The sequence below is a fragment of the Acomys russatus genome, chromosome 31 (assembly GCF_903995435.1).
Source record: "Acomys russatus chromosome 31, mAcoRus1.1, whole genome shotgun sequence".
NCBI lineage: Eukaryota > Metazoa > Chordata > Mammalia > Rodentia > Muridae > Acomys > Acomys russatus.
This window is the reverse complement of record NC_067167.1, coordinates 32,834,722-33,123,079: the sequence shown is the minus strand read 5'-3', so window position 1 is coordinate 33,123,079 and position 288,358 is coordinate 32,834,722. Positions and strand designations below refer to the sequence as shown.

The window sequence follows — 288,358 nt, the reverse complement described above, 5'->3', positions numbered from 1 at the left end:
CATAAACCAGGCCTGCTAGCAGTTTCCAGAAACTCCACCAGAGCGATTAGCTGAGATAAAACAACTTCCCTGGAGACTCAGCCTCCACCCTACCTGCCTAAGGAACTGTGAAGTTTCCACAGCCTCACCTATCCCTCCCCTCCAGGAACCGTGACCAAAATTTGCCCAGCCTAAGAATACAAAAACCCTAAGATTCCTCTGTTTGGGGTCGCCTTACTCCTGTGTGCAGGTGGACCCCAGTGCGCTGGAACAATAAACCTCTTGCTTTTGCATTGACCTGGTCTCGGTCTCTCTCATTTGATGCTTCCCAGCATAGACTCTCCTGAGTAGAGTCTCACAAGACCAGCACCACTTGTTGAAGATGCTATTATTTTTTCCATTGTATGTTTTTTGGCTTCTCTGTCAGAAATCAGGTGTTTTAAGTGTGTGGATCTATTTATTTCTGGGTCTTCAATTCAATTCCAATGACCCCACTCGTCTGTTTCTATGCCAGTACCATGAAGTTTTTATTACTTTGTAATACAGTTTGAAGTCAGTATGGAGATACTTCCAGAGTTTCTTTTATTATACAGGATTGTTTTAGGTATTCAGGGTTTTTTTTCCATATGAAGTTGAGATTAGTCCTTGAAGTCCTAGCTAGAGCAATAACACAACTAAAGGAGATCAAGGGGATATAAATTGGAAAGGAAGATGTGAAAGTATAGCTATTTGCATATGATAGGATAGTATACATAAGTACACTGCAGCTGATAAACACCTTCAACAAAGTGACTGGATACAAAATTAACTTAAAAAAAAACCAGTAGCCCTCCTGTATACAAGCAACACATGGGCTGAGAAAGAAATTCGGGAAACATCACCCTTCACAACAGCCACAAATAATATAAAGCATTTGTTGTTACTCTAACCAAACAAGTGAAAGACCTGTATGACAAGAGCCTCAAGTCCCTTAAGAAATAAACTGAAAAAGATATCAGAAGACAGAAAGATCTCCCATGTTCAAGGGTGAGTAAGAATAACATAGTAAAAAAATGGCCATTTTAATCACCAAAAGCAATCTACAGATTCAATGCCATTCCCATTAAAATACCAACACAATTGTTTATAGACCTTGAAAGAACAATTCTAAATTTCATATGGAAAATTTTGAATCTAGATTTGCTCTTTTACGTGTAGATAATCAGCATCCTCGCTGCAGTCATCACATTCCAAAGAGATCACACACCATAATGGAGTAGGCTTCATTCCTGGCACAGCAGCATAGTGCAATGTGTAGTCCCAATGACGTGGAACATCGCAATAGTAGAAGGACCAGAATCATATAGTTCCTATGGGCATTTAATGAAATGTAAAAAGCATTTGCTGAAACTCAACACATATTTATGGTTAAAATTTCTCAATATCCTTAAGTACAGGAAGGAGTCATCTTAGCATGATCCAGGCAGTATGTGAAAGGTAAACGAGCAGCAAACTGTCAAAATCAAAGTGCTTCCTCCTTAACATCTTCAAGTAAAACAAAATTTTCCTCTCCCATCACTTCTGTCCAGTTTAGGGAACCAAAATTAACACACCTCAGCAAAGAAATAGTAAAATCATCTGTACTTGGAAATGGCATATCTTATGTGTAGAAAACTCCACACACTACAGAAAATATTAAGAGTGATAAACTGAACATAGCAAAGTTGTAAGATAAGAAATTAACATTCCCAAGTCAGTGGCAGCTCAATCATGAGTCATCTGCAAAGAACTCTAAGAAGTCAATCACACTTAAAATATCAGAAATAGAAATTTACTAGGGAAATCATTTAGTCTGGGAAGCAAGGCACATATACTAAAGGTCCCAAAACACAACGAGTAAAATTTAGAAGACGAATAAATAAAAACATGTCTAATATTGATAAATAGAACTCCTCAAAATATCTATAATATTCAAATTCAATACCTATCAAAATTCATAGAGGTTTTCTTACAGACATAGGAAGCCCTACCCCCAACCGGAAGGAACCACAAACATCTTGTGGCTAATGAAAAGCTTGACATCTTGTGTTTGCAAGCTGGCTTGTTTTTATTGCAATGCCTCCTTTCAGCATCATCCCTGAGTGTCCTCTACGTTGCCCTGTGACACAGTGTCTGACGCCACTTGACTCATCTCCTGAGGAAAGTCCCAACTTTTCTGTTTAGCCTTTAAAAGAATTAATTTTCATACAAATGAAGCACATGAGTGTATGATAAACAACCAATGTCAAAGCTGATGCTGGAATGAATACAATCTGACTACACCAGATAACATCTTAGCCAGAACTTTCTGAAAGAGTCAGGGGTAGGTTAGACAGCCAACTTTTCCCTGGTCTCCCATTTGAAGCAAGGTCCTTTGTAGGCAGCCATATCTAGGTGTTCCCCCAGCCTCTGAATTTCCTTACAGATGCATGATACAAGTGTCACAAGATGAAAATAACAAACAGAGAATTAAGTGGCTAAAAATACTACTGCATTGCTGCAGCAAAGCCACCTCACCCTTCTCTGGCAGCTGGAGATTATACGTCCATGAACCTAGAATAGAAAACAAATGTCACCACTTTGAACCTTTGGGAAGTACCTATATCTTCACAGAGCAAGTATTTCTAAAGAAGTCCTTGGGCATAAATGAGCCCTTTGTAAAAAGAAAATTGATCCAAATTCTTTTAATAAACCTTCACCACTGGGAGTGGATGATGCCTGCTATCAGCTTGCTTACCTACAAAGCAGAGAGCGCGGGAGTTTGCTAACAAGACGGCTCCAACAGCACACATTTCTCCCTTGCATTCTTATGATGAGACTGATTTTAAATGATGGAAATGTTCCAAGTGTAAACAAAGAAAAATTCAGCTGAAAACTGCCAATGCTAACTTTAGGGCTTGAAAAAAATATCAGCTAGTGAGCAGCTGCCAGATAAGACGCGAGTGCTTGTAGAGAGGACTTTTCTTACAGAATTTGAAGGAAATTGTAATGATGAATCATAAGCCCTGCCATAAATAAGTTATGACTGCCAATTGCCAGATACAAAAATATTCTCATTAAAGCCCATTGTCTTTGAAGACAAAATTGCCTCATTTATTATTTCAGTAGACTCAAGGCAATTTAGAACAATTAAAGTCTGCATTGTCAAGCATGCTTGCTATGCACTGAAAACACATTAAAAGAGAAACAGGTGCCGTTTCCATCCAATAGGCTCCATCACTATCGACAAGATGAAGCGTGCCACTTTGTCATGGAAGCAATTTGGTGTGTCTCACTGAACGAATGCCAATTCCTAATCAGCCAAGGACAACGTGGATTCAGTCTGTGCCAACTCATGTTTTTTAATCAGTTCTTCTGTATTTCTGCTATATCTACTACACGCAGGTAATTGGTCACACTTAGTGGGAATCTGAGAGTTGAGAAAATGATTCTCTTTTCAATTCATGTGTATGCTCCAAAAGGGTAGAAGTTGGCATACGTTCAAAGAGTAGTAACTGAAGGTTGAAACTGAATGGTGCATGTAGTGTTTCGAACCTGAAAGGAAGGGAACATAAATTTTGATTGGAGAGGCCAAGAAAATCGATAAGAACTTGGCATTTTTGTGTGAACTGGGAACTGAGAACTATAAATCGCTGCATGTAGCTATTAAAGAATAGTGCACAAGGATGGAGTGAGAGAAACAGGACAAGGGGATCAGACCTGTAGGACAGACGGAGCTCTGAAGATCACCATGCTGGAAAAGACTTCAAAATCAGTGTGAATCTAGACGTGTAAAGCGAATAGGTTTAAATGTTAGATAAGTATCAGAGCAAATAAACAGTGTATGTGTGGATTAAAAATGTGACCAGGATGGGTAGGAGGTTATAAAAAGACGTGTGAATGTTATAGTTGCTTGAGTATCCTTTAAAAGAATAGGCATGTTTTGTAACTCCAAAATCAGTGTATATAGAGCCATGAAAAACAAATGTGTGCAGTCAAGCTTAAAAATGAGACAAAAAGGACAGGATTTTGAAAATAAAATATTTTTACTGACTGCTAAATAAAATAATGCATAATAAATTTAAAATAGACATTAAATACCTAAAATGTATATTAAAGGATGAAAATGTGTAAAAATTAACTTAGATCTCAATTCAGAATGTAGAAATGGAGCTAAGGAAACCTGGAAAATGTATCTGAGTCCTCATAGTCCCACATCCTCAAGAATAAAAAGGTGTCTTTTCCATAGACATTTAAATATTCTTTGAAGTGGGATAAAAAAATGTTATTCCTGTCATGGGAAGATGACATCAAGGATTTCTGGAATTATCAACCTAATATTTAAAATATATGAAGGTGATGATTAAATACAATTTCATCAGTCTTATATAATTTATTTCTTCTCAAAACAGGCTTTCTTTTTTCTGTGGCTTGGATATGTTGTGACATTTACATAATTTACATAAACATTATTAATATAAATAACACTTCCACACCATCATTTACATGACCAGACCACTTACTTAAGTATAACAAATATTTAATGCATTCTTCACCCTGTAAACTAGAACATTTTAAACAGTCTTTACACACCCCTGTGCACATTCAGTGTCCTGGCAATATCCATGCATGTTCTTGGAGAAACGCCCGGTGTTCTGATGAATTTATCTGCCATTTCTCATCTCATTGGGAAATTAGCCTCAATATATTTCACTGACTTTGCTCTCTGAAGTGTTCTATCCTGTTTACCTCGTCTAGCTTCTGTGGAGAACAAAATATTTCACGTTTTCTGGTTTTACTCTTTTCCTTCCCCATTTTTGTCACAAGGTTGCATATGACCTATATATAACAGTATACTTTACTACACGTGGGAAGAAAAGAAACAAAATAGGTTTCTTCTGCTAGCAAAAGTCACAAACTTACAACAGATTCCTTTATTCTGTTACAAAACAAAATTATGAAGGTCATCTTATTCCTTGTAGTCTATTGATTCAATACTGCACAGTAACTTCACAAGTCCCGCCCATTATTCACCATTCTACAGAAAAAGAAATGCGGTCTTGGATATCACTAAGTCCAGATTAGGTTCTTCTCCCCTTACAACCCTAGAATGGATCTAAATCCCTTATGCAAATGGAAGGTGCACCAAATGACAGCATTTTAAGATGCTAAAACTCCTCAGAAGCATTTGTATGTCTTGTAAATTTGGTTGACCACTGGTACCTCTTAAGCAGTACAAATGATCTCCATTGGTTGACAAAGATTGAAGACCAGGGTGTAATGCATTTGCAGTTTTTCTCAAAATAAATCCAGTTACTTAAGCAAGCCTTCTTCCAACCTCACAAGGCATTCTTTTTTATTGAGATCACAGCGTTTGTACAGCTGTGTTTTGCCATGTTCTCTTTGCATGATGGCTTTCCTCACCATTGCCTCCATAGTTACAGGATCCATTAACCATTCATGAAGTCTGCAACACCGTGGCCCAATGAAAATCTTTCCTTCTTTTGAGTTTTTCAGGTATATTGTTATAGTGATGAAAAGCTCATTGCACACTGCCTGTCTGATTTCGTCTTTTGTTCCAACACTGATTTGTTTATCTACAAATTTCACTGACATGCATTTGGCCATACCTTAAGTATGTTCTAATGTGTGTATATATATATGTGTGTGTGTGGTCAGATTTATTTATCATAAAATGCATTCAATGAGTAGAGATTATTATAGAAGTTATTATATCCATTTTATAGGTAAGAAAGCAAGGCTTACAAGAGTGGAACTCAGACTTGAACCTGGAAGTACAATATTGCTCCAGAGCCTGTGTCATACTCCACTTGGATTTGATGAATGTCAACTTGTCTTTCTTTAGTATATGAGGGGTTTTTATTGTCTTGTTTTATTTTATTCTTTTGAGGCAGGATCTTACTCTTTAGCCCACACTGGACTGGAAATCACTATAGTGCCAAGCTACCATAGTATTTAACAGGGGAAGCTCTGGTGTGAGCCACAGCCTCCAGCTCTGAGATAGTAGTTTGATAAGAATGTTATGTGTAGTGGACACTTTAGGCCCATGATTTCTCTTAGTCCATACCACAGACATAGACATGGAAGGGAGAACCAAGTCACAATAATTTACATACACACTTTACTCAAGGTGATTCCATCAGTAATTGGGTGAGCTGGGACACCATGAAGAGTCCTTTATCTGTAGTTACCCAGGACCTAGTTTTTTTAAATTTCCTGATCCTTTCTGTATTTGCACAGCCTGAGTGAATTCTTGGGACCCAACCACCATGGCACCAGATGTCTCTAGCTTCTACTCAAGAGGCACCTATCACAGTTGGCTTCCATTCGGAAGCATGCAATTCCCATGTGCAGTCTGCTCCGTGAAGCCACATTCTCACTGGTTCAAGGGGAACCTTAATAAAATTGGCTGAAGTGATAAAAAAAAAATCACTTTGCTAGTGCAAATGTGGCAATGCCATTTTTTTTTCAGTGAACCCAACAACCTCTGTATATACATATTTAGAAGAATCCTTACAATGCAAAGTTTTATAGACTGTCCTAAAATCCTTTACCTGCACTAATTTCTGCCCTTTGGACATGTTGCATTTAATTCTCTCATGCTTAAAATAAAATTGCAAGGAAAAGAAAAAAACGTGGTTATAGTTAATAAGCTTCCCCTTAGATATTTGAGCATAAATAGACTGCAAGACCTAAGAGGATGAAGAAAAATAAGTCAGATCTTCAGATCTTAAGGTGCTTTAACTTGTTCTACAATGTTTTCTTACTAATAGGAAATTCTTTCAATGTCAGACTTTCTTTGAAAATTAAATCCTGTTGAATTTTTCTCAGCTATATCTCATTCGGTGACCTTATACCCTTTACAGCAGCCGTTGTTTCTCACAACGTGATAGCAGATGGTTTGCCTGTGTAAAAACCCTTAGAGACCCAGGTGAGCGGTACACAAGCATTCTCAGCTGTGTTCCCTGAGCTCCTGAGCTGCCTGAGACTTTGCCGAATAAGTAGACTTGTCAAAATACATTTGAGTTGAAAAAAACGCAAGCTTCTCATATTACAGAGCTATTGCACATGCGTGTAATGTGTGTTGATTGTGAAAAACGTGTTTTCTGTGTGGGCAAACTCACATATATCTCACATGCACAGCTTTCCCACGACTTGCACTTTTTTCGTCACAATGTTCAGGTTTTATTCTCTACGATTATACCTCCTTAGCTCTATTTGATAGACATTCCATTTAAACTATTTTATGAACTAATCATAATATTCATAAATATTAGCATAATTTAATAGGTTTTTTTTGAACAGTGCAATTATCTTTTGTAATTCAACTCTCAAATTTGACAAAGTCTTGGCATGCTCATTTCAAATTTTTCTAAGCAAATTTTGTGAAATTTTACCACTGAGTAGAATATATAAGCAAAACAAAATAGACTTTTTCCCCTCTGGTAGTTTATTTAATCACTTTACAGGCTGATCTCAGACCTCTTCTTCCTCTTCTCCCAGTCCTACCCTCAGGCCTCCCCTCCCCCACTCTCTGCTCCTCTTCTCAGAGAAGGGGAGAAGCACACCCCCCCCCCCCCGCCCTGCATGGGTACCAACTCACCCTGGCACAGCAAGTCTCAGAAAGACCAAGCACCTCCTCTTCCACTGAGGCCAGAAATAGCAGCCTACTAGGAAAAGGGATCCAAAGTCAGGCAATGGAGTCCAGACAGTGCCCTCTCCCATTGTTAGGGGGCCCACATGATGACCAAGCTACATATCTGCTACATACGTATGTGTAGGATGCCTAGGTCCAGCCCATGCAAGCTTTCTGGTTGGGGATTCAGTCTCTGTGAGGCTCCACAGGCCCAGAACAATTTACTCTGTAGGTCTCCTTGTGGTGATTTTGACCCCTCTGGCTCCCTCTAGCCTTCCTCCCACTCTTTCACAAGACTCCCCTAGTTTGGCCTGTTGTTTGGCTCTGGGTCTCTGCAACTGTTTCCAGGAGCTGCTGGATGGAGCCTCTCAGACGACAGCTACGCTAGGCTCCTCTCTGCAAGCATAGCGGAGTAACATTAATAGTGTTAGGGGTTAGCTCACAGGCTCATAAAATTTTCATTGTGACTACCTTATTTGCAGCATTTTCTTCATCCTCCCTTTCGTTCCTCCAACTCCTCCTATGCATTAATTCACACACTTCCCCTCACATTCATGGCCTCTTAGACAGTCTTTAATCAAAACTAAACATTCTCAGGGCATATCTGGTACTAAGAATCTACTGAGAAGCCAAACCTAGATATAAAATAAAAAATAAAGCTTCAAAATATAAGCTAAATTTATTTTAAAAATAAGAAATCTATTAATATGTATACTCTTATTCTTTAGTCTTGGAAATCCTTTTTATTAAAATAATTTTTTTAAATAACAGAGTTTGTGCAAATTTGGCTTAGGCTTTGCTCTATAAAACAGAGAAGATTGTCCTCCACGGCTATTTAAGCATGACTGAAACAGAAAACCCTGATTCCATTGCCAAAGCCTTCTGTCAGAGGGCAGTCCAGCCAGAAGCACCAAGTTAAGGAAGAGAACACTGATACTTATGAGTTACCACACTGACTTCTATACATATCCCATCTCGCATTTTATTCCTGCTATGAGTAAGAGATGTTATGAAATAAAAGCTTTGTGATGTGTTATAGAGGAAACAGAGATGATATGGCGCTTTCCCCTGAGCATCAGGCCATAAAGATGAACCCTGTGTGAAAAAAAAAATGTACACAAGCAACAGACCAGAATGCCAAGGAGGTGCCAGTTGATCCAGGGATGAGAATGGACCAGTCTAATGGGCAGTATCACGACATTCCCTGAGCCTGGTGATGAATAGTCCTGGAAGACACTAGTGGCGATGGCAGGGGCTCAGTCAGAAAGAAGAAAGTGACACAAATAAAAGTACAAAAGTATGAAATAGCCATGGACCACGTTCATAAAAATAATAAGCCTCCTAGAAAAGATGGCAAATGAGATGATTGCTTGCACTCAAATATGTATGCCTTTTGCAGATCAGGATAAAAACAAAATCTGAGGAGGTAGCACGTAAATATATTTATATTTAAATGCATTCCTGAGTTCGTGCAAAGAAGGTGGAAGAAAGCTTGACCACGGACCATCTCAGGTTATTACAGTTAGGAAGTGCCTTGGTTCACAAGCCCGTTTGGAAAAGAGAAAAAAATGAGAAGCCACGAAAAGAGAGAAAGTTTAAAAATATCTTGGTATTGAAGCACGGAATGAGGTAATGTGGCCCAGGAGAGATGGGGCAAGCATGAATAACTTAGAGCAGCATTTCTCTACTGTGGTAGCTCAACCACTTAGGGGGTCAAATGACCCTTTCACAGGGTCACCTAAGACCATTGGAAAGCACAGATATTTTTACTACGGTTCATAACAGTAGCAAAATGACAGTTATGAAGTAACAATTAAAATAATTATGTGTCAGGGGGGCCACCACAACATGATGAAATGTATTAAAGGGTCACAGCAGTAAGAAGGCTGAGAACCGCGGTCTTAGAGCAACCTTACCAATTTTGCATTCACTCATCCTGTCAGAACTGCCAGAATTTGCTGAGAGCAGAGAACTCATTTGCAAATGGCAATATTGAACGCATGACCTATGTGCCGACTGTATAGCCTGACAATCTTTTATTCTACATTTCCAGTGCTGTGTTTTAGTATTTCACACATATATAATACCATGAAATGTAATTAAAGTTAATTTTTAGGGCTCAGAGATAGATCATTGGTTAAGAGTACTGGCTGGTCTTTCAGAGCAGTATTTCCAGTACCACCAGCAACATGTATACATCTAGTGCACAGATTGGCATGCAGGCAAAACAGCCATACATATAAATATTTTTCTTAAAGGAAGAGTAATTTCCCATGAGAAATTTATTCAGACGACCAGTCCTTATTTTCTTCACATTGCATTTTTAATACTCCAACCACTTCATGGGTTTTGTTGGGCTCGAGATTAATGCCAAATCTCCAATCACTAGTAGAACATGTGTGTTCTTGACTATGGCTTTTGATTCTTTCATTTCTTATTCCTTGAGTTTTGGCCTAGGATTACCTGCTATGGGCTTCAGAGAGAAGACAAGTAGTCCTGGGAAATAAATGTTTTTGCTTCTTACAGCAGAAGCAGAAGGCTTGTGAGTGTTCACACAGCTTCCTTGTGTTCCTCAAAGTCCCAGAAAGACAACATCAGGCCCATGATAGATGCTTGTACACACAGTGGATTGCTCATAGGAAGAGGCATTTAAGATTATGTCTGATGATCTTAAACTTGCCACAAAGTAAATGGAGCTACAACCAATCTAAATAAAGAGTTAAGGTAAAGTTCTACTATACAGAAAAAAAGGAGAATGTGAAATTTTTATCACGTATAGTTTTATAATACAGTTATCAGCAACAATGTAAAAATAATACATAATTAATTCAACTGGATATAATGTCCCTTGGTTTCTATGAGATAGGGCAATGGGTATTTTGTAGACAAACCACATTTTAAAACTTATAAACCACTGAACACACCATGCCTGAATCTCAGCTTATCAAACATTATTTTCAAAGGTTTTGTGTGTTGTGGAGTCTGCCTAGAACTTCTACAACTCCAGGAAGATCACCTAGACTGGCATCGCTCAATGTGAAACTGTTCCTAGTTTTAATTAGGGTTAAAAAAATCTCTTAAGAACCTCATGACTCTGAAAACACGTAACCAGTCAACAGAAAATGAAAATTTTGCAAAGGTAAATATGTATCCAATTTTGACCTGTTATTAAACTCCTTTGAGTATTTATTGCAAAATATTTTGAGAGTCAGAAAGGGGAAAACCTCTGTGCCTGGACTTGTTAAGCCAAAGAGATATTTAGTTTCCAGTATGTGCTAACAATAGAACCTACTTATGAAGCAAGAAAATATTAACACAGTAAACTTTTGTTAATTAAAGTAAGCAAAGGAGATGAGAAGGACACTTGGAGAATATTAATAACTCACATTGTATAATTTCAGGAGAGGAAAGTGGCCGTGCTACTACACTGTAGAGGAAAGTTGTACAACTGCAAACTAGTCATGACATGTGATGCCCATGCACTGCTAAAACAAGCTATCATCTAATATCTATTTAAGTCATAAGTAACTGAGCTTTTTAGATATTAAATAGAAGCACATTTCCTGAAAATTGATACTTGCATTTGAATAGAATTATTTTTGTGATTAAACACTAAGTGTCCAGGGAATAATTGAACTTTTAATAACTTAATATAATATGTGCTTCTGTCCTAATGCTAATCCAAGGAGAGAAAGAATTCACAATATGCTACTGTCCAACCAAGGACCCATCCATCCACCACTGAGAAAATATTCTGAATATTTACTTAGTAGTAGACAAACAATGATGAGGTCGTTGGTTTCTTAACTCAAATATTAAAGAAAATATGGAGATAAATCTACTTTTGTGCAAATGATTCATATTTACCATGAGAGAGACATTTAGGGCTCAAAATGAGTATCCTATACCTTGTTTTAAATCCTGCCTGGCATTATTCTAACTATATAACCTTGCAATGGTGGTGTGCCAAGCTGCAGTGGAATCTGTGAGAAAGTAAAGATAAATGCATTTTTGTAATCATGCTCTCCATTTTGTAAACAAAGTGAAAAGGTTGACATGAGCTAGTACATATATATGCTTATGAATGTTTTGTATATATATGTATATATACATAGTTATATTATGCAGACATGTATGTACACATATACATATGGTGATATGTATGTAATATGTGGTTAGGAACTAGAGATATGGCTCTGTGGTTAACAGTGAATACTTTTCTTTCTGAGGACTAGGATTCAGTTCCCTGCGTCCAGCTCACTGTAATTCCAGTTTTAGGGGACCTGACTTGCATTTCTGTCCTCTGCAGATTCCTCTACCAATGTAGAGCATTGCATACCAATGAGCATGTATTCAGGCTCATACACATTAAATAAATATGTGAATGTATATAGTTACATATATATTTATTACATATGTGATAGGTAATCTTGATTGGATTAAGAAATTCCTAGAATATTAGTAAAGTCATATCTGGGGAGCATCTATGATTAGCATCATTCCATAATCTGACAGCTGCTGCAATAAAAGGTGAGAAGAGAGGGTCCACTGACATTTTCTCTTCCTCCCTGATTCCTAGCAACCAGTAGGTAAGCTGCCACATTGGGCCATGCCCTCCTGCCATGGTTGACTGAAATCTCTGAAAACAAATCCCCCTTCCCTTGTTTCTGTCTAGCACATTGTAGCAATGATGGGAAAATCTAATTAATTAAAAAAAAGTTTTCAAAAGTACAGGGTCTTTGCAGTGACTTTACATGATGGTATTTGTCTTTACTTACGGTTTCATTGCTGTGAAGGGTCACCATGACCTCAGCAACTCTTCATTTCAGAGGTTTAGTCCATTAGCGTCATGTCTGGAAGCATGGTAGCATGCAGGCAGACATGGGGCTGAAGGAGCTGAGAGGTCTACATCTTGATCCACAGGCAGCAAGAAGGAGACTGAGTGCCACACTGGGTGTAGATTGAGCATAAGTAAGCTCAAAACCCTCCCCTACAGGGACACACTTCCTCCAACAAAGCCACCCCTAATAATGCCACTCCCTATGGGCCACGCATTCAAACACAGGAGTCTATGGGGGCCATTTCTAGTCAAACCAGCACAGTAGGATTCATGCACATTTGGAATTGCGGTGGAAATGTGCTTGTGTTTCAAGATCTCAGCTTCCTAAGCCCTAGAAAATGCTGTAAGCAGAATGTAGTGGTCTGATCTCGAGGGTGCTCAGAAGAGCAGCAGGCTGAGAATATACTGACAACAAAGCTCTGCTTCTGGAGCTCCAGATGGAAAAGTGGATTCCATTGGAGGGTGGAGAAGAAGCTGTGTATGTTACATTCTGTCAAGAAATCATCTGTGTTTGATCTGCTTCCTGAAACTTCTAGGGGGAGGAGCTTAGTTTAAGGATGAAAGACAAACTAATGTCCACTTAGTCTTTGGGAAAGGACATGAGTTTTGTTCATTCCTTTCAGCCAGGTTTACAGAAAGAAGTAGAATAGAAAGCCGAGCAGAAAAACTCATGTAAACACTGGGTGAGGAGAAGCACGGTTTCTCTGGAATAGCTGCAAATGGAGGTGTGGGGAAGGCATGAAGGAATACTAGAGAGGCACAAACTAGTTGAAGAGGCAAATGGAAAAGGGGATATTTTAATTAAAGATATAGAGGGAGATAAGTACAGAAGAAGAAGAAGGGAAGAAGGTTAAAAAAAAAACAATAAAGTTGTCTAAAAAAATCCATAAGAAATCATATTATTTATTTGTCTAAAATTACTTATAATACAGATAAGTCCATGCATTCATATAATGTTCAAATGAAAAATTTCCCACTTAGGCTGACAGTGCTCACTCTAAGAGCCAGACACTATCACTATCTAATAAAAACCCCAGCACCAGGTCTTCTTTTGAGTTGGTGGTACAACTTTTCATCTTCCAAGAGACTCCGAAAACAGTATAGGATATTGCTGCTGCCTTTGGTTTCTTCCCAAATGTGAGTCCTTATTCATGTACTTCAAATACAAGACTCATAGAAGCCAGGATGGATCTGACTTGAAAGCCTGTTTCTTGGGGGTCTAGATTTCCTGTTACCAACATGTGCCACACAAGCTTCTGTGGAGGTAAGCAAGCAGTAGTCACATCCAGCTATGACACCTATGACCTGCAATGATAACCAGTGTGGTATGGTATCTCTAACGGTGCAATAATCCTACTCATATCTTGGCAGTAACCAATAGTTCTCTAATAAGACTCAAAGTCTGGAGGATCCAAGATGGCGGCGAGCAGTGTGGACCGCGTTTGGAGGCTCCAGTGAACAATTCAGGGAATTGCAGATTTCTGAGCCAGGAACACCGAGGTCCGAACATCATGGCAGCAGGAGTGCTCCACGGTTCGGAGGGACCAGGGTGCGGAGGACCTGCGTGCCCCTGCACACGGGAGGAGTGTGGTTTTTCTCTGATCGGAGCGGCAGCGGCAGAGGCGGCAGCAACCAGCGGCACCAGCAGCGGCGGCTGAGGTTTGCAGCTCATAGCCTTCCGGTGGAGGCGATTGTGTGGTGGCTGTGGGAATTGCTGCGGGAGAGGGGACTCGGGGCAGGATTTGGGTCGCGTGGAGCCTTGGACCCAGACTGGACTCGGCGGACAGTTCGGCCCCAGAGTCCCGGTATTGGCCCGGCCCAGCAAGCAATTCTGGCCTGAGGCACTAACTCAGCTCCGGCCACAGCTCCCCTGCTGTGGCGCAGGCTTAGTTTGAGCACGCTGCTCCACGCTAGGCACTACCTCAGCTCAGCGGCAGCTCCCCTGCGGTGACACAGTCTGGGCGAGCACTTGGTTTCACCACAGGCGCTAACTCAGAGCAGCCGCAGTTCTCCTGCTGTGGCGCAGGCTTGGTGACGTGCTCGGTTCCATCCTAGGCACCACCTCAGCTCAGCGGCAGCTCCCCTGCGGGGACACAGTCCGGGCGGAGCACTTGTTCCACCACTGGCGCTAACTCAGAGCAGCCGCAGTTCTCCTGCTGTGGCGCAGGCTTGGTGACGTGCTCGTTTCCATCCTAGGCACCACCTCAGCTCAGCGGCAGCTCCCCTGCGGGGACACAGTCCGGGCAGAGCACTTGTCCCACCCTGGCGCTACTCAGAGCAGCCGCAGTTCTCCTGCTGTGGCGCAGGCTTGGTGACGTGCTCGGTTCCATCCTAGGCACCACCTCAGCTCCGCGGCAGCTCCCCTGCGGGGACACAGTCAGGGCGGAGCACTTGTTCCACCACTGGTGCTAACTCAGAGCAGCCGCAGGTTCTCCTGCTGTGCCAGGCTGGACAGAGCTCTCGGTTCCAACAGCTCTAAGACTCTGGTTGGACCAGTGTACAGTTTGAATCCAGAATTCCTGGCTGAGAATTGGGTGGGTCAGTTTCGGCCCTGAGTCATAACTGACCACAAGCACGCACTTTGGGCAAAAGGCCCTAGTGGAGCTTGGTGCGTAGTCCCCCCAAAAAATTCTGGCTGGGCCCTGTGTGCATTTTGGGCCCAAAATCCCTAGCTGAGCTTGGCAGACGGTTCTGGCCCTGAGAATCTAGCTGAGTTCTGCCCGTGGTTCGGTCCCAGTGCTCCTGGCTGGACTTGGCAGGGAACACAGAAGGCTGTGGATACCTTGGCCTGACCCAACGCTCATTCAGAGACCCAGAACAATTGCAGGATCCACAGCAGAGGGGGACTGAGGATCACTGGCTGTGAGAGACCAGAATAACAGGGCTAACCTCCTAACATCCACACCAGTGAAGCTTTGAGCTCGCAGCCTAGGGAAATCGTAAGAAAACAAGTGAATCTATCGTCAGACACCCTCCATTCAACTCTGGAAGCTACCCAACAAAAACAAAGACGGCAAGATGTCTAAAGGACAACGAAAAAGCATACGCAAAAAACCCCAAAACAACATGGCGTCTCCAGTTTCCAGCTATCCCAAAGAAAACCACCCAGAGAACTCAAATACAACGGAAATACAAGAAAATGACCTCAAATCCTTAGTAATGAGGATGATAATGGAGGAAACAAATAAAATTCGTAATCAAATGCAGAAAGACGCAGACAAACAGGTGAGAGACATAAAAGAAGCACATAGAGTGGAACTGGAAAAATTGCAGGAAAATGCAAACAACCAGATGAAAGAGATAACTAAAAACGGTTCAAGCTCTGAAGACCTATAAAGAGGCAATGGAAGAAACTCAGGAATATACAAAAAATCAGATGAAAGAAATCAAAAAATCAGTTCAAGATCTGAAAATGAAAATGGATTCAATGATAAACACACAGACAGAAGAAAACGAGAACGTGAGACCTCAGAGAAGAAGGCAAGCAACACAGAGGTGAGCTTTTCTAACAGAATCCAAGAGATGGAAGAACGAATCTCAGGGCTAGAAGATACAATCACAGATATTGAATCAACCATTAAAGAAAATGCCAAATCTGGAAAACTCCTGACACAAAACATCCAAGAAATTAAGGACACCATGAAAAGAAGAAATTTGCGGATAATAGGCATTGAAGAAAGAGAAGACATCAGACTCCAGGGCCCAGAAACTATTCTCAACAAAATCATAGAAGAAAATTTCCCCAATCTAAAGAAAGAGATGCCTATAAACATACAAGAGGCCTACAGAACACCAAATAGAATTGACCAGAAAAGAAAAACTGCCCGCCACATAATAATCAAAACACAAAACATGCAGAACAAAGAAAAATATTAAAAGCTGCAAGGGAAAAGGGCCAAATAACATTTAATGGTAAACCTATCAGAATTACACCTGACTTCTCAGCAGAGACCATAAAGCCAGAAGGGCCTGGACAGAGATCCTGCAAACCCTAAGAGAACACAGATGCCAGGCCAGACTACTTTACCCAGCAAAATTATCAATAACCATTGATGGAGAAAACAAAATATTCCATGACAAAAACAAATTCAAACAGTACCTATCCACAAACCCAGCTTTACAGAAGGTACGAGAAGGAAAACTCCATCCCAAAGGGTCAAGCTACAACCAAAACTACCCAGGAAATAGATAACTATCCCATGGCAAAAACACAACTACACAAACGCTCGACTGGAAACAACATCAAAATTAAGACTCTTAACAGTCACTGGTCATTAATATCTCTCAACATCAATGGTCTCAATTCTCCAATAAAAAGACACAGACTAACCGAATGGGTACATAAACAAGACCCAACATTCTTCTGCATCCAAGAAACACATCTCACCCATAATGAAAGGCATTACCTCAGGGTAAAAGGTTGGAAAAAAATATTCCAAGCAAATGGTCACAAGAAGCAAGCAGGTGTAGCCATTTTAGTATCGAACAAAATAGACTTTCAACCAAAATTAATCAAAAGGGATGAAGAAGGACACTTCATACTCATCAAAGGTAAAGTCAACCAAGATGACATCACAATTCTGAACATCTATGCTCCCAATACAAGGGCACCCACATATGTAAAAGATCTCCTAAAAAAGCTTAAACCACACATCGATCCCCACACAATAATAGTGGGAGACTTCAACACCCCACTCTCACTGAAGGATAAGTCATTGAAACAGAAACTAAGCCGAGAAATAACATCATTAACCAATGCCATGGGTCAAATGGATCTAACAGATATCTATAGAACCTTTCACCCAAACAAGAAAGAATATACCTTCTTCTCTGCACCCTATGGAACCTTCTCCAAAATTGATCACATCGTAGGTCACAAAGCAAGCCTCAACAGATACAAGAGGATTGAAATAATACCTTGTATCCTATCAGATCACCATGCTCTTAGGCTGCAATTCAACAACAACAGAAATAACAAAAAGCCTACACGTTTGTGGAAACTAAACAACTCTCTGCTAAATGACACCTGGGTCAGGGAAGAAATAAAGAAAGAAATCAAGGAGTTTCTGAAATTCAATGAAAATGATGAAACAACATACCCAAATTTGTGGGATACATTGAAAGCAGTGCTAAGAGGAAAATTAATAGCACTAAGTGCCTTTAAAAAAAAATTGGAAACATCGCACATAAGCATCTTAACAACACAACTGGAAGCCCTAGAAAAAAAAGAAGCAGAAACACCCAAGAGGAGTAGACGCCTGGAAATTATCAAACTCAGGGCTGAAATTAACAAATTAGAAACTAAGAAAACAGTCCAAAGAATCAACAAAACCAAAAGCTGGTTCTTTGAGAAAATCAACAAGATAGACAGACCATTAGCCAAACTAACTAAAAGGCAGAGAGACAGTATTGAAATGAACAAAATCAGAAATGAAAAGGGAGACATAACAACAGACACTGAAGAAATTCAAAGAATCATAAGATCCTACTTTGAAGGCATATACGCCACAAAATTTGAAAATCTAAGGGAAATGGACGATTTTCTTGATCAAGTTCACTTGCCAAAGTTGAGTGAAGAACAGATAAACAAGTTAAATAGTCCCATTTCCCCTACAGAAATAGAAGCAATCATCGATGGTCTTCCAACCAAAAAAAGCCCAGGGCCAGATGGTTTCAGTGCAGAATTCTACCAGACCTTTAAGGGCGAGCTAATACCGATACTCTTCAAGCTACTCCAAAAGATAGAAATGGATGGAAAATTACCAACTTCATTCTATGAGGCCATAGTCTCATTGATACCTAAACCTCACAAAGACTCAACAAAGAAAGAGAATTTCAGACCAATTTCTCTTATGAACATAGATGCAAAAATACTAAATAAAATACTTGCAAAACGAATACAGGAGCACATCAAAGATATCATTCATCATGACCAAGTAGGCTTCATTCCAGGCATGCAGGGATGGTTTAATATACGGAAATCCATCAATGTAATCCATCATATAAACAAACTGAAAATAAAAAACCACATGATCATCTCCTTGGATGCAGAGAAAGCATTTGATAAAATTCAACACCCATTCATGTTTAAAGTTTTAGAGAGATCGGGGATACAAGGCACTTTCCTCAACATAATAAAGGCTATATACAGCAAGCCAATAGCCAAAATCAAAGTAAATGGTGAGATACTCAAGGAAATTCCTCTCAAATCGGGAACAAGGCAAGGCTGCCCACTCTCTCCATATCTCTTCAATATAGTACTCGAAGTTCTAGCCAGAGCAATAAGACAACAAAAGGAGATCAAGGGTATCCAAATGGGAAAGGAGGAAGTCAAATTATCCCTCTTTGCAGATGATATGATAGTGTACATAAGTGACCCTCAAAACTCCACCAGAGAACTCCTAAAGCTGATAAACACCTTCAGCAAATTGGCTGGATACAAAATTAACTCAAAAAAGTCTGTAGCCTTCCTATACACAAATGACAAGCTTACAGAGGAAGAAATTAGGAAAACCACACCCTTCACATTAGCCACAAGCAATATAAAATATCTAGGAGTTACCCTAACTAAGCAAGTGAAGGATTTGTATGAAAAAAATTTCAAAACTCTGAAGAAAGAGATTGAAGATGACCTGAGAAGATGGCGTGATCTTCCTTGCTCATGGATCGGGAGAATTAACATAGTAAAAATGGCCATCCTACCAAAAGCAATCTACAGATTCAATGCAATCCCTATCAAAATAACTACACAATTTTTTAAAGACATTGAAAGTTCAATTCTGAACTTCATATGGAAAAACAAAAAACCCAGAATAGCTAAAACAATCTTGTACAATAAAAGATGCTCCGGAGGAATCTCCATACCTGATCTCAAACTGTACTATAAAGCAATAGTACTTAAAACAGCATGGTACTGGCACAGCAACAGGCTGGTTGATCAGTGGAATCGAATCGAAGACCCAGATATGAATCCACACACATATGGTCACTTGATTTTTGACAAAGGAGCCAAATCCATTCAATGGAAAAAGGATAGCATCTTCAACAAATGGTGCTGGTCTAACTGGAGGTCTATGTGTAAAAAAATGAAACTGGACCCATATTTGTCACCTTGCACAAAACTCAAATCCAAGTGGATTAAAGACCTCAACATAAAACCAGAGACACTAACTCACTTAGAAGAAAAAGTGGGAAAGAGCCTGGAACATATTGGCACAGGAGACAACTTCCTGAACAGAACACCAACGGCCCAGGCCTTAATGTCAACCATTAATAAATGGGACCTCATGAGGCTGAGAAGCTTCTGTAAGGCAGGAGACACTGTCAAGAGAACAAAGCGACAGCCTACAGACTGGGAAAAAATCTTCACCAACCCTACATCTGACAAAGGTCTAATATCCAAAATATATAAAGAACTCAAGAAATTAAACACCACCAAACCGAATAACCCAATTGAGAAATGGGGCTTGGAACTAAACAGAGAATTCTCAACAGAGGAGTATCAAATGGCTGAGAAACACTTAAAGAAATGCTCAACCTCCTTAGTCATCAGGGAAATGCAAATCAAAACAACTCTGAGATTCCATCTTACACCCATCAGAATGGCTAAGATCAAAAATTCAAGTGACACCACATGGTGGCGAGGATGTGGGGAGAGAGGAACACTCCTTCATTGCTGGTGGGAATGCAAACTAGTACAGCCACTTTGGAAATCTATCTGGTGCTATCTCAGAAAAATGGGAATAGGGCTTCCTCAAGACCCAGCTATTCCACTCCTTGGAATATACCCAGAAGATGCTCCAGCACACAACAAGAAAATTTGCTCAACCATGTTCATAGCAGCCTTATTCATAATAGCCAGAACATGGAAACAGCCTAAGTGTCCCTCAGTAGAAGAGTGGATAAAGAAACTGTGGTACATATACACTATGGAATACTACTCAGCTATTAAAAACAAGGAATTCCCGAAATTTGTGGATAAATGGATTGAGCTAGAAATGATCATAATGAGTGAGTTAACCCAGAAGCAGAAAGAATCAAATGGTATATACTCACTTATATCTGCATACTAGCCCAAGGGGCATGTCCCACGAAAGCCTTCACTTACCAGGAAACTGGGACAGAGGGGAAGGCATCCTATTGGGACTCTAAATGAGAGACGCATGGGAGAACAGCAAAATAAAAGGATCCAGAGGGTCCTAGAAATCTACAAGTAGAACAATATGATAGGCAGATTTGGGCCCAGGGGTCCCGCTCAAACTAAGGCACCAGCCAAGGACAATACAGGAGGTAAACTTTAAACCCCTTCCCAGATCTAGCCAATGGTCAGAATATTCTCCACAGTTGAGTGGAGAGTGTGATACGACTTTCTCACATACTCTGGTGCCTCACATTTGACCATGTCCCCTGGAGGGGGAGACCTGGTGGCACTCAGAGGAAGGACAGCAAGTAGCCAAGAAGAGACTTGATACCCTATGAGAATATATAGGGGGACGTAATCCCCCTCAGGAACAGTCATAGGGGAGGGGAATAATGGGAAAATGTGGGGGGGGGAGGAATGGGAGGATACAAGGGATGGGATAAACATTGAGATGTAACAAGAATAAATTAATAAAAAAAAAAAAGAATAAAAAAAAAATTTAAAAAAAAAAAAAAAAAAAAGACTCAAAGTCTGATCAGCAAGAGGAAAACTATAGGTGGCGCTGGAAACCTAGCCATTTGCCTGAGGAAGTGAAGTCATGGGTCTTGGAGGAGAATTGTCATACAAGAAACCAGCCTAATTCCTGTCCAAATTCTAAATGTTTGTCCTCTTATCCATATGTAGGTCTAAGTTGGTCTTGCTTCACCAAGAAAAGTCTCTTTGCAACAGACAAGACTATTACAGAAACCCACAATTAATCGAATGCAGAGAACTGACTAGATAGTGTCCAGGCCCAACTATACAATCCCAACACAATTCCCCCACCTAAGGCCCAGGGGTCATAGTGGTAGAAGGGCAGGAAAAGGTATTGTAGGAGCTAGAGGAACAAAATGTTTGCTGGCATCCTGCATCCTGCATCCTGCATCCTTCATGTTCCAGCACCAAGGGCTTCAGTTGCTGTTCCTTGTCAGAACAGGACAGCTTCGAAGAAAGCTTCCAATCCCAATTGGTCCAGCATTTCAGACTGTCTCACACAGGACTTTAATTAAGCCTGGAATTCATTTCGGAAGCTTCTAACCTGCACTCCCTGTTTAGTCAGGTAATTAATTTTATTCCTTCTCAAGTCTCTGATAGGATGGAAAATCATATAGTTTAGTTTTACAATTAAGCTTAGTTGTTTAAAGATTAAGATATTTTTAGGTCTAGTTAGAGGTTTTACGTTCATAGAAATGAGATATGACAGCTATTGGTTTACATTCAGAATTTTAGATACACCAAGATAGGAAATATGGTGCCAAATACAAATAGACAAACACTATGAATGTAACATTTATATAATTCCTGGTTGTTGTGTGATTATTCTTGTTATAGGTAGTTTATTGTAGATATGTATGATAATATAAATATATATGTAAAGTTTTTCGCTGTGAGATTACATATTGTAGAAATGTCAATGAAACTGCTATACCTATGAAGTCTCATCAACATGGCTGCCTAAACATAGCCCAAACAAAGATGACAGCAATAGACATGTTAATATGGAAGGGTAAGTCCCATGGAGTCTCAACCCTAGACAAAGAGATATAGGCACCTAAAGAATATTGAGAGTGGGAAAAATAGTCTTCTCCAGGAAAGCAGCCTCCAAGCTGGTTGTCCAAGACCAAATGGTCAGCCCTGAAATCATATATACACACGTAACATTATATAAACTGATCAGATTGTATTTACATATTTAGAAGTGCATGCATGTGTGTGCATGTGCGTGCATGTATGTGTGTGTATATGTGTGTGTGTGTGTATGAGAGAGAGAGAGAGAGAGAGAGAGAGAGAGAGAGAGAGAGAGAGAGAGAGAGAGAGAGAGAGAGAGAGAGAGAGATCAATAAGAAACTCGCCATAGGATGTCCTCCCCTCTGTCCCAGTTTCCTGGTAGGTGAAGCCTTTTGTGGGACATGCATCTTGGGCTAGTATGCAGATATAAGTGAGTATATACCATTTGATTCTTTCTGCTTCTGGATTAACTCACTCATTATGATCATTTCTAGCTCAATCCATTTATCCACAAATTTCAGGAGTTCCTTGTTTTTAATAGCTGAGTAGTATTCCATAGTGTATATGTACCACAGTTTCTTTATCCATTCTTCTACTGAGGGACACTTAGGCTGTTTCCATGTTCTGGCTATTATGAATAAGGCTGCTATGAACATGGTTGAGCAAATTTTCTTGTTGGGTACTGGAGCATCTTCTGGGTATATTCCAAGGAGTGGAATAGCTGGGTCTTGAGGAAGCCTATTCCCAGTTTTCTGAGATAGCACCAGATAGATTTCCAAAGTGGCTGTACTAGTTTGCATTCCCACCAGCAATGAAGGAGTGTTCCTCTCTCCCCACATCCTCGCCACCATGTGGTGTCACTTGAATTTTTGATCTTAGCCATTCTGATGGGTGTAAGATGGAATCTCAGAGTTGTTTTGATTTGCATTTCCCCGATGACTAAAGAGGTTGAGAATTTCTTTAAGTGTTTCTCAGCCATTTGATATTCCTCTGTTGAGAATTCTCTGTTTAGTTCCAAGCCCCATTTCTCAATTGGGTTATTTGGTTTGGTGGTGTTTAATTTCTTGAGTTCTTTATATATTTTGGATATTAGACCACGAAAAACAAGGAATTCTTGAAATTTGTGGACAAATGGATTGAGCTAGAAATGATCATAATGAGTGAGTTAACCCAGAAGCAGAAAGACTCAAATGGTATATACTCACTATATCTGCATACTAGCCCAAGGGGCATGTCCCACGAAAGCCTTCACTTACCAGGAAAGTGGGACAAAGGGGAGGACATTCTATTGGGACTCTAGAGAAGAGAAGCATGGGAGAATAGCAAAGTAGAAGGATCCAGAGGGTCCTAGAAACCTCCAAGTAGAACATTATGATAGGCAGATTTGAGCCCAGGGGTCCCGCTCAAACTAAGGCACCAGCCAAGGACAATATAGGTGGTAAACTTTAAACTCCTACCCAGATCTAGCCAATGGTCAGAACATTCTCCACAATTGAGTGGAGAGTGGGATATGACTTTCTCACGTATTCTGGTGCCTCACATTTGACCATGTCCCCTGGAGGGGGAGATTTGGTGGCACTCAGAGGAAGGACGGCAGGCTACCAAGAAGAGACTTGATACCCTATGAGCATATACAGGGGGAGGTAATCCCCCTCAGGAACAGTCATAGGGGAGGGGAATAATGGGAAAATGGGAGGGAGGGAAGAATGGGAGGATACAAGGGATGGGATAACCATTGAGATGTAACAAGAATAAATTAATAAAAAAAAAAAAGAAGAAGTCAATTGCAAAAAAAAAAAAAAAGAAAGAAAGAAAGAAAGAAACTCACCATAAAGGCATCTCATGAATTGCTTTAACCCACCTACCTCAGCTTAAAGGGTGTAAAAGCGTAAAGAAACGTATAGAATGTTCCCTTGAGTAGAGAAAGCTACTGGATGCTCCACTGGCACAAGGCTGCCTGAGGAAGAAAGACTGTCTGGGTTTGCTATAACCATGGTCCAAGGGTGGCCTGCTTCAGATTTTGATGGTTTCAGTTCTTTGCACTGTGGTTCACTTGCTTCTGTTTTGCAGGCATACAGAATGCAAACCTTACAAGGTCATGGAAGAGTCCACCTAGTTTTCAATAGAATGTCTTGGGCACCAGACAAAGGGGGACACTGCTATGCCCCTGAAGAGAGCATCTGAAAACATGGTGCCTGGAGCTGTGAGAGTGAATCTGTGAGACTAAAAGAGGTTTTTTGTTGTTTGAAATGCCAGAAACGTGGGTTGTCTGCTACAGGACACAGATAAAGAATGGAGTTACCCAAAAACTACTGAAATTGCATATGGCAAGGTCACTAGAATGGTACTATCCAAGAACTCTGAGATCCATATCTACAACCATTTTTCCCAGATGCTGGGAATGTAGCTAAAAGGTTTGTTTTCCAAGTTTTCTTGAGCTTTGCTTTGATCCTATCTGTCTTTAATACTTTCCTGATTTCTTAATAATGAGACCATTTCCTCTGTATCATTGCATCTTAGAAGTTACGTGGTTTAATATTTTATTCTGCATGTGCTAATATGTCATATCCAGCATAGCTCCAGGGACAGGCCTGACTATGGCAGTGAGGGAATAAAGAAAATACAAACAGATTTTTTTTTAAAGTTGTTGGATTAGGTGGGTAGGCTCCCTGATGGAGAAACTTCAGTACTCCAGAAGCTCAGAGGGAGTTTTTTTTAATAGAATTGAACAAAGAGATGTGTTTATTATATACAACTGAAAAAATAAAGGATGTGGCCTATTTCATTTAGATAAAGAAGGAGGCAGGGCCTATGGCATACACCTGAATCAAGAGGACACATCTAACAAATCAATATACAAGCAGTCTCGGCATGCAAGTGGTCTTCAAGCTGTAAATACCCAGGAGGAGAAAACTGTAGTGGACATTTTCGGCACACTGTCAGCATTTGTATTCAGAACCCAAAAGAAGGCTTGGTCATCCCTTTGAGGCTGAGGCTAGAGGGTCTCTGACATGACTAGGCCCATGTTAACAGCACACATTCACTCAGGATTTCATCCCATCAAGGATTTATCTACTCCCTGTATTATGGATAATAGTTAATCTTGAGACCCAAAATAGACTCTGACTTTAGGGTTTTGAACAATGTTGGGACTGTCAAGAAGACTAAGAGATGCACTGAGTGCATGTTGTGTTATGAGATGGGCAGAAGCTTTGAGTTTCCAGTATGGAACACTACTGCTTAAAGAGCTAACAGTTGGGTGTCAAGGTGACAGGAATGAACTAGCTAATCTTGACAACTTGGTTAAATGCATGTAAGATTTAAAAACTATATTTCTGGGTAGGGGTTGGTGAGCGTTTTCAATGAGAATTAACTAACGGGGAAGAACAAAGCTCAGGGTTGGAGACATCACCTCATGTGCTAAAGGGCTTGTGAAATAAAATGAGAAAGAGGAAAAAGTCCTTTAGCCAAGGTACTTGGTCCCTCTGCTTCCTGGCTGCCATGATATGTCCTGTCCCTGTGCCACGCTCTCCTGCTGTGGGAGACTGACCTAAGTCTAAGTATTTCTGTCTTTCTTTAAGTTGTTTTTGTCAGATAGTTCCTGAATGATGTAAAAAAATCAACTAAAACTGAATATATATGATTAAAACGTAGGGGGAGAGTTGGAGGATTGGTTACGTGAGTTTACCCGCTGTGGAATGATTAAGTGAAGCTAGCAAGCTTAGCCGTGCATTTGGAACTAAAGCCTGCTCATAGCAGTTTTGAAGTATATAATGTGCTTCCAATGGCAGTAGTTACCAAAGCTCTCTAGACCCTCATCATCCCCATCCCCTTTCAGTGAATGACAAACATTGACAGTGTCCCTACCTGCTTCAGATGCGGAGAGTCACTAGCACACTACTTATGTGAAACCACAAGGATTGTTTTGGCCTTTTTTGTTTGTTTGTTTTTTGTTTGTTTTGTGTGTGTGTGTGTGTGTGTGTGTGTGTGTGTGTGTGTTGTTTTTTGATTTTGTTTTTTTGTTTGGTTTTGTGTTTTTGTTTGTTTTTTTGTCATTTATAGAAGAGACTAGACTTTCTCTATTCTCTACTTGATCTTATGCCTAATCGCAGTTGAGTATCTCTGAATTCCATTGCCACATACAGTTACTGCACGACAATGGCACGCTGTTTGATTTATCCTTTCGGCTGCAGAGTGCTTTGTCTATGCAGGATCTTTCCCAGCCTCCTGTTATTTTTATGATTATGCATTCAATTTATAAAAAAAACAAACACCTTTTAAGATGAGTTTCACTCAATTTGGAGACTGCTTTGGGTGTTATAGATAGTATTTAATTAGATTTAAGTGTACCACCAGACTGGCTATCATGCCAACTAAGAAGAGACGATCTCTTTGTCTTTCTAAAGATCAGTTTTTTTTCTTATTAAGTAGTTAGAACATCATTTTTTAAATTTTTATTAATTTATTCTTGATACATCTCAGTGGTTATCCTATCCCTTGTATCCTCCCATTCTTCCCTCCCTCCCATTTTCCCCTTATTTCCCTCCCCTATGACTATTCCTGAGGGGGACTTCCTCCCCCTGTATATGCTCATAGGGTATCAAGTCTCTTCTTGGTAGCCTGCTGTCCTTCCTCTAGTTAGAACATCATTGACTGGCATATAATTGAAGTTATTCTTGCAGCACATTATCATAAAATGTTTATTTCTTATCAATTGTCATTTTTTTTGAAAACTTGATTTTTCTAAGAACATCTTCTTGGATCTCTGAATGGCCCCCAAAATACAGTCCAAGACAAAGGATATCCCTTCTTAATTATCCTAATAATGCCTAAGAAACGTATTACCAAACACTGCAATTTCCTCAGGAAAGTCTCTAATAATATGTTGTAGCTATTTAGTAGGAGAAGCCTGGCAGAGCGAAGAAAGAACAGATGTGTTATCAGCCCTTCTGAATGTAGGGGCAAAATTAACGCCATAGCCTATATGTAATGTATATTCTTCAATTAATGCCGTGGTCTGTGAGAAGTTGTCCTCCAGGTGTTTTCACTAATTCCTGCATTCCGGGAAAGACCATGCACTGCCATAAACTAGACCTGCCACTGGAACAATTAGATACAATTAACACCCGATGATCTCTGAGATAAAACAACTTCCCTGGAGATTCAGCCTCCTGGATCCAAACTACCTGAAGGTCCGCATTCCTGAGACTCAGGGCCCCTGCTTACAGTTTTTCCCTTATTTCCCTGTGACCCCCACCCTCAATTACAGGTTTTCCTTATAAACTCATTACCCTTGAAGCTCCAGTATCATTCTCCTATCCTCCTCTGTCAAGAAGGATTGTGAACCGAAGCTCTGCGCCCGTAATACAGGACCCTGTGTATATTGCATCGGTATTAAGTCCTGTGGTCTTTTTGGGTGGTCTCGTGGTCTGGGTAATCTTGGCAGAACATGAAAAGCTCCCTCGAGTAAGGTGTGTCTGTGTGTGTGTGTGCGCACGCGCACGCATGTGTCTGTATTTGTCAATATTTTTAAAGGATATATTGATTCGACATAAAGACACAGGAAGGCATGTGAAAACAAATTATTGGCAAACTGAAAAAAGTGGCTAAAGCCTGGAGTCTTATGTTCTGGCTATTTCTTCTTGAGTTTACAAGCCAGCTCAAGGAAGTCAGAGCTGGGTTTTGCCTCTGTGGAGGAATTAGATTGCAAGGCCAACCCTTGATGAAAACAGGCTGTGTGTATTTACATCCATTAAAACCATGACAAGCACACTTAGCATAATGTCAGTAAGATTGTTGTCTTCAACAACTCCAACCGGGAAGTATATTATTCTTAAAAGTTAGGCACAAATAAAAAATGTTATTTATGCATTCTTGCAAGTCTTATTCATTTTCTGGGCTTTGAAAATCCAAAGTATGGCAACAAAGTTACCTTTTCACAGATATCCTAATAACATTGAAATTTTTAGCCTGAGCAGAGAAGTCTCTGCATTGATAACACCTGAGCACAGCAGGGCAGAAATGCCTGGCTTTGATAGCAGGAGACACTTGTCAACTGTCACTGAAGGCCAGTGTGTGTCTTGGGTATTCATATCAAGAACCCCAGGCAGTTTTAAAAGGGGCAAGAACTGCCAAGTTGTGCCTCGACATTTGCTATCTCACAGTTCTGAGTTTCATGTTCTTTCAGTAATTAGCTCATTTAAATATATAAAATGTAAATTAGCACTGTAGTACTCCTAACAGATGAACCAACCTTGTAAATGACTAAGTAAATGAATGACCCATTGACAGAAAGAGAACAAAATGTCTGACATGTTTTCTTTTTCCTGACAACTCTAGTTAATCTTCCATGGCAATAAGACCTGCTCAGTCAGAAAGACAATTTTTCACTGGCAAAAATAACATTGGCCTAAAATATCACCGGAACATTTTTGAACTGGGGAAAAGATGCCAAGTTGAAGAAACTTATTCAGTCAAATATTTGGTTAGGAGAAATGACAGAACTAGTTGATAATAAAATATCCACATTTTTTAAAAAACAGAATATATGTTTTGAATGTATAAAAGTATACAGGAGAGACTTGGAAATATCAATTACCTTTAATTATTATAAAACTAACCATTTCTATTAGAGCCAATCAGTCCAGTTAATAAAGGACATGTGCCCTATTGATAAGGCTTAGTGTTTCTTATACTTTGTAGTTAGTATTGAGCTGGGGTTTGAAAACATGAGAAATGTAGAGCAGACTAGTGTATCTCCGGGGAGGGGTCAACTCATGAGCCTGGGCACCAAACAATGTTCTCTTGTTGATGGTTTAAACACTTGCACATGCTGGTCTTCACATGATAAGCATATATAGGGAATTTAGTGTTGACTTTAACATAATCTCTGTCCTCCTACAATCTATATTACAAAGATGAAGATACCTAAGTGATACCACAATTAGGAAACCCAAGTGACTTTACCTTAGCCCTGAGAAAGTAAGGAAAATGTAATGGTCTAAAATACCATTGAAAACAAAACGTTATTAATAAACCTGCCTAACAAATCAATACCAATAACCTTTTAATTTCAAAATCTGTTCAATACGGTAAGTATTGTATATTGTTATAACCACAGGTCCGTTTAAGGAAAACAGTCAGCAACCCCATCCCCAAGTTGCAGTTTTGAGTGAAGAAAATTCACTTTCTCAGCTCTGGAAGCTCTCTGATCCTGCCACACACTTTAACATATATATCCTGAAATACAAAATGCAGCCTCCTCGGTCTGTAGAATGTTACTTACGTGTGTATTTTCAGGACTGACCACTTGGAGTTAGATAACCAGCACAACAGCCTAAACGTAAGCTGAACGAAAAGAACAGCAGTAGACACGCCAATGTGTTGAGGTGAGCACAGCCCACCAACCTCCACCCTGCACAAAGCACTCCAGGCAACTCTGGAGTGTGGAGGGCAGAAAAAATAGTTTTCCTCACAGAACAGCATATCGTAATTTCCAAATGGAGTTACGCCACTTGAGGTGATAATATCTCCCCCAAGAGCCATAGACTATCTAACAAAAATCACAGTACAAGTTTGGAGAAATCTCCTTTCAAGTTGTTGGTCAGAGGAGCCCCAGAGACTTCCAAAATGACTATTTCCCTTGGTTGCCTCCCAGATATTGAAAAATAAGTCCCTACTGTTGAAGATATCTTTAACTTTGGACATACAACTTGGAAGGTTTGAGCTGGAACTGATCTGAGAGCCTTCTCTCTTAGAGCTAGCTTTCCTTGTACTAGAAGGTGACATACAAGCTGCTAAGGGATTAAAGCAATCAATGGTCCCACACAGCTTTGGTGCCTATGAGCCACAACAATGACATGAATATCAAAATATCCGTGAAGGTGCAATAGTGGCACTTGTAAGTCAGTGCTAACCAACAGTTGTCTAATTGGATTCATTGCCCATTTCACAGAAGGAAAACATGCCTGGCGCTATAAACCATGTCAAATACATGTCATGTTATTAGAAGATACCTACTACTATCACTTTCATACACAGTATTATCCATACCTGCATTTTAAATATTTTTCCTTATCAGTAAACATAAGCGTGGCTCTCATCCTTCATCCAAGAAGCTTCTTTTTGCAGCAGAAGCAGACATTTACGGAAGCTGTGAGTCAGAATGCAAAGAGGAGCTGTCCATGGGGTGTCCAGTCCCAAAAGATACAACACAACTCCTAGACCTGAGGCTTAGAGAACATCACAGAAGGGGAGCAGAGAGATTGTAACACCCAGAGGACCTGAGAGTCTTCTGTGAGTTTGCGTCCTCAAGCAGGACACAGAGGCTCTGCCCATGAAATCATAACAACTGCCAAGACAATAGCTGCCAAAGCAAGACCTGAACTGTCCAATAACAGTTGACATCTCAACGCAGACGAGGACATTTCACAGGATCCCACCCCCAGATGAATAGCCATACGCAATTAGACTTTCCTGGGGATGAGCCCCCTGATTGGTTATCCAAAAACCAAGCAAGTGGCCAGAAACATATGCTTCCAGGCTTCACTGTAGAAACCCAAAGAGGTTATATTTATATGTTGACTTGTTTTTATGTATATGTAGCAATAATAGTTAAAGCAGAGGAGGCCTTGAATTTGGGAGGGTTGGCCTAGTAACATACACCTTTAATCTCAGTACTCCAGATGCAGAGGCAGGTGGATCTGTGAGTTCTAGAACAGCTAGATTTACTTGGTGAGACCAAGTAAATATAAATCATATAAATATTTATATATTTATGAAAATGTAAATAAGTAAGAATAAAATATGTGGATATTCAGCTGAATTTGAAAGGTTGACTAGAAAAATCCAAGAAAAACTGTAAGAAGGATACAGAAAATGTGAGTGACACCAAGCCTTAAAGGAGACAATAACAGCAGTAACAGCAGCAGAGTGTCTGGTGACTTCCAACTGAAAGTGGTGTCATCAACAATCATAGAAAGCAAGTATAGAGAAAGAGGAATGGCTTGGTGAAAATAAACTGAACCTTGAAATCAAAAAGGAAGACAAAAATCTGTGGCTCCATGGTCACTAGTTTAGGTCTAACGTTAGGTTTTATGTGACTCTCAGTCTAGCTTGCATTTTCTGAGTCTCTCCTCTCCTTTACTGCCAACCACAGCTGCTTTCTATTAAGGTAATCTGAGCAGATACCTATCCCTTACAGTCACTAGATCTAACTGCATCAGATGTTATCAGTCTCCGGTGTGATTATTTAGTGGCATCAGCTCAAACCCAGTGCCTGCTGCCAAGGAGCTGTGCTCCACCGAGACCTTTACAAGTCAGGCTAATGTTTCCAGATGCCAACATCTCTCAAACTGCCTTAGCAAGAACATTTCACAAAGGAAAGTAAAATAATTAAAGAAGTCTTAAATCAATAGAAATTGCAGGGAAGAGGAGGCTGGAGAAATGGCTCAAGGGTTAAGAGCACTGTCTGCACTTCCAGAGGTCCAGAGTTTAATTCCCAGCAACCACATGGTGGCTTACCACCATCCATGCTGGGATCTGATGCCCTCTTCTGGCCTGCAGATGTACATGAAAACAGAGCACTCTCACACATAAAATAAATCAATCCTTTAAAAACTTAAAAAAAAAAAAAAAAAGAGGAGCTGGGCTTGGTGGCACATGCCTTAAACATATTTTGCAGCAAAGAAGCACACAGCATATCCTAAGTGAAACTGAACATATCTGATTTTGCTTACAGAAGAGAAAGAGAAGCAGATCTTGTGTTAGTATCCCACTGCATACAGTGAAAGTTAAATGGGTTTAGAAAAGCCATCTGTCTACAACAGGCTCCAGATCACCAATCAAAACTACTGTGCATCTGTGCATCGCTTCAGAAAACAGTTCTACAGGGGTCTGGCCACCCTACAAGGCATTGTGGTTATCCAGGGTGAGTGAACAATGGAGCAGATCTTTCCCCTAAATAATTTAGAGTCTTCACCGGGATTCTCAGTTAAGTAGATAGGCAAGAGAAAAGCGAAACAACTACTACTGCTGAGCTCTCTGTAAGGCATCTTAATATTGATGAAAGAGCTATTTGAGAAGAGACTAGACAATTATTCTGTATTGTAAAGTGATTTACGGCCAAGCATGGTGGCGCACAGCTTTAATCCTAACACTCATGAAGCAGAGGGCTCCAGGCCAACCTGGTCTACACAGTGAGTTGCATGATACCCAAGGCTATGTAGAGAGACTGTGTTTCAAAACAAACAAACAAAAAAAACCAAAATGGTTTGAGGAGTGCTTTGTTTTTATTTGTAAATTCTCATTTAAGAGATTCATGATCACATTTTCAGCCAATCAAATCTGAAAAATAGACAGTCACAGGTTTAAAAAATGCATATATTACTTCTAAACATCCAGTCCTTTCCTCATTTCACCCATCAGAGATAGAGAATAGGGTAGTTTTTCTCTTCTATGTTTCTAAGTGTTAGTTACATGGACAATACTCGTATGTTAATTTCTCATTATCTACAACGTATGGGTAGAAAGGTACAACAAACCTTGAACTACATTGTCCCTTAAAAATCTGTTGTCCAGTTAGGTATTGCACCCTAACAAAATACCCACAAGTCAGTGGCAGAACCACACCCATTCCACTAGACTTACAGTTCTGGTGATTGACTGTTGGGAAGAGGTGCCATAAGGACTAAGCTTCCGAAGAGGTGGTACACGTGACAGGGTACGGCCCTAACCCTTCGCCTTTAAACTTTGCTTCTTTTTAGCTTCTGGGGTTAGAAATTCCAGGATGACATTGCAGTTGTGGAACACCTAACAAATAGACAGTGTTGCTTTCTGTTTTTACACTTAGACATGGCTACTTTGGTTTCCTCACAACATAAGATATCAGAGTCAGCTAGGTGGTGGTGGCACTGCCTAGCAATCAGGAGGCAGAGGTAGGAGGTCACTGAGTTCCAGGACAGCCAGGGCTAAACAGATAAAAGACAGACAGACAGACAGACAGACAGACAGAGACAGAGACAGACAGACAGAGAAAGGAAAAAGGGATGGAGGGAAGCATGGAGAAAGAAAGAAAGAAAGAAAGAAAGAAAGAAAGAAAGAAAGAAAGAAAGAGAGAAAGAGAGAAAGAAAGAAAGAAAGAGGGGAAAGGAGGGAGAGAGCAACCAAGTAAATGATATCAAGACCAGCATGTTCAGTGTGGTATCTACCTTCTCCTATGCACAACATTTCAAAGGACAAAAATTAAAGTTTAACCCATTTTTAAGGAATGACAATAGAATATAGCAAGGTAGGCCTTCTGCCCTAACGTGACACCCAGGTAACCCAGACCGTGCTGCTCAGTGAGAAGTGTGCAACATCTAGCAGCACCCCACCATTCCTCCTCTCCTGCAGCTTCTCACTCTATTCTGCATGCTTCATTGTCACTGTGAGTCCCTGACCTCACTTCCCTAATCTGGCAGCTCATCTCTGCTCTAGCTCATCTTTACTTTCTATACTAAATATACCTCATGGGTGTATTTTGACAGTTGAATGAAGTGAGACAAGAAAATTGCCTGACACAGTACCTAGAACACAGTGAATAGTAAATAGCAATGCTCCCTTCTCTAAGTTAAAGATAATTACAGTTAATAAATGTGTGTACCTGTGTGTGTGTGTGTGTGTGTGTGTGTGTGTGTGTGTGTGTGTGTGTGTGTGTTAGGGGAGGAGACAAAGGAAAACTAAAATTGCTCTCTGTCAATGCCAGTAGCATAACAGAAATAGTATCTTTTATGCTCCATTTCTGAGAAGCATAGAGTAGTGATGGATAGGTTTATTTCAGGACATTGTGAACGAGACAGTCTATAATCATTTCATAGGGGCATGGGAGAAGCTACTTGTGAAAACTCTTGTGTTAGTTAGGTTTTCTATTGCTGTCAAGAGACACCATGACCACAGCAACTCTTCTAAAGGAAAATACTTAATTGGTGCTGGCTTCTATGTTCAGAGGTCTCATGCATTATCGTCATGGAAGGAAACATGGCAGTTCACAGGCAGAGACAGTGCTGGAGATGGAGCTGAGAGCTCTACACCTGCCTTCTCAGACATCAGGAAGAAAGAGTCAGCCACTGAGCCTGGCTTGAGCTTCTGAAACTTGAGTGCCCACCCCACAGTGACACACTTCCTCCAAAAGGCCACACCTGTTAATCCTTTCAAATAATGCAACTCATTATTTGCCCATGGAGGCAACTAAACCACCACAACTCCCAAACACCAACAGTGTGGTGGGCCTGATGCTCTGCTTCGTCTTCTGCCCAGCTCTCTTCCCTGCTATGGCAATCTCCCTTAATTGTAATGGTTAGTCTGTGGACAAGCGTAAACAATTTTATCCTACATTATAACCAACTGAAGTCTAGGGCATGTTTTAAATTTACATTTTATGCTATAGTCAACTCCCTGTTCATAGTGAATGCTTTATAAATAATAGCATAACAAGAAAACAGCAAATAATGACAATCACGAAGTAATCCGGGTTGTTTGTGGGTGTAGAACTTGTTAGGTGGGATGTTTACTCCTCTTGTTAATTGGCACTACAGTTTAAACATTTTAACAAATCTTAAAAGCTAGGTATATAATAAATTTCTTCCTTAGAGAAAAAAAAAGAAATAAATCTAGGTATAGTTCAATATAGGTCATTGGAAAACATATTGGGAATATTATGGTAATCTCTTTCACTATTGGACAAATAACCCTGTGATTCCCAGGGAAATCGCACAGTGTGCTCTTGCTGGGAACCAAGAGAAACTTAGATAGGGTCACTGCCCAACAGTTATCTGAAATGAATTACGCTTGCCTTTATTTAAGTAAAACATGCTTGGTTTACCCAGGAACAAGTTGGCAAAGCAAAAAAGAAAATTGCTAAGAGGCTTGAAATAGCAACGTTCCAATTACAGAAATGAGATTATGGATCTAAAATACAATTAGAATTTCTCAGAACCAAAGGATGCTATGGCAATGTTTTCTGTTTGAATCCAAGTGTTCAGAAATGAGGTCAGTGGCATCCACTGGCTTCTCCTTGGAGTCCAAGAGGACCTAGTTTAGCTGAATCTGTCACCACTAGTTTTTGTTGTTGAACGTTATGCTAGCATTTAGCTCTTCCCCATCTCATTGCTCGCTCACCTCTACATGGAGTATTTAAATGCTGCCAAACAGAAGAATGTTCATATCCCAAAGAAGCGATTTATCTACTCCTTTGGAATACAAGAAATCTTAAACAAAAGAAAGGCCTCTGAAGTGTTTTCTGTACTGAGAGAATTCACACATCCAATACTGTGGTTATTACATTTAACAGTACAACTAACGCCACTCGTAGTCACATCAGCTGCGTTTCTATGGGTACATTAAACAAATGCCATCCACTACCCTCCTTCCAGATATCAAGAAGAAAAATTATGTGAGTCTGGAAATGATTCCTGAAAAGCATGAGGGAGACCAAAGATTAATTAATAATAATAATAATAATAATAATGATGATGATGATGATGATGATGATGATGTGATTAGTTCTATAAGAGAATAACTGAACTGTAGGCCACTTTCTACTCAGTTGTTGAAATCCTATGAAGTATTTCTTCTTACAATTTAATCATGCCATCAACACACTTGATAACTGAAGGACAATAACAGAATAAGGTAAATAAGGCCTAACAAAGAAAAATGCCTGTGAGCTGCCCACAGAAAGGAGGCCAGTATATGTAAAGCAATTAGAAAATGAAGAATATTTGTTCTGAGCTCTGAATTCCTTGTCAAATCACGGGTCTTTTGGAGTTCAAAAAAAGGGAAAGATTAGTGTAGCATTACATGAAGTCTGTCTTTAACAATGACAACAGTTTGCAAAGAAAAAGAGGTTAAAGAGATGATATAAACTGCCTATATTGAAATTCTATATTGTAGAACATAAAAACAAATAATTTTATTGTTAATGATTTGGTTTTGCTCTCAATAAAATAGAAATAATAATTTTATAAAAATATTATGTGCATTTAAGGTAATATAATTAATGATAATCCTGATGCCTAAGTCTAAAAGTTTTATCAAGATACAATTGATAACAAATACTGGCTTTGGAAGTGGGAAATTGGAATTTTTATGCATCATTGGTGGGAGTTTAACCTAGTGCAAGTGCACTGGAAATCAATCTAGAGTTTTCTCAAGCAATTATAAACAGAGCTGCCATATATCCAAGTGTAACACCCCTGAGCATATACACAAAGGACTCCATATTTTAGTACGGAGATACTTTAGTTTAGCTTTACTCACACTAATAGAAAATAGATTCAACCTAGATGTTCATCAATAAATTAATGTATGAGAAAATGTGGTATATATACACTGGAATATTATTCAGCTATAAAGGAAAATAAAATCAAATTTGAAAACAAATAGGTATAGCTGAAAAAAAAAATACTGAGATCAATGAGACCCGGTGAAACAAACATGGCACCTTCTTTCTCATATGGTACCCCTAGCCTAAAATACTGTTTCTTTAGCCAAGAAACTAGGAAGAGGACCTGTGTGTGTGTGTGTGTGTGTGTGTGTGTGTGTGTGTGTGTGTGTGTGTGTGTGTTACATTGAGATGGGAAGGATGGAATATTTAAGGATAGTAGATTGTAAGTAGAACAAAAGTAGATATAGTTAGAATCCTGAAGTAGAAAGGTAAGGAGAAGGGGGCGGGAGGAGAGGCTCAAGGGGGCGGGAGGAGGGGCGCAGAATCAGGGTGTGGAGGGAAGGGCTACCCTAAAGAAATGATATAGGAAAAGCTGTAAACGTCTACAGTCCTGCGATCCAAATTTTGAAATATAATTGGTTGAGATAGTAGAACATTTCAAAGAATGTCACTTCAAAGCAAAGAAAGGACACTGGAAGTTAAACGATTAAGCAGGGATGGGGTGTGTGTGTGGCGGGAATGGGGGTATGGGATTGGGGGGCTTGTGGGAGCGGGAGATTGGGGGTGTGGGATGCAGGAGAGCGGGCAGGAATAGGTGAGTTAACCAACAAGGATCTCTCAGAGACATGATGAAAACCCACTAGTGAGTATGATAATTTCAAAATATAATTTTAAAGCTAGTTTTAGTAGTGGTACCCTTGCATGAGTGGACAGCACCACTCTCAAGAAGAAACAAGCTACTAAACAAAACTTACATTACAAAGCATGGGAAACCCACATTGGTCAGGAGTCCCCAGAGCACATTGCTCCTGTCTTTGATCTCTCACCATAACCACACGATAAGATATGAGCCTTTTGCTGAAGTCAGCACACGTTTTGGCCTCGGGTTGGGCTGTGCCGCTGCTGAGGGACATGAGTGTGTTGATGTCTACCTGTGGCCCGTACTATCATCCAAGCCGTTGGGAGGAAGGAGTGGGGGGCGCTGTGTTCGGGTCCCTGTTGTAGCCAGAAAGCAAGTGGAGGCCCGTGATCCGTGCTTCCACAGACTGTGAAGACTAATGAGGCTTTTACTGCTGTGACATTGAAGACAGTAGATGCACAGTTGAGAGGGGGTGACATGGAAGGCTCTGTGGCAACCCCTATCCCCCCAAACGCCCCTGCAAAAGTAACAGCCTAGATAGGAAGTAATCTAAGAGAGCTCTTCTGAAGTGTGACTGGGATGCTACAGTGCAACGGACGGCTTCTGGTGATAGAGCAAGAGGAGGACTAGGGTCTACTCATGCGGCAGGCCACTGAGGTTGACTGACCGTGCTCCCGTGAGTATAGAGATAACATAAATTGGACCTGTTTGCCTTACGTTTTATTTTTTTTTCTATTTACTTATTATTATTTATTTTTATTCTCATTTTTATTTTTACTTTTTTGGAGGGAGGTCACAAGAGAAGGGAGTGGGATGGAAAGATTGAGAAGTGACAGTGATCGTCGGCGTGCCTGATGTGAAATACACAGAGAACCAATGCAACGTTTTGTTGAAAAAAAAAAAAAATCTCTTAACTTTTTTTTATACGATAGATTGAACTATGTCTGGGCTCTGTTTTTCTTCTTACAGAATCTAATAACACATAGTTGTGGCTATGTAGGTCAGGTGGTCTTTGCTGCAGCTATCAAAGCCAGCCATAGCTGTCTACAGCAACCATATCGATAATGCAACAAACTCAAATAATACACAGGATGGATTTGACCCACAAACACGCAGGGCTGTGATAGGTTGGCAACTGAAAATATTTCATAAAAAACAACGGATCCTCAACATCGCTGAGTGGTTTTTCTCTTCAGGTATTTATAGACCAAGGCCTCCTGACTGGCTTCCTCTCCAACCTTGCTTACTAGACTTGGTTGTTTGGCTACTCTGCAGAAACTTCCTTAGAAACTTTAGTCTCACAAGGAGACACCACAGAGGTAGGAAAACACAGCTGCCTGGGGTCCTGTGGCCTGCAGTCGGTAGGAAGGGTTAGTTAGTCTGTTAGGACAATAGGTTGCATTCAGTTCTGCTCCTCTGTCTTCACCCAGGGGACGCTGTTACCGAGAATTGCTACATTGTGTTTTTGAGGATGATTTGGTTGATACAAATCAAATGCTTTATAACACACACACACACACACACACACACACACACACACACACACACACACACACAAAGATAAAAGTTTCTTTTCTTGGGGTTTATTTTCTTTTGAAAATCTCTGGCATTTCTGAGAAAACCATTGACATCCCAGAGGACAGAGAAGGCTTTCCCAGTGTGAGGAGGTAGAATTTTTACTTGAACTAAAATAATGTATCATTGAATTGGAAAGCCTTAACTGGGTAAAAGAAAAAAAATTCCCTGTGGAGAAGAGAAAACATCTTGAGGTTAGAAATGGTTTTTTGTTTGTTTGTTTGTTTAAAATTACACCTGCTGCATATTAGACTGGCTTGCTGTTGACACAGGTTGTCTCTGGTTATTTACTGTATTACTTGAGGGTAGGGCAGCTGTTTGTCAACCAGTACTTAAGTGATGAGAACTATTGCCAAAAACGAGAACTAATATTTAGTAGTGTTTCAAAAACAAACAATTGGCAAATACAGAATATTAATGTTTTAATTTTACCATTTTGATATGCAGTTATACTTATTAAATGTTACTTTAGCCTGTTGGGGTGGCTAATACTGGTTACCACCTGGAGCAGACTGAGAAATACCGAGGACATCAGTGAAGAACGCCTCTGGATGTGTCTGTGAAAGAAACTTTAGAGACCATTATCTAAGACAGACAGGCCTTCCCTGAATGGGAGTGACACCATATGTGGAGGACCAAATGAAATTGAAAGAAAAAAGAAAAAAAAATATCACTCCAGAAGACATTCTCCCTCTACTTTCTGTCCACCGCGAGGTGGACAGCCTCTGCCCACACCGCTGCTGCAATGAAAGCCTGCCTTTCTGTGGGTCCAGAAACATGGAGACAGTGGCCATGGGACTGAATCAACTGAACATAGAGCCTAAATAAACCTTTTCTTCTGTTAAGTTATTTTCCCAAGAAGGAAACAAACAAACAAACAAACAAACAAAGGTATTTTCCCAAGTATTTGACACAGTAGCAAAGTCTGAATGGCATACCTATTTTGCATAAAAATTTTATTCAGTATACTATTGCCATTTACATTTCTTTAATTGAATATTTACTTTTGCAACCAATATTTGCCATCATTTACTTTTACTAGAGACATCAGAAGTCCTTAACAGATACACAAGCATTGCTCTCTAACCCTATTGCTACAGGGTGTATATAGATGGAAAGCAGTCGATACATCATTAAAACAATGCAACAAATGAAAAAGGCAAAAAAAAAAAATTCCCAAGGATAAAGAATAAAGACACTAATCATGAACAACTAGTGTAAAATATCTTTCAAATATTAATTCTATTAAGAGTGAAGTTCTTAGAAATGGGCTGGTGAAATGGTTCATACAACAAAGGCAACATTATGATATGAGGTTGGCCCTTGGCACCAACATGGTGGAAGCAAAGAACAGAACTTTGCAAGTTGTTCCTTTGACCTCTACATGTTCACTACCAAACAGGCATGACTACATGCTTACACACCTATACAATAAATAAACAAATAATAAATAGATTTAAAGTTATTTTATATGAATGTATGTATATTAAATTTATTTATTTAATTACTTTACAATTTGTTCCCATCCCCCTCCCACCTCTCCTCCCAGCCCCGTCCTCATCTTCCATCCCTCCTCTTCTTCTTCTCAGAGAAGGGGAGGAACTAAGGGGTACCAACGCACCTTGACACCTCAAGTTGCAGAAGGACTAAACACATCCTCTTCCACTGAGACTTGACAGGGCATCCCAGGCAGGGGAAAGGGATCCAGATGCAGGGAACAGGGTCAGACACAGCCTACACTCCCACTGTTAGAGGATCCATTTGTTGACCAAGCTGCACATCTGCTATATATGTGTAGAGGAGTCTAGGTCAAGCCAATGCATGCTTTTTGTTTAGTGGTTCAGTCTCTGTGAGCCCCCATAGGCTCAGGTTAGTTTACTCTGTGGTCTTCTTGTGGTGTCCATGAGCCCTTCAGCTCCCTCTATCCTTCCTCCCACTCTTCCACAAAACTCCCTGAGCTCAGCCTATTTTTTGGCATTGGGGCTCTGCATCTGTTTCCATCAGCTGCTGAATAAAGCCTCTCAGAAGACAGTTGTCATTAATAGTGACAGGGAATAGATAAAGGTATCAAATATAGATGATAGTTACGTTGACAGGAATGGATTTGATCTAATGGGCCATGTGCAATAATAAATTGCTTAATGCACGAATTAAAAGCCAACTATTTAATTTGAATATGAATGTTCATGCTGATAGAACTTGGGGATTAATGCATTATAGTATTGTACATTAGCAAGTTAAATCACTTGCTTACGCTCTTGTGTAACTGATATAATATGGGATCGTGCCTGCACATTTATATTGTCTTAATCAATATTGATATCCCAGTTATCCCAGGACTCTCATCCTGGTGAGAAATTCATCATTGTTGGTATGACAGAGTCACGATTGTCTTGTTTATCTATTAAAACAATTGAATCATCTACCTAACACAGATGGGGACTAAGAATTAAAGCAAATAAATATTCCCTTTTCTCATGAAGCTTACTTCCCTGAAGAAGCAGAAGATATGTGCTTAAGGATGTATACAGATGGACTATAACTTATTACTCTCAATTTATGACGTTTTAATCATCCATGTTGGCTCTAAGATCAATTAAATGGTGCAGAATTTTATGCTGAATTCCAGGTGGCAAAGTAGTATATAAAAGACAATATAAGGTCATAAGTCAAGAGCCCTTGTATAACAAAAACTCTAAAATAAATCTTAGACATACCTGAATCAAAGTACAGAACTTTATTCCCGTTCATACCCCTTATACTGCCAATGTCACGTACTATTATTTAAGCAAGGTTTGGTCCCTATTTAGAGCAAGCTCAGTATGGGTGTTTGTTTAAAATATATGCTAGACATGTCAGAAGTCATCAGGTTTTGTCATGTGCTGGTTTTGTGACAGATCCAGGCCACAGACCCAGAGCTTGGCAAGTACCATATAAATTATAGCTGCTCTGAAGCCATCAGCAGTGGCACTCTATGCAGGCCCATCTTCCAAGCCCTTCTACAAAAATAAAAATGACACAGTTACCTAACACAAGGAAGCAAAATCCGATGCTTCCAAAAATTATGAGCCAAATATTCAACAAAACTCCGAGATTCTTTACAGTATCTCTTCTATTCTTTTCTTTCCTAACAAGCCTAAAACTGTCAGTCACATTGTGCAATGCTTTTCTTCTTTCTTTTCACACACACACACACACACACACACACACACACACACACACACACACACGTGCAACAGTATATGTAAGGGTAAAAGGACAAGCTGCAGCAGTAGGTTTTTTTTTTTTCCCTTCAGGCTTGGCAGCAAGTGTCTTTCCCAGCTAAATTCTCTGGGCAGCCCTGCATAGATTTTCTTGACAGTTCAAAAGCCCCTATTCTAGAGCCATGGAGCCACAACTCAGTTGCTAACAATCTCTCAGACAAAAAAAAAAAAAGACATGGCCATAATTTTGCTTGTTATTTTATATTGAGCATTGACTTGGTAAGTTTTCGATGTAGATGCAAATCTGTATTGTTTTTATTCCGTTTTTTAAGAAGGAAGGGCAGAAGGAAGGTCATTATTTGAGCAACCAATCTACTTCTATAAACTCACTAATGCATAATAAATGACTGTTCTGTGCTCAATGTTCAGACCCCAGCATGATCCCCACCCCATGTTTGATAACATAGATAGTAAAGAAGCCTGTGCTGGTTTGAACAGGAATTGCCACCACAGACTCATGGTTTGAATGCTTGGCCCATCGTAAGTGGCATTATTAGGAGGTATGGCCTTGTTGGAAGAAGTGTGTCACTGTGGAGGCAGGCTTTGAGGTCTCATATGCTCAACATACACTCAACATACATACATACATACATATATACCTGAGCTCAACATATGCTCAGCATGGCACATAGTCTTCTGCTCCCTTCTGATCAAGATAGAGAACTCTCAGCTCCTTCTCCAGAACTATCTCTGCCTGAATGCTGCCATGTTTCCCACCATGATGATAATGGACTGAGTCTCTCAAACTGTAAGCCATCCCCAGTTAAATGTTTTCCTTTATAAAAATCACCATGGTCATGGTGTCTCTTCAAAGCAATGAAACCCTAAGACAATGCCAGTTTGGATATAAATTTAAAACTAAGAAAAGCTTTTAAATGAAGTTTAGCATTCATATTAAGGAATAAGAAATACAACCTGGCTCTTGCGGTCATCTTCCTGCGGCAGCCTCTGGACTACATTCCATCCTTTTAGTCTGAGACCAGTCCAGAAAAGAAAAGCAAGCAAACAAACAAACAACAACAAAAAAAAAAAACCAAGAACAGACTAAGGCAAGAGGGCTTGGCAACAATCTCATTTATCTGCTAAGCCATTTTGTTAACCTCCAGAGAAATCTACTTCTTGAAGTATTTATTCATAGTATTTATGTAGGGAGCCTATAAAATAATATGTATAATTCTGATATTCCAGCCTTATTCTCCCATTTTTCTCTGTTATTTTCAGGATATTGTTATCTCCCCTTACAGAAACAACTTCATCTCCCAGATGAACTAACTTCCGTGGCTATAAGGTTCTCTCACAAAGAGTGAAGAGATCAAATTATAAGCAGGTTCTGAAACATTTTATTGCAAAACAACGATAGTCTGATTTTATTGACTTTACTGAACACAATAATCTTCAAAGAAGAAATACATCAACATAGCTTTCTTTCTCATATAAACATATAAACACAGTACTATGGAGAAAATAAATCATAATAAAGAAAATAATGGTCCTGTACTTTAGACCACGATAAGAAATCTGTGGGTTTTTTTCTAGTGACAACCAGTAAACTGACAAAATGTGTGAAACAGCTCTTTAAAAATATGACAAAAACACAACTCAGGGCACCAGTCCCTGAGAAAAAAGGGGGGCAGGTGGGGCAGGGAGTTAGGTGACATTCAGTAGGCGAAAGGAATAAAGGCAGAGCAGAGTTGCATTAGTTATTTTTGAAGGAAGAGGAAAAGCGGTGTGTGTCTTTTTCTCATGCACTGTAGGACAGTGGAGAAGAAAGGCATGTATGGAAGAGGTTCTGAAATTTGAGTAGGAAATATCACAAGTCTTTTGTTGAAAACTCATGTGTGCATGCCCAAGGAAAGCTCCTTCAAAGGCCAACAGATAAACATCCTGGGATTATGAACTGAACAATCTCCCAGATTCTCAGAGAACTGTGAGATGTCTGACATCCAGGTACCCAGGGTGGGACACCTCACTGAGCACACAGCCATTCAGCAGAACCCCAGGGAAAGCATGACTTAGGAAAATCCCTAAGAGCTGCAGCTTCTCCATCCTCAACAAAGCTTAAAGTCCTCACAATGCTCCAGAGGAAAATATTTAGATTAAAATGACTTAATCTTTACAACGTCATTAACGCCTTTCCAAACATGCCTGAAAGCAAGAAAATGTGAGTATTTATCAGGAGAATAATCAACCAATATAATCAACATTAAGTGACAAATACAATTAAATTACCAGAAAGGGACTTCTAACAGCTGCACTTGAAAATCTAAAGAGAAATATAAATACAAAGGGAAGAAAACTGAAAGGTATTTCAAAAACAAATAGAACTTCTAGAGGTGAAAAAAACACAGTTAACTTTTAAAGATGCAGGATCAGGTGGCCAAAATCTTGAGACTAGGTAGGCCAGGAACCCATTCTGCTAAAGGAACAGAACAGCAAAATGATTCCTAATAACACACTGCTATCAGTGCCTTGCTCATCATCATCAGAGGAGCTATCTCCTGCAGCTTACAGGAACAAATACAGAGACATACAGCCAGACAACATACAGAGAATGAGAGACCCTGGAACACTCATTTCTAAATGGAATGTCTTCATCAATTTCCTCCCTTCACCACTCAGGGAATCCCATGGAAGAGATGAAGGAAAGACTGTAAGAGCCAGAGGGGATGAAGGTAACCAAGGAAACAAAGCTCAAAACACAGCAGGACTGATGCACATATGACTCACAAATGACTGTTGCAGTATGCATAGGGCCTGCGCAGGTCTGGGCCAGATGGACTCCTGGTGCTGGGAAGGGATATGAACACAAGCCCATATCCTTAATCCAGAAGCTGTCTCCAGCTGGTAACCACTGGCAAACAGAAAATTAGTTTTCTGCAATGGAGTCTCATTGAGTATAGGAACCACTCTTAAGGCAGGACCCATGTCAAGTAGTAGATGACCAACAAAAATGAGCTCAAGGATATTCTGGGATGGCGTCATTGTTGGGTTTGGGAGGATGGTCTTATAATACTTTATCTAGGCTTGTTTTTTCTTACCCTACAGGTCTCTTGTTTATATGTTATGGTTTTCAACTTTGTGTTTTATGGGATTTCTGTGCATACCAATGTGTGTGTGTCTGTGCTGCTTCATTGGCTCTTTGTTTTTCTATTCATTTGCTTTGTCCTATTTTATGTTTTTTATTTTATCTTATTTTATTGTTGTTGTGACTATTCTCATTTTAAATGTTTGTTTTCTAATGAGAGATCAAGAAAAAAATGTGGACTTGGGTGAGGAGGACATGGGAGGATTTGGAAAAGAGGCAACTTAAACAGAATAGATTGTATGAATATCTATTTTAATAAAAAATAAAAATAATTAAATAAAATATGTAGATAGATTTAATATAAGATTGGACCCTGTAAAAATACAGCAAGAACATCCAAATATAAATAGATTTTATAGAAAAATGATCAGAAGCTCTGTGTCATGCAGATCTGGATGGCCTGAACTCCCTGTATTAAAGCTAGGAAGAGAAATACTTATAAAATAATGACCAAAAAGTTAACATTTGCTGAACAGTGATTTAATTCTATTGACTTCAGAAACAAGGGGTTTTTTTTAATACTGGGAGGATACAAGAATTAGAATTCTATATGTAGCAATAATATTCTTAAGAAAAAGAAAGTGAAATGAGGAAATTTTCAGAAAAGCAAAAAGCTGGGTGAGTCAATCCCTGGTTGAGCTGCATGGTCAAATACATAAAAGGAAGTCATCTGTCTGAAGTAATTCTACAGAGAAAATTGTCTCTATGTAAAGGAATTAAGTGTTAAAATGAAACTTCCTGGAACCTATGAGGGTGACCCCAGGAAAGACTCCTGGCAATAGAAAATACGCACCCTGAGCAGGCCATCTTCTGAAACCAGTCAAGGCTTCCAGTGGTTGGACTGGGACACCAACCCAGCCACAAAACTTACGACCTACAGGCTGTTCTGCCTGCAAAATTTGCTGGGTCAACAGTGGGTCAGAACCTGTGAAAGTGGCCAAACACTGAATGGTCTAACTTGAGTCCCAGGCCTTGAGAGGGAGCCCATTTTGACACTACCTAGATGGCCAGGAATTGGAACACAACCGACAAAAAAAAAGTCAATGAAATTATTCCTAATAATATTCTGTTATACTCATTAGATCAGTGCCTAGGCCAATCATCATCAGAGAGGCGTCCTCTAACAACTGATGGGAGTATATGCAGAGACCCACATCAAAACGTTAGGCACGGCTTGGGGAACCTCAAGGAAGAGGGGAGGAAGGATTTCAGGAGCCACAGGGGTCAAGGACACATGGAGAACACCACCCATGGAATCAACTAAGTAGGGCTCTTAGGGCCTCACAGAGAAGGAAGAGACAATCAAGGAGCTTGTGTGGGCCTCCACTAGGTCCTCTGTATGCATGCTATGATTGTTTTCCTGCAGGGGGTTTTGTAGGACTCCTAACAATAGAAGTGGTGATGTCTCTGACTCTTCTGCCTTCTCATGGAACCCTTTCCTCCTACTGGGTTGCCTAGTCCAGTCTTGACCGTGTATAGTCTTATTGCATCTTGTTAGTCCATGTTTGTGTGACATCACTGGGAAGCCTGCTCCTTTCTGAATGGAAATAGAGAAGTAGTGGATCCAGGAGAGAGGAGAGGTGTGTGTGTTGGGGGAGGGATTGCCAGAAGGAGAAAAGAGAGGAGAAATTGCATTTGAGATGTATTGTATGAGAGAGGAATACAATTTTTTTTTAAATTATGTGTTATTTTTTTAAAGACATTTCTTGCTTAAAATTTAGTTAAAGGTCAAAACATTTACCATTCTTGTGTTTGCTACAAAATTTTATCTTCAGTGGAAACTGAAGATAGATTTTTTTTTTGCAGACACATTAGATTTTCATTTTCTAAAGAAAAAAAAATTGAACCCCTGGATTCTATTAGACATATTTTTGAATGACCAGACAAGGAATTAAGACATAAAAATTTACAAAAAGCCTCAAGATAAGTAATTTAAGCCTGTGTACTTGCCAATGCACTTGCTTTGCATTCTATGGCTCATATTATACAAATATGGCACCTTGTATGTTCTGCTACCCACAGCACAGTCTTTATCAGTGATTACTTATTGCATGATAAAAGGAGAGGTGTTACTGAGTTGCACAAAACCTACCAGAATAATAAAGAATTCTATACATAAAAGGCACACACATTCATACATGGGTGAGTATGTATGTGAGGAAAATAAGAGAGATGGGGGGCCTTACTCTGCATCCCCAGCTGACCTGGAAGTCATGGTAATCTTCCCATTTCTCAAGTGCTGAGATTATGTGCACCAGCAGTCTAACCCAGGTCAAGTTGTATGCACAGTTCTTCAAATGTAATGGACAATTAACTTCTTCAAAATAATAAATAAATCTAGTATAATTTATATTAGTAAAAGGCTGTTATTTAAAAAAAGAAAAAAGAAAGAAATCAGGGATGAAGTGAATAGTATTTGAAGTATAATTTTTAAGTATTTTAGAGGCCATTTTATATAGAAAAAATATGTTGTCAATTCCAAAATCAATTTTATAAATTTCTAAGCAAGAAAATATATTAATTTTAAATAGGGCAACTTTCATTAATATATGTCATATATGTATGAGATTAAATTATAGCCTAGGAATTAAAATGATGAGACAATTCTTATTGGTATATTAATGACTAATGAAATGTCCCAATTGCTTGTAACGGTGTCCATATGTGAAACCTCAACAGATTTTAGACAGTATCAGTCAATTGCAGTGATTTTTATGATAAATAAGAGCATAGTTTTATTCCAATGGCAAAATATATAGATTCTGATCATACACATTCATTCTCTCTCTCCTCCTCCCTCTCTTTCTCTTTGTCCTCTCTCTAAGCCCAATTACAAATAATCCTTAAATCTTGTGACAAAAACAGCATAAAGATTTTGGATGTTTAAAGTATGCATTATTCTGAGTCTCCATTGAAATATGATGTGGCAAACATCATCTATCACAAAGGGTACACTGGTAATACGTTCCTAACTTCATTTTGGTCACCTTAGCTCACAGATGTGCAACATGCCCACATCTTGAAATTAATTGATATTATATGTTTTAAAACATAATCAGTATCTAAAAGATGCATGTAGCTTATAAAATACATACTTAAGTGAATATCTACAAAATATAATAGTCTTACCTATCTATAATGGTAGGATATTTGGATGTTTTAAAATAAGTATATTTACTAAAGCTTTCTCCTCAACATACTTCCCAAAATGCCTCATCATAACAATAATTAAAATTTAAAATAATGATGATCTTCAGTAATAGGCTGCAATTATTGTGGTAATAATCTGTGGAAGATAACGTCAAGCAACTAATAGCAAATGCAAAATTGTAGGAACTGAATAATGGGAGTAATCAAATGAACTATTTCCCTACTAAACATGCGTATTTGATAGCAACCTGGTTAATTAATAGTATCAGCTGCAAATCAACTAGGAAATAAACAAAGCAGATTACCTTTCAAAATAATTGAGAACACTGGGTCTAGGGACATGGTTCTATTGGCTATGTACCAGCCAAACATGGGGACCTGAACTGGTATCCCCAGTACCCATGTGAAAGAGCAGGCACAACAGTGTTCATCTATAATCCTAGTTCGAAGGATGCAGAGACAGACAGAACATTGCTGCTTGTTGAACAAACAGACTAGCTGAATTAGTGAGTCTTCAGTTCCGTGAGAGATCTAGTCTCAAAAAATAAGGTGGTAGAAATTGAGAAAAATCACCTAACGCCTACACACATACACACACACACAAATACACAAAAACTCACAAACATACACACACACTCACAAACATAAACACACTCACACATACACAAATGCACATACACATGTGCATAATATAGCACACATAGGTGTACATACCAACATGAACACACACATGCATACAATTGAGAAAATTATGCTTATACACACCATGACACTGATATTAGTTATGGAAATATGCAAATAAATTGTTATAAAATTAAAGGTTCAATTATTAGCCATGGCGCTAACTGATGTCATCTGGACCCTTTAGCAAATATTACACAGCATGTCAATGCATGAGCTCCCAGACTTCATCTTGTCTACCTCTGCATCCCCAGACATAGCATGTGGTACAACTACAGGTGTTAAGTATTTGCTGAAGATGTGATTTGGTCTTTGAAACATTTCTAGGAATATCTTTCTCAGTGTGTGGATCTGTAGATGCTCTTTCAATACGAGGCCAGTTTCAAGGGTAAAGGGACTCAACGTTTACTAAATTGTCAGCTAGCTGCACAGGGGATTACTCTTCTTAGACCTCATCGCACTGAACATGTTGCCTAAGGGAGCTGGAAATTTAAGACACAGGTTAGTTTGTCCTGTTGCTGTTTCATTGTGGTAAAGCACAGTTAAATTTTACAGGCTCCAGAGAAAACAAATGAAAGTAGTAATTCAGACTCAAATCTGAATAACTCTATAATGACTAAATTTTGCTCTGCTTTGTGGCAAAGCCAGGGGAGTGTTCACGTCCCAAAATTAAAATGCCACAACCAACAGAGCAATACAAATAGCAAAGACCTTCATCACACGACAGGCACTTCCAGGGCAGAGGTCAGCAAGGGGCAGAAACTTTCTCCAGTCCATCCTTAGAGTCTCAGGGTTCATCCACTCTGATGTCCCTAACACAATTAGAACCAACTGTGACTTGTATATTAAAATGGGTCTTATCAGGTCCTAGATTCAGCCCTCCTACAATTACACTTTTATGAGAAATGTCTTTTCAGTGCTGTCATAGCCTTAACTGTAATTCATAGGTAGATGAGCAGTGTTAATGTTATAGATTTAAAGACAGTATCAAAATTTAAAAAAAAAATTTTTTTTGATCCTTGTTGAAATTGTTCTTACAAAACAGAGTTTGTTTCTTTTAGCTTATTCCTTAACCTAGCAATCACACAAATAATTGAGACTCTTATAATGCATGGCTTCACAATACAATTTGAGCAGTTTGTCTGTTCTTAACTCACTATGCTATTTTGTATTACTCCCAGCAAACATCCCAGCAGTACTTGCACTTTTGTAGCTTTCCTTGGTTCCAGCTCCTTCCTCCTCGTCCTTGGACCTCTCCTGGTGGCCCACTCTTCTGGCTTCTCCCTCTGACTCCTCCGCCCTTAGCTGGCAGGAAGTCCAGCCCTATTTTTTCTCCTGCTCATTGATTGGCTATAATCTGCTTTATTGACATATCAGGGGGACAATTGGGTAGCAGAGTTTACACAACATTTAGACAGGAAACCAGAATTTAAACCACACAATAATCTTTTTTTTTAAATTTTTTTATTAATTTATTCTTGTTACATCTCAATGTTTATCCCATCCCTTGTATCCTTCCATTCTTCCCTCCCCGCCCCCCATTTTCCCATTATTCCCCTCCCCTATGACTGTTCCTGAGGGGGATTACCTCCCCCTGTGTAGGTTCATAGGGTATCAAGTCTCTTGATACCACACAATAATCTTATGCCTACAGATCCTATGCAAAAAGGAAATGACAGATTCCAGTGACCGTAGGAAGGAACAGAATAAGTTAACAGGTGAGCTAAGACACGTTCACAGCGCTGTGGGACAAAGTACAACACAAATCCGGTTTCTCATTTCTCATCTTTTCTCTTACTCTAGGTCATACGTAGTAAAAAGCCCTTTGGAAAGGCCAACATAAAAGTAGTGACTTTTATGAGCTCAGTTCAGGAACTTTGCCCAGCATTTGGAGAAGTTAATTACTTGTGGAGAATTACAAGTGCTATGTGGGCATCTAACTGGGATTGAATAAATAAATAAATGTTAAGATGTCAGTAAAATAAAGTTCTTTAGATCTTGTGCTATTTTATTCTTGCCTGGAGTACTTTCACCTGAAATATTTTTGTTTGTATATTAGGATTTCCTCTTTATATCAATATTTTATGGCATGCGAAGTGAAATCAGCTTGAATTGACACCCTGATTTTCCTTTCATCGCTGAAAATGACGTGCTTGAACTCTGTGTTGGATCCTCTTTGGCTCACTATGAAAAAAAAAAAAAGAATAATATAAGGAAAAGAGCCTTCTGAGAACTAATGGATAAATAAAATCATCAAAGGAAACACTTCCAGAAAGGAGAATTGTGGGTTCCTCTCATCCCGGTAGAACAGTAAACAGCCACGTATCACTCTGAGGTCACAGGAAGCAGCCTATGTCATCACATGATGGATTTAATAAACCCCACCTCGCCCATGGGCAGAACAGAAACACGTGCCAGTGTCTGGGTCAGTGCTGAATTAATCATGTGTGTTCCACTGGGTATTGTAAATTTTGTAAGGTTAGATTCAGAAGTCAGCGCTCCTTACTCTTTCACAGCAGTAGAATTAAAATCCCCACATTCACCTCAGGCACAAATACAAGAAAAATGTGTGTTGAGTTGTTGTTGTTGTTGTTTTTTTTTTTTTTTTTTTTTTTTTTTTTTTTTTTAGAATTTCTAAATACTATTTTGATTTTCAGCTACTTAAAATGAAGGAGTAACAGGTGAAAATATAGAAAACATCATAGACTTTGTCTGTTATTTTAAAATAAATAATAGTTAATCATAACAGATTGAAATTTGACCTATCTATAGAATTTCTGGGTAAGACTGATTAAAATTTATTCCCCATAAATAATCAGAATGATCTTGTTTCTCATTCTTAGAGCATTAAGAATTGACCATAAAAGTTGAAAACAAAACATCCCATAGGTACAGAAAATCTTTGTTGCTCTATTTTTCTTATTACACTGTGCAAAATATATACATCTTTGGTGTGTGTGTTGGGGGGGGAATTTCAGTTGTCTCACACTCTTTTGAATACTTTTTTAAAGTATACAATGTTTTAAAATATTTTTATGTTTTGGCTCTTGACCAGAAAAGTCAGATGAATAATAATTGTATCAGTCTTAATAAATGTACATGATTGTCTTGGTGAAGAAAATAAAACCTTGACTTTTATGTCATATTTGGTACCACTCACCTATAATTACAACATGGGAAGAGGGAGCTTAGCAGGAAGGTACTGAGTTCAGAGCCATGTAGACAACATAGGGAGTTCAAAGCCAACCTAGGCTATGTAGTGAGACTGTGTTTTAAAAAGAAAAGTAAAAGTATCTTGGCTTTTTACAATGGTTTGAAGATTGGGTAAAGCCTATTGATTTTTCATGAAATTGCTAATGGAAGATAGGGGAGGGGCTTTCAGGAGAAGAAAGATAGAACAAATCTGCAGAGAGTTAAATAGAGAAAATGGAAAAAGAAGGGTTAAGAAGGGCAGAGGCGAGAGTGGGGTAGAGGAAGAGTATGAGAAGGATTAAATAACACTTAAGACATTTTGAAAAAGAAATGGAAAACTATTAGTAGAAGATCTTCATACACACAGAGAAAGAAGAGAGGGGAAAATGGAGAGAGCAAGACAGAGATGGAGAAGTGGAGTTACCTTATAACCCTACCCCAGGGCATCAGTGCCCCTAGGACACAACAGAGGCTAACTATTTTTTTAAAATGCAGTGCCAGGAATGAGTTGCTGATTTTGGAGTTACTGATCATTGAGTTTCCATAGATGTCCCCTCTCAAAATTAAAATGTATTGCCATTGCTGTTGGTTATCTTGCAGACAATGTTGCTGAAGGACCTACATACATTTATCAAAGACCATGGAAGGTTCGAGCTGGTAGGAAGCTGGAAGCTTCATCCGTACTGGATCTATTTCATAGTGCTGGAAGTTGCTGCACAAACTGCTGGAGGAAGAAAACAATCATCTTATACCCAGATATGAATTCCAGTATCTAAAATAATGACTGGCTTGGCAAGAAATGAACGCTGGTGCAATAATGGTGCCAACACTATGAGAATAACCAATCACGTTCAGAGATACATCTTTAATGGTAACAATTAATATTTTTCTGCCCCAACTCCAAGCTAACTCAATGAACAAATTTCTCTAAGAATTATACAGTGATTTGACAATTTTCTGCCATAGTGTGACTTTCCTCTTCCAGACATCAAGTTACTTGAGAATATAGAGTATAGATTAATAGTTAAATGATTTAAAAAATGATTAGATAGATAGATAGATAGGCGATAGCTAATAAAGATAAATACATGTTAGATTTTTATTTATATGATACTGCCTAGTAGGTATCCAAAAGCTAAATTTTAATAAATATTAGTATCAAGTAAAATAAAGTTCTTTAGATCTTGTGCCATTTTATACTTGCTTAGTATATAGCCTTGAGCACTTTCACCTTAACAGAAATGTCCCACGTGAAAATGACATATCAGAGACTAAGTTTCCTGAAGGGAAGGAAAGCAGAGAAGAAAAGTGGCTTACAAAGATCATAACACTGTCATGATCTGGCTGGGTCACAACTCTCATCCAAGGCTCCTAACAACAAATGTAACAATACACTACAAAGCATTGACATGGCTAGGGGTTAACCTCCCAAACGTGATGCTAAGACTATATTGCTGAACAACCTTGTCCTCCAATCCTTCATTTTCTATTCCAACCATACTTTTTCCCAGTACCAAGAGTTTCAACACAAAACCACTACTAGTTGAAGACAAAATGATTCAGTAAAAATCCCTAGGCAGCTAGTTTTATTGCACAGTCCCTTAAATCTACGATTATAATATAAGTCCATCTTGCCTCTTTTTTTTCAGTTCCTCAGAAATAGCCCTTCCTGCTCCCCATCATTGAGATTTATAGGTAACATTTCATTTACCAACTGCCCTTTTCATCTTATATTAGTGCAGATGTTCAGTCTGGCATCATCCCCAGATGAAATCAATGTGCATAGCATTACAGCTTTTTGATTCCATTCAAAACATTGTTTCTGTCTACAACTAGGAAGACAGTTGATGATTTGGATGCACAGTTCAGGTGAAGCTGATTGTGTCATCTGCAGCTCATGGTTGCTCCACCCTGATTTTTAAAAATATAGGCTTCCTGAAGTTTTAAACTAAAAGGTGATCATTAACAAAAAGACACTAAAACCATAGTTGCTACCAAATGTTGACTAAGAGAAATTTGAAAGCCACTGGTAGATGACAAAAAAGTCCACCATGATTCCTGTTGACTTCCTATTTCCACTTCTCTTAATAGGAAACAGAGATTTTCTTAGCAACACTTAAAAAATTATCTCCATTACTCTTTAAACATTATTTTTAAAATATTGAAGATGAGTATTTTCAAAATAGCTGTCACATTATTTTTACATAATAAATTAATACAATTGTTCCAAGTAAACTTGGTATAATGAATATTATTTGTCTAATAATTTTTTAAATGTCTCAGCAGTGTTTTATATGTGTTAATTTAGGGCTGGAGAGATATTTTGGTAATAAGAGTACTTGCTACACAAGTTTAAGGACCTGAATTTCTACTGATAGCACCTATGTAAAAGACCAGGAATGGATGCATATGCCTGTGAGCCCAGCATTGCAAGGGGCAAGAATGACAGATCTCAAGAGTGGGCTGAACAGGCAGGCCTTGCTAAAACAGTCATCTTGTTTTCCTTTAGTGAGAAACCCTCCTCAAGGCAATGAAGCAGAGAGCAATCAAGGAAGACACCTGGCATCTTCCTTTGGCCTCCACAGGTACACTGTCATATGCATGCACCAAACACGCATTTCATACACACATACACACGTGCTAACACACACACACCACCCCTAGATCACACACATACACAGAGTTTTAATTTATAATAAAATATACATCATTTTCTTTTTATAATTAGTAATTAATTCACTTACATCCCACTGTAGCCCCCTCCCTCCTCTCCTCCTGGTCCCTGTTCCTCCATCCCCATCCCTTATTCTCAGGAAAGAAGGAGCCCCCCACCAACCCACCCCAGACCATCAAGTAGCACATCCTTGCCCCCTGTGGCCTGGCAAGATAGCCCTGCCAGGGGGAAGTAATTAAACAGTAGGCAACAGAATCCATGTCTGAGACATCCCCAGCTCACCTTACTAGGAACCCACATGAAGCCTGAGCTGCCCATGGCTACATCTGTGTAGGGAGCCTAGGTTCAGTCTATGTATGGTCCTTGGTTTGCGATTCAGTCTCCAGAAGCCCCTCTGGGCCCTGGTAAATTGGCTCTGTTGGTCTTCTTGTGGAGCTCCTGTCATCACCAGGTCCTTCTATCCTTTCCCCAACTTTTCCCACAAGACTCCCTCGGCTTTGCCCAATGTTTGGCTGTGAGTCTCTGCATCTATTTCTAACCACTGCCGGGTGGAGTCTCTCAGAGGAAACCTATGCTAGGCTTCTGTCTGTGAGCATAGAACATAGCACATGCCAGCTAGAAATGTGGAGAAAGTGGAACACTCCTCCACTGATGGTGGGAGTGCAAACTTCTACAACAACTTTGAAAATCAATCTGGAGCTTTCTCAGAAAATTGGGAATAGCTCTACCTCAAGACCCAGCTACACCACTCTTGGGCATATACCAAAAAGATGATCCACCATACAACAAGGACATTTGCTCAACTATGTTCATAGTAGCTTTATTCATAATAGCCAGAATCTGGAAAAAAAAAAAAAACTAGATGTCTGTCAACTGAAAATGGATAAACTGTTGTACATTTACACAATGGAACACTACTCAGCTATTTAAAACTATATACATTTTGAGTACGTTTTATCTCATATTGTTTCTATATGAATATCTTTTATTTTGACTTTACCATTTATTTGGAATCTATTTAGTCTGTTTCATATGTCTTTGCCATGAAGTCTCTGGGTCCTAAATTTCTATAGCAAAATCACATTTTTAAAAAAAACTTTAAATGTAGTTGATTAGAAAATCCTGGAAGTGATTGACTTTTTAAAACACCTAAAAAATGCATATCAGGCATGTCAACTTACACTTGCCATGCCAAGACTTGAGGAGCAGATGCAGGAGGATGGCTGTGAGTGAGTTTCAGGTCTGGGCATGTGGATTAGCAGGTAAAACTTTTGTGGGATAAATAAGAAAACTGGAGTTAAGGTCTTCAGAACCTACCTAAACTTGATGAGTCTAACAACCAGTCTACAACCCCAGCTTGCTAGCTAGACTAGCAGAATCCCTGCGCTTTGTCTGAGTCCAGCAGGAAACTTTTCCTCAATGTAAAAGTAAAGTGTGATCAAGGAAGGCAACCAGTGTCAACATCAGGCCTCAACACGGGCGCACAAATGCACATGTGCAACCACACACAAGAACACATATACACAAGAATATGTGGGGGGGGGGGGAAGACAGAGAAAAAGGACAGGTAAGTACGCACTCACAGAAAAATTCCCTTTACATTCTAATCTTGTGTTCACTTTGTTCCTTCTGACTGTTTGCATGAAGATTAAACTAGTAGAGGAGCTAGTAAACGGACTCTTGCAGATTTCACTAATGTATTTTAAAATGCCTCAATTTATTTAAAGCACTGTTTGCACCAAATAGTATGTAACATAAGAAGGGAATGAGGCAACTGCTTCGGAAGTGACAGGTGCAAGTGACTAAGACAGAAAAAAGATGACTCATGTGTTCACCATATTGATTTGAATTCCTGGAGGACATAGATCCTAAGTCTGAAGGAGAAATGCAAATTGTTTCTGCAGACAGGCGGCTCCTAATTTTCTAAAGCGACTCAAGAAGTAGATGGAGCACAAAGAAGCTTGCTTTGTCTAAAAAACAACCTCATCTTCCATTCTGGTAGATTTCCAAGTTCCTGAGGCATCTTGCCTCTCCTCTTAGATCAGAGTGTATTTAAGGGGCAAGGCAGTATTCAGGTGGAATCAGATGATTCACATTTGAGAATGAGCCTTGTTAGTTTTTTGCTGGCTTCTTGACTCTGAAAAAGTCATTGAAATTCCCCAAGCTTGAATTATCTATCTAAGGCAGGATTTATTTTAAAATGTACAGAGACATCAGTGCCAGATAAGGCCCAACAATGCTGTGCAGGTTCAGGCCCAAAGCAGTTATTTCCTCGGATCCTTATTCCATGACTTACTGCGAGCCATCTAGTCATTCCTGAAGGTTCTGCAGATATGTATATTATGTTTCTGTATAACAAACCACTAAACATATATGTAAGAATATACTAAAAACCATAGTTTGTGTATTGCCAGAAGAAACTGGCAAGCACTCACGTACATACATAAATTTCGTCTTGGCGAAAAATAGTGTTTTGTCTTAGCCAAATCACCTTGGCCATCTCACTCAACTTCTCTAAATTTCAGTTTTATTTTATTTCTGTGAGGTATGGAGAACAATCTCTATTCCAATTATTCCCAGTTATAAAGAAATGAAAACAACATCATGCTATCTAGTAATAAGCTGTGCATAGGCAGCAGTTAGATATGTTTTATACGTAACAAATTGTTTTCCAGTCATGCTCAAAAAGGGGAAAATTTTTAGATGGAATTCATTAATTCCTTTACATACCCACACAAATTTGCTTCAGATGTGCATTCTACTGTAGGAAACCGAAATACATACTTTCCTACACCATCTGTTAATTTTAATAAATGTATGCTCCAGCAAAAGTTGTCAACTTGACTCCTTGTGGTCCACATTCAGATTTTGTACACCAGTATAGTTTGAATTTTAAGACCTTTAATACACTGTTGTTAGTTACATGGTTAAATTCTTTTTTTTTTAAGTTCTGTTAGCATATGAAATGACAGATTTTATCAGAACATCTTTATAATTATTGTGGTGGTTTGAATGACAATGGCTCCAACAGGCTCCTATGTTTGAATACTTAATACTTTGTCCCCAGTAGGTGAAATTGTTTAGGAAGGCTTGGGAGGTGTGGCCTTGCTGGAGGAGGCAAGTCACTGGGGTGGGATTGGAGGCTTCAAAAGCTCAGACCATTTCCATAGCTCCCTTCGCCTCATGTTTGAGGAGCATATGTGAACCATCAACTACTGCTCCAGCCCCATACCTATGGGCTTGCTGCTATGCTCGCTACCATGATGGTCACGGACTCTACCCCTCTGACACTCTAGTCTCCCACACAAACCATTGCTTTTGTAAGTTACCTTGCCTGTGGTTATCTCCCCACCACAATAGACAAGTGACTATACACATGTGCACCATTATTTTTTGTCTTTGCCCATCCCCTCTCCCTCACTGCCCCCATCCATGCTCTCCTCACCCTGAATTGTTTCTTTCCTACTCCTAGGTATTCCCTGTTCTGCTTGCTTACATATGAATTGACTTGTTTACTCATACATAGTATGTAAACCTGTTGCAAAAGACCATAAGCACAGGTAAACCTTCCCTTTGCCGAGTGAATGCTCTATTATCTACGCAGCTTGACTCCAAGGACGCACTCAAGGACCCTTAAGCTATGGGAACAACATTCACAACTTGAAATTATTTGTATGTATTTTCTTCAAATCCCACTTCAGTTGTTTATCTTTCTTCCAAACCAACCAAGGCTGCTCAGCCTTTGACACTGTAATGTCAAATAGTAAACATACAAATGTACTGTGCTGCAGCCAAAGCTATTCTGGGACACCCACATGGTTATTTGTGTTGGTTGAATTTGCTTTGTTAGGCTACAGTGTCTTCAAGCACATCTCAGCCACTCAGGGTGCTATGCTTTTCTCAGGCTTTTCTCAGATCACTCCAGAGCACGGACCTTCCTCAGCCTTAACAATGGGATTGGTCTCCAGCAGGATACACTTGCTGGTTTCATCTTTTTAAAGTTATTATAACATTCCTCATGCCTGTACCAGTCATTGGCAAAAAGAACCATGCATGGAAACATTTCCTTTTTTTAAATTTTAGGTCACTGTACTTCTAAAACCATATTGCTTATTTTTGTTTAGGTCAGAAATTGGTCTCACATTCCCATCCTTCCAAGCGTTTTCCTATTGAAATCTTAGTGAAATAAGCTGACAAATAAGTGATGCCTGCTTATGAGGCTTAGTCAGATAGATTAAGTATTTGTATGTACAGTAGGTAAGTATAAATACACACACAGATATATATATATATATATATATATATATATATATTTAAAGGACCTTATAATTTTCAGAATTGAAAAAACAATACAAAAAAGTAAGCAGAAAACCCTTATGTGTGGAAGTTCTTTGCTAGGAATCAATTTGATGAAACAGCACCGTCTACAGAGGCATTTTGTGCGTCTCATCTCCTCTTGTGCTGTGTAGCTGCTTGATTTTTAATTCCTAAGACACTTCCTCGACGCACCGGACTTTAGTGTGGCATCCATGAGTTCTCAGCTACTACACCGTGCCCACCTCCCACTGCCACCATAACAGTCATAAACTCCAATGCTCTGAAACGGTAAAGAGCAACGATCAGCTCTTCTATGCATTGTTCATTTATGGGGTCTGATCACAGCGATAGAAATGTATTTTATCTTTTCATATTTTATCCTGTTAAGCTTTTCCTGTTTATCTACATGTTCATTTCCCTTTCATTGTCTTTAATGTTTTACTACATGCCAGCCAGACATTCCCAAAGTGATTTATAAACAAAAATAAATAAATATCCTGGGTGTTTTAAAACAATCCTATAGTGGCATCCTACATGTAAATTGAAAAAATTACCAATAAAAAATGATTATAAACAAAAAAGGATTAGGCTCCAAAATCAGACAATCAAAGTTGAATTTCCCTTGTCAGTATATGACTCTGGTTATACTTGGTAATGCTTTTGTGTTTGTTTTGTGGCTCAAATAATGGGATAATAATAACCTACCGTCTTCTAACTATATCTGCAAGGTTGAAATACTTTAAGGAAAGTTGTTTGCAATTATTTAAGCACTACAAAAAAATGTTCACAGAAATAAAGGGATATAGCTCAGCTGTCAGGGACTTTTATAGCATGCAAGAGACCAAACGCTTGACCTGCAGCAGTGCAAACCATGATCATAGTATAAGCAACTAAATATGAGTAGCAATCACTAAGGCATTATATTTGTCGCCATCTATTGTTTGACATCTATAGGACAAGAAGCATAACATAAAGCAAAGGTCCTAACCAGATCCAGTGCTTACTAATAAAAACATAGGGAAAATTAAGTATTTAAAAACAGAACATAGAAAACTCTTATGTGTCAAAGTTCTTTGAAACTAAGTTCAGAATCAAAAATTTCCTCGCAGTGAAAGCAGCAGATGAGATAATACAACTGTTACTGTTTTAATTATGACATGAATATGCAATCAGTGTCCACATTGTAGAGAGTTTATTCAAACAGAAATGTAGAAATGACAAAAGAGCTGAGCATTTGGCAGCATTCAAATCAGGTAGCTAGGAGGCTAGCATTCCTTCAAGCTCCCAGGCTAGGATGGATGAAAGAAGGGGTAGGCATTAAGCTGCTTTGTTAATCAATGAGACACACACACGCGCGCGCGTGTATAAGGGATATTTCTTTTTGTTTGTTTGTTTGTTTTTCGAGACAGGGTTTCTCTGTGTAGCCTTGGCTGTCCTGGACTCACTTTGTAGACCAGGCTGGCCTCGAACTCACAGTGGTCCACCTGCCTCTGCCTCCCGAGTGCTGGGATTAAAGGTGTGCGCCACCACCGCCCGGCTCAATAAGGGATATTTCTAAGGATTTGTTTCTACTTTCATTTAAGTGTGTATGTATACCTGTGTTTATATATTCTGTATGTGTACATGTACTTGTGGCAGCCAGAGGAGGGCATCTGATCCCCTGGAGCTGGATTACAAATAGTTGTGAGTGGCTCAGTGAAGGAAAGATTAACCTGTTTTTTAGGATCCCAAGTGCGGGATCAGAACAGTCTTGTGAGAGAACAGGTGAGGTTAATCCACTAGAAGACCAACCACCTCATTCAGGAGCTTGATTGTTGCCAGCTGAAAAGATCCCGTGACCAGATGCTAGAAGGAGATGTATAAATGAGCCCAGAACTGGAGAAGGGGGCCTTTGGAGACTTGGCATAGTTTTGCCTGTTCATCACTATGCTCCTAGAGAGAACCGCTCAAGGGAAGGCTTCGGGGCTCTGGTTCCTGCTGAGGTTCCGGGTTCTGGTTGCTCCAAGTTCCAGCAGGAGAAATCCTGCTGGCATCGCCAGGAGAATCATTCCTCGGAACTGATATCCTTATGGTTTTGTTATTGTATTATTTAATCCTCTATTCCTATTGTTTTGGTTAGTTGGGTTATAAGTGATGTATGCTTGGTTAATAAGTTGTAATAAAATATATTCATTAAGAAAACTGAGACTACAGGCTCAGTGTGGGTACTTGGAGCTCTACCCAGTTCCTCTGGACAAGCAGCGCATGTCTCAAACCACTGAGCAATCTCTGTGTGTCTCTGTATTTCTTAAGGAAATATGACAGAAATTAAAAGCACCAGTGACTGAAAAAAATAGAAGCAAAATCTCTGACTGAAGAAGCGTCTGTGTTTCCTGAGGAAATATGATGCAGAAATTAAAAGCACCAGGGATTGAAAAAAAATATAAACAAACCAAAGGCAAATTCAGTGTTTGGTTAGAAAATGCTGCAATAATGGTTTAAGAATGATTTTCATCCTTATTAACCACTTGAAATTTAGGACGGTACTTGCAGAATTTAAGATGAGATTAAATACGGCAACTCTAGGCAAAGTTGGAAAGAAGAATTTCATTGATTCTCATCGCGGGCCTTGCCACTAGTAAGATTACTGTTTATTAGGTGAGAAATTAGTATGAGACATATGTGAGGATGTAAAGTTAAAACTGTCATAACCAAGTGCCAAAAAGTGGCAACAACATTAATCTTCCAAGTCAGGCATTTAGTTATTTGTCTCTACTGGAGACATTTTGCTGAAAACGTAATAATTGAACTGAACTATGATGAAAGTTGTAAGTTAAATGGTGGAGAAAATGAAATTAGGAGGAAGATATCAAGAGGAAGCATAATATAACCTCACTGGATTGTCTATAAGTCTAAATGCAGAGGACACGAAGAGGAGAGAGAGAGCTGCAAAGATGAGTTGGATCAGTTTAGAAGGCCTTACTTGACTCTATCAAATGCTTTGTTCCCTTGAGCAGACACTTTTGAAGGTTTTAAGGTAAGAAATGCCATGTCTTATCTTACATCTCCTAAACATTGGGCTGTAGCAGAAAAATGAAATTTAATGTTATAATCTGAGCATGAGAATTAGTTGTGTATGACGGCAGCAGGCAATAGAATACATGGTATGAAGTAAGCCAGTGAAAATAAAGATGAAGAGACTGACCAGAGAAATATTTACAATGTGGAGCTATAGGGATGAAATAGGACTGTGATGTCATAAGTGGTCTTTGCATGTGTTTGTGATATGTGTGTGTTTGTGTCTCTACATGTGTGTTTATGTATGTGTGAGTAAATGCATGTTCCTGTGTATGCATATATGGAAGCCAGAGGAAGCCATAGGAGGAACTGGGATTTCCGTATCTACTCCTCCATACTGCATCTCATTGGGAACAACATTTCTCACTTGACAGGGAGTTGAGAATCCAAACTCAGGTTCTCATGTTTGCTCACTAAGCATTACTACTCACAGTGGTGGTGGGTGTGATGCCCAGTGTGATAAACGCTACAAGAGACTCAGTTTGGGGCTGTAATGATGAGCTGAGAGATGTTAACTCATGGGTGTTCTTACAATATCCAGATAGAGAGATCAAAACTCTGGTTTGGATAAAGTTCTGGATTTGAGAAATTTCAAGATTATAGATACAACAGAATTGTTGCACATTCGTACATAACTTACCTTAGTAATTCCTGGCCGCGCTTTGAGAATTTTTACAAAAGTACTTTAAAAATAACAATAATAAGTTCATTCACTAAGAAGGCAAGAATTACGAACAGTTGAAGTTAGGATGGATGAATGTGACAAAGTAACAAAAGAGATTGGTAACTCTGCGGGTTTGAGTGAAAACTGCCCCCATGGGCTCTCATGTTGAATGATTAGTCAGCAGGGAAAGGGCCTGTTGGAGAAGGATTAGAAGGATTAGGAGGTGTAGCCTAGTTGGAATTAACGTGACCTTCTTAGAGGAAGTGTGCCACTGAAGGTGGGCTCTGGAGTTTCACAGGCCCAGTGTCTCTCTTTTTCTATGCCTGTTACCTACTGATCAGGATGTAAAGCTCTCAGGAACTGCCTTAGTGACCACTTGTCTGCTTTCCTCCCTGATGAGCATGGACTGTCACCTTTTAACACTATAGGCAAGGCCCCAATTAGATGTTTAAAAAAAAAAAAAAAAAAAAAAAAAAAACTAAGAATTGCCTTGGTCATAGCAGCATAATAGAGTAATAGCTAAGATAGTAGCTGAAGTGTCAAAAGTATGTTGAAACATGATCAGTACACACTAGCTAGATGTGAGTATATTTGAAAACAAAGGAGAGATGGCCATGTGATTGACGATGCCACTGAGGTGAGGTATAAAAGCAGCTACAGTAGAAGTCTGAGTTGAGACTGGCATGTGTGCCTTCGTAACCGATCAAAGGTAGGACAAGGACCAAGGGCAGCAAGGTGGTAGGATGGAAAAGAAACTCATTGACGCTGAGGTCAAGGAGGTGACCTTGCATGTTTGAGGATGGGTTCTCACATCACTAGTGAAGAGGAAAACGAAGAACAGCAGAAATAAGAAGGTATTGGATCTTAGCCTTGAATATTCATGCATCAGAGCCCAGCATCTGTGAGTATTTCACATTTCAGTTGGTATTACTTCATTTCTCCAGCTAACACACACACACACACACACACACACACACACACACACACACACACACACACACTGAAACATATAGGAGAGAATAGGGCAAAGTATTTTTAACAGTTTTGATCATTAAGAAGCAATACAGTCAGTCACAAGATGCTTTCTAGTAGGCTCTTGGACAGAGAAAGGACGCACAATTAAGGTGTTGAATAATTTAATGACGTAAATTCTCCAGAGCATATCTACTTTTACTGCTGTTGCTATTTCCAGATCCTATTTTCCAGCCGGTGATTTTTTTTTCCATGGGTTGTGATATTCATTTGAAACCTGAGTCATTCTCTGAGATTCGGCTCTAAAATGAGAAATAGGGCTTTTCCCTGCACCCAGCACTCACTTGAAAGAACTAGAGCTGCTGTGTCAGTTGCTCTCAAGAACTGTGGAGGCCAAGGCAAAATGCATGCTGAAGAATGATGTAATCAGCTTTTAAAAGCACTAGTTACCTGATTTACCCCATAAGAAGTTCAACGCTGGATTCCCAAGTCCCGGAGTAAAACGCTACTTAGAAGTACAGAGTGGCCTTGCTAACTATTTCTAATAAGCACCATGTGATCATAACATGACTCACTGGTAGGATCAAAAATAACATAACTGCAAATTAAATGTGAAGCAAAATATTTACAAATGAAATTCTAATTTGGAAAATTCTGCTAATTACCTTATAATTTGCTTTTAATGTTGTCTTAATGTATTTGAATGCCAGCTCCTATTTACCCCTAATCTTGTACTGTCTACTCACTTTACATTTGCCATTGATTTTAAAACACAGCTCTTACATGCTCCCTAAGTGTCTGCAACCTCATCTCTAACTTTAGTGGTTTCTTAGACTCATCATTCTCTTTCACTACCTTTCTCTCGGGGTAATCTCCAAAGATGCCTCCCAGTTTTTGTAAATACTTCCTGAATTATATAGCTAGGTTTTACATTACTGAGACAAAAATACCTGACAAAAATAACAAAAAGCCTTAAGGTTGAGAATACAGTCCTTGTGGCAGGAACGTCATGGTGGCAGAAGGATGCAGTGGCTACATACGTGTGCTCTGCAGGAAGCAGCCAGAATGGAACGCTGCTGCTGTTATTTCTATCCTTTTTATTCAAGGAATTTAATGGTGTCCCTTATGTTCTGGGAAGACTGAGCCTCTGAGTTAAGCCATTCTGGAAACAACCTCATAAACATAGTCACGGATGTTATTCCATGGTGATTCTAAATATAGCCAAATTTACAATGAAAATTAACCATCTCACTTTTGCATTCTCAGAATTAGGTAAAAATAAAATGTTTGTTCTCATCTCACCATTGATTTCCAAGCTATGATTGGCAGACTGGTGGCCTTCTTCTTGCAAAAAATCTGTATGACAATCTTAATCTATAAATTTCTTATATTTGGCAAAGGAGAATAAAGTTTGAAAATAGAATTAACCTCCCAATCAGATAATTTGAGCAGAGAGAGAGTGTCCAAGGATTATTAGTTGGGCTCAATATAATAACAAGAGTTCATAAAGGTGGAAGAGGTGGGCAAATGGGGCTTTAGATGTTAAATATTTACAATGCTCTGAGTATGGAGGAAGAGCCTTTGAGCTAAATAATACAGGTATGGTCTAAGAGCCCGATAATGCTAGAAAAGATTCTTTTTTGGATGCCTTAGAAGAAAAACAGCTTTGCAGTATCTTGGTCTTAAATTATCAATGCATACTCAGAGCATTTTAGGTACAGAATAGTAATAAAATGAATCTATACTGGCAGAAGCCAATAAGTTTGCTGAAATATATCGTACCAGTAGGCATGCTTTGAAATATGGTCCACTGACAACTTTCCATTGCAGGATCCACACCCTCAGCATCCGCATGCCCCAGTTCTCTACCCCTGTCAGTGAATAGCATTGTCAGCAAAGCCCACAGCACCCAGGTTTTCTGGGCCGTGATTGTGTTTTCATGTTGCCTTGTGGCAACATCATAACTTCAAAGAAGGAAAAGTTCTTCAGAAATGATAGGAGTTTTCTGAAATACTGAATAGAAGAATCAGTTTCCTCCACCTCTGCCCATAACATTGACTATGCTGTATCATGTGTGTGCTGCTGTTTCCCCCACCCCATACCTAGGTTTTCTTCTCTTACTGTTTGCCAGATCCCTTAATACTTACATTATTGCCCTATTTCTATTTCTAGGATACACATCAGAGTTGTGATATGCCTCATTTTTGCTGCTGCTTATTAGAACAATTCATGAAGTATCTCTTCTCCGAATGTGTACTCTGAATAATTTTAAAAAGCATGTCTAAATGAATGACATTCTCCTGCACGTTTAGCCAACAGCCAACAACACTATCTGAATATTTTCATAAAGTCTTCCTAATTAGTAATTCATCTGGCGAAAAGATACCACAAGCTAGAGGAAGAGAAAACTTGATTTATAATATCTTTCTACAATACAGAGTTGAATTTTGAATCACTCAAACAAATATATTTTGCCATTGTCAGATATGGAAGTATTTTTTTTTCTAGAAGTAATGGCAAAGACACAAATAGACTGGAGCTCTATACACTGTTACAGGTGTAAACTGTGATGAAATGGGGACAGAGTTCAGTGTCCTGGAACACTGGTGCCCTGGATACCTTATCATTTATTTCTGAGAAAGTAGAAAGATTTTGTGCTCAGAGATAGTAATTTAGGGCTAAACGAATAGTGACTTGATTGTGTCACTATTTAAGAAATAGGTATATTGTGAAAGTTTCACATCTTTGTGCAAAGCTGTAGATTTTACTGTGGTAAAATATGGTAGCATCTTCAAGCAGAATCTTTGAGTATGAAACATGTGTAGAGTTTGATTTATACAGTGGGGAAACATGATTCTTTTTTGTTTAAACATTCTTATTTTAAAACATGCTTATATAAAATACATGTCTCTGTGTAGGTAACTTTCATAGCAAATATTAACTATGTTGTAATTGTTTACTCTTAGCTGGCTGGAGGCCTCAACCATATATAAAAGTTCAGGGTGTCTTTCTATCCCATGTCCACCATTGTGAAAAAGAAATCTTACACTATTATTGAGAAAGGCAAATTAAAATTGTAATTGCAATAATGACAATTACTTATTAATTACTGCCACCAATGATGGAATTTGTTTCTCCTATTAATATTGAATTAGAAAGGTTGTAGGAAAAACCCCTCACAGAAAATTATGATATTTAAAGAATATTTTCTTTTCTTCTCAGTTGATAGTCTTTGAAAGAATTTAACATATTGGTAAGTCAAAATGAAATAAACTCAGATTAAATTGAAGACAAAACTTAGCCAAAAAAAAAAAATCTGACTGTTTTCTCCTTATCCTTTTTTCTTCTGGGTATACAAGAAAATTCTCTCAGCTTCTTTTAAAGGAAAATATCTACCACTTCCAAAAATTAGATAAAATTATTTAAAAATAAGGTAACTAGCTTTTAATTACATTAAGTAAACAGTGCACTTTATTTTCAGTAGTCTTACCACTATAGCTAAGGATGAGAGGGAGTAAATAGAGGAAGAAAGGCAGAAAATATGAAGAAACTCATCTAAATATTATGGCAGAATACAGATGGGTTGCAGCAGATTAGAAAAAGTCTAGTATCTTTGCACATATAGGGATAAACTCATTGTGTCCAGTCAAAAGGAATATTGATGATCAGTTACCTCAACTAAGCTTTTACATAAAACAACGTCTTTCACATATAAAAATAAACACAAATAAGCTTCACATTGTCTCTTGCAATACTGAGTCATTAAGTGAAGTATGCCACTTTAAATAGATTTGGGGAAATAAACACTTTATCTCTATAACACAGTATCTTTATAGTTAGTATTCCTAAACTTTTGCATGAAGCCTATGTACATCATGCAATATAATCTATGTTCCATGATCACTGAAAGATTCTTAGTGCAATAAGAGTTGTATATAAGATCATTTACACCCATTGTAATAAAATTCGGCTCCGCAAATGTTTACTCACATAGCTGAATGGCCACTAAATCTGTGAAATTAGAATAAACTTATTTATTTATTGGTGTGTGTGTTGGGGACACATGTGCATGTTATGTTGTACATGTCAGGTACTGAAAACAAGCTTTGGTATCAGTGTTCACCTTCCAACTTGTTTGAACTGCTGGTTGTGTTTTCTTGTTCACTGCCTTGAGTACCAGCCTACCTGGCAAGCAAGCTTTGGAAGCACTACCTAGCCTGATTATTAAAGAGGATTCTGGGAATTAAAACTCCAATTCTCACGCATCCGTGATGTGGGATTTGCCCACAGAGCTATCTCCCTAGCCTTGAAATGTAAATAGCCTTGATCACTGTAATATTAAATTGTGTTTGAAAGGTCATATACTGGAAGAAGATTTCCAATGCTTAATATATTGCACAGTATGAAACAAATTTGACTGGGTCACTTGTTTCGCTATAAGCTTGTGGTAATTTGTTCTCTGGCATTTCTGTACATTTTCCATGGTCTCTAAGGCAGAAAATATCTAAAGAAATGATAAGAGAATGAAGAATAACATTAATCTAAATTCCCTAAGTGATAAATAAGAAAACTGCTGCTTCAGTTAACGCTACCACAACAAGGTAAGTCTGAAAAGAGCCTCGAATACTATCTTCAAATATTTTATATCTTCCCTAGGCTCTCATCTACTTCTTGCCTGAACAAGAGTTTGGAACGCTATTTTGGGTTTGTCTATTGATTGCAATACAAAAGTCAACAATTCGGGAGATGAGCTCCCTGCTGATTTCCCAAGCAAGCCAACTACAGAATTTCTTTCATTATCTTTTTCAGGTTATAAAACACTTAAGTAATCTAAAGTATCAGTCCTGTGAAGGAAGCAGCTTTCTAATCTATCCTGTTCTCAGATACAGTCAGAGCACTGTTTGAAAGGTCATCTGTAAACCAGTGAGCAAAGCATAAATATTCTGCCTCACTGCCCATTAAAACACTACACATCAGCTAAACCTTGCAGAAAACAGTACCTTGTCCTTTACATCTTTGGTCACCCACGTCCCGATGTAGATTCATGCTATTCTATGACAATGAGACTTGTCACCGATTTAAAATTATATTGATAATACAGTGGGCATTTCAGGATAACTAGATGTGATGCACCCCTGGAACTCCCAGCTCTTAGAATTTGGAGGCAAGAGAATTGCATTAGAGGTCAGCCTGGGTTGTGGCAGAATACTATCTCAAAAAAAGCACAACTGAAGTTGAGTGTGGTGCACACGGTTTTGTGTTCACACTTAGGAAACAGAGGCAGGTGGATCACTGTGAGTTTGAAACCAGCTTGGTCTACACAGTGAATTTTAAGCAATCCAGGGCTACCTAGTGACATCTTGTCTCGAAAGCAAAACCAAACAAAATACACACATACACAAACAGTCACACATATACGGTGTATGTATATATAATAGTTCCTGGAGTTTTTATAAATCTCCCTTTCAACATGTTTCCAGTATTTGAAATATAATATTTATAGTATTTAAACCAAGTCATATTTAATCATTTTTATATTCTACCTTTAAGACATTTTCATTTACAAAAGCAGTAGCTTTGAACTTTTCCTTAGCACACTTTGAATACAAGAGAAACTTTTAAATGTATTTCTGCCGTCTTCCCTACACACCAATCCATCCATGCCAGAAAAGTGAAAGAGCCAATTCTTTAGTGCATATAGTTTTTCTAAACAAAATAACTTTACTCAAAGCATCTGGCTCTTCATAATGTGTTCTGTCTCTGGATAAAGATATTAGGACTTGAGGAAAATCTCAAACAGAAAATTTTTCCTTTGAAAACATTTGACTAGAAATTAGTATTTTTATTATTGTGTTTAATGCACAAACTAGAGCACTGTACAAAACCAGGAAATTCATACATTAGTATTTATAGCATGATCTGCCACCAAACATAGATAACAGAGAGGGAGCCGAAGTCAGGGAGGTTGTAATAGTCAATTCTCATCTCCTACTATATGGGTCCCAGGGATGGACTCACATCATCCAGCTTGGTAAAAGGCTCCACCGCCCCCCAGGGATGGACTCACATCATCCAGCTTGGTAAAAGGCTCCACCGCTCCCCAGGGATAGACTCACATCATCCAGCTTGGCAAAAAGCTCCACCGCCCCCTTCCCACTCCCAACAATCCACTCCTCTTCCCTTTCCCTTCTGAAAACGTCCTGCATCCCATAGATATCAACCAGCCTTGACATGTCAAGTTGCAGTAAGACTAGGTGCATCTTCTCCCACTGAAGCGAGAAGACACATCACAGTAGGGGAAAAGAGCTCCAGAAGCAGGCAACAGAGTTAGAGACTGAGTTTGCTCCTGCTGTTAAGAATCCCACATGATGATCAAGCTATACAACTGTTATATACATGCAGCGGCCCTAGGTCAGTCCCATGCATGCTCCCTGGTTTGTGGTTCAGTCTCTGTGGACTTCTATCAGGACAGGTTAGTTGATTCTGTGAGTTTTCTTGTGCTGTCCTTGACCCCTCTGGCTCTCACAGTCCTTCCTCCTCTTCTTCCATAGGACTGCCCAAGCTCTGTATACTGTTTGGCTTTGGGTTTAAAAAACAAAACAAAACAAAAACAAAAACAAAACAAAAAAAACGTATTTGACAAAATCGGGGAAAAAGATCTAAAAGAAACAGACAATTTTTTTGATAAATACTACTTACCAAAGCTAAATCAAGATCAGGTAAACTATGCAAATAGACGTCTAGACTCATAAGGAAAAAGAAGCAGTCATTAAAAGTCTCCCAATCCAAAAAAAAAAAAAAAAGCCCAGAGTCAAGTGGTTTTATCACAGAATTTACCAGACTTTCAAAGAAGAGCTAATACCAACACTCCTCAAAATGTTCCACAAAGTAGAAACAGAAGGAATATTGCCAAACTAATTTTATGAGGCTAAGGTCACTCTGATACCAAAGACTTAACAAAGAAAGTGAATTTCAGAACAATTTTCCTCATGAACGTTGATGCAGAAACATTCAATAAAATACTCACAAACTCAATTGAAGAACATAAAAATATATCATCCACCATGATTGAGTAGGCTTCATCTCAGAGATGCAGGGATGGGTTGCTTCAACGTACACAAACTAACAAATGTAATTCACCATATAAACAAACCAAACACACACACACACACACACACACACACACACACACACACACACACACACAAACACACACACACACACACACACACACACACACACACACACACACACACACACACACACACAAACACACACACACACACACACACACACACACACACACACACATTCATCTTGTTAGATACTGAAAAAGCCTTTGACAAAAATCCAGCACCCCTTCATGATAAAAGAGATCAGGATACAAGGCACATATCTAAACTTAATAAAGGCAAGATACAGCAAGCCGATAGACAACACTAAATTAAATGGAGAGAAACTTAAAGCAATTCCATTAAAATAAGGGACAAGACAAGACTATCCACTCTTTCAGTTATTTAATACAACACTGGAAATTTTAGCTAGAGCAATAAGACAACTCAAGGAGATCAGGGAGATAGTTAGATAGGAAGAAGGCAGAGCAGCACTATTGGCAGATCCTATAACAGTGTACATAAGTGACTCCCAGGGAGTCACTTGTACCAGGGAACTCCTACAGCTGATAAACACCTTCAGTAAAGTGGGTGGACACAAAATTAACTCAAAAAAAGTGGTGGATCTGGGCCCAGGGGTTCTGCTCAAACTACTGCACCAACCAAGGAGAATACAAGCAGTAAACATAGAACCCCGACTCTGATCTAGTCAATGGACAGGGCATTCTCCACAGGTGTGTGGAGAGCAGGGACTGACTCTGACATGAACTCTGGTTCCCCATATTTGACCACTTCCCCTTGGTGGGGAGGCCTGGTGGCACTCAGAGAAAGAATAGGCAGGCTACCAAGATGAGACTTGATAGCCTATGACCATGTAGTCGGGGAAGAGGTCCCCCTGAGTCATAGACCTAGGGGAGGGGAATCGGGTGAAAGCAGGAAGGAGGGAGGAATGGGAGGATACACGTGATGGGGTAACAATTTAGATGTAATCTGAATAAATTAACAAACAAATACAAATGATAAACAGTCTGAGAAAGAAATCAGAGAAACAACACATTTCACAATAACCACAAATAAGTCAAAGACCCTTATGACAAGAACTTCAAGTCTCTGAAGAAAGAAAGTGAAGAAAGGATCAGAAGATGGAAAGATGACCCATGAGCATGGGTTGGTAGGATTAACATAGTAAAAATGTCCATCTTACCAAAAGGAACCTACAATCCCCATCAAAATACCAACATAATTCTTTACAGACCTTGAAAGAACAATCTTCAACTTCATATGGGAAAACAAAAGCCCACAATAGCTAAGGTCCAGGTGTTGTCAGCTTCTGGGCAGAGGCAGATAAAACCTTCACATCTCCAGTTCAGCTTTTCTCAGGAGCAGCTAGAGCACTCAGAGTGAGGCCCATGCACGAGGCCCCGAGCTCAGATCTCACCAGGGGTATGGAAAAGAGTTTTCAACAGGGTTTTACAGTTAGTTCTTTTTAATGAGATTGTCAGTGTGTGTGTGTATATATATATATATATATATATATATATATATATATATATATATATATATATATATATATATAGTAGATACAAGGTATAATAAGGTATAGGAGGCAACAGATATTATATTAATTATATTATATTATATTATATTATATTATATTATATTATATTATATTTATTAAGTGAGCATGGGGAGAGAAGGAAAGGGGGAAGGGGTACTCCGGAGAGAGAGAAAATAAGAGGATAGAGCAAGTAGAGGGGGGATAGAGGGATAAGAGAGGGGAAGAGAGGAGAGAGAGAGAGAGAGAGAGAGAGAGAGAGAGAGAGAGAGAGGCCATGTGGAGGGTCTGTCCTTTTATATGGCCCTCTGCAGGACCACGCCCCTGTGGCAGGTAAGCAATGACGTCACGGGTAGGCAGACTGAAGCAGAATCCAGTAGTATCAGACAGCAGTGGAAACTCGGGCTTTCAAAAGCCAGTGATGATACCGTTCGTTACATTCCTTAGGTTAAGCTGCTGAGAGAACAGCTGAAGATCTGGATGGACACCCATGCCTTGTCAGTTCACCTGGCTGGCTCACTTCCTCTTCAGTGGTGACTGAGGCAGCTATGGCTGCCTGGCCAGCAGCCAAGCCCCTGAGGGTCCACCAGTGAATTCTTCCAAGAGGAGGGGAGCCCGTCCTTCTCCAGAATAAATGAGTCATTGTGGTCATGGTGGAGGAATGGGGTGATACAGTAAGTGAATCAGTGTTCATTTCATAAATCAGGGATATTATAAACCTTGAGCAGTGGGAGGAGTTTTGACGGTGAATTGTTTGATTTGCTGAGGCTAGGGATGCCACGGAGACTTCATTACATACAGTAGCACAGACCTAACATAAGAAGGGGAAGACAGGAATTAATTATCAAATGGGTGGTGAAAGAACTCCAGATATGGTTTTTTAACACATTTTTATTGAAAAATAAAATAATTCATACTACATCTCATTTGCTATCCCATCCCGTGCATCCTCCCATTCCTCCCTCCCTCCCGCTTTCACCCCATTCCCCTTCCCTATGACTGTGACTGAGGGGGACCTCCTCTCCCTGAATATGATGCTAATGTATCAAGTCTCTTCTTGGTAGTCTGCTATCCTTCCTCCGAGTGCCATTGGGCCTCCCCAACAGGGGGACATGGCCAAATATGGGGCACCAAAGATCAAGTGAAAGTCAGTCCTCAGTCTCCACTTAACTGTGGAGAATGTTCTGTCCCTTGGCTAGATCTGGGTAGGGGTTTGATGATGACTGCACGTATTGTCCTTGGTTGGTGCCTTAGATCGAGCAGAACCCTTGGGCCCAGATCCACCCATCAAAATGTTCTTCTTTTAGAGTTCTAGGACCCTCTGGATCCATCTATTTCCCTATCTCATATATTTTTCTCACCTAGAGTATCAATAGGATGTCCTCCCCTCTGTCCCACTTATCTGGTAAATGAAGACTTTCGTGGGACCTGCCCTAAAGGTCACTTGCTGAAAACAAAGGTCCCACTTGCTTAGGGTGGGGTATTTTCTGGAATCCCCAGGTGCTTACTTAACAGATTCTATGTAGATAAAAGGACTGGAGCCAGCTGTTTCCTTAAGGACTACATGACATTCCTCAGGTAGAGGATGTGGAGATTTAGGACTCCTGAGATCATTCAGAGACAAGGGAGCCCTGCAGACAGAGGGAGTCCACCACTTTTATACCCAGCTCAGGAGCTATCCAGTAATGCCAGGCTTTGACCTTAACTGCAAGGTCCCACGGGACTTCTCCTGTGGGGTGGGAATAGGGATGGGGACAGGAGGGTTCAGATGGAAGGAGGAGGGAGGGAAGAGAGTACTGGGAGACACAGCTTCAATGTGGGGGGAGAGGGGAGAGGCAGCTGTGGGACAAGCTAGAAGTCTAATTTTTAAATGAACTATTTGGTTTGTTTTTCAATTTAGTTATAGACATTTCATTCATATTTTAAATATTATTAAATATGATTACAAAAGATCCAAAATTAAATTATTTCATTCTTTACATTGGTATATTTTAAAAATTAATATTTATAATTTTTATTAATTTATATACATGAATATCCTGGAAAGGTACTTAAAATTTGTGCAGATTTATTCTGCCACAAATTTGAAACCCTGATTTACCCTGTGTAGGGGAGCTTCGCATAATAGGATATGGTCACTATTCACATTTATTACTCGAGCTGATGCTGTCCAAAACTGAAGTGTATATACAGAAATTGGGTCAGGTAAGTCGTATTTTTAAAGCTGGCTGAATGTTATTTTTAAGCCAGTTATTTTGACATGCTATTTTGTTTTGTTTTTTTGCTGCTGAAGTTATCATTTAATGCCGAGACAATTGCCAAGAAGCTATTTTTGATCTGGGTTGTGATGACTATGTTTTGAGGGCATAGGAAGAGAAAAAAAGTCTTCTCCCCTAATACTTGCATTATCAATAACGATCACTCATGCTCTGATAGTGATGAGACTTTTTCAGTTAGGTATAGAGCAAGGGACCAGACTAAACACACAGATATCACTAGTAAAGGGAAGTAGAATAGATGTTTACAGATAGATGGGAGGCATTTGGAATGAGAGGATCTAGTGGAAAGGGAAAAGAAGAAGGGATAGTGGGAGGGACAGATAAAATTAAGGGGCATTTGAAGTGGAGTATGGAGACCTAACACATTAGAAACCACTTAAGACATATAGATATATGAAGGAATCTAAATGAAACTTCCAAACAAAGGAGACAGAGACCCAAGTGGCCATCCTTTGTTGTGGCGCCCGCACCACCGAGGTACCTAGTCAAGGGTGAGGGACTGCGGATTTAACCCTCTCTCTCTCTCTCTCTCTCTCTCTCTCTCTCTCTCTCTCTCTCTCTCTCTCTCTCTCTGTCTCTCTCTCTCTCTCTCTCTCTCTCTCTCTCACACACACACACACACACACACACACACACACACACACACAATAACACAGCGGGCCCTTCATGCTAAGAGAGCAGCAGCAGCGGCAGCAGCAGCAGCCTTTGTTCAGTGTTCAAAGAGCCTTCTTATAGGCAGCATAACAGGCATGCCACACGCAGGTGAAATCCCTCAAGAGGTGATTGCACACAGGAGGAAAAGTCCCGAGGAGGGGAGGGGTACATTCTCAGAGCAGTAAACATGACTAGCCAACATAAACACAGACACGACACGGAAGCTGCTAGAAACAGGACATGAAACAGCAAGACAGACAGGCAGCCCAGTCAGGCCTGCTTCCTACACTTTGTCACCAAACAAAGCTTCCAGCAGTGGTTTTGACTTACATCTAGTTGACTTGTTGGTCAGAAAGGCATGGTGGGGGTGGGGGTGTCGATGGGAATCCCAAAACAACTCAGGCTGTTGCCAAAACAATAGGCTGCTCTCTGTAAACTGACATCAAGGTTCCATTGCTGAAGACCACACCTTAGTTTATTGAACATGGAGATGTCAAACTGGTGCCTACATAGAGACTTCGCCCTATTTTCCAGTGTCTTTATTACAGGAGCGTACTCTGCATGCTACCAAAAGAGGAACATAAGCACCAAGACAGCCACAAACCCTTTACAATGGTGTACTACCTGCAAGGTATACAAGGACAACAGTGACCAACGCTCATGAGAGTAACCAACCTATAACTGGTCTGACTTATCTCTCACCGCAGGAGATGGAACCCATAGTTGACACTGCTTAGGTGAACAAGAAAATGAGAGTAGATAGACAAGAGGCATAGGGAAAGCTCCAATAATACTGGTTAATAAAAAGACAGACAGAGAGAGAGAGAGAAAGAGAGAGAGAGAGAGAGAGAGAGAGAGAAATGACTCCTAGTGACATCCTGCTATATTTATAAATATATGCCATTATTAGAGAAACTTCCTCCTACAGTAGATGGGCACAAATATAGAGACCCACAGCTAGATATTATGCAGCGTGAAAGACCTTGAAATACTCATCCCTAAATGGAACTTCTCTATCAAATTCCTCTCCTCAGAGCTCAGGGAAACTAATGGAAGTGGAGGTAGAAAAAAATGTAAAAACCACAGTGGATAGAGACACCAATTAAACAAGGCCCTCTAAGTTAACGCGATTGAAACTCATATGAACAGGTTTAGAATAAGATCACCACTGAGTATACAACTGAAAACAAAAGCTGTCCCTCATCCAGAACCCACTAATAGACAATAGTTCAATAGGAAAAGGTAGGGCTTCATTAGCCCATCCTTGATCTATGTAACTGACTGATGACAGGCTCAGCCTTCTGAGGACCCAGTGCAATAGAAACTCCTGTGAGATCATATTTGTAATGGCTGTATCATATGCTAAAATAGAAACTCACAGCCCTTCCTCCTATCTTCCAACTCCCTCATTTTAAAATATGTTTTCATACCTACACATAACATCTTCTCCTCCCAACTCCATATGCTCTTATTTTAATCCCACAGAACCTACCCGGGGCTTACTGTATGCTGTGGGGTGTAGGATAATCTAGCTGACCATGGATAGTCTCTCAGCAGCAGCAGTACTGAAGAAAACACTTGACGCTACCTTCCTCAACATCCATCAACTTCCAATAGCTCCTCAGCTGGAGGTAAAATTTCATGAATCTCCAACTCCTGTGTGCTGGAAGTTTGTGTGGTTAGATCTTGTACAGCTTTTGTGCATGTATTCATAGCCATTATGGAATCATGTGTGCAATGGCCCTACCATGTAGAGCGAGTACTATTTTGCCACAGTTGTCCACTATATTTTGCTCTCACAATCTTTCCACCTCCTCTTCCCCAGCGATCACTGAACCTTAGGGGAAGAAGTGGGATATAAATGTGCTATTTAAAGTGGATCCTTGCATTTCATACACATTGTCCAGTTGTGGGCATCAGTATCGATCCCTATCTGTATCAAGAAGATGCTAGATTTGGCTCTTTAGACATATGTGTACAAGTTTGAGTCATAGAAGTCAGAAAGGTAGTAAAGGGTGTCAGAGAGGTGGAATCAAGGAGAAAGAGATAGAACACAGGTGGTATAAAGGGGGAATGGCAGAACTAGAGGGTTAAGTGGAAGGCGGGGTGAAAGGGCAGGACAGACAGGAGAGTCAGGAGAGCAATAGCTAACACGACAGACCTTTGGGAAATCTTACTACTGTAGAAGCTTCTTAAACTACATATGCACATACAAAAGGAATCTAAATGAAGACAAAAAGGCGGTGACAAGTGCCTCTTCCAGATATCATAGGCTATCAAATAAAAATCCAAATGCCAGATGTAGGTTTGTCTCTGTTGAGTTGTTTCTCAATGAGGACTCATAGGCTCTCCCCCCTAAACACGCTGCCTTGTGCTTGGTTAGTGCCCAGAACTTTCTAGTAGAAGCCTAATGCCCAATATACCACACTTGAGTCATAGGACATGGGGAAATCAATCTGGTTTTGACCTGGAAACTTTGTCCCTATGGACTAGCTGGAAGATCCTGCTTCCTCTTCCATGGTGTTTTCTGAACTGGAGAGAGAGTGGCCAAAAAGATCCCATTTAAGGTTTAGCAGCCAGCCATTTTTTATTCTAAGTACCTTGAGCAACCATGCATCTCTGCATCCGTCATCATTACCTGCAAGGAAAAGCTTCTTTTGTTAAGGATTAAAATAGCAATTATCTATAGATATAACTGGGGCACAGTGGGAGAAAAATCACATGTTGTCTCTCATAAGTGGATTCTAGCTTTGAATTTTTATATGTGTGTATTTAACTTGGAGCACTTTTAAAACTAGGAAGAGACATTATGATGGATACTTTAAACCACAGGGGATAGCATTCCATTGACAATGTGAAACTAGAGAGCTATAATACTACATGTAGAAAGGGTTAAGAGATAGGATAAGAAGATGGAGGAGTGGATGGGCAGGGAAGAAAGATTAACCAAAGTAAAGTACCTATGAATAAACTGTATGGAAACCGACCACTTTGAAAGCCAATTAAAAACATGAGTTAGATAGATAGATAGATAGATAGATAGATAGATAGATAGATAGATAGATAGATAGAAGATAGATACCTTACATAGCTGGATAATGGCACTCCTAAAAGTCACTGTTCATCAAAGTCCCAGGCCTTTCCTTTTGAGTTTTGGCCGGAAGGTACTATGCATCTATGTGGTCAAGATAAGGCATCAAGGCTAGGGAGAAGCTCTGCTAGCTATGTAAACCTGCTAACCAGCATGAACTCATGAGTGCAATAGTGGCAAGACTGCATGGTAGGAACCAACCATTCTTAGCTTGGATTTGAGGCTGGTGCCATAGAGAGAATACATAGCAGTTACTGCAAATGCAGTCAAAATCCCATGGCCTAGGAGGTCATAGGCTATAGGAGATACCTAACTATTGTTTTGCTAAGATGGCATGAGCCAATTGTATTGTAAATATTTGTTGCACTCTTATTGTTCTATTTAGTTTTTCTGCAAAAAAAAAAAAAGCATTTTTTTAGTGATTATTTCATTATAGACATTTATTTTCTTCTATGGTTCTTTGTTATAGAAAATTGGCTTAGTCATTCTGAAGTGTTCAACTGCTCTTTTTCATGTAATTTTATTTTATTTTTGGCAGGTTTTTAACCTCTGAACCCTTAGATTTGTCTCATATATAAAATGAATAACCTAGATTATGCTGTATATAAAAAATGCACATACTTTTGTTGTATTATAGACACAACACAAAAATGCCTTCTTGCATTTCCCCTGAAACCCTACTCATGGCCTGCTGCTTCAGAGTATCCTGCATTTTAATTTTCCGTTGATGTAGAAAAGAAACGGTACATTGTTTCCATCTCTGACACCAAAATACCTATCACATGAAAGCCTGATACTTGTCCATCACGGTACACCTGTTTTTTTGTTTTTTTGTTTTTTCCGGTTCCCTAACTGGATGTGACTGCCAAGTCCCTGTACATTTTCTCTCATTGAGTGAAATAAGCTCGAGCTGGAAAACATTTCTATTCATGTTCTCTCCTACATTATGCTCAGAACTGTCATAAAATGCATTAATTAGTCAAAATAAATGGAATTGCCTTTTCACTTTAGCTGTACTTTTCAATGAAATTGTGAGACTCTCTTCATTTGCTTAATAACCATTCTTATTTGCCTGTCTGTAAATTCTCTGTGCTGACTAATATCCAATAAAGGTTTCTAAATATGTAGTTTTATATTTCCTAGAAAGCAGAGTTTTCGACTTTAAAAGTGACTCTGTAGACTTCAGCTAGTGTCCTTTGTTAAACCGGACTCTCATTTTTATTTTTTTTTTTTTATTAATTTATTCTTGTTACATCTCGATGTTTATCCCATCCCTTATATCCTCCCATTCCTCCCCCCCCCATTTTCCCATTATTCCCCTCCCCTATGACTGTTCCTGAGGGGGATTACGTCCCCCTATATATTCTCATAGGGTATCAAGTCTCTTCTTGGCTACTTGCTGTCCTTCCTCTGAGTGCCACCAGGTCTCCCCCTCCAGGGGACATGGTCAAATGTGAGGCACCAGAGTATGTGAGAAAGTCGTATCACACTCTCCACTCAACTGTGGAGAATATTCTGACCATTGGCTAGATCTGGGAAGGGGTTTAAAGTTTACCTCCTGTATTGTCCTTGGCTGGTGCCTTAGTTTGAGCGGGACCCCTGGGCCCAAATCTGCCTATCATATTGTTCTACTTGTAGATTTCTAGGACCCTCTGGATCCTTTTATTTTGCTGTTCTCCCATGCGTCTCTCATTTAGAGTCCCAATAGGATGCCTTCCCCTCTATCCCAGTTTCCTGGTAAGTGAAGGCTTTCGTGTGACATGCCCCTTGGGCTAGTATGCAGATATAAGTGAGTATATACCATTTGATTCTTTCTGCTTCTGGGTTAACTCACTCATTATGATCATTTCTAGCTCAATCCATTTATCCACAAATTTCGGGACTCTCATTTTTAAATCACACTGCTAGTTGACACTTTCTTTTGCTTGTTCAAGATTTCCCTTTGATAATGGGTCAAAATTTTGTTGTTTTGTATTTGAATTTGGTTGTGGCCATAACATCTTTTTTATCAGTTGACCTAGCTTTCCCAATTCTGTACCCTACTAACAGCTCAACTTTACGTGGAAATGTGGATCTATTTTTTGAGTTTCCAATGGATGGTCTTTGTTTTTCTAAAATATCACATTGTACCTTTGGATTGCATCCAAGTTTGAATATTCTCTTCCTTTTCAAAACTGGCATAGCTGCTTGTGCTAAGCACAAACTAACCTCAGTGCCATGGTCCTTGGAGGTAACGTTATTAATTTTTTGGTAGAAAATGGATCATTAAGACTCAGGCCTTTAACTACTGGAATTCATACCCTTTAACAAAGGCTACACTTCTACTATGTGAAGACAGAGCAGAAGTGACTATCTGGACCGAGCAGAAATGACTATCTGTGATGCAGGAAAGGGGCCTTCACCAGATAGAGATTCTCTCCATGTGGATCTTGGACTTCTGAACACACAAAACTGTGCAAAACCATAATGCACTGTTTTGATCCATCCATTGTATTGTATTCTGCCAAAGAAGCCCCAAAGGACTAAGATTTGTTTAAAGATAAGTATTGGTTTATGCAAGTTTTATCGTACACTTAAATTATTAAAAACTTCAATTGTAGTTTGTTGGGCTCAGGCTATGCCATACTCTTAATTAGTAGATACTGTATTAAATAAGGCGTTGTTGTTGTTGTTGTTGTTGTTGTTGTTGTTGTTGAGGCTGTCATTCCCCGGAACAATCCATTTTACAAACACCTTTTGACTAGATTTCTCTAGATGAAAGCGGAAACTACACCACCTTCCAAGTAGCAGTCATCCATCACATGAATTATTCCTGGGCACAGAAAGGGAGTCAGTAAGCCTACATGTTTGTTGTGTGGATTGAAACTGTGAATGTACCTTACATGGACATATTAAACTCACATCATGGAGAAGGCCCAGGAACGTCTCAGACACAGCAGACCAAGGAAAGGATGTAACACCTTCACCTGGACCCACAAAGTGACAAAACACGTAACAGAATGGCCTCATACTAACCTATCATCTGATACCTTGTTTGTGGGGCAAGGGCCAAGGACTTGTCATGGGTACCTGGAACATCAGCCTGACTCAAACTCCTACAGCTGACACAACCTATTCAGCTGCCTTCCAGACCATATGTTCACCCACCTCATTGTGACCCACCATCTCGTACCTTGGATCCATTTCCAGCTCTCAATCCAATTCAGCTTTGCGCCTTTCCGCTGAGCTTTTACAGCTTCACCCTCAAACTTAAAGGTCCTGGCCTGACTCATTACCTTATACAGATGTCCATCCTCTCAGCCTCTCAGCCCATTTCTGAAACCTCTCCAACTGTGAATGTGGGTATACTTACTGTGCACTGTGATGTGACAGTTAATATTACTAATTATGATGCAATAAAAGAGCCTTCATTTGCCTTGGCAAAGCAATTGAGGTAGATAGCGCAAGTCATTCTCATTGAAAGCACTGAACTGAATGTTTATTGTTCAATAAATCATGGTGGTGTGGAAGGACTCAAATGTGTCTCACTGTGTTCCTGGTGTGATGACCACATGACAGACAGATATGAGTTATGAACTCATTTATGCACCATGATTCACATATTTATTATAAGTTATTTCCTCCAAGGTTAGATTTGAATTCTGAGCGTGAAAGGATTTGCATTTATTGATGTGTTTATAGTGTTGAAATTTTTCCATAGTGTCTTAGATTAATTCCTAACTCATATTGAGGTTTTATTAGTTTTACCAAGTTTATCTTTAGCTAGGAACTTTGTGACCTGTTTTGTTTGTTTGTTTGTTTGTTTGTTTTTTAACTTTTGATAGTATTTTGGGTGATTTTTCTGGGATTTATCAGGGCAAGCAATAAAAATAATAATGTTTTTTGGTCTTCCAATTCATATAGCCTTATTTTTTAGTGTCTTCTTTTAAACTGGCTAGGGCAGAATGTTAAGAACTGCAGTGCCATACCTGGCGTTGTCACTCACAGAGCATGATTATGCATTTCTGAATATCCTGTCTTTGTTGCTATACCTTTAAGGACCTGTAGAGGTTTTCTTCTATACCTTCCTATATTTCAAAATAAATCATAATTACATATTAATTTTGTCACAGCCTTCTCATATAAAAATGTGATTATTGATTTTATATAACAATCCAGAAAATAATTTAGTTTTCTGATACAAGACAATAATTATATCCTTGTAATCAGCTCCAGTTGACCAAGAAGTATTTTAATGTTTTTCCTCTTTCCTTCTTTCATGTTGGATTTAAATAAGCCTATCATTCTTTTACTTATTTATTTTTTGCTTGTACTTTCTTTTGCCATTTCAAATTAAAGTTGCATTAACTTCAGAAAAAATAGTGGGAAACTTCCATTCTGTTTCAATATTCTGCACCAGTTCCTTGACTGTTTGCAAGAACTTATCGATCAAATGTGCTTGGTCTGTGGCTTCTCTTTGTGCAGCTGGAATGCATGCTAATTATCATTTGAACTTCATTAGCATGTTGCGGCCTGTTCTACCTTTCTATTTTGTGTTGCATTAGTTTTGATTTTTTTCCTGTGTTTTTTTTATTCTGTTAACTTATTCATATTACATCTCAAGTGTTAGCCCATCCCTTGTATCTTCCCATTCCTCCCTCCCTCCTGCTTCCCCCCTACTTCCCTCCCCTATGTCATAGTTTTGGTATTTTATCTATCAAATTTCTGACATTTTTAAACACTCCTATTAGGTTTTTAAGATTTTCTATCACATAGCTGCTACTAGTGTTCCTTTTTTTTTAACTCTTAAAATTATGATAGTATCAAAAGTCATTTATTTTTCTTCTAGATTTTATGTATCTCTAAATTGTATGTATTTTTGTGAACAGTTACCTGATAATTGTCTAGTAACTTCTTAGACTAGATTGTTTGAAGGAGAAGCACATGGCCGGTGTGGACAGAGAATCCAGTCCAGATGAAGAATATTAGCAAGTATTTGGGATTATGGATGGGAGGTGGTAGCTTGATAGAAGTTATTGGAAGCAGATGGCATGGGATTGAGGCATGGATCCCATACCTGCCCCACTATGGAGAGTAGTTTAAAAGATTGATATTTGCCCTGCCCCAGGTTAACTAAGGCTATTTTAAAATATAATAAGTGTCTGTGTCTTGACTGATTGCTAGCCAGGCCTACTGATAATACTAATAATACAGATAATTTAAAAACAATACTAGATGCTCTTTGATTCTGTGGCTCTTATTTTGCTTTATTATTTTCCAGTTGTTTTCTCCCTTGCCTTATTTTGACTGGATTTGCCTTATCATTCTGTCAGTCGTCACCTAGCCCTTTGAAATGAATTCTTGCTTTCATGGTTTTCTTTTTAGTCTCTCTTCTATGATTAATGTGTCAAATGGTATAAACATCCCCTCAGAGCTTTGTCTTCACACAAGTTTTTGAGGTGTAGTGTTTTCATTGCTATGCAATTTTAAATACTTTTTTAAGTTTTTCATATGAGTTTTCCTTTTACACAAGAGTATTTACTTAGTAATATACTTTTATACGTCCAGATGTATTGGGCCTTAAGCAGTTCTGGTCTGGTTTATTTCATTTCACTGTGAGCTTCCTTTTATCATAGAAGTTAGTTTCTGATGTTATTGGTCCATTTGTTAAAATCAGGCTACTCCCTGCTCTGAGGTACTCCATGATTTCTTAGCCCTATGAGGCTCCATTGGACAGTTTCTGACTTTGTTTTGAAATAGAAGGAAAACCGTGTCCCTGAGTGGAGTTGAAAACTCTTCCATCTGCACAGAGCTCGATGACTTATTCTTAGAAGAAAAAGGGTGCTACCCTATAACTTCATCAGGATGAGCTGCCATTGAAGGACATGTGAGAGTTTTAAAATGTCAGGGAAACTAAACCCAAGGACTTCCTGATGCCGTAAAACAAGAGGAGTGTGTAGCTCCCTCTGTTGGACTCTACAAAGTGATGGACACGTAGCACTGGGATAGCAAGGACCCAGTGATCTGATGCTCAGTGTGCATCACAGGCAGGGAAGCCTCAACTGCTCCTGGAGTTTCTTCTCAGTCTTGTCCCCTGCTGCGGAGACCTGCTCAACTGCCTACCAAGCCATGTAGCCACTTGTCTGGACTGGATAAGACATAATCTGCTCAGAACTGGGTTTGCTTTTTGGTCTCTGTTGTGACTCTCCTAGCATGAGAGTGATAGCATCTTCCTTGAGGATGTTTTTGAGTTCCTATCCATCAATATAGACACCATTAACATTTCAGTCTACTCGTGAAACTCCAATGCATCCTCTTTTGATGAGGTAGCTGCCAGTGTCAGACAGGGAAGCAAACCACTCTGAATAAAAACCTAGTGTAGATTGACTTCATCAACCAGGATCAGACTTTGAGGAGTCTAATTGCAGGTGTTTTATTCTCAATGTATTTATCCCAGAATAATTTGGGGAAAACGTTTCCTGGTATAATACTATAGCCTGGGCACAAGAAAGCCTAATTACATCTCCACTCAACTCAGGGGAGTGTCGTTTCTTTCAAGAAGATGGGTTCTAGAGATACATTACTTGTACTAGTGTGAGGACCTAGCCTGGTTTTGGTCACATAGATAGCGTAGAAGTCATGTTGGCTTTTAGCCACCTCTGATCCTGGTTGCGGGAACATGAGGGAGCCTGTGGCTATAAAACTCTTTTACATTACTAGCCACCTATAGTCCTGGTTGTAGGAATTTGCCTTCCCTCCTCTTATGCCCTATTTCCCTTCCCTAGACCTCCGGCAGAAGGTGACCTCCTCCCCCACCATATAACCACAGCCTATCAGGTCTCATCCAGATAGCCTGCTTTCCCTTCTTCCGTGTGCCACACCAGACCTCCCCACCAAGGAGAAGTAATCAAATTGAGGGCACCAGAGTTCTTGCCAGAGGCAGTCTCCACGCTCCCCACAACTGTGGAGAATGAGCTGTCCATTGGCTCGTTCTCTCTCTCCTCACTCAGATCTCAGTGGGTACCATTCCTGGCTTTGCCCTTAACCATAAGCTCTGTCCCATGCAGAGCATGAAGGTACAAGGAAAAGAGCAAAGAAAGACCAACTGGAGGCTTGCGTGTGCTTTACAATTTTTTTCTATTCAGCAACACCTGATCTGTACCTGTGTCCCTTTGTCATGGGATGGTGACAATTAGTACTGGTGGTTTCTTTTCTCATTTGTAAGGAACTGGGGGCAAGGGGGAGAAGATTTCCAAGTAAAAACTTTCTTTCTCCCATCAGACCTTCCATCAAGGCCTTTTTTGTTGTCAGTTTATCTTAGCAGCCCAGAACTGGACTTAACTGCTTTGAATCTTAATTCAGTTTTAACTGCTTTTCTTTCTTTCTTTCTTTTCTTTTCTTTTTCTTTCTTTCTTTCTTTTTTTTTTTTTTTTTGAGATGCTAAAGAAACAATCAAATTCAATTCTCTAACTTGAGATTGTCACTATTTCCCTAAATTTTTCGTACAAACAGAATTATGAAATGGGCCAAAGCCTAGGCAAGCGTTTGAGATCCATGTATCACTTAGCAGTAGTGCAGTACTTTAGTGGTGACGATTATCTTTCAGTAATAGTGACAAAGAGGATGACTAGGAGGAATCTCAGAACAGAGTTTCAGAGATGACAGTCACATTTTGTAATGCTACTTTCATGAGACTGAGCTGGTTGCTGACCCTGAAGTGTTCAGATTCCCAGATGAGCATTACATACTGATCTTTTTATTATTATTATTTCTTTTTTTCATTTTTTAAAATATTTTATTATTTTATTTATATTACATCTCAGTTGTTAGCCCATCCCTTGTATCCTCCCATTCCTTCCCCCTTCCTGCTTTCCCCCTAGCCCCCTCCCCTATGACTGTGACTGAGGAGGACTTCCTTCCCCTGTATATGTTCATAGGGTATCAAGTCTCTTCTTGGTAGCCTGCTATCCTTCCTCTGAGTGCCACCAGGTCTCCCCATCCAGGGGACATGGTCAAATATGGGGCACCAGAGTTCGTGTGGAAGTCAGACCCCACTTTCCTCTCAACTGTAGAGAATGTCCTGTCCATTGGCTGCTTCCTGAAACCTGAGCGCTCTAAAGTGCTTTTCTCCATCACCTAGGGATTTATTTCACATATGTTGTTCTGTCTGGTTCTTGCAACATGTGACATGACTTACCCAAGGACCCAGATCTTCTGCTTCCAGGATCTCATCCTCTACCTCAGATAAGTGCAGTCATTGTCAGAGCAGAGTCAAGCCTTAGGTACTGAGTGCATCAATTAAACACCTTCCTCTCTCTCCAGTGCCCTCCTTCTCCTTCTGCTTCCCAGATGTTCAGGGACCCCTTTGGAGGGCAGCTTCCTTGGAAAGGCCGGCTTCGTGATTCTGCCATTCACACTCTAAGCTTACCTTACTCAAGTCCTGCTCTCACAGTGTGTGGTGGGTGACTTCCTAGATCATTGGATTTGAAAGGAGTTTTAATGGTTGATGGATTCTGTTGCCTGCTCTCTTGAAGGGTATTCAGATACACAACAGCAGCCTACAGTGCCTAACTCAAGGGAATGCAGCATGTGGTAAATTTCAGCCCTGTGGCAAGGGTAGGGGAGAAATGTCTTTGAATCACGGTGTGTGGGAGTGGCAGTATTCTGCTTTAAGATGAGCTGAATCACACGGTGTGGGCAGCTCTGCCCACACTGCCCACTGGCAGGTTACAAAGCTCTGTGACTAGTCAACCTAAAGTCACAGGTATTTAGAGGCTGAAGACTGGAGCTCTGAAGATAAACAAGAGTCAGCACTTTAGAGACCCAGCTATAGATGCACACATTCCTTACACAACATAGATATGAAATCTAATTTCATTCAAGACATTTTGGAGATGTCTTTAGCAATTGCATTTGGCCTCTGTTATGTATTTCATACTACATGAAAATAACTAGGCCAACTTATTAGATAACTGGTTACAATTTTAAAGATTTGCTTTGCTTGTTCTTTTGTTTTTTTGTTTTTGTTTTTGTTTTTGTTTTTGTTTTTGTTTTTTTCTGTTTTTCTTATGATGGCCTAAAATCCCTCACCTGGTCCAGACACCAGCTCATCCCTCTTTATCTCACTCAGTTCCCATCACCCAGTCATGCTGTGGTATCTCCTTGAGCTAAAATCTCTTTCACAGTCATGATGTAGTACCTCCTTGCGCTAAAAACTCTTTCCCAAGATTGGTCGCATAGTAGGGTATTTTCTGAACACTCCATTGAGTGTAGCACCCACAAATCAATTTCTTGTTCCTGTCTGCCTCTCTGTCTGTCTACCTGTCTGTCTGTCTCTCTGCTTATTTCTAAAACAAAGTCTCACATAGCCCAGGCTGACCTTGAAATCCCTATGCAGTTAAGAATGGTCTGAAATTTTTTATCCAGATCCTCTACTTGCCCAGAACTGGGATTACAGATGTGAACCACCACATCTGATTTATTGGATGCTAGGTATTGAATTCAGGACCCTGCTTTATTTACTCTATACTCTTAATCATCTTCTGGAAGCATTTGTTCATATATTGAATTTCTCCAGTATAGCATAAATTTCGGCCACTGAGGAATTTATTTACTTTGCTAAAGCTGTGTGCTTAAAAAATAACTGGAATTCAATAATCATTTGCTGATGAATGAATTGATATAGACTTTATGTATATTATAAAAGAAATCATATAATTCTGAAACAGTGCTAAATTAATGGGAATGGCAAACTGTGAAAGTGTCTTAAAGCACATAATGTGTTATATAAATAAAGGGTAGCAGTTTACTGTCTAGTGCTGTGGTTAGTAACTACAACTTCATAATCAATTACATTGTTTTGCTTTGCTGATGTTTCTTTTCACTTATATTGAAGTGCTGTATACCAGACCCAGCGGCTTGCCCAAGATGAGCGGGCACTCTACTCCTGAGCTACATCTTCACTCCAGGAGACTGACATTTCATAATTAGAATAATGTCTATCTGAAAATATTTATAGATAAAAAAGTCAATAAGATCAATATGCAAATAAACAACCACATGAAAGTTTTTCTTTCATTCTTTACTCTCAGCCAAAGACCAGACATTGGTTATGCTCTGTGGCTGAAGTTGTAGGTCATGAATGTCACTTTTAGAATTTTAGAATGGCATTATAAAGTTGGGTGGCGAATGCAGTTTTGATTTCCACAACATGCATCAAGTATATTAAATCTACCATCAGGCTTAGTTTTACATATTTTTGTTACTGTGGCAAGAAGAACAACTATAGTAGTTATTTAAACACATTATTCTCTCTTGTCCCTAAAATTCTAAGAAGATACAAGGGTCTCATCAATTCCGAAGGTGAAAGATCCCTGGTCTTTGATTCTCACTGGTGGCTAAGTATTTTCAAGCATTTCAATTTAATAGTTTCACCTGCGGGGAAAAACATGTGAAGAATTACAGAAGCTCTGGGCTGCTTGGCTCACCCTCTACTTTCAACCCTGTTATAATTTGTTTTCTTCCAACCTAAGAGGCTATGAACACTGGAGTCTCCATACCTGCTTCTATGGGTGCTTGAACAGCATGTGACTCAGTCTGGGTGATGAGTTGTAGAGCATTGCTTTCATCATGGCTTCTCACCCATTCTGGTTCCTGGACCAACAGTGTGTGGCTGGAACTATGAACTCCATATGAAAAGCAAAGTATTAAGCCCTGCATACTGATAAAACAGCAACAGCTTGTATCTTTGCTGAATAGCTGAAATGATGCTTAAAAACCTATTAAAACTGAATATGGAGCCAGAGAAATAAACATCTTTTACTGAAGACATTGGGTTGGCTAGTTTTCCTTCAGTCAAAACAACAGCAAACAACAGGAAGGGGGAAGAGGAGAGGTTTATTTTGGCTCATGGTTTCTGAGGTTTCAGACCACAGTAACTTGGCACTGTTGTTTCTGGATTGTGGTGAGGCAATCACAGTGACAAGCATGCATGTCATTGCTTAGAAGAAGAGAGAAGAGAGAGAGACAGAGACAGAGACAGAGAGACAGAGAGAGACAGAGACAAAGAAAGAGAGACAGAGATAGGGAGTGTCCAGTGACAAAATAGAGCCTTCAAAATCATGCTATCAGCAATGTATTTGTTCCAAGCCTATTTTACACCAACTCCCTATAGCCCGTGAAGCTGTGAATTCACTGATAGGTTAAGTCTTTGATGACGTTATAGCCCTCGTTAACCAATGGCCTCAAGTTGCCATATCTCTGAACACTACAAGCCTTCAACACAAAGAACTCTCAGGGGACATGTCAAATGAAAACCAGAGTATTTTACAGTTCCATCTAACTGAAACACCAGCCTGATAACAGGACCTCCACGTAGGTCATCACCTTGCTGCTTAGAATTGCACTTCATTCAGCCATTTTTCCAGATAGTACTGTTTCCTGAGCTACCACGATCAAGTGGGTACAGCTAGCTGTTGCATCAGTTCAGTTTGGTTGCTATAATCAGACGCCTCGATTATGCTGGTGATGCCCATACAAAGGAATGCACTGGTGTCCAGAATCAAGGTACTAACTTCCGTGCTTGATACTTAGAAGCGATCGCCCCACACGATAGAGCGGAGAAGGCAGTTCTTTGTAGCCTTCTATGAAGTATCATTTGCAGAGTAATTGCACTTTTGTTTTCATCAATGTTGAAAACTCTTCCTTGCTAATACCGTCATGTTAGTGCTAAATTCCAACATACAAATTTAATGGTGGACAAACATTCATACATACCACAGAATGTGATTCTGCAATTGCCACCATCCCTTAAATAGTTTCCTCCTTCCTAGTTTTAGTATGTTTTTAAAATATATTTTATTAATTTATTCATATTACATTTCAATTGTTATCCCAGCTCCTGTATCCTCCCATTCCTCCCTCCCTCCCCTTTTCCTCTTACTCCCCTCCCCTATGACTGTTCCTGAGGGGGACCTCCTCCCCCAGTATATGCTCATAGGGTATCAAGTCCTTCCTCTGAGTGCCACCAAGCCTCCCCATCCAGGGGATGTGCTCAAATATGGGGCACCAGAGTTTGTATGAAGGTCAGACCCCACTCTCCACTCAACTGTGGAGAATGTCCTGTCCATTGGCTAGAACTGGGTATGGGTTTGAAGTTTACTGCATGTATTGTCTTTGACTGGTGCCATAGTTTGAGCAGGACCCCTGGGCCCAGATCCACCCATCATAATGTTTAGCCCAACCATAAAGAAGGTGAATCCAGTCTTTCTTCTTCAAGCATTCTATTCACCTTTAATTCCTTTAGAAAGAGCAGATAAATTCAAACAAAATAGTCTTTAAACTCTTAATTAAGATCTTAAGGATAATATATAGAAGAGGAATAACTGGAGAGGAGAAATAGATGGTGGTACTTGATTCATTTTTGTGTTGGCTTTCCCATTTACACTGTGATAACCCATCTTCTCCGGAAGTATGTAGTTAATTATCAATCAAACATTTATTTTTAATTCTGAAGTCTGTGTCTGCTACTACCAGTCAACTATATTAAAAAACAGAAACATACTGGATGCATTTGTGTTTAGAATGAGAAAGAACAAATTCCCACATTTCAAATGTTAAGCTGTACTTGAAAAGATAACCAAAGGCAAACGGAAATTTAGCTTGAAGAGAGATTTTATCAGCGTTCTATGTGAGCCACTTGATGCTGCCCTTATTTCAGAGACTCTATGCTATTTCATGTAAAGTAGTCTAGAGAAGTTGTTCCCTTTGTCCAGAAATAAGTGAAACATATTTGATAAAAGAAATTGTAATACTGCCTTGTTTCCTCCTTGCAAACATAATATTACTAAATTCAACTGCCATAACTCACAACATATTATGACCTTTGTTTACTTCACATTTTCAAGCTCCTATATGCTCTTGGCTTCCTTTCTAACTGTTTGCTCTTAGTTCCCTAGCCACTTTCGACAATCCCCTCTTCCTTGTCAGTGTAGAAGTGACCTAGGTAGCAGTCCTATGTCCCTTCTCTTTCATATCCATGCCCTACCTTCTTTGGTGACTGCACCCAATGGGATGGCTTTAAAGGTGTTCACTGTGCTAATAATATCAAATTGTATGTTCCAAACATAGAAATCCTACCTAATATGCAGGCTCATCTAGGTATTCAATGGGAGATGTTTGTACATGCTTTAGGAATATAGCAGTCTTATCAATTCTTTAAATACCCAAACAGATTCTGACAATTTCTATTCATATATATATATATATATATGATTATTGCTACCCATGGGACTTAGTCTACCAACAAGAAAAGATATTTGAATGTATACTCGTGTTAAAAAGAGGATGAATTTTTAAAATTTATTATCTTTAAAGACATTTGGAAATGTGTTTAAGGATTCATCCTAACATGTTGCTCCATAGCATACACCAGAAATAAAATCAATTGCAAGGAAAAATTACAAGTTGCTAAGCTATAACAACTATTTGTAAAATAAAAAATCAATAACAATGATAACATAATAATTACAATTACTTAAGTTCACATTTGTTGAGCAGAGATGCTGAGCACATTACTGCACTAAATATATCATGTATATCATCTTATTTAGAGCCCATGACAAATTATATGGTATTATTAGTTTCACCAGCATACCAATTTTTATGAAATGTTTTCCCAAAGTCATTTGGCTACTAAAGGATAGGGAAAAGAATCTCTAATTTCCTTTGACTCTAAAAACCATTTTCTTTGTCATGGTTAAATCTACAAGACAGAGCAAGAAACAACTACTTGATTTTGCAGAAGGAAGGGCCACTAGGGGCGACCAGGAAAGTGATTTCCAGCCCTAGGACCTAACTCTACCAGTGCTGTAGAGAAATGTTAAAGAAGTGTGTGAGATTTTTTTTTTAATAGTAGCTATAGAATCAGCGGCAAAATGAGTTACATTACACTGGAATTAACGGATGAGAGAGTCCATTCTAATATAGGAGGAAGATCAAGAGATGCAAAGATGGCAGAAAAAGCTCTGCTCGCTATAGGCCAGGCATTTCACCGGGTTCTAGAGATAATAAGGAAAAAGAAATCAAGAATGAATTCACACTTGACCCTAGATAGGTAAAGAGGCAAATCATCAAATGCCTTGAATGGGTAAGGTTTAAAAAGTTTGTGGCTTTTTTCCCCTGAGGTTTATAGATGAACTACTTGTAGGGGACAACACAGCAAGATATAAATATTAGAAAAATCAGTCTGAGTATCTTACAGCTCAGTTCAACAAGTATTTATTAAACATCTTCTGTGACCTGGAAGAATGCCAAGCAGAGGAGATGGGGTGAGCAAAAGCATGGCTAGTTAAATCATTTTATCAAGTTTCCTGACAGCAAAGTAAAGGAAAATTTAAAAAAGATGAGTTGCAACCATAAGGATTTAGAAACAGGGGCAGAAACATTACAAAACAGAAAGCAAGTGGGTTTTGGCAATTTTCTCATAATGTTTATGATATTATTAAAGGTTCCTAAAGATCTTTTTCACATTAAAGCAGCTTGAAAATTGGTTGGAATTCCTTTCTCTCCCTGTTCAGTCTCTGAAGATTCAAGACTTTGTACAACTTACATTGCCAAGGAACTGCCAAAAACTAGTGGCATTCAGTCAGCTTATCAGACAAGGAAGGCTTCCTTCAAGATTATTACAAAACAGCACTTGGGAGGCAGAGGCAGGAGGATCTCTGTGAGTTCGAGGCCAGTCTGGTCTACAAAGTGAGCTCAGGATATCCAAGGCTACACAGAGAAACCATGCCTAAGGGGAAAAAAAGATTATTACAAAAGAATTCAAACTAAAGCAATAGGGGGAAAGATGAGACTCTTCCAGAGAAGTAGGCCACACAGAGGTCATGAGAAGGGAAGGTGAAGAGCATTAGATAACCATTTGAGATTGGTCAGTGTCTTAGTTAGTTTTTCTATTGCTGTGAAGAGACACCATGACCATGGCAACTCTTATGAGGAAAACATTCATTTTAGGGCTGCCTTACAGTTCAGTAGTTTAGGCCATTACCATCATGGTGGGAGGCACAAAGACAGACACGGTGCTGGAGAGGTAGCTAAGGGTTTTACATCTGGATCAGCAGGCAGAAGGAAGAAAGGGTGGCACTGAGCCTAGCTTGAGCTTCTGAGACCCCAGAACCCAGCCCGGTGACATACTTCCTCCATCAAGGCCACACCTCCAATAATGCCACTCCCTATGAGCCTATGGGGACCATTTCCATTCAAACCACCCCAGTCGATGGGAGAAACTGTCTGCTTTTGATAATTGGCTTTCTGAAGTTGGTTTCTATATGTCTCACAGAAATGGGAAGATCAGAGCTCTAAATTTCTAAATCACAATATGCAACACTGACTCTCAGACTGTCCAAGAAAAAGAAACTTGAGTTGCAAACCTGGAAAGACATTGGAAGAAGACATGTTTCCTAAAAGGCAGTAAAACTAATGATCTAAGAAAAAGGATGTTAAAGGCCTACAGTCAAAGAAGCCCATGATTTTCTCAAGGTGAGAAGAAAGATACAGCCATCTTCATAACAACTAGCATTTGGTGTCCCAGCGTTCTTTTGTCACATTTGTTGTCATGGAACAATGTCATGGTTTGTCTGGTCAAGATGAAGGATCTTGTGATGAGTTCAGTATCCTATGTGTCTTGTGGACAACATGTCAGAGGATGCCTTCTAAGTATGGGTTCTATGTTCCTTCCTCACATATACATCAAACTCTGCATCAGTCCTTAGACATATATCTGTGTAGTGATTAGGCATCCACTGAGGGGAGCTGTCATCAAAAGGGTTAGTCCTTCTCCAACCTCAGGACTTCACCACTTAGTGATATGCATAGAATCATTGGCTCTAAATCATAAGTAAGAAGATGTGAACATAAGGGCACATGATTTTGGAAAATTAACAGTACTTTCATAGATGTTCTAACTTAGATGAATAAGTGTTTCAAAAGTTGATGGGCACAGACAATGATTTATCAACTCTGTATTGCCAAAATGAATGCTGTTCAAAGTTAAAAAGAGACCACCAAAGATGCTTGTATATGGTGCTGATAAGAGCAAAGCAAAACATTTGATTGGTTAAAAGGAAATACCCAGGTTTCAGATTGGTCCAGTCTACTTAGAAACTACTGGTTAGTTTCTAACTAAATTTCATTTTCCTGTGATATCACAATGTGCACTGAGTTCAGGTCTGGTTTGTCCATGTAGGAATTCACAACTGTAACAATGTTCTGTTTTTCTGGTTGATGAGATCTAAATCCATGTAGGCATATTTTAATCCTAAAAAAAACACAGCTATATTTTAAGTGCTTAGAGTCACTAAGTGATTTTGAAGCACATAGCACATAAATGTAAAGAAAATTTACATGCAAAGAGTTAGCTTCTTTGTCACAACCATTGAGGAACACCAAGTATTTAGATGAAATGTATCTAAATTTGCAATGCAGAGAATGTAAAAACCTGATGGTCCTTTCTCCTGTCTCTCTGTCGCATATTAAATCATTTCCCATGGAAAAGGCCATCTCTGGAATTCAATGCTGAAGTGATCCTGAGGTGGTTCACCAAAGAAAATCATGGGAGTATTGTTTTGTTCTCAGCTTATCTTCCTTAGCTCACCTCACAAGGATGTGGCTTAACGCAGCATTGTGTCTGATGCTTAATTTGACATTTTCTTTGTTTCTGTATATCTCCCCTTCTTCTCCCTCATCCAAGAAATAGACTTCCAAAGACTGTAATTGTATTAAATTTCTATATTTTGAGTCAAGGCATCATTGATCAATCAATCATTACTGCCTAAGTATACAGCTCTGATATAGCATTTTATCACATACTTAAAGGTACTCAAAGCAGAAGAGTATTTTTTTCAAATTTTAAAAAAAGCTAAGAAAGTGGCCATGATAAAGTTAATTTTACCAATTACAAATAAAATAATTGATATTACCCAATCGTTTAAGTATGACCATGAAGTTTTTCATATTCCTTTAACTGATAGTTCCATTCTTAGAGTAGATTCCAGAGGTAAGATAGCTATGCTTTAAAAAAGAGGAGGTAAACATGGTTTTTGAAATGGCAAATGATAAAGTTATAGTTTTTTTTTATTAACTCCTATTACCATTTTACTATGTATTGATTAAAAAGACTATTTTTTAAAGAGAAACAGTCAGGTTGTGGCTAATAATCTAATATATTTACAACTTCAACTCAAAGTGACATTTTAAAAGGTGGCCCACACTCCTTTGTTCATAACTCCCACTGAAGACAATAAATTAAAGAGAGCTATAGTTGAGATAATATGGTAAGAGAATAATTTTTAGAGATTTTTGTCTGGAGATGCAAGTCAGTGGGAAAATACATATCTAGTATGCAGAAATCCCTGAGTTTGTTCCTTGGCACCACACATGCACCTAAAAAGATGAAACCCCACAAACACTCATTGCACATGACCCAACAGTTCTGCTCTTTGGCAGTTACCCAAATAAGCACACACACACACACACACACACAAAAAAACAAACAAAAAAAAAAAAACTGCACATAAATGTACATAGACCCTTATTCATCATTGCTAACGCTTGGAATGAACAAATTCCAGGACAAAGCCAAAGCTACTCTTCACCAGTCAAAGTAGGGGTTTATGGAAGTTGGCCAACTGATAGTTTTGGACCACGTCTCTCTTCCAGTGGTTGCTGGGGCCTTCTCTTCTCATTTGGATAGATACATTCAGCAGCTAACAGAATTTCTGCACTCATTTGCTGACTTGTAAAGTGGGAACTATTGTGGGGAGAAAAATAAAGTGGAAGCCATTAGAACTGTTAGTAAAACTAAGTGACCGTGTTTCTGAAGGGATTGTACTTATTGCACTGATTGGTGTGATCATATATAATGTGTGTGTGATTAATATGTGTATGTGTGTGTAATACATATATATGAAACAATAATTAAAAAATAAATAGATTTAAAAGTGAGCAAGAGAGTGTACATTGGAAAGCTTGGAGGGAGGAAAAGAGGAAAAGTATATAATTATAACCTCAAAAATAAAAACATAAGAAATAATGTGGATTAGTCTTACTGTATTTCCATTCAAATAGCCTTTCCGACCTATGGAAAAAATGGGTCTTGGAAAATGACAATGAATTCTTATAAACCTGATCATGTAGGTATTTTAATTGAGGCTGCTCTCTCATATTTACTTTTGTTTTTGTTTGAGAAAATTAACATGTCTAGAATTCAGCTACTTTCTGACAAATGTCCACCCCTGTTCCCATTAAAAGCAGCTTGGTTTCCCCTGGCAAGACCACCAATATGTCTTCACATCGGGAGTGTTTCAGATTCCAAGACTTTTGGCATAATTTTGCCATAAACTCAATCACCTTTCTCTTCTTCAAGATATCACTCTACTCATAGTGACAATAGCATTATTCTGATTTGATCTAGTAAGCAGGAAGTAGCTAGTACCCTGGCATATTTGCTAAGGAATCTTTGAACACCAGCAAATAGGAACATTATCCAACAAAACTGATATTCTAGATATTCAGTGTTATGGACTGTGTCAAGATATTCTTTCCAAAGTGAAGTATTTCTTGTTACATCTGTTCCCCGACTCACCCCAAAAAATGAATTAGTCTCAGCACTAATAAGCCTCTCTATAACTTGGAGGCAGCATATAACCGATGTGGCTGTCTTATTCTTCTGTATTTGCTACATGATCCACACACTTGAAAATTTGATGTGGGACCTAGGGAAACAGAAGACATTGGGACAGGCCCAGGTCATTGTGTAAACTACAGTGACAAATACGTCACTGTAATAGGATGGACATGATCACACTTGGTGTGTTAGTGACCTTTAGGAATTTTGTTTTTGGAACCTGGCAGTAACCATGGGTAAATTATCACAAGAACTCTCGGAATTTTGGAGTAAAACATGTGCCATATCATATAGATGAATACTCGCATTATATGAAACACATCTTAGCCTCTTTTTGCAGCATTCGGAAACTAAGTGCTCACCCACATACCACTTTTATGATAGTTAATTTCTAATGTCGACCTGATCAGGTTTGAAATAACCCAGGAGATGCACTTCTGGGTATGTCTTGAGAGAAATTCCAGAATCATTTCAGTGAAGAGGGAAGACCTAGCCTGGATGTCATAGGGGCATTTGTGTCTTAGCAAAGACAAAAAAAAAGATTAATTATCCCCAAACTTAAATCTGCCCCAGTGAATTATGACACTGTCCCATATGCTACTGCTCCAAACTAAATAAAACGTTTTACTGAGACAGAAAGAGGGGGCCAGCAGTCACCTCCCTCTGTTTCCAGCTGCTGGTGTAGTCTGGCAAGCTACCTTACATGTCCATCCTATGCCTTCTCCACCATTAAAAAAAAAACTGTATCTTCTCCAAACCATGTGCTGAAATAAACCTTTTCCTCCCTAGTTAGTTTTCCCTGGCATTTTGCCACAGTAACAAGTGAAATAGCTAATATAGCCATCACAGCATTATGCAACTTTACCTGCATGCATGAACTGTGTGTCGGCACACCGAGATGTTAATTTGGGAATGAGCCATGCTTTGCTAATGAGTGGAGGTTGGTGTATAAAATTTCGGACCAACAGTCCCTGAAAGCCAAGTATCACATGTAGTAGCACAAATGTCAGTGGACTGCTATAACGCCTTTTCCTCTAGGTGACACTTATGAGAGTTTTCCTACTATAAGTTGGCAAGGTGAGATAAGATTCTGGCACAGTTTATTGATTATTCAGCATCATGTATGTGTTGGCACAGCCTGAGAGTGGACAGATGTGGTACATAGGCATTTTTCCTAGGACATCTCTTAAATGAAGTAGTGAATAAAAATCTTCTCAGTGTAAATACATTGCACAGTGAATATGCTATTTCTTCTCTCTTGGAAAGAACTACACCCAGACATGTAATTGCAGGGTGATATGGTATATGGCAAATAACTTTGTGAGACAATAATAAACTTTGAAATAGTATGTTAGGAAAATTGGTGGTGAGAAAATTGGTAGACATCTATGAGTGTACATTATACATTTTGAACAAGGAAAATGTGGATATTTGTACCCAGTATAAATGTTCACCACAAAGTAACCACAGGAAGAAAATAATTTTATTGTCAGTTCACAGAACGACCCATTAAGTCAGTATAAGTCTTTTCCTCCAGCTACCAGCCATTATTGTTATAGTGATAAAATATTACATTATAAATCTACAACTTCAGCAAGGCAGGTTATTACTCACCAAGACTGACATGGCGCCAGCCATTGCTGAAGGCTCAATCTTCCAGCGGCAGAGGGCAACACTCACCTGCCGACGCAGCATCATTTCATCAGAGGAGATGGTCAGACAGCTGTCTGGTGCTGAGTTGAGTATCCTGGGCAACCTCCACCATCCTTGTTGCAGTGTTTTATTTTTACTGAAACACGCAGGCACTCTGGACATGGATTTACCCCTTTTAAACACAGTGTTCTTACCTAAACTACATCTGGGCTCTGATAGAATGCCTATCCATAGATTCATGTCACAGAACTCACTGTCCAGAAGCAACTGCCATATCATAGTTGTGAATGATATTTTGAATGCTCATTTATAACATTGTTAGGGTGACAAGAAGTTGCCGGTCTTCCCAGAAGGCTTTATGTATGCTGACACTACACCAACTTTGTTTTATTTCAGGACCTTGATTCATAGATCCAGGAGTCAAGGGGAGAAATGTGGGTATCCACTCACTCCCACTACTAGTGACCCAATAAAAAAATTTTATGTTTTCTTATCTCTCTTTATGTTCTGCTTGAGGAAACACTAGGCATCTATGGAAGCCCCAGAGTACAAAACTACTGTTTCAGCCCTTTGATTTCTTCATTCTTATTAATGAAAAGGCAAAGACGAACATTAGTATATTAGCAAGGGTGACTTGTTTTGATTATCAAGGGAAGTTATCTGGAACATCTCATATGGCATCTCATTATTGTGTTTGATTACTAACTTTAAGGCCAAATACAATTCCCTCAGTACTACAGGTCTGCAGATGTTTTAACTCTTTAAGAAATGAAGGTTTGTGTCACCCTACAAGAAATCACAACTTGATGAAGGAATGCAGAGTAGTGGGAGAGGGCAGTTATAATGCCCAACCCTGACTATATAGTCAGTCAGGACGCTCTCCTCACTTTCATGCATGTTCATACATATGAATATAAGGCATAACTTATTTCTTCTCATTTTACTCCCTCATAATTATTCATGACACATAATGGCTTTTTATCCAGTATTGAAATATTATTAATTTTATATCATAGCCTTTAAGTACTGTTAATTTTAGAGCATGGTATTTGAGTTGTTGGATAGTACAGAGAAAAATAATCACCACCTAAGGATTTTGTCACCTTTTCTTGAGAATGATTTAGTACATTTTTCAAATGAAAGTAGAATATATTAGTCAGTCACATAGGAATTCACAGGGTATCTGTGAGGAATTAGGGCCACAAAACCACCCCCCTGAGACAAAACCCATGTATGCTCTAATTTTTTCTATCAAAAGGCTCTGCATTATGTCAGAATATATTCTCCTATGTGTTCAGTAATGTATAGATTATTTGTGTAACTAATATAATGTAAACGATCTATAAGTTGCTAGACTATTATTTAGTGAATCATTGCAAAAGAGTTGTTTGCACACTTAGCAATAAAACAATTACTTTCTTAAAAACTTTCCACCTGTAGTTGGTTGATTTCCAGATGTGGAACAATGGGGAATACAAGGGCCAATGTCAGAATGTCAGTCAGAATTACAACTTGTTCTTCTCCTTATTTGAAGGATAGGTATCACTTTAAGACTTACTTCTGGGTTAAAGGTGGTACGTTGAACATGGCGGGGGAGGGGAGCTTGTTGCTGTTGGTTTTGGTTTGCTTTGGTTTCTAAGCGTTGAGGAGCAAACTTCAGGCCTTGCACGTTCTCGGTAAGTGCTCTAGAGCACAGTTAGTTCCCACGCCCAAGCAGCAGACGTCTAGCTCTAGATTCCATGTGTCATTTCCCTGGACCAGTATTCTGACTAAACATTATTTCTGGATGTGTCTCTGATGGTATTTATGGAAGGGATTAACATTTACACCAGTAAGCTGAGGGGAGCAGATTGCCCTCCCCAGTGTGGGTGGGCATGAACCAATCTGTTGAGTGACTGGATAGAATAAAACAGTGGAGAAAGGGTAGACTGCTCTCCTGACTGAATGTTTGAGCGGCCACATGAGTCTTCTCAGGCCACAGGATCTGGACTTTATACTACCAGCTCTGAGGCCTTAGGACTACAGTTTTGTTCTTCAGTGGTTAGGACTTTAGACTGAGATTAGAACTTAAATTGAGTACTGTTTTCAGGCCTTCTGACTCACGGAGGAAATATACCACCACCTCCGGCATGTAAATACCAGACTCAGAATTCTGAACCCCCATAGTTCCATGAGCCAATATGCTAAAATAAATCTGTGTGTGTGTGTGTGTGTGTGTGTGTGTGTGTGTGTGTGTGTGTGTGTGTGTGTGTGTGTGTTCTTCTTGTACTGTTTCTCTAGAAATGGCAGTCTATTGCAAGTACCTCTAAATGAGTGAAGAACCTGTTGCACATATAAAGACTGGATATTAAAATCAAATAGGTTATCATCTGTTCTAATTTTCTTCTCTATTGCTGTGATAAAATACTCACTAAAACCAACTTAAGAAGAAAGGATTTCATCTTAATGCTTTCAAATCACAGTCCAAATGGAAGGAAGAAACAGCAAGGACTCTAGACAGGAGCTGATGCAGAGGCCATGGAGGGGTGCTGCTCACTGGCTTGCTCCCCATGGCTTGCTCAGCCTGCTTTCATATATTATATACCTAAGACCACCTTCCCAGGGGTGGTTTCTCCCCCAGTGGTCTGATCCATCCTACATTAGTCCTTTTTTTTATTTGTTCATTTTATTTAAATTACATCTCAATTGTTGTCCCTTTGCTTGTCTCTTCCCGTTCCTACCTCCTTCCCTCCCTCTTAAACCCCATTCCCTTCCCCTAGGTCTGAGACAGAAGGTAGAATTCTCACCTGCCCCCACATCAATCTTTAATCACGATATTGTCCTCACAGATATGCCTGCAGCCCAATATGATGGAAGCATTTCCTGAATTGAGGTTCTCTTTTTCCGAGTGACTCTAATGTATGTTGCAGGAACAAGAAGCTAAGAGGCATATCAAGACATGAAAATATGGTGGATTACATTGATGGGTTTCCGTATATTAAAACATCCCTGCATGCCTGGAATGAAGCCTACCTGGTCACGGTGAATGATATCTTTGATGTGTTCTTGTATTCATTTTGCAAGTATTTTATTGAGTATTTTTGCACCAATGTTCATAATAGAAATTGGTCTGAAATTCTCTTTCTTTGTTGGGTCTTTGTGAGGTTTAGGTATCAATATGACTATGGCCTCATAGAATGAATTTGGTAATGTTCCATCCATTTCTATCTTTTGGATAGCTTGAAGAGTATCAGTACTCAGAGGAAGGATAGCAGGCTACCAATAAGAGACATGATACCCTATGAGCATATAAAGGGGGAGGAGGTCCCCCTCAGTCACAGTCATAGGGGAGGGGAGTAAGGGGAAAATGGAAGGGAGGGAGGAATGGGAGGAAACAAGGGATGGGATAGCAATTGAGATGTAATATGAATAAATTAATAAAATATTTTTTAAAGTAAAAAAAAGACACGAAAATGTATAAAATTACCTTCAGCATATATCAGTAAATGAAAGACTCTTCCTCTGAAAACTGAACTGAGTTAACAAAGGATCTTTGTTCAGGCTATGAAATGGTTCTGTGTGGTACCATGAAGGAATATACACAGTACTACATATTTTCATATGCATGAATAATATGATGCACATGGACAAATACAGAATGCACAGTGCCTAGGGTGAACTCTACTGTGATCCATGGACTTTGTGTGAAGATGTCAGTGTGTGGACCTGGACTCCCCAGCTGAAGCATATTGGACTGTTCAAAGTGCTGGAGACCGCATGTGCATGCAAGTGATGAGCCAGAGGGGCTCTGCACCTTCTGCTATAGAAGAATAAACATTTTATTTTAAAAATAACACTTGTTAAGTTATCTGGGATTCTGAATGGAGGTGCCCCTGTACTTTGAAAATGTTGATGTAATGTTCGAATCACATACTCCATCATTAATCACTTTGACATGATAATGTAATGACAAAATTAATGTTGTCATACTAATTCTCCCAGTTAGGGTTAGAAAACAATAGAAATAGATATCTCAGCAAATGTCATTTAAGAATGAATGAGATGGAATTTTATATCGATATTAATCTCACTGAACCCACAATAGAAATGTTAATATAAATCTATCATTTAATATATTCAAATTTTAGAACTTTTATTTGGGCAGTGAAAATTGGAAAATTTCAAGTGACATATCTTAACCAACTTCAACTCCTACGGATTTTAATATTTAAAATGATTCATAAGTATAAATGTTTTCAAGCAGATTTTAAGTTCTCCAGAGTCTTTCTATGGTAAGTTCACTAGAAGCTATCCTTCAGTCTGGCTGATGATTTGTTTGTTTTTATATTTTATTTACAGTCTGCATATGGAAGTCAGTGAACACAGAATGAGAGTCACTTCTATTACTACTGTGTAGGTCCTGGGGTTTCAACTCAGACTGTCAGTCTTGGTGGCAAGCACCCTTACCCTCCGAGGCATTGCACTGGTCCCCACTTGTGATTTATTTTAAAAAGATGAATATATCAGCTCTTCACTTATAATGATTTATTCCCATTTTTTAAAATAAGAACCCTCATTCAAAAGGACAAATAGAATAGACACTGGAAGCAGTTAATGAGAGGGAACAGCATGGGAGCCTACAACAGTTGTCCTCTGACAGACTCCACCCAATGGGGGATCAAAGCAGAAGCTGAGTCTCTTAACCAAACTCTGGGCAGAATGCAGGGAATCCTATGGATGAATGTGGGGACAGAAGGACCCAGAGGTGACAGGAGCTCCATAAGAAGACCAACAGAGCCAACAAATCTGGACAGGGTGGTGGTTGTGGTGGTGGTGGTAGTGGTGGGGGAGGGTGGTAGTGGTTAAGATTGATATACCAAACAAAGACCATGCATGGAGAGGACCTGGATGCCCTCCTCAGATGTAGCTGATAGGCAGCTCATTCTCCATATGGGTCTCCTATTAAGGGGACTAGGGGCTATCCCTGACATGGACGCTGTTGCCTACACTTTGATCACTTGCTCCTGGCGGGGTGCCTTACCATACCACAGAGGAAAAGGATGTAAGCAGTCCTGGTAAGACTTGATAGGCCTGGGTCAGTTGGTAGGAGGAAAGGCTCCCCTTCTCTGAGGATGAGGGGAAGGGAGTGTGGAAAGGTGGGGGTGGGAGATGACTGGGAGTAATCTAAGGAGGGGGCTACCACTGGGATGTAAAGTGAATACATTTTTAAAAATAAATGTAAATTAAAAAAAGAATTTTTGGTGATAATTGCTACCGATAGAAGTGTATGCTGTCACTTTATTACATAGTGTACTTTTTCACAGTAAATCTTTCCTCCGAACATCATTGTTAATAACATTTTGCATGTAATTTCTACCTGCAAATCCCCCTTTGCTAAACTCAACCTGTCTCTTAGTCATTAGCACTGAACAGCTTTAGACACAGAAAATCACATGCAGATACATTGTTTAAATAAATAAAATAAAAAAAGTTGGATTTGTCCACATTCTTTTCTGCCTGAAAAAAAAATTTTAAATGCCTTTCCTTTTCTCTCCAACCATTGGATGGTGTTATAGAAATGTGTATGGTGAGTTTATCCATATCGCTGCAGTATGGCTGGGATGCCAGCGATGTACAGCATGTGGAGGAAGCAGCGATCCAAAGACAGAAGGCATGTTTTAAACCAGGATTTACACCAAGAAGTTCAGTAAATATTTAAGATGTAGGAAACTACTGTGAGGACAATTGTGGCTAAATGAACATTACACTGCTAATAAAATTCAATCAAAGGTTTCTGCCCCCAGAAATGGGACAAATCAGAAATACAAAGTGACACTTTAGCGTTAAACATAAAATTGCCTATAAGTATTGAGTATCACAGTAATAAGTAATTCTATACTTTTCTAAGAGAGAAATTTAGACAGAGAAAGCAAGACACCAGAAAGAGACGGGAAGTGTTAGCTGTGTTTCTACGATTTGGGTGAAAACGAGAGCTTAAGTGTTTTAGAAGAACTTCGTTCCCAACCTCCTTGGGAGGTATGAGTGTGCGGTAGACCCACAAAGCCCAATAGCAAAGCGCGCTGAAACAGCAACACACACAGGAAGGAGGCCACAGAAGGAGACGAATCATTTAATCAGATCGGGTTCAAGTTTGTCCCCAGCTCATTTGTCTTTTATTCTTCAATTCAGTTAGTAACACGTCCATTGGCTTTATCACCAAGGTTAGGCATGCACCTTGAGATGGTCACAGAAGGTACACAACACAGGGGCTTATAGTTAGGTTATATAGTATATTCAGAATCCCAGGGGAACTAGTAGAGTCTGGACATATTAATTAAGCGAGATGAAAAACTCTTATACAGTTTCAACTACAGCAGGGCTAAAGAGTAACACGCTACATTAGCCACAAAGCTCACACAGAGAAGGAATTGATTGAAGAATATCTCTTTTATGCAAAATAGACATTTTAGGATATAATTTGATAATATTCTACTATATACTGACATCTTCTTTGATCATTTAATAAAAAAATATTCTCATTGCCAGAATTTATATTTTTTAATATTTATAATTGAGGTAACAAGGACAAAATACTTAAACTATGAATACTGCTGATGGATTTCTGTCAGATAGTAACAGCTTTCCAGAACTAAATGAATGCTTGACTAAAAAACAGTCAGACTCATATGTAGACACTAAAAGTTTACCACATGGCTGGCAAGCTGATAGATAAGGGGTTTGCAAGAGAGTGAGGCAATCAGTGCTTGTGGATCCAACACATAATGTTCAAATAAGAGATATGAAAACACACCTATACTACATTGAATCCGTGGTCTTCCGTAATTCGCAGCAAAACTACATGAGGCCTATTCAGCCCCTCGTGGGCATCACTTGAAGCTTCTCGGATGTTGATCACATATGTGGCTTCCTGTGCTTGGAGACTGTTGAGAGGGCCTGACCCATGCGCGCACGTTGGTATTTACAGTTGTTTCATGGACACTGGTCAGTTGACAAGCAGAATATTTCCCGTGGCGAGCACCATTTCACTACTCGTTTATAAGCTTTAAATGCCTCCTGGAGATGCGGAACCGCTTCTGGGTACAAACTGGTCACATCGGGGCACGTTCAGTAGCAGAAGTTTCCAGTGTAATCCTTGGCATGGCTAAATCTCACTGTCCCTTTGTCAGCAGTCAAAAATCCATGATAAATTCTGTACAACACTGCAGTCAATAACAGCAGCACCAGACAGCATATTAATTCCTTTACCATAAATCTCTGAGTATTTATAGCATTCTATGAGTGGTGTTATCAAAAGAATCACGGTATCTCTAAATCTCTGATATTTACGTCTGGGTAAATGCATTGTTGTACAAGATCTCTGACATGCAGCTCATGCTCTAGGGCTTGGGAGTGGAGACTAGCACATGTCTGTAGCCAATAACAAAAGTGACAATGGCCTTCTTATCAAACATAAGCATGGGAGTTAGGAATTCATCAACAATCTTAAGGACCAATGCATCAAAAGTATTGTCTGTGCTGCAATTACATTATGGCATTTCTTTCTTCCCTCGCATACCCAAACTATCAGACACACGTTCGCTATGGCATTTGGTAGGGATGTGTAAACAGACTATCCTCTCTCCAGACTGCAAAAACCTCCCTAGGGATGTTTGCTGGAATGTAGTGATGAATTCTGGTTGCTAGGTAGTAGACACCACCACTGTAATAGGCAACCAAGTACTATGGTGAAATTGCTGCTTCAGTCCTGCTCATCAAAAAAAAAAAAAAAAAAAAAAAAAAAAAAAAAAAGATTCACAGTGCCTATTAGTTTAGGTAGTCTACAGAGCATCATTAATTTTAGATACAGAGCAGAGAGGCTGCTCCAAGTAGCAAAGAAGACAGGGGAGAGAGGAGATAGGGAGATCAGTACTAAGGTTAAAGAGCCTATCAGGGCACATCTACCCTCTATGGAGACAGATGGCAAATACAATTAACACAGGAGGCTAAGACAGACAGACAGACAGAAACAACACACAGGATGAAGCACCTGATTAAACACTGCCTGGAAAATCTGGTTAGTCCTTTGATGCAAATTTTAAGGCTAGTAGAAAAAAAAAAACCTTTAGTGAACATCGGTAACCTTTGATGTTCACACAAAAATAATAAATAAAGAGGCAAAAAAATAAAATAAAAGACAAGAGCTTTGGGTAATATTTGGCACTCTACCACTGAAAATAATAACAAATTCTAGGGTTTACAGGGGGAAATGGCTATAGTACCAAGCAGCAATTCTCGGCTAAACAATGCAGGCCTGGCTAGCAGTTACCTTCTCTCATGTTTTGTGCCTTCCCCAAGTCATTAAGTAAGAGATCTGGCCTCGGCTTGCGTGTGACCAGTAATGACAACCTCATTGCAGTTATCTGTGTGTACAAACAACCAAAAAACATTCAGAACACCAGTACAGCATTAAAAAATAATAATAATAAATCAATTGAGAAATTAAGGTATTTAAAGTAAATGCTTCTATCACAGAAGAGGGGAAAGATGCCCCTCCCTGCCCCACAATTCGACATGCAGAACAGGCGACCAGTGCTTTCATATTGGCAGGATGGTTTGAAGTGAGAACAAGAATCCTGAGCCATCCAGACCCAGGACTCTACAACATTTTATTCCGGTGACACAGACAAGATGGTCCATGCAAAGGAGCTGACCAGAGTCAAGTCGTTTGCCATCTAGATACGATCCCAGATATCTTCCGAATGGTTTGGAGTCACGAGAAATGAAGGTCCAGTGAAGTGGTTGGCAGTTATGAACACACTATTTAAGTATATCTCCCTGAAAATATGGTTATGCTTTAGTGTACTGGCCAATATCTGATGCTACTGGTCATTGTATTGCAAAAGGAAATTGGGGCAATTCATATTAAGTAGTAGCTCTACTTTAGATCATCTTTAAAGCCAGGATAAGAAGTTCTAGCTCTCAAGTAGCATTTCTGACTTCAAATAGTAATGTCATGCAGGACCTATCTGCTATTAATGGAGCCTGGAGAAATTCTATATTTAATTGTTTCCATTACAGGGCAAACAGTACTTGTGTTGATAGAATTTAGCCGATTGATGCAGTTTGATTTTACAAGATAGATGGGATGGGAGATCGAGAACGCCTCAGCGGACACGGAGAGTTGTAGGGGGACGTGACTGGAGAGAGTCTCAGAGCATTGCCTGCCAAGCCCGCTATGTTGTTTAAGCTTCGGGATTTTTCATATCCTTTTATGAAAAAATGCATAGACATAAGTTGAATTCACCAGAAAATAGACAGAGACAAACAATACCATGCAGAGTAATCCAAAGTGCTCTTTTTGAGCTAAAGCCATTTGCAAAGGATAACAATTCATACATCTAAAGGCTATAAATCACTTTATTTGGCATTCTGAAAAGATTAGACCAGCTATCACAAATTATAACTACAATATTCCAAAATATATTTATGTCAAGATTAGAATTAGTATTTATATACTTTGGGCATAGACACTAGGAGAACTTTTTAAAAATAGGAAAAAAACATAAGTACAATTAAAGACTCAACACTTTTAAATTTCAGGATGTGTTTCTGAAAATTAAAACTATATGAGCTATTATCTTTCTTAATCTTAGTACTAACTAATGAAGCATGCTTAACTTAAAGTGCACACTTGTTTCCAACATATGTATTTTTGAGGTTTACTAGTTTGTAAAGGAGTGATTCATATAATAATGGCATTTGATGCCATTATCAAGGTGATAGAGGATGGAAAGCACATTACTAATCTTTTAGGTAATGAAACAAAATTAAATAAAAAGGAAGCAAATGAAATGTAAACTGAGTCATAATTTCAGTGAAATAAATCTCAGTTTGATGTACACAGATGACTTCATCTCTTTCCCTCATCTTCCAGGAATTGAGGCAAATTTTATTTTAGTCCAAAATTTTCAACCTGTACTCTTGTTGGTGCTAGCCATGTACTTAGATAATAAAACAGGGTCTCAGGATCATTAACTTGGTTGTTCTCCTTAATCAACCACCTAGCACCCCATCCTGCGACCATTGGAAGGAGTCACATGTTGTAGCATTTCCAGTAGGATGTTAGAAACAGTTGCATGAGTTGAGGGTGCTTCTCGCATAAAGCGTGACGCGTGAAGTGGGAAGCGAGACACTTGAATGGAAATGGAGTCCTATCGCACAGCTTTGGGCAGAAACGTTTTGGTAGGTTCCATGGAACAGTTACAGGGTGGGAAACGAACTTCCTGTAGGGCAACCAAAATTGAGTAAGCGCACACAATTCCAGTGAGCTTCTTGCCTTGTGTCTCCTTTAGACTGTGAAGCAGTCTCCACGGGATCTAGAGCGCTTGCTGATTGTGAAACGAAGAGAAAAAGAGAGAGTCCTTTGTAACTGCCTCTACGTCTTTTTATTGGGATGGATGTAATTTATCTACTTATCTGACATAGGAGAGGCCAAGACAGATATGCATCAAGACAGACTTCATAAAAGCTTTGTAACAGGCTAAAACTGGATGAAACAGGACAAAAGAGTTGTGCTCACTCCTTGTCCACATGCACACACACTGACTTCCAGTAGCCTATCTTCTAAACAGTTTTGCAAATAGACATTTCACCATCCACTAATTATAATAATATTTTGGGTGGCCTTATTTTATGTAGAATAAGCATTTGCTTGCCTCTTTTCTGTTAGTTTCCTTTATTATCAAACATGAGAGAGTGTGTGCTCTCATTCAAGGCTGTTTGATGATGTGCTAGGTCATGGGAGGACGCCTTCTTTTTTTATTCTTAATTGCAAATAAATTATTCTAACATAGAAGCCATGTGCATAGTAACTTCATTCTTACTGACCTTCTGTCAAGCAAATGAAAATATAACTGAAAATAACAGAGAAAATTATTTTCCTATATAGTTGAAGTTGATTATGTGACCTAAAAATATAAACTAGATTGTAAACATCGATGAATGTTAGTTGCTGGTGTGAATGCATCAAAAAAGTAGTTTATACCCCAAACTCCTTATGCAATTCTCAGACAAGTAATGGTCTGCTAGATAATTTTATTTTAGGCACCCAAAGATACTTGAATCTTGATTACTATTCTAAATGCTTATTATTCTTCTAAATCACAGATTTTAAAGAAAATATTTCTTATTTTGTTTACAGATCTTTTTATTTTTAATATCATTAGTTTAATATCATTTGAAAAAGCTCTCTTCATTTAGCAACAAGGAGTTAATTAGTAAAATTATGTGCTCTTTATATATATTTTAATTTTACCTATTTGTAAATATTTTGATACTTTTTTCTTAATCAAGTTATTCTGGTAATGAGTGAAAATATCAATGAAGATTTAACATAAAGGCTAAGTTATTCATGAAAATAAACAACAGTAAGCCTACTTAGAACAAACATCTAAATAAAGAACTTGCATTTTGTTCAGTTCATGGGAACCTGTGCTTGTTTGGGACAACGCCAACCCTGCTACACATGTAGGTATGCAGGGTGGCCCTAGTTTGATAATATGCTTCTCAAAAGCAGTTGTAAGGAAACGTTAAAGTTTTAAATGGTGGAAGATTACTCCTTAAATGAGTCTTTGCATTCTTTTAATACATTATGGAATATTTTGGTAATCATTAGTAAAATAAGAAATAGGAATCCAGGAATAATTTAAATTTATAATGAGAGAATGTTTAGTACTTTGAAATAAAACTAATAAGAATATTAACTTGAAATAACTGAATAGATCCTATAGAAAGTAAGTGTTTGGGTAAGTAAAAGAACTCTATAGCCTATATAAAGGAAAGAGGAAGGGCAATGGATTGTTTTCTGGTTGATGTGACAATAGAAGACAAAACTCAAAATGGTTAAATGAATCCAGAGACAATACCCACCAAGAAAGAACATATAGCTATGAAAGAATTAAACAAGAATAAGGAAGAGTTGGTGTGGTATGGAAAGATGAAGCAGAAAAAGCTCATATGAGCTAATTGTTGAAAAACATCTTCATTAAAATATAATTTTCATTTGTGAAATAAAACTGCATGTATCTTTTCATGCAGAGTAAGTATCTTATTAATTGCCTTGTTCATAAAGCTTTGCAATGTTATAGTAAAATTATATATTGACATACTATTTTATAATGTCCAAAGCTTTTCTCAGATATTTTTAACAGTTTAAATTAAAAAAAAAATTTTTTTTGACATGGAAGAAAATGTTTATCAAGATCTTTAAACGCATTACTTTTGTATAAGCACTACGTACGATACTTTAGTAGAAGATGCAGAGAAACGAATGTATGTTTAGTCATATATACAAATAAATGTTTGTACACATATATACATATAGAGACAAAGCTAGTTAAATATATATGCACATAGAAAAGTGTTTTGAACACTACTACCTAACACTACACCACACTGCTACTTAATATATGCTCATGTATTTTGCTCAAATGCAGTAAGATTTAAGCTGTCCTCACAAAACATTTAAACTCTCTACCCCATGTATAGATTTAGAATCGTAAGGAAGCCCAGAGGACAGAAATACATTTTAGCTCAAGGAACACACATAAATGATGGAGCAGGCTGGAATGAAGAATTACTTGAAATATTACTCAGCAAAAAAAATAAAAACAAAATGAGGGTTCCTCTGTCTGCTTTCATGCCTCAAAGACATTGAAACAGAGAAAATAAAATAAAATCTTCAGAAGAAATGAACGAGAACCAGAGTATGAGTTATGAGATAAGGAAGACATCACAAAACGAGCATTTTAAGTTTAAAACACTAAAGCATTTGAAACAATATTTTATATAACAACTATGGAAATCAATTATAGAATTCAGTGAAACAAAACATGAGAGTTGCTGTTTATAGTTATCCAATTATAGATCTTCGCCAATCCTGACACGTTCTTTAACAAAGACACTTGCCCAGCCATTTTTAATTTCTTAAACAAATACTTGTTATCTCCTACATGTTAGATACTGTTTAGTGTCTACTGAAAATATTAATGGACTTGAAATATTTCATTGGGCTAAAAGAAAAAAATTGTGTATTCTTAATCACGTATGTGACCTCTCAAGTAATTTTTAAAAATGCACATGGAACCACCGAGGATCTTGCTCACTGAGGCAGTCAGAGAAGCTGTTGGTATTAACTGGCTGGGCTTTGGGAAAGCAACTTAACGGTTATTTCATTTGAAAAAGAGAAGTGCCTTATCGTTGCTTAATGGCCATCAACACTTAACAAAGACAGTCAGAGAGCTATGTAGTGGGTGTTATGGTGATAAGTGAAGATGACTTTTAAAGACTGCTAAAAGTGTCATGATAGAATAACTAATGACTGGCTTTATGTTGGCTGACTTGATGTTTACATATTCTATTAAAATTCTGTCCAGAGACAGATGGTAATTGAAAATGTAAAAAAAAAAAGTATAAAAAATAAAGGATAATGCTTTTTATATATAACAATAAAGTAGGCTATCTTGATGGATATTATAAAGTGCTTATAATGAGAGAAGACATGATAGAGAGAATCAAAGAGCACCACACGCTGTGTTCCCTGGGAAACGACAAATGAGCATTTTGCATCACTCTTATTTAATGGCTAAGTCACCCCATATGATTTGATTAAATGCATGCCTACCTTTCCTGACGCCTCCATCAGAAGCACACGTGTAATCACCTGTCGTCAACAGGAAACACGTTTCTCCTCTTCTGTTTTTGTCTCTGGTACTAGAGCGTCTGATGGGGAGCCTTTCTGGAGGTGATAATGGCGGCTCACTTCCTGTACTGTCGTCACCTGATAACACTGGTCACAGCACCACGCCCATTGACAGACAGTGATGGATGAGGGAATGAGACAGTACAGAGAGTTTACAACAGAGGCCTGCAGTCCAGCCACTCAGTATACAAAACACCATAATCACATCACAGCGTTCACCACAATAAAGATAGACATTAGTGGACTAAAATGGAAATGTATTTAAAAAGGGAGAAATGTTCCCTGTGAAACTCTTATGATTCACTTTTGGATCTATCTAGTAGATAATTAGCTTTTACACAGGTAATGTGAACTCAAAATAAATGGGATAATAAATTAGTACAAATTTACTATGTAATTTGTTACATGTTATTCAGTTACTATGAGTGGAAATTGTTAAAAGTATAGTATCTTTAATGAATATTTCTCAAGTAGTACTGGTATTACTGGTATCATAATTCTTTTTTGATATTATTATGTATACAGTGCTCTGCCTGCATGCACACCTGCACGTCAGAAGAGGGCATATGATCACATTATAGATGGGTGTGAGCCACCATGTGGTTGTTGGGTATTGAACTCAGGACAAAGAAAGAGGAAATAGTAGGACCCACAGGGTCCTGGAAACCTACAAGAAGAACTTTATGACAGGCAGATCTGGATCCTGGGGTCCTCCTCAAACTAAGGCACCAGCCAAGGAGAATATAGGCAGTAAGCTTCGAACCCCTACCAAGACCTAGCCGACGAACATGATACTCTCCACCGTTGAGTGGAGAGTGAGATCTGACTCTCACACGAACTCTGGTGCCCCTTTTCTGACCACGTCCCCTGGATGGGGAGACCTGGTGGCACTCAGAGGAAGGATAGCTAGTTACCAAGAAGAGACTTGATATTCTGAGAGCATATATAGGGGGAGGAGGTCTCCCTCGGTCACGGACATAGGGGAGGGGAGAAGGGGAGAAATGGGAGGGAAGGAAGAATGGGAGGAAACAGGGGAAGGGCTAACAATTGAGATGTAATATGAATAAATTAATAAAAAAATATATAACCAAAAAAAGATTAAAAAAAATAATAAAAAATAAAAATAAAAGAGCAGTCAGTGCCCTTAACTGCTGAGCCATCTGAGACTTGCTTTTCCTAGTTTTCTGAAACTCAATTTCTCACCAAAATTCTTAATTAAAATAACCTCAAAGCACAAAAAGTACCACTTAAATTTGGAAACTCAAACTTGTTTTGAGTAATGCATACAGCAAGATCCCCATGTTTACTAGTTTACTTCTGTATGGTTGCTAAGGGCTTTCTACATATCTCCATTAGCCTACACACTAGCTTGGCATTACAGTGTTGGCCAGAGATGACTGTGTTCTCTTTGCCCATGTCTTTATTCAGGGCTCTTCATAAATACACTGAGAGTAATGGAATGGGTATCAACCCTAGCTTTCAGATAGATATTCGTAACAATTGTCAGACATATACTTGATGGAATTTGCACATGAATCCCTAAATGCTTGTAAGGACTGCGGATGGAAGTTTTGAACAGTAGTTCATAATTTAGTTACAGTTCATTGAGTTGTCTTTTAGCTTCACAAATTTTTTTCAGAAGCTAAGGGGGGGGATCTTGTTTCTAAATGGGACATAAGATCATCAGCAGTTTTTTTTAACATATGAAATAGATAAATATATCTAATATATGTGTGTATATATACCTGAAATTTCAAAGTAAGCTGTTTAAATGTATATTTTGTTAATCTAAAAGGTTATATCTGATTTGGACATAATAGACAAGCAAGAAGTCCCTCTGCCTTGGGTAGGACACGCTGACTCTCAGGTTAGAATCAACCAGCTTCAGGTTACATCGAGCGCACAGGAAGCAGGAATCCAACAAATGTCAAACAGTAAAACATTCAAAATTCAGTTCTAGAAGGGAGCAGAGACCAAGGCACAAGACAATAAAAAATGATAGCCAGAAGGAAATGTAATTTTGTCATTGGTGATCCGTTGCAGGTTACCTGTGCCCTGAACAATGGCGGGTGTGTTGTTTTTGTTGTTGTTGTTTGTTTTTGTTTTTGTTTTGCATTATATGTAAGTCTGTACAGTGTGAAATGTTAGGTTGCAATACCCTATCTAATTTTCAAACAATGAAAATGTAGTCAGTTCTCTGGAATATTATTAATAGTGAGCCTCTTGCTGAAGTATCTGCCTTCCGCATCACCTCTTTGGGGTCAGGGGCTTTGATGTGCAGGCATCCGTTCTCCTTAAATAACTGCTCCCTGTGAATTAGGTTGAGATGCAGAGTACCATGTGGCAGAGGTAAAACTGAGACAAACACACCAAGCCAAATGATATGGAGGTGAACATGTTGAGAATGGAGAATGGTCAAGACCAGACCATCACATCATGCAGAGATACAAAGATACATTGGCACAGAAGCAACAAACGGGCAAAAGAGAATATTGGCACCATCAGCAGACGTCACTCCCGCCAGTGTTCCTAAACCCCAGGGACCTGCTCTGCAGATCTCTGTGTGGAAAGGCCACACAGTCTTGTGGCCTACAAAGCTCACACAAACCACGTTTTAAATGAGGAGATGAAACTGTGAAAACTCATGTATATTTACAGAAAATGAGAGCAGCTACCTTCCGCCTATAGGATATACCGATTTATAAAGCATTTAGAGGTATGCATTTGAAATCGTGCCTTACCTGATCTGTTATGTTCCAGTAGCCGGTTTTCTTTGCCCAGACATGTGTCACTCTGGGTACTGTTGCAAGCCATATTTAATTCTGTCTTGCAGAATGTAGGTGAGCTTGCCAGAGGGGTGGGAGGGATGTGCTTCTTCCTTTTCCTCGGAAGTTTCTGCTTCGCCATTGCCAAGGAGTAGTACATCCCGAAATTGTTGACAATGACAGGCACAGGCATAGCTATTGTCAGCACTCCGGCCAGAGCACACAAGGCCCCCACCAGCATGCCTGACCATGTTTGGGGGTACATATCCCCGTACCCTAAGGTAGTCATGGTCACCACAGCCCACCAGAAACCAATGGGGATGTTTTTGAACTGTGTGTGCTCGCTGGCGGAAGGGTCGTTTGGCTGAGCTCCGACCCGCTCGGCGTAGTAGATCATCGTAGCAAATATCAAAACTCCCAGAGCCAGGAAAATGATCAGGAGCAAAAACTCATTGGTACTCGCGCGAAGAGTGTGTCCGAGCACCCTCAGACCTACAAAATGGCGAGTGAGCTTAAAGATTCTCAGGATCCTCACAAACCTAACCACCCTGAGAAAGCCGAGCACATCCTTGGCTGCTTTGGAAGACAGCCCGCTGAGTCCCACCTCTAAGTAGAAGGGGAGGATGGCCACAAAGTCAATGATGTTCAAGAGGTTTTTGATGAATTCAAGTTTATTGGGTGAAAAAACAATACGGACTAAAAATTCAAAAGTAAACCACACCACACACACTCCTTCTACGTACGTCAACGCAGGATCCGTTTCAATTTCGTACTGGAGAACAGCGCCTGTGCCGTTGATGACTGGCTCGGTCTTGTTTTTAACAATATTGAAAGCTTCGTGTGTCTCCAGGCAAAAGGTTGTGATGGAGACCAAGATGAAGAATAAAGAAGCAAAAGCAATAAACTGCAGAGAGAAAGAAACAGAAATACAGAGTGACCTGAACCATCACAAACTTATAGCTGACGCTGAAAGACACCGATCGCTGGCAACCAAAAGGAGCAACAGGATATTGGAGGATTTCCCTTCAGATGATTGTCACATACACGGAGAGACGCGCTGGCCAAGCTCGCCAGGCTAAGACCTGCAAGGTTCTCAAAAACACTGGTCTTTGCTCACACATGTACAAAGCTCTGCTTTGCCTTGTGTGAGGAGGGAGAGACTACAAAGAGACCGTAAAAGTTATTGCAGAACAATTTCTTTAATGGCCACAGCCTGAAAAGGAAACAACAAAATGTTGACAGTAGCTCCAATTTTGACAATTGCTTATGATCTGGAAAATTTTTTAAACAAAGTTTATAACTGTTCATATAAGGTAGATTACACTGGAAGGAGCCACGCAGGTGTAACTGGCCATTTCTCTTATCAATAACGTGCTCTGGGTTGTCATGGGATATGAACATGAACAGAGTACTTGCAGCATTCAGTGGCACCTGAAGGCAGAGACTGCACAGTAAAACAAATCTTGGAGGGAGGGGGGGTGACTCAAGGAACAAAAATTAAAGGAGAGAGACTAAGTTAGGGAGAAAATTAAAATATGGTTATCTTCCTATGATAAAAAAAATAAGAACTTGAAGAGGCTGGAGTAATAAGTTATAAAGCTATTTTCTTTTCAAAATTAATGATTCCATTTTTTTAGTCAATATATATGAAAATTTACATACCTACAAATACAGGTAAATTCTAAGAATTCCTAGTCATTAAGTTCTGGCTAGAACCACACACTATTTTTTTTAATTTTTTATTTTCATTTTATTAATTTATTCAGATTACAACTCAATTGTTATCCCATCACTTGTATCCTCCCGTTCCTCCCTCCCTCCTGCTTTCACCCTAGGTCTGTGACCCAGGGGGACCTCCTCTCCCACTATATGGTCATAGGCTATCAAGTCTCATCTTGGTATCCTGCTTATAAGAATAAGCCACCTTTGATGCCACCAGGCCTCCCCACCAAGGAGAGGTGGTCAAATATGGAGCACCAGAGCTCATGTCAAGTCAGTCCCACTCTCCACATAACTGTGGGGAATGTCCTGTCCATTGGGTAGATCAGAGTAGGGGTTCGATGTTTACTATTTGTATTGTCCTTGATTAGTGCAATAGTTTGAGCAGACCCCCCTGGGCCCCGATCCACCCATCACACACTATTGAATTAGTCACATCAACCTGCATTACAACACTAATCCTATCTCCATTTTACAATTCAAGAATGCCAGTCAGGCCTCAGGCAGAGAGCATCCGTATTCCTTTGTTCTAAGTCAGTTGATAGGTTCAGACAATAATCTGATGACTTCAGTCACTGTCACTGCCTCCACCCCCTTAACTTATCAAACTCCAAAATGAAGACTACAGATTGTTGGAACCCCTTCCCTTAGACTGGGGTCGCACACTTCTTAATACCACAGATCTGAATATTCCAAATGCAGGTGTTTGAAGGAAGGGCACTGCTGTCGCTCACGTGAGGCATTGCAGAGTGACTGAGGCGCCAGCCTTGCAGAGTGAGCAGGCTGTTCCTTCCATAGATTAAACAATGGACTCATGAGGAGAAATCCACTGTAGTCAAGTATGGGTCCCTTAGTTGGAAATAACAGGGCCATTTTCAATATCCAACCTGTGCCCTGGCATGTGCTCCTCAAGCATGGTTGCCACTGAGAAGGTCTGAGCCATGTCTCAGGGAAACAGGCTCCTCTTTTTAGTTCAATAAGCCTGGGAGGACATCACAAGATGACTAATTAGGACTGCCTTAGAGAACCACCCCAAATTAAGGACTTACCTAAGTAGTGTCAACACATCCATCGTATAGCATCATACAAGCGTCACCATGCACACCTTGCAAGCACCCTTGGCTTTGGCATTATAGCTCAACTGCAAGGTTCTCCAGGAGCATCTGAGACACTGTCTCCATTCTGCTTTTCCCATTTAATGGAGAAATGAACACACAGCTCTGTTCAGTCAGTTGCCAAAACACTTGGTATCACGACGCCTTTACATACACTGGAAGATGGCGCGTTGTGGTTACTTGGTATCACGACGCCTTTACATACACTGGAAGATGGCACGTTGTGGCTACTTGGTATCACGACGCCTTTACATACACTGGAAGATGGCGCGTTGTAGCTACTTGCGATAGCTAATTGATTCGGAACCGCATCTTTATTTTACCTCTAGGTTTGAAAGTCGTGTTTGTGTCTGATTAAGTTTAAACCCCTTTGTCATTAGAGCTTTGTGCATAAGGCCCTGCCCTTCTGCCCACCCACACTCCCCATGAGGCTAGTCTGTCTCCAGCATTTCAGATCAGGTGAGACATGCAAAGCCGATGCTCTAGCAGTTAAGCTATAGTCTGATGTTCTGCTCGTAATGGTTTCAGTTAACTCTGAAGTCTAGGATGGCACCGGCACATGAGACAGCCTAACAGTTGCATCTTTCAGACAGTCCTAGTGCACCTGCCACATCCAAAGAAAAATACGGTTCTGTAATGCCCATTGTAAAAACAAAATGGATCCTTTATACTTGGACATTTCTCTATCAGACATCATGCATGCAGCATACAGCATTTAGATGCTTTCCTTTTGCCTGGCCTCAGGTCAAGCTTTTAATTTAATAGCGGTTAATGAAAGATAATGCATCGGGGAATTCACAGGGTACTGAGGGTGCAGACATAAACTTCATTAATCACACAAATTACCTATAATTGTAGTTGTAACAACTCCAGTAAAGTAAAAGTATATGAGGTCTTGAAAGGAAAAAAAAATTGCGGGCTGTATTTGGGATAAAGGGTCATGAGACTTTCGTCCACAGACCAAAATGAGCTGTGAGCAGAAGTCAACTGCACAGAAAGAGAAGAGTTTTTAAATCATATATTAAGAAGCTTTAAAATATCATTCTATGGGTGTTTGTTGTGAGAAAGGCTAGCATACGGCTCGGGCTGGCCTTCAGTTCTCTTTTTGGTTAAGGATGACTGTGAACCCCAGGTTCTCCAGCCTCCATCCCCCAAGTGCTGGGATTACAGGCTTGAACCACCAGGCTTGCTTTTTGCAGTAGTAGAGATCAAACTCCAGGCTTTAGGAATGATAGGGAGGAATTCTAACTACTGAGCTACATCTCCAGCCAGTTGTTTAAATTGTTTTTTTGTTTTGTTTTGTTTTGTTTTCCTTTCTAAAGTGAAGCTGCAGGTTTTCCAGATCTGCCTATAGTGCACAAACTGTGACTTATAAACCCCATGTAACAAGCAAACTCTGCCTTGGTAGAGATTAATCCATTTCTCTGAGGAAACGTTATTAAGCAGAAATATTACTTGAGTTTTAAAATAAGGCTACAAGGTGACTTTAGAGCAGTGGTTCTCAATTGCCCCAATGCTGCAACCTGTATTACTACAGTCCCTCATGTTGTGGAGAGCAGTAGCCATAAAACTATTTTTGTTGCTGACTCATAACTTTAATTGAGCTATTGTTATGAATTATAATGTAAATATCTGTGTTTTCTTTTTTATTAATTTATTCATATTACATCTCAATGGTTATCCCCTCCCTTGTATCCTCCCATTCCTCCCTCCCTCCCGTTTTCCCCTTACTCTCCTCCCCTATGACTGTTCCTGAGGGGGATTACCTCCCCCTGTATATGCTCATAGGGTATCACGTCTCTTCTTGGTAGCCTGCTATCCTTCCTCTGAGTGCCACCAGGTCTCCCCATCCAGGGGACGTGGTCAAATATAAGGCACCAGAGTACGTGTGAAAGTCAGACACCACTCTCCACTCAACTGTGGAGAATGTCCTGTCCGTTAGCTAGATCTGGATAGAGGTTTGAAGTTTACAGCCAAGAAGAACATTATGATAGGCAGATTTGGGCCCAGGGGTCCTGTTCAAACTATGGCACCAGCCAAGGACAATATCTGTGTTTTGTTGTAGTCATTGGAGACCCCTGTGAAAACAATGGAAAAAACACCCTCAAGAGGGTCGTGACCCATAAGTTGATAACCATGGCTTTAGAGTAATTTAATCACTGACCATGCTACTTGGATTTGTTGTTCCATATGCTCCACTTGTATGAAGCTACCATAGTAACTTGAGGCAATGTGGAAATAGATAACGCACACTAAACTGATTTTACTTTTTATTTAAAGCATATACAGGGTCACCAAATGGACATATTTTAATAAACTTTCTAAAATACCATTATTATCCTAAAATGCTTGTCTAGAATCCAGTGTTTTTGCACACTGAAGCAGTTGTATTTGAAAACAATTTAAGTTATCTATCCTATTCTTAGGAGAGGGTGGAGCAAAGGTCCTTTCAACAAGATATCAATGAAAAGTGTTCAAAGGTATGAATTCCTTACTCCCACTAACAAGAGATATCAGCTTTTCTTATGAAGGGAGAGAAAAGATCTATGTTTAACAAGCTTCCTTGATAGCTAATATGCATTTAAAATTGAAAGCCAATTTCTTGTGTTTTCAGAAAATGTGTAAAACAAATTATCTACTGAGTTGGAAGAGTTTTCAAATATAGGCATTCATTCATACTCTGAGATAAAACTTCCTAGAGGCTTCCTAATAAACATTTGCCAGCTCTATTGAAGCATGCCTGGCTGTTTATGTCTACTTTGATGTAATTTTGGTTTCTTTAAAAAAAAAAATAGTTGTAAATAAACAAACCTATAAATGCAAAAAAAAAATGTTTAAAACATAAAGCTTTAGAGACCATTTGCTGCATGTGTCACCCTTATTTTAAGACGTGAAGCAAGAGAACTAGAGAGATGGATCAGCAGTTGAGAGAACTGGGTGCTCTTCTAGAAGACATTGGTTCAAGGCCCAGCACCTGTGTGTCAGTTCACAATCTCCTCATAAGGAACCTAACAACCTTCTTCAGGATTCTTTGGGGAAGAAGTACAGACAGGCAAGAGGTACACAGGCATATATGCTCCCAAGACACCCACACACATAAAATAAATGTAAATTATTTTTAAATTAAAGAACTATAATAAAAAGTTAGAAGCTGTTTACGCCAAAAAAAAAAAAAAAAAGCAGTCAATCTTCATTGGACATCTGCAGATGCCCAATAAATAACTGAGAACAAAATGAAAGTTTGGTGTCTCTGCATCGTAGCACAATGGTCTCTTCCATATGAGTCACTTTCCCTGGCAGTCCAGGAACAGCAGATTCCAGGAACAGCAGAACCTGCCTATAAAAATCTTGTGGTGAGTGGAAATTACTACCCAAGCTCTATCAACTTTCTCTTCTGATAAGATCCACATGACAAATCCTGATGTGATACCGATCATCCAGATGACAGTTTGACCAAGATTGGTTGGATACATATACTTCTTGACCCCCTCCCCCTTTGGATAATAGTCCTTTTGACATATACATTTAAAGCTCATTAATACCAACACAGGACTTTTCCCTCATCTCCCCTAAATTGCCATTCTGTTTAGAGTACCCATCCTGGTTTTCACCAACTCTCTTTCCATGTGACTTTTATGAGGGTGCTTCCATTGGGGTCCTCAGAATTGAGTCTTTGGCCTAGTACCCAACAATTGAACCACAGTATGATTTTGTATCTTCTACCACGGTTTTTTTTTTTTTTTTTTATTGCTTTATCATAGCTATGTGTAGCTTTCACTTTTAGGTACTTTATAAACCTGATGGAGGGTGGTATTACGAACATTGTAAAACAATGATTCCTAATGATATTCTGCTACACGCCTAGGTACAGTGCCACTTCGAGTCCTTATAGGTGCAGAGACCAACAGCCAGTCATTATGCAGAGAGAGAGTCTAAATTGGAGGTCTCCAATGGGTCCCTTTCCTCAGAGATCAGGAAACCCCCTAAGTCATGAGGGAGAAAAGACTGTAGGAGTCAGAGGGGATGAGGGATGGCAGGAGAATATGGTCCACCAAACCGGCTAAGCAGGGCCCATATAGACTTACAGAGACTGAAGAAGCAAGCATGGAGCCTGCAGGCGTCTGCACCATATCCTCTGCATATATGTTATGGTTGTTAGCTTGGTGTTTTTGTGGCAGTCCTAACAGTGGGAGTAGGTGTTTTTCACCTGCTCTTAGGATTCTTTTCCTCCTATTTTTATCATCTTGTTCACTTCAATATAAGGGCCATTGCCTCGTCTCATCATACCTTGTTTGTCTTGTTTGACTTTCATTTCTTGGAGGCTTGCTCTTTTCTGAAGAGGAAATGGAGGAGTGAGTCTGGGGGAGAGAGGAAGTGGGAGAAGCTAGAAAGAGTGGAGGTAGAGGAAACTGTGGTTGGAATGTATTGTATGAAAGAATCTATGTTCAATTAAAAAATAATAAATAAAGTAGTATTTAACACTTAAAGAAAAAGGCATCTATTTCTTAAGTAGATAATTGTTTATGTTTATATAAATCAGAAGGGTAAACAATTTTTTAAAGAATATTTAAAAGTTAAAAACTTCAGGCATCACAAAGAAATGTGCCTTATGACATGGCAGGAGCTGGAGATTGCCTCCTGCCTGCTTGAGGGTAGAGAATTTAAGTAGAAATTAAAGTTTAAAAAAAAAGGGGGGGAAGTAAATTTTCTAAGGAGGAACAGGAACTGATAATGTGAATCAAGCAAATACCTGCCCAGGCGCACCAGCATAACTCTAGACAGGCAATGACAGTATCAAAGATTAAGATAACCCTTCCTCTGCTTACCACTAGGCAAAGCCTGTTAATGTTGATTCAAATCACAAAGGCATCAGGCCATGTGGAGACAAAAGGGGAGGGGGCAGACCCGATATAAGACAAGATACCTAGAGAGGTTCAAACACAGGGGAGAGTACTAAGGGTGAAAAGTCATCAGAAGTTTGACATCAGTGAAAATCTTTGGAGACTTTGAATGAGTATACTGTCTCATGTGGGATGAAGAAAAGCTTAGTTTATTAGGAATTTAGTTTACATATCAAACGAATGAGCAATGCTAGGAGCTTTGAAGATTGGAATCACCCAGAGGCAAACACTGAATGCATTAGTAACGACTTGACGTGATTTCTGTGAACTTCGCTCTAAGCTCTTTGGGTACAAAAACTATTTTCTTCGCTGGCTCACCGAATACAGATGAAATGGTCAAATGGGAAGTTAGAGTGGATATTAACAAAAAAATTAAAAGGAAAGAAATGTGGGAGATAATTTGTTTTTCTCCTTCACTAAGCTGGGTTGTCATTATAAGCTGGATTTATGTCGTATCCATTTTTTAAATCTTCTCCTCCTCCTCCTGAACCATCATTGATTGGTACCTAGGTGGTCAGTAGAGATGAAAATTAGGGTGAAAGACTTAGTGAAAGAATAAATAAATGAGAAAAAAAAGGTATATGATATATCTTTAGAAAGTAAAATGTTAATTTTTGAGAATTAACAGAAATTAAATAATGGAATAATTGAAGGAAATTGTCAAATTTACAACAGAATCTAATCTAATCAAACAGGTCCATTTTTTCAAATGTTGTCACCAGTAACATCCTCCCACCCTATCAATATAATGTGCCTGGCGTGGGGTGGGAATCAAGAGGCATCATGTTGCTGTTTCTTTTGCTTTTCCATTATGATGATACCGCAGACCCCCAAGGCATTGAATAAAAATAAAATTAAGCAAGTTAAATAATTAAAGTGTTAGAAAGCTATGAGACAAGGTGTGCCATGGGAACCGAATTAAGAGAACTGGTACATAATTCCAGGAAGTTGTCAGAACGGAAATACTCCTTTTAAAACTTGAATTGAGAGTATAATGGATACAGATATTTCTTCCTGAAGTCCGGTGTCTGTTGTCAGCCATAGAAAGTGCAAAGTACTTCTTGTTGTATAAGCTCCATCGTGAGCAAGACCTCCAAGTCGGGGAATTTCATAAATTTACATCAATACGAACATCCAAATATCTAAATATGTATAAACACATTTGGAAAGAGATTATTGAAAAGAATTTTCTTATTTTCATCATTTTCTCCTTTGTAGGATCAAGGTTACTGGGCAGTTCAAAGGCTGATTTCTGCACCACCACCCCATGCAGCTGCAAACCTTGTTCTGAGAATCTCCTGTCTCAATGTTGTATGAACTCTGCTCCCCAATTGTCCCCTGGTGTGCCAATAATGCAGCTTACAGCCAATCGCTGAGCAGAGAAAAGAATAGGGCTGGACTTCCTGCCAGCCAGGAGAGGAGAAGGTAAGAACAAGAAGTAGCGGATTCAGCCATGGAAGAGGTCCAGGAGAGACTTCAGGAGAATAGATAGAACAAGAAAGCTACAAAGCACAAATATCTCTGGGATGCATGTTGGAAGGAAACCAGATTAGCTTAGAGGGTTAAGAATAAAGTAACAACTGTTCAGTTATGTTGTGAAGCTTATTATTAAATAAATATATAAGAGTCTCAATTGTTTGTGTGATAGCTGGGTTAAGAAAGAGATTGAGAAACAAACACAGTTTTAAATATATATATATCACTTTTTCCTATGAGTATCAAAGTAAATAAAATTGGGGTCTGTAGCGGTCTCACAAATACCAAGCTTTCAAATTGATTATGTCTCTTTTCTGTACTCCTGTAACTTATAATCGCTGATGTGATTCCTTCACTTTTCTAAAATTTCACTTAGGTAAAACTTGCTCCGTGTAAAGGATTTACACATTCTCCCTTGGACAAAATCATAAAGTAAGTTTCAATTCCTGGTATTGACTCACTAAAAGAACATACGTTTAAATATGTTAACATAGTTTACCAGGTGTTCAATAGCCCCAAAGCAGAATCTACCACTTCATTCTCCAAAAAAAAAAAAAAATTCATGATCAAAAAGACTTGGCCAATAATACCAAACTTAAAGGCTGGACTTGTTATGGAGAAAATGAAGTCAATCGGGCAAGTTAAGGCTTGGAAGATAACGTAGGAGAGGATTTTATGTGACTTTAATATATAATGCAAAGTTTCCACTTGCTGACTCTAAGTGAAATGGATCCATTTTTAGTACATAATCTAAGGGCATTGTGTGTTTCGAATCAGGAATACCACATTTCTATCATGTTCTTGTTGTTTTTTTTTTTTTTTTTTTTTTTTTTTTTTTTTTTTTTTTTTTTTTAATAAATGAGATAGAGACAGGAGAATAGGAATCAGGCACTCATGGAGCCCAAAGACAATATGAGCACTTTCAGAAACCTGTTGTGCTCACTGTTCCTATTAAATTGCAGGAGGAATGAATGCATATGCAATAAGATAGCATATTTTACTTTGAAAAATGCACAGGGGCACGAATTCATCTCATGTCCATAACATATCATTAAATTATAACATACACCAACATGTGTTTAAATAAATGAAATAGTACCAAGTATTCATGTTAAAATAAAAATGAATGGCAAATAATATACTGTCTAATTCTATTTCTTTATGTATACCTAAGGAAACAAATGAATACTGTGTTTTAATAGTAGTTATATATGAATATAAGACAGTAGCATTTAGTCGGGTATTGCTAGTGGTGACTCAATTAAGTGTTAAGTCTTCATACAAAAGTTTTAATCATGTGTCATTAAGTTAATTTTGAAAATAATACTACAATAAAACAATAACTAAGAATTTTAACTTTAGCTTTCAAAAATTTAGATTATTCTCAAAATTATGTTGGTTTTATTAGTCAAAGGTTATATAGCAGAATTTTTTTTTCTTTCCTCCTTCAGCATCTTAAACATAGCAGATGCTCTTGATTATAGGCATATTCTAGTCATAATGACTAGCTTTGCATTAATTAACAGGAGTGTTGTGCTGCTCACAGCCTATCCTCTCGAGGAAGACAAAGCGAATCTCCTTCGTTAGTGAACCTACTCTTAAGAGTCATCCAGGCAGCAGTAACTAGGGCCCACACTGCCGGTTCCCATGGAGAACAGAAAATGGCTTGAGCTGCTGCTCAGGCTGGAAACATTAAGTTTGCATCGTGCACATTTTCCCATTTAGAAACTGAACCATGGGTGTTCTTGAATTCACATTACTGTATTAGAGAGATTAATTAGAGTAATACATAGTACTGTATAGATTGAGGAAAGCTGACTGCACATCACTAAAGACTCTGTACATGATTATCAAGTCCAGAAATCAGTGGAGATGAATTTCAGTCATCTATTTATAAGCATGGATATGACATGTGACATTTATATACACTCCTTTACATGCATTATACATAATTACAGTTTATATAAAGAAATTATTATATTATAAAGATAAGCCTGGAAATAAATATGACATAATTGAGCATCCACTCCTCAAATAAAATATTATCAAGTACTGATTTGACCATTAACCTTCACATCTTCCCTGACAATATATTTTCCTCTGTTTTTTAAAATATTTTTATCCAATATGAATATACAACATTACCCTTACATTTTTATTCCAAAGTAATTTTATGGGAATTGTAACTGTTTAATGTCTGTTCACGTTTGAGTATAATTTAGTAAGATATAAGCAAGGAAATTTTTCATGATTTATTAGTGTTATTCCAATAGATTCTAGCATAAAGTCATGTAACTAGAATTCAGAATCATCGGTTATGACACACAGCACAATTTTAGTTTTGTAAATCTTATGTTATGACTTAAAATATTTTTTATCCACATATTTCATGAAAGTAGTTTTTCATTGTTTATCTATGCTAAGGTAAAATTGCCACTTCTCACTTGTAAGTGTGATTTAAAGGCTGCAAATTCCCGACATCAGCCAGACATTCCTTTCTAATTTCAATTATTGAAAATGCTTCTCCAAATTTCCATCTTTACTGTGTGTGTGAATTAGTGTTTTAAGTGATTCAGTTTGTCTTGGGATTGAATGACCCACTCCGTCACAATTTAGGATTTAAATCCAGGCTCATGGCTGTAGTGAACATCTGCCTCTTTGGGTAGTCAGTACAGGTAGGGACCTCCAGCCCTTACTCATTCATCCCAGTGGGCATCCATGCTTCTGCCTAGGGTTAGCTGATACTGCACTCGCTTCATCCTCTGAAAGAAGCCAGAAGATACAGGTGAGTTTGCATTATGCCACAAAGGGGGTGATAGGGCAGGCTATGGAAATTACAACCGGATTACGAGAAGCACATTATTTAAAACCCTCAAGGGATCAGTTGGTAGCGCAATGAGACAGCACCATGGGTGGGCCGTACTGCTGCTCTCTCTCACAGTTTAACTAGAGCAACAGATCATGAACTGCGGCCTGCGGACAGATAACAATCCTTAGACCTTTTCTGGGGTCCACAAGTAATAGTATTTGAAGTATACTAAGAAATTACATTCAATTTTTCTCTCACTGTCTTAATTGTTTAAAGTGGGAAATTTTTTTTTTTTTAGGGATTCAGGATATGGCATCTCAACAGACTGACTGCAGAATCAGGCAAAAGAATCTTAAAATACTTTATCTATCAAGTCAAACAGGAAATATATTTGAAAATGGAGAGAGCAATGCTATTCTTTTCAGTTTATTTTTACTCTTCTAGGATGAATTTTATTTTTAAGATCTTTATTTTTACTGAAAATATGTTTGCTTATGTTACTTGTTAGTTTCTAGTTGAGGAAAACCCCTGTCTTCCAGGCCTTTCCTAGATCAGTAAGAAAATTGAGTTTGCTCTCTCCAAAGCCTCCAGGCCATATGCAACACAAATGTCACCTTTATTAGATATAAGCAATATGGATCTACTACGCGAAGAACATTTCATAAACATGAATGATTTGGGTTCTCATCCAAAGAATTCTAAGACTCCCAAGAATTCTGAATAAACAACAAATAGTCTAGTCCCACTGCCCAAATACTGGGGTTTCTTGAAGTGAACTGATCTCACTCCTGGGAGTCCAGCAACAATCAATGTACGAATGGTAACTAAAATGTCACCCCCCCCCCGCTGATGCTTTGTATGATTCACAGCCTGTATTTTCAAATCAATAACAATATTGACTTTTAGCTAAGTCTCTAGCAGTACGAAGACCATCAAACCAGGTTGCCTACACATTTCCATTTGAAAGTCTGATAAACATCAAAGTACGCTTACTAATATGTTGTTTAGGTCTAATTTTTCATCATAGGTTCCTCTTGTTTTGAATAATCTGTTTTCTATGAGGCAAAAAAGGCACTACAACTGATTTTTTTTCTCCTCAATGTCTCCGTCTACTGAATCACTGCTTCCTGAAAATCCTAACTCTAAGTGTTGTGGCATAGTGGTCCCTTTTCTACACTACTGGAGCCAAGAACTTAGCTTTTAATTTCCCTTTAATTGATTTCTCTTCACTACTTAGAATAATCACTCCTTTAAAGAAGCAAATGTGATTCTGTCCATCTGTTCAAAATAGTTTAATAGCTCCTGATTACATCCTAACATTCTTAGCCCATTACTCAAAATGCTTCTTCACATGGACCTTCTTGATCGACCCTTCCCACTGTTACTATCACCATCTCCCTGATGTACCAGTCATGTACATACAGTTCTTTTCATTTGAAATATTGATGTTTGCTTTGTATAGATAACAAAGAACTGCACCGTATTTAAGACTCAACTCAAGAGCCATGCGCTCTTTAAAAAGGTTCCTGTTCAGAGGCACAAGCAAACTCATTTTTTTTTTTTTTGTCAGCTCTTCATTCATTTCTCTACTGTAACACTTGTATCTGTCATATTCTCTTTTCTTCTATAAAAAATATAGATGGGCTTTCAAGGTGATTTTAATTCACCTTTTATGCTGATTGCATTGGGGCTAGTAAGTACTACGAAATGATGGGAAATAAAGGTCATGGCCATGTCAGTCATAAAACTGCATTTATTCTTGCTTCCTTTTTTTTGTTCATACCTAGTCACTTCCTCAAGGTAGATTTTTAAGAAACCTCATAAAAACAAAAGAAGTAATGCCATAGAAGAAACGTAAAAGCTGTGCACAGAGGGGCAGAGCAAAGCAGAGGAAAAGGGGAGGCTGTCAGTGTTCTGAGCTAGGCAAGGCCAGAGATGTGAAGGGAGGGAAAATGCCACTTCCCTAGGGAAGGGGTGACAAAGTCGTATTATGTAGAGTCCAGAAACAAGATAGGAAGAAGCTCGCTGAATGAGATCACTCACTGGTGGTTTCTATTAAAACATTTTTTTTTTGTAAAGAAAAATGAAATACAGATTTCAAGGGATTAAAGACATACTTGGTACTAAGACGTCTAAGTGGCAAGTGCAAAAATACACACAGATTATTGTGCACACAAATGTACGCAGAGATTATCGCAAGTCATTGCAGCGTCATTTTGTTCGTCCTTTAAAAATGAACAGTTAATTCTAGCATAAAAGTGACACAGATGATGTCAGTGTCTGACCACATGCTTTTGGAGTCTAAACTTTAGAGGTTGGTAGGAAACAATGTAAAGTTTCTGACTGTCATATGCTCCTGAGTACTATGACTAGAACTGTCTAAACAATAGTCTTTTTGATACATCCTCTCACAAAGGTGTAGTGTCTGTGTATTGTGTGTTATTGCTGCTGCAATTACTTCAAATATCAAACTCCCCATTGAACTAAGGGCGTGAGAAAAGTGAGAAATTCGGGCAGATGCCACTGGTGAGGAGGATGCAAATGTGAAAAGCAAGCTAGCAGAAACTTGGAAGCTGATGGGTGGGCAACTCTGGGATGAGATGGAGACCTATGACAGAGTAGATTCCTGGAAGGATATGGGTTGACTTTAGCTGAGACTCCTAGCAACAGGGGATGTGGAGACTGAAGTGGTCGCTCCCTATAGCCAGGCATGATTTCCAGCAAAAATTTACGCTGCCTACAAGATGGGCAGGGATAAAAATGTAGCAGAGTTTGAAGAAATGGCCAATGACTGGCCCAAGATGAGACCCACCCCATGGGAGAGCCAACCCCTGTCCCTATTGATGATACTCTGCTATGCTTGCAGACATGAGCCAAGCTAATTGTCCTATGGGAGGCTCCATGCAGCAGCAGATCAAAACAGATGCTGAGACCCACAGCCAAAAAATAGATGGAGATCTGGAAACTTGTGGAAGACTAGGGGGAAGAATAGTGGGTCCTGAAGGAGACAAGAACTCCACAAGAAGACTAACAGCGTCACCAACCTATGCCCATGGGGGTTCACAGAGACTGAACCTCCAAAGTAAGTGTTTGCATGGGCTGGTCTTAGGTTCCCTACGTGTGTGGAGCTGATGGATAGCTTGGTCTTCACGGGGGTCCCTTAGAAACTGGACCGGGGGCTCACTCTGACATGGATGCAGTTGCCTGCTATTGGGTCACTTATCCCTAACTGGGAAGAAAGGAAGAGAAGGTAGGACTGGGAGGAGAGGAGTTGAGGGGGCTGCAATGTGGATGTAAAGTGAGTAAATAAAGAGAAAAAATAAGATGACAGTGGCAGTGCCACCTTGAAGTAATAATAATATTAATATTATTAATAATATTAAAGTAATAATATTAAAAACCAATGTGCATTTTTAGATTCTAAAAATGATACTAATAACAATACCAATAGGAGAAACTCAATGAATACATCTATCTTAAGAATAAATTTCTACTTCATTAAATCTTCTGGACAAATTGCATAGCAAATTGCATTAACCCCATTTTACAGAGAACCAGACTGAGGCTCAGAGAGTAGAATAAAAGTACGTGCTTTATAATATGTATTTCATCTCTAATTGTGTCTTTTTAATGCAATAATTTTCAGCTCTACCAAACAGAAAGACTTAGACACAAATGATAGAATATTCCTATAAATAGTATTTTATTAACTTATGCAAAGACACAGGTATTAAACTTTGCTTATTGACAACAATGTATAAAACAAGAAGAAAGAAAATCCAAAGCTTTTCATCCTCATTGTCTTATGGATTCTTCAAAATCCTTATAAAGTAAAGATATAATAACTAAATGCTTATTTTTCTATACATGGAGCAAACTAAGGAAATAAGCACATGGGTGATATAAAGTACGTATTTGATACTAAAGACCAAAAAAATCGTACGAGCTGTGAATGAACCACTGAGAGCTGGATCATTCCTTTCACGTTATATTTACATTCTAACCCTTATGCTCTCTCTGGTGGAAGAAGTGATGTTTTCATAGATTATTTAGCTCAATTCAGAGCTTTTGGAGCAAGGTTTACAGGACTTGCCCTTGATACAGAGATAACAGAAGGAAAACTATTAAATATTTAATAAGGCTAGAAAATACTACATTTAATATTCTCTTGAGCTTGCACGGAGCTGACTCTGAAGAAAACCAGTGTCTCTTTCCACATGAAGTTTTTCAAAAATAGAATCAGCAGGCCGTTCTCTAAAATGACCCACAATGTGACCTGCTACAGTCTTAAAACCAAAGTGTTTCCTTTAAAAATTCGTGTTGAATGTTCTCGGCTAACCAGAGAGCAAACGACTGTGAACTGTATACACTTTAGAGTTTCCTGTACACCCTTTTTAAAACAAGCAAGCAGTCATTTTTTCCTTTTCAAATTTCAGCTTTTTTCTCAGGGGGCTGGGGGCAGGGGGAGGGGGAGGGTGCGCGGAGGGTAATGGCCGGAATCTTACATAGGCTCTTTGGTGTATTATTTTGTTATCATTTTTGTTTTCCTTTGCTTGAATTAAAGGTAAATTTGGGGGATGCCAGCTAAGCAAGTCAGTTATGCAAGATATTTAGCTATTTATAACATATTTGGCATGCTTTTTTAATTTGGGTGTACAAATATAAATATTTTTAAATGCAATAAACTTATGAAAAGAGTAGGGTTGGATAAACAACTCTTATCCCCAAAGGTCAGAAAAGGCTACAGCCATTCATGGGATTGTTAAAATATATTTCACGTGACTACATTTCTTTCTCTGTTCAGAAAACATCTGATTTTCCTTTATGATATTTTGGGGCCAACAAATTGAGACAGGATTTCACTAAGAAGTCTAGGCCAGACTCACACTTATGATCATCCTTGTGCCCCCTCCCAAGTCAGGGCATCAAAACATCTGCCACCATGCCAGAATTGTAAATATCACCATAGGTCATGCAAAAGTCTGGGATTTGATAAATATTTATTGTCCAACAAGTAAGTAAAGGTTTTCAGCTGTGAGGTTCTAGGAAGACCAAGATGAATCCCCAAGTGTGAGAAGCAGCAGCAGGTAATGTATTCGGAGGGGAGGGAATAAAGAATCAAATGCCTTTAAATGTGTGCCTAAGGTAAGTTCAATGGAGGGGGAAAAAGCTGAAGGGATGATCAGACTAGCCCTGTCTCTGCCCGTGTTTTCACTTGCAGAACTGAAAGCTGGCTTTTGTCCTGCTTATCCATTGCTGTGCTTTTGCCAGAGGATGAATAAGGTCGGTCTTTTATGTTCACACTCCCCAAACCAATAAATGGCTAAAGGTTCTGCCATCTTTAAGAGTCTCACTGGTTGCTTTCCCACATACTGTATTCTCACACTTTTCCTCACTGATTTTTTAAATTTTAATTTTATTATTAGTATTTATTTGTTTGGTTGGTTGGTTTTGGCTTTTGTAGTTTGTCTGAATGAAAGTGTGCCCCATAGGCCCATGCAATTTGGCACTATTAGGAGGTGTGGGCCTTGTTGGAATAGGTGTGGCTTTGTTGGAGGTGGTGAGTCAGTAGGGCTGGGCTTTGAGGTTTCAAATGCTAAGCCCAGGCTCAGAGCCACACTCTTCCTGTTGCCTGAGACTTCAAATGTAGAACTCTCAGCCCCATGTCCAGCACCATGTCTGCCTGCATGCCCACCTGCTTCATCCCATGGGCTAAGCCTCTAAACGGTAAGCCAGCTCCAATTAAGTGCTTCCCTTTCTAAGAGTTGTCATGTGCGTTTTTGTTGTTATTGTTTTGGCTGTCTTTACTTAAAAATTGACATTTTTTATATAATGTATTCTGATTATGGTTTTCCATCCCCCAACCTGACCAACCACCTCCCGTCTGAATCAACACCCTTTCTGTCTTGTGTGTTTCTCATGGTATTTATTTCCCTCCATTTCTCCTTTTTCTTCTGTTTGTTTTCTTAGTCTACCTGGTTTGGTTTCTGTTTTATGTTACTTTATCTTACTATTATTCCTTAGATGTCTGTTTTTCTTCCTAATGACAGACAGAAAGGGTATGAATCCAGATGGAAGAGGAGTTGGGAAGGAACTGGAAGGAGCTGGCAAAGGGCAAACTGTAATCAGAGTATATTTCATGAAAAAAACTATTTTCAGTAAAATAAAAAAGAAAAGAAACAAACATCTAATAAGATAAACACAAAATACGCAAACCAGATTAGGATTAATCAAACAAACAGAAGAAAATAAGACAAAATGCATAAGAAACACATACAGATGCATGGATACAGATGTTCCTACACATACAGGTGCATGGATACAGATGTTCCTAACATACAGGTGCATGGATACAGATGTTCCTACACATGCAGGTGCATGGATACAGATGTTCCTACACATACAGGTGCATGGATACAGATGTTCCTACACATACAGGTGCATGGATACAGATGTTCCTACACATACAGGTGCATGGATACAGATGTTCCTACACATGCAGGTGCATGGATACAGATGTTCCTACACATACAGGTGCATGGATACAGATGTTCCTACACATGCAGGTGCATGGATACAGATGTTCCTACACATACAGGTACATGGATACAGATGTTCCTACACATGCAGGTGCATGGATACAGATGTTCCTACACATACAGGTGCATGGATACAGATGTTCCTACACATACAGGTGCATGGATACAGATGTTCCTACACATGCAGGTGCATGGATACAGATGTTCCTACACATGCAGGTGCATGGATACAGATGTTCGTACACATACAGGTGCATGGATACAGATGTTCCTACACATGCAGGTGCATGGATACAGATGTTCGTACACATACAGGTGCATGGATACAGATGTTCCTACACATGCAGGTGCATGGATACAGATGTTCCTACACATACAGGTGCATGGATACAGATGTTCCTACACATACAGGTGCATGGATACAGATGTTCGTACACATACAGGTACATGGATACAGATGTTCCTACACATGCAGGTGCATGGATACAGATGTTCCTACACATACAGGTGCATGGATACAGATGTTCCTACACATACAGGTACATGGATACAGATGTTCCTACACATACAGGTGCATGGATACAGATGTTCCTACACATGCAGGTGCATGGATACAGATGTTCCTACACATGCAGGTGCATGGATACAGATGTTCCTACACATGCAGGTGCATGGATACAGATGTTCGTACACATACAGGTGCATGGATACAGATGTTCCTACACATGCAGGTGCATGGATACAGATGTTCGTACACATACAGGTGCATGGATACAGATGTTCCTACACATGCAGGTGCATGGATACAGATGTTCCTACACATACAGGTGCATGGATACAGATGTTCCTACACATACATGTACATGGATACAGATGTTCCTACACATACAGGTGCATGGATACAGATGTTCCTACACATGCAGGTGCATGGATACAGATGTTCCTACACATGCAGGTGCATGGATACAGATGTTCGTACACATACAGGTGCATGGATACAGATGTTCCTACACATGCAGGTGCATGGATACAGATGTTCCTACACATGCAGGTGCATGGATACAGATGTTTCTACACATGCAGGTGCATGGATACAGATGTTCCTACACATACAGGTTCATCGATACAGATGTTCCTACACATACAGGTGCATGGATACAGATGTTCCTACACATACAGGTACATGGATACAGATGTTCCTACACATACAGGTGCATGGATACAGATGTTCCTACACATAGGAGGATCATAAAAATGGTTTGTGCCAGATGGGGTGTTCTGACATTTTTATATAATATTGTAAATACATTTTTATAGTTTGATTTTATATATGTATATGTGTGTGTGTTCTCTTTTCCCTTTCCTTTCCTCCATCCAAGCCCTCCATGTGTGTTGTGTGAATATTCTAAATATGTTCAACATAACTTTCTCATATATAACGTTATATAGGGAGCTCAGACATCATTCTGTGGAGTTGAGGACTTTTAAGCCACTGCCACTACCTTCCACATCGACATGCCTGTTGATGTCCGGCTTGTTCTGCTTATGTGTCGGCAGTCTTGTTGGCAGAACTTTTATGTGTGTAGCTTCTGACATCCCTAGGAGGTAGAAAACTCCCCGTTCCTTTGTCTTTCGCATTCTGTTAGCCCACTTCCACAGTGGTCACTCAGTCTTTGATGTGGGAGTTGTTCTAGTGAACTCACGGATCTTGAAGGCGAACCTCCAACCACTTTACTGAGCCAGCATAATTCCTAACTCTAGTATAAAGACAAAATGAAAGAAATTACTTCACAATGCTGTTCTCTGACCTCGCTACATACGCCATGGCATGCATGTACACACAAACACACACATTATACACACAATAATCAACATTTTAAAAATATATCAAGTTGACCACATGTAAGACATTTTTAAAGCTTTAAAGAGTATAAGAAAAAATAAGACTTAATTTTTTCATTACCAAACATATATATTTAGAAAAACTAACTTACAAATTCATATTCATAGATAATATAGTTTAATAGGCAAAAAAAAAAACCCAAAAGTTAATGTCTTTCTCTCTAAATTTTTTGACTTCTTTTTTTCATTCATTTAAGTTTGTTCATTTTACATCCGGATTGCAACCCCACTCTCTCCCCTCCTCCCAGTCCCATGCATAATCCCCTCCAGTACCAACCCACCCTGACACATCAAGTCTCATCAGGACTAAGTGCCTCCTGAGGGAGGCAACAGAGTACAAGTCAGAGACAGCCTTTGCTCCACTTGTTATGGGACCCACTTGAGAACCAACCAGGCCATCAGCTTCATATATGTAGGGGGCCTAGGACCGTTCTTTGCTTGGTGGTTCAATCTCTGTGAGCCCCCATTGGGTCAAGGTTAGTTTACTCCTTAGGTCTTCTTGTGGTGTCCTTGACCCCTCCAGGTGCCTCAATACTTCCCCTAACTCTTCCACAAGGCTCGATGAGGGTCTCTGCATCTGTTTCTACTATCGGCTGAATGAAGTCTCTCAAGTGAGAGTTATCTTAGGTTCCTGCCTGCAAGGATAGCAGAGTATCATTAGCACTGTCAGGGGTTGGATCTTTCCCATGAGGTGGGTCTCAAGTTGGGCCAGTCATTGGTTGGTCATTCCCTCAACCTCTCCTCCATCTTTTACCCCTGTGCATCATGTGGGCAGGACATATTTTGGGTTGAGAGTTTTATGGGTGGGTGGTGTTGGTGTGCCCCTCCCTCCACTGAAAGTCCTGCCTGACTAAAGGGATGTGGCCACTTCACTTCTTTTTTTTTTTTTTTAACTTATTCTTGTTACAACTCAATGGTTATCCCATCCCTTGTATCCTCCCATTCTTCCCTCCCTCCCATTTTCCACTTATTCCCCTTCCCTATGACTATTCTTGAGGGAGATTACCTCCCCCTGTATATGCTCATAGGGTATCAAGTCTCTTCTTGGTAACCGGTTATCCTCCTCTGAGTGCCACTAGGTCTCCCCCTCCAGGGGACATGGTCAAATATGAGGCAACAAAATACGTGAGAAAGTCATATCCCACTCTCCACTCAACTATGGAGAATGTTCTGTCCATTGGTTAGATCTGGGTAGGGGTTTAAAGTTTATCACCTGTATTGTCCTTGGCTGGTGCCTTAGTTTGAGCGGGACCCCTGGGCCCAAATCTGCCTATCATAATGTTCTACTTGTAGGTTTCTAGGACCCTCTGGATCCTTTTACTTTGCTATTCTCCCATGCTTCTCTCCTCTAGAGTACCAATAGAATGTCCTCCCCTCTGTCCCAGTTTCCGGGTAAGTGAAGGCTTTCGTGGGACATGCCCCTTGGGCTAGTATGCAGATATAAGTGAGTATATACCATTTGAGTCTTTCTGCTTCTGGGTTAACTCACTCATTATGATCATTTCTAGCTCAATCCATTTGTCCACAAATTTCAAAAATTCCTTGTTTTTAATGGTCTAATATCCAAAATATATAAAGAACTCAAGAAATTAAACACCACCAAACCAAATAACCCAATTGAGAAATGGAACTAAACAGAGAATTCTCAACAGAGGAATATCAAATGGCTAAGAAACACTTAAAGAAATTCTCAACCTCCTTAGTCATCAGGGAAATGCAAATCAAAACAACTCTGAGATTCTATCTTACAGCCATCAGAATGGCTAAGATCAAAAATTCAAGTGACACCACATGCTGGCAAGGATGTGGGGAGAGAGGAACACTCCTTCATTGCTGGTGGAATGCAAACTAGTACAGCCACTTTAGAATTCTATCTGGCGCTATCTCAGAAAAATGGGAATAGGGCTTCCTTAAGACCCAGCTATTCCACTCCTTAAAATATACCCAGAAGATGCTCCAGCACACAACAAGAAAATTTGCTCAACCAGGTTCATAGCAGCCTTATTCATAATAGCCAGAACATGGAAACAGCCTAAGTGTCCCTCGGTAGAAGAATGGATAAAGAAACTGTGGTACATATACACTATGGAATACTACTCGGCCACTTCACTTCTTATTCCTGGAATTTCGTACTTTCTTTTTTTTTTTTTTTTTTTTTTTTTTTTTTTTTTTTTTTTTTTTTTTTTTGCGCTAGCAGTGATGGGAAAGCTGCTATGATGACATGACTCAGCCTGACTAGCTGATAACGTTCATCTAGTGGATTGGCTGCAGTTTGCAAATTGAGGTTTCCCAAACATCTACCTATATGGGTAATTGCAGCTCCCTTGGCATAGGCATCCGAGTGGCTGCTGACCTTGACAGGCAACCTTGGCTTTTTCCTCACCATTCTTTCTAGGTTACCTTTAATAGAAAGGGCCCCTGTGGACTAGTGGCTTAAAATCATGCTACATGTTCTGCCTCATTGATTAACTAACATGTTCCTCTACCCAATCATAATTCTTACCCAGTAGGATTGGAAGCCTGTGACCAAACACCATAGAATCTCACCACAACCTGTAAGAAAATAGAATCAAACAAACAAAAAACCAAAATGGAAAAGTCTATCCACGAACAAAACAAACAGACAAACAAACAAATGAAAACAATAAAGGAGACTGAGACATTCTTGAATAATTTCAATAAGATGAAGGAACTTGAATTTATAGGGACGAATGTTACTTAAAATATCACTTGAAACAAGGAAGTTTCCAAATGGTGACATGAACTTAACAGCCGACCCTGAAGAAAAATTACCTCTTTTCCAGGAATGGTGACAGAAGGTAGGGCTGCTTAAAGGTAATCTCAAGAAAAAGTTGTTTCACTTGGGCCGAAAGACAAAGGGTAATAATCTATAATCTGATAAATTAATGTACTTAGGAAGCCCTTGTAGAATATCAGTTTAAACAAAACCATAGGAGTTTATGGTCTCATGGTTCTGAAGCTGATAGAGATGAGAGGGGAAGCCACTTGCTAACTTGCAAATAGTTGTTTTCTCACTGACTCCTTATGTCAGTAGGTGGGTGCTCCGTAGTACTCTTTCCCTCATGTTATGGAGACTAGGCTTATTAGATAGAAAGTCTCTTCCTTGTAACCCCATAAATCTTAGCTCTGCCCTTAGAGGGCCTGTCTTCAAATACAGTAACTTCAAAATCTTAATTTTGTAGTAAGATATGATTTAAGACTGAGATAGTTATTAGTAATGAAATCAGACTATGGGTACCATGGATCTCAGGGAGAATAAGAGAATTCCATGTCTCTGGCTGTTCTATGAACTGAAAGGTAGCAGAGGGTAAAGGGATGAAAAAAATAGAATGACAGAGGAGATCTGAAAGAGTGGACAAGGACATAGGGTCAGAAGTGGAGTCCTTAGAACTGGTGGAGTGTTGGTATGCAAGTAATAACAAATCACCAGCATTATAGTGGCATTAAAACTCTCTAGGCTGAGTTGAATATTAGGGGCTAGGAAACACAATGTGATTAAACATTCAACTTATACATTATGCCTTTGCTTCACTTGGAGCCAAATAAAAAGCCTTCTCATTCTCTCAGCCTGCTTTGTTTGACTCTAGAAGGGTGATTACTTCACATACAATAATGACCATTAGTAGTGAGGGCTACACGCATATGGTAGTGATGAGCCAGAGATGATGGTGGGTCAGTGCGAGGCAGTCAAAACAGAAGACAGACAATGCATTGTCATTTGTGGGCTAAGGACAACAGAAATTCTGTTCAAGAAACAATCATTTGTGGTATAGCCAATACGGAGTATTTGAGATCTTGAAGATTCTTATTATGTATTGGGCAGCACAGCAATCCAGTGGGCAAGATCTAAAACAAATGCTTTCCTAATTTATAGTGGACATGTCTAAGCAGGTAAGAATGAGCAGAGAAAATGAGATGGTGAGGCAAGACTAGTTACATACGCTTACACTTCGTCAGCTTGCTAATGAGTTCATTTTCACTTCCAATGACTACGTATTCCCTCATAAATTATTTCAATTGATTTGGATGAATTTCTAAACATTACAACAAAGCTAGATAATTGAAAAATTCCTCAATATTATAAAAATGATTTTTGGCAATAGGTAGCCAAAATGAAAATATGAAGAGAAACTGTCCATCTGGCTTGAAATTTTCGTCTGATTGCAAAAACAAGAGAGAGAAAATTAAAACTAAGAGTCAAGGGTGATCCATATGTGCATCATCGCTACTGAGTTCTATTTTGAAACATTTTATTAACACCCCTCTACTGACATTTCTTTGCTACATTATTCTGAGGCACTATTGCACCAAGTCTTTTTGCTGTTTGGTTTTTGTCAGTTTGACACAAACCAAAACATACCTACAAAGAGAGAATCTCAATTAAGAAATTATTTCCATCAGACTGGACTGTAGGCAAGTCTGTGGGAGCACATTCTTGATTAACAATTGATGTAGGAAAGTGTAGTTTCCTATATGGTGGGGCCAGTGCTGGCCAGTGGTCCTGAGTTATATACCAATTAGCTGAGCAAGCCAAGAGGAGCAAATCAATTGGTAGCATTTCTCTATGGCCATAGCTTCAATTCCTGCCTCCAGGTTCCTACCTTGAGCCCCTGCGTTGGTTTTCCTCAGTGGGTTGAGACTTGGAGTATTTATGACAAATAAGCCCTTTACACTCCAAGTTGGGTTTGGTCATAATCTTTGTCACAGTAATAGAAACCAAACTGAGACAGCTCTCTGTCAGACTTTAACAGATGTTAATGCCATTATCTCTCACCTCACCTTTGACTTTTCATCTGTCAAGTCTATATCATAAATGTGACTAATTTAATAAAGCATTTCAGTTTACTTGGAATTGTACTTATGACTTTTCCCTTCTGTGGAAAAATACATGAATACACTGAATTACATTGCTCAGAAAGTGTTTCTAGTAACTGCAGCAGAAGCTCCAATAAATATTTCCTTAAATCATAAATATTATAGAGCTGATACAGCAATAGTCTTCCCTGTCACAGACATGAGGATAAGTCATAGAGGCTTTCCTTGACAAAGTTCCAGAGACCTCCAACTGTTTAGCATGGTCTCTAGACATCCAGAACAGTTGTCAAGGCTTTGCTGGACACAGTTCCAGAGAGCTCCGACTGTCCACCATGATCTCTAGACACCCAGAGCAGCTGCTGAGGCTTTGCTGGACAAAGTTCCAAAGATCTCGGGCTGATCACCACTGCCCTTAAATATTATATATGGTCCAGGTGTAATGTTGTTTAGAAATATGCTATTTCTCCTAAAACTGTTTTTTCTCTTTATTTCTGAGCCCTAATGAAAATTATATGGGAAAACCTTTTCCCACAGAGAATGTTGAAAGAGGGCATCTGGCCAAAGGCTTGAGACAATGATAGAGTTTTTTGTCCTGACTGTGAGCACCCAAGCAGAAACTGCATGTAAGAAAGTTAAGATCTAGACATAACAGTACCTGGCTAGACGCTGTTACCTGTGGAAACGTTTCCTTAGAATCTGCTTTGAGAGCAATAGAAATTGGGCTTGGAAAACTATGCTTTACAGATATTTTACCACAGAGGACCCCTTGGCAGTGAGTCTAGCCTCGGAGCGCACACCTGTTGGTCTGGGACTGGAAGTAGGTCAAGTTTTTTTCTTTACAGAACATTTAGCTCAAGCTATGTTGCTATGACCATCTTGTAAACACATTGGCTTCATCCCAGGGAAATTTATGATCAAACTTTCCCGTGTATCGTTTAAAAGATAACGAGCAGGTTCTACCGATTGATGTTTGGAAATTAAATGATGTAATGTGTAACAAGAAAATTTGAACTTCGTTTCGAGAAAATACTGGGGTTGGCCCATGGAGACAGTGAGTTGGACAAACAAACAGCAAGCAAGAAGTTAGCTCGATAGAAGGCAGGGGCAAGCAAGTAACACTCGAGAGAGAAGGCTAGAGAGAGACGGGGAACAGCAGGAGAAGAAACAAATGGATAGGGAACAAGCAAGACAGACAGACAGACAGTAAGCAAGACAGAGATGGGGACAGATAGAGAGCTAAAAAGAAAGGTTCTCCTGGGCTTTAAGACCTTCATCTTGTACCGCATAGGCCTGAGTCTCCAAGTATTTCTTTTTCCTCTGTTCCTCAACCTCTTCTCAACAACTATTTCCTCTAGCTAGTTGTTCAATCAAAGGGTGGTTTCCCTTAACCAGCCATTCACCGCCTGCTCAATTCTCCCTACCAGGAATCTACCTCTCTTCTCTCCTGTTTGCCTTTCCTGGAGCTGGCCTTGCAGAGCAGCACTTAGCTTCCAGGTGATTATAAGTTCTCATTGTCATTAAAAGATAACATAAGTATTGTTGGAAGAACCCTGCTGTTTGGGGTTGCAGTTCTCCCAGTCAGGCTAGCCACTCTAAGCTCCACATTAGGTGCAGGACTCCCTCTCCCCAGAAGGGCCTCTGGCTCTCTGCCTGACTCCATCTGGACTGTGTCTTTAGACATAGATGCCCCTAACCACATTTGATATATGGCCCTTGACACAGCTCCCTGCTAGCTCTCCCCTCCCTGTGCCTATAGGATAATTAGATACTGTGTTCCCCATTCATATGATAGGAGTGTGCTGCCAAGTGCAAAAGAAGTATCTTTAAAGAGCCTGGTTTCAACAAATGATGAGTGCCTGTCCTGGAAGGCCCCTACCCTCTCCCCAAGGAGCATATAGCTTTGTTCTGTTGAACTGTCTCCTGAAGTGGTTTCTGGAGTGTTCAATCTCCGCTGTGCTTCTGGCCTTTCAGGTCCTCGTCTAGTCTTCTGCTCCTTCTGCCTTGGTGGGCTGGTGGCCAACAGCCCCCCCAGGGAAGAGGAGAGCCACAAGTACTTTCCCATTGAGACATTTTTCTTCTGTTACTGTAAATAGTGGCAAGCATTCAATTAAAATAGACTGTCTCAAAAGTGGTTGACAGTAGCACAAAAATATGGATCTGGAGTTGATATCTTGAGACAAATTTTGTCATCCTTTAATTTGGAAATTGACTCATCAAACTGATTTCTCCTCATTTTAAAGATTTCTTTAGCATTGAAATGTTTCTGTTTTTTAAGGTATTTTTTAAGTTAGCATACCAAGTATAGAATTTCTTTATGACATTTCAAGCATAACTTCTTGTTGTCAGCCTCCTTTTCCCTCTCTTCTTCCTCATCCCCGCATACTGGCATAGGCAAGAACTTCCTGAATAGCCAACAACACAAGAAACAGCCCAAATAACTGGCAAACAGAATTGTATAAAATGAAAGATCATAGGAAAACATAAGCAGAATAAACAGACAGGAGAAAATCCTCACCAGCTCTATTCCAGACAGGGGTCATTATCTAGATATGACGCAGAACTGTAAGAAGTAAGCCCCACAAAGCAAAATGACTAGCCAACAAGGAGATCAATAAAATGAAAAAGTTCACAGAACAACAAACACTAGTAGTTCAATAAATGATTTTAAAGGCTTTCAGTCTTAAAGCCTTATGCTTGGACTTTATGAGCTCAACTCTGTTAAAGTATATTAATTACTAGTTTTAATCTAGCCAAAAGGTTTTTATGTATTATGGGCAATTTAGAATGTGAATATGAATATTCTACTTCACATACATGCACACAGTACAGCATCAACCCATACAGAATGTTCTAGAAAACATTGACAACACTCAATACATTGTATGTATTTCCACAAGACACAAACCACACTATACAAAGAGATGCAAACACCACTAAGTCTCTTTGTTATCTGAACTTCTCGTGATTTCCATTCACCAACTTTAATTTTCATAAGGTAACACTGATGCTCCAAAACTCAAAATATGACATGTGGTTATCAATCTTGGAAGAAATGAATGTCAATCATAAAATAAGACTGAATCACACAGACTCAAAGGATCCACAGTGAAGCGTCAAACAGTCCAAAGATCAGTAATTACTATGGCGCATATGCAGTTTTAATGTATCCAGGTTTAAGTTGTACCTTGTATTTTAATCAAGTTCTGCCAGCATTTTTCATTGATATTTTTAATTTTTAAATTTTAATTAAAATAAAATTCCCCTTTCCATACTTCCTCCCTCCAAACCCTCTCATGTCCCTTCCTTGTTCTTTGTTACATTCCATGGCCTTTTTTCATTGATTATTATTGCTAGGTATATATGAGTAAACATATGAATACAACCTGCTGGATCTGTTTAGTGAAAGGAAATTTCCAAAATTATCTGATTTTGAAGTAACTCTTAAAATTAATGGCATTTTCTTTTTACATAGGATTAGTTTTGTATAAACATATTAAAAATTTTTCTCACATACCCAGGAGGTTTAACACTCTACTAAAATTATAATTTTATAATACTCAAAAGATAACACATAATACCAAGCTCCTTTCAAACTTGTTAAATAAATTTACATTCGTGGTTTTCATTGCTACATACCCAGTTGCACTAAGTTTTTTTAAGACAGACTTTGAAAACCTTGTATTAAAACCCTCCTACTTCTATGATGTCATCTGAGCCTTTGAGAGTTTGCTACAGACGTCCCATTTAGGGCCGAGGACTCACGGTCACAGTCTGAGCTTTTCAATCAGTCACTAGTCGTCTGTACTAACTGCTACCCAGCACAAAATTCAAAAATAAATAAATAAATAGGAAGCTCCTCTGCCTGGTGGCACTCAGAGGAAGAATAGCAGGCTACCAAGAAGAGATTTGATACCCTATGAGCATATAAAGGAGATGGAGGTCCCCCTCAGTCACAGTCATAGGGGAGAGGAGTAAGGGGAAAATGGGAGGGAGGGAGGAATGGGAGGATATAAGGGATGGGATAACAATTGAGATGTAATGTGAATAAATTAATAAAATATATTAAAGAAAAAAAGAAGCTTCTCTGACCCAGGTTGGTTATGGCACTAATCTATGGCCACATACATATTTAGAAAACAGTTTCACATAAGCATTTAGAAAAATAATAGTAGTAGATTCTCCACAGATCCTATGACCACGGGCTTTTGGCCAGATTTACAATATCAGATATAAATTCCCTCTTGTGGAGCAGGCTTCAAAAAGTTCTTGGTAACCACCATAAGAGCACTCGACTGTTGCACAAACGGGCATATCCTACCTAATGGATAAGTGCTGTAACATGTGAAGACCACTGAGACTTTGGTGTCAACCCCTACCCCAGCAACAGCCTGCATAGCACCTTCCAGCATGAAGAAAGCTTGCCAGCTGGGAGGAAGTTTCCCCAGTCAGTTTGAGGTCAATATGTCTATGTGCTGCAGCCAAAGTGGGTAGTGTCTTCAGTGAAAGGGGTTTGGCGTGCAGTTCTAGTACATTGACAATAATTTGTGTTGTTGCTGCTGCTTTTCTTTTTCTTTTTCTTTTTCTTTTTCTTTTTCTTTTTCTTTTTAGGGGTGGCAGAGCAATAGAATTCTTTGATTAACCACCCATGGGACAATGGCTCATGGCAGATATGATTACCTATGTAAGGCCTGTATAAGATCAAGCCAGTAAGTATCTAACACAGATAGGACGAGCTCATGAACTCCCACCACTGAGGACCTACTACCAGCTAATGACTGCTAAGGGAGTGCTCTGTTGCTGGGACAAATATCATGACCAAAAGAAACCTTGGGAGGAAAGGATTCATTTGGCTTACCCTTCCAGGCTCTAGTCCACCATTTATGGAAGTGAAGACAAGAATTCAAGACATGAACTTAAAGCAAAACCATGGTGGAACACTGATCGCTGGCTCGGGCTTGGATACATTTAGACTGAAAAGTTTTGATTTCCAGAAAATCAACAGTGATACGAGATTTGAAGACTGAAATTCCAATTACCAGTTATAAACACCAGAAAGACAGTGACGGGAACTTAAAATGGGTCTTTGGACTTGGGAGTGGGAAGTCATCATTGACTAATTTTTTACTATGTTGATTACAGATGAAATTTCTCTCTCTCTGAGAGAATTAAATCCATAACCAACTTGCAGGAGCTCCAGAATGACCAGGAGGTGAAGGGCTTACTGTTCATCCCCAAATTCAGCTGTGTGAAGGACAAAGTCAAGGCAAAATCTTAAAGGAGGGGGCATTTGGAAAGGAAGATGGTTTTTCCTTGTTGGATTGTTCTTTTGTGCAAAGACAGAAGTCAGTGGAATGGAAGAGCTTGGGTCTACAGAAGGAGGTACACATCTCTGAAAATACCTCAAACAACACTGAAAAGTAAAAGGCATCAAAACAAGTCAAAGAACTGAATCACGGCTTTGTTTGCATGGAATCAAATTGATTTTCATTCCAGGCTTAGCATATTGCTGAAAAAACTCTGATGAGCAAACATTATGGTATATAATACAGATGCTTTGGAATAATTTCTGTGGAATAATTTTGGAAGCTTATAGAAATCTTACTTCAGTTCTTTACATCTGGGCTAGTTAACTGGCAAATTTAACAATTGTTTATTATGAATAAATCTGTTTGTTTATTTGTTTGTTCATGTGTTCCAATCAAAGGAAAGAACTTCTTTCAGATCAGGATAGAGAGGACATGGTCGTCCACACCTTCAGCCTTCAAGTGCAAGCTCTGGCAGAGTTCATAAACTGCTGAGATCATTGAGTCTTTGAATAAATAAGACGTCATCTCCTGCATACCTCTGGTGTTCCATCCCTGTTGTACAACGTCTAGGAAAACCCAGTAGATTACTTAGGCTCTCATAGACAGATTATGAGACAGGAAAGTCAACTTAACTACCCCCATCATTAATAATAATAAATAACAACAACAGCAACAATAATAATAATAATAAATAGAGCTGAGGAATGCCTCAGGGGTTAAAGCGGTTATTGTTAAAGCATAATGAATGGAGTTTGATGCCAGAATTCACATTAAAAGTTGGTCAATGCATTACATGCCTATAACACCTGCATAGGGAGGACAAAACAGGTGAATCCTGGGGAAACTTTTGGCCAGCCAGTGTAGACATCTGATGAGCTCCAGATTCAGTTAAAGAGTGTGTCTCAAGAACTAAGGTGGAGAGTGATAGAGAAAGACACCTGACATTGACTCCTGACCTCCACATGCATACGCCCAGTGTGCACAAGCACACAGCCCTGTCCATACGTGCATATCACACACAGTGACAGTTTAATAATGGCGATTGTTATAATAAACGAGAAGAACATGGTTGTCTCTTGGGGAGTAGGAGATTTGATGTGTGAGTAGAAATGTGGAAACCATGATTAGCTAAGCTATGCGTCAAATAAACCTATATAATTAATGGTGCAATAAGAATATGCTAAGTAGCTAGATTTGGCCAGGAAAAGACACATTTTGATATTGTATTTCTAGTGATAGCACAGTCACTCTAAACTCTAGGCAGGTTGCTAAGAACTATAGAATTATACTCCAAAGACCGCAGTGTGCTGGGAAGAATGTCCCCATCCTGGTGGACACACTGCTACTTCATTTCAATTGTCAAGATGAGATATGCACCCTAAGATTCAAAGCAAATCCTACACATATTCTCTTTTTTGGGTATATATGGAGTTTGTTACAAGCTGTTTTTAATATATACTTAAACATGGGTGTCAAGAGACACTACATATAAGAAAAGGATAGATGCTGTGGGCTCAACTGGGCACTTACTTCTCAAGAGACACTACATATAAGAAAAGGATAGATGCTGTGGGCTCAACTGGGCACTTACTTCTCAATAGAGAGTCACCCCATATATATTCTCAAATGTCAGTACTAAAAAACAGTGCACAGAATACAAATATATACAAACTATACACTAACTTTACAATGTGGGTGTGCCTTAACTGAGTATAAAGAAAATAACTATAAAGTACAAATATAATTAAAACAGTATTATGAGAAATAAATAGAGTACAATTATTTTTTTTTAAAGTAACTTTTTTAGATTAAGACACTGAAAGTACTTGGATAATGTAATTGGGACACTTGAATGCACCTACACCAACTCAATATACATGCTTGCAGTAAAATTAATAGTTAAATTTCTAAGCTATAGACATGCTTTTTACAATAGCTCTTATTTTGCTCAGAACTTTATTTCACATTTGCATGATTTTCACGTGTTTAATTTATTTTCACAGTATAGAATGAAGCAAACGTTCAGGACTGGGCCTGAGTCATGTCTTTAATACTGTCCATTTGTGTAACCCTGGTCAATTTGCTTTGGGTGCTTGTGTCCCAGTTTAAAGGCACAGAAAACGGAGCTCTTTATATAGCTGCTGGTTGACCCTGAAAATGACCTGATGGCTGTAAAGGCATTGCATAATACCAGGCAGAGTATCTTCCGGCATAAAAGATGCCTTGATGGCACTTAAAAAAGAAAAAAATAAATAAAAATAAAAAACGGACATCATAGCCTTGGGCACTCATTGAAGTGGTGTTCAATAAAGAGTTTCATCTCTCCTTCTTAGACTTAGCTACTTTATGGACAAAGTCTGGCCTAGAAAACATTGTGTTATTTTGGTTGCACTTCTTAAAGCAAACAATCCAGGCAATAATTTGCTTTCTTTTGTAATCTTAAATGGCTGCCTACATAATCTGAAATGGTTACGTCCAGAGTTTATCCTCATTGAGAATTGTCCCATGAACTGATGCATGATGCGACCGTTCTCAAAGAACAGCCCAGCAAGAAGCTGTGTTTTCTACTGAAACTGTTTGCAACTCACTTAAACTCTGGTGGATGAGCAGATGCCTTAGAGTATTGTATACATCACGTCCTTTAACATGAGCAATGACTGAACATCTCGGGAAGCAAAGGTTGGCTAACTGAATAGCAGCTGTGACAAGCCAGCTCAGTGTTGGTACAAAACCTTGCTGGTGCGGAACAGCTAAGGGAGGTAGCAGCTGTGAAGCTGAATGGAGAATTTATTCTTGGTTTTCCTGCTGCTCTGTCGCTGTCCATTGCAGCCATTCCTACCAGCAGTGACAAAACATCATTTGAGTGAAGTAAAGAACTCACCATGTCGACAGTGCTGAGCACTGTGGTAAGATAACTGTGCTAACTTGATTCAGCAACTAAGTTGAGTTAAGGAAGTTTCACAAGATACTAACCTCTACTACTAAATCCAAAATAAGTGGTATAAACCAATATTTCAAGAAATAATATGTAATGGTGGAGAGAAAGGGATTTTTTTTTCTCTAACTACAAATAAGAGACAGATAAAAGATATACCTGAGGCCCTTCAGGAGTGCTGATACTTAATTGCAGGTGTTTTAGATACTTTAATCTCTGTGTGTTGCTGAGGTCTTGGGTATAGAGAATGTTGGAGAATTCAAAAGTTCTGAGATATTTAAATAATTAAAAAGGAAAACAGAGAGAAAATATGTATATGAAAGGTTGTTTATTATGAGCGTCTGAGGAACGTGCCTGCACTTGAAGGTTTCCTGCCCACTCACCAAGTGCCTGGCAACAACCTTAACTTGAAATTTCCTTTCTCGAGGAACACTTCTCCATTGCTGGAGTGAGTGCAAACTTGTTCAACCACTTTGGAGATCAATCTGGTGCTTTATCAGAAAATTGGGAATAGGGCTACCTCAGGACCCAGCTATTCTACTCCTTGGAATATATACAAAAGATGCTCCACCATACAACAAGGACATTTGCTCAACTATGTTCATAGCAGTTTTCTTTGTAATAGTCAGAATCTGGAAACAACCTAGATGTCCCTCAACCTGAGGATGGATAAAGAAACTGAGGTACATTTACACAATGGAATACTAATCAGCTATATTTTTTGGGTTTTTTTTTTTTTGAGACAGGGTTTCTCTGTGTAGTATTGGCTGTCCTGCACTCACTTTGTAGACCAAGCTGGCCTTGAACTCACAGCAATCCACCTGCCTCTGCCTCCCAAGTGCTGGGATTACAGGCATGCACCACCACACTCATCTATTAAAGACAAGGAAATCTTGAAATTTGCAGGCAAATGGATGAAACTAGAAATGATCATCCTGAGTGAGGTAACCTAGACCCAGAAAGATATGCATGGTCTATACTCACTTAAAAGTGGATATTAACCCAACATGGATGTCCTCTGAGAGTGTCCACTCAGCAGGAGATCAGGAGAGATGCTGGGACTTGCTGCTGGACTCCAGGTGAGAGTGGTATGGAAGAATGGGGAGATAGAAGGACCCAGAGGGCCGAGGAGCCCCACTAGGAGACCATCAGGGCTGGCAGATCTGCACCCAAGGGGGCCTGCACAAACTGCTGTACCAACCAAGGCCAATGTATGCAGTAAACGTAGATCCCATGTTCGGATTACTCAATGGACGGTTGTGGGGAGAGCAGGGACTGCCTCTGATATGAACTCTTGTGCCCCTCATTTGATCACTTCCCTTTGGCAGGGAGGCCCTGTGGGTACACAAAGGAAAGGGAAGCAGGCTATCTAGATGAGACCTGATGGGCTGTGGTCATATGGTGGGGGAGGGGGTCCCCTTCTGCCAGAGGTCTAGAGAAGGAGAATAAAGTGGAAGAGGGGAGGGGGAACGGGAAGATACAAGTGAGGGGATAACAATCGGGATGTATTCTGAATAAATTATTTTTTTTTTTAAAAGAAATTTCCTTTCTCTCTTTTTGCTTCTGGGGGAACTCACTCATTATGATAATTTCTAGATCAATCCATTTGTCCACAAATTTCAGGAATTCCTTGTTTTTAATAGCTGAGTAGTACTCCATAGTGTAAATGTACCACAGTTTTAGTCCATTCTACTGAGGGACACTTAGGCTGTTTCCATGTTCTGGCTATTATGTATAAAGCAGCTATGAACATGGTTGAGCATATGTCCCTGTTGTGTGGTAGGGCATTATACTCACTTATATCAAAACACTAGTCCAAGGGATATGTCCCATGAAAAACTTTACTTACCAAAAAAGTGGGTCAGAAGAGAGGACATCCTATTGAGACTCTAGGCGAGAGTAGCATGGAAGAATGGGGAAATAGTAGGACCCACAGGTCCTGGAAACCTACAAGAAGAACTTTATAACAGGCAGATCTGGGTCCTGGGGTCCTCCTCAAACTAAGGCACCAGCCAAGTAGAATATAGGCAGTAAGCTTCGAACCCCTACCAGGACCTAGCCTACGAACATGATAGTCTCCACCATTGAGTGGAGAGTGAGATCTGACTCTCACATGAACTCTGGTGCCCCTTTTCTGACCACGTCCCCTGGATGGGGAGGCTTGGTGGCACTCAGAGGAAGGATAGCAAGTTACGAAGAAGAGACTCGATATTCTAAGAGCATATATAGGGGGAGGAGGTCTCCCTCAATCACAGACATAGGGGAGGGGAGAAGGGGGGAAGTGGGAGGGAGGGAAGAATGGGAGGAAACAGGGGAAGGGCTAACAATTGAGATGTAATATGAATAAATTAATAAAATTTTTTAAAAAGAAAGAAATTTCCTTTCTCTTCTCAGTTTGAATCAGAACTTCAAAACTATTTCAGTGAAGATATTTGAACTATAGATCGTTGATATGGCCTGGTATTAAAACAAATCTTTCACAATTGCCAAATAATTATAACTTGGAGACTACTGAGGGGTTTGGGATTTCTTAATGAGAGTTTCTGCTGAAGTAGGAAATATGACAACTTGAGCGTCTGTCCCCAATGGGGAGCTGCTGCTGTTTCCTTCATTATCCACTCTGGGTATGTAATGTCTGAAAGGTATGTGTAAACATGTTTAACTGCTGTATGCTTCTCTAAGCTGCCCTTGAACGAATGCCACTACACAAATGGCAAACATACCAACACTGATCGAAGTAAGAGTTTCTAATAATACATTTGTTTGTCAAATAAATTCTCGTTTTTCTGAATTAGGCTGAACATAAATTTTGACCATTATTGATAAATGCATCCTTTAAAAGTAAAAGAAGAATTCTACATCAGTTTATGAGCCCATATTTTTGTAATTGTGTGTGCATTCTCGTGTTTCTACTGAGGTGAGAATTGCATTTAGTTAACCTAAATATCTCAATAGAAAAATGTCTCAACATGTTTAATGAAAATTTTCTCTCAGTTGCAATGCTACATGAGTTTCAGATAGATGGTTTTATTTAGGATGTTTTGTGTCGGGGGGGTTCTCTTAAAATATTTTTCACATTTAGGAGGCTGTGAATTGTTCATTCAAACTATGTGCAATTAAAAATATCTTCTTAGAGAGGAAGACTATCATATTCCAAAAATACAGATAGGAGGTTTTTAATGTCTTTACTGAATAAGCCACAGAAGAGATGTAATATTCCACAGAGCATATTAATTTTGTTCTGTCTCAAGTCTGGATAATAGTCACGCTTAAAATATTACTATGTCTTACAATTTATATTCCTAACTCCATGGATCCAAATAAAACTAGATATGTTTAACCTCATAAAAATGTTTGCTTTATAATGAAGTAGTCCTTAAATCTATGTCAATTTAACATAATGCAGACATTGACCACTAGTTAATCATTCTCTTTGTTAACTATGCATATTGGCTGCCTTTTGAAATGAGAAAAATTGGGTCATAAAAGAGCCAAAGACAAGAACGGGACTGATTGCTAATTAAGATGCACTTTGGTTTTATGACTACTTTGTGGAACTACTTCATTAAAAAAATAAGCACATACACATATGCTGTAATACTGGTCATAGGGGAGATAGATAGGAAATCAACCAGGCCTGTTTACAGACTCTCAAAAGGTAAAGTTCCTAATGGGGTTCTTCCAAACTCATCAGTGCTTGTTCCCTGGATGGATGGTACAAAGGAACCTCATAGCCAGGTTTGGAACAGTGTAAGGAGGGGGAAGAATGATGTGGTATCAGGTTCTCTCCCTGGGATGCTCATCCTGATACTCAAACTTTTATGAAGGTTTCACTATAGATCACTTCTACTTTTCCTTGTCTTTCTGGATATTCAGCAATAAATCAAGTTACTTACTGCAAAGACAAACGTTTCCTTGGCTCACATGTTTTATCCTGACATGGAATTTGATCTTAGTCCCTTGTTGAAATTCATTGGGTTCTATTTATAATTCAAAATAAGGACACGATCTTAGATATTACTTCCAAATTTAAAGCTGTAAGTCTTGGGAAAAAACCGAAGCATTGCTTATCTATAATCTATTTAATGAACACCTACTGAACACTGAGGGTGCTCAGAACATTACAGGAGCCATTGAAGCTACATGGTCATATGTAATACATCCTTTGTCCTCACAAAGTCTGTAATGCTAGTTGCAGAAGACAGGTGCATCAGGACCACAGTAGGTGGTAAGTGTTGTGCAGATGAACACATTTTCCCTGTCGAGGTGCACTAAGAGGCAAGTCTAACTCAGATGAAAAGACAAGGACTGCCAGAAAGGATCAAGCCTATTCCCAAGCAAAGAAAGGGGCAAGAAGTAGAAAAACAAAACAGAAAGATATAGTGTTGACTCCAAGGTTCATTTAAAAGATAAAAATGTAAATTAGGAGAAATTATTTATGATTCTGAATATAGATGCATCAATAAGATGAAACAGAAGTTAATGCATTTGTTGCCAAACCCAACCAGCTATGCTTGCTCCTCAGAGGCCCATGGTACAAGGAAAGTACCAGTCTCTGCATGATTTTCTCTGACTTACACATGTACATCATTGCATAAACACATGTGCACACTTACACTCACGTACTTACACACATAAAATAAATAAAGAAATGTAAAATAAGTGGATGAGAGATTTTCAATATTAATAAAAACATCAACAACTCTCAACTTTTTTTCCTAAAGCAAGATGAGAGTCCTCCTGGAAGAGGCTGAGAGGATCAAACCTGTACCTGGGAACCCCAAGAAAATGTGAAATGACTGCAAATGTCTCTTCTTGTTTCACCCATCTTTCTCAACTTACATCTGAGAAGGCCAAGCAGGTGCTTACATTTTGGTCCAACAAAGTGATGCTATGATTCTGCCCATAGCCAGCTCAGTTCAGAGAAAACACCCCTTTGGCATTTGAACAGTCTCTTTCATTCTATGAGAGAAAAAGAGAATTCTCCCATTGTAACAACCACTGTTCAAAAAGCTGCCAGCCTTATGATTGAAAATTAGCCAGAGCTGCTTTAAAAGACAATGACGGTTTTGTGATTTATATTCATCGTGGACAATCTGAACGTTGACCCTCCAGACTTGTAACCTGAATGCAACCTTAGCTAATCTCCTGTCTTAACTGAGAGGCCTGATACAAACATATTCAGGATAGTTCTTAATAAGCACATCTGGGAAATCACAGTACAGAATCTTTTCAACATCCTTTCATAGTGGCCTCTTCATAGTGGACTGCAATAAGTTGATTACTTCCTACCTAGTATTGCCTTAATAATCTTTCCTCTCGGCCTTTGAAAAGGACAAAATCTAGCAGGCTACCAAGAAGAGACTTGATACCCTATGAACATATGCAGGGGGAGGAAGTCCCCCTCAGTCACAGTCATAGGGGAGGGGAGTAAGGGGAAAGTGGGAGGGAGGGAGGAATGGGAGGATACAAGGGATGGGATAACAATTGAGATGTAATATGAATAAATTAATAAACTATATTTTAAAAAAGAAAGAAAAGGGCAAAATCTAACTACAAAAGCATTAGCAAATAATCCAGGGTTCAGACTGCTGCGCAAAGGAGGTTTAGCTAACACTTTCTCATCTCATAACCCTCACTTTCTTATTTCTGGTATTTATTATCATAAACTTACAAACACACACACACACACACACACACACACACACACACACACACACACACACAAGTACTCTCACAAAGCCACACATTTAGAGGGCCCGGGATAAAAGAAAAAATTTTTCCTCTCACCTACTTAAAACAGAATTGCAAATTATAACAGGTTCAAGCCACCTGAAGTGGCCAGTTCCTGTAATTCTAGCACTTCAGCGGAAAGGCAGAAAATTGCTGTCATTTCAAGACTAGCCTGGGCTACATAGCAAACCACAAGTTGTCCTGGGCTACATAAGCGATCATGACTTTAAAAAAAAAAACCCCACAAGAAGAATGTCAGAATGTGTATCCAATGCCAGGGGTTATTCTTGAACAGTGGCAGAGCTGGCTTTCAATCAACTATCACTCTGCAGCATAAAAGTAGCATTGCTGTTGTTGATACTGTTGTTGTTGTTGTTGTTGTTGTTGTTGTTGTTTTTGTTGTTATAATTAGCTACTGCCAATATTTTTTTACTAACATCCAAAGTACATAATTCTTAACAAATAATCCTCTTCAATAAATCTGATACCTATTTCTGCTTTTAGCAAGAAATACGTTGACTTGCTAATTGTTGGTTTTTAATTATTTTTTTCCAGTTAAATTCAACATATTGCTCTTGCTCATTTTGCAAGCATCAATTATTTTTCTCTTATTAATGTTTGGGTGTGTTTTTATTCCTGGTTGAAAATAGCTTTAAAATTAATGTTATCAATAAAGATAAATTCACATATTTAAAAAATTCTGTTTGACCACCTTTCACTAACAGCTACATACCATGAGAACATGCCTGTTAGTCGGCGCTAGCAGCATTACTATTTTCTGAGAAAGAACCCACCCACTTGAGCTTCATTACTGTAGAACGTGAATGTACAATGGGCCACACTGAAATCAATCCGTTACATAAGGATTAACAACTTTCTGCTTCTACAGGTTGCATGACACATGGTGATTACTCTCCACACTTAGTCATTCCGGTGGTATCGTACCACAGTCTGGGAAAGACTATTTTCCTTTCTGATGGGATATTCCATGCGTCCCACTAAGCATAATTGAGAAACAAGGTAAAGTTTCTGATGCAACTCAGCTCTTTGGTATTGCTCATTTGTTCTTTTAGTATTTTGCCCATGGCAACACTGAGGGACAAAAGTTTCATCTCTTCAAAAAGGAATCCAAAATACACCTTAATTTATAACAATGGATCTGTCACCCATCTTAAAATAATCATGGTAATCATTAGAATCTTAGAAGGGTGGCTCAGGCAATTTAAGACCTACTCAATGGGTAGCGTTCTTTGTTAGAATATCCTAGTAATGATAGGATGAGGCCTTCAAAGCGCATTACAAAAGATGTGTTTTCAGGGGAAAATGTACTGACTCCCACTTCTCCCACAGTGATGACATAAGGAAGAAGAAGAGCAGAACATTGCGGATGACAGCACACAAGAGGGTCAAAGGAAGACCGATGCTGGAGAAAGACTGAGGACCACAGAGTCAGCAGGGCTCAGAGCATCGCAGGATAGCCAGCCATTACCGTCATACACTCCAGCTCACAAGTCACATTGCGCGGCCACATTACTTCTGCCCCTTGTTTCCATGATTTGAGCCTTTATTCTTAAGCTTCTGTTATTATGTAGGTCCCCTGAGTGACATATAACACTCTCAGCCCCTTCTCATACCTTGTGTATAGTATTCGTTACAGAGTTTGGTCGACAGATTCACAACACTAAGTGCACCTGCAAGAAGAAAGTATTCTAAACAAGGAGTAGAGAACCAAAGGTGTGTGTGTGTGTGTGTGTGTGTGTGTGTGTGTGTGTGTTTGGGGGGGGGGTTGAGACAGGGTTTCTCTGTGTAGCCCTGGCTGTCCTGGACTCGCTTTGTAGACCAGGCTGGCTTCGAACTCACAGTGATCTGCCTGTCTCTGTCTCCCAAGTGCTGGGATTAAAGGTGTGTGCCACCATGCCCAAAGGTGTGTGTGTGTGTGTGTGTGTGTGTGTGTGTGTGTGTGTGTGTAAGGTGGTATTTCCCTGAAGAAAACTGACTCTCAATCTCCCACCAGCCAATAGCTTCTCATCTACAGATGAGACTTATTTTAGTCTGCTTCTTTATTATGTGGTACGAGGAATTACTGGATGGCATTATAACGATTCTTTTGTAGTTACTCTCAACTTGAGGGCTGCAAACCCTTCGTGTCGGGGGGGGGGGATCGAACGACCCTCTCACAGGGGTCATATACCAGATTATTCTACATATCGTATATTTACAATATGATTCATAACAGTAGCAAAATTACCATTATGAAGTAGCAATGAAATGAGTTTATGCTTGGGGGTCACCGCAACATGAGGAACTGTAGTAAAGGGTTGCAGCATTAGGAAGGCTGAGAACCACTGCTTTAAAGTGAGATTTTCCTGTAAAAAGGGTTCAGTGGTTTTCCCCTAACTTAACTAATGGTTAGTGGGACAATATTTTCATTATGGCTGGATAATTCTCTATAAACTCTATATACATGGGATTTTAAAGTAAGGATCACATATGATTTTTAAAGTATATCTCTACTTCAGTTACATAGGTAAGTATTAAAAACACAAACTATTTTAATATTAGAGGCTTAGGTTGGATTAGGATCTCATTAAAAAAAAAAAAAAAAAAAAGAATTGCTTGTTTTTATCCAAACCCAGAATGTCACATGAAGTGGTAGGTAAAGTATATGGTAATATTTTTTATGTTGTGAATGCAAAACCATGGGAGTATGTCGAGTCACACTTACATCTCCTCCACCAAAAACTGTAAGGCATGAAGTAAAAGTAACCTACATTCTCTCCAACAAGCGTGATGTGCCTGGACGTTCTCTGGACACCTTTCACTGGCCATGAAGGCTCCCCATCACTGACTGATGAGGGGCACAGAAACATTTTATTTTGGAAGGAAAAATGCTATTTAAAATAATCTAAAATCTTAAGATTTTAAGAGGACAGCTTTACTTGGAACTGGTATGTCTGTGAACTAAAGGAATAGATGGATGGATGAAAAAAACTGCAAATAGAATCATTCTGTAAGAGGTCTGAGTATTCAAGATGATACACATCTGTGCGTTCAAACACTGATAAACCACTGGACCGTCAGAGCTTCCCACATCCCAAATCGTAGCACACATAATGAGTACAAACTGGCTGGATACAACTCGATTTCTTGGTAAAAAATAAAACAAAAATTCAGTGACTGGGGATAAAAGCCTTGAAGATTTCCGAGCATCCAAATGGTGAGCTAGTGTCTGCCGTTCTTTGGGTCAAACTCTTAATGTAAACTAAGCAAATGGTCAGAACCCAGGCTAGCTTCTCTGAGCATTTGGAGGACAGAAGGAGACAGTGTGGCCTCCTTCCTTGGTTTACAAACATCCCATCATACAGTTCTGCACAGGCAGTGCCTCCCTGCTCCTGTCACAACCTAGCCAGCCCCAGAGCATAGGCAGTGAGAATAAAGAGTGGCTGGGGAGGAGCCTGAGTCCACACCTACCCTGCTCCTGGAATGAGGCTGTCTTTCATCAAGTTTGACTTTTCGAGCAATGTGTTCATTTTAACTTCAAGATATATTAACTTTGTTTTTCCAATTAACTTCTTTAGTCTCGAGAGTATCTTTGTTGGGAAAAAAACCCTAAATTTAATTTTGCCAAAATAATAAAAATTTTTCATTTAAAATATTTTTCTACCACAAATGAGGAAAAGATGCATTAAAAGCTTGCTGAAGTAAAGCAGATGCTACGCCAAAATAATCCTTGCTTGGGGACATTGTTAGATAAAAAAAATGATTATTGTATACTCAGTTGTAATGTGAGAGAGAGAGAGAGAGAGAGAGAGAAGAGCACATATTAACAATTACCTATAAGCCCCCCTTACAGTACTATATAAGAGAAAGAATTTTGAGGAGTTAATTCAGGCTATCTCTTATGAACTAAACAGTCATGAGTGAGGAGAACTCACAGTTCAATCTAACTCTACAGATTTTGCTTCCCAAGAGAAACAGCAACACATTTCCGTATGAGCACAACTTCTCCATCATGTCAATGCTGTCTGGGGTAGAATCCCACCAAATGATGCAAGCCTGGCCTGCTTTCACAATCATTGCATTACCCTTTAATGCCAACCTAGGGGACAGATCTGTCCTGAAGCCATCCCTTGCTCCATTGGCAGGAACAGTTCTCTATCATGACTTAAAACAGTACGCCAATATTTAGTGTTCCTGCACAGACACACACACACACATATGTGCGCATACACACACACACACACACACACACACACACACACACACACACTCCTGTGTGCTCAGTTATATGATAGACCTGTATTAGAATTTAACTCAAGCGTGGCTTCTTGAGTTGAGCAATTATTCATTAATAGTGTAATGCTACGTGTGTTTTAGCAGCCACGTGTATTGACAAAGATTGATTAATGTAATTATATTTTTTTATCTTCTCAATGCAAATTCCTCCTAGAAGTGGTAATATATGTTAGCATATAGCATATAGCTATGATTTTCATAACATTGTCTTATTTTCTGAAATGTAAGTTAATATTCCTCTCATAAATCTGTGTGCTGACCATGTTGTCAGCATTAGTGTTGTTGTATTTTGTTCTTTTATAATTTTCATTTGTGTCTACATGAACATATGTGCAGGTGTGTGTGCCTATGTACACACTTGCAGGAGTCAGAGCGGGACACTAAGTGTCCTGCTTTCTCATTTTCATGTATTCCTTTGAGACAAGGTTGAACCTGGAGCTAGGCTGGTGGCCATCAACTACCAGTGATCTTCCTGTCTCTTCTTCCCCATATACACAATGCTGGAATTGCAGGCAGGCATGCAATCATGCCCGGTTTATTACATGGGCTCTGAGGATTTGAACTCAGATCCTCATGCTTACACAGCAAGTGTTCTGAAGTACAAAAACCACCAAAACCAAGCTGAGTGTAGTGGCACACGCCTTTAATCCCAGCACTCGGGAGGCACAGGCAGGCAGATTGCTGTGAGTTCAAGGCCAGCCTGGTCTACAAAGCGAGTCCAGGACAGCAATGACTACACAGAGAAACCCTGTCTCAAAAAAAAAAAAAAAAAGAAAGAAAGAAAAGAAAAAAGAAAAACCAAGAACTACCAAAACCATCTCCCAGGCTCTCAGATATTTTTTCTTTATTTAACAAGTTTTCTCCCAATAATCTCTCATTCCCAGAACTATACTCTTATGTATCTTAGAAAAAATTTATACAACAGATATACCAATATATTTCGGTAGCTACTTTGTCACATTCAATCTTCATGCTGTTTAGGTTTCCTAATCAATATGTTATTAAATTGGAATCATAATCCCCCCAGCAAAGAATTTACTGCTATTTTTCATCATTCACATTGACCTTAGAGGTCCCTTTGGCAGAGGCTGCTTTCAAAGACACAACAAAGCATTGTAAGGAAACCACCCTCAAAACCTTTGCTCTACAGATTTACAGCTCTTCCTTAAAATAATAATTTGGATGCTGGGAGATAGTTTGCTAAATATTTTATCTACAAACAGTTCGATTCACATCTTGTAATATTTTTCAGCTCTCCTGGAAAATCCTTATATTATTGTTTGATAATATATACAGAATACAAGTACATTTTTGAATTCCAGAAAAAAAGGAATATAAATGCTTTAGCGGAAACACACATAAACTGAAAGGGATAGTGTTCATCTGCTAAGTTTAGACAACCTTTATCAACAGGTATTATTATCTGGTAAAAATGATTGATCGGTACCAAGAAGTCTCTTTAAAACACAAAGCCAATTTTATATGAGCATTTCTGTGCGTTTCTAGTATCAGATGTCTTTCAAACAAGTACTTACAGAACCTAACAAGAAGTTCAGGTACCTAGCTGTACGCACTCTTCAGCATCCCTTCATTTTGCCTCAGTTTGTATGAGTGTCCTTTTGGTTTTGCTTTTGAGCATGGAAAACATGCAGCTACTTAATTCTCAGTGTTATCTACAGCACAATGTGAAGAGCAATTAAAGTTCCGAAAGCACTGAGATATGCTGTATAAATATAAAGCACTGCAATCTTGAGAGAGCACAGTTACTCAAGATTTTTGATCCTGAAGGCTGAAGATGCATTCCAAGATCCTAAAATTGTCTGCAAACACCCAGGATTAAACTATCCTAATTTCATGAAATGTAATAGAACCCCAATGGAGGCGAGACTCTACACTTGATCTTGCAGCTACTCCCATTCCCAGTATTTTGTGCTAAAAGGTGAGTCTTCCTTCTACAACGTCTGCTGGAAAATATAATCAACAGCATATTTGACAAGTGTATTAAGGATTACAGACTGTATTATATATCAAGCATTATACTGTACGGCTGGTTTTTACAAGTTGTCTTTATATGATGATATCGTCCTGGTTTTTCAACCCTTTACAATCTAGTTACAAAGCACAAATGTAATTAGCTCGGGTGTAGAAACATCCCATCTCAGCTGTATTCAAAAGTGTGCTGAAGTCAAGCAACACTTCCTAGAATTTCCATCCAAGCTTGTGGTTCTTGTACTTTAACTTGTCATGAGTATGAAGTTTCTCATTAACATAAATATAACTATAAACACAACTAATGTTACCTTCTTGATGAGACCTGAAACCTCTGAAAAGGAAAAACATTGGCCATGCTCAAGGAAAGGCACATCCACATAGGAGAAAGGATATCACCCATGTATGGGAAGAGAGTATCAGATGAGAGGGTAGATAACGTTCACTATGGCCTTTGCTGAGGGGTAGGACAAATAAAATGGTTAATATTCCAAATAAAATAAAAACATACACCCTCAGGAGGACTGGGAACACAGCTCAGTCACAGAATATTTGTCTTTTCACATGCTTGCCCAACTAGAAGTTCCAGTCTTAACTCAGCAGCCCTGACCTGCCTCCAGGGCAATCTCCTGCAGCCTAGCACACTGCTCTAAGGAACTGCTCGCTCTCCAGTCTCCTGTTCCCCTTCTCTATGCTGCCACCATTTCCAAGGTCACATATCTCTCATTTCCCCTTCTCCCTCTCTTTGTTCTTCTCAATGACCATCAATCAGGATGTGCTGACTGCAACCCAGTGCCAGACTGCCCGATAGAAACACTAGTGCTTTAAATCAGCATCGACCAATAAGTAACTAGCACCAAAGTGTGTTTGTTGAACAAATCCAGTTTCACGTTTTGAAATATTTCAGAACAATTTTATCTGGATAAATCATTAGTGTTTATGGGACATATGCAGCTAAAAGAAGACCCAACACTTGGCAATTTTATGTTTAACTGGTTCAATGCACCATGGAGACACAGAGAGTTAGAGAGAGGGGGAAAGAGAGAGAGAGAGAGAGAGAGAGAGAGAGAGAGAGAGAGAGAGAGAGAGAGAGAGAGACGAGAGAGGAGAGAGCGAGGAGAGAGGAGAGAGAGAGAGAGAGAGAGAGAGAGAGAGAGAGAGAGAGAGATCTTTTCTTTATCCCTATCCTCACTGTGTCCTAGTTTATTAATCATTCTGTCACTGCAATGTCCCTTTCAAACAAAAGCAAAAACAGCCTTCCTTGAGGACAGATAAGATAGTAGATCTGGGTACAAAATGAAATGTCAACTAATTAACATAAGATTGAGACTAATTGTTTTCTTCTAACATCCAGTGTTCTTCCTGGCCCCTTTAAATATTGTGATGCTCTATGAACCCTTTTTAAAATACACAAATATAATTTTAAGATCTTTAATCTTTATGATTGTTGATTCCTTCATCTATAAAAAAATATTTTCTTTCAGGCATAACTCAAAGGCCAGAATCAAAGCCTATAACAAATTGTTACTGTTAATGTCCTCATCATCATCTTTAGTTGGATTGTAGCCTCTATGTTTCCAGTATTTTCAAAGTTGTCCACATAGACAAACAGGTAAAGACCCCTATCTTTTGTTGCACTATTGAAGAAAATGGGTTGGACAATACACAATGCACTTGCCATGACCAATTATATCAAGGAAGAGTAGTTTTGTGTAGAGATAGCCTCCTCCCATAATAGTGCATGGCCATTGAACTCCTCTTACCTTTACAAGGTATATATACTATGCAGACCCAGCTTCTCAGATACTTTACAATATTAATACTACCAATTGATGGCACTATTTCATGGACACTAAATAATAATTACTGGACCTGCACTTCTTACTTTCATTTGAAGTCTTAGGTTCCTCAGTTTTTGTTCAGATTACTACAGCAACAGTTTGGGAAATGGTCTTCTGAAAAATCCGTTCCCTGTAACTTAAAAAGAAAATATGAGGGCAAGATAGAGTGCATATCCATGGTCACCGTGGGGAGGAGCAGGGATGTGGTGGGTAAGTACCTGAGAGTTCACATCTTATCCAACCATGGCAACCAGAGAGAAGGGGGAAGGGGAGAGGAGATTGGGAGTGAGGAGGAGTGGGAAGGTAAAGGGGAAAGGGAGGGGCAAGAGAAGACAGAGAGAAAAGGAAAAAGGAGGGGGAGAGAGAGAGAGAGAGAGAGAGAGAAGGAGGGAGGGAGGGAGCGAGGGAGGGAGGGAGAGAGGAGAAAGAGAAGGGGAGAGAGATTTAATGGGCTTTGAAACCTCAAAGAAGCCTGCCCCCAGTGACACACCTCCTCCAATAGGACCATGTCCACCCTAATAGGGCCACATCTCCTAACCCATCCCAAACAGTTCCTATAACTGGGGACCAAGCTGTCAAACATGTGAGACTATGGGGCCATTCTCATTCAAACAACCACAGCAGCCAACAGTTTATTTGTAAAAAAAAAAAAAAATTATATATATATATGTTTGTCTTAATCAGTGAAGCTCTGCCCTGGAAGAAGAAAGAAGAAAGCTTGTTTTTCATTCTCTTTCTAAAGTATATGAGAGAATTTTGACTCAAGTATTCACTGCAATTCACTGATGACAACATATAAACATCTTCAGGGCAAGTTGGATAAATTCATCACATTAACCTTCAGAGAATGAGACTCTCCCTTAAATGACGATTCTGGTACTGGAACAGAACTCTAAAGAATACATAAAATTGAAAGTATTATAACTAACAAGTTAATAATTATCTATTATTTCCTTTTCCCCATAGTTCCAAATATCATATTTGAGACAAAATATTATATTTGGTAACACATATGAAATATTATATTTCAGTCCCAATGACATCATTTGAATAAAAGAAACATGCTAATAGCCTTGCTGAAAATTAACCCCATGTGTATACAAGCTTATAATATTCTAGTAAAAGTTATTCTTGTATCTGTTGCTCCATCAGTTCATCAAAAAATTTAATCATAAGTATTGTCATGACATGAAAAAGGTAGTGAAATCTAGTACATGAATGTAATTTAATATTTTCATTTTTTAAACAACTGGTTAAATATCTCTACATTCTTTTCTCTCATTAAAAGCTCTCAAGGAAATTACTAACATGGAAAATGAAATGCTCAATCAACTGAAAATGACCCATTTTAAAGAATCACTTCATAATTCATAGAACTATCATCCCTCTGCAGCCTTTGAGATCTGATGAAGGGATAGCAATTTATGCATTAATTAAATTCAGCCAAGTTTTAACCAGTATCAACTCTGAATGAAAGGACTACTTTGATTTAATAAGAGAGAGCAGAGAGAGATAGAGACAGAGACAGAGAACTCAATAAAATATGTTCCTAACCTCACACTCTTGCAAAAAATCAATCACTGTAAATAGCTAAGGGTCACACAAATCTGGGTTCCCCAGATGCAATCTCTGGTGGAATCAGACACATTGACCATTCCCTGGACACTCATGAGTAGTGGGATATTCAAAATCTTGACACTCTCTTCCAGTTTACTAAGGAATCAAAACAGCAACACTTCTGGAGGCACATGCAGAAACATGTTAAAGAGGAGAGAAAGTTGCTCACATTGCTGACACTGAGTGTAGATTTAGAGGTCATGGCATAAGGCTACACTTAGTAAAACTTGTTGTAGTTTTCATGCCCACAGGCAACTGGGCATAAGATATACAGTAGCTTACACATAAGATATTCAAGATTTTCCCAAAAAATTAATGTCGAATTCTTATGACTTGAAGTTCAAAACATGTAACTGTTGACAAGAAGAAAGAGAAAATGAAGGAGAAGGAGAAAAGAAAAAGAGGAAGGAGTGCTTTGGTCACATGGTATTGTTTTGCTACAAAGTTCATGACTGTGAACTTACATATGCTGATTCATCATCCGTGTGGGTACAGTTTAGCTTCATGTTAAGCATAAAATTACATAATGTACTTTAATTTTTAAGTAGTTACAGTTACTTAAAAAATCACAAGATCCCCAAAATACATGTTAAAGCCAAACCACTACCTCTTCCTCTCACACCACACCACCTTTTCCACCAGCTAATTGTATAATTAAGGCACCTTAGAGCATTTCTCTACCCAGATGGTACATGGTAAGTGAGTTGTCATTTTCAAGAAGATGGTATGATAGCCTGATTTGTTTGTAATATTATAAGAGATGCAAAATTATTTTGTTCCTGTATGCTTATAAACTTTAGCATCTTTTCTATTATTATATTCTCCTAGCTTAAAATGCAAACTTCAACGTCACAATTTCTTCTCCATTCCTTCAAAGTTATATTTAACAGTAATTTGTCTTCTTACTTGAAGCTACTGACAAACAAAACCCTTCTCACCCAGGAAATTGTCTGAGTTGTAAAGTCCTTGTTTCTCTTTAACAGGGTTTTTAACCTTTCTAAAAAAAATTCAAGGTTGCCAGCGGAAAATCCAAGCAGACATTGAAAAGTTTCCAGGAATTTTTAACTGAATCAGAAGTGATAAGGATTAATTAGCTACATCTGTCCACATGACAGTGCCAGTGTGGGAACAATAAACAGAATGTAAGGTCTGTCGACAGAAATTGGCAGCAATGAAGACTCTTCTGCCTCTCTAATCCGAAATCCTGCCGCAAAGACATGACAGAAAAAGGTCTAACCATAATATGGAGAGTGTATAACTCACCAGGCTTGGAAACAGACCAGATAAGTCAAGAACAGTATCCAAAAGGGTTTTAGTGTAGCAAGAAGTAAAATCAGAAGCCAACACTGAGTGTTCCCCTGATATAAAAGAGAATGAACATTGCATTGTCCATTTCAAGGACAGAATAATATTTTCTTGTTGGTTCTGATTTTTATATAACCATCACGGGGATGGAGAAGTGCAAGGATAGAGGGAATGACTTATGATAATGATTAACATAAAAATTATGCAACTCACATTGCTTGCAATTTGTCATCCTAGCGCTCGGTACTAGCCACTCCTCTATATTCTGTCATTTAGATCAGGATCCATGGTTTGCTTGAGCAGCGCCATGCTTATAAAGGCTTGGATTTGGCTTAGCACTCTTCTCTGTCAATCCTTGACATGTTATCAATTTTAACAAGAGCCTACATTTTGACAATTTCTTGAGTCTTCCCTATTCTAGGCAACACATCCCGATTCTACCATTCCCCTCCATGGCTGTTTCCTGTGTTGTTTTCTTTCAGGCCCAAGAGTACCTTCCTTCTTGTTTCACATTATTGATTTGGGGTTATTATTTTCCTACATCTTACATCCAGTGATTTACCCACCTACGCTTAACTATGCTTAAGTAAACTCTGGCCTCCCATTAAATTGGGTGGGTGGTTCTTTCTTTTTTCCTGAATTAGCCACCAAATCTTTGACCTATGGACTCCTATAAGAGGTTGATCAATTTGTGTAATTCATGTACTTCAGCCCAGTATTCCAAGTTCCCTTTTTGTCTTTTAACCCTGAACCATGTTTTCCATAGGCTATTAATATTATCATCCTTCGGTTTTCTTTTTTTTTTTTTTTTTTTTTTTTTGGTTTTTCGAGGCAGGGTTTCTCTGTGTAGCCTTGGCCATCCTGGACTCACTTTGTAGACCAGGCTGGCCTCGAACTCACAGCGATCCGCCTGCCTCTGCCTCCCGAGTGCTGGGATTAAAGGCGTGCGCCACCACGCCCGGCTGGTTTTCTTTTTTAGTATGAAACTAAGATGATATTATGGGTGCCCCTCTAAGGCTTGGAAAGTCATCACTTTGGAAGTAATAGCATCTTTGGGACTTGAGGAAATGGATGCAGGCATCTTCTTCTGTTCTTAAATGTGTTTCCTTAATCTGCTTAATAACATTAAATTGATCAGTTTCCTTATCCTGACTCATCTACCATAATTATTATTGTTTATTCCTTTCATGAGAAAGCTAATGTAAACACTTGGCGATTCCACTTTCCAGAGACAGTTATTTCAAATGAGAAGGTGGTGGCCCAAAGTGAAAACTCACCTGAGAACTTAATTTAGATTAGATTTGGCAAAATTATTAAGCAATGTACAGATTAGCTTTTACTCTTTCCTCTAACAGAAGTGATCTGCATCTTGATTGGCTTATTTCCACAAACACAATGGACACTCCCATTCCATTTACATATTGCAGTGGCCAATCAAGTCTATTGAATGCAATTCAAACTAACACCCATTCATAAATAAAAGCTCAGGTCAATCTCCCACATCTATAGGATATTTAGTTTTGGTTAAAAAAAAATGAAGAACATAGTGTAGAAGGACATTTTCAAGTTGTAATTCTTGAAATTATTTTGAAATAGCTTTAGAGAGATGATGATATTAAGAAAAGATTGTCTGAGTATACATGATCCACTCTTTCCCTCCTTCCTACAATTTCTCATAGCACTTCATTTAACTATTATCTACGGTGGCTACAGTTCTAAGACCTAAAGCAAGTTGTGTGTTGAACAAGAGGAAAAATAAACAGTCAATTTGTTACTCAAGGAATAAGCATGAAGAAAAAGACTGTGTTTATTCACAAGGCTCTAGTGAACGTAAAATGCAACATATGGCAATAATTGAAGAAAAGTAGGCAACAGAGAAATAAGCAATAAAGTGTAAAAAACTCATTCATCTATCCTTATCTTAGCCTTCCATTCTCATACAGACTCTTAACAAATGGCTTTACCCAAACTTAATGAGTTGAAAGAGCAAAACTGAAATATATATTTTAAGGAAATTTTAAATCTGGCTTTAGTCATAATGTTTTGGTGCATAAAAACATTGCTGTTGCTTTTATACCTGAAGAAAAGTTTACTTTAATATTATGGGGAATAATTCAGTTCTTGACATTCTTTTTCCCCTTAGGGCTGAGACTTAAAACCGGGAATTTATTATTACTAAGTACACACCCTTTCACCTTAGCCTCCAGCATGAAAAAAAAAAATATATATATATATATACATACATACATACATACATACATACATACATACATATACACACATACATATAGCAGCTTCATTGAAAATTGCCAGATCTTGGAAATAACCAAACTCTCCATGGTGAATAGGTTAACAGACTGGGAACACCCTTCTAAGTCACAGTCACAAACTCCAGCTCTCAAAACACAAAAAGACGTGGAGAAACTTAAATGCGTATTGCCAAGTACAGCATGCCATCTCTCCTCCCAACCGCCAGGGGTCACTGCCTCTTTCACTGTCTTCAGAGTCTTGTCTTTTCCATGATGTCATGGAGTTGTACTTCTCAATTTCCCAATACATAGTAAAACAAATTAACTTCTATTATTTAAAATCACATACAAAAATACAAAAAAAAATTCAACCTGCCTTATTAAGAAGCTAATTCTACTTAATAAAAATATGTAGAAACAATAGTTTGGTTTTGATGGCAAGGACTGAAGACAGGTGAACAACCTCAATATAATAATAAGCTTTACTGCCTACTGGCTATGTCACCTTTGACCAAACAAATTTTAATTTTGACTTTTTTCACCTAAGTATAAATATTTAAATTTCATATATTTAAATATTTAAAATAAAGGTAATATTTGTAGCTATTTCCTGTATTCGTGTTTTCTGATATGAAGTGCTTAGGAGCCTAATAATCTTTTAATTTCTTCTTGTGGAAATAAGAACAGTACCAAGTTATGAGATAGTTCTGTTTGAGCCATTACTGTGAATTTACTACTTCCTACCTATGAGAATTCTGTAATAAGCAAGCAGGTTGTTTACACTGATATGAATGTGCTTAGTTAAAAAGTCTTGCTCATTTCCAACCTTAAAGAGACGGTCAATTTACAGTATTCAGAATCCAGTGCAAGCCTTTTGTAAGTACAATCTGATCTTAGCTAGATATGATTAACTTTTAAAATATGTTTATATTGTCGATTTGTTTTTTGTTTGGTTGGGTTTTTTTTGTTTGTTTGTTTGTTTTTGTTTTTTGTTTTGTTTTTGTCTATGGTTTTGGTTTTGGTTTCTTGTTTGTTGTTTGTTTTGAGATAGGGTCTCTCTGTGTTAGCCTTGCCTGTCGTGTACTCACTTTGTAGACCAGGTTGGCCTCGAACTCACAGAGATCCACCTGCCTCTGCCTCCTGAGTGCTGGGATTAAAGGCGTGCGCCACCACGCTCGGCTATATTGTGGAATATTTTATGTGACTAAACATTAGCAGCATTTTCTAGACATTGGCTCCTATTTTTCTTAGTAAGAAATGTAAGCAGCCCTTCAAGTGCCCCTGTGTCCTATTGGGCTCTCGTGTTGCTAAGCAATCTGTTGCTATTTGTAAAATATTTATTTCACATTACTTTGGTTGGCTGATTCAGGTTTCCTTTCCACAGGGAGCTGCAGTGAAGCTTCTCAAACATTCTAAATCTATCCCAAATCCCTTTTCTCTGTAGACTTCTTAGATTTTCATACTCTGGTAGGAGGAATTTTTTTCAGCAACCTACCGGAAGAATTTCAAGGATGAATAAAGTCACGAGCAAAGGGTGGTCTGAAAAAAACGTCACACAGGAGACCTGCTGATATACTGAGTAGGACTTTGCCTTGGGAGCTTGGATAGTGCGTGCTCCGGTGTCCTGCTGACTCAGGGTTTGACCTTGTCCAAGGACTCCCCTCACTGCACGTGGCAAATGAGCAAAAAGTGTCAATATCTCCTCCATTCCTTAATGGTGGTTTCTATATTAATAAATTCTTTTAATGACAAATCTCACAAGGGGTGCTGCTAGGAAATGCAAAACATCACTATTATCTATGCAAAATAATATAACAAAATGCAAATGAAAGGCTAGAGTGTCTTAATTTGAAAAAAAACACGAATAGGTTTCAGAGCACTGGCAGAATTGCAAGGGGCTATTCGCTCTGACATAAAATAAAATTCGAATTCTGAGATTCAGATGAAAACAGGAAAATGACTATTGTACACGCCAACCCCCAACTGTACGATGCATTCGGGGGTCCTGGAATTGAATTGCATTCACACTCAGACGCACTTCCGTTTGCTCACGTTTTTGTGTTGCCCATGAAAAGCCCAGCTGCTCGCCCAGCTGTGTATCTTGACCACAGCTTCATTAGTGGGTTTCTCCTTCTGCTATTTCCTTCCATGCTAAAACTGATAGAGCCGCATTTCCTCCCTCTGAAGGTCATACAGAAAAGTTTCTGACTCTGCAAACACAAGGATTCTAAAAGAGATACCATTCAGATAATCTCTTATAAACATATGGTGTTTATCGGAACCCAATCCTGAGTGCTTACAGCTTCATAGCATAGCTGCCAAATGATCAATTATCTGAAGATAAAAAGCTCAGCTTTCATGGGGGGAGGATCCTATATTCCTATTACTCCCACTGCAATTTCAAGTAACTACATACACAATATACTTTAAGGAAGGTTGTCACATTTCTATGACTTACGACACTTGTCAGGAAGGAAGAGCCACTGTGATCTGTGGGACAATAGAACCAGTGTCGGCTTTCCCTGAGACCAAATCGTGGTTTGACCTTGGGGATAACACACAGCCCTCCTCCTCGTTGGCCTCCATTCACACACAAAGCTGAGGGATATTAAAAGTGTGTCACAGAACTGGGTTCTATGACCATGTTTTAGGGAAGGTTAAGACGGCAGGAAAGAAAGAAAAGAAACCAGCTGGATAGGATTTGGGTTTCTACACATTAGTCTAACTGTAGATAGTCTTATTCCTGGAGTTTAACTAAGATTCTGTCTAACAGAAATGCTTCCACTTCTAAGTACGTTTGAAATAATAAGCTGATTTCTACAGTCTTTGCATTGGGATTGCAGAGCTAATGAAGAAACAGTTGATGAAATTATATTCAGTCTGTTCCTTAAGCAGAACTACATTGGAGCTTTGCTCCTGCTCAGATTAATCTTGTATTAACACAGCATTATGCACTTAAATAGGCTTCCGAGTGTCTTCTGAGAAAACACAGTCTGCCAGTTCATATGTGCACCAGGAAAACGTGGAAAGATGCATACATATATTTTCCTAGTATTATATAATTGGGGTAGTTATATACATTTGCGTATTGGTTATCCCTTCATTGTAGACAAAACAATGCTTTTATAAAACATATAAACAGATAATCTTGAATGTTGTTAAGCAATCTTTTGTCTTCTGTCCCCTCAATTATTTTGCCAGTACCCTTTCATGATTTCCAATTTCTGGTAGTGGTCATGAGTTTAAAGAGTCTTCGTAAAGTATGTGTTAAAAAATTCAAAATCTAGAATTATACCATATAATTTGACAACATACAGTTCTCAATTCAATTTTGTCTCAGATACAAGCATGACAAAGTACATCATAATCATATGCCTTTAATATTTTTATGTTATAAATGGTGATCTCTGTGCAAATATATTCTAATAAAAAAGAAATTAAAATTTTAATTATTCCTATATCAAGAGATATGTGACACAAATCCCAATAAGACTGAAAAGCAGTAAAGGAGGTTTTTGTTTGATTGGTTTGGTTTTTGTTTTTTATTGCTGTTTGTTTGTTTGTTTGTGTTTTGGTTTTCAAGACAGGGATTTTCTGTGTAGCCTTGGCTGCCCTGGGCTCCTTTTGCAGACCAGACAGGCCTCGAACTCACAGCTATTCACCTTCCTCTGCCTCCCTGAATGCTGGGATTAAAGATGTGCACCACCACACCCAAGCTCAGCAAATGAGTTTAAAACATAAGACATCATGTGTAAAGGCAACAAATTAATTTGAGAAAGAAGACCAATTAAACCACTAAAACTTTTTAATTGCCAGAAGAAAACAATGGAAAAATAACCTTGTGAAAAATGGCTTAATCCTCTAGTCATAAACCCAAACCTTGGAAAACTGGAGGTCATAAAAAATGAACTCTTCTCTTCTGTTTGTATCTTAACAACACAGAAAAACAGGCCAACACTCAGAGGTTACTTGCAAAGCATGTCTAGTGAAGGACTGCTATCTACAATACATAAAGTTTTCAGAACTCAGCATGAAAAGAGTTGACAAACGTTGGAGAAGAGCTCTGAAGATATTAAAGAAAAGAGCAGATGCAAAAATAAATAAATAAGAGAAAAGTGCAGATGCTGAGCAATACATAAAGATGAGTTCAGTATCATTAGTCAACAGAAATATCAATGAAATCCACCTGAAGCATTACTATAAAACTAAGAGATAGACTATAAATGGGAAACTCTACAGCATAGTCACAAGGATATGGTGATCAGAAATACATGAGAAAAGGTACATGGAATTTTTATCTACCTCAGGACACATTCAATCCTTGTGTGTTTATTTCAGGTTGGGTCATTTGGCTAATATGATAATGTGCATAAAAACATATTCTTATTAAGTGATTTGCAAAAAAGATTCTCTCACAATGCAAGAATCAAGATAACTGAGGCTGCACGTTGTAGGTTCAATTTTCTTAACAAATATATTTCATTACAAACTTATTAACCGAGAGTACCTCACATACAACCCAACTAACCTAAATAATAGGAAAAGAAGATTAACAAATACAATAACGAAGCCATAAGGACATCAGTTCCGAGGTACGGTTCTCCTGGCGTAATCAGCAGGATTTCTTCTGCTGGAACCTGGAGCAACCAGAACCTGGAACCTCAGCAGGAGCCCGAAGCCCCAAAGCCTTCCCTCGAGCAGTTCCCTCTAGGAGCATCTTGAAGTGGAGCGATGAACAGCCAAAACTATCCTAAGTCTCCAAAGGCCCCACCTCTTGTTTTTGGCTCACATTTATACCTCCTCTCAGCATTTGTTCAAGGATGTTTTTCAGCTGCTTAATAACCAATCTCCCCCCATATGGTGGTTCGACTTCTAAGGGGATAAACATCACCTGCTCTCTTATAAGTCTTTTTCTCATGCCCCACTTGTGATCTAAACAAAAAAACATGTTTATCTCTCCTTCAGCACGCTCATCACTCTAGTGTGTAATCTGGGTGGGGGGGATGGGAAATCAACCGTTGGGTGTCAGTTATCAAAACTCAACTAAGATTTGCTTAACTTGGTTACTAGAGCATCCACACTTCCAATTAAAGCGGTAATAGCTCAGCGTTTGTTGTGTCTGGTCTCTGTCCTTCTCTGATTTCCAGGTTTCCAATCCTGCATTTAGTCACAAGTGGAAAATGATATGGAAAAATACTAAGTGGGTGTCAGGAGATCTAAATTTTTATCCTCTATGACTGTGACAAAATCAATTGCTAAATTAAATGGTAAAATGTCTAATTCCATTGGATTACAAATTAAAATGAAAGAAAAGTAGCTCTCTGAGCCATTATATTACAGTATTGAATTTAAAGTGTATCATTAATAAGATGTTGAAAAATTAAAAACCTTTAACTCTTTCAAATTCTCTTCACATATTTTATTTATAACCCATAAAGTTATTATTTTATATCTTTCCAATTGCATTATATGTTGTACTTAAGTATATATACATTTATCATGTATTGAGCACTATAACACACCTGAAAATATGTGAGTTGGTGGACTAAGAGCGTGCTTTTGTTTTTATTTATTTTGTCAATATGGTATGACTTGGCATTCTTAATATTTCTGAATAACATTAGTATCAATGTCTTAGAGCAGTGATTCTCACTTTCCTACTGCTGCAACCTGGTAAGACATTTCCACATGCTGTGCTGACCCCTCCCCCATCATAAAATTACCTACTTGTTACCACAAAACTGTAATTTTTGTACTGTCGTGAATCCTAATGTAAATGTCTGTGCTTTCTGATGGTCCTAGGTGACCCCTGTGAAAGGGTTGTTTGACTCACCAAAGTGTTTGTGACCCAAATTTTGAGAACCACTCCCTTGAATGAATATTTAAACACATTCACACTATGTGTTTAAAGGAACAATTCTCTAAACAGGAGCTGGTTGAAAGTTATAATACAGCCATGAATTATAAGTATTAAGACTACATGTTTGAAAAAAAAAAGAGACTACATGTTTGAGGAAATTGGCCTCTAAGGAGGAGGTAGTTGAAGGCATAACACTGATATATATATATATATCACCTAATATGCCAATACTCATAGTTTTCAAGCAATAAACTTCAATGAGGACTTGTTATTTTATTTTAGTGCTGAGTTGCTTTTCCTTTTGACATGAGATGTTCTCACATACCTGTGTATGTCTTGTGCTGGGTGGCAAGCTTCACTCATGATTTTTAAAACTGATAAGACAAATCTTTCTAATTATGGTGTTTTCTGATCCATTCACCTACTTTCAAAAAAAATGAAAACAAAAGGTAACACAGTAGAGAAAGGTAGCTAACTTAACTCTTTAGTGAGTGTTTTAGTTACATTTGTTATGGTTACATGGATTAAAATGGTTAAATTTTGGTCCTACAGGTTTTGAGACATGCTGTTTCATTCTTTAGCAGTTTCACATCGTGGCCTGTTCTCGGGATCTCTGCAGGAAATTTTGAAGTGGTTTACCATGAAGTCACGTCTCATGTCTAAGTTAGCTGTTTGGTCTGTTACACACAGTGGAGCGGCTTTGTGCTGAACTTGGCAACAGGAAAGAAGGATTTGTTGACTCCATGTAAGAGTATAAGCAACCCCAATTTCTACTAAATAAACTTCTCTGAAAAAAAGAACATGTACTTCTTCATCCAAAACTTGAAAGGACCAAGAAACTGGTGCTCTATACTCTCTGTCTCAACCCAGACCAGGTACAGGGTACAGCCACACTGGTGCTATGGTGTTCTTCCTCACTCTCAGCACCACAGGAAAATGATGAAAGCAGCAAGAGGAAGGTGAAACAAAGACTGAATTCATATTCCTCTGTGACCAAATTTAACAAGCCTTGAAATTGCTAGAAAATGAAATCTCATTTAAGAGAAAGGAATGCGTTTACATTACCCAATCATCAAGTTCAAACCACTTATCCTAGCAATGCAAACTGACAGCACAGGCACATGCACACGTACCATCAAGTGGGAAGCAGTAATGGTGCATCTCAGTGGAGAGTCTAGCACAGAAAGTCCACAGCCTGAGGGACGTGCAAACAGCGACTTCTTTGCGTGTGCTGGCCTCATGCTGAGTCCTGTCACGGGGCAATTTCATCAGTGGAGAGCACGTGAAGCTCACAAGCAACAACGGATCTTAATTCCCAGCAAGTTTCTTCTCTAGGGGAAAAGAAATCAGGTTTTCCCTTAGCAGAAGTGTTTGCTAAGTCTTTTTGTGTTCTCAGGAAAATTAGGAAAAGAGGAAAAAGAGCTGTTTTCCACATGTGAGGACAAAAAGAGAATGATGATGCAATGGGGGTGCATACTTCTATTTTCTTCCTTTCTTTTTCTAAGGAATATTCAATCACTTCAAACAGCTGTTAAAATATAATCATCAGCTGTGCCTTAGATGACAAATGGCATCTGCACTGGTTACTTACTACTAACTTTGGAGGCCAGAAGCAAAAGATTAAGAAAGAAAGCATACTCAGGGGTCAAAACGGACTTCTATACGGATCCCTAACTATGTAAATATCTGAATATATTTTTCAGGAATGCTTTAATGTTGCCTACCAGTGGCCAAAGACATAAGGATCCCAATTATGTATGTATATATGCACATATCCATTATTTTTGTATTTTAAACTAAAAAAAGAGTTGTACCTTAATAGAGTTAATTAAAGGCTCAGGAGAAAACACATTTTCACCAACCTGCTTTCAGAAGGTCTAGAAAAGTGACACTGCCCCAGGAATATAGTTTCCTTTACATGTTTTTTGTTAATAGAGCATTTAAAACAGTAAACAATGCCTTCAGTACTATAATCATATAATTTGTTTTATGTTGGAATATGTGGGATGGGAATCTCTGTTTGAACATTTGTATTATTTAGAACAATTGTATGAATGGTGCTCAGGGCAAGTCTACCAAGGAGGGGGAATGGCACTTGGCAATTAGCACGGGTACACACACGCAGAAACAGGATGTCACGATGGATACTGGCAATGAGAAGTGCAAGTCTCAAGCCCCCCTAAGAGAGCACTAAGTAGCTGATAAAGTCCTCTCCAAAGACCAATCACGAGCTCTGCAAACGCATATGATTAAAAGGGCAAAAACCCAGCTCACAGGAAAAGCAAACAAGCACATAAATATAATTGAAAATGTCCCACTATGAGTCAGATTTGGCACTCAGCCTATACATATTTGCAAATATGTTTCTCAAACTTGTTAGGTTTCTCTCCCTTCTCGTTTATCTATTTATTTATTAATTACCAGACAGAGTTTATTTTTAAGGAGATCACAAGGTGGATTCTTATCCATCACCTTGAAACCTGAAGACTATACAGTGCGCAAAATCTCCCCATGTTTAAGACATGGAAGCAAGATCAGTTGTAGCTCATGAAAAAAAAATTTTTTTTTGATATGTCCTAGGGAATTGATTCTTATGATCACTGCTATGATTGTTGGTGCTATTTCCTTATTTAGTATCAATGAGTCTTCTGGATAGTCTCTCCTTAATTGGATTCTTTACTCTCTAGCCCCAGATGGTGCATCAAAGTGTTTAAATACCTTATGGTAAGGTGAGTGAATATGCTTTAGCATTAGTAATTTACAGTCATCTGTCCAACAGAGTTGATTTGCAAATGGGTTACAAAACTTCGCCGACAGGAATACACAAGGATGAGTACAGCGAAACAATATTAACTCCTGAGCATTTTGCATTTTAGTAGCTGCCCGCGAATTTGAAATCTGGCTAGTTCACACAGTGACTGATTCACCACCATAAACTTTTCCTTAGAACTCATAGGTCCTGGTTCTCCTTTGAAGTAATTTCAAAATGTCAACTTACCTCTGCAAAATGCTTTTAAAGTAGTTCCACATAAGAAAAATAAGAGAGAAGTTAAGTAGTTAGCCAAATCATAGAATCAGGACACAAACTCAGAAGTCGGCTTGAGACTCACAAACATGACCAGTGAGCACTTATCCTTTATAAGCAACAAAAATAATTTTCTCACGTCTTAATAATTTTAAGTTATTCTGTTAACAAACACATTTTCAACATCTACCATGTTCCTGACACTAAATCTGAGCACTTGAGACAGGAAAGTATCAAATAGTATGAGCCGATCTGACTAGAAGAAAGTTGGGTTAGTGCTAAAGTCAGAAGCAAAAGATGTTCATCAGTATGGTATACAAGATATCAGTCATTTGAAGGGAAAAGAGGCAAATAAGTAAAATAAGAATGGCTGGATACACAGTGGGGGACAATTTACTGTTTTCAGTATCTTCATTGCAGAGATAGCATTTAAGAAATGGATGAAACCAGAAATGGTCATGCTGAGTGAGTTGACCCAGACCCAGAAAGATACACATGGTATATACTCACTTATAATTGGACACTAGCCCAACAGGGATGTCGTCTGAGAGTCTCCATTCAGCGGGGGATAGAGACAGATGCTGGGACTTCTTATTGGGACTCCAGGTTGGATAGGTATGGGAGAATGGGGAAATAGAAGGATCCAGAGGGTCCTGGAACCGTACAAGAAGAACATCAAGGCTGGGAGATCTGGACCCCGGAGGAGTCTGCTCAAACTACTGTACCAACCAAGGACAATTGCATGCAGTAAACCTAGACTCTCTATTCAGATCTAGCCAATGAACAGTGCATTCTCCACAGTTGTATAGAAAGAAGGGAGGCCTGGTGGCACTCAGAGGCAGGGTGAGCAGGCTACCAGGATGAGACCTGATAGGCTGTGATGATATGGTGGGGGATGGGTCCCCTTCTGTCACAGGCCTGGGAGGGGGGGGAATAGGGTGAAAGAGGGAGGGGAGGGAGGGGGAAATGGGAAGATACAAGTGAGGGGCTAACAATTTATATGCAATATGAATAAATTACTTAAATTAAAAAAAATTTTAAGGAAGTGGATAAAAGAAGATAAGGGTGTAAATATACAAATCTCAAAGAGTCAGATTCTAGCAAAGTGCATAAAAATACTGGTGCCCAGAGGCTAAAGAATGTTTAATATATATGAGTAATACCAGGAGGGCCAGCATATCAGCAATCACAGGAATCAAGGGCAGGACACATAAAAAGTGATCTCAGAGAGAGATGGGGGTCTGGACACACACACACACACACACACACACACACACACACACACACACACACACCAATGGAACAGCTTCAGCTCTTATTAAAAACTAATGGGAAACAAGTGCTAGATTTGCAGCAGCAGGCTGTTTTCATAACACACTAAAGGCGGTGGTAGATGTTATTACCAAAGCAAGTGATGGAGTCAGAAGGCAAATTAGCCGATGGAGTTCAGCTCTGAGCACTTTCACCTTGAAACAACTGTGAAGCAGTTAGCCAATCTTTCATCCCTTAGACACTAAGACACAACTAGCCTCAGGGCTGAAATGTAGCGCAAAGACAGACCTCTTCCTTGGCATGCTCAATGCCCTAGATTTAGTCCCCAATGACATCGGAACTGGCCACTATGGTGCACACAACAAGAGTTCAAGGTCATGCTCCACTACACAGTGAGTTCTCACAGCTGTCTTGAATACATGACACTCTGCCTCAAGGAGAAAATAAAAGGACTGAAAGGAAAGAAGTGAAGGCACTGAAGTGCATTAGAAGGCTTCCCCGTACAAAGATAAGATGACAACTGGCCAGCATTTGATGATGAGGCAAAAAGAAAGAAAAGCATCATGTTCCAGGTACTGACTAAAGACCTGGAGGAAAAGAAGCCATGGACTCCATTGGAAAGTTTGTTCTTCCCAAAACATGGATGGAGTTGCAGTACAGTTGAGACGGAGGAGGCTTTTGGAGACTAGCAGGAGCTCATTAGAAAACATGTTCCCCCTGTGACTGGGCCTATAAGAATATTGGGGAGAGACATCAAAGACTTTAAATAGACCAAATCCTGAGCTAAGGTGTACAGAGACAGAATTCAGGCTTCTTGGAACGGAGAATTCCTGGGGTGGGTGGCAAAGAAATGGCTTGATGAGTATGGTGCTGGGGAATGGGCTTTGAGAACTAAGCTCCTGAACAAGACATTGGGATGCTGAAGACTAAAGACCAGTCAATAAAACTGGAAGGGGGCAGACAGAAGGAAAAGGAAATACTGGGTGGAAAAATATTTCAGGCAGAAAGCGATCTCCAGCTGGATCACAGGCTGTCAGTACATGTCTGTGTTTGGAAAGCCTGATGGTGCGGTCTCAGCTTCAGCAAATGGTGGTGACCAACACGTGAAAAGAGACCCTCAGTGAATCTGGGAGCTGAGAGCCTGAGAGGGGCCAGACCAGCAAGACCGAGAAGACCGGAACTTTCAAAAGGAAAGGAGTGAACAACTGTTTGGGGACACGTTCTCAATAAAAGAAAACAGAAATAAAGAAGTAAAGAGGAAAAAGTACAGTGTGTCTCTCCTGTGCTTGTGAGAATTATCTCCGAGGTGAGAAAAGGACAACTCCCAGGAGAGCAGGCAGAATCATTGGAGGGATACAGTGTCTCTGTGGAATGCAGAGGTATGGCTTCATTCAAAGAAGCTAGGAAGTGACGAGGATATGAGAGATGCCTCAAGGGAGCTGGAAGGAGCTATAGGCTCCCTTCAGACTGAAAACAGTGCCTGGATAAAGCAGGAAACGAATGACAGCAAAACACCCCCATCACCAACAATAACTGAACATCAAGGGTGTAGCAGACATTGCTGGGGCAATTATTGTGTTTTTAACATCTCTTTAAGATTTTACATATCCCTAAGTTACTATGAAAAATGCTGATGTCATTTCTTAAATTCTGCATGTGCTATTTAGAGAAACCCACCATTAATCTTGGGGGGGGGTCCATGGGGGGGGTGGGGGGTATAAAGGTGGGTGTGGGTGTGTGTTTTTACAAATGAACAATATTTTTTTAGGTATGGCTCCATTTTCTGTCAGAAAATAAAGACTCATCAGTTTTATGTCTGATTAAGAGCAAATAAAACTAATGGCAGTAGAAAGTCCAGAATAATTACTCTTTATAATAAATTTATAATTCACTACAAAGTCAAATATAATTGAAGTAGTTACAGCAAATATTAGCAACTAAGTTTTATATTCTGTGCATTGATTGAAATATCTAGTTTATTTTGCTACCCTCTGTTGGAAGGAGAAAGAGTTCTCTAAGATTTATCTTTGATTAATGACAAGACCAATCAATCTCAAACCTTTGCAGCAGTTACAGTTTAAGGAAATCAGGACATATATCTATTGATTTGAATATAATTTGCAAGTACTTTCAATTACAACTTTTTGGTTTAAAAACTGAAGATAGTACGAGGAATTTGGTGATGACAGCCCCAAAATATATGATATTTTGAGTAATCAAAAAGGGCAAACAGAGAAAACTGTTTCCTGAGTCATCAATCTTACTCTTTCTGAAAGACTCAGGAAGAGCTGCACAGCAATTACTTCTACCTGATGTATATTAAAGTGAAGAGCTCTCCAGACTCTCTTACTTCCTGGAAGTAGCAAGTAGAAGCCTGAGTGCAAGCCTACTTCAGCATTCACATCCCAAAAGAGATAAAGTAAATCAAAATTGAGAAACAACAATCCTAAGGCTTAAAAGTAAAAGTCACCAGAATCGCCCCTGAGCCCCACCCCTTCAGGAGCCAGGCACACCATTTCAATTGATATTTACAGAGAGGATGGGTTGAATCTATAAATGCTCACTGAGGAAATAGAAGGAACAAAGTTTGACATCCTTCTCTCCTCACTTCTCCAAAGTGACTCTCTTATGATAAATATGTATTAAAAACCAACTATTACCATGGATATTTTTTTTGACCAAAAGGTAAATGTTTAAATAAGAAACACATAGGTCACTACCATCACAACCTTCAGAAAGCTACCTACCCTCTCAGATCTTTCATTTACATCCACAGCCTTGAACTAAATGTCTGATTTAAAGAGATAGGACATGCCTGCTCTGGCTGTGGGACAACGTAGTGTCATCCATAAAGCATTTAACTGGGCTCGGAAACACGGAGACCCACACAGCTGCTCTCATGATCATTCCCATCTTCGTTGTGATGATGTATCTGTAAGTAGGTTCTGAAATATCCATGTCCTTTGTTTAGCCCGTCTGCATTTCCCGATGCTTAAATTCTTAATACGTTACCTATGGTTAGGACTTTAAGAGAAAATTATAATGAGGGAGAAAGAATGTGGTGATTATGGTTTCGTTACCAATTGTAGCTTCAGAAATTATGTTGATCATTGCATATCTGTGTATTATTCTTTTCCATGGTGAGGGAATTGGAGACTCTTTTGAAGGGGGAAAAATAGGAGAGTTGCTGGATTCCTCCGTTTTATCCCCTACAGTCTCTAGACCAGTTTTTCTGGCAGTGTTGTTGAAACATCCACCTTAGAAGAAATTATTTGAAAACTGCATTCAGAGTTAAGACTGTGTCTGGATGTGACTAAGCTTTCAACTGTCACTTTCCCTCCCAGAACAGCTGTTGATTTCATAACCTTGAGAATTACTACTTTCTTCCCCTAACCCCCTCAAATGTTCTTATGAATGGATTTTATTTGCTTTTTATACATTCCAACACAAGGAGGGAACTGTCTTTTCATGACACAGTTGTGTTTTAAGACTAAGCTGGTTTTGTAGGGGCAGATATTTAAATATTTTTAAAAGATTTTTCAGGTTAAATTTATACTATTGCATAACAATTCAGCCTTAATTCTTAGAAATTACTTTTTTATATGTATACTTTATATAAATTTCCTATTGCTGAATTCTAGGTGAGCTGGGAACTAATTCAGTCACATACTAGAAAAAGTACAAAGTTTATGGTCTAGCCAAACAGAAATCAATCATATTTACTCATTAATGTAAGTGTAAAAGGTTATCTTTTATCAAGGCTTCATTTGTTCATATAACTTCATTCATTTATATATTCATTAATATATAACTTCATTCATTATTATAATGAACAAAGTAGTCATTCATTAATGTAAGTGTGGAAGGTTATCTTTTTATCAAAGCTTTAATTTCCTCACATAATGAAATATATCTTCCATACATGATTGATGATCATCTAATAAGAAAACTGGGAAGATTCTAGGGAGACAACATGTCTGGACCTTGAATCTTAATGTCTGTAGAAAGGCAAAGTAGACACTCACTCTCCTCATGAGAATCAAGAAACCAGATGACTAGAGTTATTATTTGGACCATGATGCTCTAGGAGATAACCTGTTTCTTGGAGGCCATGAGTTGTATTGGGGAGTTTATACTTAATAGTGTCTATAAACTGTGAAGGAGCTATAATAGGGCCTACTTCACCACTAGACCTGAAAGGAAGACTGCACAGGGTTACAGAGCCCCCAAGCAGACATGCAAGCCTAGGGGAAGGTTTTCTGTGTTACTTCTCGATTCTCAAGTACTCCTCAGGCAGAACAGAAAGAAAAGCTATTGAGCTTATCTCCTTCTCTGATTTGTCAGCTCTTATGAGATCCTGGAATGTTGGCATGATACCTACAAACAGACAAGGAGATCTAGCACCATATAGATGAAGATTATAGTTTTTGTTTTAAATAATTCATGCTTTAAAAGCCTGATAAAAGCCATTAAATAAAGCAAGAAGGACATTTAAAGATTTTTATACAGATATTTTAACTAGAATTTTTTAATACAGTAGAGGAAAATGAAAAATATGATTAAAACTTTTAAAAGTTTGCAAAGATCTATGGACAAGAATATGTCTGAATACAAGAAAGAACAGATAAGAATATAAAGGACTCTAAGAGAAAAGTTTATTCTAAAGAAAAATACAAGAGGTTTGATATGCAAATAATGAGAATTTCAGATGAAGGAAAATGAACAGATGGAAGAGAGTGAATAATCAAGCCAACAATAGACAAAACGTTTTCTGAACTGAAGAAACACTTGAGTTGCAGATTGAACGGGTTCACTCCGTCCTAGAAAAGACTAATGGGAGGGAAAACACATCCTGAAATGTATACTGAGTTTCTAAGATGAGGTAGATTCTTTAAAATGATCAAATTAGTATTAAAAATACCTGAAATAACAGAGAATTATTAATATTCAAGCCATTGAGGGATGACTATGATTAAGAACTTATATCCAGGGCTAAAGATGTAGCCATTAAACCACACAGAACCACATAAAACCAGCCTACTGGTACATGCCTGAAACCCCACCATTAGGGTGTAAACTAGAGAATATCAGACTTCAGGGTCATTCTCCTAGGTATATTGTGAGTCCATTCTGGACCACATGGAAAAACTATATACATATATATTACATTTTATGCATATTAGATGGTATAAATAAGCCATATCCAGGTACCACTTATTACACGGGAAAATAAGAGGTAGACACCTCCAGAGGGCTATTATTTTTAAAAAGCTGCTATGAACATAGTTGACCAAATGTCCTTGTTGTTTGGTGGAGGCTCTTTCAGGTTTATGGCCAGGAGTGGTATAGCTGGGTCTTGAAGTAGCATTGTTCCCAATTTTCTGAGAAAATGCCAGATTGATTTCCAAATTAGTTGTACAAGTTCACATTCCTACCAGCAATGGAGGAGTGTTCTCCTTTCTCCACATCCTCATTAGCATATGCTGTCACATGAGGGTTGTTTTTTTGTTTTGTTTTGTTTTGTTTTGTTTGTTTGTTTGTTCTTGGTTTTTATTTCTACCATACCTCCTCTTAAGCCCCTTAAATGTACATTTTAATATCATGTGTTTAGGCCTCTATACGAGATTTTTCTTGTTTCACATTTTAAAACATTCATAAAATTGACATTAGAACCTAAGTAGTTCCTGGCAACTTATTTTTAATCCAATAATATCATGCCTCTTACATATTTTTCTAAATTTGATTTGCCTTTACTTTGCAGCAATGAAGCACTGCATAACCACCCCCTGTACAGTGAGTCCATCTTCCTGTTAGTGTAGTGGCACCAGTTACAAAGACTATTGCTGTGCACTGGATAATCTTGATGTATAAATATAAATGATAAATGGTAGATAGATTAGATAGATAGAAGATAGATGATAAATACATACACACATACATGTATAGAGATATATAGGTATAAAACTTGATCAGTTCTGTTCCTTTAGAAAGCCAATGCATGCTGCATTTTCTTTAGTATATATTTCTTAATAGAGAACTTTCTCAAGGAATGACATCACTTATGTATTGCATACTAAGAAATGTGCCTTCTACAAAGCAACTCTAAATATTTCACTCTTTTTTTAATGAGTTAATACTAATGTTCTTTACCACCTATAAAGTATAGGTTTCCATTGAAAGTTACCAACATTTGAAACCTTTTGAAACATTATAAAAGAATCTCAGTTAAGTCTGAGATTGATGATAATAATAATAGGATAAATATTTATGGATGGATAAGGGCGCTGGAATGGGAGAATACATGGGGAGAGGAAGAGAGAGACGGGTGAAGGAGGAAATATGAGGAAAGACAGCTAAAATTAGGAGGGGTAATATGGAAGCTTTCTGAAATATATACATATATAAAGGTAATCTAAGTAAAATTGCCAAATAATGGAGGCAACAAAGTCCCAACTAGGCATCTCTTGTCCCCAAATGAAGCTTCCAGTACCAAGATTGAGTGTTGGCCAAAGGGGTCCCACAAGACTCTCAAAACTGCCCAGGCTGCTACCAAGATTATAGATTGTTCAGCAAGACACTATTGCTGAAGACAGCACCCACACAACTTATTGAATGTGGAGAGCCTCCACAGAGCCTTCATTGCTACGCGCTGATGTCTTTGGCACGGGAAGGTGCTCTGCAGGCTACAAAAGGGGAAACGTAAACACCAAGCCAGCCCCAAACCCTTTGATATACAATGTTGTCCTTCCAGCAATATGTACTAGGGCAATGGTAATACCAAGCTTGTGGAAATAACCAACCAACGTCTGCTCTGACTGAAGACCGCTCCATGAGAAGGAACCCATACGTTTCACTGATTGGTGACCAAAATCCAGAGACTAAATAGCCCAGGGACCTAGGAGAAATCCAAAGAAAGAAAGGAAGGAAGAATAAGAGGAGGAAGAGGAAGGGGAGGGAATAAAAGCTGCAAAAAAGTTAGTTCAAACGACCTTCTGCTCTACTTGTTCAGCTATAGTTAGAGAAGCTTCGTTTTACAGCAAATGCAGAGATCCACAGCCAGACATTAAGCAGGGACACTCAGCCCTAAATGGGATAGCTCCATCAAATCTCAGAGAACCCTTCAGAAGAAGAGACTGAAAGAATGTAAGAGCCAAGGGGATGGAAAACACCGAGAAAACAAGGCCCTTTTAATCAACATGATCAAATTTCAAACTCATGTGGACGCACAGATACTGAGAGGATCCGCCCGGGTCTGCACCAGCTCCTCTGCGTTCGTACTATGGCTTCCAGTTTAGTGTTTTTATGGGATTCCTGAGTATGTGGATGAATGGGTCTCTGATTCTGATACCTTTTCTTGGCCTCTGTTACTTATGTTTGTTTGTCTTCTACATCCCTTAAGTGTTAGTTTTTGTTTTTCAGAAAAAAAAAAGTGTTTTGGTTTACTATTATACTTTTTAAAATATTTAATATAATTTTTCACATTACATCCCGTCACTCTTATCTTACCATTCCCACTCTCCCTCCCTCTTCCACCCCATCCCCTCCCCTAGACCTCTGACAAGGGGGGCCCACCTCCCCCACCTTCCAACCACAGTCTATCAGGTCTCATCCGGATAACCTACATCCCCTTCCTCTGTGTGCCTGCAGGGCCTTCCCGCCAAGAGGAAGTGATCAAACCATGTAGTTTTTATTTTATCTTGTCATTGTTTATTTTCTTACTATGCCTTAGAAGCCTGTTTGTTTTCTGGAGAGAGACAAGAAGTGGGTGACTCTGAATGGGAGGGGCGGTACCAGAGGAACTGGGAAGAAATCGAGGTAGGAGACCCATAGTCAGGATACAATATGTAAGATTTACAAAAACAAAGCTAAAAAAAACCAAAAAACAAAATTCGCAGGGCAGTGATAATGCATGCCTTTAATCCCAGCACTTGTGAGACAGGGGTAAGCAGTTCTCTGTGAGTTCAAGGACAGACAGGATTAATTCCTGGACAGCCAGAGCTATTACACAGAGAAACACTGTCTTGAAACCACCCCATGCTGAAAAAAAATCTTATTTTCAATAAAAATAAATAAATTAACCAAAAAAACCAGGTTATTTGCAGATGTGTATGTATGTGTGAATATGTATGTGTCCATATATTGCCTTGGCTACTTTTCTATTGCTGTGGTAAAACACCATAAACAAGGTAAGAAACAGAAAGCGGGTGTATTTGGGACCTGCCGCTCTAGAGGGAGAGGAGTGCAGTACCATCATGGCAGAGGGCATGGCAGAGGGCATGACACTGGAGCAGCAGCTGAGAGCTCACTTTGCAATTCATAAACACTAAGGTGATAGTGCAATGAAAATGGTAGGAGTATTTTGAAACCTCAAATAGTCTCATAATGACATGCTTTCTCCAACAAAGCCACGCCTCCTAATCCTTCCCAACCAATTCTACCAATGGGGACAATGCATCCAAACACATGAGCATGGAGCCATACTCACCCAAACCACCACATTCTACTTCTTGACTCACATAGGTTTGGGGCCATATCATAATGCAAAAATGCAGTTAGTCTAAATTCAAAAATCCACATAGTCTCTAAGTATCAACACATTTTTTTTAGTTCTTCCTTTTTATTCACTAGACCTAAAGTTATTTCTCTGTCATTTTTAAATGTATGACAATCTTTTATTTATTCCCATTTATTGGAAATAGAGTCTTTTCTCATACAATAAAGTTGGACATGGCAACACAACAGGAGAAAAAGAATCCCAAGGGCAGGCACAAGAGTCACAGACCCACTTATTCTCAGTCAAGGGTCCCATAAAAATACTAACCTAACCGTTATACTATCTATGGAGAGGACCTGGGGCAGGCAGACCCATGTAGGCCCTGTGCTTGTTGCTTCAGTCTCTGTGAGTTCATATGCACCTTGCTTAGTTGATTCAGACGGCCTTGTTCTCCTGGAGTGGCACATGAGGCTGTGACTGCCTCAGTAGAAACAGTGCTGAAGCATACATTTAGTTCTGTAAGACTTCTAAAAAGTGGAATATTTTTTTAAGTATGTGACACAAATTTTTTTTGCTGCTTTGGGGAATAGGTCCACATACAGCCACCCTGGTTTTGTCGGGGGGGGGGAGGGGGGGATGGCTTGCTATTGTTACTGCTTTTTTATTTCAAGATACTAATCCATTTTTTATTTCATCTAACTTTTCAAAAAAATATTCTCTTTATTTTCTCCCCTTACTCTTTCCCTTTTTCTCTCATAATTCTATATTTACTTTAAAACGCCTCAGCTGGAAACATTCTACAAATGTCTCCATTTATCTACAAGACCAGAAGGCACCCGAAATCACAAGGGTAAGCTTCAATTTCCTTATGAAGTAACACTCCAGGTGTAAGCTGACACAACTGCATGAAACATTAACAAGCCATCCAAATAGGTAAGAGCCTTATACTTGAGAATAAAGGAATCTTAGGCAGAACTATTTTAAACTAATAGCAACCACTAAAAAAAGAAGATTCTCATGAGTACCTAAACCAAAACTGAGACGTAGAGGAAAGCAAGAAATAAATAACTACATACATACATATATGTGTGTGTGTGTGTCTGTGTGTGTGTGTGTGTGTGTGTGTGTGTTTGATCTTTTCTTAACATTTAACATTGTCTTCAGATTAGTAGAAAATGACACCCAAAGAATAGTCTCAAAATGATACAAGGCAGATTCAATATAATTTAAGAACTAGGTAAGCTGTACTCAGCTTCTAAGTAACCAAATATACATTGTGGAATTTTTCATCTATGAAGAACATATTTATATTGCCTGAGAAAAAGAGATTTAACAGGAAATCATTATGTTGGGTAAATTGAACCACTCGTGGAGAGACAAATATTTTGTGTTTTCTTTCATTACCAGTTCCTGTTTTATAATCACAAAATAAAACCTACACATGACATGAAAGTAGAAGTGAAGGTGTCTAGGAGAAGGCCCAGGTGTGTGTGTGTGTGTGTGTGTGTGTGTGTGTGTGTGTGTGTGTGTGTGTGTGTGTGTTGTATATAGATAGGTAAGGGACAACAGCAAGTGTCATTCTTCAGCCATATTCCATCTTGTTTTGTGAGAAGAATGTCACCAGCCAGGCCCTCACTGAATAGTCTGCGCTGGCTGCTCAGAGCTTTGTCTCCAGCACTGGGACTACAAATCCACACATCATACCTAGCTTCTCACATGGATTCTGGTGAGTCACACCAGTGTCCTCATGCGTGTGCAAGTCCCTGAAGCCTGAAGTGCCTCGCTGTTCTCCATCCATTCGCAAGTGTATGCTTGTATACAGGAAGACGTTTGCTCCACGTGTTGGACACAAGACTGAGAATTCTTCCCGGAATTCTGTTCCACTTCTTCTTTCCAATACAAAGCTCTTCAAGGCCCATTGGCTACACTTTGTCCTGACTAGCTCGGGTCACACTGACACTTCTCTGAGCATGTTGTCCTCTTGTACCAGAATTATATAGATTGTCACCTTGTCATGTCTCTGCTTTTGTGAGTGTTCATCACTTCTAAGCAATTTTATTTAAAACCTATGGAGAATTCTAGCTACCCTCCACAGATACACAATGAATATAAGAATAACATTGTGCATACCCAAAACTATCCCTGGACTCTGCTTTTAAGTGTCCCAGGGAAATTATATATGCTCCTTGCAAGCAGCAGCTACAGTCTACTTTCTTTTGTGCTCACTGCTATGCCTGGCATGGTGACCCACTGTGCCAAAGAACCCAGTGCTTTAGGTACCTAAGAGCAGTAATAGGTTCCTAGGATAAACCCATCAAACTCCATTTGTCTGTTAAAAAAATACTGTGTGCATTTTGCAGAAGCCAAAGTTAGGATGCTGTAACTTTACAAAGGCATCCAGTGCAGTTCAGTACCTCTGTGTCATGGTCCCTAAAAAACAAACTCCAAAGCTGGCTGAGACAAAACTCCATTTCTTTGTTCAAGGAATGTCTGAAAAACAACCGAAGGAGAGCTGTCCCAATCCTGCCTCACAGGCATTAGCAGAAGGAAGCTCCCTCCTAGCGATGTGATTGGAATCCCTTAGTATAAAAATGATCATAGAATGATAAAAAGAACCATTACAGCCAGAAATTAAGGAAGCCTTTTAAAAACCATCATTTATTCTTTAAGTCACGCACCGTCCTTTGTCATATTCAAATGAAACAGACATTCTGCAGTACCTAGTGACGTATATATACTGAAGAGAGACAGCCACTGTTAAGATAAAGACAGCAGCATTTTGAATGGCGAGAAAGAGCAATGGGAATAAACAATAATAAAAAGGACATTTTAGTTTGAAATTCAGATTTTTAGATAACAGAAAAACACTTGAAAGTGGAACAAAAGGGAAATATAAAAACTGTGAGACTCTCAAAAGACCCTGTCCCTAATTGTCCACCCTAGCACTCACAGTCCACACCCCTGGATCCACTGTCCTTAGAAGACAGTGTGTGCTGACCCACCAGACAAACATACGCAACCAGTGGTTAATACGACTTTCTTTCTACTTTATAGTTAGAATGGGTAGTTTGCCTTAACTGGGTAGCTTTGAAAGAGTGGAGCGCCGCCTATTCTAATAGTTTCCAGGCTAGATTTGAAAAACACTTCCCTTTCCAAATGTTCTCTCTGTGATCCCATTCACACAGCAACACATTTTTTTTTTCTTTTGTTTTGGGCACAGTTACTCCCTGACTCTCATTATCACCAGTAATTACCAGTAATTGGGAAATTTTTTTTGCATTGCTGTTAATTTTTTATTTTACGGAAGAGAAAACAAAAAAGAAAGGAAGAACTTCCAGATGTAATTATACATTTGTCTTCATACACTGAGAAGTTTCTAGGTTCTAAGGCTTTGTGTTTCTTGTGCTTTGTGATGCTGGAAGGAGGTTTTCTTTTGAATCCATTTGCCTATTCATTTCAGAGTATACAAAGGGGAAAAAATAGAAGCTGCGTCGTCAACAGGCTAGCCCTGTGTTGCTTTTATGATCTGGATGACAACCGCCAAACAACAACGAATATAACAACTTGTCCTCAGAAAAGACCAGAATGGTGACTTCTTATGGCCATTGTTAGGACCATGGGGGAAACCTTGCAGAATGCAAATGATTTCTAAAGTCAGGTGCTATTTTCCTACATCCAAACCACTTTGCCACCATTTTTTATCATTATTCCTTAGCAGAGATGATGCTGCAGTATTTAGGATATTGATTATAAAACAGAAATGACTAAGCCACGGGAGCAAGGTAAATAGAGTGCCTGTCCCTGGAGAGATGAACCTGGAAGGGCATCAAAGCTACAGAATGTATATCAATGCCTTCTACAAGTCCTTTACCCAGAGTGATCTGTAAACACCGCAAATGAGAAGACCTCGCCATTTTTGAATGGCAATTGTGAGATGATATGGTAAAATGTTTATAATAATGCACACTACAGTATAAAGATATTAAGCTTGAGCATTCCAATGAGTGGCACCGCTTCAGTTGTGCAACCCAGAGAGCCTGCATAGTGATTATCATCATCAAAGACAGATGCATTTGTGAGATGACTACTTCACTGCATAGCACTCATCACAACAAGAACGTCCATAGTCTCTGTGCCTCAGGGTCCGTATTTAGTCTGTTAAAGTTAAAATGGGCCTTTAGAAAGCTTCATGAGACCCCAGGATGTTCAGCAGGCAGAATTTAGAGAAGCAAAGCCAGTTTCCAGACAGCAAGTGACTTCATCAAGACCTTTCACAATTACAGGATGGCTGGTCATTTACTGATGAGTACCATACATACAATGTGCCAAATTTCCAAGGCACTGGTAAGGACAGCATTTACATGTCACTATGAAATTAAATTTCTAACTTCTGGTGGGAACAGTTGAATAATGAGAATGAAAACAAAAATAAAATAAAATAAGATAGCTGGTTAACAAAATGGACCAAGGCCTGTGGCCAGTTAAAATAATTGGTTGGAGAAAGCCTCATAGAAGGGTGCTCCTGAAATGCCCCCTTAATGAAAGAATGTGACAGTGAAAATCAAAAGAAAACAACAACAACAACCTTTTAAGCAGGAGAACAGGCAAGACCTGATACAAGCCGACAAACAGCAAAGAGTGGCTAGGATACACTAAGAAAGCAGGATAGAGTGTGCATTAGACAGTGTATTCAGAAGGGCAGGCTCCATTCTGTCCCACCGGAAGTTCCGAGAAATTTTAGAAGTAAATCAGGAACTGCACAGTGGTTCTGTGATTAAATAAAACACTTGCTGCCCTTGAAGCCAGGTAGACAGAATTGGGCCTGGAATCAACAGGAAGTAGAAGAAGAATCAGCTCCACAAAGTTGTCCTCTGACATTCATGTGCTCATCACAGCACAGGAACTACATGCACATGCGCACGCACGCGCGCGCGCACACACACACACAGAGAGAGAGAGAGAGAGAGAGAGAGAAGAGTTAGTTTTCAATAACAGGTCATTTTGACAGAACCTGGTCACTGCTAGAAAAATACATATTCTTCATCTCCAGGGGACACAGAGTTCAGCTCCGCACGAATAACACTGTATTCTACTGTTTACTGTATCCTGTTTACCAAGTTAATGTCTCAGATGTTCCTCAAAATAACACTGTAGTGTAATATTATCACAATAATTATCCCCAACAGGTAAACAGGTTCAGGGAACTTGGCAACTTAACAAAAACAAACAAACAGCACACATACAAAAGCAAACCAAAAGCCTGGGATAACAGATCATGTTGTTTCTCTGATCCCATGTTTCCTACATGTGAAAGGCTTCCCAGTGTCAAAGCAAATAGACTTTGAGATGGGTCACTCTGCTACTTGAGAGCTCTCTGTAGCCAAAACTTCTCGTTGTGCTTATGGGTGTAAAACTTTCTGAAATTTCTTCTGTCGTTGATAATTAAAGCAATGTATAAAAGTTTGTAAAACATCTTATGCAACAGAACCTCATGAGATGTTAGTTCAGAAAAGCAGCTTATCCATAGAAATGAATGAAGAATTGGCTCTACTTGTCTGTGAGGTGCAAACGGAAGACAAATCAGGCAAGAGATGAATCAAAGTGTTACCATACTATGCATAAAGCTTTCAGGGATTCCCAGGCCATCTTCTCTGTCTCACTTATAATTAATGGAAGACAGGAGATATAAATGTAATAAATACAGAATGAATAAAACAGAAGGAAAAGTCTCTCAAGAGCTTCAGCTTAATAATTCCAGTCATATGCACTTAAAGGGTACGCAGAACAGCTCACTCCCATTATCCCCAAAACACTCTATCACTTTAATAGCTGCAGAGATGCCATGGTATGGCAGCAGTTGGTTGTCAACACTCACAATTGATTCATGCTACAGCACAAACCATAGTTTCCTGGGTGTACTGGCAACGAAACTTGGCAGACAGCCTCCTGTCTGGCTTTCTACCAGAAACTGTAACCTCATCCTTCTGCTATCCCATAACCCTATCCTCTCAATCAAGCCAGATTTATAGCTGGGAGTGCATGGAAGATTTTTCTTTATAATTCACTTTTGTTGGTCCTGCCAGTTGTTTATGGAACTGGAATGAATCCATATGATTCTCCCAAGTCCCAAGGACCAATCACTCTTGGGAACATCTGAAGCTGCATGTGTAAAGGCCACAAATGTGCCCAACACCCTTAGAAGGATATCTCGCTCCTGACACAGACGTACTAAAGTTGATGAAAGACTCTGGCAAAAAGCAGAGACGCTTGCAGAACACCCTTTGACATCTAGTTATTAATTAATCTGCCAAGCAAGACAGTGGCTGGGCCACAGAGTTGCGGGTGCCGGGGTCCCACATATGTCTGTGCAGAAGACTTCAGGGTTATTCTCCCAATTCTTAGCAGCTGCTCACGTCATATTGTTTCATTTCCTTTGGATCGACAAAATATTTCTCCTTAAACGTTAGCTTGGAGCATTAGCCTGAAAAACACTTAATCTAAACATTTTAAGACACTAATAGATGCTGCATTCCATCTCCTTCCATGTCTCTCTGCATTTATGTATTAATACAGACAGTTCTCTCAAAGCTACCCTCTCTGCAGTATCCTCTTTCTACATCCTCCAGTCCTCTCTACAGCTCCTTCTGGTCCACATGGCCCAAGATGCCAAGACTAATTTGATGACCTCGGTTTTCCTTTCCCATTTATTAATAACGTTCCTACATCTTAATCCATTTCTCCCTAATTTCTAACACAACATGTCTCCATCGCCCATCCTAATGACTTCCTGACTGGGCTCTTAAGGTGTACTTACGTTCAATGGCTTTCCTATTAATAATACCTGGCTTGTTTCCAAACCTTTTCCTTTTGAGTCTCATGGAAAAAAGCAAACGTGCTGTCTACCAATTTCAGCTGATTTGCTAACAAATCCTCTTCTTCATTCTTGAATTAGGAAAGATGGGGATGTGAACAGCATGAAGTGCTAAGGACACAGCCGTGGACAATAGGCAATATCACTGCCCTTGGGAAGGAACAGATGCTAGGCAACTAGTCACACACATAAATGGAAAATATAAGTTGTCATGTGTGATAGGGAAAAAATATACAGGGGTAGGAGGGAGTCTGCAAAGGACCCCCAAGGAACTGATTGCATTTCTCACAGGTCCATAATCAGTCTTCTTTGTTTAATTATGCCCTTTGATTAGCTATTGAGGTTAGAACGTTGTATTAGTTTGGGTAGTATTCAGCCTGTGATTCAAATTCTCTCTGCAGCTGTGCAGGGTCTGGTTTCTTTTAGAATTCCCTATAGAACAGTGCAATGTTCCCCCATGGGCATATGTCATGAATTAAAGAGGGTGTTAGTCACTTGTCAGCTCAACTGTAATGTTAGAGCAAAGTTATCTGGCCTCATTCTGGTGTTCAGCATGATGGTTGGCTGCCTTTACTTCAACCAGTGGTGAGGTCTTTGTGTTAAGTTCCCCCAACACTCTCTGAGGACACAGAGAGAAAAAGCTAGAACATGAAGCTCCAGGTTGCCAGCTTCCTGGTTGACTAGGTAGAGAGTCTTCTGAGAACCCACATGTAGGAACCACTGCAGACAAGACCCAGAGTTAGCTCACATGACAACCCAACCAAAGTACTTAGAAGGATGGAAGAGGGGTGAGAGAGGCCTCAGCATTTACCAACACCACCTTGGTTCCCAGGTGAACGGAGACATTTCTGCCCTTCTATAGACCAATGGACAATGAGATTCATGTGTTAGAGTGGATGGAGCAGGAAAATTAGACTTGCATTATATTATTGGATTGTATCATTTTATCATATAATCATATCACACTATATCATAACAGCAGCATCCAAATCTCACAATAACCTTATAGGCAGCTACTCTCATCCCTTTTCATAGATGCTCACAGAGAATCATAGAAGCTAAGTCTCAGGGCCACTTAGATGGTAGAAAGAGCCCATTTTATACCTTGGAGTAGACGGGAGCTTAAGAATGCTCATGTAATAAAAAAGACCACATCTTAGAGGCCAAAAGGCTGACAAGCACTAACTAGTCTCATTTGTTGCTAGGTGGTCTTAGGTACTCATCTACAAATGAGCACTCCTGTAGGTGAGATAAGAAAAACAATCCTTATCCCCTCCCTATGGTTTCAGTACCAAGGTATTGGTATGGTATTGGGTATGTCAAGAAATACCCAAAGCTACAATGTCCCTTTTTAATAAGTAATAAAATGTAAGAACAAACAGAATGTTCTTAGAGATATTAGGCAAATGAAAACTAATACAATTAAAAGATAACAAAGCAAATCAGAAAATAAAAGCCTTTTGTGTTGTTGCTCATCTATGGACCAGATAGCACTTGTGAAGGTAAAGAAATGATAAACCCTAGTCAAAAGCAGAAATCTGGAAAACTCCACAGCAGTGTTGTGAGCCATAGTTTTATCACACCCCCTTAAAAGTTTATTCTTTGGAATATATATTTATTTCAAACACAAGATATGCAAATGCAATTCTTTGTGGCCAATCTTCCTTGATAATTTGCAAGCATCTTAGTGAGTCTGAACATTTTTAAATCGGGTCTATGAAATTCCAGGTACAAACTCTAACAGATCAAAGGATTACATAACATTAAGTGTAGTCTTTTGAAAAGCCAGGGCAAATTCGGTAAGAAAAAAAAACCTGAAGATTGATATATAAGCTTTGTTCATTGTCAAAAGATGAATGTTGAGAAACGTCCTAATCTTGGGAAAGAGTCGTTGGAGGTTACTTAGCACTAGATTCATGTGGCAGAATAAGAGTAGCAGGCTCTCTCTCCAACAGGCTTTATGGCCTATTTAGCTACTGTTTCCTTTACTTTCAAAATGGTGCCAAGTATGGCTTCCACCTTGGGGACTGAACCTTAAATCCAATTAGAAAGTGTTCGGCTATTTCCAAAACATTTGTGTCACTTTTGCAGTGGGCATGCTATTGCCATAGTTCTTGGTTATAGGCTAGAACTTGACCAGTAATACCCTATTGCTGATGCACCACATACTTGACTCAAAGAATGTGGAGAAATCAAGTTTATACTGACCTTCAAGCCTTGTCCCTGGTGGCTCGGTTTCATTGTGCTAGAATGCATTATGAATGCTGTCAGAGGAGAAATGTAATCACCATTCTTACCTTTCTGTGACCTCTGTGGATAATGACTGGTCTAGTAAGACATGCCTACCAGTGTTATGTAACCCTTTGACAAGTTAGATTTTATATCTAGAATTTGATAGATGCAATTTAAAAATATTCATATTACATAATATTTTTGCAAATTACCAAGGGGATTAACAAAAAAACACACAACTTGTCAACAGCCAGAGAATAAGAAAGTACATATTCTTCTGTCTCAAATGGGACATCTATACGACACTCCTTCCCCCAGAGCCCAGGCTTCATCCCAGAAGATGGGAAGAAAGACTGCAAGAGCCAGGGGTGGAAGAAGCAAACAGTTTTCCATACATGACAAGGCGGATGCACATATGAACTCATAGTTGCGGTGACAGACTGCACAAAACCCATGGAAATTAAAGCCAGACATCCTTAATTGAGGAGCTATTGGCAATCAATAGCTTCTGCAGATGTGACCCTTGGTGGGTCTACCATTTTCTAAGAGTTGTCCTCTGATGCAAAATATTTGCCAACACAGATTGGACACGTGGGCTTTATGAAAGGAGACATGAATTAGAGAGGGTAGAGAGATGCAACAGATCTCAGGGGAGCTGGGAGAGGTGGTGCGTGCATGAAATTCTCAAAGAATTAGTAAAAATATCATTCCTAAAGGTAAAAGTCTTCCTAATATCATTATCTGATATTACAGTATGACTTTAACATAAAATGAAGCAATTTCATAAGAATATATATATATATATATAATTTGTTTTATTTTGGTTGGTTTAAAGCCAATGCTATGTAAATCTAGCTAGGGTACTACTTGAAACCAATTCTATTCTTAATAGTATAAAAATAGATATAATGAAATGCTTCTCTTCTAACTAAATGTTTTAAGACTACACTTAGAGAGAAGAGCAAAACAAACAGCTTGGCATCCACCCACCACCCTGAGCACCTACCTTTCCCAAGGCTGTTTGTAACCCTTGGTTCTGCTCAAGGCTCCTTTTCCTAATCATTCATTCCCATTCTGCCAAGAAACCAGTATAGCAGCTTTTTCTTCCACTTAAGGGAATATCCTAAATGTGTCTGAAAACAAGCTTGGAGACCTTGATTCTAGGCCAATAGAATTTAAGGCAGCACAGTCTGATAGTTGGGCCTCGGGGACTTGCACCAACCTCCTCCGTCCTCTAATCTTCCACATCACAGTGGAGCCTCTGGGACCCCAGTAAGCACTGCTCAGAATCACCCAGAAAACAAGAACACCTTCACAATCAGCTAGAATTCAGGAAACAGACGGTCAAGAAAACTATTCTGAGAAAGCTCCAAAATATATTTGTACCAAACTAAAATGAACTATCATTTTCCTAACACAATGGAGTTATTTTTCAGTGAACACTACAATTTCTAATTCCTTATATGGCCTCCATTCACCTAATCAAGCAAATACAATTTCAAAAAAGATGAGAGGAAGGTGGTGTGTAATTCCATAAGGTAATTCAAAGCTATCAAATTTAGTTCCATGAAAGTTCGTCTTCTGTATTCACGGATTGGTCCTAATACACTTAGTAATCCCTTGTATCCCAAATCAATTTTTTACATCACATATAACTCCAAGGTAAAAAAGCAACCTGTCTTCCACTGCGCAATTTTTATGCTTCAAGAGAGAACAGTGGTGTAATTATTCCTGTATCACAAACCCTACCCAGGAAATATATACACCCCTCAAAATACCCTCTGTGTTTATTGTCTCAGTTAAAAGACTTCGGGTTTATTTCAACATAATCTCCTGTTGTATGAAGGTTTACTACATAGCATATAACCAACTGTTTTCTACCTTCACTAAGCCCATAATAAGAGATTTTAATCCCACAAGAGATATGCTATGGCATACTATGTAAATACAAGTTGTTCTCAGAAGACCGTTTTAAGATGTTTTGTGGGTTATTGGGGATTAACCTTCTAAGGTGATTTAAATATTCAATCACATAATAAGATAATGAGTTTGGCAGTTCCATAATTCAACAGACACAAACCATGACACAGATGAGTCTTTGATTATAAACATGCTTTCTATTTATTAAAGAAGGGTTAACATGTAGAATTTCTGGGTATTATGAATCATTATCTCCTACCCAAAATATTTTGCTTTCTTGGTAGTGATTACAACCTTCTGTAGAAAAGAAATACATAATCCTCCACTGACATTTTTGAAAAACTATTCCTACTGAGTAGACCTTACTCAGAATGTGTCAATTATGGGCCGAAATGATTACCAAGATGACACAAAATATCAAAAAGATCCAGCTGATTGGTGGGCGTTCTGCCCAATGGGGAATACCGTGCCAAGAGGATGTTTGTTCAGATATCATTCTCTCTTAACAATTGCTTTGCAAGCATAGGTATCAAATGGCTCCAAAAAAAGTGCCACTCTAGGTTGAGTATTTTGGAAAATAAACTCTAAATCTTGAATTTAAGCCAAAATTAGTCCAAGCAATGTTGCCTGGTGCACCAAAATTAAGAACTGTTTGACTGACTGAATTGGTCTTCTTAGTTGATACCTTCCTCTTTTAAAAAAAAAAAAAAAGTGTGTGTTCATGCATGCATGTATGCATGACTGTATGTCAGATTTTTGGAGGAGGAGTTACCGGCAGTTGTGAGCCACCTGATGTGGGTGCTGCACTCAGGTCCTCTGACTAAATAATAAACATTATTTTTTCTTTCTTATTTATTAGCTACTTGTCAAGACTCTCATATGTGAGCATTGTATTTGCATCACTCTCCCTACCCTCCTCTTCTGACTCTTCCTGCAAGCCTCCCACTCCCTATCAGTTATGTTTCCTTGTCCATCAATTACAATCGTTACTTATATGTGCATGTGTTTATAAATTTTACTTTATGATATCATTGTTGTCCGTATGTATTAATGCTGATCCCTTGGGATTGGCCAACATGTCAGGGAGGAGACAGATTGCCCCTCTCCCAACAAGCATCAATTGCCTCTAGTTCTTATGCCAGGGATGAGGCCTGTGAGAGTTCTCATATCCATGTTGGCATCCCAATTTGTGTTTTCATGTTTGAGGTCTAGTTTAGGCAACTGTATTTTGAGATGTCCTGGGTACATCTTTCTTGCTGGTAATTGCTCTGAATCACTGAGCTATCTCTTAAATAATTGACACTTTTCAATGCACACATAATATGAAGTATTCAGGGGTTCCCCCAGAAGATCAAATCAAGCAGAGAAATGGGGTACCATGTAGGTCTCTTTAATGCAGTGGTTCTTAACCTTCCTAATGCTGTGACTCCTTAATACAGCTCCTCATGCTGTGACGACCCCCAGGCCATAAAAATATTTTTGTTGCTAACTTCATAACTGCAACTTTGCTACTGTTATGAATCACACTGTACACATCTGTTTTCTAATGCTCTTAAATAACCCCTGTGAAAGGGTCATTCAACACCCCTCTCAACAAGGGGTCATAGCCCACAGGTTAAGAACTACTGCTTTAACTGCATTTTGAAATCTTTATGTAATGTGGAATATTTCACTAACTAAATGTGAGCCATTTTATCTCCACATCAGTTTCAATATAGCTGTTATACACTATTTAGCCAGGACTATATATATATATTCAGTTACAAGAATTGTGAAGTAAATTTCCTATATCATTTCATCAACAAAATTCCATTTTGGGCTATTTTTTATCCTTTAATGTTCACCACTACAAAAGCTATGCACTCTCTGACTATTGGTCATGACCTTACAACAAAAATCAATATTTCTCCCTCGTTCTTCATAAGAATCCTGGGCTCTTCCTTTTCTAGGCTCACCCATTGGGAAATCAAATGTTCAGATATAAATTTCTATTTTAGTATTACCCCCTTGGATTTATAAGGTACTTTAATATATAAGATATTGCTCTGATGCTCATATAAACTAATGTCACATGATGGCTTGCTAGTGAGCTATAGAGTCAGTAGTAAAAGCTTAGTACCTCTTCTCTCAATATTGACGCCTCACTACTAGATAGAACAGTAAAAATTGTATCTTTGTTTTGTTTTGTGAGACAGGGTCTCACTGTGTAGCCTCAGATGGCCTAGAACTTGCTACATAACACAGGTTGGTCTCAAACTCATGGAGATCCATCTGCCTCTGCCTCCTGACTTCTGAGATTAAAGACTTGCTTTAGCACTCCAGAGAAGAAATATTTCTGTATAGCCTATTCTAGTGCAAAGCAAACTAGTTTTAATTGATTATGTGTTGTGTTGAGGATGCTAAAACGAATAGTGAGTTAAACCAGTTATCCCACTTGCATTGTTTCTTTGTTTAGAAATATTCATTCGGAAAGATAGGAATGTAACTCAATGGTAGAAGTCTTAATTTGTATACACAAGGCTATGGGTCTGATTGGCAGTGCAGCATAAAAGTCCCTGAAATAAATCAAAATGATAAATAAAAACATAGGAAATTGGCGTACACCTTTAATCCCAGCACTCAGGGAGGCAGAGGCAGGTGGATCTCTGTGAGTTCAAGGCCAGCCTGGTCTACAAAGCGAGTCCAGGATGGCAAAGGCTGCACAGAGAAATCCCATCTCAAACAAACAAACAAAATATTTGGAAAACTGTTTCTCCTGAACAAGACAATAATTTCTAATACTGGAATAGCTTTGTCTAGCCATGCGTTCTCTCAACAAACATTTGTGGACTACCTGACATGTCCTAAGCCCTGAACTAGGTGCTGAGAATAAAACCTGAAGGCGACATTATAGCATTCCTAAGTACTTTATGAGCATCAGCTATTAGATTGGTAGAAACAGTTAAAATTAATAATAGTGTAGATGCTAAGAGTATCCTCAGAGTATTTGAGGTGGGCAGAAGGATTTAAAAGTGCCATGTGTAATATAACAAAGTAAGCTGAGTTGGTAGAGTTGAGGAAGGTGTTTTAAGAGGTGCAGGACATCCCAAGGCTACACAAGAAATAGGAGAAATACCAGGAACCCGACACCATTCAAAAGAGCTGCGAGCAGTGTTCAGAGCCCCAAAATGGGATTGAAAACAAAGAAGCTCTAAATGTCTTGATAACATAGGGAGTTGCTACATGGTGGCAAGCAAGAAAGCTCAGAACAACATTTTGTTGATAAAATAATACTCTCATCATAAGGAAAACTAGAAAATTTTCCTTGGAGATCCATTCAAAGCAGGAATCAAGACAGAAGGACACAAAATGAATTTTTTTAAACAGTACTGAGGATATTAATGTTGTTCACGGGACTTTATTATAAACACTCTTTTTACTCACATCTCCTTCAAATAATCTAAGCTGACTAGGCCACTGATTGACAGATGTCAGACCGTTCTACTGGACCCAGTTGCTTTGAGCCTTCAGTAGTCTGTTTTTTCAGAACTCCGTGGGACTAGCGTCGCTGCAACTCTGTCGATGTGTAGTACACTTCACAGACACTTTGAGGAAACTTTACCCCTTCTCCAAGGAGACTACCGCTATTGCTACTGCTGAAACTCCCAAATTGCTGCTTGAGTAAGCCTTCCTCCTGTCACCTTTACCGCAGCCCACACTGTGCCACAGCGCCAGCCGCTGCTCCGGAGGCTACCATCCCTAAAGATGGGCCTCTTCCGGGTCTAGGAGAAAATGCATCTCACCCAGATACACTAAAAAAAAAAATTACCTACACTTCTGTGAGACTTATAACTGGTCTTTATGCAAAGCTTATAGCTGGTTTCTGTGGGAGGACTGTGATGGACAGAGCTGGATGGTAGGGAGATACTAAAGCTGTGATTGGTTCAATTACATTGGAGCACCAGTGCAAAGCCGCTAGATTCTGGCAATTTAAACACACTATATGCCGCTTTCTAGGGCTAGTCTGGTAGTTTTATTTTTCTCTTGGATACTACTCCCAAAAATCATAGCATTAGGTCCCAGGGTCCGTTCTGCGAAACGATCTTTTGCCTACTTGTTCTTTACAGATAAAGTAGTCTTGTCTGGTTGTCTCTGGAGCAAACAACAGCAAAGGAAAACTTGAGGCTTTCAGCCATAGCCATGGTAACAGCAGCAACTTCAGGCAAGAAGACTCTGAGGAGCTCCGGAGACAAACTGGAGGCAACTAAAGATTCCGGGAGACTCCAAGAACCAACAGCCTAGTACTCAAAGCTCCTATCTGTAACAGACTCAGCTATGCATCCCAGAGAGGCAGGGCTCCCACACCTGGAGCATAAAGACAAAAAGTGGAGAGCTAAAGGGTTCCAAGGAGCAAGAAGAAGGAATCTGATGACGTTAAAGACGGAGGTGTACTATGAAGCCAAGCAGTTGTGAAAACGCTGAGACTAAAAATAAATAAATAAACAAGCAACTAAAAAGTAGCATCGGGGGCGGGAGGAGGGGCTGTAGCTATGAGGACCCCATGCCTCCGCTATTAGACTCAATGGAGAAAGCTGCAAAGGCTTAAAGAGCCAGGGTTTTAATGCCCAGTGCTCAGGTTAGGTAACTCTGGCCACCTTGTGCTGGGGCACACCAAGCCTGGAGCTTTTGTGATGAGCACCAATAACATTCACTGTCTGAGTTTCAAAGCTTGGAGCCAAGAGCTTTTACTTCGCTGGGTTACAGGCAAAAGCCTCCGGGCTTAAAAAGCCAGCTGGTGAACTTCTGGACCTCACAGCCGTACATATTAAGGGGACTGCCCTTTTGCCAATCTGTAATTTCTACTCAGCAAGACCCAAAGAGCCCTGGCCAGACTTTTGGGACTGAGCAATTCCTTTGTATTCTTAAATCAGAGGGTAGAAAGCTAACATTTCCCCCTATAATTTCCACAGAATGACCCAGACAGCTTAAGAGGGGAAAATTGTGTATAATAAACATTTCAACAACATTTTCATAATGCTCACAAAGGAATGCTGTGTTAGGCACGCCCTGCTTTAGGTAATGTACTATGCCTTGCTTTCTTCCTTGTTTGTCTCAGTTAGTGTTTGGGGTTTGGAACTTGTCACAGAGGTTTATGAATGGAGCCTCAACGGTGGAAATTACAGAACACAGGTAGTGGCCACCTCCGTGTTCTGGCAAAAGGCACACTTTAACAAAGTGCGAATGAGTAGCTACATGACAGCATTAGTTGGAAACGTAGCTCAAATTAAATTCAAACAATATTGAAAATTACAGGATCTGTCTCTTGCTTTCAGAAGAAAAAGCCAGTTCTCCAGCTATTGACAAGAGCACAGGAGCTTGCAATTTAAGGAACAGACGTTGCCTAAGGGCTCAGTGGCAGGTGTAGGAATTAACGGTTCCTGGTCTGTTTAATTTTAGTTCTGGTGCCCATTCAGAATTAATAATGGAACATTTCCATTGCAAAACATAAAGAGAAACAGTGCAGGTCTTCATCAGATCACAAAATCCTGTAGGGTGTCTCCCCCAAACTAAAAATCTTTATGAGACATGCAGAGAAGTAAGTGTGGAGCATCAGCGTCAAACAGTGGTTCTCAACTCTCCTAGTGCTGCAACTCAATACAGTCCTTTTTCAGAGTGATGACCCCCCAACCATAAAATTATTTTTGTTTCTACTTCACAACTGTAATTTTGGAACTGTTATGAAGGCAAATGTGTTATATGCAAGAGATCTGATATGCAGCGCCTATGAACGGGGTCTCGACCCACATGTTAAGAACCATTGCTCTAAACCAAGCAGGTGGATGAAAAAGACAAATGTAACATTTTTTAAAATGATGCAAATGACTCTCTCTTTGGAAGAAAAAAAGACAATAAGAAAGGTAGTAGAGTCCATCGCAGAAGTTTGTGACGGGAATATTTTCAATCATGAGCCCAATGTAACTTCTCAAATAAGTTATTAATTATAAAATTGCTCATGAAATTCCTTTTTTGTTTATTCCTTAAATAAAAAAGAATTCTTCTGCAGTTACCCCAGACAGACAACCAAAATATGTAAGCCATATATAAATATATGGCTAGTACTTTATCTAAGCTAACAGTAAAATATTAGTAAATGTCATAACCATAAATATATTTTTACTATGAAATGAAAGTGTCATAGCAAGAAAATATCAGGTGTTAGGGTGGGATGTTCGAGTTACAAACCCATTCTTGTGGGAAATTCAGATTATAAAACTACCTCTGCACTGTTTTCTCCTACTCTTATTACTAATGAAATTCACTTTCATTACAATATTTAACATAAAATATACATCCTAGATTTTTTAAAGGTAGAAGTTCATAGAGAAAGCCCTTCCATACAATAATCACAAAATTAAGCCAAGAAGAAAAATAACTTAAACTGTATTTAATTATCTATGGCCTACAATACAAATCTATCAGTATCAAATTGTATGCATGCATTGCTTAATGTCTATTAACAAATTAATTAATTAATTAATTAAAAGGCTGTAAGCAGAGTTAAAATGTAAAGAAGTAAATTATTGCCAGCCAACTTTGTAGTTTTACAACTATGCCCTGGGAGAGCAGACAGTTGCATTGTTGTACTTGAGCCCCCCAAAGTCTTCAAACTGCTGTGATCTCCAATGCCTAATTAAAAATAAGACAAGCAAGTATTTGGAGCACTAAAATCACTATGGTTTAAAATATAAGCATGCAGGAGAGGAAGGGATTCAAAGAAAACATTATTTTTCAATAAAAAGAGCCCCAGGAATGCTAGACTCTCCCATTCACGGAAGCAATGTTCAACTTCTTTTGTTAACTAAAAGAAGAAAGAAAAATCTTATCTAAAATTATGTCCTCCAAATCTTACATAAGTGAAAAACAAAGGTGCAAGACTCAGAAGGATCTAAGTGCCCGAGTATGTCATTAAAAATGAAGCTAAACTTGAAACTCATTAATTGCGCATACGAGGCAAGAGGAAATGCATAAAATCAGATAACCATGAGTGGAGAGCACATTATGATTTATTTATTTCCGTGTTTTCTCAGGGGAAGATGCAATTAGGCACTCACCTGCTAATCAGATGTATGACTTCACACCTCTCAGCATTTCACTTGATATTGATTCATAGAGCTAAGGTCAGGTTGTCACAAAACAGGAAAACCTTCATCCACTTCCTCGGGCCAACTCAATTCCAGGATGGAGAAGTGACTTGGATAGCTATTTCTGACCCAGTTTGTACTGAGTTTACCAAGATTGCAACTTGCAGCTCTTCTAAACCACTGTGCTTCCTACCTCCTGTACTGACGCAGCTCAACGCCCACCAAACTGCCGCCTTAACACCGCGGGTCCTGAGGCTCAAGGGCAAATGAATAATCAATAGAATATGCATCTACATCATTTTTGTAGATGGCTACTCAAGCATACTACGCAACTAGGGAACGGGAAGCAAGGGGCAAGGCACTACCAACGCTTTCAAGGACTTGTCTAGCCACAACCAGATCAACGGTTATCCTAGAGGGTAAAAAAAAAAAAGAATGCTGAGTGACTTTCAATAGAAACAAAACAACATATATTGAGCTTGCCCTGCCTGACTCTGAAGAACTAAGTACTAAAAATTTGTACATTCAGGACCATGTGTCTTCATCCACTAATTCCAGTGTATTGTATGGTGCTTGGCATACCAAAATTTCCTATGTGTATAATTTGGAATAGAAGAAAGTGGGAGAGAAATGCAGAAAAAGACTGGAGGGTGACAGAAAATTATTCTTAAAAATCTATGCCCTGATAAGAAGATCATGCAGGGAGATGAGGATGAAAATATGCTGATTAGGGATAAAAAGTTTGAATGGCCATAATAATCAGCATACTTATAAATATTTATAAAATGTGATTACGTTTAGTGTTTCACCGTACTGTAACAACTCAGAAGACATACTCATGGCAGATTAATAATAAAGGAATTTGTTGAGCTAGTTAAATATGTAAAAGTACAGGAAGAAGCAAATCTTATACACGATTTCCTAAAAATCAGCAGGTCTGTAAGATTCTTTGTAATAATCATGATATGCCAACCGTTATTCCTGATCTAATCTGCAAGGTGCATCCTTGTCTGTTTATTCTTCAGGAACACTTGTTGTGTTTTAAATGTATAAAACTGGTCTAATTGGTTATGAAGTGTCATTACCAAATAGATGCTAAACACCACATAAGACATATATTTATATATGTGAAATCAACTAATCACAGCAACATGTCTTATATATGATGTGTACGTATATAATCATGTGATGACATACATGTATTCATTTATATTTCGAGTCTCCAACCTTACTTTGGTCATGTTCCTTTAATACTGATAACAGTTAAAATTATGTAGCAATAGCTCATATACACATTGTTCTTTTCAAGTAGGACATACATATCTTTAGGAACCATCATCGGTTTTGTCCCTAGCCCTGACCTTCACTAGTACAAGATAGACCTAAAATGTGTCTGTGTAAGAGAAATGAATGGATGATGGGATTAGTTAAAAAAAAAAAAAAAAAAAAAAAAGAGTGCTCTTTTTGTGCCAGTACCAGATCTAGGAGATGAAAAGACTTTAAAGATGAATGAAAATCTAAGTTATGGTTTAATGACTATGCAGAAATCACTACAGCATAGCACAGAAGGTGATGAAAATAACAACAAGCTAATGCATTCTCCTCAGTGTGCATGTTAAAAGCACATGTTAAATTTGGGAAAACACAGATTATTGTATTGGTCTTGAGTATCTTTTTAAACCGTACAATGGCAGCAGTATCTTATAAGAGATTTTTCATAATAATAAAAATTATTTGTGTTCTGGAGAAATGAGACCAGAATCAAGTAAAGTGAAACATGAATACAAGAAAGCAATGCTTTAATTCAGCCCACCCTTTAATCCGATAAGCTCACTGACAATCGTGAATGAATCTCCAATATCTGCCATCCACAGGCAAATCCATCCCATCTGCTGGAGCTCCTTGGTGACTGCCATTTGGATGCACCAACGCACTCATGTGCGAAATGCCCTTCAGGATATTACTGGAATGTGCATATGCTGAGAGACGGCCTACAGCTTGAAGGCAACCAAGGTGCTTAAAATACTATCCACCAAAGTAAACAGTTATATGAGTATTTTCATATGCAGATGGGAAAAGATGATTATGTTGCCTCAGATAAAGACACAGCGGCTCACTGTATAATGAACGAAAGAGAACTATGAAAGAGTTCACATGAAAGAGAACTATGTTTTTCTTTTTTCATAACCAAATAAAATATAAAAAAAAAGGTAAAAATAAAACCATCACATTGAAGTTGGGCAAGGGAAACCAACAGAAAAGATCCCCAAGAGAAGGCACAAGAATCAGAGACACACTCATTTGCACACTCAGGAGTGGCACAAAAATACTCAACTGAAAGCTATAATATGTTCATAGAGGACCTGGTCCAGATCTGTGTCACCCCTGTGCCGTTGCTTCATTTCCTGTGAGTTCATATGAGCTTTGTTCAGTTGATTTAGAGGGCCTTGAAGAACTGTATTTTAGCATCTCAATACATGGCCTTAACATCAATTCAGACATCAAAGAGTAAATATGAACTTTACTATACTTTCTTCCACAGTGCTCCTTCAAGTATCACATTCCATGTTTAATATGCATTCAAGAATCATTAGAGTAAGTTGTTAGACAAGTACTGAAAGCGATGACATTTAATTGTGACTGTGATAGACATAATCATTTCTTAATCATGTCTTCAGACTTGTCGTGTTATATAACAAAGGGAACTTTGAAAACGTAATTAATATTCTCATGCAGAAACTATCATACAACCACAGGGAACTCAACTTGACCAATAGCTCAAAGGTTTTGGAGGTCGATTCCTCTGAGATACATAACCCAGTCAAGATGACACTTTGATCACAAACCTGAAAGGCCCTGGGCAAATGATTTAGTTGTGTCACACTCAACTATTGACTTCTTGCTCATAGAACTATAGGATAGTAAGTGGATGTTATTTTTCAGTCACTAATATTGCAGTATGTGTAGTGGCAGAAACAAAGACTCTGGAATCTGTCTTCCCAAATTGAAAATCTCAGCCCTACTTCAGAAACATAACCTCAGAAAGAACACTAACACTAAACAGTTGGCTGACCACTATAGGTGAGAATAACTTTGGGAAGGCTTTGCTTCTGCTTTAAGCCTCTTTATTTTTATTTTCTTTTTTTTTAATTTTTATTAATTTATTCTTGTTACATCTCAATGGTTATCCCATCCCTTGTATCCTCCCATTCTTCCCTCCCTCCCATTTTCCCCTTATTCCCCTCCCCTATGAGTGTTCCTGAGGGGGATTTCCTCCCCCTGTTTATTTTTATTTTCAAAATTGAATTAAAACCAATGTCTTCCTTATAGCTCTGTTTGAGGAATCAGTAAGATACCACAAGTAGTAGGCTTGGCAAAGGGCTGTGCATGAGATTGACACTAGATATAAACAAAATACTGGCTATTTCTATTCATTATTAAATGCACCTGTCAGCATATCTACCTGGATTCATGTTTGTATCTGCAATATACTTTGAAATTTGCCAAGCATAAATGGGTTTATGGACAGAAAGAAGGTCTGATGAATAAGTGGGTAAGTAATAATAGACAATCCAGTCTGTATAGTAGACTGGACATATGGACACTCTAGGTAAGATTGCTTCGACTTTTGATGTACTTTAAACAAACCAAATTCTTGAATGTCAGGAGACTTTGGAGAAGGAACAAATTCTACACTGAAGCAAATCGTTTTTATGCTATTAGCACATGATTACTATTACTAATTAGCATATTAGTAATATTAGTAAATATTAGTATTTTATCAGCAAAACCACAGGGCTTGAGCCTGCACTTTGGTTCTGTCTCAGGCCCCGCCTTCTGTGTAGTGGCGCCGGTGTTCCTCTGAGAACGTTACTTCCTGAACTCACATCTCATTAATTCTCACATTGAAATCCACAGTTTGTAGCCAATGAATTGCCTTTTGAAGTAGCCTTGAATATTTAATCATGTAAGTAAGAGAACAATTACTTCAACAACTGACTGAAGATCTTATTAAATATGCTATGCACCTCTGTGTCGTTGGTAATCAAAAGGTTTAATAGTTCTTTTTAAAAATAATTATCTTATTGTTCTACTTGTAGATTTCTAGGACCCTCTGTATCCTTTTATTTTGCTGTTCTCCCATGCGTCTCTCATTTATAGTCCCAATAGGATGCCTTCCCCTCTGTCCCAGTTTCCTGGTAAGTGAAGGCTTTTGTGGGACATGCCCCTTGGGCTAGTATGCAGATATAAGTGAGTATATACCATTTGATTCTTTCTGCTTCTGGGTTAACTCACTCATTATGATCATTTCTAGCTCAATCCATTTATCCACAAATTTCGGGAATTCCTTGTTTTTAATAGCTGAGTAGTATTCCATAGTGTATATGTACCACAGTTTCTTTATCCACTCTTCTACTGAGGGACACTTAGGCTGTTTCCATGTTCTGGCTATTATGAATAAGGCTGCTATGAACATAGTTGAGCAAATTTTCTTGTTGTGTGCTGGAGCATCTTCTGGGTATATTCCAAGGAGTGGAATAGCTGGGTCTTGAGGCAGATTTGGGCCCAGGGGTCCCGCTCAAACTAAGGCACCAGCCAAGGACAATACAGGAGGTAAACTTTAAACCCCTTCCCAGATCTAGCCAATGGTCAGAATATTCTCCACAGTTGAGTGGAGAGTGTGATACGACTTTCTCACGTACTCTGGTGCCTCACATTTGACCATGTCCCCTGGAGGGGGAGACCTGGTGGCACTCAGAGGAAGGACAGCAAGTAGCCAAGAAGAGACTTGATACCCTATGAGAATATACAGGGGGAGGTTATCCCCCCCAGGAACAGTCATAGGGGAGGGGAATAATGGGAAAATGGGGGGGGGAGGAATGGGAGGATACAAGGGATGGGATAAACATTGAGATGTAACAAGAATAAATTAATTAAAAAATGCAAAATAAATAAATAAATAAAAATAAAAAATAAAAATAAAAATAATTATCTACTTCTGACCCAGAAGCTTGGTTGAAGTTTGTTATGGGCTCCTGGGATATGGATGCTGATATTGTAACAGATGTCTAACAACTGTGTTTGAACTATAAAATCCAGTGTATATGACATTCATTTTATATATTATATTAAACAATGAATAAGTGAGAATATCAAGACTGTAAAATCAACTAATATGAACCTTCATAAGCACTGAAATTAATGTGCATCAGAATTCTACCAGCAACCCTAGAATCGCACCCAGAAGACCTAAGATTCATGGATGAGTATACCATTTATTTTGAAAAAATGTCAGAAAGGAGGTAGTTGATAGTGATATGATCCCATACTAAAGACTAGAAGAAAAGAAAAGGAACACTTTGATAAGGAGGAAACTACATAATTAGGACAAGTTAAGAATTCTAAATGACATCCACCTAAATTCACTGTGACATTGTTTCTCTATGGTATGTGCACACAATATACTCACCAGGCAGTTATAGTATAATATAATGGAGAGAATTTACTTGATTTGGAAAACTGATGATGTCATTTTTCCTTCTAAGTTTACCAAGTCATCATTCATGGGCAAAGTCTTTGTCGTTGGTCCCTTGTCCACACTGCAGCATTATCCGTCCAGTTCATCTGAAGCCACCAGAACAAGTACAGATCTATCTCCTTCATCCCTTGAGTCCATCTGAGAACTTTTGGCAGAAGGGTTAGAGTGCTTGAAAAGAATGCTAGCATTTTTTGCACACACAAAAAGACTGTGGGTTTTTTTTTGTTGTTGTTGTTGTTTTGTTTTGTTTTTTTTTTACTTCAGATACACTTAGAGCTAAAATAACATAAAATTTTAGAAAGTATGCTTTCTGTTTTCTGTTGCCAATGGGAAAATTTTCAAGGGAATTCTAAAAGACATAAATAAAATAAGGAAATAAGGACTAGGTGCTGGGGGTACCATGGAGTGGGGATAGGAGAGAGCCAGTCACGTGTTTTGTTTCCTAAATGATCATGGCACAGGCTAAACCAATGTCTGCCCCCATAAAGACTATAGCCCGGATTCCCTCCATTTATGTTGTGTTCCTTTAGCGTGGGAAGTGAGCTCAACTGCCCTTTAAATTACATCATATGGATAAGAGTAATGAAATCTTTTCCTGATGAGTTGGTTGTTTCTTTCTGGTTAGGGAGAGTCTTTGGAGAGTTTGGAGCTTGTCTAAGTCCCTTAGCAGCTGCCATTTACAGACCATGACCTTAACAACACATGCTGAGAGTTGCTACAGTACTTAGCTGTGACTACCCAGTAGCGACTTTGTTTTTCTGTTTGTTTAGCCTCCGATTCACAACAAGAAACATTTTTCTTCCGACTACAAATATCTGACTTCATCCATTCGTGGATTTGTAATGGCAATTTAAAAATTTTTAACCAACATTTTATATACAAAGAATATATAAGAAATCGTGATTTTAAACCCAAATTTTATAGACAAGGAAAAGGGGACTTTCCAGTAGTAATGCTTCACATTTAAAAATACCTACAAAATCTGATGACCAAATATAGTCCAAATTTCAAAATGTGTCATTTACTTTCTTTAACTAGGTACTTGATAATAATGGAGCCATGTCTGCATGGGAGGTTTGCTAGGTTGTAGAGGCTAAATGGAAAATATTCCTCATCATTTATAATAAGTATGTTTTTACTGAATATATACTGTTTTTATAAAAGAATCTCCTCAAGCCAGTTCTAAAATGTATGCTCAAGTCTTTACTTCCAGAAAAACCCTTCCTCAATGTTCCTTCCTATCCCTAATGCAAGAATTGCCCCAGTTGCTCAATTTCCACTCAGCAGAGATGACTAATGTATTTTTATTTTCTGCATAAGAATTCATTCACAATAAAATCTCCATGTTAAGTCCCACTCCACTTTGAGGCACTCTCCCAAAGAGCTGAGCAATATGAAAACAGCCAAGTAAAAGGAAAGAAATCAGACACAAAATAAAAAAAGTGGGTTTGTTTCTGCTTGTGGATAAGCTTAAAACTGATAATATGACTTTATTCATGATATCGTATTATTTTTAGTTATCAGTTTATTCATTGATAAGAGTTTGAATTTGTTCACCCAATGAGGATTATAAACAGCATACTATACACCCAGAACTTCTATCCAAATATTAGGTAAATCTGTGCTCTGTGAAACAAGACAAAACAGTGCCACAGTGCCATGTAGAAAACATGATGTTGGAATTGGAGAAAAATAGGAATAGTTTGTGTTGCCTTAGAAGTGTTTAAATGTGTGCGTTCAGAGCCAAAAGAAGTTTTATGCATGATTACACAAAATTCTAATAATATTTCTAGTCTCAGTGTGTCTGCAGAGCTGGAAAAGAAAAGATATGTGCTATTTTTCTCCTTTCGTAGAGTGATAAAATGTCAGATTTTCAAGCAATAAGGTTAGAAAAATCTTAAAACAGCTACTGGCCTTTTTGGAAGTGTTGATTTACAAATAATTAACTGATATTCATTTATATATAGTCATGCTCCCTAAAGCATGTCCTCATGAAAAAAAAATACAGAACATGATGCAGTCTCATTTGTTTTAAATACTCCAATGTAGGCTCCAACTTTTCCAAACCTACGTAGTTTGGGCTTCTTTAAAGGCTTATACCTCCCTTCCAACCCACCTACCCTAGACAGGAAAGAGAGAAAGGAAATTTAGGGGAACAGGAGAACTAGACCTCGTTGAATTCAGTTCTTGGCAGCGAGTCCCCTGGCATGGTCAGCAGGATTTCAGCAGACCAGCAATTCCACCAAAGTTGCTGCTGGAACCTGGAGCAACTGGAGCCCAGAGCCTCAAAGCCTTCACTGGAGCAGTTCTATCTAGGAGCGTCTTGAAGTGCAGCGATGAACAGCCAAACAATACGAAGACCCAAAAAGCCTGTTTTGGCTTCAGATATATACATATATATCCTCTTAGAGTCTGTAGTAGGATACTTTTCAGCTGGCAAAAACCAAGCCCCCCACATGAGGTGGTTTGACCTCCAAGTAAATAAACATCACCTGCTTTCTCACAAGTCTGTTCCCCATCCCACACTTGGGATCAAAACAAAAAACATGCTTATATCCACTCCATTCCAAAATTCTGATTCAAACTGAAGTTTCCTTGGCTTGATTAGCCAGGTTGTAAATTATTATAATCACTCTCACAGAAAGGAACAGCTTTCAGCCAATGCATTCATAAGCATTATTAGGTAACTTTATGATAAATAAATACAGTGTTTGTTTTCCTATTGTTCTCTCAACATCATGGCACTCAGGCAACCAAGATAAGATAACATTGATTATTACAACCTACAGTTGAAAACTCTGGTTCCTTCTTAACATCCCCATCCACAGTTGTATAGCAAATGGGAGTAAGTTCAGGGCAAAACAGATGGAGAATAGTTGAATTCATTAGGCAACATTCCAGGTGTTTGTTTCTGGCAAAAGTGTAAGGAAAGAATGTTCTTGAATCTCTGGCCATAATGCACGCACAGCTGTGTGCATGTGATAATGATGGTAGTTACGTTAATGTGTCCCTCTTTACTACTACAGGGGTCGATCTCCATTATTTTAATCACACATTTAAAAATGTCCTATGGGAAGATCCAATGTACAACATTCTTAATATTAATTACTCTATTAAGTTCTTTCTGGAAAACTAAGAGCTAAATAAATATATGCTAATATCCAGATTCATATACTTATGAAAGTAAGTGTTTTTAGTCCAAGAGGAAAGTTACAAGGTAACAATGTGGTGGCAACAGTCCGATAATTGGACACATTCAAAAAAAGCTTATTGAAAGTCAGACAAAGAAAATCTAAGAACATCTTAGAAGGATTCAGGGACAGAGGACCTCTCTGTATATTCATCACATATTTGGTGATTATCACAATGGACATGGTCTTGATCATTTATTCCTTCATATTGGTGACACACATTAGCTTTATAGAACGACAGAGTCAATCTCGGATTTTCTGATCACTAACACTGCGCTATATGTGTCACTTTGCCTGCTCCCTGAGAATAACACATGCTAACTTAGCATACTCTTTCTCTGACACATTTGCAATCTATCGGGGAAGGACTCTTAATTCTTTTTTATGTTCATCACACTCGCCTTCAAGGCCCTTTCTGTGGCGTTAGAGGAAAGGAATCTTTCATGTTTAAACTAATTTTCTATTTAATCACACAATACAAAGTGACTGACATTACTGAAGACTAGGCTCCATCTGTTCCTCTTGCTTTCTCCTGAGCATTTACTATTATCTCAATTCTTCTGCAGCCTTCAGTAAAACCCAAGACCCGCTCATCCTTTACACTGAAACAGAATTGTTTTACTATGAAATTTTCCATTGAAACATCTCCCATGCTATTTCAACTTCATCCACTCTCTCTTCTCCATCAAATGTGTGATTACAGATTATCTGTCTAGCTTCCTGTTTTTGTCTTCCAACATTGCTTCAACTTTCTGGTATCATTCCCCGCCCCCCAAAACTCCATTGTCATGGTCACCAGTGATCCACCACCCCCTTTTGAATTAATCAGTGTGTTGGGGCATTCTATTTTTCTTTGGTTCTCAAAATACAATCTCACCTAGCTCTCTCCTAACTAATTAAGCATTTTTCTGAACCATCTACCATTGACTTTTCTTTCATTTATGTTCTATATATACCAATTTCTCAAATATTCCATCTTCAATTCTTTTATGTGTCATATTCTGTATACAAGTTTTGGAGAACTTCATATACTCTACTAGTTTTGAAAATATTATTAAAACCTTTTATAAATACATCTGTGATGTGGTGTGGTGTGTCTATCTGCTATAACCTAACTCTGCAGAAATTCAAGGATAAAATGGACTAAGTTTGTTCGGGTAAGTTGGGACAGATAAAAAAAGTGACACAACAAAATTCATTAATAAGGAGAACAGTCACTGCATTCACATAAGTCTTAATGATGAAATGTCTCTGCCCAAATCTTTCACAGTGTTGTATGAGAAAAGCTTTATAGGCAATGAAATCTTAAAGAAAATCAGGGAAGGGTAGAAATCAAATGTTAAGACAGCTGAAATTCTATCCTCATCTGTTCACATTCCAATTAATCATTGTTTATTACTTTGAAATAACAAAGATTTCTTCAGCCTGGGTATGTACAAAAATAAGTACCATAATCTCTGATTGAATCTTTATATACAAAACATGAAGCTGGAATGCAGATGGGGCCGCGAGATGGGCAAAACGATGTCACCAGACAAAGTGGAAGTGGGGAAATAGGTTCATAAAGGCATGAAAATAAAATGGAGAACCAACAGTGTTGCAATGACAATACGCCCCCATATGCTAGCATGCTTAAATACTAGGTCCCCAGTGGGTGCAATTGTTCAGTAAAGATTAGGAAGAGTTGCTTTGTTGGTGTGTCACTAGGGAGCAGTTTCAAAAACCCAAGCCATTTCGTTATCTCTCTGCCTCGTAGTTGTGTCTCAAGATGTTAATTCTTATCCTGTGAAACTGTAAGCCCCAGTAAACTTTCTAATAAAAGTTGACTTGGTTATGACAATCTTTCATGGTAAGAGAAAATGACTATGACAAGGTCACAGGAAAAAGAGGGAACAAGCAGAGGCAGGCAACAGGCAGGAGATAAGGAAGGGGAGCCTGAAACGAGGATCAACAAAAACGTAATATTATGAAAATGCATACTGAAACCCATTACTTCAAATGGTAGCTTTTAAGCATTCTTACTAGCAGCACACATTTATTATTATAGCCAACAACAATAAAAAGAAAATATCATTGAGTTTATTTCCTAGAGGGAAAGTCTAATTAATCAAGATTATAAGCATTACTGAAAACTCACTAAGGGAATGCAGTGCGGCTTGGAGTGGGTTGCCATTAATCAGCTGTGCCCACGCTGTGTCCTCATGCTGATTGACTGGCTGCTATCGACATAACCAGTGTCCTGTTAATTCTTTCTTCTTTTCTCACTCTTGCTTTTAGAGGATCACGCATCCAAAACATTTCTTGTTCCTATTAGAAAACTACCTAAATGCTTTGTCATTGTGTCCCTGCTTCTAAGAGAAACAAACTCAACATGTAAACCAAAGCATTTGTTTGTCACATGACCACAAAGGCACAGCTACTAGCAGTTTTGTGTTTATTACTGGTTTTAAAATATATAGAAATATATAGGGAAGATAGAACAAAAAGTAGACTAGCGAATCTCCCCCTCAACCTAATGCCTTAATTGCTACTCACAAGATTAGTTTTAATTCACTGGTATAGAATTTTGTATATAGATGCAAAATAAGTTTAATTTTAGGTACATTGGTATAGAATTCAAATTTAAGATTATTCTTCATACACTATATATATATTTTTTTCTCTCTCTCTAATATGTGGTATTGGTACTCATACAACTCAATTATAATACAAGGTTTACTTCCAATACTTTGAAAATACTCAATTGCAGGCTGTTTAGGATAAGTAAGTTATGCAAGTTAATTGTTAGTTGATCAATTCATGGTCATATCGATTACTAGTCTATTTTTATCACAAAAAAATATACATCCTAGGTGTAACAGATAGATATGATTCTATAGAAGGGTAAGGTAAAGCAATTAGATAATGTCTTCAAAAACCTCAGAGACTTACAGAATATGGCATTTAATGATGCTTTTATTATTTCAAAGATACATTTAAAATGAGACAGGTTTACTCCTGGCAACACCCAGCCTACCTAAAAGAAGATGATGAGCATCAAAGAACCTCCTTATGGAGAGGGCTTCAAATGTGGCAAACAAGCCACTGGGCAAAATGTTCTCGCTTCTACCACAGACATAATCTTGCCAAAAAAATGAACAAGCTTGGATGCAGGCAGAGTTGAAGGCCAAATTTGGCCAAGACAGGGTAAGCAAGTCCTCACTAGTACCTGCCTCACAAATATGTCTATCAGATATATTGGGCCAGAAGGCTGAAGATGATGTTCCAACATTATAGAAAATTGTGGGTGACTGTACAAGCAGCAAACCACCTCTGTCATCTTCTCATTTGGGAAGTTGCTAACAAGAAACTGCCTGTATACTCAGCTAACTAATTTTATTCTTTCTTAAGTCTCTGCTGGGGTTGAAGACCAGATAGTTTAGTTTTATAATTAAGCTTAGTTGTTTAGGGATTAAGATGTTTTTAGGTCTAGATAGATGTTTTAAGTTGATAATGATGAGCTATGATAGATATTGATTTACATTCAGAATTTTAGCCTCACTAAGATAGGAAAAATGTTTTAAGGTTGCCAAATACAAATAGCCAAAACACTATGAATGTAACATATATATAATTCTGGATTGTTTCATGGTTCTTCTTGCTGTAGGTATATTATTATATATGTGTGTGTAATAATATAAATGTATATGTAAAAATATTTAATAAAAAATGTAAAAAAATGAAATCAATAAGTTCACAGGGAAATGTATAAAACTAAAATAAAATCATCTTATTAAGGTAACACAGACCCACCCAGAGATAGAACATTGCATGTACTTTCTTATTTGTGGATATTAGCTATTAGGTCAGTGATAGCCAAGGCACCATCCACAGAGGTTAGTACAAAGTGAGTGATTAGCAGTGGTCAGAATATAAAGAGGGAAGATCATGAGAAGAAAGCTATTTTCAATAAAATGAAAAAAATAGAAAAATTGGATAAGAGAACAGGTTCAAGACATCTGCCAGGATTGCTCACCTAAGGAAAGCTGAACCAATGAAGGCGGTCTAGGATAAAACCCTGGAGACCTTGAGACCTAATAAATCATATTACTTACTGTCTATATCTTTAAGATCAGTGTGAGTGCCTCTGCTCCTTTAGAATTAAAATAACTACCTCAGTCCACTTCATTCTGCTGCACAATAAAGCATTCTTTTCAAGCATCTAAGCTGGCCCAGATAGAAGAATAAGGCCATGCCTGGGAAAAATAATGAAAAAGAATAAAACATGAGCCAAAATTTTTACCTCATCCTCAGCTGCAGCTGTGATTTATAGTTAGAGACAAGACAGTAAAACTTAGGTGATGTTTTGCTTTGAAAACAACCAGACTACCAGGAGAAAGGAGGCAACGTTTTCTTTAAAAGGAAGATCATATTTGAAGCCAAAATATTGTAACACACACAATAATTTTTGTGCAAATTCAGTTCATTTTTTCATTGCCTTTTCATAGCACAAATATGATTCTCTGGCTCAATTCTCCCTTTCTCAAAACACATTTTAAAATGGTGGCTATTATAACTTGGCCTGCACTGAAGGTGTGTCTTAACAGAAATGTGTAAAAAAAATTCTCTTTTCAGTTGTAAAATAGAGCAAATTTGACTTTGGATGTAATTCATATTTCACGTTAAAATGTTTTGTAAATTTCCCAAAGATTTGGTGACAATTATAAGAATTTGATTTCCTCCTAACCTATGTGAAGGAACTTTTTTAAAAATACTGCACTGACCAACCAAGGACAATACAGGAGGTAAACTTTAAACCCCTTCCCAGATCTAGCCAATGGTCAGAATATTCTCCACAGTTGAGTGGAGAGTGTGATATGACTTTCTCACGTACTCTGGTGCCTCACATTTGACCATGTCCCCTGGAGGGGGAGACCTGGTGGCACTCAGAGGAAGGACAGCTGATAGCCAAGAAGAGACTTGATACCCTATGAGAATATACAGGGGGAGGTAATCCCCCTCAGGAACAGTCATAGGGGAGGGGAATAATGGGAAAATGGGGGGGGGAGGAATGGGAGGATACAAGGAATGGGATAAACATTGAGATGTAACAAGAATAAATTAATTTTTAAAAAAAGATGTAAAGTGAACAAATTAAAAATAAAAATTAAAAAATTAAAAAAAATAAAATAAAATAAATGAAAATACTGCACTGAAGGAAAAACTAAGAGCAACCCATACTTGGGCCAACAATAAGGAGACAATGGACTCTTTCTTAAGTTATTGGTAGCTAGTTAGGTCAATGGTAATATCCACGTCAATTATATATTGCTTATTAAAAAAAACTATGCTAACATGTAGAGATCTCATTGGAACCACAAATGAACCCAGGAATCTGTTGTCTTGACTGCCTTTTGTTTAGATGGTCTTTGGCTGATCTCGTCATGGCTACTCACAGAGGGAATCTCATGGACTTGCATGCTTCAGAAAGGCCTCAGTTATGTACTGACAAGCTAACACATGCTCCAGTTCTGAGTCATTTCTTCTCTGCATGGCTTCCCCAGTGTGCTTTAACAGAGAAAGGCAGCAGACCAGCCTACACCACCTCCCCTTGGTGGGAGGCCTGGTGGCACTCAAAGGAAGACTAAGCAGGATACCAAGATGATACTTGATAGCCTATGACCATATAGTGGGGAGGAGTTCTCCCTCAGTCATAGACCTAAGGGAGAGGAATAGGGTGAAAGTGGGAGGGAGGGAGGAATGGGAGGATACAAGTGATGGGATGGCAATTGAATTATAATCTGAATAAATTAATAAATTTTTTTACAAAGCGAGAGAAAGGCACAGTACGTACACATCTATGAAGCCTCTGTTTGTCACACACTGTAGCCACCACTTGGGTAAGCTCAGCCTTACAAAGGTCAAGTGACATATCTAGAGCTGTTGATGCCTGAGCTCAAATTCCAGCCTGGGTTCTAGCTGAGTGACGACACATGAACACACACACACCCTTGAATGTCCTCTGGGAAAAGCCCTCCAGCGGAAAAGGTTGAAAAGGTTGAAAAGGTTTGCTGACAATCACACATGGCATGGGTAGATCTAAGACCTAAAACCAAGAAAATCTGGAGCCAAGGGAGAAAGCTAGATAATTATATTTCCAGAAAGTGAAAATCTGTAAGTCTGCATTCCTTCTTAAACTATTTAGACAAGTTTGCCATCCATAACTTGGAAATTAGTTTCAAATAGACAATATTACAATGAAACCTACAGGCTAAGCAGTTTCTTCGATGTCTGGCTTCCATGGTAACTCCTGCTCAAGCTAATAAATGCTCTGTCTGTGACATGGCAACTCACCTCCTATACTTAGTAAACAAAACTACCAGTCCTCATTTCGGGTCCCAGATATCAGTTAAAGGAGCCAGAGGTCATTTCTGTTCCGAAGCATCAGGTGTCAGGTGTTTGAAGCAGGGCTCCAGGCTCCACTTTCTAGTTGCTTCTCTTGTGGGAAAAAGATTCAGGTTATCATCTGAAGTCAGTTTGGGGTGGGCTAGGGCCTTTTGCTTCTCTCAGAAGCTGCACAACGGTTATGCAGGCAAAGAATTGTGGCAGGAGGTGCTACGTGAGAAGCAGGCATCCTAAGAAAACCACTACACAAGTGGCCTCATCTGTGACAGCCTAGTAGGGGGAGTCACATCGTGACACAGCACGGTAGTCACAGTTGGACGGTCCTCGCTCAAAGGAAAGGAACCTAGACTTGTCTTCCAGAGAGAAGTGATAAAAGATTAAATAATCACAGCACCCCCCATTAAAGTAACATTTTTTGGGGGAGTAGAGGTCAGAATTTCTGCAGCACTGGACCCATTTTTAATTCTTGAGTGAATCTGAGGGTTGCACAAAGCTCTGACTACCCATATCGGTAGCTTTCTGAGTCAGGGTTTTGCAGCCTATAGAGACAGTGCTGCTATTAAAAGACTACCACCCTGGAGGCCCAGATTTAAGGTCTAATTCCAAGAGACTGGGCAGACTTTGTATGTAATTGAGGCTTTGGTGCTTCAGCTCCCTCAACTTCCAAATGAAAGAAAGGCCTAGGCAACTTCCAAGGCCTCGACTCCTCTCCGGGACTCACATGTCATTCCTCACAATCTAGTGCCCCTCTCTAGTCTCTGCACAAGCACGTGTGCCAGCTGCTGTGCTCCTGGAGGACAGCCTGGCTTCCTAGATTTGCACCAACGGTGTCTCTTCCTTCAGCTGCAGCAGCTGACTAGACATGTAGGTGTTGAGTTGGGTTACTAATCTGCATATGATGCTAGCAGCCTGCCCTTGTGAGGGCTGAGTCATCTCCAACTCATCACTTGCTGCCTTTCTGGAGAAACAGTTCACCTGTTCTTGATCCTAAGTTTTCCTGAATCTTCACCTGAGCATTAGATTCCAATAGACCAGCCGTAAGGGAAAGCTCTGTCAGTAAAGTACTTGTAATACGGGCACTGAGGTCTCAGTGTAGATCCCTCAGCACTGACTTTTGTAAAGAACAAGGTATTGTATCAGCTGAGAAGGCAGAGATGGGTAGATTCCCCAAGGGCTTGTTGGCTGCCCAGCCTGGTCTAATGAGTAAACTCTAGGACAGGAAGTGACCCTCTCAAAACACAAGGAAGACAAATTCTGAGGATGACTCCTGATGTTGATCTCTGTCTCCATACATGTTTATGTGCATATGGGCATGTGCATACATCACACACAAACACACACACACACACACACACACACACACACACACACACAATAGATATCTATGATGTCTGGCCTCAAGGTCCCCACTGTCTTCTGGTCCTTTGCCTCCATGTTTATTTTCCACACCTTTCTTTTTCAGAGCCACTTCTTACAAAAAGCAACCACTAGCTCCCTGCATTTTCCACGTTGATTTCTTTTGCTTTGTGTTCAAAATAATAGCAAAACCTTTCCCACAAATTCTTCTGTGAGTCAGCTGGAGAACTCCTACTATGTATGATATGTTTGGATGGAAGTTTTAATTAGACATTTAAAACTAATTTAAGTGTCAGCAGTATCTTTATGTACATGTAGGCATACTCTTCAATTGATAATAAAAATGACATACAGATGGCAAAGAATTATCACATGGGAGTGATGACTGCCTAAGAAAACGTTGGAACGCACAGTGAAAACCCATTTTTATATGACTGATATTGTACTAGCAATTATAATGATTTTACTTGTCATTGAAAGCACATAAAAGCAGAATACAATTTTACTGTACAAAGATAAATGCATCAAATATACTGCCTGAAACTCCTAATAATTACATTTAAAGTTTTTATCTGCGTTTTAAAATTACTATGTCAAAAGTATCCACAGGGAATTAAACATTCTGAAGTACAAGTTAGTAAGAGAAATGGATATTACCAGAAATATCTGTAAAACGTGGTGCAGAGGGATCACCATGTGTTAGCATCATGTGAGAGAGCAGAGATAATCAGTGAACTGGCAGACACTGTCCACCAGATCATTAATGTCTTACCATTGATTATTCAACAGTGGGCTACACTGCTAAATGAGACCTACTAAACTAACAGGTATGTTTTTATAACCCAACAGGAATATATTCCACAATTTCCTACCATTTTAACACTTATAACATACACACACACACACACACACACACACACACACACACACACAAACCACACACCACACACACACACACACAACTTTATAAATACTTTTTCCTTGCACATGCACTTGGGCCACCAAGATTCCACCTGATATGCAATTGTGAATAATCTCTGGAGAATGGTCTCCTCCTTTGAACATAGATATTGTGCCCGTCATCCAGATGGCCCTAAGAGCTCATCACCAACTCAGTTCACTTAACCTTAAACTGCTGTTAATGGAAAAGTTACCTCCATAAAAGGAAGCTACAAATGCTTGCATGAAACAAAAAGGCTTTAGGCTTGCCAGTCCGGGGGCTTTTAATGGAATAAAAAAAATGCTGAGCAAGAAAGCTAAAGCCCTGAAACTAATGTTTAAGTTATATATGCAGAAGGAAATTTTGTGCTTGCCCACTTACCTTCAATCGCAGGCCTCACCTACGTCTGCACTTAGGAAGGCCTCCACACTCTTTCCAGAGACATGCACACCTGAAACCACCTATGGATACAATTTCAGGAGCTTGTGCCTTAAAACGTCCCCAGGTTGTTTCTGTCAACTCTATAATTCCCAATGTAAAATGCCTAGGCCAAATGATTTCTACCGTTATGAAAAGAATGGGTGACCTGATAGATTTTTGTGCTCGCTACTGATTCCTTACACAGTGGCATGAACCTAATATGTTAAGCTCACAGTCTCTTTTTCTTTTTTCGGTAGAAAAACAACATGGGACATACAATATCCCATATGAGTAGCCTGAAATAATGATGCCCTAAGATATTTCCCCAGTCACTGATTCATTTAGTATAGTTAGTATACAGTGTGTTCCTTCCTAGGTCAATATCTACAGTGAGTGAGGGTTTTTTCATGTCTATGACTGAAATGGAGACCAAAGATGAAGCAAAAAATAAATAAATAAAAACCTGAATCACTGTCAAGAATAAGAGAAATCAGAGGTAGCTGATAGACAGACAGCTCATTGTCCACGTGGGCAAAGGGGTGGAGGCGGGGAGAGCAGGGCACTGCCTCTGACATGACTTTGGTGCCCACGATTTGATCGCTGCCCTTTGGCAGAGAGGCCCTGTGGGATCATGGAGGAAGGGGATGCAGGCTATCCAGGTGAGACCTGATAGGCTGTGGTCAGAATGTGAGGAAGGAGGACCCACCTGTCAGAGGTCTAGGGGAGGGGAAGAGGGGGGGAGAGGGAGGGAATGGATGGGAACAGAAAGATAAGAGGGGATTACATGTTGGATTTAATGTGAATAAATTATAATAAAATAAAATTTAAAAATTGGGAAGAATAGAAGGATAGAAACAATAATTGGGATATATTATAAAAGAAGTTATCTATTTTCAATAAAATTGTAAATTAAAAAAATAAAAGGAAACTTTCATGATCTTGTTTTTTTATGTCATGTTAAATGGTACAACAGGCATAAATGGGGTGGGTGGGAAATGGTGTCTAACTACGAAATATGCCAAGAATGTTCAGTATATTATAAATAATATCCAAATTTAGTGAATAATGATATCATATTATATCTGTTCCAAGTCTTTTTGCTATTGCTTTAAATTGGTTAATAAACTAAACGTTACTTCTACAGATAGATCCTACAATAGCATTGCCTTTCCCATCTTGATGAATAAGCGGCCATCACCCTTCTGTAGTTGGGGTACTTTATTTCTGTGCTAGGGTTCTTATATAAAGCTATGTGCAAATAAGAGACAAAATATATAATGTTCTATGTGACAAAGAATTTAAGTGTTTTAGTATTTTCCTACTCCCTAAAAAGTACTTTTCTCTGACTCGGTACAATTGTGCTGAGATCTAAGCAAAAGAAATGATAAAATAGTATAAATAGAACAAAAAAAATAGTCTGAAAGAAAAAAAAAAGAATAATCTTATTGTTCGTAGATATGAAGCTTAGAGAGTGTAAAATGGCCCACAAAATTTGAAATCCAGTAAGAAAGCTGTGTGAATTTATATCACTGTTATGAATATTCAAAAATATTAGCAAATCTATAAAAATATTTTATTTTCTACATTAATATTTTAAATAAATATTGTGAGTTTGTTGGCAACAATAACAAAGCACTCTCATGCCTAACTATAAACAAAATGCATGCAAGAGACTAATGAAGAAAAAATATAAAAATTTATACAGATCATACAAATGACCAAGTAAGTAAGTAAGTAGAAGTGTAAACACAGTTTATGTGAGCACTGATAAGCAATGTGATGATCACTGATATGGGAGAAACTTCTGGGCACTTCACATGGTTCACAACCTAATCAACAAGAAAGAGCTACAAATACTATACTCAAAACAATAAACATCTTTAAACACCAGAGTTAAGACTTTGAACTTCATTAAAAAGCAAAAATTAATAAAAAATATTTTGTGGAAATTTTTTACGAAAAAAATATATAGTACAGACTTGAAACCTGAAGGTCTTCAACAAAAGTAGCAGCATGCAAAGATTCTAACATAACTTACAGGAATATTAAAAGTTTAACAAGAGAATTCAAATTACTCTGATTTCAGTGAATAAACATAATTGTCAATTAGGAGGGGAAGACACTACAGTGTCTTAATAACTAAAATACGACAGATCATCTCATCCTCCACATACTCTCCTCCCACGGAGATATTGTGTACATAAATATGTACAGCTGATCTGTGTCCTTAAAATTGAGGACAAATTTTAATTAGAAAGTAAAATAGCCTCCAAAGCTTAAAAACCTGCAGTTTACATCATATGTACCCTTAACAAATTCTCAGTTTTACCATTTACAGGGTAATCTCTGTGATCTGGCAAAAGTTGAGGACCTTCCTTGGCTGACTCTGCGTCTGCAGCCACCACTCTTTCAAGTGGGAGCCCCAGAGCTCTTGCCTGGCAGGCTCAAGGCTCTATGGTTCATGCCAAGCACTTTAGGGGAAACTTGAGCTCTGGGAAGATGCTTTACCCTGGTTTGTTAAAGCGTTAGGAGGTCGCTTGCTGCTTGCTGCAAGGGTTTAAATGACGTGTTTTGGGCTACTTTGTATCCTTCCTGTTTTTGTTAAGTCATTTGAACAAAGCTATAACTTGGTGACTGTTGTATCAACATTTCCCTCTGGGAGATTAGAAGATGGATGTGTGCTTTCTACTGAATTAAGGAAGTAGGTTTCTTTCTTTCTTTCTTTCTTTCTTTTTTTTTTTTTTTTTTTTTTTTTTTTTTTCTGAAGGCACAAATACGATAGTCACTGACAGTCAGTTCTGGAGCTTTAAAATGTCTCCTCAAGATTTAGCCCAGTTTCTTCAAAGAGCATCCAAATTTCTGAATTTTCTTCCTGCATTAATATTCCCTAGAATGATAGCATGTATCTGGGTCAGGTTCCCAGCATCTGTCTTTCACTCTCCCTCCTTCCATTTTGGACTAACTTTTGATTCAATTTTTTTGTTTGTTTGTTTGTTTGTTTGTTTCTCAAGACAGGGTTTCTCTGTGTAGTCCTGGCTTTCCTAGACTCGCTTTGTAGACCAGGCTGGCCTTGAACTCACAGCAATCCGCCTGCCTCTGCCTCCCGAGTGCTGGGATTAAAGATGTGTGCCACCATGCCCGGCTTTGATTCAAATATTTAATTGTCCAACATAAAGACTTTTAAGACCGCATTATTTATTTGTCTTATGTCACACTGTAATTACTAATATAGAGGAAGGCAAACCTCTTTTGATGACTAATATAAAAAAATGGAAAACAGAGTCCTGGTAGAAACATAAGGTTGCTATCAAATTTTTAATATATGTCAGATAATTAAAATGTCAAGACAAATTTGAAAATATCCACTTTCCAGTTGACTGGGTGAATCTAGCCTGCGCTTCAAGAAACCAATATCCTCTCGCTTACAGGGTAACGTCTGGAAAATGGGAAGGATAATCTGTGTGTATCTGTGTGTGCTGCAAATATACCATTTATTTTTGTGATTTTCTTCGCTCACACTGCTTCTGATGTTAAAAAAAAAAATCCTAAAATGCAGTAGTCAAGCGTCCTTTGCCCTCAGCTTCCACTCACAAATTGGCACTGCTCATCAGTCATCACTCACAGTATCTCGGTGTTGTGAGCAATAGGTTGTCTATTTGTCATCTCTCTAACACACCTCCAGTGACAGGACAGAAGTCAAGAACGTGTATATGGCTCTAACTGTGGATAATTCCTGCTTTTACTACAAATTTCGTCTATGGAACACAGTCCTTGCCAGGTTTCTAATTAAAGAACAATTGGTAAGTATAGAATGTCTTCCCGTGCATAGTCTAGTTCAATTCTCATGTTAGGCATCTGCAACCTTCATTAATGATCCACATTTATAAACTAAATGGCCAGTGTTTATTTCACTTATATTTTGAATAGCATCCCAGAATTTAAACTGTAACTGGAAAGCATTTTAATGACCTGCTTAGAAAAATTACTCGTATAATTATCTGATAATATGAAGAGGGGATTAATAAATCAAACTAAACATACACACATGGTCATTAAATTTAGACATAAAATACTCAACACTTTCTTTCTCAATCACATTTTTTTTTCTCAAGTCACTTTTCCTAAGGTCTGCAATAAAGGATTATTGAGCCAAATTCAGAAAGAATTTCAGTTCTGTTCAGCCAACAGACTCAGTACTTTTAAAACACTGTCCTTTTTTAAACATTATTAGTTTTATAATAAAGTTTTTATCTTCCAAAGTTCACAAAACACTCTGTGTCCTACCATGTTTGCCTTCTTTCCTCTGTGACCTCCATGCTGTTTCTTAGCACAAGTCCTAACATGCTGACACGCTGCATCTTCATCCGGGGGCTCCTAGGACTGACTAGCTCCCAAGGGAACTGTTGTATAACCTTTACTCAGAAAACACAAAACAGTGACATTTATCACTAAAAATCCCCTTTAGTCCCGAGAACTGGAAATGACCTAGAAACACTGAAAGGATTATTGACCTTTGCTTAACAGTTTCCTCCACTTTGCACTGTACTCTCCTTACTGCCGACATCAGCACACTTTCCTTTCATAAAATGCAACCTGCTGCTAAGCCTTTAGAGTGTCTGCTCTCCAAGTTAGAAATATTGTCTTCACCACCTCAAATGTATTCACTCAGCGTCTACCTATGAGGTGCTTGATGCGATCGGTGGGCGGAACTTATCTTTCCTAGTAAGCATCAACAGTTCTTTGAGGTTACACATAGTTACTCAGTTATGCAGCTATTCCTTTACTAGACCGTGAGCGCTGGTCTAAGAGCGTCTAAATACATATCTTCATATGCTAAAATAGCTTTAAAAATAAAGTATGGTGTAACCATAGCCATAGTTCATTCAAATATTACTATTTTACATTTGAAAATAACTTTATCATAGTGAACTCATCACGCAGCTAAATTAATGTAGCCACTCAAACACTCATTTGCTCAGCGTGAAGCTCTGCATCTCTCTGAACTTCTACACAGCTAGAGTGGCCATTCTGAAGCCATGGAGATTGGATCAGAGTTTTACACTTTCACACTTTTTTACAGGTTTGCCTATCAAAAACAAAGAAAAAAAAAAACTAGGACAGACTTGAAACTAGAAAAGCAATTAGCGTTGGAACCCCCTTCACACCTCATAGAATTCAGCCCTTGCTCAGCAGCTAACAGCACCCTTTCTTTGTCTCTTTTCTCAATGTTACATTATATCAACACTCTACCCAGCTATCCCGCTCCCAGGCACAGAGTCAGAGGACTCCGTGTCCTACCCTACACACCATTTCACATTGCTTCTTTATGTATAAATAGTAAGGAAACAACCAACCTCAATATCAAAATGTGTACGAGTAATGAAACATGGTATACTCACAAAATGAAATTTAGTTCATCTGTAAAGAAATACAAAATCAGGAAAATGAATGAATTTAGAATGCATAATACTCAGGCGATGCAAACTCAGAAAGAAATGATCCCAGAAGGCCTAGGAATAATCTCTAGCCCAAACCAAAAGTGGAGCATATGGAAGGACACTTCGGGGCCCTTCTTGTCGTTGATGCTTAATGATTTGGTACAAATGCCTTGTACATGTGTTGATCTAAGAGAAACGATGGTGCAAACATGTAATGGTGTGTCTCAAGCAAACAAATTCATGGAATTGGCTTTTATAGAACAAGACTACTGAGACCTGGGGCTCCTTGACTGTTCTTCCCAACAGGCATCACACCTGCTGTAGTAGCATCTAATTTCACTTTCCTCCCTGCCTGATGCCCTCGTGGAAGTTGACCAGATCCCATCCCACGCTGCCCTTACATCTTGGCATCTAGGACTCCTCGTTGCTGGCATTTGGGACATGTGGACACTCAGCTACAACAAATCAGGCCGACTAAATCCCCCAATGCCATCTGGTGTGCCTGGAGGCCTAGATAGAAGCCATCATGTTGTTGTTGTTTTTCTTTTTTTTTTTTTTTTTTTTTTAAAGAAACCTGACTGGCAAAGGTGTGTTTTGAGCCGTGGAATGCATGAGCCACTCACCCAAACAAGTAAAAGAGGAAAATCACATGAAATCTTCATAATTCTGTTTTCACTGTATGTCATAAACCATTTGACCTTTACGCTATAAAAACTAATGTATGGAGCATCAATAAACCAGAAAAGAGTCTCCTGATTCTTTCCAACACCGTAACTGCAACACAGGCTCTCATCCACACTGTAAGCATTTTTGAAAAGCTGAGATTTGTCTGTTAATGTTTCTGTCTTTAAAGACAGGTTTTCTTAAGAAGATCTTTCAAGTTTCAACACACGTTATCACTTATATATGTGTCTTTGGCTGCATATGAAAGCTTGGTGCTTACTCACATCCAGGATACATAAGAATTGCTAGATTCACTCCTTCATCCCAATAAAAATCCCCATCTTTATTATGTCTTTGCAAGTTTCTGGTTCAATATTATAATAACACCTATCAGTGCCTTGATGTATTAGATTTTTGTTTGTATACTGGGGTAATTCTCTCCTCTAGCATGTAGAAGGAACTCAGTTTGTCCCACGTCCACATTATTTAACAGCTCATTTGGAGTCATTGAAAACACATTTAAAACTAGAAATGATCCAGGCTAAACTACACCAAGTTTTAAGTAACTATAATAGACAACACAAAAGTAAATGCAGAACCACTCAGGGGAATGAAGTCAGTCTTAGAATGATTGTACTAAGATGGAGTTCCAACCTGGGGAGATAATTTGACTTTCTGTAGGCAAAGCCTTATACCTGCTCTTTATGTGTAAGCTTATGGGCTGTATTCCCCCATCACTCACATAACATGAGAAAGCCTGTTGCATTATTTAAATGAAAAGGACGGAGCTAATGACAATCATGGCCCAAGAAGCTGACGAGGGTCAGTCAGGACAGGGGTCAATATGAGGAAAAGGACGAGGAGAGCGTCAGACATTGAACGAAGAACTTTAGGTACATTTTATTATTTTATCTCCATAAATCTTCGAGGTGGCTGTGACTTACATGTGAGGATATGACATCACAAAGAAACAGAACAAAAAAAAAAGGGAAATGTGAGAGTGAGGGAATTACAATCCGCATGTAATGTGAAAAAATTATAATAAAAAGAATTTTTAAAGTTGGTTGTAACAAGGAGAAATGTTATCACAAAGCATGAAGGATAAAAAGAAAATCTTCTAGGACCCCAGGTGAGGAGCGAGAAAGAATTTCAGTGTCAGAGAGACCTTTGGCTGATGTGATTTCGGGTCCACAAAAGAAGGGCTGTGTGTTTCATCCTCAGAACCTGCTGAGGGTGCAGATGTTGCAGATGCTGCCGCCCAGAGAACACAGACATACATCTGGGCAAGGCCAGACCGATGGATCTCTGAGGACTACACACAGCACAAAGCCAAACGTACAGGGCTTAGAGCTGGGGTCAGCAAACTATGCCCTGTGGCCCAACTCTAATCCTGTCCTTTCTTTGATAGGATGCTTAAAAATCAAAACGTTACCCATGACACACGATGATAGGAAAGCAGTATTCCAGAGCTCATAAACGCACACTTCTACGACGCAGCTACGTTTTCTTCTTTTATATTCTGTTCATGGCTGTTTTTCCTATTTTTATTGAAAATGAAATTTTTTTCTCACATAATGTATTCTGATTACAGTTCCCTTATCTCTATTCCTCCCAGATTTGCCCCACCTCTCCACCCATCCAGATCTACCACCTTTCTGCCTCGCATTAAAAAACAAACGGGCTTCTAAGGGATAATAACCGAAATGTTTTTTCTTTTTTAAGATAAAACAAAAATCTAACACCCTGGGATTGAACAAAACAAACAAACAGAAGAAAAAGAAGCTATAAGACAGACATGGAGACCTGCTTGTTTGTGCTCTCACGATTTCCATAAAAGCACTAAACTGGAAGCCATAATATACACCCAGAGGACCTCACACAAGCTCACACAGGCCCTATACATTCTGCCATAGTCTGCGTATGTTGATATGAGCTTTGACCATGTTGATTCAGAGGGCTCTGTTGTCTTGGTGTCTTCCATCCCCTCTGCCTCTAACATTTCTGCCTCCCCTTCCATAGGGTTCCCTAAGCCCTGAGGGGAGGGATTTGGTGGAGACCTCCAGTTAGACCCCAGTCTAATTGGGCATGTCTGCATACTGTCTGGCTGGGAGTCTCTGTATTTGCTCTCATCTGCAGGAGGAAACTTCTCTGAAGATAACTGAGCAAGGCACTGACCTATGAGTTTATCACAGTGTTGTTAGGAGTCATTCTATTGCTACATTTTTGTTATGCTGCTGCTGCTGCTGTTTAAAACAGTAATACTTCAGTTTATCCCAGGTGACCTACCTAGTCTCAGGTTCTTGGTCACCAGTGCAGCATTGGATATGGGTTCCATCTAGTAGAGACCGTAAAGTCAAATATTGTTTGGTTACTTCCCACAAACATTGTATCACCATTGCCATGAGCTTGCTATAAGTTGCCTTTACTGCGTTGAAGTATGCCCATTGTATCCTTAATCTCTCCAGGACCCTTTATCACAAAGGGGTGTTGGATTTTGCCAAAGGCTTTTTATGCATCTAATGAGATGGATATGTAGTTTCTGTCTTTCAGGTTTTTTTTATATAGTGGATTATGTTTGATTTTTGTACACAGAAACTTCCCTACATCTCTGAGATGAACCCTACTTGATCATGGTGGCTGATCTTTTTGATGTGGTCTTGGATTTAGTTTGTATTTTATTGAGAACTTTTATATCTATGCTTACAAAGAAAATGGATTTGTAAACCTCTTTATTTGCTGGGTCTTTATGTGGTTTAAGGATCAGGGTAACTGTGGCCCTCATAAAATGAATAAAACAAATTGGGTAATGTTCCTTCTGTTTCTATTTTATTGAATAATTTGAGGTATATTGGCATTAACTCTTCTTTGAAAGTCTGGCAAAATTCTGCATTAAAACCATCTGGCTTTGGGCTTTGTTTGGTTAGGAGACTTTTATTGACTACTTCGATTTCACTAGATGTTATAGGTCTATTTAAATTGTTTATTCTGATCTTGATTTAACTTTATGTATTAAGATTTATGTATTGAGAAAACTATACATTTATTTTAGAATTTCCAATTTTATGGATTACAAGTTTTAAAAGTATGTCCTTAAGATTTTCTAGATTTCCTTTATGTCTGTAGTTTTGTGCCCCTTTTCATTTCTAATTTTGTTAGTTTGGATCGTCTCTCTCCACTTTTTAGTTAATTTGGATAGAAGTTTGTCAATTTGTTGATTTTTCTTAAAGAACCAAGTCTAATTCATGTATTGTTCTGTTGTTTCATTTCATTGATTTCAGTCCTCAGGTTTTTTTACTACCATCCACTCTTTCTGAGTATGATTTCTTCTTTTTGTTCTAGAGCGTTCAAGTGTGCAGTTAGTTAAGAGTATGAGAGCTCTGCAAATTTTATGTAGGACCTTAGTGCTATGAACTTCCCTCTTAGAATAGCCTTCATTGCGTCCCATAAGTTTAGGTGTGTTGCATATTCATTTTCATTGAATTCTAGAAAGTCTTTAATTTCTTTCTTCATTTTAGTTCGATCTACTTTTCATTCAGCAGGGAGTTGCTCAGCCATCAGTTTGTAAGTTTTCTGTTCTTACTGATATCCAATTAAAGTCCATGGTGGTCAGATAGGATGCAGATTGTTACTTCAGTTTTCTTGTATCTGTTGAAACTTACTTTATGTTAGAATGTGTGGTCAATTTTAGAGAAAGTTCCATGAGGTGCTGAGGAGCTTTGCATTTTGGTAAATTTTTCTGTAACTATCTGATAGGTACATTTGTTTTATAACGTCATTTAGACTAAGTATTTGTCTGCTTAGTTTTTTTGTCTGGATGACCTGCCTAATACAAGAGTGAAATATTGCAGTCTCCTACTATCAATGTGTGATGTCAAAGTAAAGCATTTGAGCCATTTTAATATCTGACAAAATAGACTTCAAGCCAAAATTAATTAGAAAAGATAGGGAAAGACACTACATACTCATCAAAGGAAAAATTCATCAAGAGCACATCATAATTCTTAATATCTATGCACCAAACACAAAGGCACGCAAGCTCATAATAACTTATAAGCAACTCCCAATGTATATAAGCATCTGTATCCCAAGAGAGCAAACAGAAACCTACCCAAGCCCCTTTAGAGGAAGTGGGACGTTGTTCTCGTAAGGTTTCTTCAGGCTGATTTAGGGCGAATAATACCCTTGAAGGGGACCAAATAAGACTAGGGAAAAAATGGTTAATCAAGCAAGGATAGCATTTGTGGTCCATTTTCTAAATGTTGAGAAATTCCAGGCTTAATAGGAATCCTGTGTGGGACAGTCTGAAATGCTGGACCAATGGCATCAGAAGCTTTCTACAATGCTGTTCTGCAAACTGTCCTGTTCTGATGGGTAACAGCAACTGAGGGAATGACAGAACCAAAGGGAGATTATTGAACCTACTCCTCAACTCAAAGCCTTAATTATTACTTACAAATAAGGTTATTTTTAATTCATTGGTACAGAATTTTGTATATTGATGCAAAATAAGTGTAATTTTAATACACTGGTGTAGAATTCAAATCTAGGAGCATTATTCACACATATTATATGTAACTTCTACTCTAATATGAGGTACTATACCCATCTAACTTAATTATAATACAAGGTTCGCTTCTAATACCTTGAAAGTGGTGCTGTAGCCTATTTAGGATAATTAAGACAAGCTAATTGTTAGTTGAACAAACCATGCTCATGTCAAATACTAGTCTAATTTTATCACAAGAATATATATCCTAGGTCTAACGGATAGATATGATTCTATGGATATATGAGGTAAAATAGTTAAATAAAGTCTTCAAAAGCCTCAGAGACCTACAGAATGTGGCATTTAAAGATGTTTTTATTATTCTAAAGATTCTTTGACAATAAGACAAGTTAACTCCTGGCAACACCCAGCCTACCTCAAAGAAGATGATGAGCATTAAAGAACCTCCTTAAGGAGATGACTTTAAATATGGCAAACCATTACTGGGAAAAATATCCTCATTTCTTCTATAAACAGAATTCTGCCTAAAAACAGACAAGCTTGGATGCAGGCAGAGTCGATGGCCAAACTCTGCCAAAACAGGGTAAACAAGGCCTCAATAATGTCTATCAGATATATTGGACTAGAAGGCTGAAGATGATGCTCCAATGTTATAGAGAGTTTTGGATGACTGTTCAGGCAGTAAACTGTCTCTGTCATTTTTTCATTTTGGAAGCTACTAACCTGCACTTCCAGTTCACTAAGGTATTTAAGTTTTATTCTTTCTCAAATCTCTGATGAGGTTGAAGACCAGATACTTTAATCTTACAACTAAGCTTAGTTGCTTAGGGAGTTAAGATGTTTTAAGATCTAATAGATGTTTTATGTTAATAGAGATGAGATATGATAGATATTGATTTTCACTCAGAATTTTAGACTCCACAAGATAGGAAAGATGTTTACTTTCAGTTTGCCAAATACAAATAGCCAAATCACTATGAATGTAGCATGTATATAATTCCTGATTGTTTCATAGTTTTTCCTGCTGTGTGTACTTTATTTTATTTATGTGTAATAATATAATGTATCTGTTAAAGAAATAAACATAATAAAAATGGGGGGAAGGAAATAGCATTAAAACTAATCTCCCCACCAGTAAAAAGTAAATAAATAAATAAATAAATAAACAAACGTCAGAACTTAATATAGCTCTCAAAGCCTAAAATATTAACAACTTAGAATTTTATGGAAGCAGTTTCCTAAGCCTAGTGCAATCTCACTGGGCACTGAATTCAAATCATATTATGTGACTATTAGAAAGACCTATGAAATTAATTTGCATACTTAAATAGTGCTTTCTCTGAAGACTAGGTAGAGACAGAATGACAGAGTGTCATAAACACATAGCCTAGCTATGCGCATCATGAAAAATGAGTTATAGCTAAACGTTCCACTGAGATTACTTGCACGCCCTGATTCATGTCATAGCTAACCATTTCTACATGGTTTCAGACTTCCACATTCACCTAGAATTTTCAGTGTCATTACCCAACTAAGTTCATCTTGTTAAAATGTTTCTATATAATGTTAGTGACCTGGATGGTGGTCTAGCCACCACTAACTATACATTGTCACTGAGGCCATATGGCCTTAGCTATAGAAAATCCCAAGTGGCCTAGTTGTCCCCTACTTAGCCTGATGGTCACTTGCTTACTGGGAGAGGTTCTTCTTCCTCACTCTGGAAGCTTCAGGCTTTTCAGGGGCAACGACGTGTTTAGATAAAACATAATAAAATACCACATTCCCTTTCTTGCCTAAAAGCAAAGGACAATAGTGAACTGGTGACAACAAAAAAGTCACATCAGTGGGAAAAATTCTAGGGTTTGGCTCGATTATCTTGCTAAACTGCTGTCCTTAGTCTTCTGCTACGCTTCTCCCTGAGCCGTGCACATCATGACTAAAAATGCAATCATTGTGTCGTTTTGAGAGAAAGGATTTTTTTTTTAAATCACAGAAACCTGCCCTTCAACATGCTTAAATTACTGAACCAGGAACTGTCTACCCCAACATGCCCTGATAAATTCTGAACATAAATCCTGTACCTTGTCTTTTAACTTCTCTGTATCTTCTAGCCAAATCTCTAGCTCACACATGCACCCTTAATGTATTTTCTGGCTCTTATTTCCACAGCCGCATGCATCACTACAGCAGGACTACTGTAGGTTACCAATTACAACGTTCAAAACCAACAGGTTTTCGTGTGAGATAAAGCCATACACAGTGCCCACGGGATGGGAAAAGATGGAGAAATAGAGTTGCCATGCCTTTCTGCTCTGCTGACCCTGCCTATGATGGTCTTATTTGAGAACATCTCTGGTTTAGAAATGTAAAGCTGTGTGCTTCAATTATGAAGTGCAATTCAACGATCACTTAAAGGCATCTAAAGTGGAAAATTAAAACATACTGAGCCCTTGGCTCTCACATTTTTCCAGTAAGCATTTTCCCCTAGAATCATTTTAACAGCAGAGTGACTTCATTGATGTCAAGTACAGTTCAGCTGGACCTGACTCAAGTAGGTCACAGATTCAAGCTGCATTTTGTATTTGACAAATCTTTGTCATTAACTTCATGCCGTGTTATTTATACAATTGACATTTGGAGTCTATAGAAGTCAACAGTAGACATTTACAGTCTCCTAATGTTTTGTTATAGGTGCATGAATTTTATCAGTGTTATGTTTTATTAATTTATCTGGGTAGTTAGGGTAGGTATACTACCCAGTGAAGACAAGCTATGAAATAGATCAGGAATAAAAGCAATGCCATGTCTATGCAATTTTTAAAAATAAAATAGAATTGTTAAGACCAATGGACTTGAACTCCTAACTTTAATTGGATTTGGAGGAAGTTATCCTCGTTTTGCTGGCCACTTTAACAATAATAAAAACCAAACATACATTTGAAAACCTTTTAACAGATGATTGAAGATAATATTTTTAGATGCTTCAAGAAGAAGAGAGGAAGCAGCCACATGTCTTAGTTAGTAGGAAAAGCAGAGGAGCAGTGACCTCCTGTCTCTGCACAGGGTGTCGCTTTGCTTCTCCCTCTGGAGAGAGGCTGAAACTTTGAAATCCAAATCCAGGACTTTTCACGGTTATGACATTTCCCACTACATTTACTCAAAAAAGAAAAAATCAATCTGGCTTTCAAAGCACTAGAAGCAGGGACTTGTGAGCTGAAGGAAGCATGACAAGTTTCCAACCACCAAAGTTACTTTGATTTTTTTTTTCTTCTGAAAACACTCTGAAAAGCTTTGTTTGAAAATGAACCTAGGTAGTTTTACTTCAAAATCCAAAGCCACCTCAAATATATGTATAATATATATAGTATACAGACAGACAGACAGCAGGATTATCTTCTTCTACAGGTTTTCACATTTTATTTAAGTCCTTCAAGACTTGAACATAATCAAGTCATAGAGTCAACACTATACACAAATTGTTTTGGCATTGTCTTAATCAGACTCTGAATATGCAGTGGGAATGACACAGTCCTGTGTAAAAGACTTTCAGATATGGTGAAAATGCAGTCTTGATAGAAGAAAGGAGAAAAACTAAAGATTTTTACAGCACACAAGCTAATGGCAAGAAATTAGGTCTGGCAGTGAACTTTGATTTACCATTCAATACAAGTTCCTTCTTGCCAGTGTTTTGTTGCTGGGATAAATACCTCGGAAAGCCAAAAGATTTATTTGGGCTCATGGATTCTTGAGTTTTTCTGGTGGGTTGGCCCCATTGTTTCTGGGGCCTTAGTGAGACAGGTCAATGGGGTAGAAAGGCACAGGAGGAAGAAAAACCCTTCAAGTGCAAGTTCCTCCAACTAGATCCCATCTCTTGCTTCCACTCCGGTCCAGCAATGCCATCAAATTGTAGGTCGGAGCTCTCAGGATCCAGTCACTCCCCACTCTTCTCAACACTATATTGGCAGTCAAGATATTTTTTGAAAGGGACCTTCAGTTCAAGTAAAAGTTAAGACATACATGACTTCTAGCTTTGGGAACAGTGGTTTGACGTTCAGCTGCATTCAGAGTCCTAGTTCACCCTGGTTAAAGGAAGTGAGATTATCTAACTATATGATTGAAAATTTGTCAGTACGCAAGAAATGCTTTCAGAGAGCTCCATTCTATCCATTACTTGAGCTAGCTCTGTCAGCCTTGGACAATGTCCTTGAGACGCTAAGTTTATAGTCTAACATCTCTTAGGTAGACTAGCTGGTGAACAAAAGGACTCAAATATATGAGGAAAGCGCTTATATGTGTTCTATTCAATGGAAAAACTGCCACACTGTCCAGTGACAATTCAGGAGCTATATATCTCTAGTCTACCCCAGAGGAGTTGTGTGTACTCACAAGTCTATAGATGTCCAAGTCTTTTGGTCATTCTGTAGCTCAGCTAAGTTCAGTCACCAGTATGACTTTGCCATGACTCAATTAAAGGCAGAGAGATTTGGTGTCTTTGAATCTCCAGGACCTAGCTGGTGGTTATCACAGAGTAGGTTCTATGTGAGAAGATGCCAGCTGGAAAGGTTATAAATTAATGGAAGGTCCTTAGGACAAGTGTGCTATCCAAACTTACTCTCCTATCTTTAACCTCTTTTCTCCAGTATCTCAAAGTGTGACTGTGTTAGTAGAGGGAGCGTTCAAAGAGGTAATAAATTATATGAAGTTGTTAGGTGAGACTGTAATAGAGTCTCCATTTGTTAACACAGAAATAAAACATGTGAGCCCACAGTAAGAGCATGGTCAACCACTATTAATGGTACTCTGCTACACTTGCTGAGTTGTCCTCTGAGACATTCCACCCAGCAGCACTTTGAAATAGATGCTGAGACTCACAGGCAAACACTGAGTGATGTGTAGGAAGTCTAGTGGGAAAATGGGGGGAAGGACAAAAGGACCTGGAGGAAACAGAAGCTCCACAAAAAAAGCCAATTAACCAGGGCCCAGAGGGGCTTGTGGAGACTGAAGCATCACCCAAGGACCATGCATGGACTGGATCTAGGCCCCCTACACAGATGTAGCTGATGAGCAGCTCAGGCTTCATGTGAGTCCTCTAGTAATGGGCACAAGGGTTGTATCTGACATGGACTCTGTCGCCTGCTTTTTTTTATCATTTCCCCCTGGTAGAACTGCCCTGAAAAGCCACAGGGAAAGAAGACATGCTCAGTCCTGATGCGACTTGATGACTTGGGGTGAATGGGAAGGGGGTTTCCCTTTTCTGAGAAATAGGAGAGGGGAGACAGGGGAGAGGGAGGGAAGGTAGACTGGGAGGAGAAGATGGATGGGTCTAAGACCAGGATATAAAGTGAATAAGCAGAGAGAGAGAGAGAGAGAGAGAGACAGAGACAGAGACAGAGAGAGACAGAGAGAGAGGGAGAGAGAGAGGGAGAGAGAGATGGGGGTGGGGGTCAGGGACAAAAACCTCAGGAGATGCCAACACAACCAAACCGTTTATAAGGATCTTTTAGCTTCCAGAATTGTATGACTTTAATTTTCACCATTTTAACTAACTAGATCATTATATATGGCATCTCAGCAAGATAATAACAGTAAGAAAAAAAATGTCAAAACCTCAAAACAGGTATGAATCTTACTAGAAAGTAGGAATGGAACACTTATATTTCTTAACTACAGCCATTCACTTAAACATGGACCAAAGACATTAATACTTTGCCCAAGATTCCACAGCCAACATACACCAAGGCCAAAGTTGGAATGTATGTCCACCAGGGTAGGTAACCATAACTCAAAAACGTTAGTGACTGTCACACAGTGCTGGAATGTGTTCTACCGATTCCATAGATCCAAAATTACAACTATCCTCTAAGATGTGATGCAATCTATAGCATAATAAGGGTGGTGTTTAAAAAAAAAAACTCTGGGGCTGGAGAGATGGCTCAGTGGTTAAGAGTGCCGCCTGCTCTTCCAAAGGTCCTGAGTTCAATTCCCAGCAACCACATGGTGGCTCATAACCATCTGCAATGTGATATGGCACCCTCTTCTGGCTTGCAGGAGTACATGCAAGCAGAGCACTGTATACATGATAATAAATAAATAAATCTTAAAAAAAAAAACTCTTTGAAAGTGGATAAAGAGAGAGGACTAGGTGGGAGAGGGGGTAGGAAGAGGAAAGAGAGTGAGGACAATACTGGAGGCAGGTGGGGAGGGGGGAGGTGAGAGGGCTGGACTGGAGAAGGGAAGCAGATTGGGGTTGGGGGGGCACCTCTGGTACAAGTTGGAGACCTGAAACAGGGTAGGCTCCTGAGAGGATTGGGGGTGACTTTGCTGAGACTCCTAACAGCTGGGGATATGGAGACTTAAGTAGCCACCTCCTGTAGCCAGGCAGGGCTTCCAGTGGAGGGAGGGGGGACACCAACCCACCCACAAAACCTTCGACCCCAAAATTTGTCCTGTCTATAAGGTGTTCAGGGACAAAGACGGAGCAAAGACTGAGAGAAAGGACCAGACAATGACGGGCCCAACTTGAGACCCACTCCATGGGAGAGAGCCAACTCCTGACACTATTAAAGGCACTCTGCTATGCTTGCAGACAGCGGCCTAGCATAATTGTCCTCTGAGAGGCTCTATCCCTCAGCAATAGATCAAAACTTATGCTGAGACACACAACCAAACAATAGGCAGAGCTTAGAGAGTCTTGTGGAAGAGTTGAGGGAAGGACAGAGGGACCCAGAGGGGACAAGCACTCCACAGAAGACCAATAGAGTCAACTGACCATGGGGGCTCGCAGAGACTGAACCACCAACCAAAGAGAATGCATAGACTGGACCTAAGTCCCCTACACATATATAGCTTGGTCTTCATGTGGGTCCCCTAGCAAATGGAGCTGAGAGCTCTCTCTGACATGGACTCTGTTGCCTGCTTTTGGATCACTTTCCCCTAGCTAGGCTGCCTTGTGGGGCCTCAGGGGAAATGGATGTGCTTAGTCCTGGTGCAACTTGATATACTGGGGCAGGTTGGGGCACAGCTCTGGTTGTCTGAGAAGGGGAGGGGAAGAGAGTGGGAGAGTGGGAGAGTGGGGCTAGGAGGAGAAGACAGAGAGGGGTGCTATAAGATGTAAATTTTTAAAACTCTTTTAAAAATTAATTGATGGTTTCTAAACTGAACCCTACTTTTCTAAATCTAAGTATACTCAATGTTCAATTAAAAGCCGAGAGAAACATGCATTTAAGCTCAACGGGCTATAGTAACCACAAGAAATAGTTCTAAGTATATATAATAGAATTGCCGGTTATTTATTGATAAGAAACTCCACATCTTTCCTTAAGATAAAAGGAAACAAAACCAATCAATCAGAAGATATCCTTAAACAGAAACTATTTTTTTTAAATAAAAATAAGAGACTAGAGAGGTGGTGTGGTGAGTGATAGAGGATGCTGGTCTTGCAGAGGACCTAAATGGGTTCCAGCACCTACATTTGGTAGCTTACAACCATCTCTAACTCCAGGAGTTCTGAGAAGCTCTTATGGACTCCTCGGGCATCTGTACTCTTACATACACATACACATAGTTAAAATAAAATGAACGTATCCCACTCTCCACTCAACTGTGGAGAATGTTCTGACCATTGGCTAGATCTGGGTAGGGGTTTAAAGTTTACCGCCTGTATTGTCCTTGGCTGGTGCCTTAGTTTGAGCGGGACCCCTGGGCCCAAATCTGCCTATCATAATGTTCTACTTGTAGGTTTCTAGGACCCTCTGGATCCTTCTACTGGTGCCTCACATTTGACCATGTACCCTGGAGGGGGAGACCTGGTGGCACTCAGAGGAAGGACAGCAGGTAGCCAAGAAGAGACTTGATACCCTATGAGCATATACAGGGGGAGGTAATCCCCCTCAGGAACAGTCATAGGGGAGGGGAATAATGGGAAAATGGGAGAGAGGGAAGAATGGGAGGATACAAGGGATGGGATAAACATTGAGATGTAACAAGAATAAATTAATAAAAAAATTTTTTAAATAAAATAAAATAAAATAAAACAAACTTACAAAAATAAAAAATAATGTTTTATTCCCACTTATTACTATGATATATAATGTGGTAAATCTATATATAGGTACACATTTAAATTAGATGCTCATGTTGTAAAAAAATTAATAATAAGGGGAAAATGGGAGGGAGAGAGGGAGGAAGGAATGGGAGGATACAAGGGATGGGATAATCATTGAGATGTAATATGAATAAATTAATAAAATTAAAAAATAATAATAATAGAATTTAGATGTCATAAAGTATCTATTCACCAGCCTCATTTCTTCCAAGAATCATAAAAGCATCAATGATAAGTACTATCTAGAACATTATGTTGTAAGAAGTAAACAAAAATTTTAAAGTTAAAATTATGTTGCAAATATTCTAGATGTATTTCTATGGGAACACTTTCAAAAAGAACTGACTTTCCCCCAAAACTCACATGGAAAACTATTTCAAGTTTGTCTTAAAAACAGATTTAGAGGACAGAAGAACATGATCTGTCCCACAAAGAATTTAGGCTTCTTTTGAATGAGGAAATGCCCCAATTTCAGGATCTTTTGAAGAATATTGCTTTATCGAGTGTTGAAAATATGAAACTGGATCACCCTAAATTTCTACTTAGTAGAAACTTTTATTGTCATTTCTCCCCTAGCAATGTAAAGGAAGAAGAATGATTGCTGTAATCATATTAGTAAATATTCTATGTCAGAAGGTTTTACAACTAGAGTTCACACACACATACACACACACAGAGAGAGTCATGCTACTTAGAAACAGCCCGACTCTTAGAAGTGACCTATGAATGCAAAAATAAAGCGCCTTTCTCCCATCCTTGGTCATCTATGGGCCCTAAATGTGGGGGAAATGCACCAGCGTATAAAAATCAATATGCATGCAGGAATGCTGCAATACATTGGAAAAGGGAGATACTATTACAAATTCTGTCAAGACTGAGTTCTATTGCTATATTCCCAGAAAACGAATATATCACCGATCCAATCAACCAAATTTAATTTGTTTCCCCTAGAGCATAGTATTCACTGAATTTCTATTTTGTTTCTACTATTTATTATTTTACTTTTTATGTGCATAAATGTTAGGTCAGTATATATGTATATAATCATGCCTGATGCCCATGGATGTCAGAAGAGGGCGTCCGATCCCGTGGACCTGAAGTTACAGATGGTTGTGACCCACCTTACGAATACTGGAAAATGATTTTGAATCCTCAGCAAGAGTATCGTGTACTCTTCGCTTTATAGCTATTTCTGCAGCTCCAGGATAAGTTGTTAGAGATTCTAGACAAAATTGCATTTTATATATTCTCTTCTCTGCTTCTCCCTCCCTCCTTTCCTCTCTTTCCCTCTTCCTCCTCCTCCCTTACTCCCTCCCCCACCTCTCCCTCTCCCTAAATCCCAGCTCCCTTACTCTGTCCTTATCCCTGTGTCTCTTGTCTTCCTCTCAACCCTGTCTTTCTCAAGCCTAGCGACTCTTTCTACTCAACTGAGCTTTGCATTGAGTTTTCTCTCCCAAGACTAAAAACACTTGTTTAAATTTTAACACTTGTTTAAATTTAAACACTTGTAAAATTTTAAATAGAGAATAAATAATTTTTGGAAGTGCACATAAAATCCAACTCAGCTTCGCTCAGGGAATTTCCAGTCCGCTTCTCTATTTATAAGATCTGGGCTACATTGATTGCAAAGCTCACTTCTTTGACAATTTGACAACAATATGAACCTATGTTTCTAAATGGCCAGGATGGTAAGCTTCAAGCTTCAAGCTCCTTGGCATGCTGAGATCATCTGCTCAGGATCCACTCACATTGGTAAGTGACACAAATTTTAATGTGTCTCTGGACTTAATGGATAAATTCAAATATTCTTTTCCTTTTCTGTCTTGCTAGCATACTGTCGGAGGTCAAGCCTCATCGGTCTGAACATCGGACTATCCTTTCACATGATAGACATTACACGTTAAGTCATATGCAGATTTCAAATCAGACAGCCAAGCCTGCAACAGCCATATGCAAGATGTTTACACTGTGAGGCCTTGAATTTTTTAGAAGAAAATGCAGACTTACTGACATCTGTGTATCCCACTCATCCTCGGAAAACCTTTTTTTTTTTTTTCCCTGTCTTGGCTTCCTTTTCTGAATAGGCATCTCCCCCTTTCACTGTCCTTGCAGCTTCTTTGGGCAGCACCTATCTGGGACACCTTCACAGTCGATGTGTTTTACCAGTTTTCAAAGTCCAAAGCCATGACCTACTTGCATGGATTTCCCATCCTGAGAGGTACGGTGTGCTTTCTTCTTAGAAACTGTCCTCACCAGGAAAAACCTTCTTGGCTGACAATCAGACAAGTGCATCTGCACTTCCAGAGCTGACTCCTCAGCAGCCATACAGCCTGTGAGTCAGAGTTTGGTCCCAGGAAGGATGACAGTGTCTCTTTGTCCTAAAGCCTGAGGGCAGCACCGCAGTGTCCCAGAGAAGCCCTATGTGAGAAAATGGTAGGGAGGTGGACAGCTTTTCTGCTACTTAGACTATTTTACGGCCTGTTGATCTATCCTTCCTTGTAGATATAGCTCCCCCTGATCAGGAGTTCCCTTGAGAGAAATGGATTTGATTAAGTTTACCCTAGATAAAAATGATAGAGGCTAAACAGAGACGTTAGTAGAGACCTATTATCTAAACAGGATTCCCAAATGAAACGTTGACCAGATGGTGGAAAAGAACATTTCTAAGCCACAGCAAACGAATTTTAGTTTGTGCACATTAATAACTTGTTTTAATAGTAGTCACTTAGAGTTAACGAGTTCTTACCAGCAAAGTGAGCATGAAAGTGAGCATGTTATTATTGTGTGGTCTGAACATTTAAAAGCATGAACTAGATTTATAACTCAGGTTTTCGGTATAGTATATACCATCTCTGTCTCCTTTTCACAGCTACTATATGTCAATAAAAGAAAGCACAGAGGTTGACGTCGGAAGTAGCTGATTAAATGGGGAACTGTTCTTAGCGTTGCTTTATGTATGTTTTGCGTGTTTGTTTCAGGTCTTGCCAGTGAGACTTTGTTGCATTAACAGTAAGACAATGAATATTTGAGATTTCCTTCTGCCTTTTCAGGCCCAAACTAATTATACAAATGTTGTGACATTTGGAATTCACTCTTTAAACTCTCACTATGCTGAGATTATCATTGCGGTTTCTCTGTACCAACAAGGAAAATAAACATCAGAATGATTAAGACACTTTCTCAAGAATGCTCATCGATTGCTGGCAGACCTGACATATGAGCCAAGGAGTCCCGCTGTGGCAGCCATGTTCATAACAGTTGTTCGCCCACTTCTGCCATTCACAGGCGCCCCAGACGCTCACAAGCAGGCAATGGTCCAGTAACCTCATCTCTTACGAAACATTGTTAAGTGTTAAAATTGCAATGTGAACCTATCTTCACACACGGGGGTTACTTTGTGTTCTTAAATAAAATTGAAGTGAACCTGTTCTAATGTGAATTAATTTTCAGAAAATTCAAATGTGAACTCTCCTTTTAAAAAATAAATCAGTGGAATCAAACAAGGATGCTGGGTGACTGCAGGCAGAGTGTTGTGGGTGACTCCTTTTTTTTATGGGTTCTTGCATTTTGTGTTGTTCTTTTGCATGTGTTTAATATAAACCATAGATACATGTTAATAAAAACAAAGCCATGAATAGTAATTATAATCTCAAAAATGAAAGAAACATTTTTGTAACTTCTCATTCATTTCTTTTTTCTATTATTCTTTTATTGAAAATAGTTATATTTTTCATACAATATATTCTAATTATGGGTTTCCCCTCTCCCCAACTCCTCTAGATGGGAAGGGAGGTGGAAAAGACCTCAAGAAATATTTTTAAAATACTGTGAGTAAACAAAACACCAGAGTATATGGATATTAAAAATCTACCATTTTCCAGAGCCATTAATAGACCACATGTTTTCATCTTCATAAATGATTATAACTAAGGCTAAGAGTGATGCTAAGCTGTACAGCATCTTAGAATGCATGTATTTAAGCCCCAGAACCACAGGGAAAAAAAACGGGCAACAAGAATAACAGAGAAGAAAACTGAACAAAGTAACTCAGAAGCTGATGTTTACATAGATCCATGACTCAGGATCTACCAGCGAAGTCTTTCTTCCACATGTCTGACGCACACATGGTAGTTTAATAGTTGATGCCTTTTGTTTGTGTCTTTTCAAAATCCAGCTGAGAATGGCTGGGCTATTAAATTGTATATTCTGTACAATAAATCTTTTGCTATTTTCATTTAACCATCCTTTTCCTTTTCATATGACCTCTACTTTACAGTGAGATTTAAACGTGGCTTAATCTATGACAATCTGGAGATTTTTCTGGCCTCTTGCTACACTAAAAATGTTATCCTATCGAGACATGGTGGCACATGCCTTTGATCCCAGCACTTGGAAGGCAGGGACAGGTGGATATCTGAATTTAAGGCCAGCTTGGTGTAAAGAACAAGTTCCAGGAGAGCCAGGGGTACACAGAGAAACCCTGTGTTGGGGGGGGGAGTTACCCTAAACCTTTAATCATCATTTCAAAGTTTGCTTTAATCTCTACATTTGATCTTCCAGATTTGATTGACATACATGTCATCATTATAAATATATGATAGAGACCAAGATGAGCTAAACACCTAAGCAATTTAGAATTGCTACCTACAAATCCAGTTCCCTCCAACTCTCTTCATCTACCCTTATGTAACTGATAAAATGTAAACTAATATTTTTTAATGAGTGATTTGGGGAGGGAAAAAAAAACGCTGAAAGCCATGTCGATGCTGAACAAAGCAATCAGGAAACAGGAAATTATTTCCTACATAAGCCTGCTTATTCAGGATGTGGTGCACACAGTAGTCTATAACATACTTTAAGAAGTATTAAACACAGACTTTCCAGGTGAGCTTAGTCCTTTACCAGATACATATGCCAGACTTTTTTGTAAAAATAAAAATAAAAATAACTGAGTCAAAGAAACTGATCAATGGCATCCAAGAGAAGCCGGAAAGCACTAGTCAAGTCAATCCCTCTGCTCAACTCCTAAGTACAAAGCTGTAACTATTCGCCATCAATTGTCAGCACACCAAGCAGCTTTACACAACTTTCTCCAAACTATACATAATGAAAATGAAGCAATATCCAGGTGTTTGGAGAATCACAAGCAATACACATCTTTTCTTTTACTTTTTGTCTTTGAGATTATAATTACATAATTTCTCCCTTCCCTCCCTCCAAATATTCTGATATACTCCTCTTTCCTCTTTTTTCCCTCAAATGTATGGCCTCTTTTTTCATTATCATTGTGTCTCTGTGTGTGTGTGTGTGTGTGTATGTGTGTGTGTCTGTGTGCGTGTGTGTGTGTGTGTGATCCTAAATGCAGCCTCCTTAGTCTCCATAATGCTACTCATAAGTATGTTTTCGGGGCTGACCATTTATTTGGTACTAGGTAACTAGTTGGTGTGTTCTTCCCTGGAGAACACTTCTCTCAGTCCCCATTACAGAAAACCACAGCCAATCAAAATGCATTTTCTTCTTGCCTTGACAACTGTGTTCATTATTTCGTATTCAACAATGACTGGCCAGTGGAGTATTAATCAAATGAGAAAATCAGTTCTTCACGAAATTTAGCTTCGATATCTCTTCTGTGGTCAGCGGGGACAGTAAATAATGAGCCAGTCTGTGAAAGCCAACCAGACATGAGAACATACTGCAAGCTGTTCAGTTTGGCCAAAAATGAATATTCACACTTTGTCTTACAAATTCTACTGTCCTTCCTCACAAGAGTCTCTCCTCTGGCTCAGAGCATGGCTGGGATTGCTGCTGCTGTGTGTGTAGATCTGCCTGCAAGAAGGACCCAACTGGTAATATGGTAATTAAGAGAAAGATCTTCCTTTGTGAAGCTCAGGTAAACAATGTTAGTCATGAAAATTCACCAAAGACAGGTGAGAAAAAGGAAGGAGAAGGGGTGTGGGGAGTTGGTCAAGTTCATTTTTTTAATAAGAAATTCAAGTATGACACGTGACTTTCCTTTTAAAAACCTAGGGATTAATGTAACTATAAGTAAGTCGAGAATGTTCAATCATTCTTTTAAACCTAAAGCCAATTGGAACTGACTTTGTCTGAGACCCATGTATTCTTGTCCAGGGGAAAACTCATGATCACACATAAACTAAAGTCTGGATCACATTAAACACTAAGGAAAAATGTTTTTAGTGAAATGAATGGGTCATTCATTGACCATCACAAAAAGGAAGACTGAGCAGCTCAGTGACTAGCTGAGTTAATAACCAGTGAGACTGCACAGAGTATTAAAGTTAGTAAGACTCCAATGGTGGTCCGTATAAGTTAGAATGGCAGCCTGGGGTACAGAAGTGACTCATTTACATTCTGTTAAATCAAAAGAAATATGAAAGTGCTGTTGGAAAACACAGCTACCACACTCCAGGGAAGTGTTTTATTTAGTTCCTATGGAAGTCACATTTTTATCTAGCATAAAATGTTATCTTCCTTACTTTTAAAACTAAGAAAGAATACATTTTTAAAAATCTATCTCAAAGTATGATTTCCCTAAGTGTGTCTGATCTCCTGTGAGTGTCAGCTGATCTCCCTACCTGTGAATGACAGTCTGCGTGTTAAGAATAAAACGCAGGGAGAGACCACTCTTCAAATGCTGTCTTCATCTGTTGTGTTGCAACAAAAGAAAGCCAAGTTTTGGATGAGTGTGATTTTTAAAAGCCACAACTGCTTTCTTCTTTTCCCATGTGTTCTTTAGGCAGTCCTGTAAGAGAACTAAAGCAAGCATGAGCACCTTTATTTTACAGGATGAAGCATGTGCCAAGGAAGGGCTGCGTGACTTGTGCAAGAGGCCAAACAGGAGGCAGCAGAGCCACCCAGGCAGGAACAATGCTCTCCAGATGCACAGAGCTGGGCAAAGAGCAACAAGGCAGCCTTAGCCATTAGTACTCATTCTAAACTTCCAAACTCAGCCTTCCTCTGAGTGAAGAATCCTGAGATTCCAATGCAAAAAGGTCAGATAGTGCAAGCCACACTGCTGACAGGTGGAAAGCTATAATATATAATGCCCTCAATGAATCAAAGTCATAATTGAATTTCTTAGAAAAAGTGTACTATTACGTATTCTATTAAATGGTTTTCTTCCAGAAGTATTGACATTTCCTGATGTGTATGGATCAATGTGACCTGTGTGATCTGACAAGGCAAACTATTTTTTTAGCATGTGTTTGATGGTGACCTTTGTCAACAGCTGTCATATATGACCATGTCAAGTTTGAGAACCCCATCTCTCCATTATCTCAGACTTTCTGAGATTAGAAGTCTTGTCACAGCATAGCGGCTCCACATCTCACAGGGCCATGGTATCACCTGCTGTTTGGCCTGCACTCATGGTTAGCCTTTGGAACATCCTTCTAGGTTCTTTAAGTCTTGTGAAGCTTCTGCTGCTCAAGGGTCCCTCACTAAGTGGCTCATTTTCCGCCCAGTTGTCAGGTTACTCTTCCATGGTACCCACCCGGCCTCCTCACTACATGTGACTTAGACTTCAACACCAGCAGGAGGCTGTGTATTCAAAATTCCCTAGCTTTGGCTGTGTCTGACCTCTGGGCTATCTTTGAGGATCTGCCTAATTAATTAACTGCCAGCCACCCTCCATAGTCTCTCTTTGATTAATACAAGCTCGCTCCACTGATTAGGATTCTTTTCTTTTTTATTTCTTTTTTTCTTAAGACAGGGTTTCTCTGTGTAGATTTGGCTGTCCTGAAACTCATTCTGTAGACCAGAGCTGGCCTCAGACTCACAGAGATCAACCTCCTTTGCCGAGATGTTATATCTCCCAATAAGAAGAGTAATCCTGTTCAAGGCTTCAATTCACATAGGTCGCTGATCATTTTTTAATATTGTTTTCTACTCTGTAGCAAAGAAAAGCTAAAGCCAAAACCACATCAATATTTAACGTGTACCTTTATCTCTCAGCTACTGAGCAGGAGCAGCAGGCTATTTGTAAGTAGGCTTTCTACCCTACTGACAAGCCATCACATCATAGACCAACAAGAGTGAAGCCTTCTGAATTTAATGTACTCAAAGCATTTCCTCCTGGGTGCTGGGAGCTGGGACCATAGAATGCGCACTGGGCTTTCTCACCCCTTGCTTATACCTTAAGGCAAAATTCCTCAGCCAAGAGTCCAACCTTCATTTCTGACAGGCTGCAACTGTGAGGGCACAATTCTACAGCATCTCAAGTCAAGCCACCCTCCTGTGTGCTTGCTGTTTCCTTTCATGCCTCCAAAGCATCAATCTAGAGGTTCCCCCACCCCTGGTGGGAGCTGACTTTGACAGGGTACAATTATTACAGCCACAGATCCAGAGATAGCAGCGGGAAGTGACGCTGGTCATTGCAAACCCTTGAGATGCCAGAACCAACAGACTATTTAATACTCAGGTTCAATATGTTACATATATACATGACATAATTCTATTATACACAACACTATACGCCAATCACATATTCTTTATTGCCCATTATCTCTTTCAACATTTTCACAAAGTTTTCACAAATTCTACTTTGCAATCTATATCTGTGCCCTTGCCAAGCAAAAATTAATCATTTTTATCCTTATACCTTGTTATTTAAATTCAGGTCCATTCTAGCTCTAAAGTTTTGACTCTACTTTTTTCTTAATTTTGCAGTCCCGTGTCTTTAATGGAACGTCACTAAGCACGAAGGAATGAGGAAAGAATTACATCAAGATCACTGCTTCTGAGGCTACCTTATAGATACATTTGAAATTATCTTATAACTTACATGGGAAATAATGACATCTACAAATTAACCACTTTGACGTCATATGTGAACCCGTCAACCACAATTTCCACTTCATCATGCTCGCTCCCTCTTTTACAAGCAGACGGGGGAAAGATGAGTAGCAAGTGTATCAAGTTTCTCCCATGCACACTGTCTGTTTTTCCTATTTCCACAGACCCATTTCTCTTCCCAGCAGCGATCCCACACCTGTCATTGTCTTCTCCATTAACATGCTACATAATTATATACTCTTTTAAAAACACAAACATTCAAAAGTAGGACTTAGGGGGATGGAAGTTAAAAGGAATTTTCAAAAAGGAATTCATCATAAAGAAACGAATTCCATAGGATTCCATGTAAAAGTAGATTTTAATTGAGTATGCAAAATTTCTCATAAAGCCGATATGGCTCTATTCATCATGTTATTTGAGTACTTAATTATTCCTAAAGCTTTGAAACTCAGATATGCTGTGAAATATGGCCTTTGCTTTAGTTCCATAATATTATCCTCATATATAAATTTCTTAACCAGCCAAATTGTATTAGTACTTTTTTGTCACTAAACATGAAGATTTGATTTAGAAGGGCGACTGCAATCTATTTCAGAGCATTTTCATTCCCCTGGCCTTCTGAGTTTCATGCATTATATTTAGGATAGGCTTTTATCCTTTCCAATAAAAAAAAAAAACATTTATGAGAACTTTAATTTCTTTAACATGGATTTTTGACTATGGCTGAGCTTAATACATTTTTCAAAGTGGCTTTATAATTTAAACAGGAATAGAAACAATAGCAAACTTGAATATCCCAGATCATTAATTATACACAATCAGCATTCATGAATACTAATGTGGCTAAAACGTGATGAAGTGAGTGCAGACATGCAGCATCAGTTTCCAAATAATACCCACAGACTCCACAATAGACACCTCAATAGTAAATAAACGCTAAAATGGGGTGCCATATTCATAAAGCTAGGGTTGGAATGGGGTGAGCAAGGCTTGGGTCTCCTGCACAAACACGTACTGTCAGTGTCTCGTTCGTCTGTGAGGGCTCTACTCTTCCATATATAACACTTGCTATTAAACCACATTATTATCCCAAAGGGATGAGGCAGGGGAAATGGTTAAAATTCCAAGTTAGATAAATAACATTGGGAGACTGGAGGCTGGTCTCACCAGAATGCAAATCTACAGCTGACATCATTAAAGCTCTTCCCAGTTTCGTTCAAGGACACCTGCTTCATAGAAACTAGCAAGATGACATGCCTGGTTCCTTTTAGTTGGGTGCGAGGGAACCATTAGTGCTACAAGCTATGGTGGTGATTGACATTTCAAGCCAGAGCTGAAGTGAGACTTCCAAAAACTCTTTTCCTTCTGACACTATATGGTTATATAGTTATGTATCTTCAAAAGTTTGTGAGTTAATTTTTGTGTGTATGCACCTTAACTTTTTGAGCAATATTTGTACTATACTCATTTTCTGACTCTAATACTACAATTTCCAGGGGAAGGCCACATTGACTTTGTTAACTCTGCATAAGTCATATCCCAACAACACACTAGAACTTCAGAATGTTTAGTGACAGTTTGCCATTAGGCCCTGTGTGAAAGCTTTCTTTCCCTTTTTTAATTTAAATTTATTTTAAAAAGATATTCACAACAGGGTGGTGGTGGCTCACACCTTTAATCCCAGCACTAGGGATGCAGAGGCAGATGGATCACTTTGAGTTCGAGGCCACCCTGGTCTACAAAGTGAGTCTAAGACAGCCAAGGCTAACACAGAGAAATCCTGTCTCAAAAAAGCAAACAAAGAAAAAAGAGTTATTTGCTTTACATCCGAATCATAGCCCCCCTCCCAGCCCCACCCTCTAACCTTTCCTCCCTCCTCCTCCCTCTTCCTCTCCCCTAGTCCTCCTAGCAAGTCTCATCAGGACTGCCTGCATCCTCTTCCCCTATGAACTGGTAAGGCACTCTGCCAGGGGTAAGTGCTCAAAGTGCAGGCAACAGAGCCCAAGGCAGGGACAGCCACTAAATAGGGGACCCATAGAGAAACTACATCTGAGTAGGGGGGTCTAGGTCCTCCCCATGTATGGTCCTTGTTTGGTGCATCAATTTCTGTAGGCCCGCTAGGCCTAGATTTGCTGGCTCTGTTGGTCTTCCTATGGAGTTCCTCTGGGTCCTTCTATTCCCCTACTCATCCATAGGACTCCCTGTGCTATGCCCAAAGTTTGGCTGTGCAAATCAGCTTCTGCTTTGACCCCCTGCTGGGTGGAGTCTGTCAGAGGACAACTGTGGTAGGCTCCCGTCCTGTTCCCTCTCTTCTACTGGTGAAGCCTGCCTTATGTAAGGTTTGTGCACAAATGAGGTCAGCTCATGCCATTCATAACTCACTGTAAAACTAAGAAGGCTTGGCTCTCGGTATAATTTGAGTAAATGTTCTTCTGTGAGGAGAGTAATCAGGTACAGGCGTAAAAAAATGTGAGTTTGGTGGTGTCCATGGATATAGATTCAAGTCTTTCTCCATGGCTTCCAGACATGTGAGAAAGAGTACATTACTTAACTTCAATGGTTCTCAAATTTCTCATTCCTTAAAATGGGGACATTTGAAGACATTACGGGGTCACCAGAATGGGCGGCATGGAAAGCGTAGTACTAAATGCATCGCACGCCATGACTCACTTAATCACTACTGCTAGGTTATCTTGGGTTCTGGTGGATTTTCATTTTGAGATGAGAAAACTGTCTACTGGGGAGTACTAAACACATGCTGTTTTCCAGAGTCTTTGGTGCCGTCTTCAAAACCTCTAGGGCAAGACGTATTTCCCAATTTTCAACATTTTAGACTGCAGAAAAGTAACATGGCATGTTTAAGATATGTTACGTAATGCCTCCAGCAGGGTTGAGGGCAGCACCCCATAATCAAGCACATTAATATTTCTCCAGCAATCAAAACATTCACACTAAATGGGATAAATAAAGAAGACTATAAATAGCCTCACCTCCTTTCAGGACAAGATTTGCTGCAAATCATGTACCAAAAAAAAAAAAAAAAAAAAAAAGCTATTTCCAGACCTTTTTGGATATTGGAGTTTTGATTGCATGCTCAACTGTTCTTTAAGCCATAGTGGGTGCTGGGAACAGGAAATGAATGCAGAAACGTGAGCTGAACCACAGAGCAAGGGGAACAATGGCCACTGACTACATCATTATCCTGCCCTTCCTTCTCTCTGCTTCCTACTTTACCCAGCCATCATTAATGGAGTAGCTAGCAATCTGCTCACTAACTTGTCACAGTGTTTAGATCTGAGAAGAACGTAGCAATGACATGTCTCAGGAAACATTTGTATGATGACAGACATTTGGAAACTACGGTATACTAACTAAAATTTTCTGGCATCATAGCAGAGTTGTAGGGTGCAGATTTATCTGTGCCCCATTAACACATATGTCTTTAAACAGACTAAACATGAAGAGAGTCCAAAACAAAATTCAGTGACTCTTTTTTATTTTGCTAAATAAATGTGCAACTTTACATCCATTCTAGTTTCTAAAAGAGAGAGAGACAGAGACAGAGAGACAGAGAGAGAGATTTATCATAGAAAACAACTATCATAATTTTTAAAAGGTAAGTTTTCATTTCAATGTCTAATCCAAAAATAAGTTAAGGAAAAAAATACTGTTCCTCATTCATGTAATCATCTGTTGTGATCAGGTGTTAATTAGACAATTTATGAACATAATTAAGAATTATAAAGTCCCAGAGATAAAACACATATTATCTTTGCAATGTTCGCAAGGTTTTCCTGACCTTTGAAATACCACCAGTGTCCGTTAGGAATCTTAGTATTATGATTATGACTCTTTTGAAACCCACCTGAATGCTATCTTGTCTTGGTCCCACAAAAATGATTAAGATATTGCCTCTTTAGGATTATGTCTGACGTGATAATAATGGAAAAATCTCTTTGTCCTAAAACATAAAGTCAAAGTGAATAATAGTCTCATTTTAGAATATCTCCTTCATCAATGGAAATTGAAAGCTCATTATTTTTGTAAATTAATAAATAAAAACAAATTTTAAATTATCCAGTAAAATGGAGAAACTTCTTGGAAGTCATACACTTAATTGATAAAGCGACTAAAAGGAGCCAGGTATAATTTTCCCCAGACTCTAAACATTCCATTGCTTGATAAAAGATGCTGTATTTCTCTCCAAAATGAACAGAAGACAGGGGTTCTGGAGTATAATGATCATTCTTAATTCTCTCACGGTACCTGACAAGATTATACACAATATATTCATCCAGTCCTATAGTGATGCATTGATTGAAGAGGCATTTATATGTCTCCAGAGAGTAAGTAACTGTGGTCATATATCTGACCTTACAATTCAAAATCAATGTTCAGCATGGCTGTATCCAGTGATAACTTTTGGGAGACTTTTAGTATATAAGCCATCCATAATGGATCTGTGAATGTAAATTCTATATTAAAGGCACTGTAGCTTAGAATAGAAAGATAGGTACATCAAATCAAATCAAGAATGGAAGAGGGAAAAATGGAAGGAGCAAAATCTATCTGTGAAATAACTTAAATCAGTGGCTCTCAGCTCACAACCCCTTTTGGGGTCACATATCAGATACCCTGCATAAGAACTATTTATATTACAAGTCATAACAGTAGCAAAATTACAGTGATGAATTAAAAATAAAATAATTTTATGGTTAGGGGTCACCACAACATGTGGGACTATATTAAAGGGTCACAGCATGCGGAAGGTTGAGAACCACTGAGTTAAGATCTGTTTGTATTGTCTAATAGAAGAAAAAGTGTAATCAGGAGTTTAAAAGGATTTAAGCTGCAACTTTTTACAGGAATAATAACAGGTTGTATATTTATTAAAGTAACCGGATGGAATTAGACATCTTCAAAGTATGTCCATAATAGTATTGCTACTGATTATTACTTTACATCATTCCTCAGTTTCTATATGCTAAAATTACTTCAGTGTTACAGCTTAAATGTTCATGGTTTGTAAACTTGATCTCTAATGCTGAGGCATTGAGAGATGGAGATAAAACAGGGGCTGTTTGGGTCATGGGGTAACACTCTGAAGAATGAATTAATGGTCTTTCTTTTACGGATATAGCAATCACAGTAGGAATGATTTTTTTTTATATAAATGATCCTCTTTATCTTTTATTCTCCCACCCTTTCTTCTCGTTTCTCTTCTGCCATAGGAAAAACACAGCACGAATGCTTTACACAAGATGCTGGCACATTGACCTCCTACCTCCTAACACCAAGAACCATGGGCTAATAAGTGGTGTTCTTCATAAATTACCCACTTTGGAGTATTCTGTTGCAGAGGTCCAAAACAGCCTTAGGCCAATAAAGCATCTCTCCTACTAAATAGATGCCCTGTCAGTCTTCTTGTGTCACTTAGATTATTCAACCCATTAGAATTCCAGAAGACCCATGCGAGGCCTTCTGTGGAGTTATGTAACACAAGAGTCTGCAAGCTCTCCACCTTGGCAAGTTTTCCTTGGGCTTCTTTGAGAACTCCTACCTAGCATCTGGAGCACTTTAAGAAAAACACTAACCTCTTCCCCCAAAACATGTCTCTGTGCCTCTACACACTGCAACCGAAATTGTTGACTGGTGGGGAACGCTTAGACACAAGGCACATCTGACGACACCCCTTTCTTGGGGTCTCTTTCTCCTTACTCTGCTCCTACATATATAGAACCTGACTTCCAAGTTCGTGCCCACGTCACCCTCTCAAGGAAATCTCTTGCGATTGTTTTTAGGTCTGGGTTAGATGTTTATTGTATGGGTTCTTAGTGAACCCTACGCATCTCTCTCTTGGGTTGACTGAAAATGTGTGTCAGTCTGTTCACTTGTTGCTGCCACCCAGCTCCTATCTCCATGCCAAACTAGACTTTGTATTTCTTCGAAACTAGCATCAATAGTCTCTATCAACAATAACACTTAGTGGGCATGGAACTCAATAAGTGTCTGGTTCCTGAAAAAGTGAAATCGATTTAGGTGCTTCATTTTTCTCATGGAATCTTTCTCTCAGTGGGGAATGCTAGAGCTTAGACATTAGAGGTCACACTCTGGAGAAATCTGCTGCTCCTTAAAAAGCAGAAAAGGGCCAACAGATTCCCTGAGGTATTACACCTTTAGTGCCATGGCTTTCTGTGCTTTCATCTTTTAAAGCTACTATATTAGTGGCTGGAGGGATAGTTCTGTCCTTCCAGAGAACTCAGATTCAATTCCCAGTGCCTATGTCACAACTCACAACTGTCTGTAACTCCAGTCTCAGGAAATCCAATGACCTCTTCTAGCCTCTGCAGGCACCAGGTGCACACATAATGCACAGACATACGTATAAGCTAGTATATTATCTGTACTTTATAAAGTTAGAAAATATTCAGAAATGCATAATTAATAGGACCAAAAATGAAGTGATATCATGTGTCTTAGATTCAACTTTATAAATCATAATTCAGAAAACTAATTCTTACTATCCATTTATCATATGCTTCTTTAGTGACATGTTCACACAAGAAAAAAATTAAATTTGGTGTAATTATATTTTTGGAAAATTCATTTCTGTGTTTCTATATTGTCCTAAATATTTCCCAATTGAATAGTTGCCCTCCCTTACCAGAAGAGATTTGCCTCAGGGCACCATGGACATCAAAAGTCATGGATATTCAAGGTTTTTTGCAAGAACATAACTGCATTTGCATGTCGCCTACACACATCCTCCTGCACACTTTAAGTCATGTGTATGTTACTCATAGTAGCTGTTGTAACGTATGTGAGGAATGAGTTTCTTTAATATTGTATTGTGAGGGAATGAATGACAGTAAAACACTGTCCTCACATATTCACTTTACAGATGCCATGATTGTTCTAGACATTTGCAGTCTCTACTCCTCTGAATCCACGTGATGCAAACAGGTGGACTGTTTATAATTCACAGACAGCTATTAATATCTTTTTGTTTGGAATTAAAATGATTACTTCAAGGGTTTTTGCTACTATTGTATATTTTCCAAGGACTACTTAATACAAAATAGTTTTCCTTATATCTGATATATTTTCTTCTAATTAACTCCTAGAAGTGAGATGCTTAAAGATGCCAGATTCAGATGCAATTTCGGCCAACATCACCTCACCACTCGTGTTCACTGAGGAAAGAAGGCCTGGCAGAAGTTCACAGGGGCACATATTATATTCACGTTGGGTTCTTTATTTTCAGTTCCTCGTCCCTGACTATATGATGGCTACATAATCAAAACTTTCAGATGCTGTCTTGACTTGCCAAACTCAAAGGCACACAGTGAGCATAATCATTTCATGAAACTGCAACCTTCCTCTTCCAGTCTGGCAGTTGGAAGAAGGAAAGTCGCAGACAACGTTTTATTATTCCTAGACATCTTAACACATTTAAGAGAATATGTAGCTTTAAGGCAAAGGTCTTTAAAACTCGGGGCTACGAGATGGTTCAGTTCCTAATGTTGCTCATTGAATGTGAGTATCTGAGTGTAGACCCTCAGCATCTGTCTAAAACACAGTAAGTAAAGCAGCATGGTGCCAGAAAGAGGGGACAGGATGATCTCTCAGACAACTGGTCAACCAGGCTAGCTGAATTGGTGAGCTACAGGTACAGTGAGAGACTTCATCTCAAAACACGTGTGCTTGAAGAAGACAATTTGTGTCAATCGATAGTCTACACACAGGTGTGCATACACACACGCACATAAACACACACACTAACAAACAAAAACCTAGATAAATAATTGATTTCTGTTTTAAAATATTTCATAAAGACAAGCCAAATGTGGTGGCTCATGCTTGACGTCCCTGCACATAAATGGAGATGCTGAGGCAGAAGGATACATCCTGCATATGTAAGGAGACACAATCTTGAAAAGAAACAAAGGTGACAAGGATTTCCCTTGAATCTGGGTGTACAGAAGAAAGGCGAGCACTGAGCTTTTTCATTTTGATGACTCCTCAACAGCTTTAACACACAATGTGCACTGTGAGTCCACAAGTGGAGGTCGCAAGGCCCCAGACGTGTTGTGTTGTAATGAACAGTCCTGGAAGTGTATGCCTTCAGCTTGATATCATTGTTGCTGAAAACGCTGGGGGAAGCTCAAAGGCTGATTTACCAAACTAGCCCAGTGTGGAGCTTAAGGTGTGCTCTGTATTACAAGCTTTGTCTTGGTTTTCATTTCCTTCACCATCCTGCTCCTCACTGAACCAAGAGAACTTACACTGAGACCAGCTACCATCGCTACAAAGGACACTCACTTGCAGACCACACACTAAAAATCAGAGGTAGCAGCTGAGGACCCAAATAATGGTGGAGGTGAGAAGACTCCTTACCCAGAATGCATGAGGAAAGAGAACTGCTTAATTTACATCTAACTGCCACCAAACTATTGACCACCTGAAATTGCCCCAATAATTAATACAAACATGGCAAGCTGAAGACTACAAATAAAAGAATGAGAACCTAGTTACCAAAAATGCATGCACATATGACGTGTCCCAGCCCATGGGACAAATGGAAGCATGGCTCCCCACACACTTATACATTTTTTAAAATGTGCATGTACTAAGGAGATAGAGTTCTGTGTATCTCATAAGCAAATTTAAATATCTATCACCTTTGTACATAATTATTTAGTAATAATTAAAATCTCTCCTTTATGCAACAGCAATGTTTTGTAAAGCATACTCCGAATAGGTTATTCAAGTACAAATAATAGAAGATGTATTAAGAGTCATGAAATGCAGAAAATGAGACAGGGTTATTTGAAGTTTTTTGGTCCAGTAATGTTTCCATGAAAATATTATTAAATCTTCCTGTCTCTATCCCTAGGACCATAGAAAACCACTCTGGCAAGGACCCAACCATGCCTTGATTTTGTTCTTATAGTGATGATAATAATTAGCTAAAGGAGTTACCTATCTCTATCTGAGCAGTAACTGCTTCCAAAATTAGAACATTAGCTACAGCAGACACAGCACAGGACCATGTGTGTAGTTAGCCAGAATTTTGTTTGCATGGACTATTCTAAAATAAAGCAAGTTTTAAAGTGAGAGCAGAAGAAATTTCCTTCTGGATTATATATATATATATATATATCAGATATATAAAATAAAGATACAGAAACTAGGTGGATGGCTTAGTTGGTAAAGTGCTGTGAAAGCTGGAAGACAGGAGTTCAGATCTCCTATACACACAGAAGGCTGAGGATATGCCTGTAATCCCAAAACTGGTACAGTAGAGGCAGAAGGATCACTGTGGCTCGCTGGCTAGCCAGCCTTGTTGAATTAGTTAGTTTCAGGTTCAGTTTGAGATTCTGTCTCAAAAAACTAAGATGAGCACTGATTTTCACAATGGCCTCACCAGTTTGCACTCCTACTAATAGTGAATAAGTGTTCTCCTTTCACCACACCCATTTACTGTCATTTAATATCTTAGCCATTCAAACCGGAAACAGACCTGCAATAGGATCTAGCTCTCTCACACCTTGGCATATCCCAAGGCACTCTATACCCTACAGCAAAGATGCTTGCTCATCCGTGTTCATTGCGACATAAGAAACACAAACAGTCTAGTGTTCATTGGTTAGATAATGACAATGTGGTACATATTATTAATTATTATTAATATTATTCAACTGTAAATAAAAATGAAACACTTCCTTTTAGATCTGTGGGACCCTGAATGGCACATACCCACTCAGATACACACAAATATACGCTATTGAAAAATAATAAAAATAACCCTTTTAAAAACGATCATAGTAAGACTGCTATAGACATGATTAATATACTAAAAGTAATAGCTTACTAATATAATCCCATGACAAGATATCATAGTTAGCAAGGTACCATTCACAGTGAACAGAATTGTTCACGAATGTTTACTGTAAACATGAAGAGCCTCTGTGAAGTTGAGAATGAAATCGATTTTGAAATCTAATACTTTATCTGATAAGAATGCAAAGATGTAGTATTCCTGGCTACAAAAATATAACTGTTAGATGCAAAATCGACAGGGCTGAAGAGATAGCTCAGTCAGTAAAGAGCATGAAGACTTGTGTTCGATTCCCAGCACACACATGAAAAGCTGGGGGGTATTTCCTCCCATACATTGTACTTCCAGGAAAGGAGAGGTAGAAACAAAGGGATCCTTGGGACTTCCTGACCAGCCAGCCTAGCTGGCTTGGTGAGTCCAAGGTCCTGGTGAGACACCCTTCCTCAAACAGGGTGAATGGCTCCCCAGGAATGATTCTTAAAGTCAACCCTTGGCCTACACGTGTGTGTGCATACACATGCGCTCACAATGCGCCTATCCATGATCACTTACAAACACATAAACACATATGCATGAAAAACTGAAAGTCTTCTGTATATCTTTACGTCTGCATTGCTTTGGGGTAAAAATATGACAAGCTCCTAATAGTCTTTGAGAAGACAGTAATCAATGTGTCCCCTCATCTAATCAATGTCTTTTTGTAAGAATTGTACCTTTATGACTTAATAGTACTTTTGTTTAAGACTATAAACTGCAAAGGTCTTTAGTTTTAAAACCACATAATCATTCCAGCATTCTTCTTTGAGTATTATGTTATCATTCTTATTTCATATTTCTTTTAAAATATCATTTTCTTGATTTCTAATATGTATACGAAGGTCTTAGAAACAGACTTTTCTCATTCCCACAGTGAATTGTGTTTGTCTTTTTAAGTTCTTTTAAAATTCCCAATATTGTCTCAGCTCAGTTGGGATATCTGGGCATAATTTGTGTTTTAAATATAAATTTTCTTTGCTTCATGTGATAAAATTTATTCCAGACTACATGGGGGCAGGGCAATCACCTTTGGATATTCCTAATTTGCTAAATGAATCAAGGTGTGTTAATCAGGAATCCTTTTTGCTTGCTCTCCTTATCTGATGTCATTGCTACTGCAATGTTCATTTCTCCATGTCTTTCCTAAGGACACAGTATCCTTCAGCAAAGGTCTTACTTCATGTACTTAGCAGGACAACCAGTGTCATCTGTCACTGCTAGGCAGATGCATCTCTGCCTAATGAGGACTTGACATTTGTTCCCACTGGCATCGCCTCTCCATAAAATTAAAGCACACCAATATGTAAACATCCTTTCAATTTCAGAGCACAATTGCTGCAGAGACTCACAAGCATCTGTCGAGTGATCAAAGTTCATGGTTCTTACAAATGTATTCTCAGCAGGTAGGTGACAAATTAAGGTGTTACTGTTGTCCAAAGAAAAATTTCCAGAAAATGTTTAAATGTTAGCTTAGTAGGAATTAAAATCACACACTATACATGGGCTTTGAAACTTCTCATTTGGATTAAGTGTTAGGGAATAAAGTAGATGAAAAATTAGTAGGGGAAATGTGAGCTGAAAAAGAAAAGAAATGTTGCCTTTGTGGAAGAATCAGAGAGGAATATAGCCTCATAGACAAAGAAATCACAGTTATTCAGATGGTGATAAACCCTGCTGAGGGCAATAAGCTTTAGTGATCCACTGCACAGTATGTCAGTTGCAATAAATAATTCATATTATATTTCAAAATTGCTAAATGAGTAGCTTTTAAATGCTTTCACTCCAAAAACTAAGTACATGATATGCTGAGTTTGTTAATTAGCCTGATTTAATCATTCCACATAACAAATATATATCAAAACATTACACTATGTCCCATAAGCATATATAATTGCTATTTTCAAGAAAAGCCTACCAGAAAAATTACCACCTACTATTCATAACTATGGGGAACAACAAAAACAAAAAGGATTCAAGAGCATCCACTGCACAACTCCGTAACTAGCGAGTACAGGAGGTGTATGGGCATATACAATCATGTGGCACATAGCAGGGTTTTGGTCAAACAAGAGCCATGTCTACTATGATGGGGCCATCAAATTAGAAAAATGGCTTTAAAATCCCTGTCAACTACTAATAACATAGCCATCATAATGTGGTAGCATCGTTCAATTTATGATTGTGGCGACACTGGTGTAAACAGAGATACTCTGCTTCCAGCCATAGAAAAATCATCCCAATGATGGGTTCACATAGCCTTGATAACCATAACAAACGCACGTGCTCCTGGGCTGTGCCTGTGCTCTACTAAAGTCTTCACCATTTTTTATAGAATGCACACCTTCTATAGTTAGTATAGAAAGTATAGTTAACTTCAGAACAGCTACACTCCAGGGACCTTGTCTTCAGAGATGACAGTTCCATGTGTGTGGCTGCCTGGGAAGACCTCCCTGGGGAACAAAAGGCAGGGGTGGAGGATGTGTGGGCCTAGGCTCATTAACACTTTTGTGTCTTAGTCACTAACAAAAACATTTACAAATGAAAGATGCCTAAGAAATGATAAAAATAGAAGCATGCTTATAGACTCAGTTCATTAAAAAATGAAATGTTATACAGGCCCCAACGTGCATCCATGTCTTAAGCTGCACGTTCACTATAAAGAGTTAAAAGCTTTCCAAAAAAAGAAAAAGCATGTATAAAGTAAATAAGTTACAGCGAATTAAGGTACGTCTATTACTGAGGAAAATATTTTTATGAATACAGTACAAGATAAGTACACAGTGTTTATAAACTCTACAGCAGTCTCCAGTCATGTCCCAAGCCTAACGTTAAGTGTCTACTGGTTCATATATGTTAAATAATTAATGCCCTACATAAGTATACCGATTTTTTCTGTTTTACTGCATTTTCATGACCACTTAACACTTATTTGTGTGTTACAGTTGGAGATGGAATTCAGCATATAATGTTATTCAGACCTGCAACCGAGAAATAAAAGCCTATGTCAGATCGTCAAGGTGACTAGTAGACCATGCATGTTTGCGGAACTGAACGCTAAAACACTCTCTTAAAAATGAGACCCTCCCCAACTATGTACTCCCCAGTATATCCTTTCTTGGTTATGTGATACACAGACTCACAACTACAGTCTAATTCAAGTCCCAAGAACCTCACTCCTTACCAAAATCTCATTTCAATTGTTAACTAAAACACAAGGAAAATCAGAAAAAATTTTTCTTTGCTGACCAAAAACATTTAGATGTGGAGCAAATAGGATTTAACTAGTGGAGATGCAGTTTGAATAAAGACTGAAGCAAGTCAATGTTAGATATGGAAGAGTGGTGTGCGTGGTGTGTGTGTGTGTGTGTGTGTGTGTGTGTGTGTGTGTGTATGTGTGTGTGTGTGTTGTATATGTGTACTTCCATATGAGGGTGTACATGCCTGTAGAAGACACCAGAAGAGGACACTAGATGACTGGCTTTATCTCTCGCCACTTTATTCTCCTGAGACAGGGTCTCTCAATGATCCCAGGGTTAGGTTGATGCCAGCAAGTCCACAGCACTTGAGTTACAGCGGCCACAGGGCCATTTCCATTTCTCCACCTGAGTGATGGAAGTGGACCTGTGGTCTTCATGTCTGTATGACAGAAGCTCTTACCCACTAAGCCATCCCTTCAGCTTCAGGAGTATCTCTTAGGCTTAGTCATTTTTCCCCAGTAAAATCTAAAGGAACTTGAGAGTCAGATGCAGCAAACCTAATAAGGAAGCTGCACGTGGAGTGACTGTTCAGGACTGCCCCACTTGCTTTAGGGACTGGCTGGAGCATTTGCCCTAGGAATGTAGCCCATAAAATAGCCCCTTGAATGAAGAAGGAAACCCACTCCATCATTAACAGGCTAGAGTGAGACACGAAAGTAGAACAAGCTCATAGGCTAGCACAGATGTCCTCAGTTTGTCTCCAGATCACTCACTTTCTTAGACTGTTGCAGCAACCTTGTTCATGCACCTGTTTGTGTGCACCCACCTTGAAGGGATGCTCTGGCATGGCGGTGTGTTTGCCCTCAGCCACTGTGCTACAGTCATCCTCAGCCCCCTTCAGAGGAAAAGATAGTTGAAGAAGACCAGTCACTTAAAATACAGGAAGGTTGACAGAAATACGATGCTCAGAGAGAGGCTAGGGTTCATGCCACAAATGAAAGAAAAGTGTTTTTAATTCTCCAGAATTAATATCTTCAGAAGAATCACAAAGACGGTTTTATCATTAGAGTATGACATAAATGTGGAAAAGGGGCAAAAGAAAGTAAGAAAGATGCTCGATGCAACGGCTCTCCGTATCTGTAACCCCAGTACCAAGGAGAACAAGGCAACAGGATTGGTGGACACTCGGAGTAACCTAGACTACGTAATGAGTTCCAGACTAGCCAGGGCTCCAGGTTAGAGCTCAGTCCTGATTTTTTTTTAAAAGGAAAGAAAATAAAAATAAAAGAAGAATGATTTCTTGGGTGCTCTAAATATATTTTTTAAAAAACAGAAAATTGAGACCAAACTAATGTATATCAAATACTAGAATACAGTGTCTACAAAGAGTGATGGAAGCTTGGACCAATACACAAGAGTTTTGAAAAGTATTTGAGAGGTGAAGAGGAGTTAGGCTTGCAAGATGTGAAAAGATGATTGTATCACTCTTTTAAACCAAGGTGGGGAGATAGGCCATTCCTGTATGTAGGAATAATGGTGTGCCTGGTGGGTGAGAGTGGGGTGACAACACATTTCTTGTATCCAAGGATGGGGGCAGGGGAGAAACCTGCCACTTGAATTAAGCCTTATTTTTATGCTCAGGTTGGAAACAGAATGCCTGGGAGTTTGAGAAGTCACAGGCTCTGAAGAGCTATGAATGTGATCTCAGTTTGTAGCCAAAGAAAAGGAATAAAGTGTCCTAGGCGAGGAAATAAGTATGCATAGGCAGTGGGGAAAATTCTGACATCACCATCTTCTTCCAGTTTTAACTCTATGATGCTTGGTTTTGTTTTATTTTCTTCCTCACTATTCTCCTTTCTGGACCTTTCTTAAAAAAAAAAACGTTTTGCCTAAGAAGGTTTGGAATCTTCGAGTCAGATCCTATTTGTAGTTTCTAGTTCAAGTCTGTAACTTTGGAAGCCACATGGAGGGCTACATTGGGTAGCCACCTCTATATCATAAGACATTTTAATATTCTATTCATTGTCTTTAATTCAAAATAGTAAGAGAGAAATTCAGTATTTCCTGGAGAGAAGAGTGCTCATTCTCTCAACCTTGTTTTGTTGTGAATTATACCTACCAAGAACTGGAAAAGGCACACTTAGCATAATATCTATAAACTGTTTTTCAAGCTTAAGTTGTTAATACAGAATTATAAAAAGAAAAGAATCATAAAAACAATTCTAAATATTATAGTATTAAGGCCCATTTAAGAATCATTACTGTGAGCCAGGAGGTGGTAGCTCCCAGCACTCGGGAGGCAGAGGCAGGCGGATCACTGGGAATTCGAGGCCAGCCTGGCCTACAAAGTGAGTCTAAATGCAGCCAACCAAGGACAATATGTGCAGTAAACATCGAACCCCTACTCAGATCTAGCCAATGGACAGGACATTGTCCACAGTTGAGTGGAGAGTGGGGACTGACTTTCACACGAACTCTGGTGCCCCATATTTGACTACGTCCCCTGGATGAGGAGGCCCGATGGCACTCAGAGGAAGGATAGCAGGCTACTAAGAAGAGACTTGATACCCTATGAGCATATACAGGGGGAGGAGGTCCACCACCTCAGTGACAGACATAGGGGAGGGGAATAGGGTGAAAGCAGGAAGAAGGGAGGAACGGGAGGATACAAGGGATAGAATAACAATTGAGATGTAATCTGAATAAATTAATTTTTAAGAAAAGACCAAAGTGAGTCTAGGACAACCAAGACTACACAGAGAAACCCTGTCTCGAAAAACCAAAAATAAAAAATAAAATAAAGTAAAAAATAATCATTAATGTGAACCAATATCCAAACTATAACCATTCATTTCAGAGTTGGGGGGCAGGGGCGGGAATGAAGCCGCCCTTATAATACAAAAGGAAAGCAGGGGAAAGACTCTTGACAGGAAGATAACAAGTTCAAGGTCAGGCCAGCTGAAGCTTACACAAAGCGACTAGAGGAAGCCAGTGGTGGGAGGGATGCCCAATTACCAAGGAAGACTAGGCTTTCGCAACAGATGCTCCAGGCCTTTGGAGCCAAGCTCAGCTCTGCCACAGGCTGGATCTTCTCCCTATCTGTAAGCTAGTTGTATTCACTTAACCATAGCACTTTGAATGGGCCCCGCCCTCCCCTCCTTTTGAAACTTTGCTTAGGTTCTTCTCAGTATCTGAAAAAGAAAACAGAAAAAGAGTGAAGCATACCCTCTTTATCTTCTGCCACGGTCTCCTCTGGGAAGATACTACTTTCCCGATGGTGTTGTCTCCAGAGCCCTCTAGCTTGCATCTGCTGCAGATGTCACAACGTGGCAAAGCCACCATTCTCCTGCTCCGTTCCAGTACATTACAAGCATGTTACGAGCAGGGAATATGTCTTCACTCTGCCACTCGAAAAACACCTGATACATAATAAAAATGTATCCCATATTGTCCAATTAATTTCTATTTAATCATGAATGACCAATAGTCATTTTCCAGAACAAAAGTCACTCAGTATCCAGATGAAAATTCTCGAGGGGAGATAACACTTCTTCAAGAACATTCCAAATGCCAGGAATTTTCCATAAGATTGACTATTACTACCACATTAGCTTCCAAACTGACAAAAAGCACTAATAATTATTATTTAGTTTATCTTTATAGCATCCACTCAGTAAGCTATTCTTATTTTTGCTCTAGTCCAGTGAGTCAAGGGACACTCTGAGAAACACCTTCTAAAGATGATACTTGAATGTAAGGCGTTACCCAAATGAAAATTTAGCAGACTGAGGCCAGCTCTAAACATAGTCACCTCAAAACCAACTGAACAACAGTCAGCCAGGGCTGCAAGCTAAGGTGTCCTACGTTTATCATATCCTCTGACCACTGAGCTGTGCCATCCTGCATTTACTATGCTCCCTCCCCTCCGACAGTCCTATCATCCAGAGTTACTTTATCTATCAAGCATCCATGGTTTTTTTTCACTGCTCTACTGACATTCCCGTTGGTTATTTGCTAATGTCTATGTGCCTTCCGGGGCCGTTAATTAAGATTCTGTTTACTTGACACAGCAGTATAGCTCCCTCCCTACCTAGCATGTCTACCTTATACTCTTATCCTCCAGTAGAGTGCAGAGTCTGCAGTGCACGATACTGTAACTATTAATTCATAGATATTTTTCTTCCTGCAAACATCTATTCTGAAGCCAAACGCCACAGCTCAATTTGCTGTGCTTTCTTACTGTGCAACGTAGTCCTGGGCAGCTGCTGAAGCTTTAGTGATTATTAGCAGAGAGACACAACATTAAAAGCATTAAGACCATGGATGCTTGCTTTTTCATCCAGTTCTCACTTAGGTGAGACTACTCCCATGTTTTACATTAAACTATCTCAGAAGCCAATAAGCTCACACCAAGGTAGAAAAAGCAAACCCAGCGTGGACGTGGTGTACGAAGATCTCTGCCCACTCTGCTTAGCTCCAAAACCCAAAAGTCAAAGACAAACCGTGTGAGACAGATGAATCAGAGATTAATTACATCAATGCTATCCAAAAAAAAAAATGTAAAGCAACAGACTGAGAAAACAATACCAAACTTAAAAAACTATAAAAATTATGTATACATTGTAACTAAAATGTGAGTAGTGCATAAAATAATTTAGTAAACTAATGAAACTCAACTCTGTTTTTACATCAAGACTAATCATTTAATGTCTTTAAAGCCTAATATATTAAATTAAATTCTATTTCATTGATTTGCTTGAATTGTTATCGCTACACTAAATTCCATTATGAGACGAGAGATAAATCATAAGCTCGCAATAGTTATCATTCATAATATAAATACAATAGCTCAACGTGGCTGCCTTTGCTAGCCATATGACAGCTCTATGACACAGTCACTGTGAACTCACACAACTCTAATAGCTATAGGGTGAACCAAAGGCTACTGTTATTTCAGACTTAATTTTGTAGGCAAAAAAAAGATTGCAGCTATTTTCTGCCCATGTTCAAATTAATCTTCCTGAAAGAGCAGATGCACTGCAGATATTCTCACAGCTTTCATAGCTGCTTTGTCATTTTTCACTGCAAAAATGCCTGAATGATGGACAAGTTAAGGATAAGTTAGACCATGGTCACTCCAGTGTTATTTTTCCTTAAATACTAATTTTCCTCATCTTATCCTATATTAACAACATCGGTTAAAAAAAAAAAAAACAAAACAAAACAAAGTTTATTCATCCAATGATTACTACTACGGCATCAATATAATTATCGTACAATGTTCTCTTTTAGTAAAGAGTATTTTGTAATTAATCCATAAATTCAAAACTACTACTATAAGAAGGCCAAACCTGAATTTCTGCTGTATACTTAAGAACTCAGATAGAAACTTTTATATACTTCCTAACAAAGCATTAAAATACTCAATTATTTGAACAAAGAATTTTTGCTTAAATATAATTCATTATCACGTAGCCTTACATTTAAACATATTGTTTATGTTGATAATCTTTCAAATGATTTTATTTTATAAGTAATGTATTTTACATTTACTGAGTAGTTGAACATGTTTCTATTGAAATAGAATCATATCATTGCCACCCTTCCCTCACTCTCGGAATATTTTTTTAACCTAGACAAAATATTGGTACAAAATGAAAGGACATGTGTGGCCAGAGTAGTTGGCTTTTTCTCTCTAAATCTCTTTCTAGAGAAGCAACTTAAAGGAAAAGACTTCCTACTATGGAGACTAAATCACAAGACAGCTATTGAAAAGGATTATTTTTGGACTCGGCATGGTGGCACGTGACTCAAGTCCTGGTGCTTGGAAGGTGGAAACAGGATGATCAGGAATTCAAAATCATCCAGAACTGCATAATGGATTCAAGACCAGCATGAGCTACATGAGACTATGTCTCAAAAAAAAAAAAAAGAAATAAAACAAAGAACCCTCCCAAATAAAGTGTTCTAGCTTTTGTTTCATATTTTAAAAGATGTCAACAATACAATGGACTGGGTAAACAGACATAATATAATCTTGTATGCATAAACATAATCTAAACACTTAAGTAGTTGCCTGGAGAATGGCAGTACTTTTTGGTAGAACAAAATTATAAATCTTCAAATGTAAGACCGTGAAGACTGAATTAGATGGCCCTTAGGCATCCTCATGAGATTTTCTGGACACTTGGAACTCTAAAGACTGTCATACCCGAGGAATGCCTTTATCATTGTCACATTTCTAGAAAGAAGGCCAGCTAACTACCGTAGCAGTCCTGAAGTGTCTTCAGCTCGGTGTGATAACTATCATTTTGTGCAGAGTTTTTTTGTTTTGATTTCTATAAAACGCATTCTCTCAGACACTGCCAAAAATTATACCATGGCTTTACAACTCCATTATATGCCTCAACCAACTGGCCATTATTAAAAAAAAAAAAAAAAGGTTCAGGACAAATTGCATTTACTTCACTGATCTCATAATAATGTCCAACTTCACGTGCGCTTTCCACCAGCTCTAAATACATTTTATTTTTCCAATTCACCAGCTATCCCAGTACAAACACATAATGCTGCTTAATTGTGTTTGAAAAAAAAAACTATGCTCTGCAAAGTACAGTATCCATAACCTGTAGGTTTAATCAGGATCCCGTTTTTTAACTTTCAAACAATAAATCTAATAAGAACAGAACAAGAAAAGCTCGATAGACACCAAGGAGTCAAGCTTTCAGAGTCTGAGGACAAAAGGGAGGCAGGTGCATTGGCAGGTTCATCTTGAGGCTCCAAAGGAAATACCGAGACATAACATGGAGCTGAGGAAGGCAGCGCTGGGAGGGTACATCTACATCTAACTCAAGAGTACATCCCTCTGGAAGTGGCAGTTCCCTGATATTTGCTCAACAGACACAGACAAAGGCAGAGATTGGCATTCCTATTCCTAACCAACTTGCTGCACCTCGGTGACTAAACATGTGTGTTCAGCGTGGACTATGGGCTAGACTAAGCAACCACATTGGCACACGGAAAGACCACTGACCCTGAAGACAGAAGATCTAAGTTCTAGCCCCTCAAGAATCACTAACTTGCCATGGCCAGAGCATGTCCGTGTCTCCTCAAAGTGAGGCAGTTGGGTCAGATAACAGATTTTTCTTCCAAATCTAATCTTTATGAAGACTAAAAGTCTATTGCATATCTGTCACAAATCCTATGGAAATAGTTTACATTTGGATTACATATGTACGTATATGTACATACATAATGAAAATAGTTTACATTTAAATATTTCGGGTATATGTATAATATGTGTACATCCTAAATGCTTACTATATTCCTGAAACTTAAAACCACATTCTTACAAGTCCCTTCCATCTCCTTTCCATATTAAATTATATAAACATGTCCTTTGACAGTATATTTATCATCTTTTTCTAGATGCAAAAACATATATCCTAAAAGAGATTTTTGTTCTCAAAAGAGAAATACGGAGCCCTATATAATAAGCATACATATCATTTTGAAAGTCTTCACTAATGAACATATTAAATCTTAGCTTTCAAGTGTGCCAGACTATTCTCCACACTAACTCCAGTAGGCTAGGTTATGAAAGAGATGAAAACTGGAAGGTTTTTTTGACACTGTTTTATAAACATTTAAATGTGTTAGACATATCTCTGAAACCTCACATGAATAAGACTCTCCCTGCTGTATAAAATATGGGAAGGGGGAAGGATGCGCCTTTGACAAGGCACTTTTCAAATGGAAATAAAACTGAGATTATCTAATCAGTTACCCTTGTGGGTGGATGGATCTACACCTGCACTGAATCTTAGGCCTAGGAAATGACAGAGCCGATCATCTTTACCGCTTTCATGACAGAGCCACAGCAAAATGATTTCCTGAGATCAATATGTGGTTAAGGGAAAGCTGTTTTCAATGGAAACAGGAAGCTTGGAGCTAACCTGTTTCTATGGTAACCAGAGCAGCAGCTACCCAACAGCTGTAAGGAGGGAGGGAAAAAAAAGGGCAGAAAGTTACAAATGAAAAAGATCAATTCTGCTTTACCTCATTGGTGTGACAGTTGTTGGGGTACAATCAGGATGGGTACAGACATGCTGATCCTACCCAGGATCTTTAGCAAGAGCATCCCCACAAACCGTCAGAACCTTAGAGATGAGAAGCTTGGGTACTATCTTAGCCCAATGAGTCATCCCTGGGTTTATTATTGCTGTTGTTTTTACTGTTGTTATTGTTATTGGAATAAAGCAGAAGAAGATGAACTGAGCTCAACTCATGCTGACATCAGGGTTAGCTCACAGTTCTCATAGCTCCGAATACAGATTTTTTTTTTCAATTCTGTTTCCAAACATTCTCTACCTCAGTTTTCTTTTCTCTCTTCAAATGCACATTCTCTACACTTTTTGTGAAAATGTTGACTACATAGAATTAAGATTGCCACCTTCATCCTTTAAACAAGAATCAAACCATGCTATTTTATCATAAAGGACTGCCTGAACTGTTCTAAAAGAAAAGCACTTAAAACTTCGAGCACTGAATTACATTTCTGTAATATATTCATGGTTATTGTTTAGAGTATTTGACACTATACATTTCCTTCTGGAAATATGTGTTTATATTTAGTGCCCTTGCTATTCATTTAGGCATGTCTTAAAGGTTGCCATAATAAAGATGATATATGACTCATAAGTTCAAAACATATAAAACTTGAAAAATACATTTACTTTATGTGTGGTAGTAAAAATAAATGGTGGAGATTTAGATATCCAAGTGGGAAAATCTGATATGCACCTCCACATAAACATGCACATTTTCTTATTTTTATTTGCTTTGCAAATAACCCTCTTGACAAGGAAGAAACATTTTCTTGTCTCTCATTCAATTTTGTCAACTTGCATCTAGAGATGGGCTGTTAAAATGTACAGGAAAGTCATACTTAATCCATCCAACTTCATTCATCTTTGGTACGCCTGGTATCCAGCAATGAAACAGCTCTCTTAGGAGGTGCTCATACATGCTACTAAGAATACAGTGTAACCAGTACGTGGCTTTGTTCCTTTACTGATGTGCTGAGACTCGGGTACTCTCTGGTCCTGCTCAATCCTCACAATATAGTAACTTAAATAGAATTATATAGTTACTGTTCAGGAAAAGGTCAAAAGATGCTTATTAACTTAACTATGAATTATATAGTTAGTGAAAAGGTCAAAAGATGCTTAGACTGAACATGAAAACAACCGGACATCACAGCAAAATCTTCTCAAGAACATGAACTTGAATTTGCTTTGACCTACAGTTGGCTATGGTTCAAAATTAATAGAGAAAAAAAATAAACAGTCACATTCTAATAGTTCACCTGTGTGTTTTAAGTACAATCTTCATTGTACTGTAAAGAGACCATGCATCATTATGAAACCAAAAAAACAAGATTAAAAGAGCCCTCATATTAAAACTTTGAGGCCTAACTGCCCTATCTAAGTGTGCCACTTTTAGTCAACTGCCCATTAACTAATTAAGATTTTTGCGGGCAAAAAGAAAGCTGGTGAAGCTTTTTTTAAGGATAATAAAAGTCTTGATTGTCAAATTAAGGAGCATAAATTTTATTCTGACATTCAAGGTACCAGTTAATTGTTTGTTTCTTTGTTTGTTTGTTTGTTTGAGACCAGGTTTCTCTCTGTAGCCTTGGCTGTCCTGGACTCGCTCTGTAGACCAGGCTGGCTTCGAACTCACAGTGATTCGCCTGCCTCTGCTTTCCTGAGAGCTGGGATTAAAGACATGTACCACCATGCCTGGCTACCAGTTACAGATTTTAATAAGGGAAATTGTTGTGACAAACACACCTAAGATCAGTTGAGGATGATGAAGACAGTGGCGCAGACTAGAGCCCCACACACATGAGCTCACTGGTAACTTGAATAATAGGTACAAGAGAATGTAAACTCGAGCAGGTTCTCTGGAGTGAAGAGCACAAAACATTATTGGTATTATAACAACAGATCGGAAATAGGTCTTACAATCAAACACTTGAAGGAAGGTAAGTTTTGGTTTGTTTGGTTTTTGTGTGTGTGTGTTTGTTTGTTCTGTTTTGTTTGCTTTTGTGTTGTGTTTTATTTTTATCTTTTGAGAAAAACACTTTAGTGTCTTGGAATGTTTCCCCATCTTATTGGCTTTTCTAGTTTAAATGATATCTTTAGAAAATGTCTTGTAGATAAATGAAGTAACTAACTTGATGAGAGCAAAAAACTGCATCTTCGGCGTGACTTCCCTTTGTGTAGATTTTGATGTAGAGTGTTTAAAGAATGAATGCAAACTGGACAAACAAACTTCCTGAAAGAAAATCACCCTTGGTAACCATCCTTTGTGAGGGAACTCTATACGTCCATTAGAATAAAATGCTGTTTGAAGCCAGCAAGGAAGAGTAAATAATCAATCCCGTAATTAAAGGCATGCATCGATCTCCAAAAAGGGGTCACACTATCAAACGGAAGTGAGGTCATTCAACTAGCTTCACCTACAAAGTGAAAAGGGAGGAATGGAGACCAGCATGGCCCTCCTCCAGCCCTTTAGAATTGGGATCAAAGTCTCTGACTCTGGAAAAAAAAAACTAGAAGCTCTACCAAGACATTTCCACCTGTTGTGTCCTCTGATGGCCTGAACCTTGGGTGAAAACCCACACCCTGACCTGCAAATGTCCAGGTGGAAGTGAAGGACATGTAACGCCTTCACAAGTGCGTCTCTGCTCTCTCTTCTCTTTCCCAATCTCTGTTTCCTACAACAGATTTCCATGACAACTTATGTGGGAATTCTTAAACATTTCTTATTAAGGAAAATAGCACGTAAGTATGGCATATTAACTTATTGACCGAATTGCTGGAATATCAAAATCTCTGAAATACATATTTATATCACAAATTAAAATTCTAGATAAAACAGAACAAGCCAGCCAGCAAAAGACAAAAGTAAGTGTCATAAAAAGTCAAATACCATTTCCTATCACTAGTGTTTTTAGTGTGACAATGTAGGTCATAAAAGGAAAAATGAAACACACCTATTTTAAAATTGAACAAATCTCCTCGATATTGGAAAATCATAAAGCAAACAAAGAAATAGGTGTAAAAAATTGAAAAGGAACTTTAGTTAAAATTGTTCACCTACCCATTGCAATAAAGTATGAGATAATATAAAGGTAGGAAGTTTATAAATGCTTAACATTATTAAGAATAAGATATGAGACAATACGACCATACTGGAAACAAATCACTTGCTAATTGACTTAGGTTCATAGAATCAGAATCACACCATTTATGCACAGTTTTATCCTGCTGCCTCCTTGGTGGTATCTTATCAGAAGAAATATGCTGATATCATTAGGTCAGGCCACAGTTGGAGCTAGAATATTACTTCACTTATGAGTTAAGCTATGGTTCCTGATTTGGGCCATCCTTAGTGATTTGAAAAGGTACTTTGAAGAACTGAAAGTCTGCTAAGGGAAGCAACATATTGGACACTGACTGGCCAATAGCAGACAGAAAGGTCCAACGGGGCTTACTTAAGAAGGGAAGGTGGCAATATTTCTCTTCCTTTGTTGACTGCTGCCATGTAACAGTTCTGCCAGCTAAAGGCCTAGCACGTATGTGTTTTTAAATGTCATCAACGGCCTTTCCAAGTGAGAATTCTAATTAATGTCTCAGGCTGTGTGGGGTCAAAAGCTTGTGTGGAGACTTCACAGTCTAGCCAGTTATAATCAGAGGTTTTTGTGGACATGGGACCAGGAAGATGTCATGACACGATTAGGAAAATCTTGCTTCAGCTAATAATTTGACACGTGACCTTGACTGTGTCTTAAGATCTGAATCTTCATTTTCCTGCTCTCATTTATAGAAGCAAAGGTCTTTGCTAAGTGACTTCTGACACAGATTTCAGGCTGGTGGTTGATTGTCACCTGATTTTTGCTTCTCCTCGTTTCTGACCCTGTGCTAATCTCTTGATTCTTTCTTCATCTAAAACAGGTACAAGCAAAGTCCTCCACATAATTACAACAAAATCCAATGAAACTTTAAAAAAAAAAAAAAAGTCATTGTCAAGTCAATGGACTACCCTTTTCGCTAATAATCAACAGAATCAAATTTCATAGTAAGGATAAAAGTTGTGCACCTTGCTAAACATTACTTACAGAACCTGGCTTACAATAAAATACTTAACAAATTGAGTATATCATGCTTATGTTATTAGAAGGAAAGACAATAAGGCAACTGTTTTATTATACACAGACTGAAAAGAACAGTCACATGACGAGCCTGAAAACAAAATCAAATTATCTCTTTAAGCACTTAAGGGAAGAGCAAGTGGCACTTGGCTGAAAACCCAAAAACTACAAAGGAATGGTCATGAGCCTGTGGCTTTATTAATGAAAAATGGCACTTTTGTTTTTGGTTTTTGAGACAGGACTTCTTTGTGTATCCCTGGATGTCCTGAAACTAGTCCTGTAGACCAGGCTGGCCTTGAACTAATATATCCACCTGCCTCTGCCTCCCAAGTACAGGGATTGACGATGTACACCACCATGCCCAGCTATCAATAATCATTTTTAAATGCAAACAGTTTTGCAATTATGAAATAATTCTAAAAAGCAAAAACGTAGGATTAACATTAGTAAGTCCATGTTTGAATATATGGATGTAGGGCCATGCTAAAATTTGTGCATGGGTTCAAAGGTCCAAGAGAACAGCACTACTTTACATTGTCTTTTATGTTCTTCTTCTGGCTGAAAGCCAAACATATGTGGATATTTCTGAGGTAATATCAGAAGCATATCTCTCTAGAAATCAGTGGGCAGATAGAGACATAATAGATAAGAGGCAGGGATTTCTCACATGCAAAGAAAACTGGCCAAGAGGATAGGGCCAAAGTTCGACAAGGAGGGTTACGATGACCACCCCGGGGAGGTGAGGGTCTTCTCTGGGCAGCCAAATAAGCTATACACAGTTACAAAGATTTACCAAATGCAGTGTTCTGTCCCCATATATAATTAAGACCAATTCATATCCTGTGTTACTTTGGTTATTTCTATTTCTCCTATTTTCTTGAAGCTGGAAACGCCATCATTGGTAATTTCTCCAGTCCCTTCATGGGGTCCCGGGAGGCTAATTTGGGAAAGATGTAGAGTAAATTTAATCACTCATTTAAGTTAGAGACCAAACAGAAACATTGCTGCTAAGATTATAATATAAAAAGTCAGGTAAAGCTTCCAGCAGAAGACTGGTCAACAAGGCGATTAATTTCACCATCATCCTGTAAGGAGCACAGACATACTGGGAGAGGAAAGGCCCCCAGCTTAAGCATCCAGAGTGCAGGCAGGATCACTGGGAACAGTTCCAACAGCATAGCCTTCGTCCTTGGGGGAAAGACAGGCCTGATGTGCTCTCATGAAATGCTCCCCTCCAGCACACCCTAGCGCCACCCACTCACGTAGACAGGTTCCATGTCCCCTCTCTCTGTCCTCAGATTCCATCCTTAATGCTGCTACTACCCTGCTGAGTCAGATCTGAGAGCTGGGCCTCACTGGAAAAAAAATGTCACATCAGGATAGGCAATGGGCTCCAAAACACATCCTACCTAAGGGAAAAAGTTGGAACCAAAAAAAGTTAAGGCAAAATCTAAAGTGAATATAGTAATGGCTTTAGGATACATCCCAGAACTCTTCCACCGGGGGGAGGGGGTCCCATTTGCTGGAGTAAATCTGTTCGAATTGGAGGTCAGGAGAGTGACTGTCAGGGAGGGTAAAAAGATGGGGCAAGGGTCCCTGAGCTTTCCCTACCACGCATCAGTCCCCTAGAAAACCATCTCTACTGAGCTCTCCTCTCTCCCTTTTCATCTCAGAGGTAACTGGAGGAAAGAACCAAAGTTTGAAGCAAAGTTCAAACAGTTGCAGTAACAGGGGACTGTAGATTCAGGTCTTACCCTGGCGGCTCTGGATGAGTAGGGGTCCTCAAAGAGGGCCCACATGCGGGGCTGCAGCCTCCTCCAGCGGCCAGACTTGCCATCAGGTCCTCCCAGCCCTGAAGCATCCTCAATGCCCAGTCTTTTAGCCGCTAGGTCTTCATCATCACCAGGGTCGCCCCCGATGAGGTCGGGTGTCTCGAAGATGTCCAGCGCCTCCTCCGCGTCGCGATGCTGCCTGTAGGTCATCCAGCAACAGGGCTCCACGTCCGTCTCGTCGATACCCCAGAAGGCCAGCTCTTCCTCAAAGAGCGGCCCACACACGTCGGCGGGGCAGTGCAGCTTGCCGGTGCGGTAGTAGTTGAGCACATAGGCAAAGACCCCAGGGTGGCGATCAAAGAAGAATTCGCGGCCTCCCCCAGGGTGGTCGCTGCCATTGCCACCGTGAGAACTGCAGTTGCCTGCGCCGCCCTCGAAGCAGCCGCTGGGGACGGGGGACAAGGGAGGCGGTCGTGGCGGTGGAGAGAGGGGAGGGGGCAGCGGCTGCAGCTTGTCTCCCGCCGCTGTCAGGCAGTCGCCCTGGGGTTCAGAGGAGGCGAGAAGGGCCAGGCGAGTTCCAGGAAGGGTCTTGAGAGTGCTGCGGTAGGTTTCGTGCCGGGTACCCCCGACATTGAGGATCACCCTCTCGTTGTTCTCGATCTTGCCCATCTCTGTGGCTCAGACATGACTAGGGGAGGTAAATACAGCACCAAGTTAAAGCTCTTGTGGGTCAGATAGTCACCATGACCCACCCACCCCCACCCCCTACCTCAACCCAAGAGTGTCAAGATGCAGAGCTGGCAGTTGGGAAGGACCCTCCCAGGAAGAGCTCCAAGTCCTGTCCCCGCCTCTTACATCACGCCTGGCCCAGGTTCCCAGTGAAAGAACAGTTGAGTCTTCTTGACCTTCCAGGAAACCTTTTCTCTTGCGACACACAGTCCACCCTTGACTCTGACCTCTCCTTTCTTTTTTTGCCCTCCACCATGTCTCTCCTCTATCCCTGTCAAATCCAACCTGCTTTTAGTTCCCAAGCCCTTTTCCTTGCCCCAAATCTCCCACCACTCACTCCCCAGCCTTTTTTTTTTTCTACCCGCCTTTCCTCCAGGCTCTTCTCCCTAGATGGACCCCCTCCCCCCACTGTCCCATCTCTCAGCCCCTCTTTTTGCTCTCAATGCAAATCCCCTTTCAGGGAGTTATATACTCTATACAACTGAGTTATGTTGAGTGGGGGGCCTCGGGGGCCCTAGCCGCCTGCATACCCTTGTCGAAGCCTGGACGGCTCTCTGCTCCCTAGCGCTAGGAGAGTGCCCTTTGCCGGCTCTGCTCTCAGCTCACTTCTCTCCCTCACCTACCAGGCAGAACACTGAACACAGAAGTCAGACCAACAACAACAACAAACGTCCCCTCCCCTGCCTTTCACCAAGGAGACCGGTAACTAATTTCCTCGTCCAATTTCCTTTTCACATTACTGTTATCGTTGTTGCTAATGTTATTATTACTTGGGAAAGCGAAGGACTAACTAGGATCCATCTTTGAGGACAAAAGTGAGCAATCTATCCACCCCTCCCCCTTCCCAAGGAAAACAAACATCTTGAGTCGGGGGTTGCTTTCGAGGAGGGGTGAGGCCCAGGAGAAGCTGCGGGAGGCACACCCCCTGGGTCTCTGAGCAGGAAGACCGGCTGTTTCCAGCCTGTCCCCGGGGCTTCAATCCACATTCTTACTGCTAGGCGGTGGGGATGCCCGCCTGTACCGCCCTTCCATTTCTCCCCTCCTCATCCCTGGATACCTTAAGGAGACCCGGAGAAAAGTGGATCTGCTTGGGTCTCGGAGTGGACGAGGATCTCTCTGCAGCTGGACAGAGTCCTTGCGGCCAGCTGAGCCGCCCTCCTCAAAGGAGAAACTACTTGTTGGCGTTTTCCGGGGGTTCAGGTGGTTGAGCCGCTTCTCTGGGTGCTGAGGTCGGGGAGACAGTCCCCGCCCGCCGCCTGCCCGCCGCGCTCCCCACCTTCACGCTGCTGCGATCTGCGGGCTCTCCCATAGCCACCCTCCGCGCCCAGAGTCACCATCGCGCGGGGCTGGGCGAACCATGGAGCTCAGGGCGGGTCCAGCTGGCGCAGCCTGACCCCGCTGCAGACCTTCAGCCCAGCTGGCTCTGCCTGGAGCGGAGGCTGACCGAAGGACAGGGGGGCTCACCCAGTTGAAAGTGAAGGCTCCCAGCCTAGATCTGGATCCACGAATTTGGTCCTTCCCCCCACCCCCCACCCCCGCCCGAAAGCAGCCTCTGCTAGAGCTGTTCCTTCAGCACCACTCAGTTGAGCACATAGCTACAGAGTGGGTGGGTGGGTCTGGGGGAATCTAGGCTAAGCAGCCCTGTCGAAGCCCTCTCAGGAGCTCTCACCTGCACTCTTTAAGCACTGTTCTCCACACCCTGTCTCCTCCACTGTCCCACCCCTCCCAACAAGTGAGAGAGGATCTAAAACACCAATTGCTTCTTTTCCTTAATGACAGCTGACAGAAGTCTGCTTACAGGTGACAATGGGTGTTGTTCCCTGTGTCATCTGCAAGGCTCCGCTTTCTCTCCTCACTCAAATGTAGGTCCCCAGCCACCACAGTACAGTTATATAAAACAAAACAAGTTTAAAAGTTTATCCCGGGAACACAATGCTCCCAAAAGTACAGCTTCAGCTTCCTTTATCGGAAATACGCAAGCGACAAAGCAAAGCTCTCATCAGCCAAGACCCGTTTAACTCAGTTGTCTATTGTTTATGTTGCTAGTTCTGGAGAGGCTAAACATTATAAACTGCAGGGCAAACACAGAAGAAATGGGATGTCCCACAGTTCCAGGGTCCGGGGTTGGAGCTGTCGGCCCTGGGGGTAGAATGTGATCTGGTCAGCTCCATGAGCTTGCCATCTCCTCATGTCACTCTCTTCACATGGGCATGTTAGCTGTGCATCCACAGTCTCCACTTTCCATCAAGACACAAGCCATGTTACCCAGAGACCCACGATAACATCCTTATTTTAACTTAGTCAACTCTAGAAAGACCCTGTCTCCAAATAAAACGATCCTCCAAATAGTAGACACCGGGACTCCAACAGATTGCCTTGGAGAGAGCACAGTGCAGTTCATACCAAGTCTCCAACACAACAAAAGAATATGTTATCTGCATGCGCTTGTGTGTATGCTTCAGGAAGAGACAGCAGGGATAGGCAGAATGGAGGAGGAGCAGGAGCCTTAAAGGGGACTGTTGCGCAATCCCATGAACATCCTTAGGATGGATACCCAACAGGTAAGGGAAGCACCAGGATGTAAGTGGATTGAGGCATCTTTGAAAAGACGAGCATTGCTCCCAATACTGCTATTTAGTGGCAACGTTAGCTTCAGTCGTCAACTTGGCATGCCTGAACTGCAGACCTACCTCCATCAGATTGGCCGGTGGAACTGTCTATGGGGTATTATTATTATTATTATTATTATTATTATTATTATTATTATTAATGATTGATGTGAGAATAGTAAACTCCAATGCTAGAAAAATTTTCAAATATATTCAAATTCTACCATCTATTCTCTTCTTGTCCAGCTATTCCCTTCTTTATTTAAAGTCATAAGTTCAATATAGAAAAAAAATATGACATAAGCTTTAAAATAAATTAACAATAGTAATAATGGTGATCCAAGCATTCATAGTAATAGATAACATTTACTGAAAGCATAATGATTAGAAAATGTCTTGCATAAACTCAATCTTTTCGTTTAAATAAAATGAATAGTCACATTACATAATAATTATTATGACGGTAGAAAAATAACTTATGTCTTATATAGTAGTGACAGGGAACACTAATGAAAGGCTTCAGTTTCATAATATCAGTTGTATTCTGGGGAAATATATGAGAGAATCAGAACGGAAATGAGAGTGATGAAAAGGACTTGCTGGTGGGGGGAGGGGCAGGAATATGTAAACCCCTGTGCTTTGATGGGACCTAAGCTTATGTGAGCCATGAAGAAGTAACCACACAGATAAAGGGGCTACCCTTTGGAAGAGTTTTCTTATGATTCATAGGAGTAAAAATAGAGAATATTACAGAAAAAAAAAACATGAAAAGAAAAATGTGGGACAACAAAGGATGCCAGGGAGGACTGGGACACAAGCAGTGAATGAGAGGCCTTCTTTGTTTCCTTGTCAACATAAGAGCATCCTAACACAGACATCCAGGGTTCGTTACATAAGATAGCTGAGAACAGGAAACCCCTCCAGCCAACTAACTCTACTGATCTTGCTGTAAAATTCAGATAAAAGTGAAAAGACAGCGAAGCATTAGAAGATGATGAGCAAAACTGAAGAGAAACACACACACACACACACACACACACACACACACACACACACACAGAGTCAGCTCAGTTTCCTTTCTGACTGAAGTGGAGCAAAGGTTTAAAAGACTGTATGACTATACCGCTCACAGGGAAGCAACAGAAAGGTGGCTCCCTTTGTGTTCTGGGCTTAGCATCAGAAAAGGCCTCATAAAGCGAGCATTACATCATCACCAGAGCTCTGGATGTCCTGATCTCCTGAAATATGTGGTGAGCCCAGTATGCAGGTTCATGCTCCTAATGCTAGCACTCAGGTGGCTGGGGTCAGAGGATGATTTCATGTTCGAGGCTCCAGCCTGACTCCACAGTGAGACTTACAATGATCTGCACTAGAGAGTGAGATTCTGTTTTTTAAGAAAAGAAAAAAGAAAAAGAAAAAGACTATGACCTGTATAGGAATTTAAGTCTGACAACATGGCTGCTCTGGTAAGGGCTCAGATCCAAACAGCCTCCTGGTCTGTGAGATATGTTCGGAATGCAGACCGTTAGTACCCTTAGTACACAAATCTTTAATCCCTCTGGCTGGACTTCTAACTGAGTGGCAGACCAAGTACAAATCAGAAAAAGACTTGACAGAATGAGTCAGAGATAGGATATGCCCAATTATTATGAGAACAGACAGACGAGAAAGAGAGGCTACGTAAGAGCAGTGAAGAAGAGAGAGCAGTTGAGTTCAGTGCAAAATAAAGTTGAATTAAGCTGAGTTTCTACAGTTCCTTTAGTTCCATTCAGTTCATGCATTCAGTACAGTGCAGTTCGTGGAGTTCAGAGGCAGTTTTTCCAATGAGGGAAATTCATTCAGAAGCAGGAAGAAGCCAGATTGAATCAGTCAGCTTGGAGAGGAGTTTGAATCAGAACAGCTGAGTTGAACCAGCCAGCCAGAGATCAGAAAGAGCTAGAAACTATGAGCTTATTCAGCAGCAAGTCTTGAAGTTTGAAACATTCTAGGCCTAGGTTAGCAGAGAGAGGCTGGAAGCTGAAACCTTCAAGGTCCAGGCATGTACAAGATTAGATTGTAAAGAGGCTAGAAGCTTCTAAGCCTAGGAATATTTAGATAGAAACACTCTGAGACCAGCCCAAGTCATGTCTTCATAAAGCTTTGCTATGGCTCTCTTAAAAAAAATAAATAAATAACCACAATTTCCCATCAGATATCTCTTGTACAGTGCCCCCAAAGCCCAGTTACTGCAGTTTTCAGTAAGTACAAGGAAAGTACAGCTCTCAGAGCCTAGTAATAAATGTGCACTTTAAAAAATAATAATTTTCTTTTTAAAATACATGTTTTAATTGTCTTTTAATGACCTATTTTGTTGACATAGTCATTTCTACACCATCATAACAGGGACTCTGAGACTAATTTGTAATGTATAGAAACTGGTTTTTGTTTTGCTTTGCTTTGTCTTTGTTTCTTTTGTTTTGTCCTTTTGCAGTTCAGGAGTCCAAGAAGTCCAGATTGAAGTCTCTAGACCATCAAGTAGACCTTTTTACTGTCTTCTCACACAGAAGAAAAACAGAAGGGAGACAGAACCGCCTCCCATCAGTCACAGCGTAACTCCATCCTTATTACCTAAACATGTCCACAAAGGCCTTGACTTCCAACAGATTTTCCATATACTTTGGGAACACACAATCAGACCATAACATTTATGCAATGCATTTCCATTCCTACCCAAACTAATCATTTATGTTGATTATGATGAGATAGACTTCAATAAGATAAATTTGTGAATTTAGAACTTGGCAGTTTCATTTGTATGTAATACAAGCTACAGCTCTTCTCAGGGACCGAGAGATCTGCATAAATATCCATCACAGCAAAAATACTTAGTGCTGCTTACTTAAAAAATTAATGGGCAAGTATTCTGAAGAAAGGCATTTTAGGTTGAAGGGGAAAAAAAATGTTTTCCATGTATATAGGGTAGCATTCACTGATAAGCATTTTTAAAGAGTTGGGAGTAGCCTCTTTTGAAAGAATTCTGCATCAGTGCCATCTAGGCCAGCCATTCACTTGAAATAGATGAAAGCAGACTGTGGAGAACACTCAGCCCTTAACACGCTTGCCACACAAGCAGGAGAACCTGAGTTTGGGTCCCCAGAACCAACACGAAAAGCCGGACATCACTGGACTGACATAAAAAATCTGGCACTACAGGGCATGCCTTGAAATCTCAATGCTATTCAGGTAGAGACAGGACAATCCTTGCAGCTCACTGACCTGACAGTATAGCCAAGCAGTAAGCTCCAGGCTCACTGAGAGAGCCTACCTCAGAAAATAAGGTAAAGAAGTAATTGAAGAAGATACCTGGTATCAGTTTCTGTCCTACACACACATAAACATGTACACACACACACACACACACAAACACAGACACACACAAAATAGATGTAAGCTAGGCAGATTATGATGATGAAAATAGATGATAGAGATGTTAGACAGATAGATAATAGATAGACAGATAGATAAGGATGGACGGATAGATGGACAAACTCATATATACATATGAAAGTAACTAATGGAACATAATATTAGTCACCTCACTGTTTGAAGTCATACCTTACAAAGAAGACACTGTTGAAAATGCTTCCTAAGGTGGTTGGTCACCCTCTAGATAAGGATTAAATTATCAGCAGATATCAATAAACTACATTCTTATTATTTTTGTTCCTAGGTCATAGATGCTAGATAAGACATGATTCAAGTATTTTTAGTATTTTCTTGTCTTCTGTTATTTTATATATATGAATATACATGAATATATATTTCAACTATACATTGTTACTGATTCGCTTTCTATGTTTTCTTCAAAATCTCCCAGCTACAGGAAATTGTTCCAGATTAAAGTCTACTGGAAAAGACCTAGTTAAATCCTTTGAAAAGGTTTTTTTTTTTTTCATGCTAAAGTTTATACCATGAGATTCTCCAGTAGCTGGTTTTCTGTAAGTCAGTGGTCTCAACACCATATATTCTTATGAAACACTCTCTACCCGAAGTTGGGTCAAATCTAACATTTATGAAAATATAGCAATACATTAATTGAGCATTCTGTCTGTGAAGGGCAACCAGAAAAGAAGTAACTGTTATTAAGAGCAAACCAATTATGCCAGATATTATCATGTATCTTTGAGCAAACAATCTGTTGTATATATGTACTATGTGTGTGTCCACATGCATATATGCACTTATAATTTTATTATGAATTACAGTTAAGTCTACCAACTAATCATTTAAAGTAGCCATTTTTCCTATTTGTCAAATGATTGTCAGAGCAATGAAGGGAAAGATATTATTAATAATTATAGGAGTCAAACTTTTCCTAAGTATTTAAATGAAAAATAAAATAGCAAATGTGTTTCATTAAACTCAGTCATTAACCAATCATTTAGCATGCTAGGGGTGAGAAGCTAAGATGGGATTTGTCGAAGAACTTGACAAACTTCACACAATTTTTAAAAACTGCTGTTATTCAAGCCCACCATTTTTTATTCTAATGTCTATGTCTGGTCAGAGAATAAATGATAGAGTCACAGTTTGAATGGGTACATAATCATGAGATGTGTAAGAATTGGTAGGAGATAAGAGATTTTTTTTTTAAACCCTACAAATCCAACTTAATGTGTCCCAGTTGTTTTGTTAATTTAAAACCTATTATCAAAATAAATCAAAGTTCTGTCACTCCATTGTGTTTCATAACCAGCATATTAAAAAAGTAGTAATCAAAATAGGCAAGTAAAGTGAGTTGAAGAAGAAGAAGAAGAAGAAGAAGAAGAAGAAGAAGAAGAAGAAGAAGAAAACATCTGTTTGGGTTGGTTTGTACTAAAGGAGAAGAATAGAAATGAGGAATCGCAAACACTGTTCTGAAAAGACTGGGAGTAATCAGATTGGTTTCCTCTGGAAATAAAAATAAGAGCCACAGAAATGAGGAGCGAAAAGAGACTTACAGTAAGATGAGAGCATGTCTAAGCACAGTACACCAGCTCAGATTCAATATTTGGAAAGACATCTAGACAGGTGGAGATTCAGGCTTCTGAAGAGGCACTTTCTGCAGCTTTCACATGGAATTGAGGGAAGTAAAAATAACAGTAGGGCAAAGAAGCGGTTCTGGAGAGGAACTGTACTAAGAAAACAGTATTGAAATTCTTTTCCTTTCAGACAGGCCATAGAAATATGCTTCTCAGTTTTATTTTTATTCAATTGTTTTTTTTTTTTCAAATGAGACTATGGGATACACAGACAATTCTGCAATTTGGGAAAGGGAAGTGAAAAATAATACAAACTCCAATACAAATTTAGTATGGTAAAATAATTCCTCAAAGAAAATGCTAAGCCATGCAAGGAAATAGACATGGATTGTTTCTAAAAGATACATGAACATGTCAAATTTCTGTCAGACAAAAAAAAAAAAAAAAAAAAAAAAAAAAAACACCAATTTCAATGTCATATTTAGATGTATAAGCAGAAAGAGGTCTGTATTCTCTCAATGACCTGAACATTTTATTGTAATAATTAAATTTGGACATCTACTTAGATTTAAGAATATCTTTAACTGTTGTTACAATTTAAGTGTGTACCCCAAGTTCATATCTGTAAACTTCTAATGTGATAGTATTAAGAAATGGACATGTAAGAGACAATTTAACTCATGATGAAAATAGAAGTGAAAACCCTCCTAGGTTGGATTTGTGCCATTGTAAAGGGTTTTGAGGAATGGCTGGCCTCCTACTCCACCTCCTCCAAGGCTTCCTCAAGGCTCAGAGACAGACAAGCTGCACACTCTGTACTCAGCATATGCATATGCACATAGCAGCCTTTATTTCCTCAGGACAGTTAGAAGTCAGAGTTGCAATCACTTGATTAATTTCCTGTCTCTTTAGCTAGCCTGTAAGTACTAGAATTAAGTACATCTCAACCATAATGATATACCTAACATCTAAGTTAGTGCCTGGGTTATAAAAAAAAAAAAACCATGATGCTCACAATAAACGTGACATGGATGATGAAATAGGAGGCATGGATTTGTGATGTAATGTGACCACACATGCCATTATTGTGCATGTATCAGGTTCTGAGATTAGTGATTTGTATGTCTTCTTCGACTTAACTATCTCAGTAGTCTGAGGGTATATGGGCCACAATTATTCATATATTATAGTTAAAGATATGTTTATATAAAAATGTTATTTACTCAAAGTCATAGTAATCTGAAGCTGAATGGCTTTTTCTCTGCTTACTTTTGTATAGCCAATGCTGCTGTCCTTGTTTAGTTCATGTCTATGCGGGTACATTGGTGAGACTTTATGGTGTAGCCTCTGACATTACTAGGAATCGCAGTCTCCGTTTTTGGTTTTTTTTTTTTTTTTTTTTTTTTTTTTCAGTAAATCCCCTGCTGTGACATTAGTCAGATGCATCTAGGAATAAAACTTCTTGCTACACATGAGAAATTTTGCCTGCTTTCTACCTGAGATAGGTCAGAGTACAAAAGCCTTCTAAACTGTCACTGGCAGTCCAAGCTGCTATAATTCTCTTAAAATCTTGGTGTATCAAATCATAATCTGCTCTATTAAAGAAAAGTCATGGAGACTCCAAGATGGCAGCGAGCAGCGTGGACCGTGCTTAGAAGCTCCAGTAAAACGATTCAGGGAATTGCACGGAATTCTTAACCAGGAACACCAAGATCCCCACCCACTACAGCGGGAGTACTCTACAGTTGGAAAGGAACAAAATACAGAGAACATTGAACATGAGATACATACAGGGGAATACATACCCCTGAACACGGGAGGAGCACGGACACTCTCAGACCATAGGCAGCAGCAGCAGGTGAGGTTGGTAGCTGGGAACCCTCCTTCAGAGGTGACTGGCATGGGTAACCAGTGGGAATTGCTGCGGGAGAGGGGACTCAGTGCTTGGTTTGGGCCCTGTGACCCAAGCTCAACTCAGCGCGCTGTTCGTCCTCTGAGACTGTAGCTGAGCTTGGTGCAAAGTTCGGCCCATGAGACCCATGAATTTGGCACATGGTTTGGGTCCAGAGACCCTAGCTCAACTCTGCACAGGGTTTGGGCCCAGAGACCCTGACTAAGCTTGGAGCACAGTCCGGGTCCTGAGACTTTAGCTGAGCTCGGCACATGGTTTGGGCCCGCAACCCTGGTTGGACTCAGCGTTAACTGGACTAAGCGCGTAGGTTGGGCCCTGAGACCTGTTTGGGTCTAAGGGAAATGGAAGAATTTCTTGATCAATTCCACTTGCCAAAATTGAGTGAAGAACAAATAAACAAGCTAAATAGCCCCATTTCCCCTATAGAAACAGAAGCAATCATTGATAGTCTCCCAACCAAAAAAAGCCCAGGGCCAGATGGTTTTGGTGCAGAATTCTACCAGACCTTCAAGGATGAGCTAATACTGATACTCTTCAAGCTACTCCAAAAGATAGAAATGGATGGAACATTACCAAATTCATTCTATGAGGCCATTGTCACTTTGATACCTAAACCTCACAGAGCCCCAACAAAGAAAGAGAATTTCAGACAAATTTCTCTTATGAACATTGATGCAAAAATACTCAACAAAATGAATACAAGAACACATCAAAAATATCATTCACCATGACCAGGGAGGCTTCATTCCAGGCTTGCAGGGATGGTTTAATATACGGAAATCCATCAATGTAATCTACCATATAAACAAACTGAATATAAAAAAACCACATGACCATCTCCTTAGATGCAGAGAAAGCATTTGATAAAATACAACACCCATTCATGTTTAAAGTTTTGGAGAGATCAGGGATACAAGGCACATACCGCAACATAATAAAGGCTATATACAGCAAGCTAATAGCCA

At 39.1% G+C, this 288,358-nt stretch overlaps 1 protein-coding gene across 18 annotated transcripts; it reads right to left on the bottom strand.

The window, feature by feature from the left end:
* Positions 1-105,883: 105,883 nt before the first annotated feature.
* Positions 105,884-279,868, bottom strand: Kcnc2 (potassium voltage-gated channel subfamily C member 2). Of its 18 annotated transcripts, none has more exons than XM_051172836.1 (6): positions 278,930-279,329; positions 277,126-277,831; positions 115,338-116,265; positions 114,848-114,951; positions 112,519-112,683; positions 105,909-106,057 (listed from the first exon to the last, which is right to left on the bottom strand). In XM_051172836.1, the coding sequence occupies exons 2-5, from the start codon at positions 277,810-277,812 to the stop codon at positions 112,564-112,566; spliced, it is 1,839 nt and encodes a 612-aa protein (XP_051028793.1). In that variant the 5' UTR covers positions 277,813-277,831; positions 278,930-279,329; the 3' UTR covers positions 105,909-106,057; positions 112,519-112,563. The 18 variants fall into 18 exon arrangements, with proteins under 18 accessions (XP_051028788.1, XP_051028795.1, XP_051028799.1 ...); XM_051172833.1 differs by lacking the exon at positions 114,848-114,951 and adding an exon at positions 107,164-107,257; XM_051172841.1 differs by lacking the exon at positions 114,848-114,951 and adding an exon at positions 107,164-107,257 and having other exon boundaries at positions 112,519-112,632.
* Positions 279,869-288,358: the final 8,490 nt, after the last annotated feature.

Bases quoted from the DNA above. Each gene is read 5' to 3' on its own strand.
- Kcnc2 (XM_051172830.1), bottom strand. From the start codon at position 277,812: ATGGGCAAGATCGAGAACAACGAGAGGGTGATCCTCAATGTCGGGGGT. The intron at 116,266-277,125 runs GTAAGACCTGAA...TTCTCTCTGCAG, and splicing joins ACTCATCCAGAGCCGCCAGG to TTTATTGCTTTTGCTTCTTT. The intron at 108,104-112,518 runs GTAGGCATGCAT...TTTTCATAAAAG, and splicing joins TGATGGAGGCGTCAGGAAAG to GATATGAAAAATCCCGAAGC.